We start from the raw sequence: 288,358 nt of genomic DNA, 5'->3' as shown, positions 1-288,358 counted from the left end.
TAGTATCAAATAACATAATAACATAATATAGCATGAATTTAGAAGAAGAAAATGAGGTCACAGTGTTCGGTATAGACATGTACAATGTTCTGAGTTACCATATAATACAATACACAATACTATGCAGTGTACTAATGTACAGTACTATCTAGTGCAAAGCAGAAATGGGATGAGGTACAATTTTAGGTACAATTTACAGTAAGGTGTACGAGTTGTAGTGCAATCCTTCATCCATAAATATAAAGTGTGGGGAGTGGGTGCTACAGTGTGTTTGTTTAAAGTGGGTGTGTGCTATAAAGTGTGTGTAGTGGGTGCTACAGTGTGTTTGTTTAAAGTGAGTGTGTGCGTGTGGATGTGTGTGCTATGTGTGTTTGGTGGTTGTTGTTGTGTAGTGTTCATTCATTGTTCGTTTAGCAGCCTGATGGCCTGGGGATAGAAGCTACTTCTGAGTCTTTCTGTGCTCGCCTTGAGACTCCTGTATCGCTTGCCTGACGGCAGCAGTTCAAAGAGGCAGTTGTTCGGGTGGCTCGAGTCCTTAATAATTCTCTTAGCCTTCCCCTTGCAACGCTTGTAGTAAATGTTCTGGAGGGTGGGGAGCCCCCCTCCAATTGTGCGTTCGGCTGAACGTGTCACTCTTTGTAGTCTGCTTTGGTCTTTTGCAGTGCTATTCCCAAACCAGGAGGTGATGTTGCCGGTCAAGATGCTCTCTATTGTACATGAGTAGAAGTTCTTAAGGATCTTCTGGCTGACTTGGAACTTCCTTAGGCGCCTGAGGAAGTAGAGGCGTTGTCGTGCCTTCTTCACCACACTGTTAATGTGTGTGGTCCATGTCAAGTCCTCGGATATGTAGGCTCCGAGGTACTTGAAGCTGTTGACTCTCTCAACCGGTGCCCCGTCGATGCTGAGGGGGCTGTAGTCCTTGACCCCCGACCTCCTGAAGTCCACAATCATCTCCTTTGTTTTGCTGACGTTCAGGGAGAGGCTGTTTTCCTGGCACCATCCCGCCAGGACCTTGACCTCTTCCAGGTAGGCCCTCTCGTCGTTGGCAGAGATCAGGCCCACCACCACTGTGTCGTCAGCAAATTTGACGATTGTATTGCTACTCCGCTGAGCCACACAGTCGTGTGTGTACAGGGAGTAGAGGAGGGGACTCAGAACACAGCCCTGGGGGGCCCCTATGTTGAGGGTGATGGATGAGGAGGTGCAGTTGCCTGCTCTCACCACCTGGGGTCTGCCAGTCAGGAAGTCCAAGACCCACTGGCAGAGGTCATAGCCCAAGCCCAGGTCCCTGAGCTTGGCTATGAGTATGGAGGGGACTATGGTATTGAATGCCGAGCTGTAGTCGATGAATAGCATTCTCACATAGTTCCCCTGCCTCTTGTCCAGGTGTGATGCTGCTGTGTGCAGCACATGGGATATGGCGTCCTCCGTGGACCTGTTGGGGCGGTATGCAAATTGCAGGGGGTCCATGTTGATGGGGAGGGAGGAGCAGATGTAGCCCTTTACTAGCTTCTCAAAGCACTTCATGGCTATGGAGGTGAGAGCTACAGGGCGGTAGTCGTTGAGGCAAGCAGGCTTGGATTTTTTGGGTACAGGGATAATAGTGGACTTCTTCAGGCAGGTGGGGATGACAGCCTGTTCTAAGGACAGGTTAAATATGTCAGTGAATACTGGGGCCAGTTGGTCGGCACAGACTTTTAGGACGCGGCCGGGGATGCCGTCCGGACCTGCTGCCTTCCTGATATTCACTTTTTTAAAGGTCCGCCTCACCTCATGCTCTGTTACCCTGAAATGGTGCATATGATGTACAGACTATTGAAACGTTTATGATGTTGTGGCTATAATAAGCTTTAAATATGAAGTAGATACATTTCTAACTGTAAAGGTGTTCTGGTGTTGTAACGGTAAAGGTGTTCTGGTGTTGTAACTGTAAAGGTGGACTGGTGTTCTAACTGTAAAGGTGTTCTGGTGTTGTAACTGTAAAGGTGGACTGGTGTTGTAACTGTAAAGGTGGACTGGTGTTGTAACTGTAAAGGTGGACTGGTGTTGTAACTGTAAAGGTGAACTGGTTTTGTAACTGTAAAGGTGGACTGGTGGTGTTGTAACTGTAAAGGTGGACTGGTGTTGTAACTGTAAAGGTGGACTGGTGTTGTAACTGTAAAGGTGGACTGGTGTTGTAACTGTAAAGGTGGACTGGTGTTGTAACTGTAAAGGTGGACTGGTGTTGTAACTGTAAAGGTGAACTGGTGCTGTAACTGTAAAGGTGGACTGGTGTTGTAACTGTAAAGGTGGACTGGTGTTGTAACTGTAAAGGTGGACTGGTGGTGTAACTGTAAAGGTGGACTGGTGTTGTAACTGTAAAGGTGGACTGGTGTTGTAACTGTAAAGGTGGACTGGTGTTGTAACTGTAAAGGTGTTCTGGTGTTGTAACTGTAAAGGTGGACTGGTGTTGTAACTGTAAAGGTGTTCTGGTGTTGTAACTGTAAAGGTGGACTGGTGTTGTAACGGTAAAGGTGGACTGGTGTTGTAACGGTAAAGGTGTTCTGGTGTTGTAACTGTAAAGGTGGACTGGTGTTGTAACTGTAAAGGTGGACTGGTGTTGTAACTGTAAAGGTGGACTGGTGTTGTAACTGTAAAGGTGGACTGGTGTTGTAACTGTAAAGGTGTTCTGGTGTTGTAACTGTAAAGGTGGACTGGTGTTGTAACTGTAAAGGTGGACTGGTGTTGTAACTGTAAAGGTGGACTGGTGTTGTAACTGTAAAGGTGGACTGGTGTTGTAACGGTAAAGGTGAACTGGTGTTGTAACTGTAAAGGTGGACTGGTGTTGTAACTGTAAAGGTGGACTGGTGTTGTAACGGTAAAGGTGGACTGGTGTTGTAACTGTAAAGGTGGACTGGTGTTGTAACTGTAAAGGTGGACTGGTGTTCTAACTGTAAAGGTGGACTGGTGTTCTAACTGTAAAGGTGGACTGGTGTTCTAACTGTAAAGGTGGACTGGTGTTCTAACTGTAAACGTGGACTGGTGTTCTAACTGTAAAGGTGGACTGGTGTTCTAACTGTAAAGGTGGACTGGTGTTGTAACTGTAAAGGTGGACTGGTGTTGTAACTGTAAAGGTGGACTGGTGTTGTAACTGTAAAGGTGTTCTGGTGTTGTAACTGTAAAGGTGGACTGGTGTTGTAACTGTAAAGGTGTTCTGGTGTTGTAACTGTAAAGGTGGACTGGTGTTGTAACTGTAAAGGTGGACTGGTGTTGTAACTGTAAAGGTGGACTGGTGTTGTAACTGTAAAGGTGGACTGGTGTTGTAACTGTAAAGGTAGACTGGTGTTGTAACTGTAAAGGTGTTCTGGTGGTAAAGGTGGACTGGTGTTGTAACTGTAAAGGTGGACTGGTGTTGTAACTGTAAAGGTGTTCTGGTGTTGTAACTGTAAAGGTGGACTGGTGTTGTAACGGTAAAGGTGTTCTGGTGTTCTAACTGTAAAGGTGGACTGGTGTTGTAACTGTAAAGGTGGACTGGTGTTGTAACTGTAAAGGTGTTCTGGTGTTGTAACTGTAATGGTGTTCTGGTGTTGTAACTGTAAAGGTGTTCTGGTGTTGTAACGGTAAAGGTGGACTGGTGTTGTAACTGTAAAGGTGGACTGGTGTTCTAACTGTAAAGGTGGACTGGTGTTGTAACTGTAAAGGTGGACTGGTGTTGTAACGGTAAAGGTGGACTGGTGTTGTAACTGTAAAGGTGTTCTGGTGTTGTAACGGTAAAGGTGGACTGGTGTTGTAACTGTAAAGGTGGACTGGTGTTGTAACTGTAAAGGTGGACTGGTGTTGTAACTGTAAAGGTGGACTGATGTTGTAACTGTAAAGGTGTCCTGGTGTTGTAACTGTAAAGGTGGACTGGTGTTGTAACGGTAAAGGTGGACTGGTGTTCTAACTGTAAAGGTGGACTGGTGTTGTAACAGTAAAGGTGGACTGGTGTTGTAACTGTAAAGGTGGACTGGTGTTGTAACTGTAAAGGTGGACTGGTGTTGTAACTGTAAAGGTGGACTGGTGTTGTAACTGTAAAGGTGGACTGGTGTTGTAACAGTAAAGGTGGACTGGTGTTGTAACAGTAAAGGTGTTCTGGTGTTCTAACTGTAAAGGTGGACTGGTGTTGTAACTGTAAAGGTGGACTGGTGTTGTAACGGTAAAGGTGGACTGGTGTTGTAACGGTAAAGGTGGACTGGTGTTGTAATGGTAAAGGTGGACTGGTGTTGTAACTGTAAAGGTGGACTGGTGTTGTAACGGTAAAGGTGGACTGGTGTTGTAATGGTAAAGGTGGACTGGTGTTGTAACTGTAAAGGTGGACTGGTGTTGTAACTGTAAAGGTGGACTGGTGTTGTAACTGTAAAGGTGGACTGGTGTTCTAACTGTAAAGGTGGACTGGTGTTGTAACTGTAAAGGTGGACTGGTGTTGTAACTGTAAAGGTGGACTGGTGTTGTAACTGTAAAGGTGGACTGGTGTTGTAACTGTAAAGGTGGACTGGTGTTGTAACGGTAAAGGTGGACTGGTGTTGTAACTGTAAAGGTGGACTGGTGTTGTAACTGTAAAGGTGGACTGGTGTTGTAGCGGTAAAGGTGGACTGGTGTTGTAACTGCAAAGGTGGACTGGTGTTGTAACTGTAAAGGTGGACTGGTGTTGTAACGGTAAAGGTGGACTGGTGTTCTAACTGTAAAGGTGGACTGGTGTTGTAACGGTAAAGGTGGAGTGGTGTTCTAACTGTAAAGGTGGACTGGTGTTGTAACTGTAAAGGTGTTCTGGTGTTGTAACTGTAAAGGTGGACTGGTGTTGTAACTGTAAAGGTGTTCTGGTGTTGTAACTGTAAAGGTGTTCTGGTGTTGTAACTGTAAAGGTGGACTGGTGTTCTAACTGTAAAGGTGTTCTGGTGTTGTAACTGTAAAGGTGGACTGGTGTTGTAACTGTAAAGGTGGACTGGTGTTGTAACTGTAAAGGTGGACTGGTGTTGTAACTGTAAAGGTGGACTGGTGTTGTAACGGTAAAGGTGAACTGGTGTTGTAACAGTAAAGGTGGACTGGTGTTGTAACTGTAAAGGTGGACTGGTGTTGTAACTGTAAAGGTGGACTGGTGTTGTAACTGTAAAGGTGTACTGGTGTTGTAACTGTAAAGGTGGACTGGTGTTGTAACTGTAAAGGTGTTCTGGTGTTGTAACTTTAAATGTGGACTGGTGTTGTAACTGTAAAGGTGGACTTGTGATGTAACTGTAAAGGTGTTCTGGTGTTGTAACTGTAAAGGTGTTCTGGTGTTGTAACTGTAAAGGTGGACTGGTGTTGTAACTGTAAAGGTGGACTGGTGTTGTAACTGTAAAGGTGGACTGGTGTTGTAACTGTAAAGGTGGACTAGTGTTGTAACTGTAAAGGTGGACTGGTGTTGTAACTGTAAAGGTGGACTGGTGTTGTAACTGTAAAGGTGGACTGATGTTGTAACTGTAAAGGTGGACTAGTGTTGTAACTGTAAAGGTGTTCTGGTGTTGTAACTGTAAAGGTGGACTGGTGTTGTAACTGTAAAGGTGAACTGGTGTTGTAACTGTAAAGGTGGACTGGTGTTGTAACTGTAAAGGTGAACTGGTGTTGTAACTGTAAAGGTGGACTGGTGTTGTAACTGTAAAGGTGGACTGGTGTTGTAACTGTAAAGGTGGACTGGTGTTGTAACTGTAAAGGTGGACTAGTGTTGTAACTGTAAAGGTGTTCTGGTGTTGTAACTGTAAAGGTGGACTGGTGTTGTAACTGTAAAGGTGAACTGGTGTTGTAACTGTAAAGGTGGACTGGTGTTCTAACTGTAAAGGTGGACTGGTGTTGTAACTGTAAAGGTGGACTGGTGTTGTAACTGTAAAGGTGGACTGGTGTTGTAACTGTAAAGGTGGACTGGTGTTCTAACTGTAAAGGTGTTCTGGTGTTGTAACTGTAAAGGTGGACTGGTGTTCTAACTGTAAAGGTGGACTGGTGTTGTAACGGTAAAGGTGTTCTGGTGTTGTAACAGTAAAGGTGGACTGGTGTTGTAACGGAAAAAGGTGGACTGGTGTTGTAACTGTAAAGGTGGACTGGTGTTCTAACTGTAAAGGTGGACTGGTGTTGTAACTGTAAAGGTGGACTGGTGTTGTAACTGTAAAGGTGGACTGGTGTTGTAACTGTAAAGGTGGACTGGTGTTGTAACTGTAAAGGTGGAATGGTGTTGTAACTGTAAAGGTGGACTAGTGTTGTAACTGTAAAGGTGGACTGGTGTTGTAACTGTAAAGGTGGACTGGTGTTGTAACTGTAAAGGTGGACTAGTGTTGTAACTGTAAAGGTGGACTGGTGTTGTAATGGTAAAGGTGGACTGGTGTTGTAACTGTAAAGGTGGACTGGTGTTCTAACTGTAAAGGTGGACTGGTGTTGTAACTGTAAAGGTGGACTAGTGTTGTAACTGTAAAGGTGGACTGGTGTTGTAACGGTAAAGGTGGACTGGTGTTGTAACGGTAAAGGTGGACTGGTGTTGTAACTGTAAAGGTGGACTGGTGTTCTAACTGTAAAGGTGTTCTGGTGTTGTAACTGTAAAGGTGTTCTGGTGTTGTAACAGTAAAGGTGGACTGGTGTTGTAACTGTAAAGGTGAACTGGTGTTGTAACTGTAAAGGTGGACTGGTGTTGTAACTGTAAAGGTGGACTGGTGTTGTAACGGTAAAGGTGGACTGGTGTTGTAACTGTAAAGGTGGACTGGTGTTCTAACTGTAAAGGTGTTCTGGTGTTGTAACTGTAAAGGTGTTCTGGTGTTGTAACAGTAAAGGTGGACTGGTGTTGTAACTGTAAAGGTGAACTGGTGTTGTAACTGTAAAGGTGGACTGGTGTTGTAATGGTAAGGTGGACTGGTGTTGTAACTGTAAAGGTGGACTGGTGTTGTAACTGTAAAGGTGGACTAGTGTTGTAACTGTAAAGGTGGACTGGTGTTCTAACTGTAAAGGTGGACTGGTGTTCTAACTGTAAAGGTGTTCTGGTGTTGTAACTGTAAAGGTGTTCTGGTGTTGTAACAGTAAAGGTGGACTGGTGTTGTAACTGTAAAGGTGAACTGGTGTAGTAACTGTAAAGGTGGACTGGTGTTGTAACTGTAAAGGTGGACTGGTCTTGTAACTGTAAAGGTGTTCTGGTGTTGTAACTGTAAAGGTGTTCTGGTGTTGTAACTGTAAAGGTGGACTGGTGTTGTAACTGTAAAGGTGGACTGGTGTTCTAACTGTAAAGGTGGACTGGTGTTGTAACTGTAAAGGTGGACTGGTGTTGTAACTGTAAAGGTGTTCTGGTGTTGTAACTGTAAAGGTGTTCTGGTGTTGTAACTGTAAAGGTGGACTGGTGTTGTAACTGTAAAGGTGGACTAGTGTTGTAACTGTAAAGGTGGACTGGTGTTGTAACGGTAAAGGTGTACTGGTGTTGTAACTGTAAAGGTGGACTGGTGTTGTAACTGTAAAGGTGGACTGGTGTTGTAACTGTAAAGGTGGACTGGTGTTGTAACGGTAAAGGTGGACTGGTGTTGTAACTGTAAAGGTGGACTGGTGTTGTAACGGTAAAGGTGGACTGGTGTAGTAACTGTAAAGGTGGACTGGTGTTGTAACTGTAAATGTGTTCTGGTGTTGTAACTGTAAAGGTGAACTGGTGTTGTAACGGTAAAGGTGGACTGGTGTTGTAACGGTAAAGGTGGACTGGTGTTGTAACGGTAAAGGTGGACTGGTGTTGTAACTGTAAAGGTGGACTGGTGTTGTAACTGTAAAGGTGGACTGGTGTTGTAACTGTAAAGGTGGACTGGTGTTGTAACTGTAAAGGTGGACTGGTGTTGTAACGGTAAAGGTGGACTGGTGTTGTAACTGTAAAGGTGTTCTGGTGTTGTAACGGTAAAGGTGGACTGGTGTTGTAACTGTAAAGTTGGACTGGTGTTGTAACTGTAAAGGTGGACTGGTGTTGCAACTGTAAAGGTGGACTGATGTTGTAACTGTAAAGGTGTCCTGGTGTTGTAACTGTAAAGGTGGACTGGTGTTGTAACGGTAAAGGTGGACTGGTGTTCTAACTGTAAAGGTGGACTGGTGTTGTAACAGTAAAGGTGGACTGGTGTTGTAACTGTAAAGGTGGACTGGTGTTGTAACTGTAAAGGTGGACTGGTGTTGTAACTGTAAAGGTGGACTGGTGTTGTAACTGTAAAGGTGGACTGGTGTTGTAACAGTAAAGGTGGACTGGTGTTGTAACAGTAAAGGTGTTCTGGTGTTCTAACTGTAAAGGTGGACTGGTGTTGTAACTGTAAAGGTGGACTGGTGTTGTAACGGTAAAGGTGGACTGGTGTTGTAACGGTAAAGGTGGACTGGTGTTGTAATGGTAAAGGTGGACTGGTGTTGTAACTGTAAAGGTGGACTGGTGTTGTAACGGTAAAGGTGGACTGGTGTTGTAAAGGTGGACTGGTGTTGTAACTGTAAAGGTGGACTGGTGTTGTAACTGTAAAGGTGGACTGGTGTTGTAACTGTAAAGGTGGACTGGTGTTCTAACTGTAAAGGTGGACTGGTGTTGTAACTGTAAAGGTGGACTGGTGTTGTAACTGTAAAGGTGGACTGGTGTTGTAACTGTAAAGGTGGACTGGTGTTGTAACTGTAAAGGTGGACTGGTGTTGTAACGGTAAAGGTGCACTGGTGTTGTAACTGTAAAGGTGGACTGGTGTTGTAACTGTAAAGGTGGACTGGTGTTGTAACGGTAAAGGTGGACTGGTGTTGTAACTGTAAAGGTGGACTGGTGTTGTAACTGTAAAGGTGGACTGGTGTTGTAACGGTAAAGGTGGACTGGTGTTCTAACTGTAAAGGTGGACTGGTGTTGTAACGGTAAAGGTGGACTGGTGTTCTAACTGTAAAGGTGGACTGGTGTTGTAACTGTAAAGGTGTTCTGGTGTTGTAACTGTAAAGGTGGACTGGTGTTGTAACTGTAAAGGTGTTCTGGTGTTGTAACTGTAAAGGTGTTCTGGTGTTGTAACTGTAAAGGTGGACTGGTGTTGTAACTGTAAAGGTGTTCTGGTGTTGTAACTGTAAAGGTGGACTGGTGTTGTAACTGTAAAGGTGGACTGGTGTTGTAACTGTAAAGGTGGACTGGTGTTGTAACTGTAAAGGTGGACTGGTGTTGTAACGGTAAAGGTGGACTGGTGTTGTAACAGTAAAGGTGGACTGGTGTTCTAACTGTAAAGGTGTTCTGGTGTTGTAACTGTAAAGGTGTTCTGGTGTTGTAACAGTAAAGGTGGACTGGTGTTGTAACTGTAAAGGTGAACTGGTGTAGTAACTGTAAAGGTGGACTGGTGTTGTAACTGTAAAGGTGGACTGGTGTTGTAACTGTAAAGGTGGACTGGTGTTGTAACTGTAAAGGTGGACTAGTGTTGTAACTGTAAAGGTGGACTGGTGTTCTAACTGTAAAGGTGGACTGGTGTTGTAACTGTAAAGGTGGACTGGTGTTGTAACTGTAAAGGTGTTCTGGTGTTGTAACTGTAAAGGTGTTCTGGTGTTGTAACTGTAAAGGTGGACTGGTGTTGTAACTGTAAAGGTGAACTAGTGTTGTAACTGTAAAGGTGGACTGGTGTTGTAACGGTAAAGGTGTACTGGTGTTGTAACTGTAAAGGTGGACTGGTGTTGTAACTGTAAAGGTGGACTGGTGTTGTAACTGTAAAGGTGGACTGGTGTTGTAATGGTAAAGGTGGACTGGTGTTGTAACTGTAAAGGTGGACTGGTGTTGTAACGGTAAAGGTGGACTGGTGTTGTAACTGTAAAGGTGGACTGGTGTTGTAACTGTAAATGTGTTCTGGTGTTGTAACTGTAAAGGTGAACTGGTGTTGTAACGGTAAAGGTGGACTGGTGTTGTAACTGTAAAGGTGGACTAGTGTTGTAACTGTAAAGGTGGACTGGTGTTGTAACGGTAAAGGTGGACTGGTGTTGTAACGGTAAAGGTGGACTGGTGTTGTAACTGTAAAGGTGGACTGGTGTTCTAACTGTAAAGGTGTTCTGGTGTTGTAACTGTAAAGGTGTTCTGGTGTTGTAACAGTAAAGGTGGACTGGTGTTGTAACTGTAAAGGTGAACTGGTGTTGTAACTGTAAAGGTGGACTGGTGTTGTAACTGTAAAGGTGGACTGGTGTTGTAACTGTAAAGGTGGACTGGTGTTGTAACTGTAAAGGTGGACTAGTGTTGTAACTGTAAAGGTGGACTTGTGTTCTAACTGTAAAGGTGGACTGGTGTTCTAACTGTAAAGGTGTTCTGGTGTTGTAACTGTAAAGGTGTTCTGGTGTTGTAACAGTAAAGGTGGACTGGTGTTGTAACTGTAAAGGTGAACTGGTGTAGTAACTGTAAAGGTGGACTGGTGTTGTAACTGTAAAGGTGGACTGGTGTTGTAACTGTAAAGGTGGACTGGTGTTGTAACTGTAAAGGTGGACTAGTGTTGTAACTGTAAAGGTGGACTGGTGTTCTAACTGTAAAGGTGGACTGGTGTTGTAACTGTAAAGGTGGACTGGTGTTGTAACTGTAAAGGTGTTCTGGTGTTGTAACTGTAAAGGTGTTCTGGTGTTGTAACTGTAAAGGTGGACTGGTGTTGTAACTGTAAAGGTGGACTAGTGTTGTAACTGTAAAGGTGGACTGGTGTTGTAACGGTAAAGGTGTACTGGTGTTGTAACTGTAAAGGTGGACTGGTGTTGTAACTGTAAAGGTGGACTGGTGTTGTAACGGTAAAGGTGGACTGGTGTTGTAACGGTAAAGGTGGACTGGTGTTGTAACTGTAAAGGTGGACTGGTGTTGTAACGGTAAAGGTGGACTGGTGTTGTAACTGTAAAGGTGGACTGGTGTTGTAACTGTAAATGTGTTCTGGTGTTGTAACTGTAAAGGTGAACTGGTGTTGTAACGGTAAAGGTGGACTGGTGTTGTAACTGTAAAGGTGGACTGGTGTTGTAATGGTAAAGGTGGACTGGTGTTGTAACTGTAAAGGTGGACTGGTGTTGTAACTGTAAAGGTGGACTGGTGTTGTAACTGTAAAGGTGGACTGGTGTTGTAACGGTAAAGGTGGACTGGTGTTGTAACTGTAAAGGTGGACTGGTGTTGTAACTGTAAAGGTGGACTGGTGTTCTAACTGTAAAGGTGGACTGGTGTTGTAACTGTAAAGGTGGTTCTAACTGTAAAGGTGGACTGGTGTTGTAACTGTAAAGGTGGACTGGTGTTGTAACTGTAAAGGTGGACTGGTGTTGTAACTGTAAAGGTGTTCTGGTGTTGTAACTGTAAAGGTGGACTGGTGTTGTAACTGTAAAGGTGTTCTGGTGTTCTAACTGTAAAGGTGGACTGGTGTTGTAACTGTAAAGGTGGACTGGTGTTGTAACTGTAAAGGTGGACTGGTGTTCTAACTGTAAAGGTGGACTGGTGTTGTAACTGTAAAGGTGGACTGGTGTTGTAACTGTAAAGGTGAACTGGTGTTGTAACTGTAAAGGTGGACTGGTGTTGTAACTGTAAAGGTGGACTAGTGTTGTAACTGTAAAGGTGGACTGGTGTTCTAACTGTAAAGGTGGACTGGTGTTCTAACTGTAAAGGTGTTCTGGTGTTGTAACTGTAAAGGTGTTCTGGTGTTGTAACAGTAAAGGTGGACTGGTGTTGTAACTGTAAAGGTGGACTGGTGTTGTAACTGTAAAGGTGTTCTGGTGTTGTAACTGTAAAGGTGGACTGGTGTTGTAACTGTAAAGGTGGACTGGTGTTCTAACTGTAAAGGTGGACTGGTGTTGTAACTGTAAAGGTGGACTGGTGTTGTAACTGTAAAGGTGGACTGGTGTTGTAACGGTAAAGGTGGACTGGTGTTCTAACTGTAAAGGTGGACTGGTGTTGCAACAGTAAAGGTGGACTGGTGTTGTAACGGTAAAGGTGGACTGGTGTTGTAACTGTAAAGGTGTTCTGGTGTTGTAACTGTAAAGGTGGACTGGTGTTGTAACGGTAAAGGTGGACTGGTGTTGTAACTGTAAAGGTGTTCTGGTGTTGTAACTGTAAAGGTGGACTGGTGTTGTAACTGTAAAGGTGGACTGGTGTTGTAACTGTAAAGGTGTTCTGGTGTTGTAACTGTAAAGGTGGACTGGTGTTGTAACTGTAAAGGTGGACTGGTGTTGTAACTGTAAAGGTGGACTGGTGTTGTAACTGTAAAGGTGTTCTGGTGTTGTAACTGTAATGGTGTTCTGGTGTTGTAACTGTAAAGGTGGACTGGTGTTGTAACTGTAAAGGTGGACTGGTGTTGTAACTGTAAAGGTGTTCTGGTGTTGTAACTGTAAAGGTGTTCTGGCGTTGTAACTGTAAAGGTGGACTGGTGTTGTAACTGTAAAGGTGGACTGGTGTTGTAACGGTAAAGGTGGACTGGTGTTGTAACTGTAAAGGTGGACTGGTGTTGTAACGGTAAAGGTGAACTGGTGTTGTAACGGTAAAGGTGAACTGGTGTTGTAACTGTAAAGGTGGACTGGTGTTCTAACTGTAAAGGTGGACTGGTGTTGTAACTGTAAAGGTGGATTGGTGTTGTAACTGTAAAGGTGTTCTGGTGTTGTAACCGTAAAGGTGGACTGGTGTTCTAACTGTAAAGGTGTTCTGGTGTTGTAACTGTAAAGGTGGACTGGTGTTGTAACTGTAAAGGTGTTCTGGTGTTGTAACTGTAAAGGTGGACTGGTGTTGTAACTGTAAATGTGTTCTGGTGTTCTAACTGTAAATGTGGACTGGTGTTGTAACTGTAAAGGTGGACTGGTGTTCTAACTGTAAAGGTGGACTGGTGTTGTAACTGTAAAGGTGGACTGGTGTTGTAACTGTAAAGGTGGACTGGTGTTGTAACTGTAAAGGTGGACTGGTGTTCTAACTGTAAAGGTGTTCTGGTGTTGTAACTGTAAAGGTGGACTGGTGTTCTAACTGTAAAGGTGGACTGGTGTTGTAACTGTAAAGGTGGACTGGTGTTGTAACTGTAAAGGTGTTCTGGTGTTGTAACTGTAAAGGTGGACTGGTGTTCTAACTGTAAAGGTGGACTGGTGTTGTAACTGTAAAGGTGGACTGGTGTTGTAACTGTAAAGGTGTTCTGGTGTTGTAACTGTAAAGGTGGACTGGTGTTCTAACTGTAAAGGTGTACTGGTGTTGTAACTGTAAAGGTGGACTGGTGTTGTAACTGTAAAGGTGTTCTGGTGTTGTAACTGTAAAGGTGGACTGGTGTTGTAACTGTAAAGGTGGACTGGTGTTGTAACTGTAAAGGTGTTCTGGTGTTGTAACTGTAAAGGTGGACTGGTGTTGTAACTGTAAAGGTGGACTGGTGTTGTAACTGTAAAGGTGGACTGGTGTTGTAACTGTAAAGGTGGACTGGTGTTGTAACGGTAAAGGTGGACTGGTGTTGTAACTGTAAAGGTGGACTGGTGTTGTAACTGTAAAGGTGGACTGGTGTTCTAACTGTAAAGGTGGACTGGTGTTGTAACTGTAAAGGTGGTTCTAACTGTAAAGGTGGACTGGTGTTGTAACTGTAAAGGTGGACTGGTGTTGTAACTGTAAAGGTGGACTGGTGTTGTAACTGTAAAGGTGTTCTGGTGTTGTAACTGTAAAGGTGGACTGGTGTTGTAACTGTAAAGGTGGACTGGTGTTGTAACTGTAAAGGTGGACTGGTGTTGTAACTGTAAAGGTGGACTGGTGTTGTAACGGTAAAGGTGGACTGGTGTTCTAACTGTAAAGGTGGACTGGTGTTGCAACAGTAAAGGTGGACTGGTGTTGTAACGGTAAAGGTGGACTGGTGTTGTAACTGTAAAGGTGTTCTGGTGTTGTAACTGTAAAGGTGGACTGGTGTTGTAACGGTAAAGGTGGACTGGTGTTGTAACTGTAAAGGTGTTCTGGTGTTGTAACTGTAAAGGTGGACTGGTGTTGTAACTGTAAAGGTGGACTGGTGTTGTAACTGTAAAGGTGTTCTGGTGTTGTAACTGTAAAGGTGGACTGGTGTTGTAACTGTAAAGGTGGACTGGTGTTGTAACTGTAAAGGTGGACTGGTGTTGTAACTGTAAAGGTGTTCTGGTGTTGTAACTGTAATGGTGTTCTGGTGTTGTAACTGTAAAGGTGGACTGGTGTTGTAACTGTAAAGGTGGACTGGTGTTGTAACTGTAAAGGTGTTCTGGTGTTGTAACTGTAAAGGTGTTCTGGCGTTGTAACTGTAAAGGTGGACTGGTGTTGTAACTGTAAAGGTGGACTGGTGTTGTAACGGTAAAGGTGGACTGGTGTTGTAACTGTAAAGGTGGACTGGTGTTGTAACGGTAAAGGTGAACTGGTGTTGTAACGGTAAAGGTGAACTGGTGTTGTAACTGTAAAGGTGGACTGGTGTTCTAACTGTAAAGGTGGACTGGTGTTGTAACTGTAAAGGTGGATTGGTGTTGTAACTGTAAAGGTGTTCTGGTGTTGTAACCGTAAAGGTGGACTGGTGTTCTAACTGTAAAGGTGTTCTGGTGTTGTAACTGTAAAGGTGGACTGGTGTTGTAACTGTAAAGGTGTTCTGGTGTTGTAACTGTAAAGGTGGACTGGTGTTGTAACTGTAAATGTGTTCTGGTGTTCTAACTGTAAATGTGGACTGGTGTTGTAACTGTAAAGGTGGACTGGTGTTCTAACTGTAAAGGTGGACTGGTGTTGTAACTGTAAAGGTGGACTGGTGTTGTAACTGTAAAGGTGGACTGGTGTTGTAACTGTAAAGGTGGACTGGTGTTCTAACTGTAAAGGTGTTCTGGTGTTGTAACTGTAAAGGTGGACTGGTGTTCTAACTGTAAAGGTGGACTGGTGTTGTAACTGTAAAGGTGGACTGGTGTTGTAACTGTAAAGGTGTTCTGGTGTTGTAACTGTAAAGGTGGACTGGTGTTCTAACTGTAAAGGTGGACTGGTGTTGTAACTGTAAAGGTGGACTGGTGTTGTAACTGTAAAGGTGTTCTGGTGTTGTAACTGTAAAGGTGGACTGGTGTTCTAACTGTAAAGGTGTACTGGTGTTGTAACTGTAAAGGTGGACTGGTGTTGTAACTGTAAAGGTGTTCTGGTGTTGTAACTGTAAAGGTGGACTGGTGTTGTAACTGTAAAGGTGGACTGGTGTTGTAACTGTAAAGGTGTTCTGGTGTTGTAACTGTAAAGGTGGACTGGTGTTCTAACTGTAAATGTGTTCTGGTGTTGTAACTGTAAAGGTGGACTGGTGTTGTAACTATAAAGGTGTTCTGGTGTTGTAACTGTAAAGGTGGACTGGTGTTGTAACTGTAAATGTGTTCTGGTGTTGTAACTGTAAAGGTGGACTGGTGTTGTAACTGTAAAGGTGGACTGGTGTTGTAACTGTAAAGGTGGACTGGTGTTGTAACTGTAAAGGTGGACTGGTGTTGTAACTGTAAAGGTGGACTGGTGTTGTAACTGTAAAGGTGGACTGGTGTTGTAACTGTAAAGGTGTTCTGGTGTTGTAACTGTAAAGGTGTTCTGGTGTTGTAACTGTAAAGGTGTTCTGGTGTTGTAACTGTAAAGGTGGACTGGTGTTGTAACTGTAAAGGTGTTCTGGTGTTGTAACTGTAAAGGTGGACTGGTGTAACTGTAAATGTGTTCTGGTGTTGTAACGGTAAAGGTGGACTGGTGTTGTAACGGTAAAGGTGGACTGGTGTTGTAACTGTAAAGGTGGACTGGTGTTGTAAAGGTGGACTGGTGTTGTAACGGTAAAGGTGGACTGGTGTTGTAACTGTAAAGGTGGACTGGTGTTGTAACTGTAAAGGTGGACTGGTGTTGTAACTGTAAAGGTGGACTGGTGTTCTAACTGTAAAGGTGAACTGGTGTTGTAACGGTAAAGGTGGACTGGTGTTGTAACTGTAAAGGTGGACTGGTGTTCTAACTGTAAAGGTGGACTGGTGTTCTAACTGTAAATGTGTTCTGGTGTTGTAACTGTAAAGGTGGACTGGTGTTGTAACTGTAAAGGTGTTCTGGTGTTGTAACTGTAAAGGTGGACTGGTGTTGTAACGGTAAAGGTGGACTGGTATTGTAACTGTAAAGGTGGACTGGTGTTGTAACTGTAAAGGTGGACTGGTGTTGTAACTGTAAAGGTGGACTGGTGTTGTAACGGTAAAGGTGGACTGGTGTTGTAACTGTAAAGGTGGACTGGTGTTCTAACTGTAAATGTGGACTGGTGTTGTAACTGTAAAGGTGGACTGGTGTTGTAACTGTAAAGGTTGACTGGATTCTTGATATTCTTTTGCCATAGCAACCAGCTAGTCTTCCTGGGGTCCACACAAAAAAACATACAAAAACAATTATTGTTGCAAAACAAAATTATTAAAAGTCAGTACTCAACACACAATGCACAATGAAGCTAACAAATAAGATAGCTAAAATGACATGCGAGCAAAGAAACAGAAAACAAAAAAACAAAACAAAAATACTTTACAGTGTTAAATACAATTTAAGATTATTTTTAAAAGTAAATTTACTGTAGATGCAGCAGAGGTTTTGAGGCAGGTTATTCCAAAGAGTCAATGATCTAAAAATAAAATATCTCTTTAAAGCGTTGGTTTTTGGACCTGGTAATTCAAGCTGCCCACTACTGGAACCTCTAGTGTAATGATCATGTACAGTATTACTATAAACAATCTGATTATGTATAAAAACAGGAGTTTTACTGCTCATGACCAACTTGTATTAAAAGACAACCTATTTTCACCGTTAAGCCAAGAGAGGCAGGCATGCATACGGCTGCTCCTACAACCAAGGAGATGGTCTTGTGTTGTTAAAACTATGAAGGACGATGGATCTTACCTTGAGCTTCTGACACTGTGGGGGAAAGAGGAGTGAAGAGATTACATTAAATAATAATAACTCATAGTATTATAACAATGATAATAATAACAACAATACTATTATTATTAATAAGAATTATAATAATAAATTGATAGTAATAATAATAATAATCTATTTCAATTAATCAATTAAATAATTATTCTTGAATGAGAAAACTAGCTAATGTCCAATATTGGTAATTTTCCCGCTTTTACTTCAAAAGTACATCGATGTCAATCTGAAAATGATGATGAATTCTTAATTGCTGAACAGTTTACCCTTTCAGAGGTTTTCACCTCATGTCATAACTGTGTGACTGATACCATGTGTAGACCTAGATGTTACTGTGTGACTGATACCATGTGTAGACCTAGATGTTACTGTGTGACTGATACCATGTGTAGACCTAGATGTTACTGTGTGACTGATACCATGTGTAGACCTAGATGTTACTGTGTGACTGATACCATGTGTAGACCTAGATGTTACTGTGTGACTGATACCATGTGTAGACCTTTATGTTACTGTGTGACTGATATCATGTCCTACCTAGAGATGTGTGATCGTTCACAAACTCGTTCATATTTTGGGCGAACGTGAACTGAACGTACTGTATTTCCGCTAGATGAATATAATTGTGAACACGTTCATTCTCGGCGCTCTATCACAGTATAACTTCATTCAAAAGTGTGCCAGATTTGGGACACACACACACACACACACACACACACACACACACACACACACACACACACACACACACACACACACACACACACACACACACACACCAAGCGTTAGTGGATAATGTACACACACACACACACACACACACACACACACACACACACACACACACACCAAGCGTTAGTGGATAATGTTAGTAGAGGTCGATATGGTATTTGGTCATGTTCAACCAAGTCGACGTTGATAATAGTTCGTTGATAGTTAGGTTGCAATTTAGCAACCGCCGGTACTTGATAGTGTAGCCAGACGTTTAGCCAGCAGTGGCCAGGTTACAGTCAGCCAGACGTTAGTTAGCAGTGTTCATTCAAACGTCAGTAGACGATACAGAGTCTATAGTGAGCATGTACATTCAGTCAGCGTTTAGTCAGCAGCGTACAATCAGACGTTAGTCAGATTATTTACCTATACAAAGGAAAGGAAATAAACTGCATTAATTAGTAACTAGATATATGAATCAAAGAGAAATGCGGATATTAACGGCGCATACAATGCAACGTACCGTTGGCCAGTCAAGAGTTCGCCCACAGGGCTTTTCACCTTACAGTCTAGACCAGACCTGGGCATTGTACGGCCCGCGGGCCGGATCCGGCCCGCGGGATGATTCTGACCGGCCCGCGAAAGATTACATGATAATAAAAAGAATAAAAAAAAAATAAAAAAAAATATTTTTTTTTACTTTTTTTTTTTTTCATGTCAACGTTCACACGCACAGTATACGCTTAGGAGACATGCTCAGAAGATGTTGGTTCTCTTTGGATCCACCTACATATGTGAACAGACATTCTCAGTCATGACGTTTACCAAGTCCAGGTACAGATCCTCTCTCACTGATGAACATCTGGCAGCTGTGCTTCGCATCTCCACCTCAGACATGCAACCTGACTTTGATGGACTTGTTAAAGCTCAAAAGAGACTGGATTTCTCACACTGAATGAAAAAAAAAACTGAAGAACACTAAAATGTGGAAATATAACAAGTGAAATGGGACACTTGATCTTTTTTTTTCTTTTTTTTGCACAGTTCTGAAAACATTAAATGTTTAATATAGGCATGTAAAGTAAAAAAGGCTACAAAACTGGGACACTTTTCTTTACACAGTTCAGTGACATGTCTTGTTTATTTTTGCTATAAGATGATGTGATGTCTTTAGAAAGCTAAGAAAATCCTTGTTTCAATAGTATATGAAACTCAAAATGCCCTTTGTTATTAATGTTTCACATTTTGTTTATCATTTTGGAAATAAATTCTATTTGAATAAATGATATTTTTGAAAGCTAACCTCACCTTTTAATTGCCAAATAATAACATACACTCTTACCAGGGGTCAAAACAATGCCATTTACTGCTTTTTATATAGAAATAAAATGTATATTATGCATAATTGAGTTTGGAATTTTGGCCCGGCCCCCCAACATATTTTCAGTTGCTCATTCGGCCCCCCGGGAAAAATAATTGCCCACCCCTGGTCTAGACTGAAAGTGTCACTTAAATAGCGCGACGCGCCGGCGCAGAGACAGCTTACCTGCTCAGAGTCGCAATACGTACTCCAAAGTGCGTCCACTAGGCGGCACCAGATAATAATTAACTCATGCAATAAATGTATACAATAAATGTTACTTATGATAATAATGAAGGATAATAATGATAAACAAATTGGGAAAAACGTCGGATAATTCTCCACACACACACACACACACACACACACACACACACACACACACACACACACACACACACACACACACACACACACACACACACACACACACACACACACACACACACACACACACACACACACTCCCCTTCGGGCTGCCCCTTCAAGGCAATGAGAAACACTAATAGATAATCACAGTGTGATGGAAATGCCAGGATTGCTGTCTGTGGTTCTATATTGGTTGTGGCAATAATTTTGACAAATAATAGGTCGCAGCAACGTATTGAAAAATAACTATAAACAAGTTCATTTTTGAAACCATGAACTTTAGTTAAACATTTTGAATTATGAACTATGAACTGAACTAGTTCATTTAAAAATTTGTGAACTGTGAACTGAACTAGTTCATGTAGAAAGTGCACTTTCCCAACACTGTTTACAGGTAATAAATTGCTCTCAAATAGGGAGGCTGTAATTCTAAACTGGCCCCCGTAAACCCACCCCTTCCTAATGTATAGTTTCCTCCCCCTCGTATGTATATATGTTCTGTTATGATCTCTGTTTAACAGTACTGTATATTTGTATATCTTGTATGACACAAATGTAACAGTACTGTATATCTGTATGTCATGTATATCATAAATGTCATGATATATATCTGTATATCTCTATGTTGTGTATGTCATAAATGTCATTATGATTTGAAAATTGGGGGGCCCTGATGTAAACAACACGAAAGTCGTTCTCTGGTCTGCATCCCCTTAACACTTGTGTGTATTGAGCCGTACTGTATTGTACCTATTCTGCAATCTGTTAATAAAGTTTTCAATCAATCAATCAATCAATCAATCCCCAGTATCACACAAATCACACAATACAAAGTAACTTCAAACCCCCTGACTTCACGCAAGAAAAGGACTTACATTTGCAATCCTTCACTGACATCGAGTAGCCCTACAGTACATGAATTTGACTGAATGAAGTTCACATATTTATAACAACGTAACCCCCCCCCAAAAAAACATACCTTGCCCAAACAGAAGAATGGCCTGCAGTGAGAATATGAAGGCTGTCAGTGGCGCCATGGTCTCCGCTGTACGTGCTGTTCACAGGATGAGTAGACAACTTTAGGAAGACTGTTTATGTTTCTGTTTTTTTATACCATTGTTGGACCGCCACGCTGCCACGCAGATCATGCCACACCTTCCACAACCCTGTCCTTCCACATACTTCTCACTGCCAGTATGGTATGAGCCATGGTCCAGTTATTACAACAGTGGCTCGGAAGGAAATAGGGCGGTCGTCCGGTAATCTGAAGTTTCAGATTCCAGCTCAACTTGGCTATGTGTCCAACAGGGGCGTTTTTAGGGTTAGAAAACATTGGGGGCTTCAGCCCCATATTTTTTTTTTATTTTTTTTTACATACAGAAATACGCAATTTTTGAGTAATTAGAGACGAATACTGAATAACTAGATTAGAGTTTTTTAAAGTGAGGTCCAGGTCCATGAGAGGGATCTGGGCAGTCCCCATAGAAAATTCAAAGTTAACAGGACCAAATCATCAGTTTCTTATTTATTTAACCTTTATTTAGCCAGATAAAACATTGATATGGTCCAAGAGGCCCCAACGAGAGTACAAATATACATATATACACATACATACACACACACACACACACACACACACACACACACACACACACACACACACACACACACACACACACACACACACACACACACACACACACACACACACACACACACACACACACACACACACACACACACACACACACACACACACACTAAGGCTGAGCCCGAACGTTCGAACATTCGAACGTTCGTTCGTTACGCTGACATTCGGACTTTAATTAATAGGTTCGAACGTTCGGTGAAAAAAAAAAAAATGATGCGCACGGGGTTGAGGTGATGTGAATGCGAGGCGCTCGGCTCAACCAGTATGGTCTGCCGGGCTGCAGCGGGATACTATTTCTCAACCAGAGCTCTATTTTGATTGACAGGCGATTCTGCCAATTACGTCACACCGCTTGCACCCGCCTCTGCTGTTACCACCAATCGGCAAGCCTCAACAGACTTACCGTAGCTACCGGGGAGCCGTAGTTAGCTCCCCGCCGAGGAAGTAATCGGTAACAATGGTTTCCGTAGGTGAACCTGCAGAAGGATCATTAATACCATCCTTTTTCGGCCACGGAGCGCGAGCTTCATGGCGGGAGGTGGTTGCGTTGGAAACAACAGCGTCTACCTCGGAACGGTGGTAGGGCGGACGGGCGGCAGGCGTGTTGGGAGCCCGGCCGTTCCGAGGTAGACGGTGGACGGGTCTGTTGAGCCGAGGCGTGCGCCTCTCCTCCCGGCTCCCCTCCCCGTCGACCAAGAGTGAATACATGTTATTGAACGTGTAACACTAACTATATAACGTTAATGCCACAAAACTAATGCATTTGTTTATCTAGCCCCTTACGTGACTGCAAGGGCTATTGTTTATCATACTTTGATTCAGTAGCTTGTTTATTTTCTTCTGAGTGCTTTGTTTAATTACATGTTTACATGAACAGCCACCACTGTAAACAACATGTTTTTCACCAATAGACTATGCAATGCCGCCCTCCGTAGGATCTATAATAATACAATAAAAAAAAAAAAATTATTAAAAAAATTTAAAAAAAAAAGTATTAAAAAAAAAATTATTAAAAAATTTAAAAAAACGAACGTTCGTTCGATAAACCCTGGCGAACGTTCGAACCCTAAAAACAGGGTTCGGGCTCAGCCTTAACACACACACACACACACACACATACACACACACACTGAAAGGTTTCAGTGTGTGTGCGTCTTGCACAGAGAGAGAGACTCCCCTTCAAGGCAATGGGAAACACTAATAGATAATCACAGTGTGATGGAAATGCCAGGATTGCTGTCTGTGGTTCTATATGGGTTGTGGCAATAATTTTGACAAAAAATAGGTCGCAGCAACGTATTGAAAAAATAACTATAAACTATAAACAAGTTCATTTTTGAAACCATGAACTTTAGTTAAACATTTTGAATTATGAACTATGAACTGAACTAGTTCATTTAAGAATTTGTGAACTGTGAACTGAACTAGTTCATGTAGAAAGTGCACTTTCCCAACACTGTTTACAGGTAACAAATTGCTCTCAAATAGGGAGGCTGTAATTCAAAACTGGCCCCCGTAAACCTCTGTGGTAACATTGACATTGAATTTCATAACTAATATGTGTGAATAATTAGAGAATCATAATGTAAAAGCAGGGCTTAGCCAAAAGTGATATTATTGGTGTTAGACAGACATTCCCAACCCCCACGCTAACAGATGTAATTTGGGGAGAACCAAGACTATGTAAATATAAGTCACACCCCACAGAGGGGACGGTCACTCACCCTACTAACAAGAGACCAGAGACAGCAGGGCCCCGTTCCCCGTACCTGGATAACTGAGTTAGCCGGATAATTTTCGGTCAAGCCTGACTTAAGCCGGACCTTTCTGTTCCCCGACGCGCGATTGTCCAAATCACCATGACAACAGATCAAAAAGTTTGAGCCTGGTCGGGAGCAGGGTTAAGTTCAGTTAGCCGGATGAACCATGGCCACGCCCCCGCAAAGAAATGCCAGCTCGCTTCCTGAAATATTTCTCACAGTCTAGATCCCATTATACCATTCTGAATTATGTTTCTGTGCTTCGTTTTCCTAGAGGGGGCTTCTGAAATGTATAATAATAGAACTAAATGCTGATAATAAATCATATTCAGCCTATAGATTTACTTTGTCCTAAATAAAATAATGCACGTCATATACGGCGCTCGGAGTCGCGCTACACGCTGCATGTGATTATTTTAATAACGGCGCATTGCAAATGTGAATCCCGCAGGGATATTTTTAATGAATGAAACCTATCGGCCGTTTGGCTCTGATTTATTTCATATATTAATCTCCGCTGTAGATTTGCTTAACGGAGCGCCGGATTGTGTTTCATTCAAGCATAAAATTGAAGTGTCTATGCGGGGATTGTGGTTTTTGTGTGATATTGTAACTGGGATTAAAATGTCTGATGAGATGCGCTGTTTGACGGATTTGAGAAATTGAATGAGCCGTTGACGTCACATTAATGCATTTGAGAATAAAGAGATAAAACTTAATTCAAAAGAAAAAATATTCTAAACACGGGTCTCTCGTTCATTAATGTATAAACAATGAATCTATCCCGTCTGGCACAGTGGCGCAGCGGTAGTGCTCAATCCTGGCAACCGGGCGACCCGAGTTCGAGACCCCGCGTTTCCAATATAATCTTTTGGAATATAATATTAATGATTATACGCAAAAGTAGCCTAGTTTTAAGTTAAAATATTATAAATCTACATGCATTGAGGATGTCATTCTTTATATAGCTCTCAACGTGCACCAAATTGAATTATTCCTACATTGCAAAAAGAAGGAAAAGACTAGGATTCGAACCCCGGTCGTCTGCGTGAAAGTCAAAAGAAGAACCCGTTACACCACAGTGCAGATAAGTAAAAGATCCACCATACATCAATCAATGGGTAAGAGAGCCGTATCGTTATTCTGTATAACAGTTTAACTAATTATTTTCGCTAGCAAGATCTCATTTGATTATTCAATCCATAAACCTACTGCCAGCAGGCAAGTTTAAAGAAATATAATCTGATTGATTGAGGTAATGAGGGACTTAAAATTAGCCTATAGATAACGCATTTAACTTGTCGGCGAGGCGATTGAGCCGTACTGCAATCTGATAATAAAGTTTTAAATCAATTAATCAATCAATGCCGTTAGAAAATCAGGATCTCTGCTATCGATAAGTGCTGGCTTTTCAACTGAAGCGGCCGCGCGCACTTATCCTGGGTCTCAAGTCTGGATCGAGTTAACGAGACTGAATCCACCTTCGAGGAACAGGAAAATCCCGGCTTCAAACATTGGGTTAACTGAATCTGGATAATGGGACTCTTGATCGACTTAGTTGAACCAGGTACGGGGAATAGGGCCCAGGTCTAGCTGAGACCAGCACAAACTGGCTAAATATAATTACATTATATTAGATTAGAATGAAAAACAATATTGGAATTAGAGCAAAGAAGATTTGTATACCATTTAAGAATGTCAAACTGGTTAAGTAATAAAGCTATTTCACTCTAGTTGTAAAGCTTGCTAGAAGCTAAAACTGTTTGGGACAAAACCAAGGAACTATTAATTCAGTATACTTTATACGTACGCACTACCATGAGAAAACACTGCATCTCAATATGTGGAGTGAAACTGTGGAACAGTCTAAATGTGGTGCTAAAGCAATGTCTAAACATGAGACAATTCAAACTGATGTATAAGGAAATTATGTTCACAAGGTACATGGATGAGGAAGGGACTTGATATTTACAGGTGTTTACATTTTTATTTTGTTTTCTATTTTATTTTATTTTATACATATATAAATGGCTGGTTTTTTATATAGCGCTTTTATCCAAAGCGCTTTACAATTTGTTACTTACATATTACCCACTCACACACCGACGGCGGAGGCGACCATGCAAGGTGCCAACCTGCTCATCGGGAGCAATTAGGGGTTAAGTGTCTTGCTCAAGGACACATCGACACGCTTCCCAGGAGGAGCGGGAATCGAACCGGGAACCTCCGGATTGCCAGACGACTGCTCTACCTCCTGAGCCATGTCGCCCGTTTTAAACATATAGTTTTTGTTTTTTTGTTTTGCATATATATATATATTTTTTTTTCTTTTCTTTTTTATGTTTAAAATAGTACACTCATTTGAGTAGTGGAAAAGGGGTAGGATTAAATAAGTGTATACTTCTTCCTACTCCTTTTCGAACATGCAGATTGAGTTGTTTTTCTTTTTTTTGTTATTGTTTGTTGTATTCATTGCATGTTCGAAATAAAGACTTCAAATCAAAAATCAAATATATAGGAAATCTGGTATTAAAATATGGACAACGCCACATTGGTTTAATGCTGAATATAGATGTAACTCATTACATTAAAACTACCAAATAGAAACGGTTCTAGTGTTCAACTGCCAATTCATTCTCTCTTGGGGGGAGAAGATGCCAAACTCATCAACATACCACGGCCCCCCCCCTGCTGCTGCAGGCAACCACATGACAAGGACATGTTGGGGCAGATAGACCCAACAACAAGAAGACCGCCTGTTTTTAGATACTTGTGATTGGTTGAACCAGTTTAGGTCATTTAAACCTATAAATATTGGAGCAGTACAGTTAGTTGAGAGGCCAGCCCACACCAGCCCTACCCCAGGGGGTCATGCTGAGCCTCCATCGCCCACCAGAGAAATGTGCCTGGCAATACATGTGAGTAAATCATGGGAACCCTCTGTTGGGTGTTGTTTAGTGTAAACTGTAAAGATTCCTATCTTAGACCAGGTTTAACCATGTGTATTGCTCAAGTACATTCTCTTTTCATTTGATAAACATGACTACTATTTATGTGCAAAACTGTCTTGATGTGAAGAAGCCACTGTGAATGGGCTATTTGATTATGTAAACCTCATCAATCCTTTTGTACAAACATGTCTTATGATGAATAATTCCTGTACGTACCTGATTGCTTATCCACCTTTGGCCGCTCGGCAAATAAATGAGTTTGGACCATAAGTTCCTCTTTTGTCTGGCTACACAAGTTATTTCTCATCTGACTAAGTCAGGGGAGGAGACCATTCTACCACTCTGTGATCTTTTCCTCCTTCCAGATAACAACCTCATTGTGCTGTAAATAACCTTAGGTATTGTATAGAATATACGACACCTCCCCTCCCACACACCCACCCACCACTTCCTAATGTATAGTTTCCTCCCCCTCGTATGTATATATGTTCTGTTATGATCTCTGTTTAACAGTACTGTATATTTGTATATATTGTATGTCACAAATGTAACAGTACTGTATATCTGTATGTCATGTATGTCATAAATGTCATGATATATATCTGTATATCTCTATGTTGTGTATGTCATAAATGTCATGATGAATTGAAAATGGGGGACCCTGATGTAAACAACACGAAAGTCGTTCTCTGGTCTGCATCCCCTTAACAATTGTGTGTATTGAGCCGTACTGTATTGTACCCATTCTGCAATCTGTTAATAAAGTTTTCAATCAATCAATCAATCAATCCCCAGTATCACACAAATCACACAATACAAAGTAACTTCAAACCCCCTGATTTCACGCAAGAAAAGGACTTACATTTGAAATCATTCACTGACATCGAGTAGCCCTACATGAATTTGACAGAATGAAGTTCACATATTTATAACAACGTAACCCCCCCAAAAACAGAACAGAAGAATGGCCTGCAGTGAGAATATGAAGGCTGTCAGAGGCGCCATGGTCTCCGCTGTACGTGCTGTTCACAGGATGAGTAGACAACTTTAGGAGGACTGTTTATGTTTCTGTGTTTTAATACCATTGTTGGACTGCCACGCTGCCACCAGTGATGCCACTAACGCGTTACTAGGTAACGCGTTACAGTAATCTGATTACTTTTCCCCGAAAATAGTAATCTAACGCGTTAATCTTTAAAATCTGATTGCAGTTACTTGTCCAAGTGGCTGTGCGTTACTATTTCGTTACTATCTCATCATAAATTCATAATGCAGGCGGAATGCAGTATTTTATTTCGTTTTAGACAGTCAAAAATACGTTTGGAGCTGTATTTCCTTGTATTGGGGGAGTGACGTCACAGCACGCAACCTCACGTGTTGTTCCATGCTGGTGGGCTTTCTTGCAAACAACAAACAAACAAACAAACAAACAAACAAACAAACAAACAAACACTATGCGGAGGAAACAAAATACTGTCTACCGCATCTGGAATATACAGCACAGCACGACCAAACGGATAGAAAAAAAAACCAAAGCCGAAGCATCGACTTCTACAGGACTCGGAGGTGCACCAGCCAAACAGCAAAAGCTGGATTTCTTTACTGGATTTAAACCATAGTGCAGGTATGTTCCACCTTTGAGTTAAACATCTTTTGCATTGCACTATTCATGAACATGGAACACCATACTGCAGTATGTAGGTTGTCAGTAGCAGTAACACAATAATAATAATAATAATAATAATAATAATAATAATAATAATAATAATAATAATAATAATAATAATAATAATAATAATAATAATAATAATAATAATAATAATAATAATAATAATAATAATAATAATAATAATAATAATAATAATAATAGCATAGGAGGAGCAGTACCGTTTAATAGACTGTTTTTTAAGAGCATGAGCTTCAGATACTGGATAGACCTTCAAACATAAAGAACATTTTCTTGAAGTATAACACTCCAACCCATCAAGTGCTCCTGTGGAACGGCTTTTTAGTCTGGGAGGGTTGGTGCTCACGCCTAGAAGGAACAGACTTTCTGACAAGAGGTTTGAGAAGATTCTGTTACTGAGATATAATCACTGGTTTACTCACCCCTCTCCCCTGTTTCACTAGGAACATTAGAACCATATCTGAATAGGGCAGGCCTCAAAGGTAGGCTACATATCAGCCTACATGTGGTGTTATTGACCATTTATCTTTTGTGAAATCTATAGATCTATAGATAGGCCTACCTGCCCTATTAGTACATTTTACTCAAACTGAGTACATTTAAAAAAAAAAAATTTGTCATTCTTATGTTGTGGCAGCAGCAGGGACGACGACTTCGTAACCTAGTTACTTTCAAAGTAACTAAGTTACTCTGATAATCAAGTAATCAGTAAAGTAACTAAGATAACTTTTTAAAGGAGTAATCGCAAGTAATCTGTGGCATCACTGGCTGCCACGCAGATCATGCCACACCTTCCACAACCCTGTCCTTCCACATACTTCTCACTGCTAGTATGTCATAATCACAGCAGGAGCATTCTTCACTCCTCCTCATCCCCCCTTCACATTCACCACACACCTTCCCAGGGGTGTAAAAAGTACCCAGAAATTATACTTAAGTGAAATCATCAGCTTGTAGTGGGACATAATTCACAGCATCCTAGCCTTATGTGGTGTGACTACATCTCCCGTGATCCTTAGCGGGGGATGACGTAGTTAAAGAGAGACGAATGAAAGATGAATGGCAGTGTTGTTGTGCGACAGTAGAGTGCGTATTAAAATAGTCTTTTTTCATCGGAACACGGCTCCGTTTCACTATCATTACCGCATTTAACCTACTTGCCTCGTATGAATGTGTATGCATGTGAATGAATGTTGGTGGTGGTCGGAGGGGCCGTAGGCGATGATTATTCGCCACGCTTCCGTGAGTCTGCCTCAGGGCAGCTCTGGCTGCAATTGTAGCTTACCACCACCGGTATGACTGTGTATGAACGAATAATGGACTCTGTGAAGCGCTCTGAGTCAGAGAAGAGCGCTATATAAATCCAATCCATTATTATTATTATTATTATTCCTACATTGGTGACCCTGATTTTCTCTTGGACGTATTTCGGAGATTGCATTGAACATGTCTACTGAACAACAAAAACGCGGATCGCAGATCTTTGAACGCTGTTTCACTCAAGCTGCCGGAGTTTTGGGAGCAGAGCGCCAACGCTTGGTTTGCACAGGCTGAAGCCCAATTCGCTCTCAGGAACATTACCGCGGACGTCACAAAGTACTACTATGTGGTAGCAGCCCTGACGAACTCAACTGCGGCGAGAGTGGTGATTTTGCTGGAAAACCCACCTACACATGACAAATATGTTGCTATAAAAACACACCTAAAGGAGGCTTTTGGTCTGTCTGAATCTGACCGTGCTCGACAGCTTCTCTCTCTACCTGGACTGGGTGACTCAAAACCCTCTGAACTGATGGATCACATGTTAGCTCTGCTGGGTGACCATGGGCCATGTTTTCTATTTTAAGAGCTTTTCCTGCAACAGCTACCAGACTATGTTCGTTTACCTATGGCTAATTCCATCAAAACTGACTTTCGCCAGCTAGCTAGAGAAGCAGATGTATTTTTCTCAGCTGGGAAGAGGTGTGTGACACCATTGAGGAGCAGGGGTTCCAGCCACTCTCTATCTCTGCCGCGGCTATGCCCCGCCGGGTGAGGCCGTCGGGGTTGTGTTTTTTCCACGCAAAGTCTGGGAACAAAGCTAAGAAGTGTTTGCCACCTTGTAACTACAGTGGGTCGGGAAACGCACTGGCTGCCACTCATTAGCAGCCGTGAGTGTTGGCCATCCTGCAGGCTTGCTGTACGTCACCGACTCACTCTCCGGCCGCCGTTTTTTATGTGACACGGGTGCCCAGGTGAGCGTGTTGCCGGCGTCCACTCAGGATTTCCACTCAGCGAGACGGGGCCCCGCCCTTGAAGCTGCCAATGGCAGTGCGATCCCTACATTTGGCAAACGCACCGTGGCATTGTGTTTTGCTGACCAACGTTTCACCTGGGATTTTGTGTTGGCCAAGGTGTCCACTCCCCTCTTAGGCGCTGACTTTCTCTGCGCCAACAGTCTTTTGGTAGACGTGGGGAATCGCCGGCTCGTCAATGCTGAGACTTTTGGCTCCTTAGCATGCGAGCGCAGTGACACGGCCACAATGACACTGTCCAGCGCCATCGCGCCCACTGATGATTTCTCCCGCCTCCTGTTGGAGTTCTCGGACATCACAACACCCACCTTCTCGTCCGCGGCCACTAAGCATGGAGTCGTGCATTACATCTCCACGGAAGGCCCGCCAGTACATGCTAGGGCTCGTCGTCTCGACCCACACAAGCTCACCATTGCTAAAAATGAGTTTGCCTCCATGGAGGCACTGGGCATCGTTTGTCGTTCCGACAGTCCTTGGGCCTCGCCTCTCCATCTCGTTCCAAAGGCCAACGGCGGCTGGCGTCCGTGTGGCGACTACCGGCGCCTTAATGACGCCACTACACCTGATCGTTACCCGGTTCCACACATACAAGATTTTTCAGCCCACCTGGCTGGAGCGTCTGTTTTTTCAAAGGTGGATCTGGTGAGAAGTTACCACCAGGTGCCGGTTAGCCCTCAGGACATCCCCAAGACGGCAGTTATAACCCCATTCGGGCTCTTTGAATTTTTGAGGATGCCTTTTGGCCTAAAAAATGCGGCTCAGACCTTTCAGAGGTTAATGGACGCCATGCTGCGCAACCTGTCTTTCGTGCTCGTCTACCTAGACGATATCCTGGTAGCCAGCACGTCCAGGGCGGAACACCTAACACACCTCCGACTCCTCTTCAGTCGCCTAAGAGAGCATGGATTAATCATCAACCCAGCAAAATGTCAGTTTGGTCTGCCTGCCATGGACTTCCTTGGCCACCACATCACTACTGCTGGGGCGGTCCCATTACCAGTAAAGGTGGAAGCGGTGCTGCGGCTCCCATGCCCTACCACGGTTAGGGCCTTGCAGGAGTTCCTGGGGATGGTGAATTTCTATCATCGGTTCATCCCTCAGGCTGCCCACCTAATGCGCCCCCTGTATGGGGCTCTCAAGGGCAAGACTCCCAAGCATGCCATCGCCTGGTCCGATGATATGTCAAAGGCGTTCTTGGATACCAAGGAGGCCCTTGCGAGCGCAACCATGCTGACGCACCCCGTGCCTGAGGCTCCCGTGGCATTGACAACTGATGCCTCGGATTATGCCATTGGAGCCGTATATGAGCAGTTGGTCGGGGGCATTTGGCAGCCCCTGGCGTTCTTCAGCCGACAACTCCGTTCCAGCGAACAGAAGTACAGCACCTTTGACCGTGAGCACCTCGCCCTGTACTTGGCGGTCAGACATTTCTGTTTCCTGCTGGAGGCTCGCCCTTTCACTGTTTTTGTAGACCACAAACCATTGATTTTTGCTATGGCGAAGGTGTCCGAACCGTGGTCTGCCAGGCAACAACGCCATCTGGCCTACATCTCTGAGTTCACCACTGACATCCAGCATGTGGCGGGGAAGGACAACCCCGTGGCTGACTGCCTCTCGTGGGCCGCCATTGGTGCTGTCCACCTGGGAATTGATTACGCCCGTATGGCTGCGGATCAGGTTTCAGACCCAGACATCCAGGACGGCGGTTACTGGCCTCCAGTTGGCGGACCTCCACTTCTTTGATGATGGCACAACGCTGCTATGTGATATATCTATGGCACAGCCAAGGCCAGTGGTTCCACGGGCATGGAGACGACAAGTTTTCGAGGCTATCCATGGCCTCTCGCACCCGGGCAGGAAACCATCACAGCGCCTGATGGCAGCAAAATTCGTCTGGCCCAGGATGATGGTTGACATTGGGGGTTGGGTCAAGACATGCATGGCATGCCAACGCGCGAAGGTCCATCAACATGTTAAGGCCCCGTTGGAGCGGTTTGAGGTGCCTGAGAGGCGTTTTGACCACATCAACGTGGATCTGGTGGGACCCCTTCCTCCCTCCAGGGGGTACACTCACCTTCTGACGATGGTGGACAGGACCACCCGTTGGCCGGAGGCTGTCCCACTCACTGCGACTACTACAGCTGACGTGGCTCGCGCATTAATCAGTACCTGGGTCGCCCGGTTCGATGTTCCCTCTGATCTTTCCTCTGACCGAGGTGCCCAATTCACTTCCGCGTTATGGACTTCCATTACCCAGCAGTTGGGTGTCTCCCTCCACCGCACTACAGCCTACCATCCACAGGCCAATGGCCTGTGTGAACGTTTTCACCGGTCGATGAAAGCTGCTCTCAAGGCCGATCTCCGAGGTCGACAGACTTCCTTGGGTGATGCTGGGGCTCCGTACTGCACCTAAGGAGGACCTTCTTTCATCTTCAGCTGAGTTGGTATACGGCCAACCCCTCCGTGTCCCAGGGGATTTTCTTCCCTGTGTTACGGCCTCCTGGTCAGCACTGGAACAGCGGGATGCTCTGCTGGACAAGGCCAAGGCTTTCTTGCCCATCCCCACCTTGTGCCACGGCGTTCCAAAGGTACGTGTCCCGCCTGATCTGCAAGCAGCGGGGTACGTGTTTATCCGCTGCAACGCTCATCGAGGCCCCCTACAGTCACCCTACGATGGTCCTTACCGGGTTGTGAAGGCAGGCGATAAGACCTTCGTCATTGACATGGGGGGGAGGGAAGAACGAATCTCGGTGGATCGCCTGAAGCCTGCTCACCTGGATTTGGACCGCCCCATTGAGTTGGCCCAACCGCGCCGCCGCGGTCGGCCCCCTGGTAGGGCAGTCCCGACACCTACTCTAGCTACGGCGGACCCCCGGACCTGCCGTCCGAGGCCTGTTCAGTGTCAGCCTACTGCTTTACCACTGCCTCGTTTCCTGTGCCTGCCCAGGGGTACCGGAGTCGTTTTGGGCGGGTCGTCAGAGCCCCTGGACGTTTTTTGGGGCCAGTTCTTGTGAATTCTGGGGGGACGTGTGTAGTGGCTACTGGGACATAATTCACGGCATCCTAGCCTTATGTGGTGTGACTACATCTCCCGTGATCCTTAGCAGGGGATGACGTAGTTAAAGAGAGACGAATGAAAGATGAATGGCAGTGTTGTTGTGCGACAGTAGAGTGCGTATTAAAATAGCATTTTTGCATCGGAACACGGCTCCGTTTCACTATCATTACCGCATTCCTACAAGCTGGTGTTTAGGCAAGGCTGGAATGAAACACACTCTGCCCACAATGGAATGTGTTCTGTGATAGACAATGCTGAAATTAAAGAACAGAGGACACTTTATTATTTAATTATTATATAATTATTATAAATATAATTATAATTATATAATTATTTAATGCACTTCTCCATTGAAGGTAAACTAACATGGACGGCATTCACATCACAGCATGAATAATATCACAATATTAAAGACAGAATACTGGATTACCCTGAATAATATCACAATATTAAAGACAGAATACTGGAGTACCCTGAATAATATCACAATATTAACCACAGCATAATGCGGATCTGACTGTGTATATTCTTCTGATAGCAGGTGTTTAATCAAAGATCTGCGCTTTCTAGTGTTGCACAAGGACCAATCAGCATGGGTATGGGCGGGTTCATTTTCCATTGATGGGGATTTGATTGGCTGTTTACCCGCGGTCGCAGGATTAATAACGTTAACGTTAGTTTGGCCAGATAAACAATTAAAATATACTAATTAAAATGGTTGGACCTGTGAGATTTGTACTTTGTACTTTGTAGGTCTGCATTTTAAATGTAAGGAGTAAAAAGTATGTTTTTTCTCTGAAATGTAATGGAGTAAAAGTACAAAGTATACAAACCTAATAATACTCGAGTAAAGTACAAATCCTGCAAAACAGTACTTAAGTATAATTTAATAATTTATAATAATTTAGGACGTGCTCAGAGGTCATCAATCGGCACACATGCGATGCATGCATGCAATTCGTATCTGCGATTAACCCATCCCGTCGTCCTTCCCCCCCAAGGGCAGCCGGGAGCAGAGAGGCATCAACGTGAGCCGCGCCAGGGGACCAATCCAAGTGCTCCTGTCCGTCTTCGTCAAGGACGCAACAGCGTTAGCGATCTATTGTTGTGCATGTTTTTCCATTGGGTTTATCTTATCGGGGGGGAAACCCTTGCGAGCACGGGGAGAACATGCAAACTCCACACAGAAAGGCCTGGGAGATACCCCACCTGGGTAACTGGCATCATGGAAACCTGGTCCCCAAGCGGGAATCGAACCCTGGACCTTCTTGCTGTGAGGCGACAGTGTTACATGTTACTACATGGCACTACGGGGTACTACATGGCTCTACATGGCTCTGCGTGGCACTACATGGCACTACGGGGTACTACATGGTACTACGGGGCACTACAGGGTACTACAGGGTACTACGGGGTACTACAGGGTACTACATGGCACTACGGGGTTCTACAGGGTACTACATGGCACTACAGGGTATTACATGGTACTACATGGCACTACAGGGTACTACATGTCTGCTCCTTTGCAGCACCACAAACATGGGAACTCTCTAACTCTTCCGCGGTTTCATTGCTGGGTTAAGTACTTCTATTCTATTCACATAATACACTTACTTCATATATCTACTCCATTCACATATATGCCTACCACTTGTATCTATTGCTATGTCCGCCCACTACAATCTCATGAGCTGTCTAACGCCTGTCCCGTCTCCCTGTCCCCCTATGACTTGCTGTCCTGGAGTGTTGACCGGAGTGTTGGACGTCCCGTGATGAAGGCCGGGAGGTTGCGACCCCCTCTGCGTGCCCCCCTGTCTCCGGAGGTCTCGTAGCGGTGACCGGAGTGCCGGATGTCCCGCGATGATGTCGGGGAGTTCGCGACCCTCTCTGCGCCGCCCCCTATCTCCCTGTCTCCGGCTGTCCCTGAGCAATGACCGGAGTGTTGAATGTCCCGTGACTAAGACGGGGAGGACGTGACCCTCTTTGCGCCGCCCCTGTGCCTCAAATAGATCCGCTATCAGCTCTATCTTTAATCTTTCAAAATGTACAGTTGCTATTGCATGCACTCATCTGTGTTTCACCACACACATGAGTGCATGCTTACCAACTGTCCGTCTGCAACACTACTATCACCGACATCTAAGAAGGGAGATCCCCCCTTGAATGGCCCTTCTAAGGTTTCTCTCCTCCACACTGCCTGTGGAGCTTTTTTCCCTATTGTTAGGTTTTAGTGAGTTTTTCCTTACCTTCGTGTGGGGTATGTCTGGGAGTGCTTGCATTCTTTCATTTATTTGCATTCATCTAAAAATGTTTGGACCTTATGGTGTTCTTGTTCTATTCTTGACTTATTGTTATGTTTTCTTCTTGACTTGTTTAAAGAAGACCTGTACGGCCCATGGGGAAATTAACGTGTGTTGTCGGGCCCTATAAATAAATTTGATTTGATTTGATTTGATTTAACCACTACACCACCGTGCCGCGTATTGTAACGAAGTACAATTACTCAAGTACTTTACACCCCTGCACCTTCCTCACTCCTCTTCATCCTCCCTTCCATCCACCATGGAAGCCTCACACCCATATATGGCCAGCACTCCTTCACCCCCTGTCACTCAACTCAGCTGCACCTCATCTCCTGATTCACACGCTGCCAGGCACCTCACTCTTCACAGCTGTATCCCATTCCCCCGATCACCAAGACCCTACTTCTACCGGAGGAAGTCGTCGTGGTGTTATTATCATTACCTATTATCATAACTCTGTCCGAAGACCTGCTATACACTCTCGTGTGATTATTCCCTGTTCTAACATTCCGTCTCTTGTGTCCAGGACCTCCGTTCCAGCGAGCCCCTGTCTGGACCCCTAGAGCTTTACTAAGGAGTTCCTGCTCACTCTCTCGACACAGACCTGTGTCTTCCGTCCGCAGTAGCACTGGAGTGCACCTGCTCTCATTGCCCCAAGAACATTCCCAATTCCTGTCTGTTGTACATTTCTGGATGTAACTCTTGTCTGCTTGGGGAATACTATTAAATATCCTGAAACGCTCCATTCTCTCACCTCCTGTGTTCAGCGATTGGGCTCTGCTTAAAACCCATTCTCACACAGTATGGTATGAGCCATGGTCCAGTTATTACAACAGTGGCTCGGAAGGAAATAGAGCGGTCGTCAGGTAATCTGAAGGTTCAGATTCCAGCTCCTCCTGGCTACGTGTCCAAGTGTCCTGACATGTATAACACATTTCACTTGATATTAATATTCTAAGTATTCTATGTTCTGTGGGAATTGACTGATTAATTGAAATTGATTGAACATTTTATTAACAGATTGCAGAATGGGTACAATACAGTACGGCTCAATACACACACTGGCAATGCAGACCATCATCTTGTTTACATCAGGGTCCCCCATTTTCAATTCATAATGACATTTATGACATACACGACATACAGATATACAGATATGTGGTGTCAGGAGAACTGCCTCTCCCTGAACATCAGTAAAACAAAAGAGATGATTGTGGACTTTAGGAGGTCGGGGGTCAGGGACTACAGCCCCCTCAGCATTGACGGGGCACCGGTTGAGAGACTGAACAGTTTTAAGTACCTCGGGGTCCACATATCCAAGGACTTGACATGGACCACACACGTAGACAGTGTTGTGAAGAAGGCACGACAACGCCTCTACTTCTTTAGGTGCCCAAGGAAGTTCAAAGTGAGTGAGAAGATCCTCAAGAAACTTCTACTCATGCACAATAGAGAGCATCCTGACTGGTAGCGTGTATAGGGACAAAATGCCAATGGATTAAGTATAATATGCATCGCAACCTATTACTAGCATTCTAGGAATTGTCCTAGACCACTCTAAAACTATACTTATATTCACCACGGTATAAAACGACAATGTATGAATGGAAAAAATATTACTTTCCCACATCTTGAACGATAGATACCCGATGTCGAATGGGCCATAGTATTGCAGATATAGCTATAATATTTAAATAGTTATAGCCCTGCAAACAAGGTGAATGACTCCCACCGTTTACAGCGCTGGCGGTAGCTACTATAGGATGCTGATATTGCGTGGCAGACATTGTGTTAAGATGACCAAACAGGTAAACATAGATTTAACATAGAAGAGAAAATAAAAACAGAAGATAGGTCTAAGGATTTGTCGTCCCTGAGACAAGACTGGAGTCAAGATTAAACAAGAAAATAACAAGATCTGTCCTGGCCCTTGAGGTTGTTTTAAGAACATCAGCCAGACTGTCGCCCTAGTCTCTTTGAGCTCTGCTAGTTGACCTATATTAAACTAGTCAAGGCTATCGAATATGTATGATAGCATATGTATTTCAACACAGATCTATAATGACATGATAATATTTCCATTACACTCAACCCTATTGATGATAATAATAAATCATAACCATTATCAAAATAACTACCAAATGTTATCAATCTCAGTTATCTAAACAGCCAAAACCTTACAAATAGCTGTTTAATATTACTATAAACAAGAACATCATTCAAATGTAGAATACTATTAACACTTTAATCGCAGATGACGTGTTTAGACGTCATTCCTAGCCATGCTCATTCTGCCGAAGACGCCGTAACTCGTCTTTGATGTCAATATTTCAAAAATCTGTGATCGAAATCATATTTCTCCTCCAGGGACCTGAGATATACTGCAAAGCTCCACTCAACTCTCTAGCGGTTCAAGAGCGCCATCTGGTGGCCGATCGGCAGATCGCCAACAGGAAGTGACTTGTCAGACAGGAAGTGCTCATCCATATGTCGTCCGGGCACTCGCGATCGTTAGCAGGAATCTATCTCGATACACTGGATAATCAATCGCTCGCCCTAACTCAATAAACAACGTTATTTGGACGTATATAGTATTATACAACCTGGAAATGGTTCATCAGGATCAACATCCCATAATCGAAAACTGTCTACTCCACGCTGATCGCCCAACGGCCCGAGGAGACTGGGGTGAGTTTTAGCGTGTATTATTACCGTGCTCGATATAAACTGCTATGATGATCATATGACCCACACTAGATGAATCATCTAACGCTGCCCACGGAATTATAAACGACCCCCCGCCCATCCGGTCAACATCAGCTGATATGTAGTAACTTCTAGAAGTACCTCCAGTTGAAATTTTTTACCTGGCACCGATCGCTACCAAACTGTATTTGATCATCAATATAATGCATTTGGGGCTATAAATCAAGTTCTGAAGAAAGCTGCAGAAAATGATAAAAACATACTTATACTTTAGACCATATTTTAGTATGAATATGTGAATGAAAAAGTATAACGTTGCTACACCCTGAACAATAGATATAGGACCTTGAATGGGCCCTAATAATGTCAATTTAGCAATACAATTTAAAAAGTTATAGCCCTGCAAAGAAGGGGAACTTCTCCATAGACAAATAGAGATGGCGAGGGATGGTAAATTATGAATTTAACCATGGCGATCAAAGTGTTAAAGAAAACACTGATGAATATGACCTAAAATGATAAAACAATAAAATCATCAAAGCAAATGAAAAAACAGAAAAGGAAAAAATAACTTTATTACATCAAACAGTAAAAGAAAAACGTTGTAGGCCTACTGTTAGCGCCGTTATCCTCCAGACAGCCGATCACCCCTTAGATGAGTAGGCCGTTGGCATGCCACTTGTCAAAGAGAGGCGCTAATCTCACCCTCATCTCATCTTGATGAGCAATGCGTCATTATGACGTTTGTGTCTCTTTGCAAATGTTCAATGTATCTTATGTGTGGTAAAAATACTTACCTGTGCTGGGATGTCTTTCAGCATTGGTGACTAGAGATGATGTCACTGCTGCAGCAACCTTCTTTGTGGTGGAGAAGGGGACCCCATTGCTGGGCCTGGATTTGATGATTGCACTGAACATTCACATTGTAGGAGGTGCTGTGGTTCCTCCTCCTTTTGCCTCTGCTCCAACTGCCCCTGTGCTGCACCTCTCTACCTCTCCCCCACTAGTTGGCTGTGCTAAAAAGTTTGTGCACCGGGTCAAAGTCTCTGCCTCTGTTCCCCCGGTTCGACAAAAACTGCGCCGTTTGCCCCTGTCTGTGAGAGATGCAGTTACAGAAGAGATAAACAGACAGCTGGCTGCTGGTGTGATAGAGAGGATTGATGCTTCCCCCTGGGTGTCTCCTATCGTTGTCACACGAAAGAAGACAAGAGACATTCGTATGTGTGTGGATCTCCGAGAGCCAAACAAGGCTGTCATTACAGACTGCTATCCAATTCCACACATAGATGAGCTGCTGTCCACTCTGCGTGGGGCCACAGTGTTTTCAACCATTGATCTGGCTAGTGCCTACCACCAGGTGCCCCTACATGAGGAAAGTAGGGACCTGACTGCTTTCATTACCCATGAAGGACTCTTCCGCTACTGCCGTGTGCCCTATGGCCTCTCCTCTGCACCATCTGCATTCCAAAAGATGATGGCTACCATCCTCAAAGGCCTGCCAGGGGTGCAGAATTATCTGGATGATATTATCATCTATGGAGCCAACAGCACAGTTCATGATGCTCGACTGAAGCAAGTTCTACACCGCCTGCAAGAGGCAGGTCTACTCCTGAATGAGGAAAAGTGCTGCTATAATCAGTCAAGTCTACGCTTCCTGGGCCACGTGGTGTCAGCTGAAGGTATTGCGCCTGACAAAGAGCACATCGAAGCTGTTTTGAATGCCCCAGCTCCGACAGATGGCGTTGCCCTTCGCTCTTTTCTAGGCCTAGTCTCATGGTATTCAAAGTTCATCCCGAACTATGCAACAGAATCTGAGCCAATGCGGGCATGCATCAGGAAAGACATTGACTTTCACTGGACGAGTGAGGCACAGAAGAGTTTTCAGAAAATTAAACTGCTACTGGTGAACAGTACTGCCCTTGCCCTTTTCGATCCTTCCCTGCATACAGTGGTGTCTACTGACGCCTCAGACTACGGCTTGGGAGCTGTGTTCACCCAGCTTCATCCTGACGGGGAGGAACATACAGTGGCTTTTGCCTCCCGGGCTCTCAACACAGTGGAACGCAAATACTCCACTGTAGAAAAGGAAGCGCTGGGATGTGTTTGGGCAGTGGAAAAGTGGCGCACATACTTGTGGGGGCGAAAATTCACCTTACGTACTGACCATCAAGCCCTCACTACACTGCTTACTACTAAAGGCATAGGTCGTGCTGGAATGCGCATTGCACGCTGGTCTGCCAGGCTCTTGACCTATGACTATGATGTGATCTACCGCCCAGGGTCAGACAACTACACGGCTGACTGCCTGTCCCGTCTTCCACTTCCTGGAGCTCCTGACCCTGCCCTGGATGCGGAGCCTGAAATGGTTGCCTACATCACTGATGCTCTTGCTGCTCTGCCCATTACTGACTTTGAGGCTGCTGCTGCCTCTTGCCCGGAGATTTCTGCACTCCGTAAACAGATTGCACGTGGCTGGCCACAAAAGGTGAAAATGCTGAGTCCAGAAGTTGCCCCATACTTCCCCATACGTCATGAACTGTCAGTGGAAAACTCACTGGTGCTTCGGGGAGCACGTCTGGTTGTGCCAATCGCACTGCGTGCTACTCTGGTGGCTCTTGCACACGAGACACACCAAGGAGTGGTGCGAACAAAGCAACGCCTGAGAGAGTACTACTGGTGGCCAAAGATGGATGACCTGGTCCACTCTACAATTCAGTCATGTCAGCCATGCCAGTCCAATGACAAGACTGCAAAGCCACGCCCTGCTCCACTACAACCAGTTACATTCCCGGACAGGCCATGGCAAAAGCTTGCAATGGACATTGTCGGTCCTTTTGAAACAGCTACATGGGACTGTCGATATGCCATCACTCTGATTGACTACTACAGCAAGTGGCCAGAGGTCGCTTTCACTGCAAATATCACTACAAAGGATGTTACATCCTTCCTCTCCTCCGTCTTCAGTAAACAAGGAAACCCGGAATCCATTGTGACAGACAATGGAAAACAGTTTACTTCAGCTGACTTTGCTGCTTTCCTAGCTGAACGGGATGTTGTACACCACAGAGTCTCTGTGTACTACCCTGCTGCGAATGGCGCCATAGAGCGTTTCAATCGTGTCCTGAAAGAGACTGTGCAGATGGCTATCATACAGTCTGTACCATGGAAACCTGCCATTACTGCCTTCCTGATGGCTTACCGTGCCACACCGCATGCAGCTACAGGTGTGTCTCCCTATCAACTACTGTATGGCCGGAAGATGCGCACAAAGTTGACTGTCCTGCCGCGCTCTCATACTGACCCTGTCTCGGATGAACAGGTACGAGAGAAAGTCACACGCCATCAACACAAGATGAAGACTTATACTGATGGAAAACGAGGCGCATGCACTCCACCTTTTCAAGAAGGGGATAGTGTACGGGTGAAAACACCTCTCCATGTGCCCAAAGCTCACCCAAAGTTTGGTGCTCCCCTGAGAGTCACTAAGAAGGTCGGCCAAAGCACATACTTGCTGGAAGATGGCCGAAGATGGAACGCCTCTCACCTAGCTCCTGATCGCTGTGCAGCCGTAAAGCCACAGAACATTCCTGCTTCACCTGACCTTGCCTCTCCATCCTCTCCAAAGAAACCACGAGTCAGAAAGAAGCCTAACTGGATGCAAGAATATGTGACTGATTAGATATTGGTCTTCTGAATGTAGCTTGTCAACAGATCTTTTGTTTTGTTGTATTTTCAAAAGTATGCAATGTAGTGTTAAAAAAAAAAGAAGAAAAATCCTACAGTTGTATCCTATTTCAGATCTGTGAAACAGAGTATTTTGTGTTCATGTTCATGTTCACCTTTCTTATATTTTCTGGTTTACTAACCTTTATTCATACAGTACTGAGTACAGTTAAGGAAAATGGTTATGCCTGAATGCAGGTTCTGAGATAATTTTATTTAGCCTCTGAGGAAATGTTTTTTCTACAAAGAGAGGAAATGTTGTGTCCTACTGTTACACAGTGTGAAGCATGCAGTTACTTATTTGCACCACTTGGTGTCAACAGAGGTGACCTGCCTAGACAGGCATGAAGAAGAAGCATGAATACAGGAAGTGAGGCATTGCATGCCATGATGTGTGAAATGCTATGCAGGAACTAAACAAAGAATAGTCAATTGAAATGGATCCACTCTCTCCAGTGTCTTATTCATTGCCATCCACCTCTACACACACAATCCTCAGAATCGGACAGGTCTGAAGCATCACCCTCAGATGAGGAAAGAACAGAGCACTGGCCCCTTACCATGGATTCTACCAGATGACAGGTAAACAGGTGGTCTCTGGCAAAACCCCTGTCTCTGGTCGGCGGGGATTCAGAATACAGTGTCCAGGTGGACAACTAGAAGATAGAATCACAACACAAACAAGCCAGTATCTTGCAGAAAGATAATGTCCTATACAAAAAAAAAACATGTGACTGCAGTGCACAGTGTTTGGAATACTCATCTCAGAGCAGAGAGCTAACAGAAATAAAACAAAACTTCAAAACACGTGACTACACAGCTCCTCTGCTATGAGACAGTGTTTGGAATCAGTTTGGAAAGGAGTGTTCCCAAAACAAAACGCCAGGAGTGAAAACCCGCTACTAGCCTACTTTAACTTTAAGAATTAAGAAGGTCGCTTAACAATTAGACTGTATATCAGGATTTACATCTCAATAGTAGGCCTACATGGATGTTCCTGGTTGAACTAAATTCAATTTGAATGGCTACTATTCATACATTTTCTCGTAGGAGATAGCTGCAGACTGCACTCATCTAAGAGCAGATCAGATAAAGCAGAAACAAAACAAAACAGAAAACACATGACTTTGAGAGCCAAAGCTCTGTCTGGAGAATATTCAAAATACTTTTACAAGAATGAAACACATGTACATTGGAGGGGGTTGGGTTAGCACATTTACAGGGGCCAGTTTCGAATTGCAGTCGCCCGTAGGTGCTCTTTGAGAGTGGTTTTGAAAGTGGGTAGTGATTCACATTCCGTTACAGCTGTGGGTAGGGCGTTCCACATTGATGTGGCATAATTGCTAAACGTGTTTAGTCCCTTGTTTGAGCCGAATCTGGGTTTAACATGATTTGGAGCTCCCTCTGGTGTTGTGGTTGTGGTATTCACTGTACTTAGGGAAGTATATTTTGACATGTACATGGGTACCTTAGTCATGTAGTGTATCTTGTAGACCAGGCCGCCTGTAACTGTTCCGCAACAGTAAGTGACTTCCGGGGTAGGCCTGATTGGCCCCGACAGGCACGTGACGCGGCAAACTCAGGCAACGAGGCTGCTGAGAGCTGTCGCGCGGAAATAGGCTGTCTATTGCCATTCTCTAACACAAACTCTAACCTTAACCAGCTCCTTAACAGCGCCTAAACTTAACCGTTCTAACCTTAACCAACTCCGAAACAATGCCTAACCTTAACCTTAACCTTAACCATGCCTAACCTTAACCATAGAAAGAATATTGCCATTCTCTAAGACAAACTCTAACCTTAACCAGCTCCTTAACAGCGCCTAAACTTAACCGTTCTAACCTTAACCAACTCCGAAACAATGCCTAACCTTAACCTTAACCATGCCTAACCTTAACCGGCGAAAGAATACACGTTAAAAAAAAAAATCACGTTAAAAAAAAAAGATTTGATGGGATTCGAACTCACCAACAACGGACCGCAGGATCGCAGGACCGCTGCTCTGCCAGGTGAGCTGAAGCACCGAATGAAAGTTATGGCGTATTTGGACGGTTACGTAATTCCGCAAGCTCTGCCGCTCGGCTCCGCGGAGCGTGCCACGCGGCAGAGAAAGTTGCGCGTCACGTGCCTGTCGGGGCCAATCAGGCCTACCCCGGAAGTAACTTACTGTTGCGGATAAGCTATAAGCCCCCCCCCCCCCCCCGACCACCCCGGGCCGAGAATTTTCACTTTATCTGAAATCGGACTGAAAATCGAACTTTTCGGTTCCCCCCGCAAAAAAATAAAAATAAAAAAAATATATATATAAGAAATAAAAAACATGTTAAAAAACGTTTTCAAAGTTTTAAAATTTTTCGGGACCTCCATGTTTGGGGGGTCATGGAGCTCTGACACTGACAGAGGCTCTCTCATATACTCGGGATGGAACCTGTCTGTCAGTAGCCCCCTGTGCACGACATAGCAGAGGAAGGCTGATTTTCGAGGGTGGTGGGGGAGAGTGCCCCACCAAAGCGACTATTTTTGGTTTGGCCATGTCCGCTTTTTCCTTCCGCGATTTTGCGCGCTGCGTGGGAGCAAAATCGAGGCACATAATCGATTGCAAAAAGGTGTCCCACGCTCTCACCTACGCCCGTGAATATTTTCACGCAAATCGGAATCACGGCGCGCTCGTGGCACACTTTACCGTTTCGGCGAGTTTTTTACACGCTTTCGGCTTTCCTTTTCTAAGCATTTTCGGTGATAGGAGTTATTGGGTAAAAGTTGCGGGACGCCAAGGTGTACCCACGGTAGAAAGCTCATGTGGATCCCATAATAGGTTCACTGTTCTAACCGGTTCTACTATGACATCACACTGAAGCTTAACTTGAATTACACTATGACACGGCTGCAGTTACAATTATATACACAATCCCTTTGGGTGGTGCTGAGCGGTCCTCACAACGCGTCCCTCACAGTGCGGTCCTCTCCCAGTCTGCAGCCATGGATGCTTCTCGCTTACTGGGCAAACATTCTCCAGCGGACAGAGAGCATGTTTGGTCTCTGCAACCAACTCTCAATACAATACCCTCTACATTCCTTGTGCAATATTTTGTGTAATATTCCTTTTAATACTCCATTTACCATAACCCAGTTTACTGTAAAAGAGGAGGATCTGCTGCGACAAATAATATAGTTCTTAGTCAGTCATAGATTTATTTGTAGTTTATTTATGCAAAACAAGTACAACATTTATAGAGCAGTTAAAAAAAAACATGAAAATCAAGAAAAGAGGTGTTTTTAGACAGGGTCAATTTTCAGAAAATCATAACCCTGAAGGCATTTCGTGTTTATTTTAGGTACACAACATTTCTAGGGGTATTAAGGGGTGCTGAATCCAAATCTGCTGTATACCAAGCTCAAAAATGTCAAACAAGGCCTCAAAATTGAGAAATCCAACATGGCCGCCAGCACCAGGCCCTCTCTCCACAAAAACAGGTGCTAAACCCACATTTCTTATTCTACTGACATGAAACTTTGCACAGAACATCTGCACCTATGGAGGAAGAAGGTAGGAATATAGCTGTGGTGCAACCATGAGAGTAACAGGGTGTTTTGACTGTCTAACTGTAATCTTTGTATAGGCGAGGATACAAAAATGACATTTCTTCAGTGTTTGCAGGAATACTGCAGCAATTTGGTAATAACTATACAGTGTGGGACACCAGCATTGGAATCCCCCAAGTCTTAGCTTTCTTCAGGTACCAAGTTTATGCAAGTAGCTCTTATAAATCTGGATATATAAGCATTTTAATGTAAGCATGCTGTTTTAGGCGAATTTTCAAAAAATAAATGGTGGGGCTTAATGAGTTAAGTGTGACTACACAAGGTACAAACCTGAATTAAATGTGCTTTTGTAAGTTTTCTTACATGGGGGATCCAATGCCATATTCAGATTTATATCTCTGCTGTATACCAGGCTCAACATTTTCAAATAAGGCCTCAAAATTGAGAAACCCAACATGGCCGCCAGCGCCAGTCTGAAATCTATTTAAGTGCATATCTTTTTGACTAAACAAGGTAGAAACATGAATGAAATGTGTTTTTATATGTTTGCATACATGAGGAATTTAAAATCATATCCTGATTTTAGATCAGTTGTGAAAATGTTGCTTGAAACTCATATTTATAGCAGAAACGGTGGTCGTTATTGATGCATAACTCATCAACCAAATAAGAAAGAAAAGCAGGATGATCCCAGGCCATGTATTTATTCATCAAACTCTTTTCTCTTGCATTATTTTAATCAACATGCCATTTATGCAAATTATATAGTCCTTAATATTCGTACAGTAGCTTATGTACAGTAATTTATTGTCAGTCATCAATCGTATTCAGGCAGGTGTCACAGGTGTCTTGCAGTTGCATGATTCATCCAATGCCACTTTTCCTGAATAGAATAGAATAAAATAAAAAGATTATTTTACCATATCAATATAAGTGAATGTACGTTTGAATACTTGTTACAGTAATCCTTTCAGTGACAGCTTATTCACACTCTTCCTCAGTGTTCCGGCAGGTGTTGACTTTCTTACAATTGCATGCTTCGATACATGCCATGTGACTCTTCCTGAATAGAATAGAGTAGAAGAGAATTGAAAGATTATAGCCATCTCTCGTACAAGTATATTCGAACACATGATACAATTGTCCTTACAGTGATTTATTCTGTTCCTTCATTCCTTTTTTTCTCTCTGTTATAGGCATATGTTCACAATTCTGTTAACAACAAACAGTCTAGAGTATACAGTCTTGCAGGTGGATATGCTCTACCACATCATAGTTTTACAATCTAATAACATTGATCACTATCAGCTAATCCTTCATACATACCTGCAGCTGCAGCGTTGGCTGAGGCACTCCTTGGTACACCCACATGAAGTGAACTCCCTGCAGGCTTTAGGCATGGGTGGCAGAGAGAGTAGCTGTGGCACTAGCTGTCCTTCCTTGTGTATCCACCCCATTTCATCAACAGGAGGAAGATCAGGGTGTGGCAGGTGAGCTTGGTTCCAGATGCTTGCTTGATGGTGTGAGCGCATGATGTGGAACTTCACTGCATCCGAGGTTGGTGGCAGAGTCTCTTGTGGACGGCCTTTGCAGAATAACTTGACTCTTGCTTTGTTGCACGTATCCACCTCAGGCACACCATAGATATTGCAGATGAATCTCTCTGTTGATGTCACAAGATCTTCTGTGAAAGGGCCCTTCCCAAGGCCAGCAAGATCAGTGTGATGGTGCTCGAACACCTGCCAGGCTGTTTTCTTTCCATGACCACTGAACTGGGACACACTGTCACATCCGGTGAGGGCATGGAAGGCAAGGATTGTGTCCAGTTGATCATCAGATAGTAGCTTTCTAATGTCATGTACTGGAAAATATTTTGGATCCTTTGATGTCCCAGCTTTCATGTAGAGATGCGTACATCGGATCCTGTCATAGTGAGCCAAGAGTAGAAGCAGCACATCTGTGTCACGCGCTGACACGACGATTGTTTCCATTGGAGCCTGGATGCAGTGTAAAATCAGTCGTGTATCAGCTTCCTCATGGTCAGCACTCAGAGAGGAGACTTCAAGATCTGGATCTGTTGACTTGACGGTTGTCGCTTCAGCAAACCCCCCTGATACTACAACTACAGGTTCATCATCCGGGCTGTGTTCTATCAGGTGGTTTGAGAGTAGTTGAGCGAGATCTGATTTGTTGTCTTCAAGGGCCATGAAGCTCGACCAATCGGCAGGAAGTGGAACAGACTTGTTTTTGATTTCACGACGTACTGGTCTGTGGCGCTGTTTGCGTTTCACCCTTGTGCCTGTTTTGATGGATTGGTCATGGTATCTGTCAAAGACGACATCTACCCTCTGGTATTTTGCTCCCATCTTCAACACGGTGTCAGTGAACTTGTTGGCATAGTCACCAAATGTTGTAGTGTCAGGTGGCTTTCCGAGTGCCATTACCAGAGCTTGGCCATCAATGACCAGGCAGCTGGGTCCCTGAAGGGTAAGATCTGCAGGGATTTTAACTTGTTTCGTCAGTATATTTGCTAACACAGACTTGTTGGTGGACTGTAGACTCCCGTTAGTTGTGGCCAGAGATGGCGGGATGGGCATGAGCTCATGCTGGAGAATATTGTCAAGGTCTACCTTACGACCTGCTCTGTAAGCTGTGATGAGCCTTTGTAGAATCTGCCTGTCCACTTTGATGGTGTTTTGCTTGTTCTTAGAAAGTTGCACAACTTCATACAAAGAGGCAAATGTCTTGGCTTTGTTCTTTCGAATGGGTGATTTCAGGTTCAGGTGCTGGTCACTATCTGGAGGTTCACACAAACGTTTGTCCACAAACATGTTCAGTTGTGCCTGTCCAAGGTGTTCTGCGCCAAGTAGGGATTCTTGAATCTCCGGTGTGACTACGTCCTTGTTGATTATGTTTCTCAGTGTGTCACCCCCATCTTGAAACACTCCGTGCTCTTTCAATGACACACAGAGTCTGCTTTCATCAGTGTCGTCTCTCTCCATTCTACTCTTTGTGCACTCGGTGTGTGTGTACACATCGTCTTCTTCGTCTGTTGTCAGTCTCAGCATTGTTGTTGTCTGAGAAGCTATGACTGTTCTCAGATTATATGACAGTGTCCATCTCCTGAGGGATGTTTCTATTCTGGTGATTCCTACCAAGCCTCCACTCTTTTTTCCTGTAGCATTGAGCCACTCTGTACTTTGATCCGCTGAAACCTGATTGAAGTGTCGATCACTGCGTTTTACAACGAAGTTGCCTCTCTGAAACTCGAGGAGGATTTCTGGTGGGAGAGCAGACATCTCAGCCAGGTACACAGTACCCCACCGGGCGTAGTTGATATGATTGTACCTGAAGAAGAAGGGCAGCATACGTTTGAAAGCATACAGGTGGAGATCCCACAATCCATCACGTTGTGCTCGTGTAAAGTAGAGTAGGATGCTGACCATAGTCATGTAGTCCCACCAGAATGCAGCGTTCAGGTCATCAACTACAAGCAATGCAGCAAACTCCTTCATGGGCTGCTGGAATCTGTCTGTAGAAAGTAAGTCGACCATCTGTGCGATGTCATCAGCAACTGTTGATTGGCAGAGATCTGTGAGCTCAGCTCTCAGGGTGACATCAACTCCATCCAGATATGCATAAAGCCGTGGGAGTAGTAGCTGCCAAAGAGCCTGCAGGGTAAGTTTGTGGGTCCTCATGGCACGTGCATACCCCTTTCCTGCCATGACATGCTGAGCAGCATTTGCTCCCAGAAGATCACACTTGACCCATAGCTCGCTCAGGCCAGAATCAGCCATGTGTTGTCCGATCACACCCAGGAAGTTCATGGAAATGTGAAGGCCTCCGAGGCAAGGGATAAGCACATCCTTGTATTCTTCTACTGACCACTTCAGTTCCAATAACTTCGGATAAAGTGCCTCGTCCACTGTGAGAATGACATGTTGTTGTTCCATTGATTTGGCGACATGGAGCACTCGCTTGACGACTGTGTTCAGTGTATCGAGTTCCGATGCAGGAGCCTGGATGATAGGTAGGTACCCTACTGTAGTTTTCTCTGGGTTGACTGTGCTTGCCTTTTCATTGAACAATGTCCAGGAAGGCATTGGTTTCTGAGATGTCCTGGACATGTGGAAAGCCATATCAGTAGCTTGTGCTTTCTGTGCTGCGGGACATTGCTCAGATGACTGTGTGAAACAGTCTGCTGCTATTACACCACTGAATGGGCGCTCTGTGATTCCTCTTTTTGGTGCAGGTATGATATCAGTCATTGCCTGGGGGATGTTGAGGGTTTCTGACTTGGAATGAAGATAAATCCCTTCCAGGAGATCACCTACAGGAGGACCACGTTGCCAGGCAGCCACTTGAGTGGCATGGAATGTCCCTTTTCCATCCAGAGTGTACTCGTTGATTATCTTCTTAGCCAATGCAGTATCAAGTTTGAGTACCTCACGGTAACTCATAACATGACCTGCTTGGTGAAACATGTTTACCAACTCCTTCGAACATGTGGCTTGATGAAGGGTACTGGCCAGTCCTATGTGCTTCGGAGTGAGGAACTTGTCTCCACTGGCTGTGTACATAAGATCCTGTGCAATGCTGCGGACTCTAAGCTGTCGTTTGGCTGTGTTCTTATCATCATCAATATTGTCATCCTCCAGAAGGTGCTGACCACCTAGTAACAAGTTGAGGAACATGTAAAGGCTGTTGGGTATGCTGTCTATTGCTCTGTTTTCACTGATGTCTATCCCTTCTTGTTTGGGATGAGAGAGCATGTCCCTTCGGATCTGCAATGCTACATGCACCATGTTTAGGAACATATCTTGATCCTCATGTTGGAATGTAGGAATGACTCTCTCAATGTCTGCAGAGTCGTTTCTCACCATTGCTGATACTGGAATATGCCGGTATTTGGATGGAACCAAGACAGTACGAGGTTCATTTCGGGGCTGATCATGCAGTACAACAAAGTCGTATATGCCCTCAAGACGATCAGCTATTTGTTCCTTGAATGTGTTCCTTCTGCTCAGAAATCTAGATGGTATATCCAGTTGAGCCTCATTAGCGAGTGTATAGTACCGGTCCCACACATGTACAAGATCCAGAATATCCTCTTGCTTTGCTGATTGTTCAAGTTCTTGGCAAAGCCACTCCAATGGCATGTCTGTGCTCGTTAGTGACATTTCTTCCAGGCGTTTGGTCCTACGTTCGAACTTGGTCTTGCAAGTCTGGTGATAGCTCCCTTCTGCAGCAGTAAGATCATTTACACAAGCTAGTCGCACTATTAAGAATGAGTCATACTTTGCTGCTTGTAGTATTCTGCTACTGACTCTCAAATCTTGTATGTCATGTAGTGCTTCTTTACGAACTTCTTGGCAAAAGATACATTGCTTCCAATCCATTGGAGGGATTTTGCTGCGTAGCCTAACATTTTGCATAGTTGCTGTGGATGCACATGGCATTTCTTTGGCAATTTTCTTCGATCCAGCCTTCAACCTTTCAATTTTACCTTTATCCATGTATGGCGCTCGGCAATCCCTATGCCATAAGAAATGGTGAGGCAAGTCTCCTTGAAATATCTCTGTAAGTCGACTAGTTGCATCTCGAAAATTGTCATTATGTAATTTTGACCGGAGTTCTCTGATAGTGTTTGCTGACTGGAGGCCATCCTTACTAACTTCCATGAGCTTTTGCTTTTTGTCTTTCTGACAGATGATGCACAACTGCAGCTCCATTGACACTACACTTTCTGTCGCTTCAGCCATGGTTTCAGTCACCAATTGACTAATTCAAACCTATAAGAAGATTTGAACAATCTTAGGATAAGAATGCAAACTGTAAGACATATGTATTGATTTAGCTTGCTCATTAAGACAGAAACGTTAGCCTGTCGTAGTCTGGCCTCTAAGGCTGAGCCCGAATGTTCGAACGTCCGAACATATTAAAAAAAAGACGAAAAAAAAGAAAATGTTTTTTTCCTTTATTTTATTTTTTATTATTATTAAAAACGAAGGTTCAAACATTTGTTTGAAAAACCCTGACGAAGTTCGAATCCCAAAAACAGGGTTCGGGGACAGCCTTACTGGCCTTGTGAGATCACAGTAACATTAGCTAGTGACTAGCTAATCCCAGCTAAAAACTTGCTGACTAATGTTAGCAGCTAACAGGTAAAGCCAGCCAGCCTCAGCCTCTTCTGTGAGAAGTGTAAGGCTAGGCTTCTTTCTGAGATCTAAATATGATAAAAAGCTACAATTATTTACACATCAGACACTACAATCACTTAACAACATAACATGTCAAATTATCACATCAAAACAATAGCCATGACTTTACCTAGGTAACAGCTGTTATCTGTCCCATAGCAGAGCAGCCATTCTTTGAGAGGTGAAGGTGAAGTGCATGTTGGGAGGGACATGTGGATGGAGAAGGGGGCAGGGGTTGATAGTGGGGATGCAAAGGTTCCATCACAGCACATCTGCCAAATTTATTTGGAAATAATAACAATAGCTGAGAAATTATTCATAGTTACAATTATTTTTTCACTATCTATATCATAATGAGATATAAATCTGAATATGGCATCGGATCCCCCATGTAAGAAAACTTACAAAAGCACATTTAATTCAGGTTTGTACCTTGTGTAGTCACACTTAACTCATTAAGCCCCACCATTTATTTTTTGAAAATTCGCCTAAAACAGCATGCTTACATTAAAATGCTTATATATCCAGATTTATAAGAGCTACTTGCATAAACTTGGTACCTGAAGAAAGCTAAGACTTGGGGGATTCCAATGCTGGTGTCCCACACTGTATAGTTATTACCAAATTGCTGCAGTATTCCTGCAAACACTGAAGAAATGTCATTTTTGTATCCTCGCCTATACAAAGATTACAGTTAGACAGTCAAAAACACCCTGTTACTCTCATGGTTGCACCACAGCTATAGTCCTACCTTCTTCCTCCATAGGTGCAGATGTTCTGTGCAAAGTTTCATGTCAGTAGAATAAGAAATGTGGGTTTAGCACCTGTTTTTGTGGAGAGAGGGCCTGGTGCTGGCGGCCATGTTGGATTTCTCAATTTTCAGGCCTTGTTTGAAATTTTTGAGCTTGGTATACAGCAGATTTGGATTCAGCACCCCTTAATACCCCTAGAAATGTTGTGTACCTAAAATAAACACGAAATGCCTTCAGCACTTTATACAAGCACATTTTCTGAAATTCTGCCTAGTCTATTTTCCAGTGGCTTTGCATTTGTCTTCCATGCAAAGGGGCTCTGGGCTCCGGTGCCTTCCGATCTCAATTCACTCTGTCATTTGAATTGTTTCACGTCGGAGGTGGGATTCGAACAGGCGACTCTCTGTCTGAGGTGAGATCCCCGCCTCCTCCCCCCCCTCCTTGCACCCCATCCCCCTCTACTCAAACAGAGAAGAATGGGCAGTGGGCTATGATGGGGGGGAAGGGAAGTGACTCAGTGACCCCGCCCTCCCCCTCCCCCTGCAAACAACGCAGCGGTGTAGAATTCAGGGGGGGGGCTGTAAGCTGAGTGGCGTTCTTTGTCATTCGCCACCAATCCTCGCAGGTGGATGCAGCCTCATCTACATAGTTCCCAGAGTTCAGTGCCAGGTGAGCTGACACTCACCGGGCCTGAACAGTGTTTCTGTGGCTGAGGGTATATATATCCCGGCGCCTCATGACGTCTTTGTCGGCTGAACACAGCTCCCCGAAAGGAAGTCAATTGAGATTTGTTTGGAGAGGAAAATTGAGTTTGGTCGTAGCAAGATGACTAAGAAGAAGAAGAAGTCTTTAGTGGAGACGGAGGCAGAGTCATTTAGAAGTTTGATTGATGGCTCGAAGGGGAGTGAGAAGTATTGGGAGGCGCACAGGTCAGTTTTTGAGACGTGTAGTTTCGATGGTTGGCCCCAGCCCTTGGAAGAGTATCCGGGGTTTTGGATGGATGAAGATGGGAACAAGTTTAGTGAGGATTTGGTACACAAATGGAGTTTCAAGGAGTGGGATTTGCTCGCGAATAGATTGTTCATGGATAAATATCGCGAGGAGGAGAGGAACAACGGTGATGGGGGTGAGAATAGCAAGGGCAAGGATTCGGGTGGTGACGGTATGGAGTGTAGTGGGGAGGATAGTGGGGGAGAAGGGTGGGCAAAGGTGGAGAAGAAGTAGGGGTGCACCGATATATCGGTCGGGTATCGGTATCGGCCGATAAGTGCCTTGTTGACTGCTATCGGCCTATCGGCCGATAAGCTCAAATGTGCCGATAGCAGTCGCCGATAACTAACCATCCATTTGTGTAGCGTCAAAAGGCAAAAAAAAAAAAAAATTCACTCGCGACCTACCTGCACAACGCCCGCCGTCCGCCCCACACACACACAAGCTACTGCATCAAAGTTACTATTTATGATTAACAAGGCATTCGTTTTGTGGCATTAACGTTATATAGTTAGTGTTACACGGACAATAACATCAGCATATTATTATTACCCATAGCAGCAAGGCATTACTCCGAGTCCGTTCATAGCCGGGAGGCAGACGACTAACGTTACTGGTGAAAATGTGATTTACGTTGGAATACTCCTTTGCCAACTTGCTGTACTTTGCTTGCAGGTCTGCAGCCATTATTACTGGATTAAGAATAGCCCCAACTTTAGCCAACGTAACGTTATGGCTAAACCTTTAACATTAGTTAACCCTAGCTTTCGATTAGCTGTTCAATGCTAATGTAATAACACAACCAAGCGAATCCATCAGAGCTCCCCATCAACACCGCTGTCGGGAGGATGGCATTTAAGAAAGTATCTGCTGTTAAAATGACACAAACATTCGTTTTGTGGCATTAACGTTATTATAGTTAGTTACACGTTCAATTACATCAGCATAGTATTTACCCGAAGATAGCAAGCAAGCCGTGCATAGCTCGGTTACATTCCGTTGCTCATTCCGTACCCAACTACACATTCTGCAATCTGTTAATAAAGTTTTCAACCAGACAAATGTATAGAAAGGCTTTGTTTTATTATAACATTTGTTGCAGTAAAATCATTGTGTCTCGTTTGGCCATCCTGTGGAGCGCGCTGGTCGGCGGGCACTGCCGGGCAGCTAACTTATTAGCTTGTTGTGGTTCTGAGTTTGACTCGCATTCTCACAAGCAGATCAATGGCGGCATGCCCCGAAGTAGAAAAATGAATAAACGCTTGGTGGTAAGCAGGAGGTGGGTGCTAGCGGTGTGGCGTAATTGGCCGAATCGACTGTCAATCAAAATGGTTCCATTGCATTGGTTGAAAGCTCTGGTTGAGAGAATAGTATCCCGCTGCAGGCCGCCAGAATGGTTCCATTGCATTGGTTGAAAGCTCTGGTTGAGAAAATAGTATCCCTCTGCAGGCCGCCAGACGATACTGGGAGAGGGATCAGTGATACCATAAACATATTTCTTGATGTTTCCTTTTTTAAGTAAGTAAAGAGGCCTACAAATACAAACACACATACAAATATACAGTAGTTTCATTAAAAAAATTAAAAAAATATTAAAAAAAAATATTAAAAAAAAATATTAAAAAAAATTAAAAATACTTATTTTTTGCCACAATTATCGGTATCGGTATCGGTATCGGCCGATTGTGTTAGTTGAACAATCGGTATCGGTATCGGTGGCCAATTTTCATATCGGTGCACCCCTAAGAAGAAGAGTGAGGGGAAGGGGAGTAAGAGGAAGAAAGAGAGGGGAGATAGCTTGAGTGGGTCAGAGGATGAGGGTAGAGGAAAGGGTTTTGGAGGGTTGAATGTAGTGGTGCGTTTTGGGGGAGGAAATGGAGTTGGGGATATAGAGCCGAATCATTTGTCGAAGCTCATTAAAGCACAGTTAGGTGAGGTAAGGTACGGGAAGGTGTTGGGGGATGGGAACTTGTTCATAGCGTGTGTAAGTGTAGTGCAGGTAGAGAGGGCAAGGGAAATGAAAAGCATTGGAAAAGTGAAGGTCAGTGAAGTAGGGATTGTAGGGGAGAAAAGGGATAGTGGGTGCAAGGGGGTGATTGGGGGAATTACAATTAAGGTTAGTATGGATCAGCTGTTAGGGGATTTGAGGAGTGACGAACGCAATGGGAAAGTTAAGAGTGTAGAGAGGATGAAGAGAGGGGCAGAGAAGGAGGAGACAGGGACCATAGTTATTCAGTTTGAGGGTGAGGTTAGTCCGAGAGTGGTATTTTTAGGGTATTTGGCATATAGGGTTAGGGAGTTTGTGCCAAATCCGTTGAGGTGTTATAGGTGCCAGGAGTTCGGACATGTAGCTAAGTGGTGTAGGAAGGGACAGAGATGTGGTAGGTGTAGTGGGGAGCATAAGTATGGGGAGTGTGAACAGGGAGTGGATCCGAAGTGTTGTAGTTGTGGTGGGAAGCATAGTGTAGCGTATTGGGGTTGTGAGGCGATGAAGCGAGAGGTAGAGGTCCAGCAGGTGCGAAGGGAAGGTAGAATTTCATATGCGGAGGCAGCTAGGAAGGTAGGACAGGGACAGCAAGACAAGGGACAGGGGTTTAGGGAAGGGCAGTTGGCAGTAAGGATAGTGCAGCAGGATCAGGGAAGGCAAGATAGGGGGCAGGGTTTTAGGATAACGCATCGGGTGGTAGAGGAAGTTCAGGCGAAGAAAGAGAGGGTGTTTAGGGAGAAGTTAGGTATGGTGGCCTTTGTGGCAGGAGTAGTGAACACGACAGCGACGATTAGTAGTAGGACAGAGAGGACTAGGTTGATAGTTTTAGCAGCAGTGGGGCACTTGGGTATGGAGGGGTTGACAGTTGAGGATGTTTTGACGGAGTTAAACAGGGTGGCTGGTCAAGTAGCGTTAGAAAAGGGGGGTGTTAGTGAGCGAGTAGGTCAGAGTCAGCCCATGTAACGGTTGTCATCTGGTCAGAGATTGAAGAGACGGAACTGCTTTCGACTGTTTATTGCCTATAAAAAGACATGAAATAGAAACAGCTGTAGTGTTTTCTTGGTCACTGTACATCTGGTAGACCTCAAGCAGACCGGTACAACACTGCTCTTTTATAATGTCTCAATGACACAGTATTTATAAAAGTACATGTATTTTACATTCTCATAACAATTAAAATAACAAACCCACTACCCAACACACAGTATAATACCATTAAGTCTATTAACCAAATTGGTAAACTTGCACGACCTGCTGGACATAGCAGGAAGTGCATCAGTATATCCCCAACATATAATGACGTCGAATATAACATGTTTGCATTACGTATGAAGCCACATACCTATAAAAAGACATGAAATAGAAACAGCTGTAGTGTTTTCTTGGTCACTGTACATCTGGTAGACCTGCATGTGTAACATAAAACGGTACATTAGACTTCCTTCTCAAGATTATTGTACAAAGAAAGTATTCGCGCCATAACACGTTCCTCCAGTTACAACATTTGCAAACGCAACACACATACAGAACCAATACCAGCGGTCAAACCAACACAGCTATCATTACGTTATGTAATACAGTGAGCATTATGCACTAGGTTACTGCAGTTTAATGTTTAGACAAATTCTAACCAGAGAAATTAGTGAATTAGCAGAGCTACACTTCAATGAGGAACCTACCTCAAGCAGACCGGTACAACACTGCTGGATAGATACGGTGTCCCCACAGGGACATGCAGCGCGATATACAATGACCTCAACACGTCACCAGGTGGCTCCCAAAACAATATGGTATGATGTTTCTCAATTTAGATAAAATTCACATGCAAACAAATATCATTTCTAACTCCGTTACACCCACCCCCACTGAATTTTGGCGACATTGAGCACCAACCACGTACTACCTACTAAAGGCACAGTACAACACAATCACACACACACTGGGTCTTCAAAATAACAAAACCAACTCAAAGTATCCCATAAGGATGAAGTGGTATGAGAACAACGCTCTCAATCCAGCTACTGGCGGTAGGGTGCCTTGTACACCCCACAAGACCCTCATACACTGTGTAGTATAAGCCCATGAAAATAAATCATCCGAACATAAAAAAAAATTTATGTAAGATAAATTACTCTGGACTGTCAAAACCTAGAACAAGGACCCTGTGTCGCGAACAACATCCTGCCTTGACATGGTCTGTATTAACCTGCTAACTGGTTTGATAAGGCGGCCAAATCTAGACCGAGCCTGATCAGTGTGCACGGGTGGACTCTGTATGTCACTGCACTGCACATTTCTCGCCCTATCAGTCCGTGTCACAGTGTCAAGTGAAGGATCCGCCTGCACTCTGTGTACAGAACTGTCAGCATCAACAGTGACGTTCACTGGTCCATAGTCACAGCTCACAGACCGAACCTCCATCTGGCCCTCAGGTCCCTCTGAGATGTCTCGAGACACAGAGGCTGCACTGCTTATGTCTGTAATGTCGGCCTGCGAAAGACTAGGAACGGACAATTGCGTAATCCAGTCTCGGGTCCTTCCTTCAGAGTCCACAGATGCTGGGCCAGTCAAGAGATCCCCACTCCCTTCCTCAGAGATGTTCTCTGTGTTCTCCCCCACACCGTCGACACTTGGAATGGACGATTGGGTCTCAGGCATGGATGAGGCAAGGTCGGACACTTCACTCATGTCATCCACAGGGATAAAATTGACAAGCATCAGCAGGTTCCTATGGACCACCTTCTCACGTCCAGCAACTGTGTCACAGATCCTGTACGTATGTGTCTCAGCATTCATGCCCACCACAGTGTAGATGGTTGATTCCCATCGATCAGCGACTTTCCTCTTCCCCCTTTCCCTCCTGTTCGCCAAGAGCACCCTGTCGCCGACCTCAATGTCAGACCCCTTCACTTTCCTGTTGTAGAGCCGAGCATGCCTGTTCTGCTCCTTCGTGGCATGTTCCTGGGCAATGGCCATGGCCTCCCTCAGATCTTTAGTGAGAGATTCTACATACTTGTCATAACTCGTCACACATGAGTCATTCAAGACGGTTCGGAAGAGGACATCTACAGGTAGACGGGGAATGCGGCCAAACATGAGATAAAAGGGGGCGTATCCCGTCGTCTCATGGACCGTACAGTTGTACATGAATGTCAACGTCTGCAAACGCCGTGGCCAGTCAGCCTTTGCTTCAGGTGTCAATGCACGGATCATCCCACCCAGGGTCCTGTTGAATCGTTCCACACTACCATTTCCCATTGGATGGTAGGGTGTTGTGTGCGACTTCCTGACACCTGAAACTCTGAGAAGCTCACTGATTAGCTGACTCTCAAAGTTGGCCCCTTGGTCGCTGTGGATCCGCTCTGGGAACCCGAAGACACAGAAATATCTGTCCCAGAGGACTCTCGCCACTTGCTTGGCTGACTGGTTTCTACAGGAAAACGCCTGAGCCATCCTCGTAAAGTGATCGGTCACCACCAAGACATCGACTGACTTGTTTCTGGAATCTTCAGCCGACCAAAAGTCGATGCAGACAAGCTGCAGCGGTCTGGTTGATGTTATACTCTCTAAGGGAGCTCTCCCCTCAGGTTCGACTGTCTTGCTGACGATGCATCGCTGACAGTGGCGCACATGGTCTCTCACATCCCTGTCAAGGTTTAGCCAGAAGAACCTTTGTCTGGTTAAACTGAGACTCCTGAACTGGCCCTGATGTCCTGCATCATCATGAACACCCTTCAGAACCTCAACCTTGAGTGAATCAGGCACGACATACTGAGACCGCCTTGCCTTGGTGATCTGGTCTCTTGAAACTCTGTACAGCACACCATTGCTCACAGCGAGCTTCTCCCAGTGCTTCAAGTATCTCATGACTGTGACAGACTCTTTCACTCTTTCTCTCCTGGAAGGTCTCCGACATCTCTCCACGTAATACAAGACACGGGAAACGGTTCTGTCTTCCAACTGCCTATCACGGAGGTCCCTCTCTGTGTGGGCAGGCAAAGAGTCTTGTCCAGGCGGAACCAACTGAGGCAAATACTGCAGCACTGCCACAGCACGAGCCCTTGAACCAGCCTCCCATTCCACATGTGATTGTACAACAGCAGACACATCTTCCATCTCAATGGATTGAGTATGCATGTGAATGGGACTGCATGAGGCCTGAGCATCGACACTCATCGGGGGGTGTTCCCTGTGACCACTGGAAACCCGAAAGGCATCTTGAACAGAGCCACTCGACATATCCCTGACTTGGGACAGGAGACTCAGGTAGGGCTCTTCCAGCAACCTATGACCAACACTGTCCTTAACAAACGGCACACGGCTCAGGGCATCAGCCACAACGTTCAGCCGGCCTGGCACATACTTGATGTCAAAGTCGTAGCTTGCCAATTTAGCTACCCAGCGCTGTTCACAACAGTCCAGCTTCGGCTTTGTCATTATGTGAGTCAGCGGGTTGTTGTCAGTCCAAATTGTAAACTTGTGGCCCTTCAGCCAGTGACTAAACTTGTCACAGACTGACCACTTCAAGGCCAGAAACTCCAAACGATGAGCTGGATAGTTCTTTTGAGACTGAGACAAGGACTTGCTGGCGAACGCAATAGGCCTGGCTCTGGTTTCGCCTTCCTGGACTTGTGACAGGACAGCACCAATACCATCCAGGGATGCATCCGTCGACAGCATGAAGGGGCGGCTGAAGTCAGGGTGAGCCAGGACCACCGTGTTAACAAGGGATGTCTTCAGCTTCTCAAAAGCCTGTTCCTGGTCTGAGGTCCAGTCAGAGGCTCTCAACTTCTTGTTCGACAGTCTGTACTTCCCCTCCTTCCCTTTTCTTCTCTCGCCCTTTAACAGAGAGAAGAGAGGCTTGGCGACGGCGGAGTATCTGGGAATGAAGTGCTGGTAATAGTTGATCATCCCCAAAAACGATCTTATCCGCTTCTGTGATGGGTTCACCCCATTGGGCTCCATGAGGTCAGCACTCGTCATTTTTGCAATGCTCTCAACCTTGCTGCGGTCTGTTGACACGCCCTTCTCGTCTATTATGTGACCGAGAAATTTCACAGACCTTCTAAGGAAGAAGCATTTCTTTGGGGCCAACTTCAGGTTATGACCACGCAGTCTGTCGAACACCATTTTAAGGCGCCCCAAGGCAGTCTCCTCATCTGGAGCAAACACCAACAAGTCATCCAAGTAGCACAGTAAACTCAAGTAGTTCTGGTCCCCGAAGATACTGGTCATCATGCGCATAAAGCTCCCGGGGCTATTGCAGAGGCCCTGCGGAAGGCGGTTGTACTCATACAAGCCCATGGGCGTGGTGAAGGCTGAGTACTTTCTGTCGTCCTCATGTAATGGCATGTTATAGAACCCGGAGGTCAAGTCCATTGTACTGAAGAAACAGTTGCCACCAAGCGCAGCCAGGCAATCCGCCTGGTGAGGGAGAGGATGAGCGTCCTTTAGGGTCCTCTTGTTCAGCCAACGGAAATCCGTACACACACGGAGATCGCCATTCTTTTTCCACACAAGTACCAGAGGAGACGCGTATTCACTGGTGGACTTTCGGATGATCTCCTTCTCCTCCATCTCACTCAGTACCCGGCGTAATATCTGATACTGGCCGGGGGGAACCCGCCTGAATGGGAGCCGGAATGGTCTGTGGTCAGAGAGGTGAATGCGGTGTACGAAGTCCTTCGCTTCTCCACAGTCAAGATGGTGGCGTGAGAAGATGTCCTCATACCGCACAATCAGGTCAGCCATCTCCTGTTTCCAGCTCTCTGATACATCACAAGACTGGACGTCGAGACTGCTCAACCCAACTGACTCAAGTTTGTCATCAGTGGAACGTACCTCGGCAGAGGCGGGCATCTCCACTTGAGTGCAACTGACCAGGGGGACCTTTGGAGGGTCAGCGACATCCATGTCCTCAAGCGCCATGCAGGAGAAGACGTCGGCCAGCTTTGCATTACGCCTCACCAACACGGGCCTGTCAGAAGTATTGATGAGCTTCAGTGGGACCCATCTGTCTCCCCACAATGGAGTAACAATCCTTGCTACCAAAACTCCCCTCGGGGCCGAACGAGCAGATGTGGGCTCTGTCATTACGGTGCTGCCCGGAGATACAACAGTGTCTTTAGGTAGTTTTCCCCATACGAGATATTCACGGCCAGGTTCAAGGCAAACAGCTGAATTGCACCTCACAGTGCCAACTTTGTCCGGCACGTCCTGACCTCTCCACGGACTCAGACCAGAGAGCATAGATAGGAACTGTTCAGATTCTTGATCTTTGGCAGTGCAGGGGTCGGATACAGCTTTCCAGTAGGAATCGCACAGCTTAGACTGACGAAGGACATGCTTAATAACATTAGTCCCCAGTATCAACTCATCATGCTGTCCCTGAACAACGAGCGTGGGGACCGACATCTTACAGCCATACACTTCCATCTCCACATCGAAGGCAGACTTTGGCGTGACACGACGTCCACCACATCCAACAAGGACCACGTTCACATTGATCTGGTTGTGCTCAGTTATCACTCCAGCCTCCCTCAGCTTCATCTCTGCTGCCTCGCTGATGCTACAAGCCATGGACCCGCTGTCCAGCATGCCACCCAGCGTTGTTGTACCACCCACACCCACAGGTGTATAAAAAAGACTGTCACTGCTGCTAATCCTGTGTATGTTCTGATACACAACAACTTCTGAGTCATCACTTGAATCCTTCACAGACGTATAAACCGTCTCAGCATCAGATATATAACTAGTTTGGGAGTTCACGACGGGACCTGTACTGCCTCCCTTCACATACAGGTCAGTTAGTTTCCCCCAAACTGAGGTTGGGAGGACTTATTGGCCTGACAGTCCCTCTTTGTATGCCCAGGGGCCAGACAGGCGAAACACAGCCTCTCATTCATGCAGTGTGAAATGGTGCTATGACTAGAGTCATCACAGACCCGACAAGCTTGCTCCCTGGGACGTCCCCCTCCAGGGGTACGCGGGAACCTCCCACCACGCATTGGCGTAGCGACATTGCGCTGCTGCATTTTCTCCATCATCCCCTGAAATATGTCCACCATACGGCTAAGAAGCCTCTCCTCCGACTGCTGGAGATTCTGACCGACAACTGCCGTAGAGGTGGGGCGTGGGACATGGCAGAACTCTCCTTGAACTGGGACAGAACCAGGAGAGGGGTAAGGAGTATGACACTCCTGGTGTTGGGCTTGAAGAGAGAGAGAGATAGGACTCTGGGTGTGGCACTGCTCAGGTACTGACAAACTGGCTGGTGATGAGCTAGACTGCTCATGGAGGACAGTGGTGGTGTGACTCTTTAACTGCACAGCCCCACTAACTCTGCTGCTAGCCCTCAACTCCCTTTGGTAATCATCAATCCTCATCTGCACATCTCGTGAGGTCCATTCATGGATTGGCTTACATTTCAGAGTGTAGGATAACTCTGGGTCAGGACAATGTTTCACAAACATGAGCGCCACCTCATCACTCATGTTCCCTGCTTGCTTGCCCTGTCTGTCCAGACCCTCAATAGCTAGGTCTGCTGCCTTGTTCAATCTAATCCAGTAATCGACTGGGTTTTCTCTGGGTTTGGGCAGGGTGGCATAGAAGTCTGAAAGAGGGAGACATGAGGATGCATCACTGAAGTACTGAAGGAGGATATTGTAAATCAGCCCAGGGTCTCTATTGGCATCAAGTGATGGATCACTACGTAGGCCGATCCTCACAACATCTCTAGCTTTACCCCTTAACCGACTCAGAATTTCCTCAGCCTGCTCAAGCATAGGTATCGCCTGTTTCCTGAGATGAGACTTAGTCATGTCAATCCACTCCTGAACTGAACACTTATCAGAACCGTCACCTCTGAATGTCTGGGGTTCTCTGTCTGGCCTAACCTGAACTGTCACATGTGGGGCTTCCTGCCTGGTAGCTTCCCTGTGCGTATCCTGACGTGAAGTATTCTGGAGATCGCCACTCATGTTTATTACACCAGATGACATCAACTTTGCGACTATAGACTCGCCAATCTGGGCACCTAACTGCCCTACCATGTCTGTGAGGTTGTTCATAGCATCAGCATCACTACTAGGTGTAGAAGTGTGAGGACCCTCCCCCATGACCTGCCCAACAGGGGCACAACCTGGGCTCTGACTCAACCCTGTACCCCTACCGCTGTCAGCCATGGACCGGGAATGCCCCACCCCCCCATCAAACTTCCTGGTGACATCGCTGCCTTCAGCATAGCCACTCAACGCCAAACCTCTTCCCATCGATAGGACTGGGCTGGCAAAAGTATCCACCCTATCGTCATCAACTCCCCCCTCAGACATTGCAAGTACTCGCGTTGTGTTAAACTACGGAATATCAAATGAAAAGAAAGAAAATAAAGAAAAAGAAATAAAGAAAAAGAAAATTATAATCAAAATAATAATTATATATATATTTTTTCTTTCTTTTTAACAAAACAAAACAAAACTAATCATCACTCTATGTATGGGAGTGAAAACACTTCGCTCTGACCAATATACTAGTTACAGATCTGACCACACACTGATCTTGTACACTGGACAGCCACACAGCATCCACGGCGATCGGCGTCGAGCTGATCTTGAAGATCCAGAAGGTCACGGCACCAGTGTAACGGTTGTCATCTGGTCAGAGATTGAAGAGACGGAACTGCTTTCGACTGTTTATTGCCTATAAAAAGACATGAAATAGAAACAGCTGTAGTGTTTTCTTGGTCACTGTACATCTGGTAGACCTCAAGCAGACCGGTACAACACTGCTCTTTTATAATGTCTCAATGACACAGTATTTATAAAAGTACATGTATTTTACATTCTCATAACAATTAAAATAACAAACCCACTACCCAACACACAGTATAATACCATTAAAGGGGCTATGCGTTATAAATGTCATTTTTCAGTCTCTAGCATTGTATTATAGTAATAGGAGTTCGTATCAATGTGTTTTTGGGCCTAAATACTATATTGACGAATTCCTCAGCTACAGCCCATCCCCTGTTTGCCTCTAGTAAATCAGGTCATGTTGATTTGACGACCTGGTGCACGTCACAGGGCGCTGTTTATAGCGCACGGTGATGTGATTGGCTCTGTGGTTTTAGTAATGCCCGCCTCCATTCTTCGACAGACAGACCGGCGTTAGCTCTCGGGACTCGGGAGCGATCGCTAGCTAGTTAGCACCAGCCGGGGCCGGCGTTAGCAACCGGGGGCGTCGCGGAGCATTCAGCCTGCTGGCTACCTAGATCCACTTCAACCAGCGTCGCGGAGCATTCAGCCTGCTGGCTACACAGCTTGTCGGTGTGCTAATAGCCTCTGCAAGCTAACGGTAGCTGGCTCCAGGCTATTAGCACATCGACAAGCTGCTGGAGCTCCCGACGCTCGGCTGGTTGAAGTGGATCTAGGAATGCTCCGCGACGCTCCCGGTTGCTATCATGTGCAGGTCCTCTTCTCAGACCTGTGTACTGCACACGCATCATGCAAGCTACACATCGCTGCATGTTGATCAATGGTGGCCCACTCGGTGCATCACAGTGGGCTACTATTGTGCTAACAACAACCGCGGTGTCCGGCTTGTCGGCCGGCATGAGTGCTCGATTTAAAATGGTTCTCTCCTCTTTGTATACCTTTGTCCTCACAAGTATTCTGCCAGGGAACTTATGGATACGACAATAGTAGTAGTTATAAGGTGTTTGATCATTGTGTCGTTGTACATATTGTGTATACACCGTTAGAAGCTAACGTAGCTTAGCTTGGTAGCTATTGTGCTAACAACATACCCCGACGTCTAGCTTGTTAGCCGGCATGAATGCCCGATTTAAAATGGTTCTCTCCTCTTCGTATACCTTTTTCCTCACAATTATTCTGCCAGGGAACTTATGGACACGACAATAGTAGTAGTTATAAGGTGTTTGAGCTTGTAACGTTAGTTAGCTCATAGCTATCGTTTGAGCTTGTAACGTTAGTTAGCTCATAGCTCTCGTGTACCACGATAGCTATGAGCTAACTAACGTTACAAGCTCAAACACCTTATAACTACTACTATTGTCGTGTCCATAAGTTCCCTGGCAGAATACTTGTGAGGACAAAGGTATACAAAGAGGAGAGAACCATTTTAAATCGGGTATTCATGCCGGCTAACAAGCTAGACGTCGCAGCATGTTGTTAGCACAATAGTAGCCCACTGTGATGCACCGAGTGGGCTACTATTGATCAACATGCAGCGACATGTAGCTTGCATGGTGCAGTGCTTTGCCCCACAGGTCTGAGAAGAGGACCTGTGGTACCCTTGACTGAGATTTCATAATCAAAACTGTTAGATCAACCCTGAAAACTGAAAATATCTGTGGTAATAGTTCATAACATGGACTCTCAGAGTGATGGAACCTATGTTAGCTTCTAACGATGTATACACAATATGTACAACGACACAATGATTTACATTATTACAAATATGGTAACGTGGTTGTGGCTTTTACAAATAGTGGTAACATATATATATATAGATAGACAGTACTGCTACATCTCTATATTTATGACATACCATATTTGTATGTAACCTGAAACCTAAGGGGGGACCCTGATGTAAACAAGACGAAAGTCTTTCTCTGGTCTGCATCCCCTTAACAATTGTGTGTATTGAGCTGTACTGTATTGTACCCATTCTACAATCTGTTAATAAAGTTTTCAATCAATCAATCAATCAATAAGACCTCCACCTGGATGGAATGACGGGGAGATGGGCGGAGCTATTTGGTGGGTGGCTGTCACTCAAAGTGTGGGTGGAGCCAAGCCAATAATAGCCTGCTTTCATGAGGCTGAAAAATGCTGGTTTTGAGTACAAGATTAGAAATATAAAACAATGATTATTTTTGGAATACAAATTACACATGTGTTACATAGACTCACAGGAAGTGTGTAAAGTTGCCCAAATAGTGCTAGGAATAGCACTGCATGACACCTTTAAGATATACCGAGAGAACAAACCATTAAAACAGAGTATTGAAGTGATTGATCTCACAGCTCCGCTAGTCTGTTATGGTGTTGCTAAGTATGAGCATTCTTAACTTCAGCAGTGATCCCCTCAAGATGCAATAAGTCAATAAAGACTCTATAGGCCTTACCTAATAGAAGATTTGCTTCAAATAAACTTAATAACTGCTTTCTCAGATGCCCTTGAGGCTGCCAGTGATATTCTTTGATAGGACACAATTATATTAGTGTTGAAACCAAACAATAGCACGGCTAAACAGAATGGTAGAGATTTACACATTATGTTTCCCCAACGATTCAGCGACAGTGGCTCAGGAAGTAGAGCGGTCGCTTGGTAATCGGAAGGTTTTCCGGTTTGATTCCAGGTCCTCCTGGCAGCATGTGAGAGTGTCCCACCCCTCCTACCCAACCCCCCCCCCAACCACCTCCAATGTACAGTCCCCCCCCACCCCCCCACCCACCCAACCCCACCCCACCTACCCAACCTCCTCCAATGTACAGTTTCTACGTCAAATGTATATACTCTCTTTTCTGGACTCTTTTTGTATCACAAACAGTACTGTATTTGCAAATCTGGTATGTCATAAATGTATAGATGTAGCAGTACTGTCTATCTGTATGTCATGTATGTCATATATGTTATGATGAATTGAAAATGGGGGACCCTGATGTAAACAAGACGAAAGTCTTTCTCTGGTCTGCATCCCCTTAACAATTGTATGTATTGAGCTGTACTGTACTGTACCCATTCTGCAATCTGTTAATAAAGTTTTCAATCAATCAATCAGTCCTCGAGCAAGACACTTAACCCCTTAACTGCTCCCGATGAGCAGGTTGGCACCTTGCATGGTCACCTTGCATGGCCATCTGTGTGTGAATGCGTGAGTGAATGGGTGAATGTGAGACATAAGTTGTAAAGCGCTTTGGATAAAAGCTGCTATATGAATGCAGTCCATTTACCATTTAATGTCCATAGAAGTTTATCAGTGTCACAGAACCAAAACATAACATATTTTCTACAACAGAGGCACAACATTCGCATATGTGAAAGGTACAGGTAAGTAAGTAAGTAAATAATAGAAGACATAAATATAGGCAATAAAACTATAGTAAAGATCAAAATAAGCAGGTAAACAATATAAGTCTGAATATAAGAATATGAGCAAGTAAACCGTGTAATCAAAGGTGCAGAAGCAAAGGTCTGTATGCCCTATCAGTTATATTATACAAATATGAGCAATAAACACTTGAGTGAGCAAGTAAAGTATAAAATATACAGTATACACAGGTGCAGTATACATACCCTAACTGGTATTATATACATCATCTGTTATACTGTACGTTGTACTAGTCCGTGCAGTTTAGGTGGTAAGAGTCAGACACACTTAGGGCGGGATCCACTAAGAATGGATTGCGCGGTGGGAATTGCACCCTTAACTGCGCAGGGTTTGCACGCAGATTCTGCTCTTTGCGAGCTATCCACTAAGGACATGGCACGGATGAGATACCAGTGCATCTGGTATGTGTGGCTCGCGGAGCAGTCTGCACTCCTGACAACGCTGTTGGCAGATATCAGGAAGTGAAAAAATAAGCCCGAAATGAGGCATAGACACAAAATACAAATTAAGCAAGCTCTATACATTACAAAGTAAATGAAATACAATATGAAATTAATGGAATACTAATGGTGAAAAATACGTTATTTCACCATTAGTATTCCATTAATTTCGTATTGTATTTAGTTTACTTCGTAATGTATAGAGCTTGCTTAATTTGTATTTTCATGACACATTGCGTCCTGTGTTTTTGTCACTATCTTTCCTCATTGCATATGTTTGTAATGTCCTATTCCAATTACATTTGTCACTTATCATTGTATTCTATTGTGCTTAACCTCTTAAGCCCGGAGCCTATTTTCTGAAAGTCCGCCTAAGAATACATACCTAAGTAAATGGAATATTGCTCCACTTCTAAGAGGTCCATTTGCATATTATTGGTATCTAGGGACATCTATGGACCTCAGTGAATGTATTCCCAGTGTCAGAAATATTGTGTCTATTACTAGGCTTGCTTAAATTGTGATGAAACAAAGGAGAATATGAATTATGATTTTTCTTTGCATCTTTGACAGTGAATAACACCATGCTAATAATGACCAAACATTGAAAACTGCCACTGATCTCATTCAGTACCTTCTTGAGATCATGTGTAGAAAAAATCTAAGAAAATGAATAAAGGGAAGATGATTAAACAGAAGATTCTGTAGATACAGTACTGAATTCTCCCATCCGGACCAATGCAATTTGAAATATTATTATAGAATATAGAATAGCAGGCTTATAAATTTACTTATTATAGCCAATTCGCACATTTATATATATACATATATTATCTTTCAAATGCCCAAGTTCAATTTGGATTTAGTATCACCAGGCGTGCATAAGAACAGATAATGAAATCTACTGTAATCTACTGTACTTTTTTATTTTCACCAGGGTGCAACCGTTTTGAAACTAATTTCAGATCTAATTGTTGCTACATGCTAACAATAGGGAAGAGAAACTAACTGCGTTTTAAAATGTGTCAAAAACGTTACCTTTTGTGGTAGAATTATCCCGAATAATAACAGTTATTGAAATAATTCATACAGAACTCTGAACCTTGAACCACATAGAACTTTAGGGGAAGTGTAGTTTTCAAAAATTCCAACGCAAAGCCATATGTATGGATCTCCGCTACAAAATGGCAGCAAAAAAACTACAATTCCCATGATTCAAGGTTTTACAAAATCGTTGCATCTCCCGAAATAACATTGACATTTCGAGAAGGAAAATCTATCACTTTAACCTATTCCTAAACTAACATATTGATGATAATACATTCTAAATGCTGTTGTGACATGTTCATGATGTTTATACTTGAATACGCTTGAAATTAAAATCGCTCGTTTTATAGAACAGTCTAGAAATATTGATTTATGACCATTATGTAATTTGCGGTCCGCCGACGGACCACACGGGCGGAAGAGGTTCTTAGTTCATATTTCATTATATATTACACCACATCTTTATTGTGATTATAACGTAACCCAGCACCCAAAGGAGTGAAGGAGCAGAGTTATTTTTCATTTAATAATAATAATAATAATAATAATAATAATAATAATAATAATAATAATAATAATAATAATAATAATAATAATAACTTATATAGCGCCTTTCATAAAACCCAAGGTCACTTATAGGGGGAAAACATTTAAATAACAAACAGACACAACTTTAAAAGTGGGACATTAGGGGTTAAAGGCCAAGTTGAAGAGGTGGGTTTCAACTTGGCCTTTAACCCCTAATTTGCGTAGCATTAACTGGTCGGTGCAATTGGCGCCGGCCTTTGTGGATACCGAGCAGATTTCGACGAGGCTCATTTACATAGAAAGGGGACATGTTCCGCCCATATTACCTCATTTAAATATGCACCAATTGCACCGGAGGCAATGCTGACACTGGAAAAAGCAGTGCAAACCCTTTGTGGCAGACATTCCTAGTGGTTTGCGAGTTCTGCTTCTGTTAGTTCTCCGGCTGCTGGCAGCGGTCCCTGCCCACTGTTGTCTATTCGGACTGTGTTTGGTGTTGAGTTGAAAAGCTGAGGACTACTGTAACTCTGAAAGTTAATCAATTGAAAGGGAAGCAACTGAGAGCTGAAGAATAAAAGCCTGATGGTCATACAGGTCATATGATAGGAAGACACTGCCGCTCTAGTCAACCACTGTTTTTCCTAATCTTGTGCTGGTTAGTCAAGTCAAGTCAACTTTATTCATAAAGCACCTTTAAAAACAACAGATTTGACCAAAGTGCTGTACACTGCATTATGGGCGGTACGGTGGCACAGTGGTTAGCACTGCTGCCTCACAGCAAGAAGGTCCTGGGTTCGAACCTCAGCAGGGGGCCTTTCTGTGTGGAGTTTGCATGTTCTCCCTGTATTCGTGTGGGTTTCCTCTGGGTACTCCCATCCCAGATGAACTAGAAACTTGCTAATTAGCTCAAATCTGGCACATTTACATTGATGTGGAAACTGAAGATGTTCATTAATGTGCACTGTCCGTCCCTGGGTATTTTTTTTTATTTTTTTTTTTATCCACTTTTTCTCCCATTTTTCTATATTTTCTCCCATCCCAATTTCGTATCATCCAATTCAACCCTCCCCTGTCACGGACGCTGTTTCTTGCCTCCCACAAGCCGGCTGCAATGTGGACTAAGTCATACATAGCACAAGTCCCTTCCGGTACTTGAGGTAACAGCAGTCGCATCTTTTCACCTGCGCAGCTCGATCTCTCAGTGGCGAGGAGTAACACGTGGGAGGCTCACGCTGCCCCCGACACTTCCTGATTCTACTGCGCAGGCGCACCAACCGACCTGTAGGAGTCGCTGTCCACAACGCCCGATCCCCACCCTTCAGTTTCCCTCCCCGTAATACGGCCAATGTGTATTACTGTGGACGACCAGCTAAACTGAAAGCAAATGTGGAGTGCTGGGCTCGAACTGACGAGCCCAGCGTCTCCAGCATTTCGTGGCGAGTGCCTTGCCCACTACGCCACGTAGCCGCCCTCCCCTGGGTAATTTTTTATAAAGCATAACACATTAAAATACAGTAAAGCAGGCATACAATGATCAGTACATAGAAGAGACATATACCGTAAATCCTCTAATAGTGGAGGGTACTCGAATAAAGGACGGGCCTCTTATATAAGCCGGGGGTTTGATACATGGAGACAAATACAGGCCGGCTTCCAATATAAGGTCGCAAAAAAAAGTTATTTTTAAAATTTTTCGTGTCGTGATATAGAATGAGATAAACTCTTGCCAATGCAAATTAAGTGCTGCCTCCCTCTACACTAAATCCATTAACGTTTCCCTCTCGCTGGCGTTAGCTTTAGCGTTAGCTAACGTCGTCACATCTAGATCTGTGGTGTCGGCTGGACGATGTCAATGTGGAGTTGTCAATGTGTGTGTGTGTGTGTGTGTGTGTGTGTGTGTGTGTGTGTGTGTGTGTGTGTGTGTGTGTGTGTGTGTGTGTGTGTGTGTGTGAGAGAGAGAGAGAATGATGGAAAATTGCTTGCTGTGTGAGAGAGAGAGAGAGAGAGAGAGAGAGAGAGAGAGAGAGAGAGAGAGAGAGAGAGAGAGAGAGAGAGAGAGAGAGAGAGAGAATTAAGTACATTTGCTGAAATACAGTTGTTCTGGATCAGGTGTGAAATATGTACTATGAACAAGTTTAAAATTTATCAGCAATGGCTTGGTGGGCAAGATGAGAATATATTATTTCATGTCAATCCCAATCAGACAAAAGTGACCTTGATGAGCGCCGCTCCTCTCCAAAAGTTTAACTATTTTCAACTTTATGCGTTGGGAGCGCTCCGCCCAAAAACGCTAGCCGCCGAGCACGCTAAAACAGCTGGCTGTGGACATGGCCCCTTAAGGAGCTTTTAAAGAAGCTTTTAAGGCGGTCAGGTGGCGTAGCGGAGATTGCGTTCATCACCAACGCCGGAGATGCTGGATTCGCCTGTTCGAATCCAGCTCCCGGCGTTGCTATCAGCTTGGCTGGCCGTTCACACTAATACAATTGGCAGTATTAGAGGGTGGGAAAGCTGAAGGGTGGGTCCTGGGCGTTGTGGACAGCGACCCCTACAGTTCGGTCGGGGCGCCTGCTCAGCGAGGGTAGGATCTAGGGAGAGATAGTGCGGCCTCCCACACGCTACACTCTCCCCGGTGAGAATCTGCGCGGCCAGGCAGGCTGCACATGCGTTGGAGGAAAGCATGTGACAGTCTCCGGTCTCCCGGACCAACAGTAGGGGAAAGTGCACAACAACCAGGAAGGGTGGGATGGGAGAAAAATCGGAAAAAGGAGAGAGAAAAAAAAAAAAAAAAAAAGCTTTTAAAGGGGCCGTGTCCACTCTCGGCGGCTAGCGTTTTTGGGCAGAGCACTCCCAGCGCATAAAGTTGAAAATAGTTCAACTTTTGGAGAGGAGCGCCGCTCATCAAGGTCATTTTTTTCGACCAACCAATCAAAATCGAGCAAGTGGCGGAGCCGCGGGAGTCGCGAGACTCAAGCAGACTGGAAAAAACACTATGGAAACACTCTGGGCATACATATTTTTGATTTTCAAAGCAGTCCGCCTTGAAAAAAAACGCTATCTGTGGACACGGCTCCTAACGCTGTAAGTAATGTAAAATACAGTAGAAACCAAGAGCCAGTGAGAGAGTCATTAAGACCTAGGAATGAATGAAGCCCTTGCTGGTGATAATTATGCATACACCGATTGGACCACGGGGGGAAACAAAAGTCATGGTCCCAGTAAATAAGAAGTTATTATTTTAAGAGGTCTTAATTGGAATGCCAGTCTGGGTTTTTAGGACATTGCAATGTAGCCATGCCGATTCTGAGAGGCTTGCTGTTCCATATAAGATTCCTGCAAGCTGAGTAAACGTCCTTGAAGAAATGGGAAGGAGGAGAAACTGGCATCATTGAAGATAAGAAATTCATTTCTCACAAGATATTAATTTGAATTAATTCATTAATCCTTCCAGAGAGACTAGCATAGAGTAAAGATCATTGTGTTAAGTAATTTTTCCGATTATAAGTAAGGATGGAGAGACAGGGTCAGATGTGAATGCTGAAAATAGATTAAACATTTGGGATCAAAGGAAAAAGAGGATACTAGCTTGGCAATGCAATTTACCTAACTCAAGCCCCCCCCCCCCCTCTTTTCTTTATCCTTCAATCACAACGGTCACTTCCCTTGGACAAACGTTGCTTGTCCAAGGGAAGCAACAGTTGTGATAGGAGGATCAAGAGGGCGGGCTTGAGATAGGTCAATTGAATGGCATAATAACAGACTTTGTTTCATTTATTCTATAACTAGAGAGGGAAACAGAATTCATTGATTATTTTTAAGAATTGAGGCAGTGAATTTGAAATATCTGAAATAACAACGTTTGATAGGTTGTGTCTTTGTTGGAGATGGGAGATATTGTACGATTTTGTACAATTGCTTGAGCAAAAGGTTTGGTGAACCCTACTCCATAGACCTGGACAATACAAACTCAGACAAATACCCAGATGACCTGTTTGAATGTGTGCAAGTTTCAAGTTCAAGTTTGTTTATTATTTGTGACAACAAAATACAGAATACTTTATGATGAAATGCTTGTTTCTGTATAAGCCCCTGAGAGTGTGCTACATACAGTAAAAATAAAGTAAGTACAAAAAGTAATTAGAAGTAAGTAAAAAGTAAGTAAAGTCAATATACATACAATACAGACTAAAATGAGTAACAGTGAGGTACAATGCAGAGGTACAAAACTTAGGGTAGGGTTAGGGTTAGGGTTAGCAAATGAGGTATGAATGTAGTGCAAACCTCTGTAACCTGTTCCACCCCAGGTGAAAATCTGCATAAAATGTATACTGTAGTGCCGAGAGATGGGAGTCGGAGACGGTAGCTCGGTAGAGCGAACAGCTTTTATTCAATACACAAAATACAACAAGCTACTGCTCCGTTGCGTGCAGAACGACTCGTGTGTGGTGGCAGGCAGTGCCACCTCATATAATGTTCGGGCGGAACTCTTGTTCCTAACAATAGTTCCGTGGGTGAATTATGTACCATTAACAATCACTACACAAGCCCCCCCAGAATTCAACCATGGTCAAAATCTCCACGGCGGGGAGAGACCACGACCCGGCCGCGGCGTGAGCGGACAACCCGGGGCGCGGTGCAAGCGATTGCGCCCTCCACGGCGCCCGGGGGCATGAACCGGCCGCGGTGAGTGCGGAAAGCCAGGGGCGGGGAGGTAGGGGCGGCGCAAGCGCCCGTGTCCTCCCCGACACCCGGGGGCACAGACGTCGACGAGGCCAACGGCGGCTCCGTCGTTGGCGGGTCCCGGGGTAGCGGCGCACGGCCTCGGCGGGGGGAGAGGGCCAGCTCTAAGGGCTGGGAAATGTCTACGTGGGCGGGTTCCATCTTGTGGTGGTTGTACCCCACCTCAAAGGCGAGCCTTCGCCAGTCCTCAGGGGCCTGTGGGCTAGGGTGTCCGGTGGATAGGTCATTCAGCAGCGTCGGACCCGAGTGACCAATCGCGACGTCCTCCCGGCGTAGACTGGAATCTGCAGTCCCGAGGGCCTGGATGTCGTGGTCGGAGGCCTGTTCCGAGCCCCTGTTGACGTAGTCGAGGTCCGGCTGTACAGCTCCGACGACGACGTTGGGCTTCTCGGCGACGTGTCTCGCGGCGCACTCGGAATCGTACGTGAGCTGTTGTCGTGCCGACCATGGCTCCGCTACCTTTGACTCAGACGTCGTGAGGGGTTCGTGGTCGGTGAAAGCTGTAAGAAGGCCGCCGTATGTCGCCTCATCGCGGACACATGCCAACGAAGCCCGTGTCTGTGCGTTTATTAGGCGGCCATGTCTAATGTCCACGAGGAGACCGTGTGCACCCAGGAAATCTGCCCCCAGTAGTGGGAACGAAATGTCGGCCGTGATGCAGTCCCACGTGAACCGCTGGCCCCCCAAAACACAGTTCCACGGTCCTTGTACCGTAGGTGCGGATAGGGGTATCGTTGGCGGTCGTCAGGCGTGGACCTCTATTATCGCCGGCGGTGTCCTCTTTCGTAGCTGGCAGGACGCTCCTCTGAGCTCCGGTGTCGCAGAGGAATTTGCAACCGGAGAGTGTGTCTCTAATGAAAAGCAGCCGGTCCGACATACCTGCGCTCACCGCTGCTACTGGGCGCAGGTGTCTGCGTTTCTGCGTTATGCCGAAAGTGCAAGGGGAACGGCATCTTGTCGCCCTGGCGCCGAAACGTGCGTGGTAAAAACACAGGCCTGCGGCAGCGCTTGCCCTGTTCTTCCTCGCCCCTCCCCCCTGCGGCGTGTAACCGCGAGTCGAGGCTATTAGCCCTGGGGTAAAGTGTCGAGTGGCCAGGTAGAACCGATCTGCCTCCTCTGCCAGAGCACGGGGATCCACAATGTTCGTATTGGCTAGTGCCGTCTGTACCCGTGGCGGCATGTGTCTGAGGAACAGCTCTTTAAATAAAAAGTTCGGCTGCTCGGCGCCCAGCAGGTTCAGCATCATCTCCATATGCGCCGACGGCTTGCTGTCTCCCAAGCCACGTATATCCAACAAGCGTCGGGCCCGCTCAGACGGCGACAACTCGAATATTCTGAGTAGGTGCGTCTTAAACGCCTCATATTTATTCCGTGCAGGCGGAGCTGTTATGAAGCCTACCGTCCTCGCCGCTGTAGTGCTCCCGAGGCTCGAGACGACGTGGTAATATCGCGCGGCGTCGTCGTCAACCCCTCGTAGGGCGAACTGCGCCTCCGCTTGCGCGAACCACGCCGCCGCAGAATGCTCCCAAAACTCCGGCAATCGAATAATAACGGCATCGTTTGCCATGTTCGGTTCGGTCCCTGATACTTCAGCGAGACCAACGTCGGGGTCACCAGTGTAGTGCCGAGAGATGGGAGTCGGAGACGGTAGCTCGGTAGAGCGAACAGCTTTTATTCAATACACAAAATACAACAAGCTACTGCTCCGTTGCGTGCAGAACGACTCGTGTGTGGTGGCAGGCAGTGCCACCTCATATAATGTTCGGGCGGAACTCTTGTTCCTAACAATAGTTCCGTGGGTGAATTATGTACCATTAACAATCACTACAATACCTAGGTAAATGGAATATTGCTCCACTTCTACAAGGGCTATTTGCATATTCTTGGTATCTAGGAACATCTATGGACCTCAATGAATGTATTCTCAGTGTCAGAAATATTGTGTCTATTACTAGGCTTGCTTAAATTGTGATGAAACAAAGGAAAATATTAATTATGATTTTTCTTTTCATCTTTGACAGTGAATAAAACCATGATAATAATGACCAAACTTAAAAAACTGCCACTGAGCTCATTCAGTACCCTCTTGAGATCATGTGTACAAAAGATCTAAGGAAATTAATAAAGGGAAGATGATCAAACTGAAGGTTCTGTATATACAGTACTGAATTCTCCCATCCGGACCAATGCAATTTGAAATATTATTATAGAATATAGAATATATGCTTATACATTACCTTATTATAGCCAATTCGCACATTTATATATATATACATATAGTATCTTTCAAATGGCCGAGTTCAATTTGGATATAGTATCACCAGGCGTGCATAATAACAGATACTGATATTTACTGTAATCGACTGTACTATTTTATTTCCCCCACAGTGTAACCATTTTGAAACTAATTTCAGATCTAATTCTTCCTACATGGTAACAATAGTGTGGGGAAACTGACTGCGTTTCAATATTTGTCAAAAACGTTACCTTTTGTAGCTTATTATCGCGAATCATAACAATTATTGACATAATTCATTCAGAACACTGAACTTTGAACCCCCATAGAACTTGCCAGGAAGTGTAGATCGGAGAAATTCCAACGCTGGCAGATAGCTAGCGATCTCCTCTACAAAATGGCTGCAAAAAAGCTTCAATTCCCATGGTTCAACATTTCCATTTCCGGCTCCGGGTCAAATTGGCGATCGCAAATAGAAAACTTAAAATGATATAAGTACACTTTTAACCTATTGCTAAACTATTGCCAACCTAACGTTTTACATTCTACATGTATTTGTGACATAGTAGTGATAATACTTGAAAACGGTTGATTTTAAAATCACAAATTATTTTGCATCTTCATAAAAATATGACTATAATTTAATAAGGTCAAAAGGGGTCGGTACCGACCCCGTCGAGTGGAACAGGATTTATAATAGATACGTAAATATAAAGTGTGTTAAAGTGATACGGTAAGTGAGTGTTTGTTTAAAGTGAGTGTGTACATGTGTGGATGTGTGTGCAGTGAGTGTAGATGATTGGTTGTTACATAGTGGCATTGTCATTGAGCATCCTGATGGCCTGGGGATAGAAGCTCCTTCTGAGTCTCTCTGTAGTCTCTACTCGCCATGAGACTCCGGTAGCGCTTGCCTGACCGCAGCAGTTGAAAGAGGCAGTTGTTTGGGTGACTAGAGTCTTTAATTATTATCTTAGCTTTGGCCCTGCAACGCTTGTTATAAATGTCCTGGAGAGTGGGAAGCCCACCTCCAATTGTGCGTTCGGCTAAACGGGCCACTCTCTGTAGTCTGCTGCAGTCTTGTGCGGTGCTATTTCCAAACCAGGAGGTGATGTTACCAGTCAGGATGCTCTCTATTGTGCACAAGTAGAAGTTCTTGAGGATCTTCTGACTCACTTTGAACTTCCTTAGGCGCCTAAGGAAGTAGAGGCGTTGCCGTGCCTTCTTGACTACACTGTCAATGTGTGTGGTCCATGTCAAGTCCTCGGATATGTGGACTCCGAGGTACTTAAAACTGTTCACTCTCTCGACCGATGCTCCGTCGATGCTGAGGGGGCTGTAGTCCCTGGCCCCCGACCTCCTAATGTCCACAATCATCTCTTTAGTTTTGCTGACGTTCAGGGAGAGGCTGTTCTCCTGACACCATCGTGCCAGGTCCTCTACCTCTTCCAGGTAGGCCCTCTCATCGTTTGCAGAGATCAGGCCCACCACAACTGTGTCGTCAGCAAACTTGATAATTGTGTTGTTGTTCCGCTGTGCCACACAGTCATGTGTGTACAGCGAGTAGAGGAGGGGGCTCAGAACACAGCCCTGGGGGGCCCCTGTGTTGAGAGTGATGGATGAGGAGGTGCAGTTGCCTGCTCTCACCTCCTGGGGTCTTCCTGTCAGGAAGTCCAAGACCCACTGGCAGAGGACATAGTTCAAGCCCAGGTCCCTGAGCTTGGCTACGAGTTTGGAGGGGACTATGGTATTGAATGCTGAGCTGTAGCTTTTGTCCAGGTGTGATGCTGCTGTGTGCAGCACATGGGCTATGGCGTCCTCCGTGGACCTGTTGGGGCGATGTGCAAATTGCAGGGGGTCCAAGGTGTTGAGGAGGGAGGAACAGATGTAGCCCTTCAGTAGCTTCTCAAAGCACTTCATGGCTATGGAGGTGAGAGCTACAGGGCGATAGTCGTTGAGGCAAGCGGGCGTGGATTTTTTGGGTACAGGGATAATCATGGACTTTTTCAGACAGGTGGGGATGACAGACTGCCACGCCGGACCGATAGAGGAGAGAGGGTGAAACGGGAGGAGAAGAGGGGAAGACATGCGGCATATGGCCGCCGGGTCGGGGAATCGAACCCGGGGCGACCGCTTAGCGCTATGTGGTGTGCTACTGGAGCGCCCCTGGGATGACAGACTGTTCTAAGGACAGGTTGAATATGTCAGTGAATACCGGGGCCAGTTGGTTGGCACAGACTTTTAGGACGTGGCTGGGGATACCGTCCGCCGTCCGGTCCTGCTGCCTTCCTGATATTCACTTTTTTAAAGGTCCTCCTCACCTCATGTTGTGTTATCCTGAACACTGAGGGCTAGATCCACAAGAACAAAAAATGTCCAAACCATTCTTTGTGGATCTAGCCCCGAGTCTCCACCGGCAGTGGCTCCCCTCTCTACATTTACATTTAGTCATTTAGCTGATGCTTTTATCCAAAGTTCTGTACGACAAGTCATCAGGAAGGGCACAAATCTATCAGCTGAGTAACAATGTTCATCAAAGTGTTGAGTGCTACAGTGGTCTGTAGGCTGATGTTGTTATTCACAGCCTCAAACCTTGCATAGAAGGTATTTAGCTCATTCGCCAGTGAGATATCATTGTTCAGCTTGGGGGAGGTGCCTTTGTAATCTGTCATCGTTTTGAGGCCCTGCCATATACCTCTGGAATCAGCCTGTTCAAATTGAAGTTCCACCTTATCCCTCTATCGCCTTTTTGCCTCTATTACTGTCCTCCTTACGTTATTTCGCTGCCTTGTGCTCGTTCATGTTGCCTGTCACAAGCCCAGTGTTGTAGGCTGAGGTGCACGCTTTCAGAGCCTCACGGACGGATTTATCTACCCAGGGCTTTTGGTTATGGAAAACTTTAATTGTGGTGGAGGGGATTGTTTCTTCTACCATAGTACCAACAAACCAGCACTGTGTCAGTGTAATCGTTTATATTATCTGTGTTCTCACGGAACACGCTCCAGTCTGTGCACGTGAGTGCCTCTTGCAGCGGGTTCTCCGATTCCACAGATCAGCGCTTCGCTTCTCGCGTTACTATGGGAACGCACTTGAGACTCTGTCTGTACTCTGGCATAAGAAAGATGGCGTCATGATCAGATTTACCGAATGGACTACGAGCCTGTGACTTGTACCCATCATTAAATTGCGAGTACTGTAGCAGTAGTCTAATATATTCTCGCCTCTGGTGGGACAAGTCACATGCTGATGGAAATTCGGCAAAAAAAAAGATTCTCCCTGTTGAAATCACCCACGACCACAATAGCAGTGTCAGCATTAGCTGTTTGGAGTTTATTTACCTCGTCGTGTAACTTTGAAAGCGCATCCACAGTGCTTGCTTGAGGGGGGATGTACACTCCAATCAAAATGACCAACATTAATTCTCTCTGGAGGAAGAATGGTCGACATTTGATTGTCATATATTCCAGGTTTGGGGAGCAGTGGTTTGATAATTCCTTCACGTTGCCTGGATCACACCATTCATTGTTCAACATGAAAGCTATCCCACCACCGCTCTTCTTCCCTGATTCTTCTTCCGTTTGGTCCTTGCGGTGGACGTAGAAGTTATCGGCCAGTTTTATGGTCGTGATCCGGGACGCGTGTTGCTTTTTAACAGCGGAGGAGTGCAAGAATGTGACAATGTGACCATGTGACCGCGGCAGCGCGAGAGAGCAGCAGTGCGGAAATAGGCTGTCTATTGCCATTCTCTAAGACAAACGCTAACCTTAACCAGCTCCTTAACAGCGCCTAAACTTAACCTTTCTAACCTTAACCAACTCCGAAACAATGCCTAACCTTAACCATGCCTAACCTTAACCTTAACCATAGAAAGAATATTGCCATTCTCTAAGACAAACTCTAACCTTAACCAGCTCCTTAACAGCGCCTAAACTTAACCTTTCTAACCTTAACCAACTCCGAAACAATGCCTAACCTTAACCTTAACCATGCCTAACCTTAACCGGCGAAAGAATACACGTTAAAAAAATTAAAATAAAAAAAAGTTGATGGGATTCAAACTTGAAACCAACGGACCGCAAGACCGCAGGACCGCCGCGCTGCCAGGTGAGCTAAGCTTTGAATGAGAATCATGGCGGTTTATGGCTAAATAATGCCGCAAGCTCTGCCGCTCCGCTCTGCGGTTGCCGCGCCTGCCGCGGGGCGTGTCGCAGCCAATCAGGGAAAACGCGGAAGCATTCGGCGCACTCCTTCGCTGTTAATAAGCAATAGGCATCCGGGACATCTGGTGTTAGCCAAGTCTCGGTGAAGCAGAGAACGTTGCATTCTCAAATGTCCCTTTGGAATTTAATTCTCACTCTGATGTCGTCCAGTTTATTCACAATGGATTGAACATTAGCCAGTAATATGCTGGGTAATGGAGTTTTGTGCCTCCTGGATCGCAGTCTGTTTCAGATTCCAGCCCTTATGCAGTGGGACGTCATAAAGTCTGTAAACCATTTTGATACATTTGACCCGAAAAGCAAATCTGCCTACAGAAAGCTATGATTTTGAATGATGTCAATAGAAGCCAGTTGGTCAGACTGCTTTAGCCTCAATGCCAAAAGCCTAGATGGCCTCACTGCATTGTTTTTGTTTTTTATCCACTTTTTCTATTTTTCTCCCATCCCAATTTCGTATTTCCAATTCTCCCCTCCCCTGTCTTGAACGTTGCTCGACTATGCCCCCCAATGGTCGGTTGTAGGGAGGATAGAAGCCTTGCATCACGTGTCCCCTCCGGTACACGAGGAGGCAGCCTGTCGCATCTTTTCACCAGACAGCGCAGACTCTCAATGGCGAGGTGTAACGCATGGGAGGCTCACACTACCCCCGCTACTTCCTGTCTCTGCTGTGCAGGCGTCCCCCAACCGACCTGTAGGAGTCGCTGTCCACAACGTCCAAATCCCCACCCATCGACTTCCACCCTCTAACTCTGCCAATGAGTTAGTATGACGGCCGGCCCAAGCCGGAGGCAATGCTGACACCCGGATTCGAGACCGGAGTCTCTTGCATTGGTGACAAGCGCAATCTCCGCTGCCCCACCCAGCCGCCGCCTCACTGCATTGTCATAATAAACATCTGATGAAATTCTTGATGGAGAAATTCAACTTTAACATGCACAAGCAATTTATTTTCAGATTTGAGTTTTGATCATTCACCCTGCCTAGTTTTACACAACTGAGCTTTCTGAAAGGATTTAAGGTGATCAATTAAATAGGAGAGTAGGAGGTGAAAATAATAATAAGCCGAGTATTATAGAGTCTGAGGATAAATCCCTGGTTCAGTGTTACATTCGAACAAGTCTTTAATAACTTTTGAAATCTGTTTGTGAAAGATATGGTCTTGTAATAGAGTGGCATTGAAATGCCATCTCGTGTTGCTGAGTTAAAAGCATGGGTAATATTTTGGATTGGGAAACACATTTGAGGATAGCTGGTGTGAGAATGTAATCAATGTGTGATTGGATTTGATGGTGAGCAGAATAAAAGGTAAAATCTTTAACAAGGGGGTTTAACTCACACCAAAAACAAATCAATAATATTCAAGTCTTCTAAAAAGATTTGATAGAACAATATATTATATTACATTCAAATGTATTATTATTGTACAGCAAGGTTCAGTACAACAAAAACAAGAGTGTAAGGTTCCCATCTAATCATAACACCACAGGATGGATATGGGATATAGGATGATTGGCATAGTGAGGAGTTACTAGTATCTTTCAAAATGATGTGATCTATTAAAAAAGGATAATTTTACCATGCTTTTGTAACCAGATTACTGTAATCCCATTGCATGCAATGTGTTACTTCCCAACCGTGTTCACAGATATACTCCCTTTATGAAATATGCTGCAGGCTATGATTGAATTATCATGCATCTAAGGGATAGAGATAACTTGGAACCTAATGAATGAATGCATGAATGAATCATAATGTTGAATCTTAACAGGGCTGATAATCAGATTATTTTGATTGAGGTGTTTGACCTCAATGATCAAATTCCACATGCAGGTAATGTCAGTATGGACAGCCAGGGTACATAATGGCTATATTCCACTGTTCATATGAATATATGTAACCGACTCCCAAAGCTTGTTAACGGCTTAATTCCCAGAATGGGACAGGGTATTTGCCTAAAACAAGATCAAATTCCCGCTCCTCCTGGCGCCCCCTGGCACAGATGGGCAAGCATCCAAACATGAACTGAATTGAACTGACACTGACTTACACTTGTTATATGTGACTGTCCTATATGTATTTATTGTGGGGATTGGGAGGTGGGCGTTTGATGTTTCATGCTGATGTCCCAGTGCCCAGTGCTGTACTGCAAACAATTACCACCAACCATAGCTGTGTGGCATTAAAGTATCTTGTATCTGGTTGTTGAAGTGTCCTTGAGCAAGACACTTACTTAACCCCTAATTGCTCCCAATGAGCAGGTTGGCACCTTGCACGGTTGCCTCCGTCGTCAGTGTGTGAATGGGTCAAATGTGAGGAACTAATTGTAAAGTGCTTTGGATAAAAGTGCTATAAAAATGCAGCCATTTACCATTTAAGAGTGATTGATTGATTGATTGAAAACTGTATTAACATATTGCAGAATGGGTACAATACAGTATGGCTCAATACAAAACAACTGCTAAGAGGATGCAAACCAGAGAAAGACTTTCGTCATGTTTACATCGGGGTCCCCCATTTTCAATTAATCAGGATCAGTCAGACATTTCCAACTGATCTCAAGTTTGGATGCCGTTAGTTGATGGCTACGGGCACAAAGGACTGGCCGAAGCGTTTAGTGGAGTGTCTGGGGGGGGGGGGGGGGGGTCTGTGGCCAAATAAGCTCCTCATCTTGGCTAGCTGCTCATAGCATCCAGCTTCTTTCTCACCCTCCTCTCTGCTACCACCTCTAGTTTGATACACCATATATAATACAATTATTTGGTACACGGATGTACGCACACGTGCAAACACACACCACTTTGATTATAGGCTTTCTTCTAGGAGACAATTAGCATATTCATAGCGGCAGCAGGTTCCAGCAACACTATTTATCTGGGCTGCTACATGAAGGGGATGTTCATTCGTTGGACTTATTCCCCTCTTTCCCCCTATCTTGTAATTACTAAACTCACTCTTGTGCAACATACTTCCTGTGTAGAAATGTTTGCGCTGTCATCCCCCTTTCTAGACTCAAGATTTCTATAATGGTAAATAATATATATATATTATTTTTTAATGCCTTGAAATTCTTGTTTTTCTGAGGCCATCATGGTGAACAGTAGACCAATATGTCAGGGTTCCATCAGTGAAAAAGGAAGACAATATTTGACTGATCAAGCTGCTAAAATGCATCATCACATGGTTAGACATAAGCCTATTAGTACACAGGCATAGGACAGAGGAACAGAGGCATGTGGTTGGAGGTTTGCAGATTCAATAATTACAATGAGCTTCATAGGCACATTTCCTCTTAAATAATTTTAAGGATTCACATACTGTATGCTATTCCTGTGGCTCAGGACAGTTTGGTCAACGTTTTTGAACAAGCTGAACCACTCTCTCCCACAGCTAGAAACCAGAGAGAGAGTACTCTAGTTTGTGATGTCACTAGTTTGTGATGTCACTAGTTTGTGATGTCACTTGCATGCGTCATCATCTGGAGCTGCTCCGTAGACAATGAATGTGTGCCCATAAAATGTTGTCTTTACACACAAATGAGTTTTAAATGGGTTAAAAATGTGTTCGCAATGACAGATCATAAAAGTGAATTGGGTGAGTGAGAACAACATTTTATGGCTCAACCAATCAGTGCCCCTTTATTGTCCAATATTGCTCCTAGGTGCAACAGCTGATTATCCAGATGACATCACAAATTAGAGAGTTCTCTGATTTCTAGCTTTAGGAGGTACATGTTCACAAATGCAGACTTGAGGCATAGAAAAGAAAACACCCTTGAATCCTCAAAATGGGTGGCAGTCCCCTTTAACTGCTCATTTTGGTGAGTGAACAACTTTGCAATACCATAGATTTTACTGTGCAAGGCTGATATGTAAATTCATAATTCATCTTGCAAATCATATTTTTCCCACGAGACACCGACCCATCAAAGTAATAAACATCTGGCTGAAACAGATGAGCAGAACCGACGTGGCAGTCAAAGGTTTCTGAACAGCACAGCCGGTAATCTGCCCATCACACTCTGTTTAACAGGGCTAGGAAGACATGTTATCTAGAAAACTCAGCCCAGGCACAGGAGGACACAACAGAGTATTGCGTTTCATCATTTGAGTGCTCTCCCCTAGCAGAGGCAATGGTGTTTTTGAGGTCTTCAGTCCTGCTAGTCTTCAATCCCTTAGCCATGTGACTGGTGTAGAAGCTATGTCCCAGTGGTTACCAATCTGGTACAGAATCACGCTTGATATCACGGAAAATGCCTTGTGTTGATTATGTGGAGATGCCACTACAGAATTGCATCTGTTCTCTGCCTTGATTATAGCTCTTAAATCGAGACAACTGTGCTGCTATTGACAAACTGGATGGACGCTTGTACATTCTCTATGTCGCCATTTTTGTTTTGTGGGGCTCACCGTAAACCGAATCTCTGCTTGGTCTTTCCCGCGCTCCTTCCTTGTGGAAGTAACACTCGAAAGGCACCTTGAAGTTGTACGATCCCATCGTAATTCCAAAGAATGCTAAATGCTAATACTAAAGAATACTTTAGCCTGCTTTACCGTCTCCATTGTCAGCTAACCGCTAGCACCTGCAACAATGTAATTCTCGTTCCCGCCAGTTTGCCTCTTCACAATAAAGGTTCTGGCCTCTGGTCTATCATAGCTTTGCCAGTGAGGACACTTCCCAGGACTTTAATTGTGAAGAGACGAACTGACGGTGGTGTCAGTGGTGGCATTGCGCCATATTGTATGAATTGATTTGACATTAAGCCTATGATTGATATTTCCTACTGTATTATTAACCGACCATCTGTATCTGCCCCAAAATAAAGCCATTGCCTGCTATGCCCATCTATTGTTGAATGAATGACGTAGCAAGTGCGAACGATTCCCGAGGATCGTTAATGCAATGTAATTCAATTCACTGAGCAAGCCAATGCCATTCTGACAAGTGTGAAATCAATTCAGAGTGCATTACAATCTCATTTTCAATCTAATTGGAACCATGCAACTGGCATAATGCAGACAGGAAAGGACGGAGAAAGTGTGAGATTTCCACCTACAGACGTCACTGTTTTCCGTGTCATTTGTGTGGTTGCAGGATGTCAGATATAATAGACAGAAATGGCGCAGCAGCTCACTCCCAAGGAAGACCTATCCTTTTCCTCTTCCTCTGCCCTGTGTGCATCACCCTCCTCTTCCTCTGCCCTGTGTGCATCACCCTCCTCTTCCTCGTGTGCATCACCCTCCTCTTCCTCTGCCCTGTGTGCATCACCCTCCTCTTCCTCGTGTGCATCACCCTCCTCTTCCTCTGCCCTGTGTGCATCACCCTCCTCTTCCTCTGCCCTGTGTGCATCACCCTCCTCTTCCTCGTGTGCATCACCCTCCTCTTCCTCTGCCCTGTGTGCATCACCCTCCTCTTCCTCGTGTGCATCACCCTCCTCTTCCTCTGCCCTGTGTGCATCACCCTCCTCTTCCTCTGCCCCGTGTGCATCACCCTCCTCTTCCTCTGCCCTGTGTGCATCACCCTCCTCTTCCTCTGCCCCGTGTGCATCACCCTCCTCTTCCTCTGCCCTGTGCGCATCACCCTCCTCTTCCTCTGCCCTGTGTGCATCACCCTCCTCTTCCTCTGCCCTGTGTGCATCACCCTCCTCTTCCTCTGCCCTGTGTGCACCACCCTCCTCTTCCTCATCTGCATCACCCTCCTCTTCCTCTGCCCTGTGTGCATCACTGAATTAAAGATCCAGTACAATGTTTTAATTAAAGTCATAAATTGCTTATTGTGGACCGTTAATGTCACGAGTATAATCGTTTCCGCTTCATATGCATCATTTGATTTGTTATAAGTGTCTTAGTGCACCCTCTCTGAGCACAGCCAACTCTCTGTGGGCTGAGGGGGCGTGGCTTAGTGCACCCTCTCTGAGCACAGCCAACTCTCTGTGGGTTGAGGGGGCGTGGCTTAGTGCACCCTCTCTGAGCACAGCCAACTCTGTGGGCTGAGGGGGCGTGGCTTAGTGCACCCTCTGAGCACAGCCAACTGTGGGCTGAGAGGGCGTGGCTTAGTGCACCCTCTCTGAGCACAGCCAACTGTGGGCTGAGGGGGCGTGGCTTAGTGCACCCTCTCTGAGCACAGCCAACTCTCTGTGGGCTGAGGGGACGTGGCTTAGTGCACCCTCTCTGAGCACAGCCAACTCTCTGTGGGCTGAGGGGGCGTGGCCTTCTGTTCACTAGACACTATAGACCTCTCCAGTCTTTGCTGCAGCTATAGAACTAATTGACTATTAATTCTTGTAATATTAGCAATTAGGCTTTTAGAAATAGGAACGTTAACAAAACATAACATCCTTTGGTGAAACTCAATTTTCCCATTAACCCTACATGTAGTATCAAGGACAAGATTACTGGTAAACAGGGAAAGGAAAAAAGAAAAAGGTTCATTTCTGCCATAGGCGTTAAACAATTTAATATATAAAATGGCACCAGGGCTTCAATTGTGACCTTGTGAGAGGTCAACCAGTTTGATTGGTAAGCACTGCATCCTCTCAGCTAGATGTGACTGATGGGCCAACCGGACATTGTGGGATTGACTGATGGGCCAATCAGAGTAACACCATTATGTAATATCTTCAAGGAAGAAGATAGGAATCCGAAATGGCTTGATTTGTTGATACAAAGTAGTGAGATAAAAAAAAAAAAAAACGCTAATCTTGCGTAATTCTTTTTTGGCGTTAGCGCGTTACGTTTGACAGCCTGAAAAAAAAACATACCTTTTCTTAAGCGTTTCAAGACAGCTTTAATCCATCTCCACACGCACACAAAGGCCCGAGAGATGCGGCGTCCAGCAGAAACGAGATGGTTATCAGGAGAGAAATGGGTAGTAGGCACAGGCCTCGGCGATGTTCTGCTTTAATGCAACACGGAAGTCAAGTCCTGCAGGGCTGGAGATCTGTGGCACATCTGAGCCAGACCTCTGGAGATAGGAGGGGAGGGGGAGCAGTGCGGGCTGGCGCTCTGGAGGAAACCTCTAAACGCGCTGAAACGGATATCTAGACGACTACGTGGCTTTAATAACCAGCGCACATTCCAAGGGCGAGGAAGCCGCATGTTTAATTTATCTTTGTTATTATCCCCGGCTTGTTTGTATTCTTATTCTCGCCCTCTGCAACCGCACTCTCTCTCTCCCGCACTCTTGCCGCATCGACACCTGAATTTCCCTACAGAGATTAATATAAGGTTTATCTTACTGTATATAGGCAGGGGTTAGGGCTTTAAAAAAAAATTATTCTAGGACAAAATAAAGCACTCATCATAAAATGTAGACGGAAACCGCATTTGATTACGAACATATTTATTTTCACTATTAAATTGGCACAAAAAGAAAAGGAAAAATAAACAGAGAAAAAAAAGGCCAATGCACCTTATATCTACATAAATACAGTACAGAGCCTTTCCCCTTAAGCCTGCCTCTGAGTGGGGGACTTGATGTGAGCGACTGGGGGAGCGAGGAAGAAGGGAGGTGAAGGCTCTTATCAGGGACGCCCAGGATCAGGATGAGTGAAAGCCCCCTGGCAGCCCGTATGACCTCCCATCCATACATGCTACTGTACCTGTAACAGCCGTTTAACTTCCAACACACAGTGATGATTTCTGGTTCAACCGATACACTCTTTGCCTTCTACCCCCAGCACTCAATAAGCCCTCAGTATGCATTGATTATAAAAAATTAAAAAGATTTGGAAACTGCTCCATTTGCACTTTTCTAAACGCAATGTTATCTGGCCAGTTGTAGGGAAGTAGAGGACAAAACAAACACACAGTAAGCAGAAATGAAAAACAAACTTCCAGGGACTCGGGGTTGGTTGTACACAAGAAAAAAAACAAAAAAGGAAACAAAAGCAGCCGTCATAGGAAACACGGAACGGAGCGCCTGGAGTTTTTCTACTACGCAGTCAGCTTCCTGATGTTCATGATCAGCCGCTTGCTGTACTCCTTGTGGTCCACGGGCCTCGCCTCCATGCAGGTGGCCTTGATCCTGGACTCGTCCTGTCGAGGGGGGAACGAGAAACAAACCCATCAGCCATCACATTGATGCTTCCTTCTCCACAGTGTCCTTCTGATATAAACCAGAGTCTACAGTGTTTGTTCTTCTGATATAAACCAGTCTACAGTGTTTGTCCTTCTGATATAAACCAGAGTCCACAGTGTTTGTTCTTCTGATATAAACCAGAGTCTAGTGTTTGTTCTTCTGATATAAACCACCAGAGTGTTTGTCCTTCTGATATAAACCAGGCTCTACAGTGTTTGTCCTTCTGATATAAACCAGAGTCTACAGTGTGTGTCCTTCTGATATAAACCAGTCTACAGTGTTTGTCCTTCTGATATAAACCAGTCTACAGTGTTTGTCCTTCTGATATAAACCAGAGTCTACAGTGTTTGTTCTTCTGATATAAACCAGAGTCTACAGTGTTTGTTCTTCTGATATAAACCACAGTGTTTGTTCTTCTGATATAAACCAGAGTCTACAGTGTTTGTTCTTCTGATATAAACCAGAGTCTACAGTGTTTGTTCTTCTGATATAAACCACAGTGTTTGTTCTTCTGATATAAACCAGAGTCTACAGTGTTTGTTCTTCTGATATAAACCACAGTGTTTGTCCTTCTGATATAAACCAGAGTCTACAGTGTTTGTTCTTCTGATATAAACCACAGTGTTTGTCCTTCTGATATAAACCAGAGTCCACAGTGTTTGTTCTTCTGATATAAACCACAGTGTTTGTTCTTCTGATATAAACCAGAGTCTATAGTGTTTGTTCTTCTGATATAAACCAGAGTCCACAGTGTTTGTTCTTCTGATATAAACCAGAGTCTACAGTGTTTGTTCTTCTGATATAAACCAGAGTCTACAGTGTTTGTTCTTCTGATATAAACCAGAGTCTACAGTGTTTGTCCTTCTGATATAAACCAGAGTCTACAGTGTTTGTTCTTCTGATATAAACCACAGTGTTTGTTCTTCTGATATAAACCACAGTGTTTGTTCTTCTGATATAAACCAGAGTCTACAGTGTTTGTTCTTCTGATATAAACCAGAGTCTACAGTGTTTGTTCTTCTGATATAAACCAGAGTCTACAGTGTTTGTCCTTCTGATATAAACCACAGTGTTTGTTCTTCTGATATAAACCAGTCTACAGTGTTTGTTCTTCTGATATAAACCAGAGTCTACAGTGTTTGTTCTTCTGATATAAACCAGAGTCTACAGTGTTTGTCCTTCTGATATAAACCAGAGTCTACAGTGTTTGTTCTTCTGATATAAACCAGAGTCTACAGTGTTTGTCCTTCTGATATAAACCACAGTGTTTGTTCTTCTGATATAAACCAGGCGGCACGGTGGTGTAGTGGTTAACACTGTCGCCTCACAGCAAGAAGGTCCAGGGTTCGAATCCCGCTTGGGGACCAGGTTTCCATGATGCCAGTTACCCAGGTGGGGTATCTCCCAGGCCTTTCTGTGTGGAGTTTGCATGTTCTCCCCGTGCTCGCAAGGGTTTCCCCCCCCGATAAGATAAACCCAATGGAAAAACATGCACAACAACAAGATCGCTAACGCTGTGGCGTCCTTGACGAAGACGGACAGGAGCACTTGGATTGGTCCCCTGGCGCGGCTCACGTGGCGCCTGTCTGCTCCCGGCTGCCCTTGGGGGGGAAGGACGACGGGATGGGTTAATCGCAGATACGCATTGTATGCATGGTTCGCATGTGTGCCAAATGGTGACCTCGGAGCAGGTCCTAAATTATTATTATTATTATTATATTATTATCTACAGTGTTTGTTCTTCTGATATAAACCAGAGTCCACAGTGTTTGTTCTTCTGATATAAACCACAGTGTTTGTCCTTCTGATATAAACCAGAGTCTACAGTGTTTGTTCTTCTGATATAAACCAGAGTCTACAGTGTTTGTTCTTCTGATATAAACCAGAGTCTACAGTGTTTGTTCTTCTGATATAAACCAGAGTCTACAGAGTCTACAGACGCTGAGCCGGCCTCCCTCGTGATAAAATGGAGGTGAATGGGGATTCATTTGGTACGAGGCGTCGGTCCGGAGATGCGCTGGCATTTCAGATGAACTTCTCCACCCGGAACAGAGGTAGCCGACGTTAATACCACCATCTCGCAGCGCAGCCGTCTAGACGGGAGAAGGTCACTCGCGCCGCCAAGGCCGTCGTTCTCTTCAGCGTTTTGAACAGAGGTTACGCTCACTTCGTCTCCATTAATCCGCTCTGCTACCAATGTAGGTGAAATGTAAATCATCTTACGTTGGGAGCGACTCGCACAAGGTCGTGTTACGAGAACCCTACTCTCTTCTCCCTCCGTCCCCCTCCCCCCCTCCCTCCCTCTCCGGCTAACGGGGAGTAATCCCGCCGGCAGCTCCTTATAAGGCATAAGGCAGGAGGGCGATTGAGTTCAGAACCAACAGCTCCGTCGTCAAGACTCCTGCAGGACCCCTCTGGCTGAATATGGTAATGAACAGAAGCCCATGGAAAAAAAAAACCTACGCGGAGGACAGAGAGGGAAGACACTGCCTGTGTGTGAGGAGGAGTCTAATTTGCTGCACTAAAGCCTCACGGCTCTCCCAGGCTGGACAGGGTGCAGGCTACTGATGTCTAAACTGAGGGCAGCTGCGAGTCAGGCCCGTATATATATATGGAGGACAGCCACTAATGAATCAGAGAGAAGGACACACACACACACACAGCTCGGTGCCAAGGCGGAGTCTGTTGGGGAACAGTGTTGCAGCTCGGTGATTAGCATGTGGCCGACACCGGGAGAGAGAGAGGGGGGAGCTGCTGCTGCTGCTGCTGCTGCTGCCGGCTCTGGGCTTTCGCCTCCCTCAGCATCCGGAGGAGGTGGAGCATGAACGAGCAGAAGGAGGTGAAAGGAGACGAGCGCTCGTGGCCATGCAGCTCCTCCCATGTGGCTCTCTCTCCCTCCGTCCCTCCGCGTGGCTCTCTCCCTCCCTCCCCCTCCCTCCCTCCCTCCTCCCGCGTGGCTGGGAAAAGTGATGAACATGAAGATCTGTGCGTTTTCGCCCCGTGGTTACTTCTCACTCCCTATCGGCTAGGAACCTGCTTATGCGGTCGGTGATGTCGGCGCGCACGCGACCGCCTCTCGAAAATGGCTTCATCAGATGCAACAACACGCTCCAGCGGGTTATTCATGATTGTGTGTGCTCAGTGCTTACTATGGATATCTGGGAGGCTACTGGGAAAGCACACTGAATGAAGCTTCACGGTGACAGGTACCCCTCTGCCAGTGTTGTAGTACTCAAGTCAAGAGTCCAGGAGTGATTTTGAGGACTCGTGAGTCGACTTGGACACCGATGACTCGGACTTGTTAATTGATATAGTTATTTATTTTATATTTGTTTTGTAATAGGCCCTAAATGATTTGGCAGAAGATATTGATGGCTAGTGCATTCGTTTGGCTATTGTGTCACAAAGTAAATAAACTCCATTTTAAATGGTGACCGCTGTGTCATTTATGTTTAATGTAGACCTTTTTTTATTTGTACGTCAGCTCTTTGACTGCCAGAGTGGAGTGGACTCAACCTTGATGACTTGGACTCAGACTAGGGTAAATGGGGACTCGACTCGGGCTCTTCTTTGGCGACTCGGACACTGGAGAGTCGAGACTCGAACTCGAGATTTACTGACTCGACTACAACACTGACCCCTGCAGAACACCGTGCCACACTTTAAAAAAACTGAACCTACCCGAACCGTCCCAAAAAGTGCAGACTTTTTTTTGCAGCGAAATGAGATTTCTTTATTTTTGACCGAATGCGTGACCCCCGCTACCCGCCGACGTTACAGCGTGTTGTTCCCGGGCTCACGCCACCTGCTCCGCCTCCCCGGAGTCGGCCGGTACGGTAGGCAGGTGAGCGTAAACACACTGCCACTTTCTTTTTCTCTCACAACCACACATCCATCAGAGACCTTTATCCAACGGTCTGAAACGTGAACAGCAAGACCAGCAGCGCGTGACCGGACACCAGGGAACCCGGTTAACACGAGTCACACGTGAAAAGGTCACTTTTTCTTTTCCCTTTTTTTTATCCTCAACACGGTACGTTTCTCCAGATAGAGGAGTGGAGATGAAGTCTGGATCTGGACACTCTTCATTATAGACTTTGATGAACGCTTTAAAATGGTGCATTTTATATAGCGCTTTACAATTTTCCCCCTCACATTCACCCACACACACCAATGGCGGAGGCGATCATGCAAGGTGCCAACCTGCACATGGGGAGCAATTAGGGGGGTTAAGTGTCTTGCTCAAGGACACTTCGACACACTGCCCTGAGCCACTGTCGCCCCCAAAATTAGGCTTTAGTCCCCCAATGCAGAGTTCAACTCCAGACTACATGATTATAGCCCTGGTTTTCCACTCGCAAGACAGTTGTTGGAGATGGCCGACAAAAAGCCCAGATCAAAGGCAAATGGGCTCACGAGGAGGGGGGGGGGGGGGGGGATCCACTGCTTCTGTCTGAAGACCTGACCACTGCTTGATGTTTGCATCGGCTAAATATCTGGACCCTGTCAGGGACGGGCGATGAGCTACAGTCAATGAGAGAGAGAGAGAGAGAGAGAGAGAGAGAGAGAGAGCGAGAGAGAGCGAGAACAAGGAGAGAGAGAGAGAGTGCGAGAAAAAGAGAGCATGAGAGAGAGAGAGAGAGAGAGAGCAAGGGAGACAGAGACCATTCTGCTGTGGTTGAAGTTACATAGACTTTGAACTAGTGAGGCACCGCGAAAGACGGAACCCCGTCGTGAAAAGCGGTCGATTCATAAGCCGTCTTGTCTGAATCGGAACAAGAGAAAATGAGGAAACTTGACCGGCCTGTTGAAATGTTTGATGACCCTGCCGTGTTATTAGAGTGCTTCTCATTAGTCATCATTCATTCATTCATGATTTCAGGGGATGGGCGGAGATCTGGGAGATGGGGCTACTGTACAGCCCACTGTCAGAGTGAGGTTGACAAGTTAGCCTTGTTCTCCGCTAGCTTGTTATTATAATGGTAATGATTTTACAAACTTCAAAAATAAGTATTCATCAGCTGAATTGGGGCGACACGAGTTTCCTATTCTGAAAATCCACAAGGAAGGAGAATAAGGAGTAGAGAGATGTCAAGCCCTGCCCTCTTTTCTTGATCCTCCAATCACGACTGTTCCATCCCCCTGGCAAACTTTGTTTGACATTTCAGAGCATCACGCGCAGACGGGGGTCACCGTCAAATCTGCTGAAAGTGACAGTGTGTCTCGATTACATTATGTGGAATAATAATTGCATTATACAGCTCGTAAGAGTGATGCAGGCGCTTGAGCGAATTAGACATGATTCCCCAAACGTTCAGGTAAACGTTGTTAGACGGATGCAGTCCAACTTCCAATCACAGTGTGGCACAACAGAATTGATAGGCACCATTAACTCCTAAGCTTCTCTGGGAGGGGGGGGGGGGGGGAGGGGGGGGGGGGGCTGAAGTAGGCTGAGCCACGAATGAGACCCGAGGATTTTGATCACACACCACACACACACACAATGCTGTCAGCGAATCAGCGATGTATTCTAGTCACCGCCACATTACCTCCAACCGCTGGCAAAATTGTTCCCCACTTGGTTAAAGCTACAGAATTGGCCTATTATGTAAACCACACCGAGTGAACATATCAATAACGCATCGTATTGCTTATATCCCCCAGAACCTGGGGGCGACAGTGGCTCGGGAGGTAGAGCAGTCGTCTGGTAATCCGGAGGTTCCCGGTTCGATTCCCGGCGCTCCTCAACACAATAGTGCCGTTTGCGGGTGGGAAGCCGCTGGCAACAGCGCCTCCTACTGGTCGGTAAACGCCTGTTCAGCGGGGAGGGGATCTGAGGGGGAGATGGCGTGAACCTCAGTGCGCGTTACGCTCTCCCAGTGAAACTCCTTGCCGTCCGTTGAAAGGCATGTGGTAGTCTATGTGGGGCGGGCAGGTGGGGCGACAGTGGCTAGGGAGATAGAGCGGTCGTCTGGTATCGGTTCGATTCCTGCTCCTCCCGGGCAGCGTGTCGAAGTGTCCATGAGCAAGACACTTAACCCCTAACTGCTCCTGATGAGCAGGTCCGCCGTTGGGTGTGTGAATGTGTAAAATGTGAGGAACCAATTGTAAAGCGCTTTGGATAAAGACGCTATATAAATGCAACTTCAAAACAGAAGTCGTGCTCTGAAATCCTGTGCGGCGCGTGTGTGCGTGTGTGTGTGTGCGTGTGCGTGCGTGTGAAATCAACAGTGGATGTGGGAGCATGAGAGAGTTGGAGGAGGATTCTATGAACCTATGCAGTAACGTTTGTTATATTGGAATAACAATAACCTTAGTGTTGTGTAAAAGATAAAAACAATCAAGGTGGGAATCCATCACGATACTAGAGCCACAATATCACGTTTGCGTTCATCAACTATTGATACGGACTGACATGGTGAAGTTGTGGCTAACCGAGTTGTGCTACATGGACCCAAACACTGCTGGTTCACACCGAAAACACCTTTTTATCAAGAAACCTGCCGTTCAATGAGTGGGGAGCGCTGCTGCAAACTGCAGTGCAGACAGAGTGGAGGTAAAGTAGCGGTAATTATTACTACTGATACATAGGGTTGGGCATCGTTTGGATTTGAACGATTCCGGTTCCGATTCTCGATTCCGATTCTTTGAGGTGCAGGTCATAACAGGTCACAGCTTATTTCGCAGCAGATTTTCTTTTTTTGAAAAATCTTAAATTTGTTCATACTATTCACATTGTCAGTTGACTTGATACATTTTAATTTGGTTGCTGTACTGTAACTAGGGTATTAATTAACAAAGTAAAAAAATAAATAAAAAATAAGAATCGAAATGCAAATATGTTACTTCCAGAACCGGAAGTTAGGAACCGGTTCCTATTAGAACCGGTTCTCGGTGCCCAACCATACTGATACGGAGAGAGGCGCTGAGATTTAACTAAACAGAGTTGTGCTACATGGACCCAACCAGTGCAGACAAGAGTGGAGGTAATGTAACGTTAATTATTACAAATGGTAACCGTTTTGATTAGTCAATAAGCATTAAGCATCTGGTATATAACGTTATTGCAATAACCTCAATAAACGGATGATATTTGCCCCTGGAATTTCTCCCATTTGAACAGAACATACGAAAACAAGCCTCTCTCTCCGCGTCGCCTCCGGGGAAACGGTGGCCGCGAGTAATCCGCGTCTGTGCACCTTTCACATGGCCATTGAAAACGCGCGGCACTCGAGAGCCAAAACGCACCGGCTTCTTTACAAACCCCATCACTACATGGATTTTTGTTAATGCACCTTATGTATAAATCATGTCATCCGTTGCTCGTCCTTTGTGGTCAGAACACTTCTCTCTCACCTATACAGCACCAGCCACACATACAGCACACAAGAGCCACGCATGCACTTCAACAGCACAGGGGGATTATCATCTGAAGTGGCCATGGCTTTATTCGACTAAAAACAGACGATGACAGTTAATTTTCTATAGGTCGTATAAATGGTAAATGGGTGCATATATAGAGCGCTTTTATCCAAAGCGCTATACAATTTATTCCTCACATTTTACCCATCCACGCACGCACCGACGGCAAGGTGCCAACCTGCTCATCGGGAGCAGTCAGGGGGTGAAGTGTCTTGCTCAAGGACACTTCGACACGCTGCACGGGAATCGAACCGGGAACCTCCGGATAACCAGACGACTGCTCTACCTCCTCCTGAGCCACTGTCGTATCGTGAGAGTTCTCCTTTAGTCTGCTGCGCAAGGTGAACGGCTTGCATGTTAGATTCGAGGCATCACAGCAAGCCTCTCTCTCTCTCTTTAGAACTTAATTAAACGAGTGTCCCAAGAGAAATCTGGAGATCTCCGCATGAAGCTAGAAATTACCTGCATTTCCCCCCAAGGGGATTAATAAAGGAACCGTTGACTTTGGCTGTGGTGTCCTGCCATCACACCGCATTTACGATGCAAATGAGCGTCCTCAGAGGTTAATGCTGGTCAATCTGGTTTCTAAAAAAGGTAATTTTATTGGATTTGGGTTGAGATAACAATCAATCAACTCTTCAGACTACTGGGTTACTGTATGTGGCAAATGACTAATCAATAGGCCCTACATAACAGCAAGACAATCACAGACACGGAGACAGATATAATGAAGTAATAAATAGTCATGGTTAGCTAGCTGCCTATGGCCTGGTTTAGATTTAGAGGTGCTTTTAAATCAGATATAGTGCCACAGCATGGATGACTACGTAGTATGCCACAGCATGGATAACTACATAGTATGCCACAGCATGGATGACTAGTGTACATAGCTGTCTCACTTTTAGGAATCTGCCTAATGTTCCTCCACAAATCACAAAGCTAACTAGACCTATATTAGCTATAAGCTATGTGTGATTAGTATGATATCCTACCTTTCGGTGACAGAGCCTTCAGCGTGGCATCCCCTACCCTCTCAAAACACACCTCTTCACCAAGGCTTTTCCGCATTAGTTAGTTTAGATTCGGTTCATTATCCCTTACCTGCCCTCATCCTCCCTGTTGTGAAGGATCAGATTAAACCGAATATATATATTTATTTATTTATATATATTTAAATAGTGTTTGTATATCGTTTGATATCCCCTGTATATTCCTTGTACAATATGCACTGAATATCCCTTTAGTCTACTAAACAGCCCATAATAGTTTCATTCTACCATTGGACGAGAACCTGGCGCCAGGTTGCCATACCCCTAGGTTCAAGTTCAATCGTGCCGCCCAACATGTCGTGGCAAGCCCCGGTTCCGCGCAGGAATACGTCTGGCGAAATACGAATGGTACTATTTGTTCATAGCGCATATATATATGGCGCAAGTAAAGTAGAACTTTCTTTTAGTCCAGTTCTTTACCCTCCAACAGAGTGACAGACGCGAAGCCTCACCCACGACGCACGTGTGGTGTAGTAAGGCCTACTTGGCCTCAGAATAAGCATTGAGATATCATGTGGATTAATAGTTGAATAGTCATAGTTTGGCACTATACCGTCGAGTTGGACGTATTCTATTAAGCTAATAATAGTCTATTTATGTATGGTGCATCGTTCGGTTAGAGTTATAAAGTTATCAGTACCCCCATCGTTCCTGACGTTATCTGGACGCTTAACCAGGCTGGGCAGACCCTTAGTGGTGCTTGCATCCGAGGAGCTCCGGGCCAGGGCGACTGGACCTGTATATTGGATTACTCTACCCGGACGACGGCGAGCCTTCCACGGCTTGGATTATGCTTTGGGTGCTTTGATTATTCCATGGATAACGGCCAACACTGCGGAGTGTTGGAACTTCCCCCCGGAGAGGACTCCAGGTGAGACGGCGCTCTACACCAGTGAGGTCGCCTCACGTCTCTCCGTTGTGGACCGGCAGCTACCGTCCACCAGAGGGTCCAGCTGTATTCGTCTGCGGACCGAGGTTCTGTGGGCACCGTGTTCAAGACTTTGAATTCTCCCAAGAAATCGTCGGCCAGATGGGATACCGCCAGCGGCTTCTCTAACCCCCCCCCTCCTACTGTCTTACAACCAGCGGGACCCCCCCCCCCCCCCCCTTAGTGTATCCAGCTATAATCATTTAGGTACCATCGCTATAGTTTCCTAAATATCCAGGTTGTATACTTACTCCCTGCGTAACCAGAGATTGGACATTCAATGTTGATTTACCTACGAATACTCATTTGCCATACAAGTGCATATTTCAAATCATAAGTGTAAACAAGTGAACGTTGTATATACCTTTTGCTATATTAAATATTCGATTTGTACATTTGTGTGGACTCGTTTCATCAGGTGGGAAAGTGTTCATCATACTTATATCATGTACTGGATGGCCAGAAGTTAAAGTACAAGAGGTAGTGGTATTAAATATCATATCTAACAATACAGTCAGGGAATTGTACCCCTCAGTTACACTCCCTGTTTTTCCCTTTTCCCCTACTGCCCCATTTCCCTAGCCCTCTTGATTGTAAAGCGACCTTGGGTTTCATGAAAGGCACTATAGAAATTGGATTTATTATTATTATTTAAAAAACAGTAAGACCACATTATCATCACAGCATTTCCAAGGACTCTCTGATATTACAAATGGCCAATTACATCTAGGCTAATGTTATATACGGTAATCTAAACAAAGCAAATCGGATACAATTATGTTCTGCATGTGTGTAGGCTAGCTAATGCAATGTTTTCCATTTGGCAGCTTAGCCTATGTAACATGACCTGTCCTTGCTCAACAGCCATAGTTGCTCTGGGAATTGGAGGCTGCATCTTTTTAACTTACATTCAGGCAGTATTAAATACTGTATATATAGCGACTTTGTATCTAAATCAATTGATAATGACCACATTAATGCCCGTTACAAGAATAAAGAGCAATCAGATTCTTTATGGCTAAAGCCATTAAATGCTACAAACATAATACTGTTGGATCATCAACGCTCCATGTTTAGAGAGAGACATCTGTCTGCACTCTGATACAGTTAGTTGCTGAATGTTCAAATATGCCATCGATTGAAGACTCCCAAGAGAAAAAAATCATTACATCGTCTGATTAGCTTCTATCCCATTGGCAGAGACGGGTATTCTCCAAAGGTTTCAGCCATGAAATGTTACAAATTTAATACTGTTGGAGCAACAGCGCTCCGTGTTTAGAGACAGACACGCGTGTCTGCGGATGAAACAACACCTGTACTTGTCATGGCTACATGAGTAGAGCTCTGGACTCATGATCGGAAGATCGCCGATCAAGGCCATTGTCGGAAAGTGGTGTTGTTGTCCAGCAGGGGGCACTCTGTCCTCTGGACTTGTCAGTAACAATGCCACTGTTATGGTGATAGAGACACCGTATAGCTGCGAGTGCCGTCCTTCAGATGAGACGCTAAGCCGAGGTCCTGACTGAATCTCGGTCGTTAAAGAACACAGGGCGCCTAACACAAAGAGTAGGGGGTTCCCCGACGTTCCTGGTCAAATTCCCAATCAGGTCTCTGACATCAAGGCCACCTAATCATCCCTTCCCCTTAATTGGCCGATATCAATCCCTGTTTCCTGAGCCTTTCAGCCATTGTGTGGTGTGATGTGTGCCTGGTGCCAGTGTATGGCAGCCATTGAGCCTGCATAGCCCAAGGTTGGGTGCTACACAGTGGTGGTGAAGGAGGCAATTTCCACCCTACATTGTGGAGTGTGCTTCGAGTGTCTAGAAAACCGCTATATAAATGTAATAAATTATTATTATTACTTACATTATATGTCTCCAGCTTCACCCGGTTGTTGAACACGAAGGTGTGGAAGTTGGCTTTTTGAAAGATCTCTTCAAACTGAGCTTCGTTCTGTACAAGATGAAAGATTGGATCAAGACAGGCTTGCCTGGACATTTCCATTCATCAAGCTTCACTTTGGAGCTTAAGAGTGCAACGTAAAGCAAAGCAGATGTCCAATAATTAAAAAAGTATTAACAATTTAGAAATCAGCACAGAATAAATGGCTCCCATGGCTATTATCGAAGTTCCAGGGTAGTACCACCTACAGGGAGGAGAGAGAAAGAGTGAGAGTGAGAGAGTGAGAGAGTGAGAGAGAGAACGAGAAAGAGAGCAAGAGACGGAGACAGACAGAGAGAGATAGAGCAAGAGAGCAAGATAAAGAGTGAGAGCAAGAGAGAGCGAGAAAGAGTGAGAGCAAGAGAAAGAGAGACAGAGTGTAAGCAAGAGAGAGACAGAGTGAGAGCAAGGAGAGAGCAAGATAAAGAGACAGAGTGAGAGAGAGCAAGAGAAAGAGACAGAGAGCAAGAGGCAGAGAGAGAAAGAGAGCAAGAAGAGAGAGAGCAAGAGAAAGAGAGAGCAAGAGACAGAGACAGAGAGCAAGAGAAAGAGTGAGAGCAAGAGAGAGACAGAGTGAGAGCAAGGAGAGCAAGATAAAGAGTGAGAGCAAGGAAAAAGAGACAGAGTGAGAGAGAGAGCAAGAGAGTGAGAGAGAGAGCAAGAGAAAGAGAGTGAGAGCAAGAGAGAGACAGAGAGTGAGAGCAGGAGAGAGAGTGAGAACAGGAGAGTGAGACCAGGAGAGACAGATAGAGTGAGAGCAAGAGAGAGAGACAGAGAGAGTGAGACAGAGGGAGTGAGACAGAGAGAGTGAGACAGAGAGTGAGAGCAGGAGAGAGAGACAGAGAGAGTGAGACAGAGGGAGTGAGACAGAGAGAGTGAGACAGAGAGAGTGAGAGCAGGAGAGAGTGAGACCAGGAGAGACAGATAGAGTGAGAGCAAGAGAGAGAGAGACAGAGAGACAGAGGGAGTGAGACAGAGAGAGTGAGAGCAGGAGAGACAGAGTGAGAGCAAGAGAGAGAGACGGAGAGAGTGAGAGAGAGGGAGTGAGACAGAGAGTGAGAGCAGGAGAGAGATGGAGAGAGTGAGATGGAGTGAGAGAGACACACACACACACACTCTCCGTCTGTCTGGAGGATGGGGGGGGGGGGGGGGGGGGCTTGGCAGCAGCGGCGCCTGAGGTCCAGCTCCTCCCCTCGCCGCTCCCTGAGACCAGACTTTAAACACGGGCAGGAACTCACCGAGTCCTTGAGCTGCCCCAGGTAGGCGGCGTTCTGGCCCAGGATGGACTCTGCACTCTCCTGGAAGCACGTCACCCACTGGTTGTCACCAGCATCTGCAATGTTGGCCTGCCAGCCGGCAGAGAGAACACACACGGAAAAAGTGAGAGGGGTTAGGGGAAAGCCAGGAGAAATTATCATCGTCTTGTACTTTATCTGTTCAAATCCTGGCTTGATACGGTTAGTTGCTGAATGTTAAAAATATGCCGTTGATGGAACGGAGACTCTTTCTCACGAGAGAGAGAGGAAGAAAATAGTCCGATTAGTTTCTATCCCGTTGGCAGAGACATCAGACACCAGGTGAACCTGTGCGGCAATACAGTGGATGCAGATTCACAGCTTATGTTACAGCCTGTGAAGAATAGCAATATGCTGACTAGAGCGAGGTGTGAGACAAGCCTCTATTTAAGATGTCTGGGGGGGGGGGGAGAGCGAACTAAAATTAGTCTTAGTAATTAATTATGGTATTTATGAAATCATTTTGGCTGCAGATAAGAGAAAACGTTTTTTAATTTTTTTTAAGATAAGTAAGAGCATAGTGGGGGAAATTGAGCAATTAATGCTCATTAATTCCATACATTTTAAAATGCACAATATAAAATGAATTCAAAGCTAGTATGTCCCCGAACGTCCGGATTTCGCAAATCTCTTTTAATCATGCTTTTAGTTTCATGAGAACAGCGCCACCACGAAGCAAGATGAACTTCACATGCCACCTTGCTATTGTAAGTCAAACATATTTGACATAAGTTTGGTGGAAATTGGAGAGTGGCTTGGCCTATCGATTATATAAATGACACGTTTGAAGAATGTTAAGTCCCCAGGATTCCACATGTTTGGTGGCGAACACGCTAGGGGGAGTAGGGAAAACAGTGTTTTTCCAATAATGCAAGATTGGCGAAAGTTCCAACATGGTGGACTTCATAGGTCCTTTATGGCACAGTTGCTGTGCATGAGAGTAGACTCATCAGTTTCATAACCGTATGAATAACGGATCAGGAGATACACGCTGGAACGGCCATGGGGTCACCGAAATCAATGTAGTTGATCATATAGGGGTACTGAATGTGCACAGCTAATTTTTTTATATTCCAATGAAAGCTATTCGAGTTATCGCGTTCACAAGTAGAATATAAGTGTTTGGCCTGATGGTGGTCCTAGAGGAGAGGTCATGGGGTCAACAGAATCAATAGGGTTAATCCTCTAGTCTAGGGGTCATGAATGTGCACCGCAAAGTTGAAAAGATTAGAATGAAAGCTATTCCGAGTTTTGTCTCGTCTACAGCGGTGGTGGACGGGGTAAAAACCGCAATATCCCCCTGTTGTTAGGGGATTATAATTAGGCTCAATTACTCAGTGATGGCACTACTGCAACAGAACGGGCTTGGAAATATGTGTCCTTAGATGACTGTTAAGAGCAGATGGAGGGAAAGAAGATCGTGCTTGAAGGGCCAGATGTGACATTGAAGAGGAAGAGTGGCTAGGAGAGGAGGAGAGAAGAGAGGAAAATAGAAGAGTGAGGAGGAGAGGAAAGGAGAGAACAGGAGGAGAGGAAAATAGAAGAGTGAGGAGGAGAGGAAAGGAGAGAACAGGAGAGGAGAGGAAAATAGAAGAGTGAGGAGGAGAGGAGAGAACAGGAGAGGAGAGAAAAATAGAAGAGTGAGGAGGAGAGGAGAGAACAGGAGAGGACGGGAGAGGAGAGAACAGGAGATGACGGGAGAGGAGAGAAGAGGAGAGGACGGGAGAGGAGAGAAGAGGAGAGGACGGGAGGAGAGAAGAGGACGGGAGGAGAGAGGAAAATAGAAGAGTGAGGAGGAGAGGAGAGGAGAGAACAGAAGAGGAGAGGAAAATAGAAGAGTGAGGAGGAGAGGAGAGAACAGAAGAGGAGGAGGAGTACGACAGGGTAATAAGAAACGCTTCATAAGTCATGGGGATGACGGCCTGAGCCTGGGTCTGCTGAGGATAGAGTATAGGCTCAGTAGGGCTGGGTGAGCATGCGTGTGTGCGTGCTCATGCGTGTGTCTGTGTGCGTCAGCGTTGGAAAACGGTAGAAACGCAGCCAGACGGGGGGGGGGGGGGGGGTTCAGGGCGCCGAGCCACTCACAGAGAGGATGAGCCGGTACTTGAAGTTGGGGAACTCTTTGTCACATTTCTCGCAGCGGAACATGCCGTTCTGCTGGTCCACCACCTTCTTGTTGCAGTCCTGGCTGGGGCACGCCTGGTACAGGCAGTTCTCCTTCCTCAGGTACACGATGGTGGCGATGCAGCTGAAGTAATCGGCCTAGAGAGGGATGAATAGAAACAAAACCAGAGAGAGCTCAAGTTGCTGAACGACGTTACGTTATTTGGAGCAGCGCATCCATTTATGCACTTCAAGATGCAGCCTCACTTTCCACACTAGTGAAAAGCCGGGTGCAGTGAGCTTTATGTTTTTAATAATGACAAGAGAGCACAAGGACAAGGACATTAAATGAGAAATGACATCATCACCAATTAACAGAGGAGGAGACATCAGAGACGGTACAGAGCAATTTAAAAAACAACACCATCCCCCCCCCCCACGGATGCAGCCTTCGCCGGACTGACCCGGTGGTCTTGCGGCGCTAATGCAAAGCAGCGAGGTTGGCCTTGTCGTATTGTTTGAGCGGGGGGGGGGCGTACGTTTATAACCCCCCCCCCCCCCCCCCCTATATACATAAACAGCCTTTTAGAAATCTCCTCCTAGCCGACATGAAGAGAAAAAAAAGAAAAACCCACCAAGGCACACGCTGCATGAATTTCACAGCGGCTGTGAAATCAGATGAATAACAGAGGGGTTGGTTCAACGGGGTTGGAGATGAGTCACCTCTCGCCCCCCCCGAGGGCAGGGTACATCATCCTCGGCACTGGAGCTGCAGCTCTAATCTCTCTCTCTCCCCCCCCCCTTGCGCTCGGGAAGCCTTTATTTAGCGTGAAAACAGGACTCCCCATTGCGTGTTTTGTGGTGGGGGGGCACGCCGAGCGGGCGTTCCGTTCGTTAACGGCGGATTTGGCAGCGGTTTTTGAAGCTGCCTTTTGGGAAATTAAGTTATCTTTTTCCGTTTTCCACGCTTCCGTCACTCCTCGTTACAGCGTTAGCTCACTGACGGGGAGTGAGGCGCCGTCCCAAAGTAACCAGGGGAAAGAGCCGATTCCTTTTCTAATGAATATTTCACGTTATATATTTTTGTAATAACGTCAATTCTAATGAATGATGACGGTACAGTAGCTATATAAATGGTAAATGGTGCATTTATATAGCAGCTTTTATCCAAAGCGATTCACAATTTTGTTCCTCACATTCACACACCGACAGCGGAGGTGACCATGCAAGGTGCCAACCTGCTCATCGGGAGCAGTTAGGGGGTTAAGTGCCTTGCTCAAGGACACTTCAATACGCTGCCCGGGAGAAGTGGGAATCGAACCGGAAACCTTCCCATTACCAGACGACTGCTCTACCTCCTGAGCCACTGTCGCCCCTATCCACCAAGCTATATCCACCCAGCGTTTGTTTTTGTTATCACGGCATTGGAAGCCCAAACTCGTGTCGTGACCACAGGTGTCTAGATGTGTTCTCTCTCTCTTAGCAGGGCAGAGGGGGTTCAGGGGTCAGCGAGCAGAGCAACAGGCCTGCTGCTGTGGAGACACAGCGGAGCAACAGAGGACATCTACCAATCATCAACGCAACCATGCAAATCCAATTATGTTAACACCAGAGGAATCTCAAGAGGACCAAAAGGCATCTGTAATTTTCCGGAGGATATGAAGTCAATGTTTGGTTTGCGGATTCCTAGTGTGTTCTTGTACATCGAGGGGCCTACAGTTGGGAGTAAAGTATATCGGACTAAATCGGCTCGTCCAGATTCATGTGTAGTTGAGTGTTCTTTTACTAAAAACCGGGGACAGCCTCTTGCCAGGTGGTTCATTGAGAATCCATTTAGCGAAAGATTTCCTCTCTCTCCTCATCCCAAGATCTAGACTGAAGCTTGAGGCAAAGTATCTTAAGCTCAAGTAGATAAATCAAAAAAACAAAAAAAAAGGAACATTTATCAGCGGTAGGGACAATCGATCTCTTTTTTGTCTTCCTCTATGCTAACTGCTGACCTAAAGGATTTCCCACCCTAATTAACTGCACAAGTGATGTGCCGTGTCCGTTTGGATACATTGAAAACCCTTCGGGGGGTTGGCGGCAAATGACAAGTGGCCGGATGAGAAAACCACCCAGCTCCGACGCGCGCGCGGGAGAGACGATCGCTCGGAACCCTTTTAATGACCGGCGTCTCAAGTCAAAGCCTCTCACTCCGCGGCTATCGAAAGAGGACTTCGGATTAATCAACGGAACACCTCCTCGTTTAGCGTGTAACTCTGTGGGGCGGGTGGGACCGCGCGGGGGGGGTGGACGGTGGACGGACAGAAAGACATATCTTCTCGGCGGCAGTGTGAGGCCCGCCAGAAGGAGGGCAGCCGCGCGCTGTCAAGAGGGGGCAAAGCCGGCGCCCGCGGAAATGTGAGATTGTGACACAAAGACTGCGACAGGGGACAATTAACTGCAGCAGACTCGCATGTGGGGGGGGGGGGGGGGGGGGGGGGGGGGGCTGCCGAGGCCTGACCCTGTGACCCTGTGTGTTGGATGTCTCTGCGCACCGAGGACAGACCGAGCTCGGCGTCAGACCAGTCACACTCTGTGCCGAGAGCCACACCCACACACAGGCCAAGTCGCTGATCCAATAACCCCTGCTGCAATTCCTCAACACCCTTCACACCAGATTCAGATTACTTTATTCACCATATTGTTTGTACAAATGGAACAAAAAACATGATACAAACACAAAATTGCGCAGTGGTATTATTCATGTACTTCCGCCTGTGCTTTCGTCTAACGAGATCCTCTTTCCAAATGGTGTCTCCAAATACCTTGTTTTTCAATCCAACTGCGTCCGTCCGTCCCCCCCCCCCCCGTCCCCCAGCTATGATGATGCAACATTACCCAAAATGTTAGAACCGCAGTTGTGAAAATGATGACTAAAGCCCTTTGATAACCATCCCTCTGGATATCAACAGAATAAAAACCATTTCAGATATCCAATCTGCTTCCCTGAAGAGTGTAATCTACTCCGGTTACCCTGATTGGCCCATCAGTCAGCGTGTCAGTAGTTGTAAAGGATATCAGCTAGCTAGCCCCACAAACGAGTAATGAATCTACTCAGGTTATCCCGATTGGCCCATCAGTCAGTCTGTCAGTAGTTGTAAAGGATGTCAGCTAGCGAGCCCTACATACAAGTAATGAAACTAGTTTGCTATCATTTCAGTCTGGGTGCTATTCTCCTTACTTACTGTCACTGCGTCATTAATAACATGTTCAGTCTGGGTGCTATTCTCCTTACTTACGGTCACTGCGTCATTAATAACATGTTCAGTCTGAGTGCTATTCTCCTTACTTACTGTCACTGCGTCATTAATAACATGTTCAGTCTGGGTGCTATTCTCCTTACTTACTGTCACTGCGTCATTAATAACATGTTCAGTCTGGGTGCTATTCTCCTTACTTACTGTCACTGCTTCATTAATAACATGTTCAGTCTGGGTGCTATTCTCCTTACTTACTGTCACTGCGTCATTAATAACATGTTCAGTCTGGGTGCTATTCTCCTTACTTACTGTCACCGCGTCATTAATAACATGTTCAGTCTGGGTGCTATTCTCCTTACTTACTGTCACTGCTTCATTAATAACACTCAGTCTGGGTGTTATTCTCCTCGAGATCACTGCTTCAGTGACAGTTTCATAGGTTTGTCAATTAAATCACCCAATTGATTAGTTAACAAAGTTCTATGACTATTACGGTAGTCGACTAAGAATTTATTTAGTTGAGGACACGCATTCAAATGTGAAGCTTGTGGCATCCAAATGTCTAGGTCTACATAGATATACATACTCGTGCACAATAGAGAGCATCCGGACTGGTAACATCACCTCCTGGTTTGGGAATAGCACCGGCACAAGACCGCAGCAGACTACAGAGAGTGGCCCGTTCAGCCGAACGCACAATTGGAGGTGGGCTTCCCACTCTCCAGGACATCTATACCAAGTGTTGCAGGGCCAAGGCTAAGAGAATAATCAAAGACTCTAGTCACCCAAACAACTGCCTCTTTGAACTGCTGCGGTCAGGCAAGTGATACTGGAGTCTCATGGCCAGTACAGAGAGACTCAGAAAGAGCTTCTATCCCCAGGCCATCAGGATGCTCAATGACAATGACAGTGACACTATGCAACAACCCATCATCTACACTCACAGCACACACATAATTATACACTCACCTTAACACCCACTTTACTCACTTTAGACACTAACACACTTTATATTTATTAGTAAATAGATTTGCACTACAATTCATACCTCATTGCACCTTACCCTACGTTTGTACCTCATCCCATTTCTGCATTGTACCTCACTGTTACTCTGTATATTGTATATACGGTATGTATATTGACTGAACACTTTATTTCACATACTTTTGACTTTCTATTTTATACTTTTTATCTATTTTCATCTAGCACACTCCCAGGGGCTGATACAGAAAAAAGCATTTCATGATAAAGTATTCTGTATTTTACTATGACAATTAATAAACAAACTTGAAACTTGAAAAACTAGGTCTCCCATGTAGAAGATGCACACAATTCTCTTGAGCGCTAATTATGTGTATATAAAAAAAATAAACTATAATAAAAAAAAAAAGGGGGAAAGACCTTATGGGCTGTGAAATTACAAGAGCACATATTACTTTACTTATCAGAGGGCAAGCATTTCATTAGGGATGCGCGGAGTCCACATTATCTGCCTAATCAATACGGAAGATAAATGTGACTTCGCCCTAAAATATACAACGAGGCGCGGCGAGGACACCCACTGCGCGGCGTGATTAACGAGGGGGGCCGCGCGGTGGAAAACAAGCCCCTGGATACGCGGCGGCGCAGTCGTTTAATATGAGGCGCGGTGATTATAGAGATTCATCATTGTGTCCATCAGCCGGGGGAGGATGCCCGGGACGCGCAGGTGAACGTGTAACAACGTTACAGGGGGGGGGGGGGGGGTTCACAGGGATCTGAAATGTAAGGATATACGTTTTGATTATCATATGCAGTTTTTGCCTATTAGCGCTTTCAAAAGCCGTCGCTTTGGGGATTCCGGCCGGTAATTTTTTTTGAGTGAGTCATCGAATAGCGATACATCTGCGGCCGTCGTACCTGGGAGACTTTATGCGTGTGCCGTCTATAGGAGCGACTAGGGCTGACCTTCGAAGCTTTTTTTGGCATTCGAAGCTTCGGGGCAGAGATTCGATTTTAATTAGAGTAGAATCTTTTTTTATATATATATATATATATTCAAATTTTATTTTCCCATTGGAATCCCATGCCCATGGAAGCTTCGAAGTATTTAAGACAGCCCTAGGAGTGACGCACAGACCGTCACAGGTCACCAGCAGGGATAAAACTGTCTGCAATAGTGTGGTGCTTGAAATAAAACTGTCTGCAATAGTGTGGTCCTTGAAATAAAATTGGCTGCAATAGTGTGGTGCTTGAAATAAAACGGGTTGCAATAGTGTGGTCCTTGAAATAAAATTGGCTGCAATAGTGTGGTGCTTGAAATAAAACGGGTTGCAATAGTGTGGTCCTTGAAATAAAACGGGTTGCAATAGTGTGGTCCTTGAAATAAAACAGGTTGGGCTCAGATGACTATATAGGCCACGCAGTCAGAACGGACCAGGACAGGACACCAAAGGTAGCATTAAAATTAGGGATGCACCGATCCGACTTTTTCAATCCCGATACCCTTTTTTACAAAAAAGTTTAAATTAATCCAAGTTTTTTTATATATATATATATATATATATATATATATATATATATATATATATATATATATATATATATATATATATTAGAATATATTTAGTTTTTAAGAATTGTAAAGGATCACAAGTGTGTTTTTGATTTGGGTTGGGCTCAGATGACTGTAGGCCACGCACTCAGAACGGACCAGGACAGGATACCAAAGGTAGCATTAAGATGGACACACACCTGGAAAGCGAAACACCTGTATTAATCTCCCACGGGGCAGCATGGCACAGATAAGCTTCCTAGTTATTATTTCCCAAACGGGAAGACGAGGACCAAAGATAAGTACTAGGTGAGTGTCTCCTCGCACGCGCACCTTCTCCCCGTGTCCCAGGTGGTCGTTCTTCACGTCGGCCAGGGTCTTCCAGTTGGTGGTCCGTCCACCTCCCCTCGCCTCTGTCAGAGACGTCCCGTCCATGGTGTGGCCCTCTTTGTCGAACCTGCAGCACACAGGGAGGAAGAAGACGTACACGAATGTCACGACGACGGATTCAACCTCGCCCCCCGTCGCTGTCAAACCAAAATGTATTTTGGGTTGGAGGAGCGTCGTTCATTTACAATACTAGAAATTAAACAAAGAAACGGAGAGAACACAGTGTGGTTGTTGGCAGACTAACGGAGAGCATCTCAAGGGCATCATTATTGAGTGTCTTCAGAGATACCGTCCTTCATAAAATACATTTTATTATTATTATTATTTCATTCATATATACAGTGAACATGAGTTATTTCATCCATAGATGGTGAACCAGAGTTATTTAATCCATAGATATAGAGAACCTGGGAGTTATTTCATCCATAGATGGTAAACCTGGGAGTTATTTAACCCATAGATGGTGAACCTGGGAGTTATTTCATCCATAGATGGTGAACCTGGGAGTTATTTCATCCATAGATGGTGAACCTGGGAGTTATTTCATCCATAGATAGATAGTGAACCAGAGTTATTTCATCCATATAGTGAATTTGGAAAAAAGATTATCGGCTATACGCGGCTAATCGTTAATGACGGGATAGTCGGCCCTCGAAAATAACCGTTGGACAGAAAATGACTCTGTAGTCATGACTCCTCTCTGTAGTAGTATATTGTATGTTCTAAATAACATGTCTCGTTTCATTTTTATAGATGTATTTATTCGTTTAGTTCTTGCTCAGGAGGCCGCTAGAGGGCGGGGGGGGCCCTGTCGTGGACCAGCCGACCAGCTGAAAGAGCTGCTGGTCACGGCTAAAAGAAAACAGGGGTTTAACATGAGACGGTATAGCCATGGTGTGTCGTTTGTCAGCAAGCCGGCACGTCTCAGCCGAGAGGAGCGAGAGGCAGGCCGAGCGCTCGTGAAATTAATCAACACGGGAAGGGACAGATGAGCGGAAGGGGGTCAGGGTTGAGACGGGAGAAATCCGAAACCCATTTTCACTCAATGCTCCTGGTGATTCAGAGTAGAGGGGGGAAAAAAAAGTGTAAAAAGAAGAAGGGGGAGGGGGGGAAAGAGGAATGGGAAGGAAAAGGAAAACACTCCCGTTTAGAACGGTTCAAGAGATCAATAAAGCATCCTAATCTATTGGCTACATGGCGGTGTGGCGCTCTGCGAGGTGGGGGGAGCGGACCGTGCCCCTAGCGCCGTGACTAATTGAAAATATCCCCATTAACGGGCGAGCCTGTGGCCAGGGCAAACATCAACGCTGCCAATTTACACTCCCTTCTGACAAATGTGAGCAATTCTACCCCGTGGCATTCGCCAGAAGATGGACCCCCCCCCCCCCTCCCCCGACCTCGTTATTATCATTGTGCCAGTGTGCAGGAGAATACCTGCACGGCAATTTTTTTGTTATAAAAACACAAACAAAAAAAATCAACTCGAGATCAAATGGCATTCTCATTATTTCCGTCTGATTAATACCATCTTTCATGAGACCAATGTTCTGCCCGGGAAGGAAATGTATGGTCTCTCAACGTAACCGGAGCAAAATCGATTAAAGATTCATCCCGCTTTCGGATACAGATTGCCGAATAGTACATTATAGACGTCGGACGGTCATGGCATTACTCATCCGGACGTTAATCTGACATATACTGTACCGATGACATCTACAATGCAAAATAAGACGGCACTCTTAAGCCCATTAGTTGCTGGTTGTGTCGACACCGTTCTTTTTGTCAATTAATCAGGTATTTTTTATTTATTATTATTACGAACAAGTTACTAGTCGTTGAGTCACTACGGGGACATTGACCTATCTCAAGCCACGCCCTCTTTTCTTGATCCTCCAATCACAACTGTTTATTGTCACAACAACAATGTGGGAACAGCTTTGACACGATGAGTTTCTTCCTAGCAGTGGACTTCCAAGTCTTGAACGCTGCAGCTGTTCGTCGAACACAGGAGGGCTGAGTATAGAAAAAAAAAAAAAAAAAAAAAGAGGCAGAGTTGACAGAGAGACAGAGTAGGCTTGACGACGGAGACAGAAGGAGGACAAACGGGAGCTGGCAGTGGAACGTGGTCCGACAGGAAGGCGAGCATATCTCAGAGCAGCGAGCGTGGCCGAAGTGAGACTATCCGACTGTGGGCAGCAGGGGGAAGGAAGGGGGGGGGGGGGGGGGGGGGGGGTGTGGAGAGAAATGCATGGGCGCGTCACAGACTGTCACATGTCATAAAGAGTGTCAACAATCAAGGACAGGACAGGACAGGAGTGTGTGACACGACAGAGGGAAACGGGGAGGTTGACTGAGCAGAGGAGGCTGACAAGAGACCTTCGGTAAGCAGCTCCCCCCCCCCCCCCCCCCCCGGCTAAGACTCGTATGCCGAGTACAAACGCTGACAAATGCACAACAAACACGATTACTCCCAGCCGTGTGTGATGTGGCATTAACCCCTTCATGCGTGGTGCCGCGTGGCATGTGGTCAAGTGGCAAACTCCTATGAGGCATTTCGAAAGAAAGTCAACAGGCCCCCAAGTCTGGAAGAGAGTCTTTCTCCCAATTTCTTTCTTCTGCTTTTGTGATACAGACTGGCCCTTCCTTGTATTCCACACCGGTTTCCAGAAATTGCAACGCAATCTGAGCCAATCGGGGACTGCGTTCCAACTGCCGCCCTGTCCCCGGGTTGGAACACGGCCTCCGATTGGTTCCCGTGGTCGATGGTGTGAAATACAGACCGCCGGCGGCAAAGGCAGCTTTGGTGTCTCCCGAAGCAACGAACGTCATAGTCAGGATAATAAATACAGAAATAACTCAATAACTGGATAATAAATATAGAAATAACTCAATAACTGAACAAGAACAACAGTATTCACTGACAGACTTTCTTGGCGGAACCTAGGGCTGGGCGATATGGAAAAAAATCATATCGCGATAACGATATGATAATTTTATTTTATTTTTCGATATCGATAATTATCGAATTGTTATAAGTATAATTTTTTTTTATTTTTTTTTTTTTTTTATTTTTTTAACAACAGATGTATGTTTATTTTGCAGCAATTCTTTGTCATTGCCGCCATCTTTAGTGTTACATCCCCTCACACTCCAGTTCTCAGGCTGCAGCTGGTTTAAAAGCTAAAGTAAACCGGCTTCTTTGCTGGCTGTGGCTCCAGAGGAGTTGAACAGTTCTGGCTCTGCTAGTTTATTTTCGATCTTTTGGCGCTTTTTTGGTGGACAAACCACCGCACATGTGCACTGTGACTCGTGACTGGAGTCTAGTTCTGCTAGCACACATAGCCTACTGTGTACAGACAGTTTCTAAATGTATTTTAAATTAGAAAGCAAACAAAATAAATGGACAAGAGAAAAAGAAATCTGAATTTGGTCAGTATTGTCATTTGGACAAGCAAAGCCATTACTTTAAGTTGCAGGCAAGAAAGACAAGTCTGTCCACTGTCTCTGGTTTTAAAACTGCCCTGTTGCAGGTAAAAAAAAAAAAAAGTATAAAAAAAAAAAAAAAAAAAAAAAAAAGGATTTTTCGATTTTTTTTTTATTTCGATATTCGATATAGATTATTAAAATATATCGCGATATTTATCGTTATCGTTATATCGCCCAGCCCTAGCGGAACCAGAGTTAGATGGTGAACCTAAGTTATTTAATCCATAGATGGTGAACCTGAGTTATTTAATCCATAGATGGTGAACCAGTTATTTAATCCATAGATGGTGAATCAGTTATTTAATCCATAGATGGTGAACCAGTTATTTAATCCATAGATAGTGAACCTAAATTATTTAATCCATAGATGGTGAACCAGTTATTTAATCCATAGATGGTGAACCAGTTATTTAATCCATAGATAGTGAACCTAAATTATTTATTCCATAGATGGTGAACCAGAGTTATTTAATCCATAGATGGTGAACCTGAGTTATTTAATCCATAGATGGTGAACCAGAGTTATTTAATCCATAGATGGTGAACCAGAGTTATTTTATCCATAGAAGACATTTCACCATTCCTCTGACTGGATTACTTTTCTGCCGTGCTTCCAACTGGATGACTTTTCGCAGTGCTTCCGACTGGATCACTTTTTCCACCCCGCCCACTGAAATGCGTCTGGGCGGCTAGAAGTCCAGGCTACAAACAGGCCCACATGAGGGGTAAAGCGCTTACGTTGTAAAACATGGATGGCCAACATTATTATATTCCAGTGTTCTGAGAGAAGTGTTTTTCTTCACACATGGCTTCATGTAAAAGCTGTGATGTAAGGAACAGAGCCCCAACAGCAGCAGCAGCAGCATGGATGAGAACGCTTCATCCCTACGGCCTGGGGGTGGGCAATATGACGGTACTTGAGATTGTCACTCGTTAAAATGCCACCATGATACCCATTCGAGATTGAGATGTATTCCTGCACAATCCACGCTTCATTTTTTATTCATACTTTCAGCATAGCCGCTCTGACACTCCTGAATACCGATGCTTTTACTCGCGTTTAATAAAGCTCAAAATGTTTTTAACCATTTTCTAGGCCTATGCCAGGCTGCAAATGTATTACTATATTCTTGCCAGTTTGATTGCGTCCCGTCAGTAACTTGGCCAAAGAACAGCGACGTGAAAAATATTGCGATTACGTACCATGAATCATTCAAATGTGTAGAAATATTCATGATGTTTTAGGCCGTGGCGCCCACCCCTACCGTATGGCAGTTCAGACAAGAGTTGACCTCTCGCACTCCCTGAGACTCTGACGTACAGCTCAATAGAGAATGAAAGATATGGCTCCAGCCTCCAACAATGATAACCTCCTGGTGATAACGAGACTAGAGCTCGACCGTTATGGACTTATCTCCCGATATATCGGTATCCGATCGGCCCGGTCGAAATGTCATAAAACTACACTACCCAGCTCACACCAGCCGCAGCCGTTTGACATGGACATTTATTTTTTTTTTTACGTGAGAATCGTGTATATATCTCACGGGTTGAATAAACCTCAACATTATTACCATAAAATACAACGTATGTTGTGTCTTTACCTTTCTGTGAACATCTAGGGAAAAAACATTTCAAAATCCGGTAAGAAATGGCAGAGCTATGGACATTATACAAAAGTAACTGTAGATTTCATTCACAGTATTTGCTGCCCTGTAGCGGGCACCTGCTGGTGCTAAATCCAGATTTAACTCTGCCATTGGAAAGATGAGATTCGGGCTGATCCATAGATGTATGACTTGGCCATAATAAGGTCATTTATAGGCCTAATATTCTATATTCATTCATTCATTTCAAATTGCATGTGTCTGGATGGCAAAATTCTGTAATGCAAGTGCATCTACAGTACAAAAATTATAAATCCGTCATTGATACAGTAAATTATCTGCCCTTTGTTAATTTGCTTAGATCTTTAGTACACTTGATCTCAAGAAGGTGCTTAATGAGCTCAGTGGCAATTGTCCACTTTTGGTCAATGTTAGCATGGTGTTATTCACCGTCAAAGATGGGGGGGAAAACTACTACTAATAATACTTTATCCACTTTTTCTCCTCCCGTTTTTTTTTTCGCTTTCTCCTCTTTTTTTGCAAATTTTTTCTCCCATCCCAATTTAGCCGTGCCAATTCTCCCCTCCCCTGTCTTGAACGTTGCACGCATGTGCCCCCGACTGGCCGGTTGTAGGGAGGATAGAAGCCCATCGCATGTCCCCTCCGATACATGTGTAGGCAGCCAGTCACATGTATCGGAGCGGACTCTCATTTGGCGAGGAGTAACGTGTAGGAGGCTCACACTGCCCCCGCCATTTTCCTGTCTCTGCTGTGCAGGCGCCCCAACCGACCTGTAGGAGTTGCTGTTTATAACGTCCAGATTACCACCCATCGACTTCCCACCCGCCAACTCTGCCAATTGAGTCAGTATGATGGCCGGCCCAAGCCGACAGCCGGATTCGATACCGGTGTCTCGTGCGTTGGTGACGAGCGCAATGTCCGCTGCGCCACCCAGCCGCCTTACTAATAATAATTTATATTCTCCTTTGGTTCATTACAATTTACTCAAGCATAGTAACAGACGCACAACATTTCTGACCCTGGGAATCCACAGATGACCCTAGTTACCAAGAACATGCAAATGGACCTTATAGAAGTGGAGAAATCTTCAATTTACTTGGGTATGTACTACTATGTAGTATGTACTAGTTTTGGGGAAATATGGCTAGGGTTTAAGAGATTAAGCTATCACGACGATACTCATGAAACTAGAGATCTTGAGGAATCAACGCTACCAGCCATGTCATGCTAGTTCACTGGCAAAGGGGGCACATTTTGCTCCAAAGTTAAGCTATTTTAAGCTAGCTGAAATGTGATGAGGGAAATGTCATGGTCACAGGTGTTTTCAAAGGGGTCCCTTGACTTCTTCTGACCTCAAGATAGCTGAATGAAAATGGGCTGAATGGCACCACACAAGCCTGGTCTTTACAGCCAGGCTAATTTATGCTAGTCATGCAGAATTAGGTCCAAAGCAGGCAGTCCTTTTTTTTTTTATACATGCGGTACAAAAAGGTTACTTTAGCCTTTCTTCTATCGGTCAGGCTCTAAATAGGACATCTTAAAAAAAAATACAAAAAATTGTAATGCAACTTTGAAATAAAACTTAGGAGCACTGGTGCGAGTGGTCACAGTTTTGAGATTATTGTGATATTCATCACAACAGGCCAACCCCAGCCGGCGCTGCCTACTTTAAGGCATTAGTGTCAACTGTGAAAAGAGTCGGGTCTGTGGTCCTGCTCACCAGGGAGGAAGCAGCAAGAGCTAAGAGAGAGAGAGAGAGAGTTAAGGCTGCCGGCTTGGCAGGGTGTGAGTCAGCGAGTAATGATTGGGGAGTGGAGTGGGGACCATGTCGGAGGAAGGAGAACATGTCCAAGAGTCTGACTGACAAGGGGAGTGACTCGTCTGGTAGTCAACTGAGATAGTCGAGGGAGAGACGGAAGCAGCATCTCCAAATGTATGGTTAATTTAAAAAGCAGCAAAAAAAAAAAACACGCATTAGAGAAATACAGAAATGAGTAATGAGGATAAACAAAGTTATGTTATATTGTGTTATGTAGTGCTGTACTGTATTCACTGCTGTCAAGTGAATCACGTTTTTTTTCTTTTCATACTATAAGTAAAAGTATATTCTATATTGTATTATACTAAATTATGTTATATCTAGTCAAATTAATGGAACAACAAATGTAAATGTAAGGGGTTAGGGATCAATAAGCTTAGCTTCCCTCTACTCCTTTTTTGGACATGTCTGCTAACTAAATGCATTGCTCTTGACTTTTTGTTTATAATGTTTTTTTTATGTTTTTTCATAAAAAAAGTGTTATGATTGTTGACGGAGCTAGATACCGTGATTTGTTTGGAGGAATATGGAGAATACATGTTCAAAAATAAACTTTTCATTCATTCATTCATTTTTCATTCATTCATTTTCATTCATGTACAGAGCACAACAGGCTGCTTAGATGACGCATTAGCGTTGGATCAACGAGGCTCTGGGGAAAGGCAGACTGGATGATGGGTGCGTTTGTTAGATCATAGATAATGTACCGTGTATGAATATGTAATATAATTAACATACAGGCATGAAGGAGCTAAGTAATTGATTATGGCTATGATTAAAAAGGTAAATATTCTACACTTTAATGCGACAAATTAGCACTGAAATTATGCGAGCAAACGTCATCACCATCAATTAGTACGGAGCCTCGTAAATAGCATTTGGCGCGTCTCGTGAAGACAAACCAAGGTTTTTTTCTCATCTCTAATCGTCCCCCACCCTGGTGGAGTCACTAAAGTTACCCCCTAAAGCTATTCCCTCTTCAGATCCTAACCTTAACCGTTAGTGTGTGTGGGGAGAAAATGTACCCTGGACCACACAGGGTTTACAGTCACTGTGTCAGTCAGCGAATCAGCTTCCAGGATTTAAACAACCTGTAAAGCCAATGCTAACAGTTTCATAAAAAAAGAAAAAAAGCACCATACTCCAGGACGTCTAGTTAAATAAACGCACAGATTTGGGTGATTTGGGTGTCTAACCTAGTTTGCTAGTTAGTCGATTAGTCAAGCTTTCTAACCAAGTAGGGTCCATTTGATAGGTATCTTAAAAAGGGAACTGTCAGGTGTGATAAGACCACGCCCCCCGCCCCCACACACAATCGTGAGAAATGGTCTGAGGAGCCAAATAAGCAGTTTTTTTAGCTGGGTTTTCTAATAGTAATACATTTGGCTAGGTGTGACTACATTTATCATTGCGTTACCTGGACTTAAAGTCACTGGCTGACACAAGGGGGAGGGGGATAACGACGACATTGGAGGGATAAACATCATGTTTACTTGTCATCAAAAAGAAAAAATTAGGATTTCACAAATATATTAGGGAGCCTAGTATCTGGGCCCATGATAATTGCTCCACTCTTGTTTGAGATAATAAAAAAATTTAAAAACAGCTTCAGTCTCCCAAAGATTAATGAGTCTGACATTAAAGAGATAGTACACCGCTTTCTGTACAAGTGCACACTGGGATCGGGCCGAGTGTAATCACTGTTTCTCTGTGTGAGACTCCAGTAATTATAGTTAATTTATATTATATTAATTTAAGCCGGTCCCGAGGGTCTGCGGCACAACATGATCAAATTAAAACAGCACCTCCGCGAGCGTCGACGGTGACTCTCTTCTCGAGTGGCCTTAAATCCACTGGAAACGCATCTCCGTTCATCTCCAGAAGAAAAGGATTCTTGGGAGTGAGAGGAAAGGCTTTTTACTCTGGTCCTAATCGATTTCCTTTCTTTCCACCATTTTTTTCATTTCAGATATTGATTGAAGAAGTGTGTTTTTGGTCGACGGCGGAAAACTGTGGCTGTGGTGGGCGGTTCGACTGTCCTGGTCAAATAGTTATGTCCCGGGGCATCTGGGTAGTGTAGTCTAAGCACTCGCCTACCACCGCAGAGACCCGGGGTCAATTCCCCATCAGTGGTACCTGCGGCTTGGTCATTCGCCAGGGTTCGCGGGTGGGAAGCCAGTGAGTCCTGGTCGTTACAATAGCGACTCCTACTGGTCGCCCAGGACGCCTGCTCAGCAGGGAGGGGGTCCGGGCGCTACGCTCTCCCACCCAGTGGAAACTCCTAGCTGTCAGGTACAAAGAAGCAGCTGGTGACTCCACGATCAGGAGGAGGCATATGGTCGTCTACACACCCTCCCCAGACCCGACAGTAGGGTAACACAATATAAACAATTTATGTCCCAGACGACACACGAAACGGCTTTCATTCTCACGCCATAAAATGACTCAAGTCTCCTACACGTTATCATTCTCCAGTCGGGCTGCACTCACTTTCTTTTACAGTTTAACATAATGTTTACATTCTTCTTCTCTCCCTGCCAAGCATGCAGTGCACACCGCCTTCTGTGTTCCTTATTTGGGATATAGCCTCGTATCCCACCGGGAGAGCCTCGTAGCAGTCGTATAGGGGCGACAGTGGCTCGGGGAGGTAGAGCAGTCGTCTGGTAATCTGGTAATGTGTCCTTGAGCAAGACACTTAACCCCCAATTGCTCCCAATGAACAGGTTGGCACCTTGCATGGTTCCCTCCGCCATCGGTGTGTGAATGTGTGGAACAAACTCAAAAAAAAAAAGCACTTTGGATAAAAGCTGCTATATAAATGCACCATTTACCGTAATATAGCACCCGCTCCCGAAACTTCGGAAACTAGCCAAAATTCTACCGGAGCCAAGTACGGCACATAATGGCCTGTGACCACCGTTAACCCACGAGGGCCCAGAGCCAGCCAGCCGGCCACTGTTCCACGCGGTGAAAGATGTTATCCGTGACGGGGGGAAATGCTGTGTGGGGGACGGGGCTAAAGACGCCCATAATTGCACAGTGTATTTGGGGGGGGGGGGGTGATTAAGAGAAGACCGCCGCCATCTCGAGACCCAAGCTGATGAGCATAGGACACTCAGAATACATCATGAACTCATCAACCCCTACTCGAGCAATCAAACCGTCCACTCTCACTCAGGGCTTTTCAAGCGATTGTATATTGCCTGCAACACGGCAGACAACTAACTTAAGTAGGTAATTTCCTCCATCCTTTCAGACAGCATGTGGCTGGCTAAATCAGTCGTGCTTGGGAGGGGCGGGGGCAGACGCGGTGGCGTGGTCATATCCCTCGCGGTCGGACCGAGGGAGACTAATGGCTGAAGTGTGGGCCTCCCCCCCATGATCTGCGACCTGTAGTGATGCACCGATGTGAAAATTGTGGCCGATACAGATAACCGATATTAATATTGCTGTTCTGGCCGATACCGATATTTACCGATGTCGATATCTCTGTATAGAAACAACTTTTTTATGATAATCAAATAAAGAGCTATTTTCCAAAAATGCTTTTTATTATATTATTTATTTTTTTACTTATTTTCAGAAATAACTGATATTTTGAAACTATTTAAGGCCAAAACATGTTTAAAAAAAAAAAAAAAAAAAAAAAAATTACAAATAATTATTTATTTTTAAAATTTCGGCCCTATCTTGATATCGGACCGATACCGATGTGTAACAAAAAAAACTGCCATATCGGCCGATATTATATCGGCGGCCGATATATCGTGCATCACTAGCGACCTGTGAACTATTAATTGGTCGGTGCCTGTGAACCTGCGGAAGCCAGGGAGGACCCGCATGGCCGAGCCGGCGCCCTGCACCAGATAAACAAGAGGGGCGATGCTACGAGGATCGTTATCTCTGGCCGCCCGAGTGGGGAGGAGTGACCGGAGGGGAGCGGCAGCTGCTAAACAGCAGAGAGAGGCTGGGGAGCGAGAAATGCCCGCGCCGGAGCGGAGAGGTGGAAACCTAGCGATTCAGCGCTCGTTATATATAACGGCATGGCGGGTAAACAAACACCTAGCCTTCACTGGGTCATCTGGGTGTGGAACTCTAAGTGCGGGCACTGCAACTCTCTAATGCAGTGAAAATGGTCCCTCTACGAAACAAAAGCATTCTTTAAAAAGACCCTTGATTCTGTCATCATGACTTATTTAGGGGATACAAAACGCACCGTATTTCAAAACAACCACCTGTGTGCAAATCTACAGATATCTTTCAATATTACTACCGGGCAGCCAATGCTAGAGCTCTTGTCTACTGGCAGGACTCGTACCCTGGTGAGACCACCACCCCTGCATGGCCACAGAGCAGAATGCTAGCAGTATCTCTCTCCCTGGTGAGACCACCACCACACCTGCATGGCCACTGAGCAGAATGCCAGCAGTATCTCTCTCCCTGGTGAGACCACCACTAACACGCCTGCATGGCCACTGAGCAGAATGCTAGCAGTATCTCTCTCCCTGGTGAGACCACTAACACCACCACCACTAACACGCCTGCATGGCCACAGAGCAGAATGCTAGCAGTATCTCTCTCCCTGGTGAGACCACCACCACCCCTAATGGCCACAGAGCAGAATGCTAGCAGTATCTCTCTCCCTGGTGAGACCACCACCACCACACCTGCATGGCCACAGAGCAGAATGCTAGCAGTATCTCTCTCCCGGGTGAGACCACCACCACTAACACGCCTGCATGGCCACAGAGCAGAATGCTAGCAGTATCTCTCTCCCTGGTGAGACCACCACCACTAACACGCCTGCATGGCCACAGAGCAGAATGCTAGCAGTATCTCTCTCCCTGGTGAGACCACCACCACCACTAACACGCCTGCATGGCCACAGAGCAGAATGCTAGCAGTATCTCTCTCCCTGGTGAGACCACCACCACACCTGCATGGCCACAGAGCAGAATGCTAGCAGTATCTCTCTCCCTGGTGAGACCACCACCACCACGCCTGCATGGCCACAGAGCAGAATGCCAGCAGTATCTCTCTCCCTGGTGAGACCACCACCACTAACACGCCTGCATGGCCACAGAGCAGAATGCTAGCAGTATCTCTCTCCCTGGTGAGACCACTAACACCACCACCACTAACACCGTTGGCCACAGAGCAGAATGCTAGCCGTATCCCTCTCCCTGGTGAGACCACCACTAACACGCCTGCATGGCCACAGAGCAGAATGCCAGCAGTATCCCTCTCCCTGGTGAGACCACCACCACTAACACGCCTGCATGGCCACAGAGCAGAATGCCAGCCGTATCTCTCTCCCTGGTGAGACCACCACCACTAACACGCCTGCATGGCCACAAAGCAGAATGCTAGCAGTATCTCTCTCCCTGGTGAGACCACCACCACTAACACACCTGCATGGCCACAGAGCAGAATGCTAGCAGTATCTCTCTCCCTGGTGAGACCACCACCACTAACACGCCTGCATGGCCACAAAGCAGAATGCTAGCAGTATCTCTCTCCCTGGTGAGACCACCACCACTAACACACCTGCATGGCCACAGAGCAGAATGCTAGCAGTATCTCTCTCCCTGGTGAGACCACCACTAACACGCCTGCATGGCCACAGAGCAGAATGCTAGCAGTATCTCTCTCCCTGGTGAGACCACCACCACTAACACACCTGCATGGCCACAGAGCAGAATGCCAGCAGTATCCCTCTCCCTGGTGAGACCACCACCACTAACACGCCTGCATGGCCACAGAGCAGAATGCTAGCAGTATCTCTCTCCCTGGTGAGACCACCACCACTAACACGCCTGCATGGCCACAGAGCAGAATGCCAGCAGTATCTCTCTCTCTCCCGGCACTTCTCTGTGCAGCAGGAAGGTCCCTTGGGGCCGTTTACAAGAGACAACTTCATGGTACAGAACTCCAGATTAGAAAAGTCTTGGTACCAGACTCATCTGTCATGCCTGAGCCGCCCCCCCCACCCCCCCTAATCAGAATCAATCTTTTTAACGTGAAAGAAAAGGGGATTGTCTTTTTTTATGTCGTTTTTACTGTGCCTGCCTCAGGAATGATCCCAACGGGATTTTTTTTTTTTTATGAATTAAATGAATAGCAAGGTTGAGGTTGTATATATATATATACACACACACACACACACTAAACTATAGAAAATGTCCTTTGAAAAAGTCAAACATTTTCTCCTACAATGCAAATATATCAGCAGCAGCCCATTACCTGAAATGCTGATTAGGGTGCGATTGCTGTGAATTTTTTTTTATTTAATGACAATCTGGGCAAGAACACAAGGGGACGGCAGCAAGAGCCAGTGAGCTGATAATTCGACAAGCAGCAAAGAGCGAAAGATAAAACGGTGATCAAGAGGAAAACCATCCAAGTGGTCCAGTGAAGTGGCAGATATGAGCCTCCCTCCCTCCCTCCCCCCACCACCACCACCACCCGCGAAGACACACCTCACTGCCCTCGTTATGCAGATCCAGTCTTGTGATCCACTCAAAATAATTACACACGACTTCTCTCTAAGGCAGGAGGACCAAAGTGGAACTCTCAGACACTCGACGGAACACAGGATAAATAAATTGGAAGCGTTATTAGTAGGGTTGGGTACCGCTCACAATTGAACCGATACCAGTTCCTGGAATGCGGTAACAGTACCTTTTTTTCTGTACATAACTCAAAGAATTTCAATTATTTATTTAGAACATTGTTGTTATTCATTGTTGTAACACGCCACACAAAAATAAATTGCATGAGCATGGATTATGTTTTTAAATGTTTTACATATCAACATTATCTGGCCATCCTCAGTAAACTACTATCAAACTCATCTGACCTCATCTGGTCTTTCTAAAGACCCAGGAGACCGGGACAGTAATATCTATATTTGTGGAAATGGCTCCCTATTGTCTAGTGTATTACACTCTTATACTAAACATGTAAAGGTACCGAAATTTGATACCGATTGATCTAGTGTGAATCTAGGTACTCCGTAGTACCGATGTAATGCAGTGTGGGGGCCGCCACACGCCGCAGCGAGAGCACTCAAAGCACTAGGGAGCGAGCAGCAGTGAGCAAATTACAGCTAACTAACGTTCGACAATGGCGATCGCCTAGAGCGAACTATATATATATATAAACGGATGATATGGATGAGGATTATGGATGATAAGACTACATTGGACACTTCTGGTAAATCATAAAACTACTATAGTCAAACCGGCCGATGAGGAAACCTATTGGGCTCTGTGGTATAGTCTGGCCCGAGCACTCGGATGCACAATAGTAGCCTTCAATGCAATGGCGAGCGAACTATTGGAGAAGATGAAGAAGATCCTGTTCTGATCCAAGACACTTGGAGCGAGAGTGGAGTACCTGCTGACAAAAGGTAACGCCTATTTTACCGATCCCAATCATAAAACATGCTTTTGTAATGATCGCAGCGTCGTAAAACGACCCCCCCCACCCTTGATTACTTTGTGAAGAAACATCTATATGGTCGTGTTTACCGTCGACTTGGAAATAATATAGGTTTCAGTCGAGCAGCCGTGAGATTTGTGCATTATGCGCACAAAACACGTCATAACCCGCGTTCCAGAGAAACAAGACTAAGATTATTGTGAAACGGGGCGATTTTTAGCGTGGGATAGCGCACAAAGGAAGGTATGTAGAAATAAACTGTTTTGTCCCTGTTGGAGTATAAATAGTCCCTGTCAAATGAGCCATACTATCGTCTCCATAGCTATAATATAGAATATACGATGGGTCCGCAAACATCGTGAAAATGGTCAACAACGCTGGTAAAGATGGAAAAACAGCGTGGCAGTCAATGAGTTAAAAAGTACTGCGTTTGGTACCCAACCCTAAGAAGGACCAAAGTGGAACTCTCAAGACACACGACGGAACGTGCCGAATAAATAAATCAGAATCTTTATTGGCGCTGGTGCTGGTGCTCGTTGGTACCGGGGAGGTGAATAAATGGAACACCCCGTGTGCGGAAATCAATTCCATCTCCGGGTCTGAAAACGGAGGCATTTTGCCTTCATGTCACAGAGGGAGCCCAGCCCCCCCGACGGGTTGAAGCGGGACAGTAGATCCGCCAGACAGACGGATCAATCAGCGCGCTGGAGAGAGCTGAAGTGAAGGTTAAGTGGGAGCAATAGCCGCCCACCTCAGTCCATGTGAACATCACTCCCTCCGGTGCCAGCCTGTGCCACCTCAAAATGTCCACGCTTTAAAATCAGACAACACGTCTCGCTTTAACGCGGAAAACTATTTGGAAACAAATTAGTATTTTTCCCGGAAATCATTATTATGGAAAACAATGCATGCTTGTTATTTTTGGACGTGGTTCGCACTAGGGGGCAGCGTGATGTAGGTGATGATGAACAAGGAATTGGCAAGAGAACCCAGAGAAAAAAGATGAAAGTATGAGTCATAACTGTTTACTTATTCCGTTGCAGAAGGAGCCAATGCAAAGTGGTTGAGGGGATAGGAGCAGATGCCTGTTCCAACTGTGCGGGTGTCTGCCATCTCAGAAGGCCTCCGTTTGGCTGTGATACCTGCAGCGCACCACGCATTCTAACATGCACATAAAACAACTACTGTATATATGAACAAAAATATATCAAATACCAACACAGATAATCAGTAAATCAAGGAAGCCGACAGTAGTACACAGAGTGCATTCTCACGCAAGCCATCGTCTCAAATCATGTGCTTTTAGAAAAAAAACGCTAAACTTGGAAGAACATCTTTCTCCCGTTCACCAGATCTTTGAGAAGTTATTTATAAATGTTTTACCCAGGGACAGTGCACATTAATCAACATCTTCAGTTTCAACATCAATGTAAATGTGCCAGAATTCACTAATGAGCTAGTTTTCATCTGAAGTCCCTTCCTACCATGCATGTACCTGGAGGAAACCCACACGAACACAGGGAGAACATGCAAACTCCACACAGAAAGGCCCCCTGCTGGGGTTCGAAACCAGGACTTTCTTGCTGCGAGGCAGCAGTGCTAACCACTGTGCCACCCAGATTAATCTGTTTTTGTTTCTAGTTTAAATAAACATGGGAGTTAGTATAAATTCGGCATGCCCAATTATTGCTAACCTTTGGATATAAAACATGTAAAATGTATAAAATATGTTCCAGTCAAAATATTTGGTTCATTTTAGAGCACAGTTTAGTCCCTTTTTTCTGGTAAAGCCAGCTTGAAATAGTTAAGAGTCCTTGTCATCTCCAGGTTCTATACAATTATTTTCACTCTAGCATTAAAACTGAGACTGATGGTGTCCTGATGGTGTCCACCAACAATGGTATCGATTGCAATATTAACATTTTGACAGTGGCTGATAGATATTTTAAAGAAACGGCTAATATTGGACCGATATATCGGTTAGACCCCACTGCATAATGCCTTATTCCTAGATTGTGCGTGACAAAATGCAACTTGTGTGTGCTAGTATGAGAAAGAATGTCAAAGAAACAAGTGTGTCAGAGATGTAAGAAGGGGAGCTGCGGTGCGTGTAGAGATGCAGCGTGAGACATAAATTTGTCTGAATACCTGCATATAACCCCCCTCTATATACTTACTTATACAGTGACCTGCATATAAACCATAGCTCTGTATGATAGCATGTACAAACGCTGTATATGCCATATATATATATTTATTCTCACCACATATATCCATCCACACCCGTCTGTATTTACCTTACTTTCCTTATTCAAAACAACTTGTAGCTCTCACAGAAGGTCAGTTAAATCTAATGTTTTTCTACCCTTCATACCTCCGTCTTCACATGTTTAACTCGGTTTATTATATACTATGTAATATACAATATAATATTCGAATATTTAGCGAATATAGAATAATCATTTTGACAGCCCTACTGCATATCACAAGGTGAGCTTCCAGTCTCTTCAAATCCAATTTCTTGCTCATAAAATCCATTCCCTTCTCCCCCGTTATGTAAGAAGCATGTTATACACCTGGCGTAGCGGCAGACTGTCAAAACGCGAACAGTGTCGGAACACGCCGGCCTTATTCTGGCACAGAGATTATCGGCGAAGCCCCGGGCCGGGCTCACTTACCATCCCCTGAGCTTGTAAGCCTCCGGGATGTCTGGGTTGATCATCAAAGTGCTGCTGAACGACACGTTGAGGGACCTGCCTCCGAAGTCTGACAGCTTGGCTGCCTTGATGGCCACGATGGGCTGCGAGGAACCATCAAAGTTCTCCGCCTGCAAGGGGACAGAAATAGAAGAGACGTGTTTATTATATAAAAAAAATATATATAATTATTTTTTTCTCATTTTCATTGGTCTTTGTTAGCTACGTTCCAGCGGAACAAGCCGGTTAGTCAAAACATCTTTAACCACATAACATCCAGCAGCCCTCATACGGGCCGCCATGCCCACCCGTGCGCGGTATTACCGGTACACACATTTCCTTTCTACAAAACTCATTTTCCATGGGATTTTTTGAAACTTTGGACTGTACGACTTACACCGGTTCCTGACAGGCGAGCGAACTGGAGACGAAATCGCGCGCGACACTGTCCTGATATGACGCGGCGCTTGTCCGAGTGTGTCTGTGTGTGTGTTACCTGGAAGCACAGGGGAAAAGCAGCCTGCGATTCTCGACCAATAAAAAGTGTTTAGGGGCGGGACTCTGCCGCGTAATCGCTCAACTAGAGACACAGCAAGCGAATATTTGAGGGGTGAACGACATCGCCGCTCAGTTCGCTGTCGCTCGCGGCAGGTCAGGATAGTCTGATTGAAACGAATACATTTGAATCATTTTCGCAATCACGCTCGCTCGCGTCGCTGCCTGTCAGGAAGGGGTGTAAGACTTCAGGCTATGGAACCGTTGTGTTTTCCAACTCCTACCTCTCATCTGGAACCCAAAAACAGGAATGAAAATGTCCACGCCCAGGCCACCAGGGCGGCGACACTGAGCGAGAGGAGCTCCGCTACATCGGTTGAAGCCGATATTTAATCTCAAGATCTTTGTTGCGCGGCTAGGTGGCGCAGTGGGCAAGGCGCTCGCCACTAAGGCAGGATATGCTGGGTTCGAGCGACTCCTACAGGTCGGTTGGTGCACCTGCGCAGTAGAATCAGGAAGAGACGAGGGCGGCGTGTCCCTCCCACGCAGACCCTCGCCGCTGAGAGATCGCGCTGTACAGGTGAAAAGATGAGACGGCTGCCTCCTCGAGTACCGGAGGGGACACGTGATGCAAGGCTTCGTCCTCATTGCAGCCGGCTTGTGGGAGGCATGGTCTAACAACGTTCGAGACAGGGGAGGGTAGAATTGGACGATACGAAATTAGGGAAGGGAGAAAAATAGAAATGGGGAGAAAAAGTAGATAAAAAAAAAAAAATCTCTTTGTTGCTTTTATGCGTTTTAAAGAATATGTTTCAAAAATTATTACACATACTGTATATATAATTTTTTGGTTAGTAGCATGTTTTGTATGCCTAGTTTGTCACAACTTCAGCCTAAATTTTTGCCAACTATAAAACACTGACAAACGTGAGCGAGGGGGGTGGGGGGGCGAAAACAACGCCAGGGTCTTCCCAGCGCCAGCTTCCCAGGAAAAACAGCTCCCTGACTCCTTCGTGCTTGGGAAAGCAAGTGCTCTTTTTAGATGACACGTCGCGAGAGAGGGTCGCCCCGGGATAAGGGTTATCTGCCGAGCAAACAGAGGCAGGAACACTGTGCTTGTTGTAAGTGGGGAAAACTAAAACACATTCCGCTCGGAGGAGCCACAGGTAAAATCAACTAGCGGAGAGAGTGCAGTTCCCTCATCACTGGGAGACAGGGCTATTTACTCAGTGACTTCAACCACATCAGCTTCCATTAAACACAGCGGCACACACTGTTAAATCTCTTCCCCACTTCAAACTGCTGAACAGCCATTTCCAAACACAGGCAGGCAGGCAGGCAGGCAGGCACGCACAACAACACCTTTTCAATTATGAGGGGAAATGGAGGAGATGTACAGCCCCTGCCTGCCCGCCCGCTCGCCTCCCGTCAGGACGACGTTCCAACTCGGCTCTCTGCAAATAACACACGCCGCGTGGCGGAACGAACGCGCTGCCCTGTCTTTCCCGGTCGATGGCTGCCGGCGATAACGACGGCCGGTGTGTATTATTAACGGGGAGGACGACGTGGCGATGGCCGATGCCGATATCTGTCACCGGGCCACTCGATAATATATACGAGGCTGAAATACTAAAAGAGCCGACGGTGAGAGACGTGCGGGAAGGAACACGAGACAAAGTCAAAGGCACCCGATGCTCTTCTGCATTTCTGATCAAGATGATAATAATGGATTATATATCTCATGTCATCTTTGTCCACTGACCCCCCCGTACTGAGTACCGGTACATACCGTTTAGTAAGGCTAATGGATGGGATCTCGTGCTGTTTAGTAAATGTAATGGATGGGATCTCATACTGTTCAGTAAATGTAATGGATGGGATCTCATACAGTTTAGTAAATGTAATGGATGGGATCTCATACAGTTTAGTAAATGTAATGGATGGGATCTCATACTGTTGAGTAAATGTAATGGATGGGATCTCATATTGTTCAGTAAATGTAATGGATGGGATCTCATGCTGTTCAGTAAATGTAATGGATGGGATCTTGCCATTGGTCGATACCTACAGTCACATACTCAGAATGGCTATGGGCAGTGAAAAGGTGGTATTATTGACGTGTCCTCAGTATTCAGCATTCTAAAAATGAGTTCTCCAAAGATTTTGAAATTCTCAGAGCTTCCTGTACTTGGGAGAAAAGGGGATAATTGCCAAAGATAGAACAAAATCCCAAAACACATTTCAGATTGAGCAAGACCGACGGTTCAGACACCACCTCCCTGCCTCCGTCTCCGTCCCCACATGTCCCCGGTTCAGACACCACCTCCCTGCCTCCGTCTCCGTCCCCCACATGTCCCCGGTTCAGACACCACCTCCCTGCCTCCGTCTCCGTCCCCCACATGTCCCCGGTTCAGACACCACCTCCCTGCCTCTGTCTCCGTCCCCACATGTCCCCGGTTCAGACACCACCTCCCTGCCTCCGTCTCCGTCCCCACATGTCCCCGGTTCAGAGACACCACCTCCCTGCCTCCGTCCCCACATGTCCCCCCGGGTCCTCACCTCCTCTGCCCACAGCGTCACAGACACCAGCTTCCCAGACATGTCCATCAGGTTGAACGTCCTCTTGGACACCTCCTTCTTGGCCTTGGTGATGAGGCGGGTCACCTCCTCCACACTCTTGCACACTCCGATCACATCTGCACAGGAAGACAGGAATCATCAGTGATGTCGGCCACCACCCCCCCCCCCCCCCGGCTTTCACCCGAGAACGGCGCGACTCTCCGACGACGACCACGCATCACCCGTATATACATATCATAAATATTGATCGTGTAGCCGGCGCCCCCAAAGGTCACTCCGGGTCCCGTGGTCGTCGTCCCCGTCCCCCGACACAAATTGGCTCGGGGGAAATCAGCGACTCATTTTTCATCTCAACTTAGGCGCCGGGGTCACCGGGCGCGGTGCATCCGTAATGTCGTCGGCGGATGTCGGTTTCCACACGTCACACTTTATCCCAATCGAACGCCGCCTTGTTAACCCCCGCCGCCGTCGGGTTCAAAACGAGGCAGAGCCTTTTAGTCTTCGGGGGAGGGGGGGACGGGACTAATGAGTCAAATCAAGTGACGTTACCGTTACGTCTACACTCCGAGCCATCTTAACCCCCCCGCCTCCCCGCCTCTCATCCAGGCTCCGTTGTAATAACTCACGTAAGTATGATTAAGAAGACTTCCACCGCCGCGGCTGTCACCTGCTGGTCCCGAAGAGCAACGACGCCGCTACAAAAGCCACACAGTCGCTATTAGCATAATTACGAGCCGGCCTCATTATTACCTCTTCATTTCACCTGGTGCCTCCTCGCCTCCGCCATAGGGCCCAGAGTCAATCCGCGCCGCGGGCCATTACTGTCATCAGTGTTATTAATACCACTTTTATCTCCCCCGCTCGTATAATTAGCTCGACCTCCCAAGCGCATCTGTCTCGCACTTCCTTATACATGCTCCACCCCGCGTCCGTGATAGCTTATTATTATTATTATCCCCGAGTCCCGTTATTAATTTGGGTTTATCAGTCCGACGTGCCGCCCCGCCTCCCCCTTTTACTCACCCACCAAGGCGCCCTTGTCCCGGGCCTCCAGGTCGCTGATGGAGTTATACACATGCTCCACCCCGCGTCCACGATAGCTTATTATTATCCCCGAGTCCCGTTATTCATTTTGGTTTATTAGTCCTCCCCCTTTTACTCACCCACGACGGCATTCTTGCCCCCCCCCCCCTCCCCCTTTCACTCACCCACGACGGCATTCTTGCCCCCCCCCTCCCCCTTTTACTCACCCACGACGGCGTTCTTGCCCCCCCCCCCTTTTTACTCACCCACGACGGCGCTCTTGCCCCCCCCCCTCCCCCTTTTACTCACCCACGACGGCATTCTTGCCCCCCCTCCCCCTTTTACTCACCCACAACGGCGTTCTTGCCCCCCTCCCCCTTTTACTCACCCACGACGGCGTTCTTGCCCCCCTCCCCTCCCCCTTTTACTCACCCACGACGGCGTTCTTGCCCCCCCCCCTCCCCCTTTTACTCACCCACGACGGCATTCTTGTCCCGCCCCCCTCCTCCCCCTTTTACTCACCCATGACGGAGTCCTTGCGCGCCCCCCCCCCCCCCAACTACTCCCCCTTTTACTCACACACATGACTGTGTCCTTCGACCCCCCCCCTGCTTGTACTCACCCACGTTGGCGTCTTTCTCCCGGGTCTCCAGGTCGCTGATGGACACGAAGTCGCACTGCAACATGGGGACTTCGTTGCCGTCCTCACAGGGGATGATGCTGGAATCCCCGCTGAGCGTCATCTCGTAGTCGTTCTTCACGGACGTGTACTGCTTGTTGGCGATCTTCAGGTTGCCCTTGGAGATGTAGAACACCTTGGGAGAGATGAGCGACGTGTTGAAACACTGATCCGTGGGGGAACATTTCACCTGACTGAACAGCGCTAATAAGATGCCACTCGACGCGGCCCGGGAGATCAACAACAACGCCGGGCCGGATGATCGTAAGCTTCTTATTGTGTCGCTGCAGCAGAGCGGCGCATTCCGTCCGCGGGGGCAATAAAGACGTATTGTTAAAAGTGTTTGCTGTAACAGTTGTTTAATAGAACAGTCAGTGGTCACGATATGTGGAAGACGGCACGCGGAAAGTGACTTAGCAGGGGGGAAAGAAGGCTGTAGGTCATTATCAGGTGGTAGGTCATTATCAGGTGTCATTATCAGGTGGTAGGTCATTATCAGGTGGTAGGTCATTATCAGGCTGTAGGTCATTATCAGGTGGTAGGTCATTATCAGGTGTCATTATCAGGTGGTAGGTCATTATCAGGTGGTAGGTCATTATCAGGTGGTAGGTCATTATCAGGTGGTAGGTCATTATCAGGTGGTAGGTCATTATCAGGTGGTAGGTCATCATCAGGTGGTAGGTCATCATCAGGTGGTAGGTCATCATCAGATGGTAGGTCATTATCAGGTGGTAGGTCATCATCAGGTGGTAGGTCATCATCAGGTGGTAGGTCATCATCAGGTGGTAGGTCATCATCAGGTGGTAGGTCATCATCAGGTGGTAGATCATTATCAGGTGGTAGGTCATTATCAGGTGGTAGGTCATTATCAGGTGGTAGGTCATTATCAGGTGGTAGGTCATCATCAGGTGGTAGGTCATCATCAGGTGGTAGGTCATCATCAGGTGGTAGGTCATCATCAGGTGGTAGGTCATTATCAGGTGGTAGGTCATTATCAGGTGGTAGGTCATTATCAGGTGGTAGGTCATCATCAGGTGGTAGGTCATCATCAGGTGGTAGGTCATCATCAGGTGGTAGGTCATCATCAGGTGTCATTATCAGGTGGTAGGTCATTATCAGGTGTCATTATCAGGTGGTAGGTCATTATCAGGTGTCATTATCAGGTGGTAGGTCATTATCAGGTGTCATTATCAGGTGGTAGGTCATCATCAGGTGGTAGGTCTTACCTTGCCAGGCTCGACAAGGCTGTAGAACTTGTCCACCTCCTGATTGAAACCCGTCACTCTTATCTCTCCCTGCATTAAAAAAAAACAATACGTCAGCCACAGCACAGACAAGAATATCATTAACATAGCCAATGTAATATACTGTATATAACCCCCCGCACACACAAATTATTAAAAAAAACAATGATAAAACCAGGATCAGACTTGTGGTCTTGTGGTCTTTCAGATTGTTATTACTGTGTTGATCATTTCAAGCTCGCTCGTGTGTTTTATTGTTAATAAAAAAGTTTTAAATAAAAGGTCCCTTTACCGCCGAGACAAGAACATTAAACAACAAAAAGATTAAAATCCTTGTTTTTGTTTAGCGGCCCATAAAACGGGTGAGACGGGGAGAGGAATCCATCGAGCCGGATACGGTAGGTTTCAGAGGTCGCCGCGGGGCCGGCTCCATTGTACAGTCGGAACAAACACAGAGAGGCATATTACAAGACCTTGGAACAGGAGCGCTTCTTGAAACTACTAGTTGTAACAAAAAGAAGGTGCAATAACTCTTGAAGGGATGACAAGAGAGCCGAGGCTCTCGACTAAGTGGAAAAGAAAAAAAGATAAAAATACCTTTAACCATGTTCTGTATTTAAAAACTTGCCAATGAAATAAAAAGGCATCTTGTGTTTTTTTTTTTTTTTTTTATTTAGTCGAGTGCCTTGGTTCTTTCCTTATTCCTTCAAGAAAATATAAAAAGGTATCGTTGGAAAGAAGACATGTTTTATTAAATTTTGTTTATATCCCATTTTATTTTACAGTTGTTCAGCCCTGGCCTATTTTTATTTCATAATGATTCCATATTCTATTCTATTGTGCTTCTATTTTAATTTATATTCCATTTTATTCCACCTTTTTATTTTATTATCTGTCCCGTTATTGTCTGTCCATTAATGTTGCACCGAAAACTACCAAATCAAATTCCTTGTATATGAAAACCACTTGGTAATTTCAGAGGTACCAACCATTTTATGCTATCTTATCGGCAAAAGGACAGCATTTTGCGCCGTTGGTCGAGTGTACATGGTCGTCATTCGAGTGTACATGGTCGAAGTGTACATGGTCGCCATTCCAAAACGACTAAAACATTACACATGGCACCTTTGAATAAATATGACCGCACTAGGGCTGTCCCCGACTAAGGATTTGGATAGTCGACTATGATTGGCCAAAATTTGCCGTTAGTCGACTATTAGTCAACAAAAGAAATATATACCGTATATATATATAATATATATATATTTTTTTTTTAATCATTCCATTTGGGCTGTGGGGGGTGCTCAATGTCTGAAGGAGTCGACTGAAGGCTTCTTGTCCTCTGCAAAAGCATGCAATTGGTCCACTGATGGATACATCTTGATATTTGTCTAGTCTAGTAGTGTGTTCATCATTAGATGGGTGAAATCCTCTTTCAGTGCCTCTGTGCCTGTTTTCGTAGGCAGTTAGCCTCTGGTATGCGTGCCATTAGCGTTAGCCACGCTTCTAGGCCTCTTTTCTTTTGGAAAGAATGAAAAAATAATAATAATATATATATATATTTTTTTTTGTATTCGACTAAGGCTCCTTTCGACCGATTAGTCGACTAATAGGGGTCAGCCCTAGACCGCACTCACGCTCTCATCCACGAGCTCCATGGAGAACAGCTTGCCGTCCCCGCGCGTGTTGCTCCAGGTACGGATGGCGCTCTTGTTGGTGACACGAGCCCGGATGGTCCACCTGGCAGAACGAGAAATATTCATAATGATTCACAATGTCAACGTGACTCATACCTTAAATGACATCCTTGAGTAAGGCTGGTCAATCTACCGTTAAGAGATGGATACTGGGATTACTCCCGTGCCTTGGTATACATTTTAAAGGAAAACTCCCAACATTTTGGGAAATTAGCTTATTTGCCATCTACCCTGGAGTTAGACAAGAAGATACATACCTTTTTTTTCCTCTGTGCATGCAGTAGGAATAGGAAGACGTTGGGAACTAGGCTAATGGAGGAACCTACTTACAGTGACTGACGCTAAGCTAGGCTAACGGTGCGTGTCTTCCTACTCCTACTGCATGCACAGAGAAGAAAAAGGTATGCATCTTAACACTCCAACATTTTGGGAACCCTGGAGTTAGACAAGAAGATACATACCTTTTTCTTCTCTGTGCATGCAGTAGTAGTAGGAAGACGTTTGGAACTAGGCTAATGGAGGAACCTACTTCCAGTGACTGACGCTAAGCTAGGCTAACGGTGCGCATGCACAGAGAAGGAAAAAGGTATGCATCTTCTTGTCTAACTCCAGGGTAGATGGCAAATAAGCTAATTTCAAAAAAAATTGGCGTTTTCCTTTAACTCTTTCAGTGCCAGCAGGGGGCGCACGATTTAGTGCTTGAATGCCCACCATCCACTTCAATGTTAGCGTTAATATCGCCTAATCTATGTTTTAAATTATGGCTATGTGTCTACTCTGCCCGTCGCTTATCAATGACTCATTTTCCAGTCAACATTGTCGAAGCGGATTGTTTTTTTATCGGTTAATTTCCGTTTATATAGCATTTTGAAGCCCTCGTTTCCAAGGAAAATAAAAAGATTCCATAATAAACGCCCTGTACTGGAATATTCTAGAACGTTGTCATTTTTCGGCCTATTTATGAATCGTTTTCAAATAAACGCTAGATTATCGATAGTATACCGGTATGTGTACGTATGCACGCTATATAGGCGATCTGAAAAATCGATTCTCCGATTTCCTCAAAGCCATCGCCCACACACACACATAGGGCGAACACTGAGATCTCAGCAAATACAACTCTGATTATCCCAAGACTTGTAAAATGATTCCTTACCTCAGATCAGATGTTCTCCAAAAAGGACATTCCAATTCCTGATCGCCATTCCAAAAATCTATCGTTTTTATTGATCCAACGCTGGGTAGTGGAAACGCTGTTCTGAGGGTGGGCAATGACTGGGATCATCTCCGGTTACATGCCTGACAAGTAAAATGTGGATTCCGGATTTTTCTTTTCTCATCCATTTTCATTGAGTCCATTCCAAAAGGGTGCATTACCATCTGGGAGACGATAGGGGGCGGTTTTTTCACATCTGAGCTCCTGATGGGGCTGGTTTACCAACGGGTGACTCGTTGATGAAATATGAATTCAGATAAAATAATAACACGCTAATTGTCGTGGTGGGCATTCAGGGGGCGGGCTGATAACACGTGTTATGTCGTTTTGGGCATTCAAAGTGTTAAGTTAGACACACAACTAGAAAATGTTAAACTAAGCTTTTTTTTTAATCTTTTTTTTTTACTCAAAAGAATACCATAGGCCAGTGGTTCCCAAATGTTTTCAATCAGGCCCCACTTGGGTAGTTGGAAATATTTTCAAGCCCCAGCTAACCTGGTCCCCACCTAGATGCAACATGTCATGTCCTCTACTACTAACAAGACAAGATTAACATAACGACAAAGACACAATTATAGTTTTATATTTTATTTGGCTAATTGTCATGTGCCACTGTGAAATTATTTGGCCTAATTAAAAATGTAGTTGTAGGCCTACAGTAGGATAGGAGATTTATTTTCTTTAATAATTTTTGTTGATGCGCCCCACACTTTGGGAACCACTGCCATAGGCCATCACTGAGCGTATGCTGTAAAATACTGACGTTTGAATTTATTGTACAGCATAATCACAACAGCTTGAAGCGGAAGCACAGTGGGCAATGTTTCTGAATTAATTAGTTAGTGAGAAACACCATGAGGACGACCAACGTTTAGTCCGGTTCCTTTTCCAGACAGAATGCATTTTTAACACTACACCATATTTTATCCATTTATTACAAAAAGATTTGCACAACATCCATACCACATTTTTGCATTAAAAAAAAGGTTTGCATTTTGTACTTTAGTTTGTATATTTATATAGATACTGGACTGTATAGGACTGTGAAGCTATGCACCCCCCCCCCCTGTACCCCCTGTACCCCCCCCCCCCTTTATTTCCCCAAGGGGATTAATAAAGGATCATCTTATATTGTATAGTGTTTGGACTTTATTCTTTTCACAGTATGAAGCACATTATCAGGGGGCTCATACAGAACCAAGCATTTCAATGTAATGTACTTTATACGTGACAAATAAAACAGAAAACTTTAACTTGAAACGTATTTAGCATGTTACTTTGAACAATGTTAAAACTATTACTGGGATAACTGCCTCATGAACTCGCGTAGTGCAAGAAGACTCGCCTCAACTCTGATCGCAAGCTACACCCCCGCTCTCTGCTTGACCCATGTAAAGGAAAGAGTCGGTCGCGATTGGAGGGTCAAGAAAAGAGGGCGGAGCTTGGGGGTCGGTCAATTCTGCGAGTAGGCTATTCCTTTATTGTGTTTTTCCTTTCAACTACCCGAGTTAATTCTGTGAGTAGGCTTTATTGTGTTCTTGTAGGTAACTACCAGAGTTAATTCTGTGGGGAGGCTGTATTGTGTTCTTGTAGGTAACTACCAGAGTTAATTCTGTGAGTAGGCTGTATTGTGTTCTTGTAGGTAACTACCAGAGTTAATTCTGTGAGTAGGCTGTATTGTGTTCTTGTAGGTAACTACCAGAGTTAATTCTGTGAGTAGGCTTTATTGTGTTCTTGTAGGTAACTACCAGAGTTAATTCTGTGGGTAGGCTGTATTGTGTTCTTGTAGGTAACTACCAGAGTTAATTCTGTGGGTAGGCTGTATTGTGTTCTTGTAGGTAACTACCAGAGTTAGTTCTGCGAGTAGGCTGTATTGTGTTCTTGTAGGTAACTACCAGAGTTAAATCTGTGAGTAGACTGTATTGTGTTCTTGTAGGTAACTACCAGAGTTAATTCTGTGAGTAGGCTGTATTGTGTTCTTGTAACTAACTACCAGAGTTAATTATGTGAGTAGGCTGTATTGTGTTCTTGTAACTAACTACCAGAGTTAATTATGTGGGGAGGCTTTATTGTGTTCTTGTAGGTAACTAACTACCAGAGTTAATTCTGTGGGGAGGCTTTATTGTGTTCTTGTAGGTAACTAACTACCAGAGTTAATTCTGTGAGTAGGCTTTATTGTGTTCTTGTAGGTAACTAACTACCAGAGTTAATTCTGTGGAGAGGCTTTATTGTGTTCTTGTAGGTAACTAACTACCAGAGTTAATTCTGTGGGGAGGCTTTATTGTGTTCTTGTAGGTAACTAACTACCAGAGTTAATTCTGTGAGTAGGCTGTATTGTGTTCTTGTAGGTAACTAACTACCAGAGTTAATTCTGTGAGTAGGCTGTATTGTGTTCTTGTAGGTAACTAACTACCAGAGTTAATTCTGTGAGTAGGCTGTATTGTGTTCTTGTAGGTAACTAACTACCAGAGTTAATTCTGTGAGGAGGCTTTATTGTGTTCTTGTAGGTAACTAACTACCAGAGTTAATTCTGTGAGTAGGCTGTATTGTGTTCTTGTAGGTAACTAACTACCAGAGTTAAATCTGTGAGTAGGCTGTATTGTGTTATTGTAGGTAACTAACTACCAGAGTTAATTCTGTGAGTAGGCTGTATTGTGTTCTTGTAGGCAACTACCAGAGTTAATTCTGTGAGGAAGCTTTATTGTGTTCTTATAGGTAACTAGCAGAGTTAAAACTATGTTTCTCTACCTTCTGACCAACAAACCGCAACAAAATTCACTGTTTAGCACACTTTCATTAATAACGAGCTCTTATATGCATATGTTAAAGTGACTGAAGGCAGTAAAAAGTAAAGGTGTTATTGGAGTACAAGTGTATCGTCGGATTATGATACAAAAATGATAACTCTATACAAATGCAGAAACTATGACAATAGGTTCATGAATTATTACTCGGCAACCTAGAAAAGGCTTTGTAGGAGCGGGTTTCAGCTGTAAGATAACACGAGATTGTTCAGAGGATTTGGATCAGAGCCCCACTTTGAAGAGCAGCAGACACTCACTTGGACTGGTACGGGTTGAGGCTGGTGATGGGCACAACCTTGGAGGATCCACCAGGAGTACTAGGCAGAGCAGGGGTCGACGTCTTCTTCCCAAAATCTCTGTTGAAACTCCGGCCTGCTGGTGGAGGAACGGAGGAGGAGAAATCAAAATGGAGGAGCGGATACATTCATCAGGCACGAAGTAGAGGAATCGGTTTCTCTGAATTGCAATGCCTTGATCGTTGTAATTATCCCACTGCATGTGGAGAGTTTCAAATCACAAAAAAACTAAAATGTATACATTTATACCGTACCTTCTCTATAATCATTTTCATATTAACCACCATGACTCGTATACGCATTTAATAAAATGTTTGAATACACCCCTGTATGTAACTCACATTAGAGAGCACCCTCCCCTCCACAGAGGAATGTTCTCCCATGTTAAAGAGACCCGAGGCCTTAATGTGAACCTGCCAAGGCCTTAATATTAACTTGTTGTATAAGCGTATCTCTGTGTGCCACCATTATATTATCATGTAGGCCCTATTGTCAGTATGGCCTTGGGTACTGTAGGTACTGTACATCTGGCTTACCTTGAACGTGGCATATCACTAGAATTACAGTACCCGATATGACATACTGACAAATGTACCGACCAATGCCCAAGTTCCTTTGTCTGTATTAAGTATAAGTGACCTCCATAATATACTAGGGCTGTCCCCGACTAAGGATTTGGATGGTCGACTAGGATTGGCCAAAATTTGCCGTTAGTCGACTATTGGTCGACAAAAAAAATATATATATAATATTTTAAAACGTTTTTTTTTTTTTTTTTTTTATCATTCCATTTGGGCTGTGGGGGGTGCTTAATGTCTGAAGGAGTCGACTGAAGGCTTCTTGTCCTCTGCAAAAGCATGCAATTGGTCCACTGATGGATACATCTTGATATTTGTCTAGTCTAGTGTGTTCATTAGACGGGTGAAATCCTCTTTCAGTGCCTCTGTGCCTGTTTTCGTAGGCAGTTAGTCTCTGGCATGCGTGCCATTAGCGTTAGCCACGCTTCTAGGCCTCTTTTCTTTTGGAAAGAATGATTAAAAAAAAATATATATATATATATATATTAATTTTTTATTATATTCGACTAAGAGGTTGGCCAGTCGACTACGGCTCCTTTCGACCGATTAGTCGACTAATCGATTAATAGGGGTCAGCCCTATAATATACACAGCATTATATTTATTTATTAATTTTATTTAGGATGCCCATTAGTTGTTACCTCAGTAACAACTACTCTTCCTATGAAGAAGACGACACTTCAAGACTTGAATTCACAACTCTACTTCACCCTTCCTCTCACATGTCTTACTTAGAGTAAAGTAGAGGTGACGACAAAATCCTAACGAACAAGTTGCGAAGATGCATGTGTGCGATATGACATGTCAGTCATGTGGGGGGAGGGGGGGGTGGTGGTGGTGGACGATTCACATTTCACGGAATCCAGTCTGAGGCACAAAGTGTGTACAAACCAAAAGCTGCTCTCGCCGGCTGCCTGACACGGCTTTCCGTTTTTTGGACAGAAGCCGCGCTGCACATTTGATTTGTGTGCATCATCTCACACGCCGGATTAGGGTTCAAAGTGTCCACTTAAGTCTCCCCACTTTGCCCACCGCTGCATTTCCGGAAACTAAGCCTCCCGGATTGAGCGACGGCACAGAGAGAGAGTCACGAACAATAACTGTGCTGATGAGGAGGAGGAGGAGGACCGCCCGCCACGACTTCAATCCCCGACCGGAAGGATTAGAAGGATGAATACCTGCCGTGACACGCACCGGGAGGACAGCGGCACGTGCCGGGAGGAGGGCGGCGGATTTGCGCTTCATCTCTCCCCAGGATCATGCAATTTGGTACGACGGGTCACCTGCTCGTCGGTTAATAATACTGCTTGGATGCTCGATATTGGCTTTTTTACCGATACCGATATTGTCCAACTCTTAATTTTCGATACCGATATGAACCGATACCGATATATGCAGGGTTTCCCCCCCCCCAAAAATGGAATAATTTCAGGTAATTAGCATTAAATACCTATCTCTTGTTGTGGAATTAACACAACATTATGCATACTTTTGACAATAAATACAATCAGAATTTGTTCTTACTTGCTTGCCTGGGTAAATAAAGGTTATAGAAATGTAAAAATTTGAAAACAGATACCAATATTTTCCGATATCACATTTTAATGCCGATATCGGCCGATAATATCGGACAGCCCTTACGTTTGGCATTAACATCAACTATTTATTTGTTAAGGGGGTGAGGGGGGGGGGGGGGTAAATTAAAGCAAAATTATGATCAAAGTCAACATCTTCATCACACAAGTCCTCTTGGGTAGACCGTGTTCCTGCATATAAGAGCAAACTGAAAGACTCGAGCTAACGCCCCGTTTGTAATGTTTTTCTATTAAGCGAGCTTTTAGCAGACTCTTAAGGAGATGAGGGTCGGCACAGAGATCGACAAGCACACCTTGATTACATGGCATTGGAAACAACAGCCTAGGCATGCAGGTGGGTGGCTAAAAGCAACATACCAGGCAGTCATTTCAATACAAGCTCATTATGTCAATTATTCACGCGAAACGGGGAGGCTCGACGCCGGTATTGTGAAGGTCAATCAAAGCAGAGGCTGAGAAGGAGATGTAAAACATTCACAGTCAGGGAGTCCAGCAGTATTTCTGAACCGTGTACAAAATGACTTATGTGCTTGTGAATACTGAACAAAGTCAGCATAGAAACACTGCCATCTAGTGGCAACCGCAGCAGCACCATCCAAATGAACCTAACGTTGCATAAGCCTTCACTTAACATGTCAACGAGCAACAAGACGACCGATATCCACGCTGGCCGGGGTTTCAAACCTTTGACTCTTCCATCCCCAGTGTGTGTGTGGCGCCGCACTACTGTAGGACTAGAAACCACCTCTCCTTCTGCACAACAGCAGTGATGAGCCCCTCACTCCACTGTGGCACCAACTGGTCTATTAGCGACAACACGATGGTGAGTTCTTAACACGAGAGGTTGTAATGATGGCGAGTACCTAAAACGAAGAACCATATATATATATATATATATATATATATATATTCTGTTTTAAAGCTGCACCGGGTAGTCTTTTTTTAACCATGTTCTGTAAGAACTTGCCAATGAAATTAAGCCTTCTTTTTTATATATATATATATATATATATAAGTTGAGTGCCGTGGTTTCTTCCTCATTCCTTCAAGAAATATTCATACTCTTCCAAAGAGCACCTTCTTAGTTTCAAGAAGCGCTCCATGGCATTTTATTCTGCACCGGGTAGTCTTGAGAAGAAAGAATTACCCCTATAATAACTAGTTATGAATGCTTGAATATTGTTTATAATAGACACACACCCCCCCCCACCCCCACCACCGAAACGGAAAAACACTGTTCGAAAACAAAGAGAACCAACATTTCACTCAGAGGATGGTTCTTTGTCTGGAGCCACAGCCAAACAGATAACTCCTAGTTTCAAACAAGTGCTCCGGGGATCCATTTTTTCTCCTTCCACTTTATGTGTCCAGTACTAGAGAGATATCACACTTCATTTTGACTTTAGAGGTTCAAACCCTAAAACTAACCGGCGCAGCTTTAAGGTGTCAGAGGAGCAGTGTTTTCTATCTTTATTATCTAAAAGCTGGTAAGCTGGAGTGTTTTGTACATTCATAGTTAAAGGTGCTATAGATACAAATGTCATGTAGAGTAATCTTAGTCATTATTATTCTTTTAAATAATACATCCACAGAGCCTTTAGAAAGGTGTGGAATAAAAGTAATTTTCATAAAAAAAATATTTAGTGGGTTCAAAATGTATGTTGTTTACATGTTACATGCATGTATCCCCTCCCTACTCCCCCATTTCCCCACGTGGGATGCACGGACAATAGAGGTCACATTCACACTCCAAGTGACTACAAATACATGGGCTGTAAAAAATTGTATAATAATAAATATATAATTTCAAATCAGAGTTATATGGTTCTTCCATCTCAAGGGTTCAGTTAATTGACCATATTCACACAGCGGCCATTTTGTTCTTACGTTGTGCTCAGGCTCGGATTCCTCTCCACCTTTCAAATTTGACTTTTAATTATAGAATATATAGAGGAACCAAAATTGCCGTACCTTCCCTTAACTCGTAAAGATGAGATAAGATATTCCTTTATCGATCCCCTTGGGGGGGGGACAACCATGTGAAAAGAGCAGCGCTCACCGTCGTTCCCGTTCTGTGGCTGCAGGGGTCGGCCTGTGGCGGCGGGGGCAGACGGACCTTTACTCTGACCTGCTGGGAACATTTGAACATGTCGACGCGTTAAACCACTGTGATACAGAAAGGTCAGATCAGTCTCGCCTTAGAAAACAATCGACTGGTGAGCAGCGCTATAAATTATTCATCCATTAAATAATTGAGTCTGTGTGTGTGTGTGTGTGTGTGTGTGCGTGATTTCTTTGGGGTTACACGTGGAGATGTGTTTGCAGTGGAGCCTCACCTTCAGTGTAAGGAACAGGGTCTCCAATTTTCCCATCAACCTCTTCAGCAGATTTGACGATGTCGATGTCCAGAATGACCACCACGCGCCTGCAGCAGAACACACGCAGAACCACAGAGACGCAAGTGACGTACATTCAATGTACTGTATTTATAAATCAAATCAAATGTATTTGTAAAAGCCCGAAATCACAAGGTAATGCCTCGACTACTTCTTTAGACAAGTCAAGAAGAAACATCACAATAAATCAAGAGCACAAAACCACCATAAAATCCGAATACCGTAATTTTCGGACTATAAGCCGCGGCTTTTTCCCCCATTTTTCGACCCTGCGGCTTATATAACGGTGCGGCTAATCTATGGATTTTTACAGCTAACTGGGCGCACTCCCTCAGCTCTGTGACCGTCAGATCAGACAGCAGTGCACACCTTGCCCCTCCTCCTCACAGACGCACGTCAACAAACCATTACGGCAAGAGGAGTGCATGAGCAGCTCAGAGCTCCTCTTTCAACATAACTGAAGCATTATACAAAATGACCCAGTCAACGAACTATTCACTTTAGTTTATTAATGCATGAGGCGTTGTCTAATGTTATCTAGCTACTGATAGCTCCTGATATCAACGTCTGATATCATCAGTTTGGCATTCGATTTCGCAGGTGCTGGCTAGCTGGCTAACTGGCTATCGTTATGTGAGCTAACGTTGGTACCTATACTGTACCCGGTGCTGGCTAACTGGCTATCGTTATGAGAGCTAATGTTGGTACCTACTATACCCGGCGCTGGCTAACTGGCTATCGTTATGAGAGCTAACGTTGGTACCTACTATACCCGGCGCTGGCTAACTGGCTATCGTTATGAGAGCTAACGTTGGTACCTACTATACCCGGCGCTGGCTAACTGGCTATCGTTATGTGAGCTAACGTTGGTACCTACTATACCCGGCGCTGGCTAACTGGCTATCGTTATGTGAGCTAACGTTGGTACCTACTATACCCGGCGCTGGCTAACTGGCTATCGTTATGAGAGCTAACGTTGGTACCACTACCTACTGTACCTGGCGCTGGCTAACTGGCTATCGTTATGAGAGCTAACGTTGGTACCTACTGTACCCGGCGCTGGCTAACTGGCTATCGTTCCCGTTTAAACAAATTTTAATAAATGGGAGCTTCCTCAAACAGCCATCTCTTTCCCGACAATCCCCTCTGTGCACGAACCCTTACATATGGTAATTAAACATTAAAACACCTGCGGCTTATAGTCCAGTGCGGCTTATATATGTACACATCATTCAATTTAGCTGCTGCGGCTTATATTCAGGTGCGGCGTATAGTGCGAAAATTACGGTATACAACACTCCTAGACTTTCCCCAACCTCACTAAAAACCTAGCAATAGGAAAAAAAGCCCCACAGAAGGAGGAGAGAAACCTCAGATGGGCTTTTCAAAGGGGGATGCCCCAACTTGGATGTCAGTGATAATATAGTGTTGCTAATATGGATGATCAATGGATACATTAGTATTATTACTGTAAATCTGTGCAGACGCTACAATCTGCAGCATTAAAAAGGAAAAGCCACCTCAAACCGAGTCTAAAACGTTCAAATAAATTGTATGAATGCATGGTTTCTAGCTTCGGGAGAGAGTTCATAAAAAAGGTGACTGAACAACTGTCCGAGATGATAAGAATAACGCAGAGATTCCGTTTCAGGGTGGGTTTTCACGCCTCACCTTTTATAGCATAAAAGCAGGAACCAAAAAGGCTTACCGTCCGTCCTTCAGCACATTGGTCACGTGCTTCTTCAGCTGACAGATACAGTTTTGGACCAGTTTGTTTTCTTCTGCGATGGGGTTGAGCTGAGTGGAGAGCATGAAAGCTGCGGGGGGGGGGGGGGGGGGGGGGGGGGGTGTAGAGAGAAGTTCAGCCGTCAGAGGGCATTTAGGAAGCATCCTGCAGTCCAGCTCAGACATGTGTACAATATAAACCTAAGGTATACAGGTAAATGGTGCATTTATAGAGCGGCTTTTATCCAAAGCAACTTTACAATTTGTTCCTCACATTCGCCCATTCACACACCGACGGCAGCAAGGTGCCAACCTGCTCATCGGGAGCAGTTAGGGTTAAGGGTCTTAAGATAAGATAAGATATTCCTTTATTGATCCCCTTGGGGAAATGCATCATAGCAGCATGGGGGAAGGGGGGAGGGGAGGTACAGGTAGAAGACATGATACAGGTCATAGAATTATAGTACAGTGGAGAAGTAAAAATTTAAAAAGAATACAAATAGGCAGTGTAAACAATATAACAATATAATTAACTCTGGACATGTGCATGTGGGCAAGTAGGCAGTGTAAAAAGGTTAAGGTGCAAGATGAGGGGGTATGTATGCCCTCTGTTATATTTGCCCTACAATAAAATATAGTTACAATATATAATAAATACCATCTAATCTAATATATATAATCTAAAAATGCTAAATATATGCTCTGATGAACTAAGTATACAGTCTTGCTGCAAGGACACTTTGATGCGCTGCCCGGGGAGGAGCGGGAATCGAACCGGGAACCTCCGGATTATTACCAGACGACTGCTCTACCTCCACGATACTGGTGACTGACATCAGCCAAGGGTTACCATATCCGTCTACCTCACCCTTACCCCTTGGGTTTGTTTAGATTCTGGCCACACTCCTTTTCCCCAGTGACGAACGTTGGCTTGCAGTGTCCGTCGCACTTCACTTCCAATGCTCAAAATGTCCAACACGTCGTCTTTGCAAACCGGCAAACAGACTACTGACTGATACTCTGAATTATCACACAAGCAGACACACAAAAGCACCTTAAGTGACTTACACACCACACAAGCACACTCACTACACACACACACACAGCTGCTAACATATACCTTATATTGTAGTTTGTATAGACATAATATACGTTGTGTATTATGTTTAGTTTATAGTTCTAGTTTAGTTTATTTATAGCTTATTTAGTTTATAGTTATAGTTTAAAGTTATAGTTTGTATAGATAGAATATATGTTGTGTATTATGCGTTTACAAATCTACTACGGTTGAGGAGCCAGGCAAAACAAGCATCTCACGTATTTCTGAATGTATGTACATTTTAAAAAGCTGCGACAATAAAATAATCTGAATCTGAAGACCTACCAGTACTCAACCAATCATCCCACACCCATTACTACTACTACAGTATGGATTTTTGTGTTAAAGACTACAAGAAAACGGCTATTTGTCGTGTAACTTCAGGAGTTTGGGGTTGGGGAAGGGGTTTACAAAACAACATGCCTAATTCCGCCAAATTAAAAAAGGAAAAATTGATTCCTTGTTAATTACCGGTACTCTGCTTTGATGATTTGCAGTTAACTTAATGAATCCCGTTTACCTCCTGCTGGTTGTGCCCCAGAACACTCGGGATATAAAGCAACACGTGCTCGACTCACGTTTACCTCCTGCTGGTTGTGCCCCAGAACACTCGGGATATAAAGCAACACGTGCTCGACTCCCGTTTACCTCCTGCTGGTTGTGCCCCAGAACACTCGGGATATAAAGCAACACGTGCTCGACCCCCGTTTACCTCCTGCTGGTTGTGCCCCAGAACACTCGGGATATAAAGCAACACGTGCTCGACTCCCGTCTGCTTCAAGCAGTGTTGTAGTCGAGTCACTAAATCTCTAATCCGAGTCGAGTCTCGAGTCCCCAGTGTTAGAAATGACAAACGTTCTTACTCCATAGTGGCATCTCTGATGTTCCCCACCAGAAACCATTTAACCCTTTCCCTACCACACTATCAAAGGGTTAACCCTTTCACCACCACACTACAGACACAATACAGACGGTTAACCGTCTGTAGTGTGGTAGTGAAAGGGTTAACATTCTGTAGTGTGGTAGTGAAAAGGTTCAAAAGGATTTTGGACGGCCCACAATAGCAGGGTGCAGGTTCACAACATTACAAGATTGAAAGAAATTAGTAAAACATTCAGGCTACAATATGCATTGCCTTTTCTTGGCATGGGACGTTTTTATCATGAGTATTGCTAACAAGAGGTTTAACGGCTACTTAGGGTGTAAACCACAAGACGATTATTTAGGCAACGATTACATAATTTGGCGACATCGCAGATCTTCCTATGAAAATGATTCGACCCAAACAACAACAGAAATTAGGTTGAAAATTGTATTTTACCATTAAGCTCTGCTTAACACTTGCATGACAATGGGAAAACCTGAGGCACCCTTCTTTGAATCTGGGCAAAATAACAACATTTTGGTTTTCGATATATTATTGATGTGAATAGATAAGCACATTACATGTATCGAAAAGGATTGTGGCTCTTTGAATTAATGTATGGATCCAAACCAATGCATTGTTACACCTCTAATTAACAGTAGTCGGGGCGTACCACAGGGTTTCCGCTAGCCGGTTAGGATTCTTAAAATGTGTTAAATTAAAAATCTTGCCAGGACCGGTAGAAAATCCATCCGAACGCATATCAAATTGAAAAATAAATGTACAGAAAATTATTATTAATATGTTGTGAAAATAAATAAACTTGTTAATATGTTTGAGGAGCCAGTAGCCTGTGTTTCACTCAGGACTACAAACCAGCACAGCAACTCCGTTATTAAGGACACGGACAAAGCACGGGAAGACGCTAGTTATCGTGAATCGGCTGGATGGAAAGGTGACGGGAACGAGTGACTTACAGTTGGTTGGAACCGTCGCCGACGAGACCGAGCCCATGATTCCAATTCATGGCCTTATTAATGATTACTTTTCTTTGGAGAGGCAGGGCAAAATATTCATAAAATAAGTTCAGATGAGAAATATAGTCCCATTTCTTAAAAAGACTTTTGCCCATTCCTAGTACCACTGTGTTTAGGCTACACTGGGCTAAATACATTTGTTGCAGTGTTTGACAGTGTTTGCCTGGGGTGGATTTGTGTCCTGAATATATTAAAGCTTTAGGGGCGGTTGTAGATATTCTCTCCCCAGACTAATGAGGGCAGGTTAGGGATTTCCGCTATATCCGTAACTCCAAATCTGTCTGGATTCACAGCGAGCAACCGAAGCAAACTCTCTAAAGGGCGTGCGGAACAATCGCTCACTGGCTCCAACGGACTGGATGCAAATAAGGTAGTCAGTCACTGTCAATAATCTGATAGGACAAGACACACGCGCTTTTTGTGTCCCGTCTTCCCCCAGGGCTTCTGATGTGAGAAATACATTTTAAAAATATGTTTATGACAAGGGCTCTCCACCGAACTCGTAACAGTGCAATATATTGCCTTTGAGAATTTGCAGCAATGTCATGTGGAATTCATAAATCTGAGCTTTTAACAATTGATCACCTTGACAGTAGTATACTTTGATGTAACCAATGATGCCCCGACACGTCTAGGTAAGAAAACCCAAGGAAGAACCCCCCCCCCCCCCTCCCCCCCGACGCATAATACACATTTAATATCATTCTTGCTTCAGATTTTGACTACCGGTACTTTGAATGCTTTGCAGATTACAAAAAATCTGTAATTATACACCCCAACTGAGCAAATGGTACACAATTATCGATAAGGAAGGACATTTACAAGAATTTTCTTTATCGACATGCCCCTATAATAAGCAAATAATATAATAATAATAAACTAATAATAAGCACAGATATGGCGACTTCTGGCCAACATTAGACCTATTCAGACAGGATTAGTGGGGTTTCCCCTCAGGCGCACAGAACGGCCTCACACTGAATGAGCAGCTAGGAACTAGGAAAACAGCCAAAAGCAGCCAATTTGAGACAGGAACAAAGCCAGGCCAATTGGCAAAGTGTGATATGGATAGGAGGGTTTACCCGTTGTGGCAGTGGATTTTATGACTGTAGACAGAGATTCAAAATCTTTATGACCGGCATACCCATTGCTATGGGCAAAGTTATGAATGCAAATTATGTCTGGTTTGTGCCAAAAGTACAATAACAATATATCCATGGCCTGCGATGATGTAGGATTGTCATATTGCCCACCACTAGCTAATACAAAAGTTTGTTTACGCTTTTAAAACATCAGTTTCAGTTTCAGATCATGATGTGTTTCAATTTTGAGAGTTAAATTGTGGAATAGTCTTAGTGACGGGTTGAAGTTGTGTACCTCTCAGGGGAGATTTAAAAAGGCCCTAAAGGATCAAATAATTCAGGAGTACAGTTGAGTAAAACAGACACTTATTTTTTTTTAATAAATTTTTTTATATCTTGCAGCATATTTTAAGTTTCTTTCTTATATTAAAGTATATTTCGTTTTTAAGAATTGTCAAGGATAGGCAATTTCCTGGGTACTGTAGTTTTTCGAAACTACAAATCATCATCATTCGGCGATTCAAAATGGCCGACCTCCGCGAAAGCTTATCACATTTCAAAAACTAAAATCTCACTAATAACACTTTAACCTATTGGTAAACAAACGTATTGCTGAAAATATACACTATGACTGCTGTTGTGTCGTGACATGTTAGGATGTTTACCCTTGGATACATTTGGAGAACAAAAACGCAACATTATGTCATACAGTCTAGAGACAGATTGATTTATGACGTGATGTCATTTTGGGACCGGTACCGGACCCGTCGGGTGGAAGAGGTTAACACTTAAAATCATTGGTAAACAAACGTAGTGCTGAAAATATACACTTTGAGTGTTGTTTTGACAGGGTTAGGGTCTTTACTCTTGGCTACATTTGAAAAAGAAACACAACATTAATTAATACATTCTGTATTCATCCATTTATGGCATGATATCAATCTCGTATCGACTGCTCGGGCATAAGGGGTTAACCACGTCCATTACATGTTTAAACTTTTGGCACAGCTGGTACTACTGGCCCAAAGGCATTAGGCTAAATCTTCTTTCACTGCTGTCTTAAAACCATCTGTTTTATAGCTTATTTGTATCCTGACTACGAGGCAATATGTTGCAGTTTTTTTTGTACATTCATATACTCACAGGACATAGTGTGCACTCCATCGCTCATCATCAGCCGAAAGCGTGCTGGACCGTTTCCCCCATCGATCTTGCGAATGTTCTGAGAAAGACAATGCACACGTTAGATCATTCCAAGATCATTCCAAGATTAGTAAATAAATGTTTTACTACATTGTTTGTTCAATCAAGCCATTCAGCATTACAGCCCAATTACAACCCTAGGCTTGGTTCTGTATATACCGTAATTCCTCTAATAGTAACCGGTTCTCAAATACAAGCCGGGTCTCTATTAATGGCCGGGTGCGCTCTTGAGCTAAGCAATTATAAGCCGACCTCCTAATACAAGCCGGGTTACTAATATACTGAGCTGCATACTGAGCTAGTTACTTGATTTCACTTTGAAAACGTTGAAATGACCAGTGACCACCTGTAATTGCACTGTTTACTATTTCATACAGTACTTGGTTTCAATAAATTAACCCAGTACATTTTACTGGGTTACTTCAAACTGACACAAAATGTTGATTTATTCATTATGATCCGTTTGAAAATTTGAAATATAGGCCTCCCTCTTATACAGGCCTCCTCCTAATACAAGCCTGGTACCCGCTACAGTTGAAACAAATACAAGCCGGGGTTACTATTAGAGGAATTACGGTATACATATTTGAATATATCTGCATATAACCCCCATATATACGTACTTATATATCTATCTATCACCCATAGCTATGTATGATAGCATGTACAATAATGCTGTATATAAATACCGAATAATATACTGTATGCTCACCGCGTATATATCTTTCCACACTAGGGCTGCATGATTCTTGCTAAAATGTGAATCATGATTTTTCTCTCTAAGAATTGAGATCACGATTCTCTCACACGATTCTTATTTTGTCATAATTTAAAAAAAGTTAAGTAAGAATTTTTTTTTATTATTTTTATTATTTAAAGTAAAAAACAAAAATATAGAAATGAGATCGCATAGGTCTATGAATAGATATTCCCCCCCCCCCCCCCCGATTAATCGTGCAGCCCTAATCCACACCAGTCTGTACTTACCTGCACATAGACCTTTTAGATATCTGTAGATACTATATCTATATCTGTACATATCCTACTAGTTACGCTGCTGGCCAGTATGACTACTACCATACTGTCTTTATACCTGTATCACTCTACATATTAATACTACATCTGTACATACATCTGATTAGCACTACACTCCGTAGTACTAATTTGTATATTTTGTACCCAGTCTAATCACCTGTACATTGTATATTACTGTTGCACTTTACTGTTACATTTGCACTCTGGTTGGATGCCAAACCTATTTTCATTGTAGAAGGCTAGGCTACGCTCTTTGGCTAGTTTTGACATCAAAATGAGAAAATAGTTCCATTTAAAATATAGAAATTGGTATTCCAGATATTTAAGCAGACGATTGCTATTCTACAGAAGATTGTAGGCGGCGCGCATGACATCTCCTTCATTTCCCCCCGGGATTGCCTTGTTCTTTCCTTAACTCTTATATTTTCTTTTCACCAAACCAATTCTATCAAACCAAGCAAGCAGATCCACCTTGATTCACATTCATAGGCTCTATGCCTGCATCAAAGTGAGATAGGAATGCCCTCTGTGAAGCCCATTTGGAAGAAAAATCAATGCATGAATAAACTTCTACTTAAAAGAGCAATTAGTATTTTTAAACCTGGTGCATTTGCATTCTTTTTTGCTAATGAGAGCCAACTTCTTTCCAAAGTTTTCTCCTCCAAGTTAGGTTACGTGAATATAATTCCGGGGACACATGAACAATACGTGCACAATAACATTGTCCTATCGCCCAAGCCTATAATTAAAAGATAGGAAATAAGTAGGGATGCTCGATATTGGCTTTTTTACCGATACTGATATACCGATATTGTCCAACTCTTAATTTCCGATACCGATATCAACCGATACCGATATATGCAGGGTCCCCCCCCCCCCCCCCCCAATTTCAGGTAATTACGGTAACATTAATATCTCTTGTTGTGGAATTAACACAACATTATGCATACTTTTGACAATAAATAAAATCAGAATTTGTTCTTACTTGCTTGCCTGGGTAAATAAAGGTTATAGAAATGTAAAAAAAAAAAAAAAAATCTAAACCGATCCGATATTTTCCATTTTAATGCCAATATCGGTAGGCCGATAATATCGGACATCCCTAGAAAAATAAGCCTGGAAAAATGGCCTTCAGGGGAACATAACCTCTGACCTCCCCCAGTCGCATAGCATTCAACCTCCCTAACGTAACGTAAACAAACCTGCTGCCCACCATGTGCTCACTATGCCAACGAGACCACAAGTCCAAGGTACAACTTAGCCAAGGTGACCACAGCTGCAAGGTACAACTTAGTCAAGGTGACCACACCTCCAAGGTACAACTAAGCCAAGGTGACCACAGCTGCAAGGTACAACTTAACTATGGTGACCCAAGACAGGACCATGCAAAGCTTCAGGATCTCAGTGATGGTGGGGGAGGACAACACATTCATAAGGCTGGGCGGTATATCGTTTTTTTTTTTTTTTTTTTTTTTTTCTCCGTATATCGATATATTTTCAAACAAGATATAGGATGGGCGGCTGAGTGGCGCAGTGGGCAAGGCGATCGCCACTAACACAGGATATGCTGGTATCGAGCCCAGCTCTCTGCGTTGCTTCCGGCTTAGCCGGCCGTCATACTAACACAATAGACCTATCTCAAACCCTGCCCTCTTTTCTTGATCCTCCAATCACAACTGTGATTGGAGGATCAAGAAAAGAGGGCAGGGTTTGAGATAGGTCCATTGGCAGTGTTAGAGGGTGGGAAAGCCGGTGGGTGGGGATTGGACGTTGTGGACGGCGACTCCTACAGGTCGGTTGGGTGACGCCTGTACAGCAGAAACAGGAAGTATCGGGGGCAGCGTGAGCCTCCCACGCGTTACTCCTCGCCACTGAGAGTTCGAGCTGTCTGGTGAAAAGATGACAGGCTGCCTCCTCGTGTACCGGAGGGGACACGTGATGCAAGGCTTGGCTTCTATCCTCACTACAGCCGACCAGTGGGAGGCATAGTCTAGCAACGTTCAAGACAGGGGAGGGAAGAATTGGAATCACGAAATTGGGATGAGAGAAAAATAGAAAAAAATAGGAAAAAAAAGTAGATCACAAATAAAATAAAACAAGATATAGGATGAGACAGACAATACCGTTATAATATTGATATAGTTTGATTGTGTTAAAATACATAACACCGGTGTTTGCATCTGCAACATGAGACAGTCATGGTCCAGCAATTATTTGAAGATTGAACCGATTTAAAAGATCAGACGAGCAGCAGAACCATGGACACTCAGGTTCGTCATGTGGGACCATTCGGAGACGATAAGAGACACAAAGTGGGGTGGCTGGGTTGGGTGGAGGTCTATGCACCCGCCTACCACCGCAGAGACCCAGGTTAAATTCCCGCCAGCGGTACCGCCGGCTCGGTCAGTATGTGGTTGACTGGTCGTCTACACCCTCCCCAGACCAACAGCAGGGCAGCATGTGGTCGTCTCTACACCCTCCCCAGACCAACAGCAGGGCAGAATGTGGTCGTCTCTACACCCTCCCCAGACCAACAGCAGGGCAGCATGTGGTCGTCTCTACACCCTCCCCAGACCAACAGCAGGGCAGCATGTGGTCGTCTACACCCTCCCCAGACCAACAGCAGGGCAGCATGTGGTCGTCTCTACACCCTCCCCAGACCAACAGCAGGGCAGCATGTGGTCGTCTCTACACCCTCCCCAGACCAACAGCAGGGCAGCATGTGGTCGTCTCTACACCCTCCCCAGACCAACAGCAGGGCAGCATGTGGTCGTCTACACCCTCCCCAGACCAACAGCAGGGCAGCATGTAGTCGTCTACACCCACCCCCAGACTGTCAGTAGGGGGCAGCATGTGGTCGTCTACACCCTCCCCAGACCAACAGAGGAGACATGTGGTCGTCTACACCCTCCCCAGACCAACAGCAGGGGCAGCGCAACGACCAGGAAGGGAATTGGCATAACCACAAAATTGGGGATATGAGAGCACAAGTACAAAAGGCAAAAAAATAAAAAGTAAAGTCTTGTATTGTGGACGAGCCTGTAATATTTCAACTAGGTGATATTTACTAACTGTTCACCGATGATCGTACATGATGCCAGTTCAAAGTTTGCCAGCGGCAGATCAAAATTAACGAGCCGACAGGCTGTCAAAGCTGAGGCGGGCTGTAATTGGCTACAACGGTTAATGATTCATATGGGCTTCTAACAATCTAACGTTAGTAACAATGTTGCCGTGTCGACTCCACGTAGTAGAAGTAGTGGATTTGTGGGTCTGAATTGGTCAGTAAGCATGAAGTCCTTAGCAGAGTCTTTGAGAGTGAATCAGTGCAGGTGGGTTTGCGCTCCCGATTGGAGAGAAAGGGAGAACGAAAAAATAGAGGGAGAGAGAAATGCAAGAGAGAAAGATAGAGATGGTCTTAATGTACACGCAACTTTATTATTTTATCCCCATTTAGCTAGTGAACAAACACTGTATTGGAAATGTGGTCAACAAGCACAGAGTCCAACTTAGGACTGGCCCCAAACTCTTTGGATATTTCAACATTTCAGAAGGCATCAGTAATACTATTTTTTTTTCTACATTAGGCCTAATTCATTACCAAATGCATTGGTCTTTAGTCAGCTTTTTCTCCATTTCAATTTATTTCAATATTTCTTATCTTTATTGAGTATCCAAATGTGATCATAGATGTTTTATTAAAAAAGAATATATATATATATATATATATATATACACACACATATGTATAGAAGACTTAACTACATACTTAGTCAGCGCAAGCAGGCGTCAAAGTCTCTCTCAAGAGAACATTTAGCCCACATCGTAGAAGATATTGATAATATATATTGGATATGATTTTTTGGTACATATGGCCCTACTCATTCCTCAATCAAAATTTGAACTCCACTTCTCACTCATAATGGCTGCATTGATCTATGTCCATTCTAAACACACTGCCTCCAAGAGTGTTTGTTGTTCAAGTACAAGTTGTTTTATTTGTCATATATAAGGTACAGGACATGTACATTATAGTGAAATATTTGTTTAAGTAGAGTATGCATCCATGTTTTTTGGATGAGCAGCAAGGTGGCACACTGCATTTTCACATCTTTAGTCAGAAAATACGTTCTGGAATACTTTCAGATTACACTCTTTAACATTACGAGTCTATATACGTTTAGAATGGACATAGATGCAGCCGTGGGTTGGGGCATTGGCCTAACTGCCTGCTAAATAACTTTTGACGTTTTAACTGATTGACGTTACCAATGAGGGAACACTCAGCTCAGAACTCGGCAGAATCTGCACCTGGCTCGCTGATAACAATAACAAACTATCATTACACCTGGGTAAAACTGAGTCCATTCTCTTCGGTTCAAATAACAAGCAAGACCGACGGCTTTTCAGTTACAGTGGGTGACAATATTGTCACAAGGAAAGATGAAATTACATACCTAGGTTCCATCCTAGAGGCAAATCTTTCCTGTGACAAAATGGCATCCAATGCAGGGGTGTAAAAAAGTACCCAGAATTTATACTTAAGTGAAAGTATGGGTACCGTCTAAAAATGTTACTCAAGTAAAAGTCAGAGTATCTGGCTAAAAACACTTGAGTAAAAGTCAAAAAGTTTCTACTTGTAAATGTACTTACAAGTACTAAAAAAGTAAAAGTAAAAACTTTTATTCTGACTGTCTATTCTTCTGATGGCAGGTGTTTAATCAAAGATCCCTGTGTTCTAGTCTTGCACAAGGACCAATCAGCAATGCATGGGTTTTTAAATAATTGGCCCAGCACGCCTGAGATACACACAGACACACACACACACACACACACCAAGCTTGGTCAAGGGGGAGGGGCTAGGCCCAATGTGGATTGACGCTAGAGCTAACTTCCGTACTCTCCGCCAATCAGCGCGCGCCTGCCACAGCGTCTAGTGAGGGGCTCACTCCGCGGTTGCAGCTGGAGGCTACTCGATCTTTCACATGACCCACCAGGATGTTCCACCGGTGTCCCTTTGGGACTTCATGAGGTAAAATCAAGGATAAAGCTTTATATGGAAATTTCCAGAACATGTAAAGTACATGTGACACCTGTGTCACCGTGGGTCCTTATGGGTTAAAAATTAGCATGGTACAGCCTCCGACAGCTGTGTCAGCAAATTAGACAGACGGGCAAAGAATAAACGTCCAGATACGAGTGGATGAGATCACAGGCAGTACCACAGTCTATATAAGCTAGTAGAGGAGTCTGTATAGTCTGGATCAGAAATTAAAACAAAATGTATCATTGTGAATCAACATGGGTGTTTCATCATATCCAGACAGTAAAGAGGGCAATTGTCCTCCCAACGTGATTTACAAGTAATGGAACGTACGTAGATTCGACAGCCAATGTGGGCGGGTTCATTTTCCATTGATGGGGATTTGATTGGCTGTTTTTAAATAAAGAGCGGCCGCAGGATTAATAACGTTAACGTTAGTTCGGCCAGAGAAACAAATAACTAATTAAAATTGTTGCACCTGCGAGATTTGTACTTTGTAGGTCTGCATTTTAAATGAGAGTAAAAAGCATGTTTTTTTTTCTCTGATTGATTGATTGATTGAAAAGTTTATTAACAGATTGCAGAATGGGTACAGTACAGTACAGCTCAATACATACAATTGTTAAGGGGATGCAGACCAGAGAAAGACTTTCGTCTTGTTTACATCAGGGTCCCCCATTTTCAATTCATCATAACATATATGACATACATGACATACAGATAGACAGTACTGCTACATCTATACATTTATGACATATCAGATTTGCAAATACAGTACCGTTTGTGATACAAAAAGTGTCCAGAAAAAGAGTGTATATACATTTGACGTAGAAACTGTACATTGGAGGAGGTTGGGTGGGTGGGGTGGGGTTGGTGGGTGGGGGCTGTACATTGGAGGGGGGGGGGGGACACTGTACTCTGTACATTGGAATACTGACAAAGCCATACTTGGTAATTTACTGTACAACTGGGTTAAGACATTTGTAGGGGCCAGTTTCGAATTGCAGTCTCCCGTAGGTGTTCTTTGAGAGTGTTTTTGAAAGTGGGTAGTGATTCACATTCCTTTACAGCTTTGGGTAGGGCGTTCCACATTGATGTGGCATAATTGCGAAACGTGTTTAGTCCCTTGTTTGAGCCGAATCTGGGTTTAACATGATTTGTGGAGCTCCCTCTGGTGTTGTGATCGTGGTATTCACTGACCTTTGGGAAGTATTTTGACATGTACATGGGTACCTTGGTCGCGTAGTGTATCTTGTAGACCAGGCCCATTAAGTAAATGTAATTGAGTAAAAGTACAAGTATACAAACCTAGTAATACTTGAGTAAAGTACAAATTCCCCAAAACAGTACTTAAGTATTGTAACAAAGTACAATTACTCAAGTACTTTACACCCCTGATCCAATGTAATCAAAAAAGTCAACCAACGAACTAGATTCTTGTACCAGATCTCCTCTCTGGTAAACAAGAATACCCTGAAGACTCTGGCAGAAGCACTCATTCAAGGGTACTACGACTATGCTTGCACCTCATGGTACCAAAGCACCTCAAAGGCGCTAAAAACAAAATTACAAACATCACAAAACAAACTGGTCAGACTACTACTTGACCTTACTCCTAGAACCCACCTCACCCCTGCCCACTTTCACTACCTAGGATGGCTTAGAGTAGACGGCAGAGTACAGCAACTTGCAATGGGCCTGGTCTACAAGATACACTACACGACCAAGGTACCCATGTACATGTCAAAATACTTCCCAAAGGTCAATGAATACCACGACCACAACACCAGAGGGAGCTCCACAAATCATGTTAAACCCAGATTCGGCTCAAACAATGGACTAAACACGTTTCGCAATTATGCCACATCAATGTGGAACGCCCTACCCAAAGCTGTAAAGGAATGTGAATCACTACCCACTTTCAAAACCACTCTCAAAGAGCACCTACGGGAGACTGCAATTCTAAACTGGCCCCTGTAAATGTCCTAACCCAACCCCCTCCAACATACAGTAAATGTCCTAACCCAATAACACACGAGACCCTCTTCTTGGAACCAAGTATGGTTTCATTCGTTCCAATGTACAGTTTTGCTACAGTTGTACAGTTTCCCCCAACCCACCTCCAATGTACAGTTTCTTCGTCAAATGTATATACTCTTTTTTAGACTCTTTTTGTATCACAAACAGTACAGTATTTGTAAATCTGGTATGTCATAAATGTATAGATGTAGCAGTACAGTCTATCTGTATGTCATGTATGTCATATATGTTATGATGAATTGAAAATGGGGGACCCTGATGTAAACAAGACGAAAGTCTTTCTCTGGTCTGCATCCCATTAACAATTGTGTGTATTGACATGTACTGTATATTGTACCCATTCTGCAATCTGTTAATAAAGTTTTCAATCACTCACTCAATCACATCATTATACTCACCACCAGCTGCAGCAGTGGGTTTTCAGTTATATCAGTACCCGTTGTGAAAGCCTGTAGATACAAAACAATGATCATGTATTAAGCTGTACAGAGTAGAGTAACATGATCAGTTATACTAAATTTATTTATTATTATTATATCCAACTTTAACAACGAGTTACTAATGTAACCCTTCTCCCTAAGGGTTCTGTGTCAGGGCTAACTAGCTTCCAGCATGGCTTCTTCCATTCCCACTTGCACCATCATCCTTCTAATGTTAGTTTCCACTGTTGATCAATACAAGCTAGTAGTGTTATGTTAGCACGTTTGTTGGTCTGGACGAATCATGTTAAAGCTGCTAAACAGAACACCTAAACTGCCTCCAAGCTCTGCAGTGCCCACGATCTGTCAACGTTAGCAGTCATTAGCTTTATCTGGCGGTATTTACTCTAGTTATATGTTGTAGCTAGCTATAATAACGGTGCTATGTTGTCAAACCTTACCTCTATCACTCCCTCTGACAATTTAATCATCATGTCTGCGCCGCTTATTGAAGGCTAAATGTTGTTATTTAGTTATTTTCATACGCAAATATCTATGACATAAACACGTCTGCCTGTAGCTAGTAGTTACAGTTGTTGTTTCTGGTCCGTGGCGCCAACTGGGAACACAAACCCGCGAACGTTCTTTATTTTCTGCCCCGGCTTCCGTTTCCGCCCACTGATCTCAGATCAGCTAGGCCAGTGCGTCACAGTCAAAATCCCTTCGTCGGTGTACCGTAAAACCGACCCAGGTGCAGTATCAATTTAGCAACGGCTGCGTGTGGAAGAGCGTACATTTAGCAACGTAAATGACTACGTGTGCAACGTAAGGACTAAGGACTGATTGATTGATTGAATGAATGAATGAAAACTTTATTTAACAGATTGCAGCATGGGTACAAGTACAATACAGTACGGCTCAATACATACAATTGTTAAGGGGATGCAGACCTGAGAAGACGTTTGTCTTGTTTCCATCAGGGTCCCCCATTTTCAATTCATATAGACATTTATGACATACACAACATACATGACATTTATGGCATAGGGACATATAGGTATTTAGTACTGATACATTTGGGACATAAACGGTATTCAAATATACAGTACTGTTACCCCTAGATCCTGACAGATTATATACATATGATGGGGAGGGGACTGTACATTAGGAGGGGGGGGTGGGTGGGTGGGAGATAAATATATATACGGCGGGGAGGGAATATATACATGCGGTGGGGAGGAGTCTGTCTATTAGGAGGTGGTGGGGGTTTTGGGCATTTACGGTGGCCAGTTTCGAATTGCAGCCTCCCGTAGGTACTCTTTAAGAGCGGTTTTGAATGTGGGCAGGGATTCACATTCCTTTACAGCTTTGGGTAGGGCGTTCCACATTGTTGTGGCATAATTGCTAAACGTGTTTAGTCCCTTGTTTGAGCCGAATCTGGGTTTAACATGATTTGTTGAGCTTCCTCTGGTGTAGTGGTTGTGGTATTCACTGACCTTTGGGAAGTATTTTGACATGTACATGGGCACCCCGGTCGTATAGTGTATCTTGTAGACCAGGCCCATTGCAAGTTGCTGTACTCTGTCGTCTACTCTAAGCCATCCTAGGTTATTGATTGATTGATTGATTGAAAACTTTCATTAACAGATTGCAGAATGGGTATAGTACAGCAGTACGGCTCAATAGACACAATTGTTAAGGAGATGCAGACCAGAGAAAGACTTTCGTCTTGTTTACATCAGGGTCCTCCATTTTCAATTCATAATGACATTTATAACATACACAATATACAGATATGCAGATATACAAATCTAATCTAATCATGACATTTATGACATAGTCAGATATGCAGTAGGCCTACTGTTACATTTGTGACATACAAGATATGCAAATATACAGTACTGTTAAACAGAGATCCTAACAGTATATACCTGATCACATTCTGCAATCTGTTAATAAAGTTTTCAATCAATCAAACATAATCCCCAGCAGGCGGATCATAAGTTCCGGGTTTAGGGAATGTACGCTTGGTCTCAAGGAATCCTGTTAATAATCTACAGTAGCAAGTTACTCCTTCATCAAAAGGCGTAAAGCCTTTGTCTGTATGTCTTGTACATTACATGTCTTGTAATGCCCACATTGCATTACCCTATATGGAACATGTCAGTGTGGGGAAAAGTGGGTTATATCTGAAACAATACAACAACAACAAAACAATAAAACAGATTTTCTCCCACTTTCTCAAGGCACTATATCTACTGGAATGCACTGAAATCAACTGCAACCATGCAGAGGAGACGTTATGGACAGGTGAGCAGGATGTTATGAACTTATGAAGGCCCTACATATTGACAAAAGCTTTGGGCCTAGAATAAGCTACAACCATGCATTCATTTAAAAGATAACGTTACAGTTTTGGGGGTTTATTTCTGCATTTTAAAATTAGATACTGGATAAATATGTAAGTGCGTAACGTAGAGCGTATGCTACTTCTTTGTTCAAACTAAAAAACTATATAACCAAACAATTTGCATTTCGAAATTACACTTTAATAGACTAATGTTTATCCCTGAATGAATACCATATACATACAATGTATTGGTAATCATTTATTGGTTAAAAAAAATCCAAAGGAATAAATAAATGAGGACGAGAGTCTGAGATGAAGCATTGTGTACTACTAGGTGTTCTACTGTACCTACAGTACCCCACAGTCCAGCCCATAGAGAAGAGTAATTAATACATTATTCTATTTCTATGGTTCAGCCATGTACTGTCCTCTCTCATCAAAAGCTTTAGTTTAGATGGTTTAGGTCGTCAATGCATGTAAACAAAGTATGCATTAACGCAATATAGAAGGTCATTTTTATCTAGCCGTTCCTTTATTTGGTTTGGTCAAGTCACTTCACTGCGGGAAAACCTCCAATTTCACAAAGCAAACGATCCAAAGATGAACAATGATTCATAAATTTAATGTTGTAAAAATACATTACAATATTTTACAATGACCAGAGAGCACATTTCGTATATATCTATGCAATTGCTTAATCTTTTCCAAATAATTTCTTGAGCTTGGTAAGTCTTATTCAGCAGCAACAACAATATATCAGAAGATGAATTTTACAGAGGATACTCATCTCCAAAGCGAGTTTATTATTGCTAATGAAACAGAGAGGGGTGGGGTCGCATCTCTTTTGATAATGTGTTATTTTGATCCAAATAATTGTACTGTAGGTCAAATTTGTATAATAAGAGTCATCTGGGTGTCCTTTGGATAGATGTGTAGGTAATATAGTTGTCTGGATATCCGTTGGATAGCTGTGTAGGTAATATAGTTGTCTGGATATCCGTTGGATAGCTGTGTAGGTAATATAGTTGTCTGGATATCCGTTGGATAGCTGTGTAGGTAATATAGTTGTCTGGATATCCGTTGGATAGCTGTGTAGGTAATATAGTTGTCTGGATATCCGTTGGATAGCTGTGTCGGTAATAGTCGACTCTGGTCTCACTCTCAAAACGACAAATGAGGCTTCTTACTTAGGCGGGCGGCCAAAAGAGAGACTATAATCTTTTTCAAGGGTGTATCCCGATTTATCCTGGCTGCCAAAGTCTCCTCTCTGCAAAATAGGAGCTCCGGGATTAGGGTTGGTAACGACCCCCACGAAGATGGGTACTTTGGTCACATCGTCCACGAGGGTCAGAAAGAAGGGCTGGTTGAGATGGAAGAAGGGGTTGGACGCCCGGGAGGTGACCACGGCGGTGGCTGCTGTGGCCTCCGCTCCTTCCTCGTTGATCTCCATGCCGGACTTGTGCATCACACTGGACACCAGCAGGGGGCCGTCAGCTATCCGAGCCAGGTTAGGATGGAGAAAAATCTCCCCTAGACCTATAGAAGCATGGGATAGATGGAGAGAGAAAGTTAGCGGTTGTGGCCGGAGAGGAGGAGCCTTGCTGAGCTCCATGCCATCAGGGACAACCCCTTCTACCCACTATACACACAGACTTGGCTGACAGAAGGAGCACGTTCAGTGCTGGACTTAAGACTCCCATGATGTAGCACTGAACGGCACGGGAAGTCCTTCATTCCAACAGCCATCAGACTTTATGATGCACCACTGAGTAACAGTAACTATCTTCCTGGACTTTTACTTTTAGGCAGACATAGCACAATTTTACACTTACTGTATATTCTGAATATTTTTACTGTATATTTTATTCTTAGGCTTCTTTTTTATTCTTATCCGTGACTTTTTGTTTTTGTCTACCTAAATGTTTACTGTTTACTGTGAGCGATTTGTAGTGCAAAATTTCCCTCTGCATGAATAAAGTATTTCTATTCTATTCTATTCTAAAAGTCCCAAACGAGACCGGGGCTAGAGAATGTTTCGACATGTTTCACTGGCAAGTGTGTACAATTCAGTCACGTAATTGGATTCATCAGAGGTATACTGAAAACATCACTCTCCACATCTCCGTTGTGTTGAAGCGGTCACAATGACCATACACAGCCACATTAGATTACATCTTTTAATCAAATTAAGCATGGAGCGTCTTGTCGACAGAATCCAGTGCAAGAACTTAAACATTCATTGTAGAAAAAATAAGGTAAATTATCGGTAGATTAATTTGACACCCAGTCAGTGGAAAAGGCATCAGAGAACAGAGTTAAAAACCCAAGAAGGCAGAGACACACCAGTCAAAGATTAGGCAGAGACACACCAGTCAAAGATTAGGTAGAGACACACCAGTCACAGATTAGGCAGAGACATACCAGTCACAGATTAGGCAGAGACACACCAGTCACAGATTAGGCAGAGACACACCAGTCACAGATTAGGCAGAGACATACCAGTCACAGATTAGGCAGAGACACACCAGTCACAGATTAGGCAGAGACACACCAGTCACAGATTAAGGCAGATAATCATACAGCAGGTGGAGTTCAGTCAAGGCATACTTAACAGTATAGGTAATCATTGATATGATAGACAAAGAATACAGTGTGGGGTTGGCTCATATACAGTATAGGCAATTTATTTTTGTTTACATCATCACAAGTGACAGCTAATGTTCTGCTCTGGGACAGAACGTTTCTAGTTCTTATGACTAGAATTGTTAAGGCCATGTTATGGCTAAGGCTATTGACGTCTGCAGTTCCTTCGGATAGGATAGTGTGTGCGTGTGTGTGTGCGCGCGCGTGTGTGCGTGCGTGCGTGTGAGAGATACAGGCTGACTCACAACAGAACAATGTTATTTCTCCTCTATGAACTGAAGCCATTATTAAGAATGCAAAATACCTTTAAGTCAAGTCAAGTCATTTATTTATAAAGCACGTTTAAAAACTCAAGAGCCACCCAAAGTGCTGTACAGTCAAAGCATACAATTCATAATACAAAAAGGCACAGCAGGACAAGACAGTACAGTCAGAGAATAGGACAACAGTAGGCCAACACACGGATAGAGTAGCACAAAGTACAATATACATGTAGCACACAGGGGATAGAAGAACACAAGAACGGATACAAGGGGGAAGGGGCAAGATCAAACTGCATGGGAGTGTGTGAGTTAGGGTGTGGGAAAATCAGGGTTTATTCCACAGCTTGGGGGCCACGGCCTTAAAAGAGCGATCGCCTCTCTTTTTGAGTCTGGTGCGGGGGGGGGGGGGGGGGGGGGGGGGGCAGCCGAGCCTGGTTGGAGGATCTTAGTGACCTGGGTGCTGAGTAGGGGGTTATTATGAGCTCTGTGATGTACAGGGGTGCTGCACTCGATAGTGCCTTAAAAGATCAGGAGGAGGATTTTAAATTCTATTCTAAATGAGACTGGGAGCCAGTGTAGGGAGGCTAGAACTGGTGTAATGCGTTCTCTCTTTCTGGTGCCGGTAAGGAACCTGGCTGCAGAGTGCTGTACCATTTGAAGGCGGGACATGGCTGCTTGACTAATGCCGGTGTAGAGGGCATTGCAGTAGTCAAGGCGTGATGTGATGAATGCATTTACTACTTTTTCCAGGTCAACGGGTGAAAAGATTGTTTTTATTTTTGTGATGTTACGGTGTTGGAAAAAACGGGATTTTACAACAGCATTTACCTGCCGGTCAAATTAGAGCTCTGGGTCGAAGATTAATAATAATAATAATACATTTAATTTGTAACGCACCCTACATTCCTGAGAATCTCAGAGTGCTACAGAGTTAAAAGAATAAAAATAGATATATATAAAAAAAAAAGAACACATAGCAGAACAACATATGATAAGACAACTAATAAAAGGCCTTTCTAAAAAGATAGGTCTTGAGTCCACGTTTAAAAGTGTCAACAGTTTGTGGTGCTCTCAGGTGGATGGGGAGAGCATACCACAGTCTGGGCGCGGCCGAGCAGAAGGCTCGATCACCCATGGTGTGCAGCTTAGTCCTGGGGGCTTTGAGGAGGTAGGCTGTGCCAGAGCAGAGGAAGCGTGAGGAGGACTGGGAGGTGAGGAGATCCTTGAGGTAGGCAGGGGCACCACCGTGTACACACTGGTGAGTGAGGAGGAAGACCTTGTACTCGATCCTGTGTTCCACGGGGAGCCAGTGTAGTGATCTGAGGATGGGGGTGATGTGGTCATGTTTGCGCACCCTCATCAGGATCCAACAGCGCTATTCTGGATGGATTGCAGTTTATGAATGCTTTTTCTAGGGATCCCGATGAGGAGTGCATTACAATAGTCCAGCCTGGAGGAGACAAAGGAGTTTGCGAGTTTCTCTGAATCTGAATGAGTGAGTGAGGAGCGGAGTTTTGTGATGTTCCGGCGGGGAAAGAAAGAGGTCTTGCAGAGGTGTTTGATGTGGGTCTTGTATGTGAGGTGGGGGTCAAGTGACAAGTTAGTGACAAGGGTGGATAGAGGAATGTCCTGGCCGGAGAAGGAGATGGTGGTGATGGTGGAAGACCGGACCTGGTGTGGGGTACCGACCAGCATGGCTTCAGTTTTGGAGCTGTTGACCTGTAGAAACCTGTGGTTCATCCACGCCTTAGTCTCCTCCAGGCAAGCGGTCAGTGTGGGGAGTGATGAAGGTGAAGATGGTGAAATCCGGATGTACAGCTGGGTGTCGTCAGCGTAACAGTGGAATGACACACCGTGCCGGCTGATGATGCGGCCGAGGGGGAGCATGTACAGGGTGAACAGCAGGGGGCCAAGAACGGATCCCTGGGGGACACCGCAGGTGACGGGGTGGGTAGAGGATGTTGCGCCTCCCAGGGAGACACTCAGTCCGACCAGCCAAGAGGGACTGAAACAGTCCAGGAGGATGGCATGATCCACCGTGTCAAAGGCTGCCGATAGGTCGCGAAGGACCAGAATGGATGGGGTTCCAGCATCCGCTGCCATCAGAAGGTTGTTGGTGACCCTGACAAGATTACGCCCAGGCTCTTGACGTGGGGCTTGAGGTGGGTGGAGAGTTGTCCTAGGCTATTGGAGAGTGTTATGGTTGAGGGGGGGGGGGGGGCAAACAAAATGATCTCCGTTTTGTTTTCGTTGAGCTGAAAGAAGTTGTGGGCCATCCAGCTTTTTATGTCCCAGATAAAGTATTTAAGGGAGTCTAGGTTAGCTGTGTCAGAGGGGTTGAGGGGAAGGTAGATTTGGGAGTCATCGGCATAGAAATGCTATGAAATATTGTGTTTCTGGATGATTTCGACCAGGGGGAGCATGTACTGTAGATAGAGAAGAGTATGGGGGCCAGAATGGAACCTTGGGGGACCCCATACGGTAGACTAGCTGTGAGGGAGGACTGTCCACCCAAACTGACCGAAAAGGAGCAGTCGCTCAAGTAGGATGAGAACCAGTTTAGGGCAGACCCCCCAATACCTGTTTGAGATGATCGACCAGGGTGGAATGGTCGACCGTGTCGAACGCAGCGGAGATGTCCAGGAGGAGGAGCATGGCACAACATCCCGCTAACTCCCTTATTAAACTCAATTTTCATTAAACTGTCAAATTAGGTGTGGGAATGGGTATTTCCACAGGTCGGTTGCGGAGAATGACGATTTCATATTTTAAAATTGGAATGAAATTCAATGAAAAGAACAGATCACAACAAAAAGGTACAATAACAGCATCCAGATCAAAAAAGTCTTACCCATCTTGGTCAAAATGTCCTTCAGCTCATGGGTGTACTCCAACATGAACTTGGGGATTTTGACTTCCACGTTCCTCTCCTTGGGCAAACGGTCATACAGCTCGGAGATATTCAGCTTCTCGGCAATGGCCGACACATTCACGGGACCAGAGAAGGGAAGGACCACAAGCAGGCTCATCTTCTTCTGGAACGGGAACCGAGCCACCTGGACGGGCAGAGGAAAGGGTATAACAGAGGATGAGGTTTCAAGATTCAAGAGTTTTATTTGTCACATACATACACGAGACATGCAGTGAAATGTAGGTGGCCATGCCTGCCTCGATTGTAAAATAAAATTAAAAATAATAAAATAGATGATAAAAAAGTAAGAATAAATGCTAAGCTTAAGTAATATTATATACAATAATATACAGATCTGTTTTTAGAGTGACCTTTTTGTAGTGTATTTGTGTGGGGTATGTGAGAGAGTGTAAGTGAGGATGTGTGGTGTGTGTGTTCATGTGTGTGGAGAGAGGTGTGCGTGGAGAGAGGTTAGGGCCTAGACTATGGAATAGCCTTCCCTCTTCCATCAGACTCGCCCCATCCGTCGATTCTTTCAAGTCTCAGCTTAAAACATACTTCTATTCACTAGCGTTTGAATCTTCTTAATGGGTTTTGTGCTGCTTGTATATAGTGTATATGTCTCTTCTATGTACTGATCATTGTATGCATGCTTTACCGTATTTGAATGTGTTATTATTCGTTTTAAGGCCTTGTACAGCACTTTGGTCAACTCTGTTGTTTTTTAAACATGCTTTATAAATGAAATTGACTTGACTAGGAGCAGGGATTTACATGAGTCGGGAAAGTAAACAACTTATATTAATATACAAAGGGTAAGATTGTAGGTTTGAGGTTAGATTGAAGGTACCTCATTTTGGATTTGCATTTTAGTTTTGTATATTTTGTATAGTGTTTGGTCTTTACACCTTTTTTTTTTTTTACTGTATGAAGCAAATTCTCAGGAGGGTCACACAGAACCAAGCATTTCACTATAATGTACATGTACCTTATATGTGACAAATAAAACAAAACTTTGAGTATAGATTTCCGGGGCAGTGGTGAGGTTACAAGGGAAAGTGTTTTACCCAAGCTTCCAGGTCATTATCAATGAGGAGACTCAAGGGGTGTTTGGCATCTTCCATCATCTCAACATCAACCATGTGCTTCTCATCGATGTAGAAGGCACCTCTGGAGGTGAAGCGTGGATCGAAGCGAGATGTCCATTGTCCTGTTAGAGACGAGAACGAGAGACGTCTTGTCACAGGGGGTCAATGTGATTCAGCCTCACATTACAGACATAGAGTGCTACAAACAAACAAAGTACTACAAAAGTAGTACTTATACTACCGTCCACGTGATAAGATGGACATTACTAGTACTGTCCCCTTGATAATACGGATAATACTAGTACTGTCCCCTTGATAATATGGATAATACTAGTACTGTCCACTTGATAAGACGGATAATACTAGTACTGTCCACTTGATAAGACGGATAATACTAGTACTGTCCCCTTGATAAGACGGATACTACTAGTACTGTTCACTTGATAAGATGTGCAGACGTCCAGACTACATCTCATTTACCTTTGAAGTGAACAGCATTGATGAGTATGAGGAGCACATTGGGCGGTAGAGAAGACAGGAAGTCTCTCAGCTTTCCGTTCGTGGCATTCTCTACCCAGTCGTTTACCTGTTGCAGTCCTTCTAACGTCACCGGCTCTGAGCCATAGAGTCGTTTGGATTCATGAGCGAACTCTGGCTTCGGCTTGAACCCTACAACACAGACGGAGACACTCGTTCAAACACTGCATTTATTTTCTTAAAAGTACACTTTAGAACAGCAGTCACTTCTTCTTCGACAACGTTATATATAGACAGCAGTAGAAACCGAAATAGAGTGTGCCAAGAAGAAAGCGTGTTTCCGTGAACATGGTTCTTACGGCGAGCTCCACTGCAGAGGGTTTGAGACCGCAACAACATTTCTTAGGTTCTGGCTTCATTTTCATTTTTTATTATTATAAAAAAAAAAATACTTGGAATGCGAAAATAGCACGATGAGGTAGAAATACAGACTGTAGGATTTAAGTGGAGGGTATTTTCAGTCATGTTACTACAGGACATTTTGTTCACCCCCACTTCAGGGTGCCCCACAGCTATTTCAATAAGATTATATTTGCAAGGTACCGGTAGTTCTTTTTCGGTAAACAGTCTAAAAGCCTTACTCTGAAATTATGTCTCGTAGTCAGCAATCCCTAAACATCACTAGACTATTGATATATTGTTTGTCACAGGTTATCATCCCAGCTGTTTGCATTTTAATGTATCAGACTATGAAGCTTCAAGAACTACTAGGAATGTCTGATCAATGGGCCTCATTCATGAAGCGATATAAGAACAGATTTCGTTCTTAACTAGCATTTCCTCTTATTTTGTTCTTACCTGGGATTCAGCAATGTTTTCTTATTGTTGCTTTTCTCTCAGGCAAGACCAAATTCTAAGAGTGGTCGAGAGCACTCTTACCCAGATAAGAAACTCTTACCCAGATGAGAAACATTAAAAAAAAGCCTACCATTCCTTTTTTTTTTGATCAAATTTTTTAATTATTAATTACATGAAACAGGACAACACAATAACCACAGTAACAAAAAACATAACTTCACAGGAGAATAACAACAATAATACAGAATAATAAATTATAAGACAAAAAGAAAAAGAAACAGCGTCCAACCTATCAAATATAGGTGGCTACTTCAATAACAAAAAGGGGTCTTCAAGACATGGCAACCTTTCCCCACCTTTACAAAGTGGAGTGACTTAAAAGATTGTTTATGAGAGTGTTGTCGCAGATTTACTGTAGATAGCCTAGGTCCCTTACACATGTTCAAGACTGCCAGACTCGCAGACGGTAAAGTGTAAGAAGAAAGAAATTCCTCTTCCAAGTTGGTTGACAGGTCAATCAGTCTGCCAATATTAGTCCCTTGGGGAAATGGCATGTGAATTGACATATAGCGCAGAATAGCTAAATACCAACCCCCCCTAAAATCCCCCCAGCCAAAGTTAAGAAGGACAAGACAAAAACCAAGACAGACAAGACATTTCCTCCTCCCCCTCCCCAGAGACCGCCGGACCCCCCCGATCAAGCGCCCCAACCCCGCTCAGCCGCACACGGCGGTCTTTACCTTCTCAGCTGCTGCGAACCACAGGTCAATGCCAGCCTGCCCTACCCCAATCACCCGAGCCGTGGATATCTCAAGATAAATCACATCCAATAGAGTTAGGGACCAGTTGATCATTGTCAGCTTCTCAGGCTCCTTCCATCTCATTGCTATAAGCTTCTTCGCTGCTGTGACGCCCGCTAGGACAACCCTTTTCAGTTGTACGGACGCGGGTAGTGTCGTTATATCGTTCAGGAGTAGCGTAACAGCTGTGAATGGGATAGTTAAGCCACATAGATCTGAAAGTTTGTCCGTTATTGACCTCCAGAAACGGGCCACTGGTGGGCAATCCCAATACATATGCATATAAGTGCCAGTGGCCTTTTGAGAGCACAAAGTGCACCGAGAGTCGGTTATCAGTCCCATAGCAAATAGCTTCCTAGGCGTAAGATAGGTCCTATGAATATAATTAAAATTAATTTGCTGGTGATTGGGGTTGCGGGAAGATAATGCCACATTTGCCCAAACATCATCCCAGTCAAACTCGGGGTCCAACTCCGGGATATCCACACGCCAGATTGTATCCAATGATAAATTTTTATACGTGGATTGAATTAAGAGCGTATAAAAGTCTGAGACAAACCCTCTGGATGTCGTTCTGTCCACTATGAGCCTGAGGAAGGGGTGTGGTTGCAAAGCTTGAGCCCACGGTACGCCATGCGCCCTCAGTGCTGACCTTAGTTGAAGGTAAAGAAAGAAGGACTCGCCGGGAAGATCATAAAATTCTCTTAAGTCCTGAAACGCACGGAGGCCGTTCTTATCATAAATATCCTCCAGAGTATGCACTCCCCTCCTTTGCCATTGAGGAATATTAACCGGCTTGTGTCCAACAAGTAATTGCTGGTTATTAAAAATTGGAGAGTCCAGGTGCCAAGGGCATTTAACCCCACACGACCTCTGTACATTACGCCACGTTTGGATCACGTGAGTAATGATCGGTCCATACCTCAGCCGGCATTTCGCAATAGAGACAGTGGAGTACACTACATCCTGCAATCTTAGCGGAGACACCGCCGCCGCTTCTAAGGAGCGCCACGATACAGCCTCTACAGGGTCTAGCCAGCACATCAGAGGTCTCAGTGAAAAGGACCAGAAATAAAGTTTAAAATCAGGGATTGCGAGGCCCCCATCTTGTTTCCTACGTTGAGTAGTAGCCCTTTTGATTCTCGGGCGTTTGTTATTCCAGACAAACTTAGATACCATCGATTGTACCTTGCGCCAGCGGTCTATTGGAGGGGGCAGGGGGAGCATTGAGCTAATAAAATTTATCCTAGGCAGGATGTTCATTTTGATTATGGAAGCCCGGGCTTGTAAGGAGTTAGGAAGGGACGACCACCTGTCTAGATCCTGGCGTATTTTATCATAAGTACCCGTGAAGTTGTACTTAGTAGTTTGGTTCAGCGTGGGGAATATCTCTATGCCCAGGTATTTAAAATGTTCTACTATGGGGATATCAGCTGGTAGTCGTACCGCCTTGGCCAGTTCATTAAGAGGTAGGCAGGCTGATTTGTTCCAGTTAATCTTAAAACCTGACAATTTACCAAAGTCGTCGATTATCCTCAATAATTTTGTGGCCGACCGGGAGGGGTCGTCCATGAAAATCAGCAGGTCATCCGCATAGAGAGCAATTTTGTGTGGAGTATTGTTGACCATTATGGGGACGATGTCCTCCGATTGCCTAATAAATTGGGCCAAAGGTTCGAGGGAAAGCGCGAACAGTCCCGGGCTCAGAGGGCAACCCTGTCTAGAAGATCTGGAGACTGGAAAGAGTGTGGAACAGTTTTTGCCTGTCAGTATCATCGCAGACGGCGAGGCATACAGGACTTTAATCATATGAATAAAACTCTTTCCAAGACCCATGACCTCAAGTACCTTCCACAGGTATGACCACTCAAGTCTGTCAAACGCCTTCATGGCATCCAAAGACAGAACTGTGGATGGAGTTGTATTGTCTTTACTGTTATCGATTACATGCAACAGCCTCCTAAGATTATCTGCAGCCAGACGCCCCGGGATAAAACCAGTTTGATCGCAGTGTACCAATACAGACATAAATCTCTGCAGGCGACGGGCCAGCACCTTGGCAAACACCTTTAAATCGGCCCCGAGAAGACTCAAGGGTCTATAGCTACCACAATCATTGGGATCTTTGTCCTTTTTGAGAAGTAAAGAAATCAACGCCATATTGACATCTCTTGAGAACTCCCCTTGTTCGATAGCGTAATTGATCATATCGAGCATCAATGGACCCAGTTGGTCCCAGAAAGCTAAATACACTTCGGGTGGAATACCATCCCAGCCTGGCGCCTTACCCCTCTGCATTTCAACAATAGTCTCCCTCAATTCTACGAGAGTAATCGGTCTCCCCAGTTCCTTGGCCTCTTCCTCAGAAATGTGGGGTATCTCAAGCCCGCCAATGAACGATTCAAATCTAGAGTCATCCAGATTACCCTCTGAGCTATATAACTGTGAGTAAAACTCTTTAAAAGTGTCATTGATCTTTTTCGAATCAGTAGTGACTGCACCCTGGCTCGTCCTAATCGAGGGGATATCTGAGAAATGATCATTTGAGCGTATTTTCATTGCCAATAGATGGCTAGGTCTGGAGCCGTGAAAATAGTAATTTTGTCTTGTCCTATGTATTAAGAACTCAGACTGTTGTTTAAGTATAGAGTTTATTTCTTTTTTGACTATCTTACGTTGTGTGTTTAGTCGTTCATTATAGTCAGTTTGCAAGGATGCGTATAGGTCCGCATATAATGATTCCAGTCCTTCTAGCTTTTTTGACCGGGATTTTCGCAAATTGGAGGCAAATAGTGTGACATGACCCCTGATGAATCCTTTCAATGCGTTCCACAGGACCCTAGGGTCTTCTACCGTGCCAACGTTGATCTGCAAAAATTCAGCTAGTTTACTCCTGAACTCAGAACAGAAGTCATCGTTCTTTAGCAAGGTCGAATTAAAACGCCATCTGGGGGCTCTTGCGGAGAGCCTGCCAAAGGTTGCCGTAAGGAAAATCCCCTTGTGGTCTGAGAGAGCCAAGGGAACCAATGAGACATCGAAACTATCAAACATATTAGGGGACGCGAATGCATAGTCAATTCGAGAGAAGCTTTTGTGTCTGGCTGACAGGTGAGAGTAATCTCTGAGGGTGGGGTTGCATAAGCGCCAGAGGTCTGTGAGCCCCGTGTCTTTGGCCCACATCCTGAGGGCCTCAGAGGCCCGTTTCTGGTCGCTCGTTTCAGAGGTCCCGGACCTATCCATCTCCGCATCCCAGCACGCATTAAAATCGCCACCCACAATGAGAGCGTATCCATTAAGTTCCAACATATTCTTCGTGATTGTATTATAGAACGCTGAATCAAATGTGTTAGGAGCATACAATGCTATTATAGCCATCTTCCTATGCAAGAATTCAACTTTTGCTATAGTAATCCTTCCCTCCGTGTCCGACCATACATCCAAGATTTTGATATCAAGGTTACGTCTTGTAACTATGACTACTCCTTTCGTCTTATCATCGGCTGAGGATGAGGAGATAACGTGATATTGCCGATTTGCCAGTCTTGACACGTCACCTACCATTAAATGCGTCTCACTAAGGAGAGCAAGGTCAATATTTCTCCTCTTCAATAGCCAAAGGACACTGGCACGCTTGTGTGGGGCGTTAAGCCCTCCTGCGTTCCAAATTAAAATATTCAATTTAGCCATGGTCGAGCTTGTATAAGTGCGTAGAGAACATACCCGTGCAGCCAGGCTGAGTACAGAGGTGCCGATCCCGGCGGGCCCGGACGGTCAATCCCAGGAGTTCAGAGGAGGAACACTTACACATATATAAGACAACAGTACATAGAACACATAAAAATACCACCCCAGCTACAGCCCCCCCTCCTTCTACTCTAAACCCTAACCCACCCGTCCTACTATAAGTTCCTCTATACCCACTCTCCAATCCCCACCCTATGCCCCATCCACTGAGGATGGTCATCTTCCTATCACTTCCCACTAGAGACATGGATCAATAAGACGCTTCCCACTCCCACCCCCCTCTAGATAAACCCCTAAGTAAACCCCCACTAGTCCAATAAACACAAATATTATAAAATAAAATTCAATAAAGATATCGGTCGAAAACCACCTGAGCCCTGGCCCCAACATGAGACAACCATAATGGTAAAAATAGCCATTATTAAATAATAACTCTGCATCAACCTGCAGCCCTCTATTTCCGAATCTGCGCTTCAACATCACATTGTTATAGCCCAAAAAGGTATAGGAAAATTCAATACAAAATTAAATTAAAGCATCCCAGCCGATAGTCTAAGGCAGGTTCGGGTCACAGGTTAATTGTGCAAAATTGTGTGAACAGTGTCAATTAAACAATGACCAAAAAAAAAGGAGGAAGGGAAAAAAAAAGGTTATGGTCAAAGTGCACCCCTTTAGCCGTCCCTCTGATCAGGCACAACGGCTGAATGACCTAACCTATGTAAGAATAGAATTAAACACAATCATTCATTAATCAATCCGGGGATGGTAATAGGCAACACCTGACACCACCTGTCATCATACATTGTTTCAATAAAGATATCGGTCGGAGCAGTTAGTCCAAGGTAGGATCGAATCACAGTTAAATTGCTCATTCAAATGCCCTTAAAACAGCGACACTAATTATTATATAATTACTCAGCATCAACCCTGTAACCAACTACCTTGGAGTCTGCATATTAATGTCGCAACGTTATAGCATAAGTGGATCACGGAAAATTCAAAACACATTTAAGGATTAGCAGTTAGTCCAAGGTAGGATCGGATCACAGTTAAATTGCTCATTCAAATGCCATTAAAACAGCGACGATAATTATTATATAATTACTCAGCATCAACCTGTAACCATCTACCTTGGAGTCTGCATATTAATGTATCAACTTTATAGCATAAGTGCCTCACGGAAAATTCAAAACAAAATTAAGGCGAGTCAGCAGTTAGTCCAAGTTAGAACCGGATCACATTTAAATCGCGCATATAGATGACATCGACAATAGGAAAGAAAAAAGAAAGGAAGAGAGGGTAATGGCTAGAGTGCAAGCCATATAACCATATAGCCATGAAGTGCAAGCCATACCCGACCCAACCTGTTATCAAATATTGTATATGCATATTCAACCGACCTTGGCATCTACTTTGGATCACCAAAGCTCAAAACAACCTGGATATAAAAATAAAAAGCATACCAGAAGTTAGTTAGGGACTCGGTCACTCTTGAACTGTGCAAACCAATGTCCCTTTGAGCAGCAACAGCAACCAAAATACGTAACCATTAACGAATGTCTCAGCGCAGACCATAGTCGAAGCCCGCTGGCTAGCCCGAGGCTAGCGCGTAAGCTAGTGACGAATCCGGATAGCACGTTAGCCTACTATGTACATTGTTCAGCTAGCTCGTTAGCTTCCAAAGAGGCGATACACAAGTACGACCATGAGGTCAGCTTTAGCAAGTAACAGAAGTCATTGGGAAGCCCCGCTAGTTGGATGGGCAGAGGACAGTTAGCATGTCTGGGCATGACAGCAAGTGTTTGTGAATAGTCGACCTAATCAATGTATATAGGCCCAAACCGCCAAGTCACTCACCCTCCATAGATATCAAGCAACAGACTCGGGTGTCTCCGCGAGATATTCCTTCGCTTTAGCCAACGACCAAAACAAACGCTGACCACCGACCTTCTCCAACACAGATAGTTTCGCGGGAGCGAATAACGTGGGCCTCAGGCCTAGTTTCCATAGCTTAGTCAGGACCACCTTGTACTCGGCTCTCTGAGCTTGAACCTCCGGTGTAAAGTCCTCGAAAATGGCCACTTTGTGATCGCCAATCCTCAGAGTACCCCTTCTGGTACGAGCCGACCGCATGATGATTTCTCTCTGTTGGAGTCTGTTCAGCTTGACTATGATGGGCCTCGGTTCTTTGTTCACGCCGGGAGAAAACCTGCCCGCTCTGTAGGCCGACTCACAGATAGGAGGCGAGGGGAGGACGTCCGTCCCTAGTATCTTCTGCAGCAGTTCGGGCATGGTCTCAGAGAGACGGCCTTCACCGCTGGTCTCCGGTACTCCAACAATCCTGACGTTGTGGCGTCTATCCCGGGACTGCATCTCCTCCATCGCCGACTGTAGTTTGTTGACTTCAGCCTGCCTAGCCAGCAGGGCGGATTCAAGACCCGCCATCTTCTCACACTGTGATGATACCTCCGTCGTTAGCATGGCTAGTTCGTTAGCATTAGCCGATGAGGCAGCGTGAATCGTCTCCATCTTGTCTGTCAGCGGGACTACCGCCAGCCGTATTTCTTCTGATATCTCACGACGGAGGCTGATACAGAAATCCGCCAACACTTTCTTCTGTGCTTCAGCGATGCGTGCCTCAGATTCTGCGTGTACTTTCTTCTGTGCTTCAGCGATGCGTGTCTCAGAGTCTGCGTGTAGCTTGGTCATGACCAAGAGTACAGCTTCGCTTAACTCCCCGACAGCGGGAGACGGTGCGGCCATGCTCGGCGGTGTCGGTGTCGTGCCTAATTCTTTCATGGCTCTGGTTTCCACCCCCGCCATCGTAGAAAGTCGAAAAAAGTTGGTGAATGTATACTAAACACGACGACCTAGCAAACAGATAAAAAACAAATAAAAATAAAATAAAGACTAATGGGGAGAAACGTATATTCAGCACGGTAGAAGGGAGCTCCTGTGAAACACGTCTACTCCATGATCGCTCAGCTCCGCCCCCCAAAGCCTACCATTCCTAATAATACATCAGATTTATATAGCGCTTTTCCTAATGCTCAAAGACACTTTATAAAACAAACAATACAATACAGTTTTAGTAGATACAATAAAAAAATATATATAAAAAGGTGAGAGAGGAAGGACTTCATGGGGTTGAAAGCAAACCATTGGTCAATTGCCCCAAAATACGACTTTATAAACCCAGAACTTTTCAATAATTATTATTATTATTATTATAACTTATTGCGTGCGTTCTTCTTCTGAAATGGATTATATATTGCTGTTAGAACAGTTAGATGCTGGCTGCCAAGGCCATACGCATAGAACGCATATTTACAACATCTCCTCTCCTCTCCTCTCTTCTCTTCTCTGCTCGTACAAGTTCTGAGCGCATTCGGTGTTTTAGCCACAGGGACCTTTCAGAGAGAGATGACAGGTGACAGATCCAGTATTTCCCAACCTACTGTGCGATTGGTTCTTGACAAGCGTCGTCAAGTCGTTCAGTATTGACAAAGCCTACTTTGCTGGAACGATTTATTTCGCACTATACAGTACGCGGTATACGTATAAGTACAAGTATAAGTCTTTATTTGTCATCAGATTAACACACACACACATGCGATGAGCGACCCACAGGAACACACACACACACATGTGTCGCGAGTCGTGAGATGTGTGACTGTGTGTGCGTGTGTCATCTTGAGATCAGTCGCAAATCGCTTCCTGTTGAATAATAGACAGCGATCAGATGCCGAAACTCGGCTGTTTTACACATGCCTCATTCGCCTTATAAGGAGATGGTGGGCGTGTCTGTATGCAAATGCTTTTAGCGCGAACACGCATTTGAATTTAAGAATGAGTGGGATTCATCATGCAACCGACCTGGGTAAGAACTGATTTCGACGTTAAGAACGGCTTGATGAATGTGGCGGTGGCTTTTATTATTGTTCTCTTAACAGACAGGTAAGAGTATAAGAAAAATAATAAGAGAGTATTGTTGAATGAGGCCCATTGAGTGTCTGACATCCACCTAAACTGCATGGACTACAACAACGCACAACGCCAGTTAGGGTACCTTATGTATACTGCACCTGTGTATACTGTATACTTTACTAATATATTTAGATTCTACTGTTTATTGTAACCATATTTATTGTAATGTATAATATAACTGACCCTCATCTGCACCCTTGATCACACTGCCTACTTGCTCGGATGCGTTTATTCAAAGTTAATTATATTGTTTACACTGCTTATTTTTACTTTTCTACTGTACTCAAATTGTATTACTTGTATTTATGTATTCTACTATTACCATGCCCATACCTGTATCCCCTCCTCCCCCATGCTGCTATGATGCCTGCATTTGCCCAAGGGGATCAATAAAGGAATATCTCATCTCGTCTTATCGTATGGCTCAAAATACACTCAGATTAAAGCCAACGATACAGTTACATCTCAGTCACCATGGAGGCAAAATGTCAATGTGTTGACGTCAAGGAGTAAAAGTAGCCTTTTTAGTATAGCTTTCAGACACAAGCGCTCATTGCCCCAGACCGAGCCCCTTGTTCATCCTATAGCATTGACGACTTTGAACTGTTAAACCGTAATCCAGAACAATTTTATTGCACTGTAAAAAAATATATTTTATATGTCTGCACTTTATGTGCTCATTTCATGTATATTCTACTACTTATTGCACTATTTCACTCAGTCTATTCTATCTTACTCTTTTTATTACTGTCTATTTTTTTTTTAACTGAATCAAACCATAAACAAGGTGGCCTGTTGGGATGTTAGATCCTAATGTGAACAACTGTGAACAACAAGTTCAAGTTTGTTTATTAGTTGTTATAGTAAAATACAGAATACTTTTCCATTAAATGCTTTTTTCTGTGTGCTCATTTTATGCCTGTCTTTTTTCTGTTGTGAAGCACTTTGAGCTGCGATTTCTGTATGAAAGGTACTATACAAATAAAGTTACTATTATTATTATCATTGACCTTGGCGCAGGAAGATGCGGGTGGCGATCTGCAGGTCACTCTTTCGGAGCTGCTTCAGGATGCTGCGCATGGAACTGTGATAGCAAGGCAGAGCGTTGGTGTGGAGGTGATGCATCAGAAGCTCCTCAGTCTCATTCACCGCCCCTGATGTGAAGAGAAACGAAGCAAACGGCTCAAAACATGCACAGAGCGGCATTTAGAACTTAAAAGAACACGCCAACATTTTGGGGAAATTAGCTTACCGTCTTCTCCAGAGAGAGACAAGAAGATACCAGTTTCCTCTCCGTGCATTCAGTAGAAAGCTATCTGGCTGCACGTTAGCCTAGCTTAGCACAATGAATGGAAGCGGACAGTGCCGGTTAGCCTAGGCATTGTCCAACTAACACCTCTCCCGAAGGCTAACTGGCACTGTCCGCTTCCATTCATTGTGCTAAGCTAGGCTAACATGCAGCCAGATAGCTTTCTACTGAATGCACAGAGAGGAAACTGGTATCTTCTTGTCTCTCTCTCTGGAGAAGACGGTAAGCAAATTTCCCCAAATGTTGGCGTGTTCCTTTAACTGAAAATGCATCTATTTGGAACTTGACAACTGTAAAAAAATATATATATATATATATATATATATATATATGTGTGTGTCTGAGACGGCATTATAAGATGTAGCACCTATATATATGTGGACATAACCACCAGTCAAATGACAATTTGTCGTAATGTAACGGATACAATGGGCAGTCCTTACCCAGAGCCAGCTGGGAGAGAGCCAGTGAGATGCTGAGTGGAGATATGATCACGTTGGGCTCCTCCGGTGTGGTGTTCAGGTTCTGCAGGAGCTGCATGCCCATCGTCATGATGGCGTTGGCTATGACCTCCCTGGACTCCAGACTCCGGCCCAGAGACGGACAGTCACCCTCTTCGTCGTCTTCTTCCGAGGCGTCCGGCTCTGGCCCGTCGGGTACAGTGGTATTTAACGTGGGAACTGTATTCGTCGGTTGCTGTGTGCACAGTACACGTGGCACGAGAGAGAGAATAGGAAATGCATTAGTTCTGTGTTATTATCCATGAAACCGGGGTGACCCCAACCCTACCGTCAAAAGAAAAGCAGCAACCGCCAAGAAATTAGGTCGTACTTTAGTTTGTATATTGTATAGTGTTTGGATTTTTTTATTTTTTTTTACTTTTATACTGTATGAAGCACATTCTCAGGGGCCTCATACAGAACCAAGCATTTCACATTTCATTTGTCACATTACAAGTGACAAATAAAAACAAAACTTGAAACTTGAGAACTTGAAATGCACAGAAACCCGAGCTTTCCAACCTCTCTGGGGTGGCTGGGCATCAAAGGAATGAGAGGCATCAGAGGAATGAGTGGGGTCGCCTCGCCCTCCTCCGCCACCTCAGCATTCTGTTGAAAAGGTTAAAGGTTAAATGGTGTATACAGCGTTACATTTCTATGACATAATGGCAAATCATACTCATGCAGCAGAATTACAGTGATGGTTAATGATTAATGGGAGCGCTTTACGGTCAGTTGTCCTCTGCAGAGGCAGATCAACAGGAGTGCAAGCAGACGCAGGTCCATGTCCCAACAGTGTGTCTGGAACAGAGGGAAAGTCCAATACAGCAAATCACGCCAGGCAACTCATTAGTTTCTCCAATGATAAGAGATATTTTGTTCAGAATTTTCTTAATACAACCCAGTAGCTAACAATAGTAAAGCTCTAAACACATTTGTTCGAGTCAATTAGTTTCGCAACCGGGTAAAAAGGTTGTCTCCTCTGTAGTTTATTATCTAGATGTTCTGTTTCGTCTACAGTTTTTAGTATTCATATGTTCTCTCTCTGCTTAGTCTCTCTCTCACTCTGTCAGAAAGGCACCTAAATCATTTGGAGCGCAACTCAAATGTGGGAGCCAAACAATAACTTCAGAATTACTCCCAACAGCGAGAAATGTCTACTCTCTTAAAAGGGGTCCTTGATGATTAGCAATTGATACCAGGTGTGTTTCAAAACCACAGAAGTAGAAAAACAAGACACACTAGCGCACCGATAAAATAGAAAATAAATCCATTAATCAGATTATTCCGGATATATTATTATACAATTGCAAAGATCAACAGACTGACAAGGTCTGGCCTTAGGAGAGGTTTAATTTGGAATATAAAGCAATATGTTTTATCAGTCTGTGTCATAACGGGTCAATTCATGTCCAAAGAAGAGAAAATGTAATGTAGCCTACATTAGGCTGTTTATGCTGTAGCATGTTAAAACAAATCAATCAATATGGTCTCTATATATTGTACATACGCCTACATAGATAAGGCATACATGAACAAGGATTGACATGAACAAGAATATCAGAATGTATAAGGACCTTTCTCTTCAATAAATAACCTCAAGGTTAGAGTTCAGACTATTCGAATAACAAGGGTAACTTACCTTATTTCGAACTAGAAAAGAAAACCACCTGCAATTTAGTCTTTTAATCAAAAAAGAGCCTCGTGAACGTGAGTGGGAGAAATCCGGAGTAAAAAGATTGGCATTTGCTCAGTGAAGTTAAATATCAACTTACATTGATTGGGGTCCTCATACAAGTCTGTATTTGTTTGTAAATGAAGCTACGGAGACTCACCCAGGGTCACACACTGAAGCACAACAGCTGGCGTTTAGCACAATGAACAGATGATAATATACTGTATCATGACACATGATATACTGTATCACAAAACACTATGAAGTTGATGACAGTTGTGTGGTCATTCAATTTTGTGTGGGCAACCAAAATTCAATGGCTGAAGAACAAAACATCCTATCTGAAAATTTCACATTTTTGAGAAAGTGTTGTTTTTGTGTTTTCTTGCAGAATGCTATTTTTTAAGGATACCCAATACAATACACCGTTTTTGGACTATTTCTTTTAGTGCAGATACAGTAGGATGTTTTGTTCTTCTGCCGTGTTGTGTTGACATCACAAGCTTATGTGGATGAATCACAAAGAAAACATTTCTCACACTCTCTCGTCTTAAGACTGACTGTTGACCAAATGACTAACTTGAACAAAATGTCAAGGGACCACTTCCTTGGCCAACAATGGCTCGGGAGGTAGAGCAGTCGTCTGGTAATACGGAGGTTCCCGGTTCGATTCACGCTCCTCCCGGGCAGCGTGTCGAAGTGTCCTTAAGACACTTAACTCCCAAATGCTCCCGATGAGCAGGTTGGCACCTTGCATGGTCGCCTCTGCAGTCGGTGTGTGAATGTGTGAGTGAATGGTTGAATGTGGGGAACAAATTGTAAATCACTTTAGATAAATGCACCATTTAAATGCACCATTTACCATTCTAGATCACATGACAGCAGCTGGCAGACTCTTCTGAAATAAGAGGGCTATAATTAAGAGCTATAATGACTAGTCCTTACGTCAATATCTGAAGACAAGGTTCTGAGTCTGTGTGGATCTGGGTAATGCACATGCAAGAGTTGAAACATATGCAAATCATGTGTAGGTAATATTTTTATTAAACCAGTTAATAAATAAGTATTTATTCATGATTTTTTTTTTCTCTCTTTTCTTCATTAAAATGCTCCAACATGTATTGGATCAATCATAACTGAGTGATTATCAATATGCAGTAACTAGTTCTCTTTTGAAAACATACCGACTTACTAGAGTTCTGAGTTTACAAAAGCCACAGAAAACATAAAAAAAATTAGCAGTACAGTTGTTAGCGTATTTCACACTTTGGGCACATGGGCCAAAGTTGACGTTACTCAAAAGCAAGCGACCTGTGTTGAAGACATGATCATGAGAATCACAGAGGGGCAAAGCAAGATCTGTTGGATGTCATGGGGTATTGAAAACTTGGCAACAAGTGTAATGTGGCAAACATAGTTGATCACTAATGGAAAAACTGAGCTGAATTCAAGCAACACATCTTTCGGTATGCATCTGCATTACATAAAAAGTTAGATCACAGTTTCAAAGATTTCAATATAATTCACGACTTATTACCATTCTTTGCAACATACCGTTGTCGACCTATATAGAAAGAATATTACAATAGAAAACTTGTTTGTGTCTTGGCATCAACTGTTGCTATGCTCGATTGAGGTCAATTGGAGATGGTTATTCTGTCTTACGTGTCCGATTGAAAGCAACATCTCCGTATGGATTTCTAATAATTTAATACTATTCAAAACTGATTTCAAGTAATAAACGAGTTGTAAAAACACTGCCTTAAAATCTGAGTCAGAAAAGACAAGTCAAAATGTTATAATTCAGGCCGTATAATTGTGCCGTACGACAAAGTTGTGCATATTTAACGGTACTTAGCGCAAACTAGTTGACTAACGATATTCTCGATATTGAAACATGCCCGGTCTGAGGAGACACACTAATACTGTGAAATGAAACAGACTACTTGCTGTTGTTCATGATTTCCAAACAGCTTCTGGATAAATAACACTAATTCGCCAAAGTGCTAAGACAGACAATTAAAATCCTTTAATCTACAAATACTGCATAGTTTATTCAGTGCATTGGATGCTTGTGTGTGTAGTTCTAATATCATGGGGGGGGGGGGGGGGGGGGGGATGAGCGGTGGTACAAATGTATTTTTGGTGTTGGTATTATGCATCTATTTGGAAAGTGTAAACACTACATTAAGAGCCACCTTCCTGAGCACTTCGGAGTCCTTCTTTGAAAAGAACGATTGACCTAGTCAAGAAAAGACTAATTGACCTAGTCCATATAGGTATTTACTATTTACCATACTATAGTATCTATCCATAGGCAAGATGCTTTTTATTATTATTTTTGTATCACTCATTTGCTGTACAATGATAAATCTCTGGAGTGGTACAACAGTCCTGTCTGCTGGTGAACAGCCAGAAGAGTGGGATTCTCTGGGCATGAAGTTCACGCAACAATTTTTTACTACCGCTGCCTTCTTCATCATAAAAAAATAAGCAGTTTAGAGGAATTGGCCTTTTGCCTCATTAGCGGAATTACCCTCAATCCCACACGGGCTCGAGAGGACGCTCAGTCACACCAGACGCTCAGCCGTCACGAATAAGACACTTTAAGGTCAGTAGAGTGTTTCGTTGAACCGAGAGCCAACGCTTTTTGGCCTTACGCCAACAACCTGATGGCCCCGTTCTCGGAGCCCAGGAGCAGCAGTCGCTTGGTGGGCAGGACCGCTAGGCTGGTGAGGGTCCCCCGGAAGTTCTCCGAGCTCAGCTTGGTGCTGCTGGCGGGGTGCGCCGAGATGTCCATCATGGAGTACACCCCTATCTTGTTAGCCACCGTGCCGGCCACTATCTCCTGACCGTAGAGATCGAAGGCGTGGATGGGGTCGGAGGGCGACTTGTATTGGTGGAGGGGCTTGTGTTCCTGGTCCTTCCACACCGTCAGCGTATGGTCAGTGGAGGAGCTAATGACCAGGTTGCCCTCTGCGGCCTGAAAGAAAAACAAGACCACTGGGGTCACGAGTCTTCATCGTGACCAGCATACACCCACACACTTGGTTTAAAGGGATAGTTCAGATTTTTTTCGAGTTACATTTAAGGCTTTTAAGAGCTTTTTAGGACCACTTTGAATAGAATTGAATACCTATTTCATGGCAAAATAGTGTGAAGGAAAATTACTAGGAAAGAAATAAATCCATATGAATTGTTAAAAGGGCTATTACCATACTGCTTACTTTGCAGCCCAGACATTTCCCCCAAACACATTATCACAACCTAGAAGTAACTTCCTAATCCAATAAACCTAAAGACTTAACAAAATCATATTCAAGACCTTTTGAATATGATTTCTTTTTTAAGATTTGTTTAAGGCCTACATTTCTCATTAAATCTAAGACTTTCTAAGACCCAGCGGAAAACCTGTGTAGTTTAAAGCAAAGCCATTAGCTTACGTACAGAGTCCTATGGTTGGAGTTCTGGCCGGGTTCCGAGCAAACCGGGACATTTTAAGACGGGCAGCAAAAGGCAGAAATGGGGTCTTGAAACTAAAAAGGTTTTAATCCACACCACAACATGCAGACAAGAGGGTTACCTATTTCTAACACAAAATCATCGTCCTCCAGAATTGGAACAGCTGATAGGCTGCATTACCGGTGAAACGGCTCTAGCTTGTAGTAATACACTGGTTTTTTTCAAGCAAAAAAATAGTGCCAAGTGATGGCAGAAAACAAAGTGCTGGAGGACGATGATTGTGTCTTCGATATAGGTGACCCTTTTGCCTGCATGTTGTGGTGTGGATTAAAAACGTATTGGTTTCAAGACGGCGTTTGAATATTAAACGCATATTAAATTATAAAGAAAGATTATCGCCGGTATCACTTTGTACGTGTTTAAAAAAAATAAGTGTATGTTATGTATGTTATGTATAAACTGTTTTTTTATTTGCCGTTTTTAAATTGCTGTTACACTGTTTATGCTGTAAAGGACATCTTAATCTCCCCTCAGGGATAAATAAAGGTTTTCAATTCAATATATCTGTGCCGATGGGATCCACTGTGGTCTTTCTAATGAGTAACTCATGTCTATATTTGCCTAAACCTGTGCCTTCAAAAAGACACGACCCTTGACCCCACGATTTGGGGTTAAATAAAGTTTGATGGGCTCTTGTGCCTTTGTTGACTAATATTTGCTGGGTACAACTTTCACCATCCTCCCACTCCGACCAAATTCACATCGACCCCACGTTTAGGGATGTCAGAATAAAACAGCTTGGCCACAAATCTTCAGCAGTTGGTTTATCTCACGACTGCGGAAAATGCCAGAACCACCTTCCCCCTCGGTGGAGAGTGAGGCGCTGTCTGGACAATTACCAGCGGACCAGAACCATGCTAATGAGAGAGGGCTCTTATGGACCAGACACATGCTAATGAGAGAGGGCTCTTATGGACCAGACACATGCTAATGAGAGAGGGCTCTTATGGACCAGACGCATGCTAATGAGAGAGGGCTCTTATGGACCAGACGCATGCTAGTGAGAGAGGGCTCTTATGGACCAGACACATGCTAGTGAGAGAGGGCTCTTATGGACCAGACACATGCTAGTGAGAGAGGGCTCTTATGGACCAGACACATGCTAATGAGAGAGGGCTCTTATGGACCAGACACATGCTAATGAGAGAGGGCTCTTATGGACCAGACACATGCTAGTGAGAGAGGGATGGACCAGACACATGCTAGTGAGAGAGGGCTCTTATGCAACGACCCTGTTTGCACAAGTCCAGATTAGACCGTGTGCTTGAAGAAAAAAGCTTTTACAAAAGAGTTTGTTTGCAAAAACCTATGACCGCTTTTAGTCATTTTCACAAACCACGTTTTTTTGTTTGTTATTATTGTGTATTCCAGGTAATGATTCAAACTGCAGTTGGGTTGTTTTTGATAAAGTAAAAATAACAAATTACAGGTAACTTACTAAATCGAAATTCAATTGAAATATTGTTTTATTTCAAATAAAAAAAGGTCAAATTAAAGGGGTAACTCGATATAGACCGCAAATGAACCAGATCACATGCTACGTTTTTGTTAACAGAATACATTTCAGCTTTCCTCCTCTTGACTATGCCCTAAATTCCTAAAGGACATAAACTCATGTCACGTTTATAGGTTTTTGCAAATGAACCCTTCATATACAGTATAGGCTCAACTCTAAACTTGTGAATGTTGAGTTTATACATTTTATTTTATGTATGTTTTTCATTCATATTTGAAGGCAAAACAATGGAAAGAACCAGCACCACTTCTGAATAGGTTACTATAACAGGGCTCCAGAGTTCCACCAGCATGTGCGACTAAAGTTTATAACTAGGCACACTAAGCAAAGAGTCTCTCTCTCTACTTTAGTACCAATAAAACATATTGATTCCTTTGAACCGATTCAAAAGAAAAGATCATTCAGACCCTTCTGTGCCACATACTGTAGTCCAGAAAGGAGAACAGTTATGACAGCTATGGTATGACATAGCAGGAGGACGGTTATGACAGCTATGGTATGACATAGCAGGAGGATGGTTATGACAGCTATGGTATGACATAGCAGGAGGACGGTTATGACAGCTACGGTATGACATCGCAGGAGGACGGTTATGACAGCTATGGTATGACATCGCTGGAGGACGGTTATGACAGCTATGGTATGACATCGCAGGAGGACGGTTATGACAGCTATGGTATGACATTGCAGGAGGACGGTTATGACAGCTATGGTATGACATCGCTGGAGGACGCTTATGACAGCTATGACAAGGAGGACAGTTTAGATGAGTCAGCAGCAGGTGATTCTGTGAATGAGGCTCTTTCCCACATGAAAGACTTGTGGGGAAGATTAAGCGAGCAGATTTGACCCACAAAGTTGAAACACAAAGCAGGATAACACTATGAAGCATGACATATGCAGGGACAGATTTCCCCTGTGATGACAGCAGTAAAAACGCACTTCTGGATGCTCCATTGCAAAACTGCACACAAAACTAATACATTTTAATTGACTGCATTCGAAAACCATTGTCAGTCTATTTGAGTAGAATACATTGCATTATTCAATTAAATAATAATTAAATGGAAAAAATACAAATGTGTCCAAATCTTGGTGGTACCTCAGTTTAAATACTATCTGTGTAATCTGACCAAGGTGGTACCTCAGTTTAAATACCATCTCTGTGTAATCTGACCAAGGTGGTACCTCAGTTTAAATACTATCTCTGTGTAATCTGATGAAGGTGGTATCTCAGTTTAAATATTATCCGTGTAATCTGACCAAGGTGGTACCTCAGTTTAAATGCAATCTGTGTAATCTGATGAAGGTGGTACCTCAGTTTAAATACTATCTGTGTAATCTGACCAAGGTGGTACCTCAGTTTAAATACTATCTGTGTAATCTGACCAAGGTGGTACCTCAGTTTAAATAATATCTGTGTAATCTGATGAAGGTGGTACCTCAGTTTAAATACTATCTGTGTAATCTGATGAAGGTGGTACCTCAGTTTAAATACTATCTGTGTAATCTGACCAAAGAGTTCTATTATGGCTGCAGCAGCATTGGCCATTTTGATTTTGACTTTGCTGTCCTCTGCAGACTAGTCAGATGAAGCTACAGCACTGGACTAACATCATGTATGTTATTAATATTACAGTCAGTAACACTGGTTGTGTAATTAACATATAGCGCTATAGTTTTTACCAACATCTGGCATATTTTTACCAAGGCGAGCCGGAGATATTATACTACAACTCTGTACATACATCTTGATTAGTACTACACACAGTAGTACTAATTTGTATATTCTGTACCCAGTGTGATCACCTCTACATTGTATATTGCACTTTACTGCTACATTTGCACTCTCTGGTTGGATGCCAAACTTCTTTTCGTTGTACTGTACTGTATGATGACACTACATCTTAATCTAATCTAAAACCCTGAGTAAGTAACTAAGTGTTAGTCTGGAGCCCTGCTATTATCACATACGGTGACCAAGATGTTCCTCAGCGAGGCCGACCCACTCTTGATATCCTGAGACATGGAGAACACACACAGACAGACGCAGAGCAGGGACACACCTTCATCTGCAGAATGTCTCCTTCGTGGGCGTGCCAGCCCCTCAGTAACACACACACAGACAGACGCAGAGCAGGGACACACCTTCATCTGCAGAATGTCTCCTTCGTGGGCGTGCCAGTCCCTCAGTAACACACACACAGACAGACGCAGAGCAGGGACACACCTTCATCTGCAGAATATCTCCTTCGTGGGCGTGCCAGCCCCTCAGTAACACACACACACACAGAGCAGGGACACACCTTCATCTGCAGAATGTCTCCTTCGTGGGCGTGCCAGTCCCTCAGTAACACACACACAGACAGACGCAGAGCAGGGACACACCTTCATCTGCAGAATATCTCCTTCGTGGGCGTGCCAGCCCCTCAGTATCAGGCCCGTGCGTGCGTCGAGCAGCACGATGAAACCTGAGGAGAAGCCTGCGGCCACCGTACGCCCTCCGGGGTTCACCGCCAGGTAGCGGATCAAGCCGGCGCTCACATTGTTGTACGCCAGGCGGAACTCGTGCTGCGAGACACACACACAGGGAAAGGGTAAATGGTAAAATGGTGCATTTTATATTAGCAGCTTTTATCCAAAGAGCGTTTACAATTTGTTCCTCACGTTTTACCCATTCACTCACACATTCTCACACACCGACGGCGGAGGCGATGCCAACCTGCTCATCGGGAGCAGTTAGGGTTTTAAGTGTCTTGCTCGAGGACACTTCGACACGCTGCCCCGGGAGGAGCGGGAATCGAACCGGGAACCTCCGGGTTAACCAGACGACTGCCCTACCTCCGCGAGCCACTGTCACTTTTGTGTGTCACCTTTATTTTTTATCCACTTTTTCTCCTATTTTTCTATTTTTTCTCCCATCCCAATTTCGTGATTCCAATTCTTCCCTCCCCCGTCTTGAACGTTGCTAGACTATGCCTCCCACTGGTCGGCTGTAGTGAGGATAGAAGCCTTGCATCACGTGTCCCCTCCGGTACACAAGGAGGCAGCCTGTCGCATCTTTTCACCAGACAGCTCAAACTCTCAGTGGCGAGGAGTAACGCGTGGGAGGCTCACTCTGCCCCCGATACTTCCTGTTTCTGCTGTACAGGCGTCACCCAACCAACCTGTAGGAGTCGCTGTCCACAACGTCCAATCCCCACCCACCGGCTTTCCCACCCTCAAACACTGCCAATTGTGGTAGTATGACGGCCGGCCAAGCTGGTAGCAACGCCGAGAGCTGGGCTCGAACCCAGCGTCTCCTGCGTTAGTGGCGAGCGCCTTGCCCACTGCGCCACTCAGCCGCCTCGTGTGTCACTTTTTGAAGTGCAAACAGAGCGCATAAGCAAACGACAATCCCAGTCATGAATTCTAAAGCACAGTGAAGACAAAAAAAATGTATGTATCTTGACGTGAAGACTCAAAATAGCGTGAGCTTCCCCCTCTTCTCCCGGAGGGACTGAGCTATACCTGCAAACCCGGCTTGCGAGGGTCGATGAAGCGGAGGACGGAGTCGGCGCTGCCGAAGACAACGCTGCAGTGCGGGGCCGGCATGGTGGTGACCGCGGTGATGGGGTTCTTCCCATCCAGGGCCTCGTAGGACCGGATCTGCTTGCCTGGGCACGGGAGAAACACAACGTGTCACTACACACCGAGGCATGTTGTTTCTTACTCAATCAGAATCTAATAATACAAGACAGGGAAAGAATCACTGGAGCACACAGGCACTTAAAAATACATTCGTAGTCCACTGAAAGTTGTAGATGTTGTCAACTAATTCACAGGTTGATTTAAAAAAGGGAACAACATACCTTTTTCTTTTTTTTAAGTATATTGTTTGGGGTAATTCAACATGTTTTAGGGGGTAATAATAATACTGTTGTTTTAGGGGGCGATACAACATGTTTTATGGGGTAATACTACATGTTTTAGGGGGTAATACTACATGTTTAGGGGGTAATAATACTACATGTTGTTTTAGGGGGTAATAAAACATGTTTTAGGCGATAATACAACATGAAAAAAGAAAAGAAAAAGGCTGTTGATCCCCTTAAAATCAACAAATCTGTAAAATTTCCACATGCGCAGAAACCTCTTGAAATGTCATTGCTTATATGGCTGCAACTATCGATTAGTCGATTAATGTAAACGATTAATATACCAGAAAAAACAACAATTGATTAAATTTGCAATTGAACAATTCATAATTATTGACATGTTTCTCAAGTGCTGTACTGTACATGAGTAGGGTGAGTAACTACATGCCATTACTGCTTTTTATCTATGGACTCATTATAGCTACTCATTATTATCTTGAAATAATATAACACCCACCAGTTACTATGACATTGTTTATCATTACATACAATGTATCTGTAACCTGTTTATATCTCTTCACTGTTAGATTGGAATATTGGAACCTATTCAACTCGATCAAATGACTGGATGGTTCTTAGGGTCCCTCAAGTTTGTTCTGATCTAGGAAAGAGTTTTGATAGAGCCTTTGATGCCTCTAACTCTTGGAATGTTCTCCCTTCCTTTGGTATGTTTAAACGTATGATGTCAGCCCTGTAACTGTTTTAGCTGATTTCTTAAATTATTTTAAAAAGTAATTTTCGGCCGATAATTTTCGGTGGCCGAATATTCAGTGCATCCCTATAAATAACGATCGCAAAAACGAGTTAACTCATTTCTGGCGCTGAACGCGTGGCGGGCAATAACAAGTATACTCGTTTTTGGCGCAGAACCAGTTAAGAACTGGAAACAAAATGTACTACTACAAAAAAAACGACTGGATTTGCTTTTTAGTATATCTCCATGTGTTATTATATGTAGTGTGTGTTATCTCTCCACTTCACACTATGGTAGTGCTTGTGCCAGCACAGGAGATACGATTATTTAAAATAAAAAGATGATATATACCGCACACATATGTAAATCAATATCTTCCTTTTGAATAAAATAGGCTCACTGTTGCAGCTAGAGTGGACGTCAAAAACAAAACGTTGCGAGTGAAACGCGCACTGTCGAGTCCTGGCTTTAGGCAGAATCACAAACCGTGGTTTAAGAGAAGTTATTTATATTTTGAACGTGCTTCATTCATTCATTGCGCACTAGTTGGATGACATGTTGCGCATTTTGAACGTCTGCCATTTCCACGGCACATAAGTAACAATACGAAGCGTCGTTGCAGCCCTAATTGCTTATCAGAGATGTTTATAATTTGTACTTATTCTGCATGGGGAAATAAAGTGTAAAAACAGACTAACCCACTACTAAGACCAAACCAACCAATTTACAAAGTGTGTCTGAGGAAAGCACAGCACTGATTGGAGGATCGAGAAAAAAGGGGCGGAGTTTGAGATCGATCCATTACTACACAAAACATTACCCATTCATCAAACCCAGTAGGTTCTGGATGCACAGCTCTAACCGCATGGTTTCATGACTCTCGCTCACCCGTGTACTGGTCCCAGAGGTGCACCGTGCCGTCACAGCTGACCACCTCCTGCAAAGCCTCTAGCTGCCCGACGTAGAACACCGACTTCCGATGCTCCGTGTAGGTCAGCCTGGGCTCCACCTCCCGCGTGCCGTCCCCGTGGTTGTAGAGGGGCCAGAGCTTCACCGTCTTGTCTTTGCTCCCGGACAGGAAGTAGTCCTCCCCCGCCAGCGGCGCCAGACACTTGGTGGTGCCCGAGTGGCCCAGGAAGCTCTGCAGCCGGATCTGGTGGAAGTGGAAGTGCGGGTCCTGCTGGTTGAGGCCGATCTCGTACTGCCAGTAGGCCAGCCAGTTGCCCTGCAGGGAGCGCCCGCTGCGGGGCAGCTCCTGCTTCAGGGCGCTGTCTTCCGGAGTGGGGCCCATGACCCAGGAGGAGGAGGCAAAAGAAGGGGCGACGGCGGGAGCCGTGAAGGTGGGGGTGTTGGTGACGACGGGGGATGCGTGGCTGGGGTGGGAGGGGCGACCCCAGGAGTCCGCGGTGCCCAGGTTGGGGCTGCCGCCCGGCTCCGCTTCCCGGGACACCTGGATGCGGTTCCCCACCAGGTGGCTGCCGAAGGTGCCCGACTCGGGGAGCGAGTCGGATCCCATGGGGGTGGAGGTGGTGGAGGGGGCGGGGAAGGGGCTGCGGCCCACCCGCCAGCCCAGGTTATGGGGCAGGCCTGTGGTGGTGGAGGAGGCGGCGGGTAGCTCCGCCCTGGACGCCACCGAGGAGTTGCTCTCTGGGCTGCAGGGGCTCACGCGCTGATGGTAGGACTGGGCCAACCTCCAGACTAGCTCATGGTTGGGGACCAGCTTACGGATTGCCGTGTCACCTACAGAAGAAGCAGGAGGCGGCGATTACCTTATTGTCAAAATAAAATGTGTCTTTCCACATATCCCTCTTAGATGCACAATGTCCACTACATATGTGCATTCTACATTTTACTGTACATTTTTACAGTATATACATATTTTAGAATGTATATCTTTGACTGTGTATTCTTATTTTTTACTACCTAAATGTTTATTTGAACGATCTGTGGTGCTGAATTTCCCTCTGGATTAATAAAGTACTTCTATTCTATTCTATTAATTAAGGTCAGACCCATGATAAAACACTGATGTCAAGCACTGGAATGTCAAATGATCGTTCTAAAATATGATACAAGTCTGCCTAGGACAGATGAATGTACGTGTGTCACCTATAAGACAGTAGAAAGGGATGTAGGAAGCGTAGGCCATCTCAGGGCTGAACACAGACTGCAGCTCCTCCAGCACGGCGAGCTCATACGTCACGGTCTTCTCAGCCGTCCACAGGTCCACCACCGTCACTTCTCCCACCACCCTACGGGGGGCGCTCTCCAGCTGCAAGAGAGAGGACAAAAGCCGGTCAGTGGGCCTGGATTTTTTTTTAGTCACATGGATAATATAGGCATCGGTCAATTTATTGCCACCACAGAAAAAAGCCCAGCTCCGATTGCAATCTCAAAGGAAATTATGTTAATGAGACCATACAGAGATCTCGAAAATGCTTGAGATAATGCAGTAAACCTGATACTTGAAACCGTGTGTGTGAGTAAGTGTGTGTGTGACGTGTGTGTGTGCATAACAGCTCGAAACGTCACACATGGTGGTAACTTTCCATTAAACATTCATGGAAACATAATCTCGTTTGCGGACTCGTATTCTTTTAAAGTGTTTTTCTGTCAATACCCCTAGCATGGACAGCATGGATTACCATTACTACATCACTTCATTGCTGGACTGGAACTCTGAACCTCATCACACTCGCTCTGGTGATTGGCTTGCACTTAAGGTCCCCAGAGCTTGCACTGAATTAGGGACACCATACAGCTGCGAGTGCCGTCCTTCGGATGAGACGCTAAACCGAGGTCCCAGAAAACCAAAGAACCCCAGGGCACCTATCACAAAGAGTAGGGGGTTCCTCGACGTTCCTGGCCAAATTCCCAATCACGTCTCTGACATCAAGGCCCCCCCCCCGGCCCCTTAATTGGCTGATATCAATCCATGTCTTCCGAGCCGTTCAGCCATTGTGTAGTGTGACATGTGCCAGTGTATGGCAGCCATTGAGCGTGCGTAGCCCAAGGTTGGGTGCTACACAATGGTGGTGAAGGAGGCAATTTCCACCCTACATTGTGCGCTTTGAGTGTCTAGAGAAGCGCTATATAAATGAAATGATCATTCCTTCCTTCCTACCTGAGGCTGGAGGCTGTGCAGCAGGGAGAAGACGGTGAAGAAGCGGTGCAGGGTGTCTGCCATGTGCTGCTGGACCATCTCCCGGCCGATGCGGAGGCAGATGAGAGCCATGAGGCTGAGGGTCTTGAGGGACACGGCGGAGCGCGTCTGCACCCCACTGGGGAACCTGAGGACAGCAGCAGACAGAGGGAACACAGGGAGAGTTTAAGTTTCTTTAATAGTTGTCATACAGAAGTACAGAATACTTTTGTACAAAATGCTTCTTACTGTTGCGCTCCAGAGACTGTGCATGACAAGATAAGTATGAAATAAAAACATAGTAAAAATTAGAAGAAAAAAAAAGAGGTCACAGTGTTCAGTTTAGACATATGTACAATGTTCGTAGACGTAGTTACCATACAATATACAATACTGTGCAGTGTACTAATATACAATACTATATAGTGCAAGGCATAAATGGACGAGGTGCAGTTTAGGTACAATTCACAGTAGGTGTACGAGTTGTAGTGCAAATCCTTTATCAATAAATATAAAGTGTAAGTGTGTTTGTGTGATCTAAAGTGTGGAGAGTGGGTGCTGCAGTGTGTTGTTTGTTTGAGTGAGTGTGTGTGTGCGTGTGGGTGTGTGTGCTGTGTGCATTTGATGGTTGTTGCATAGTGATTATTGTTCGTTTAGCGATTATTGTTCGTTTAGCAGCCTGATGGCCTGGGGATAGAAGCTCCTTCTGAGTCTTTCTGTGCTCGCCATAAGACTCCGGTATCGCTTGCCTGACGGCAGCAGTTCAAAGAGGCAGTTGAGAGGGGCGGGAATGAGGATTCTACATATTGCTCCTTTTCCTAGAAGAACAACCTCCGCTTCAAACCTAACTAATGAAAATGAGATGAGATTTTGATTGAACACGAGTAATGTATATATATTATGTGGAGTATGAATAAATGTGTGGAAAGCCTAATGATTCTTTTCTTTCTTCGTTGGAATATTTTTTAATTAGTTTGATGTTTTTACATCTAGTTTGGTCTCACGGCAAGTACCCGCGTGGAGTATCTCCCGGGCCTTTCTGCCCCCCCCCCCCCCCCCCCCCCCCCCTGGTCAGTTGTATAATGAACAATTTTTCTTTATAAAAAACTAATAATAATAATTTTTTACAATTTTTTTTAAATATAAAGTTTGCCAATAGGAATGTATCAATAGTATTGGCAGTGGTAGTAGTCGTAATAGTAATCCACTATATCTTTTTATTTTCTAAAAAATAAACCAGTTCAACACAGGTAACCACTTTTGCTTCATTTCGGTGATGGCTCAAATGTATGCTCTAGTGCCAGTGGTTCCCAAACCTCTCCTCGAGACACCCCAGCCGTTCCATGTATTTGTTAAATTCCACCACCATCACACCTTGATTCAACTAATAAAGGGCTAGTTTAAGTTGAATAAGGTGTGCTGGTGGTGGAATTTAACAAATACATTGAACGGCTGGGGTGCTTCGAGGAGAGGATTGGGAAGCACTAGTCTAGTCGATTTTGTGTTTTGAGCACAAAGTTCATAATTTTTTTTTGCAGATTGATGCATTTAACTTTAAAATGTACAACAAAAAAAGTTACGGGGGGCATGCCCCCAGACCCCCCTAGAGGGTCGGAGGTTCACCCCCCATAGTCTCTGAAAATCCTGTGGGAAACACTGCAGGAGCACTTGGATTGGTCCCCGGGTGTGGCCGCACACTGCAACCCATGTCTGCTCCCGGCGGCCCTTGGGGGGGGGGGGGGGGGGACACGTCAGGATGGGTCATGTGTGTGTGTGTATGTGCGTTTACCCCATCAGGGGAGAGGTGAGCAGGTCCAGCAGGGGAAGCAGCACGTCCTGGTTGATCTTCATCAGCATGTCCATGAGAGTGGTGTCGGAGAGGAACACGATGATCTTCTGGGTGAGCGCCACGGCGCCCAGCAGCCCCGCCTCCTTGCGGGTGTTCAGGCGCTGAGACGAGGGGGGGGCCACCTGGAAGGAACGTTAGGGAACGATAAGGGACACAGGAACACCGCTCCACTCTTTAAACTTTAAAACATGTGCCAATAGTAGGGGTGTGTAACGATGCATCGATTCTAATGTGACGATTCAACTGCATCGATTTGAAAATGTTAGAATCGATTATAATCTAAATGTATCGAAATTAAATAAAAAAGTATTTAATTTTTTTATTATGTTTATTTTTTTGTGTATATATATTATTTTTTTAATATGTTTTTGTAGATTTTTATTGCGTTTTTACTACTGGGCAGTCCGGTAGAGAGAGAGGGAGAGGAGGAAATGGGAGACAGAGCAGGGGAAGACATTCGGCAAAGAATGCCGGGTGCGGGAATCGAACCCGGGTCGGCCGTGCCGCGACGCAGCGCGTTACATGGTTCGCCACTTGGGCGCCCTTGTGTATTGTTTTTATTGACCTATAGTCCATTCATGCTGAGTGAATCAGTTCCCCCAGCCACATTTGTGTATTCAACATCTTTGGGGGAATTAACTGATAGAAAATGTATCTAATCGAATCGTGGTCAAATGAAGAGATTTCATGATGCATTGAATCGTTGCCTAAAGAATCGTAATTGAATGTAATCGTTGCGAGGTCGCATCGTTACACCCCTAGCCAATAGTTATCGATCAGATCCATTACCGTCACCGAACAGTATAGACTGCTCTTTGCTGTCTTCGCTGCTTATTGCTACCTCTCTATCTTTTCATGCTCGCTTATGCCTGTATTTTTTACTGTTGTGAAGCACTTTGAACAGCAACTTCTGTATGAAAAGTGCTATACAAATAAAGTTATTATTAATATTATTGACGTTAAATTGGGGATTATAGTGAACAAATCTCCTTTGCCCGGGGGAAAACTAAAACAATTACATATTGTGGCAAGCCCAAGCCACCATTGGGCTTGGTGATTGAAGGGCGCTATGTGACGGCACAATGGCTAGGCTCTGCCCATATTTGAGCTTCCGCTTCCAGGTGCAACTACAGCTAGTAGGCCATCAAGACCAGCTAGCCAATCACGATGGGATGCACATAGTGAGGAATTAGGGGCCAAGGGCACACGCACACTCTCTCACGTCAGGGGGAGGAGACAGACGCACACTCTCTCACGTCAGGGGGAGGAGACAGACGCACACTCTCTCACGTCAGGTGCGAGGAGACAGACGCACACTCTCTCACATCAGGGGGGAGGAGACAGACGCACACTCTCTCACGTCAGGTGCGAGGAGACAGACGCACACTCTCTCACATCAGGGGGAGGAGACAGACGCACACTCTCTCACATCAGGGTGAGGAGACAGACGCACACTCTCTCACATCAGGGGGAGGAGACAGACGCTCACTCTCTCACATCAGGGGGGAGGAGACAGACGCACACTCTCTCACATCAGGGGGGAGGAGACAGATCCACACTCTCTCACATCAGGGGGGAGGAGACAGACGCACACTCTCTCACATCAGGGGCGAGGAGACAGACGCACACTGTCTCACATCAGGGTGAGGAGACAGACGCACACTCTCTCACATCAGGGGCGAGGAGACAGACGCACACTCTCTCACATCAGGGGGGAGGAGACAGACGCACACTCTCTCACATCAGGGGGGAGGAGACAGACGCAGACTCTCTCACATCAGACAGACTGGTAAGAGGAGAAGTCGCCCGGCAGACAGTTAGTCTAAGTCTAAGTTCAAGTTAAGTCAGTTAGAGGAAGGAGAACAGTAGACTGTTTTTGTTTGATTTAAAAATAAAGACCACTATTATTTTGGGAACCACCACTCGACTGTCTGTTTTATTCTGCAACCGCTACACCTGGAATTGCCACAATATACTGTAGTTTTTTTGTCTGTTGCTTTACCAAGTAGCCAATGTAGGGTAGATACTGGTAAGTGAGTACAGGCTCTCCGTAAAGGTGTGCTATGTAGATGAGACAGTCCAACACGGGGCCTGCAGTCTGGTCTCCAACCACAGGCTTCTTTTCGTACACACTGCCCATCGCCACGCTCTCCAGACAGCTCTCGTCGTAGGAAGGAGCCACAAACTGGTGCTTCTCTGGCCCTAGTAGTAATAGTAGGGAAGGAGAGGAAGAGAGAGAGAGAGAGAGAGAAAACACCCTAAATTTACATTTATATTTTTATATTTAATGCATATATATATACATGTGTATGTATCCATATTTGTCTGAATATACCTGCATATAACCCCTCTATATACTTGCTTGTACACCTGCATATAACCCCCATAGCTCTGTATGATAGCATGTACAATAATGCTGTATATACCATATATTATATATATTTATTTATTCTCAGCGCATGCATACCTACCCACACCTGTCTGTACTTACCTGCACATAGTCCTTTACTATATCTATATCTGCAGATATCCTACAGTTATTCTGCTGGCCAGTATGGCTACTACCATACTGTCTTTACACCTGTATCACTGTACATATTATACTACAACTCTGTACATCTGATCAGCACTACACTCAGTAGTACTAATTTGTATATTTTGTACCGAGTTTAAATCACCTGTACATTATATTGTTGCACTTTACTGCTACATTTGCACTCTGGTTGGATGCCACACTTATTTTCATTGTACTGTACTTGTGCTGTATAATGACAATACATTTGAATCTAATCTAAAGCAAAAACCTATTTCCAGATATAATTCTGTTAGTCTAGAATCAGTGATACCGTCAAACAGCGGCCTCTAGGCAAGAAAAAGCCCTGCTTGGTATTGCGCTTTGCTTAATTTTTATATTTGTATTTTGTCTGACGTGTGGACCTCTCATGGTAGGGCCTGAGGTGTGGCCGGCAGTAGCAACCCTTCCCCTATACCCGCTGAAATCCAATCCACACATCAGACAAAAAATGTAAACTAAGCGCAATACTAAGAGGGGCTCTTTTGCCTAGAGGTCACTGCTTGGCGACATTACAGATTCTACCTTTAATGTTGCTATGCTTCTACATATACCGCTATATAAATGTGTAACATGGTTAGTAAATGTCAGTCAATCATCAACGTACTCACCAATATAGCAAGTTGTGACCAACCGGAGCAGGTTTCTGGCCACGTGACGAGAAGTCACTGTTGGTCCGAGCTTCGCAGACAGCCATCTAACCGTCTTGCATACTGTGTCTGTGTGTGGAAATATCACAATGAAGTTGCAACATTACACAGCAGCAGACAACATAAAATGGCTCTCTTGACATAAACAGCCTCTCTCCCTCACTTACCGAGAAGAATCTTTTGCTCCTTCTCTTCAGAGTCTTCTGAGGGGTCGTGATCATCTTCAGAGTCTTCTCCCACCATGCCTTTCTCCGCCTCTCCCAACGTCATCCCGTTCACAAACTCCCCCTCCAGATTGGCCATGGCGGCCGCCATATCCTCCGTGCAGCCGGGGACCGTGAGCTCCGGGCTGTGCAGACTGGGTTCGGCCGCACCCTCTTTACCCTCGTTGGCCTCGGTCATTTCCTCTTCCTCCAGCTCTCCTCCGTCCTCCCCTTCGCTGGCCTGCTTCAGGTCCTGGCTGCTGTCTCCCGACTTGAGACTAGCTCTGTCCCGCGTGGAGTCCCCATCTCCTATGGAGAGTTCACTGGCGCTGCTCTTGTCACTAAGCTTCCCCAAGCTCAGCGACTCCTGGTCTTGCTCCTTGGCAGCGGCGCTCTGGTTGTGCTGTTTCCCGGCGGCCGGACTCGCTCCGTTGTTGCCGTAGAAACCGTTTTGGAACTCCTCGCCTTCGGCTAGAAATACCTGGTCATTGAGGCTGATGCCTGAGGAGTAGTCTACCAGCCCTGGGTCTCCCACCACGCCGACCCCTCCACTGCCACCACTACCGCCTCCCACCTTGCCGCCGGCAGAACCAGACGATGGCCCTACGTCGCCACACTGAAAGTCCTCTTCTTCCTCTTCTCCCAGGTCACCCGTCCCACTCCTCAGACCTTTACCGACCTCCCCTCCCGAGCCAGAGTTGCAGCTCTCGAACCCAGTGATGACCTGCAGCACGTGTGGGAGGAGGCTGGTGAGGAAGGCCTGCAGGCCCAGCCTCACTATCAGCTGGAGGACGAAGCAGTCGGTGTAGAGGTAGAAACGGCCTCGCAGGCAGCGAGGGTTCTCGTAGACGCTGACCAGGGGCTTGAGCAAGTACTTCCCGGTGTTCCTGGGACCCAGCACTCTAGAAATGGGCTCAAACAGTAACCAAGCGGCATAGACGGCGGTGGACTCGTCCAGCATGAGGGTGAGGACAAAGGGTAAGAGGATCTCCAGACCCTCGGCCGTGATGTTGCCCTGTAAGAGGGTCTCGAGCTGCTGCCACAGGTGAAAGACCACGTCCCTGCCCTGAAGGTGACACGTGGTCTCGATCTTGGAGTGGTAGGAGAAGATAAAATTGTGAAGTGCTGGGAAATAGGGGGGAAAGGGGAAGGGAGAGATGATGGGGCTCAGCAACTGGCAGGGGTTTGGAGGAGGGAGACCCTCGTTAATGGGGTCGTATTTGAAAAGGAGTGGACGCGGGCAAGGTGCAACTTCCTCGTGTGCGGATGCGGCGGAGTGCTTGCGTATCAGCAGCAGTGTCTCGAGAGCTTGGTGCAGAGGCAGCGGCACGTCGCGGAGGCTGGCGGAGCACAGCTTCATGACGGCCCGGAATCGCTCTCTCAGGGGCGTACCGGGCTTCACACCGCGCAGCTTGGAGGAGTAGAATATCTCGGCGATGAGAACGCCAAGTGCCTGCATGTCCCTCTGGTAGAGCTCCGTGAGAGACGGAAGTGACTCGACCGTCATCCTCCCCTCCTCACCAGACGCGGGGGGGTGCCGCGGCCGAGCGTGCAGACTCTTCAGCAGGAAGTTGTTCAGCTTCTCCAGCTCCTCCAGTGGCTGTAAGGGTCTGAATCCGTCAGGCAGGATGATCTTGACGTCCTCCGAATTGGTGGCGGTCACGCTGCCCTCTCCGTGCTTCTTGTTCGCCACGGACCCTCTCTGTAGCATGGCACTGCGTAAGCTGGGGCCCAGGCTACTCGTGGCACTGCCTGCTCCGTCACCGGCAAAAGGACTTTGGGACTGGGATACAACCGACGCCGGGTGCTCCCCAACCGCCTTCCCTCCGGCTGTGCTGGCGAGTAGCGGCGAAGAGTGCACAGAGGCGGATGAGGCGGTGGAGGCCAACGAGTCCAGCGCCTCCATACCTTGTTCAAGTTCCTCCTCTCTATCTACCATGGTCCAGCCGCCGGATTCGCAACCGGTGGTTTCCGGGACCATCCCGTCCACGGTCTCGGCCATGGCGTTGAGCAGAGGGATGTGTAGCGAAGGCACGTTGAGACAGGCGAGGCCCACAAGAGGCGGTTCAGACGGGGCATACTGGAAGGGCGCCAGGCGGGGTGGGTGGGGCTGGTCGAACAGCTGGACCACACCGTAGCTAGTGAGATGGGTGTGGTTGTCCACCAGGTGCAGGCACACGTTCTTGGCCTTGACCGCTTCTTTGCCCGACAGCTTGAAACCGAACGTGAGGTCTATCCAGTGGTGCAAGTGCTGAGACACCTCTCTGCTCTCAAAGAGGCGCCTGTGCACCTCCACAAAGTCCTCACAGGAGTTGCACCATGGCGGCACGTCCAGGTCCGGCATGTCGGGGTGGATGGAGCGGAATATGGAGGGATCCGTGTAAAACTCCGGGATGCACTCGTCCGGGGTCCAGCTCTGCATGCGCTCCATGCTGGCCGGGTATTCGTTGGGCTCCCACTGGGACCTCACGTGGCTGCACAGCACCGACTTAGGCGTCTGCCGGGCTTTGTAGACGTAGTAGGTGATGTCCGAGAGAACGTCCGAGATGTGATGGGGCACGTGGAGGTGCTCGGGCTGACCCGCCCCGCCGGCACCTACAGACCCGGCCAGGTCTCCGATCACACCACCTCCCCCCGGTCCGTTACCCCCTGCGGCTGCCAGAGCCTCTTTGGTCATCTCATAAGTGAAGTCCAATTGTTTGTCTCCTTTGTTCAGCCGGAACTTGGACCTCTTGAGGTCACGGAACCTCCCGAATGGCACAGTGAAGTCCACCACCCAGGGCAGGACCGGATGGTAGTTAGGGTCTCCCTCTCGCCTCCCCGCTAACCTGTTCAGTTCCATCAGGTAGCGGAAGTTACTGACGCGACCGTGGACCCAATCCAGGACCAGGGCCTTGAGCTCACCAAAGCAGTCTCTGCAAAGGCTCTTGTGGTCACAGACCGAACCACCACGCGCCTGTACGCTTTTTGGCACTTGTACCCCAGTGACACAGTTGTCCGCCTCCATTTCTGCCCCCAGTTCTTCATAATGGGCCAGGTTGAGTTTGAGGCGGCTACAGAGCTGCTCGTCCACTGCTATGTCCAGCAGGGAGAGCTCTCCCGCCGACAGCCCCACTGCCTGGCACGACCGCAAGGCGATCAGTACCTGGTAGAGGATGAACAGCACTTTGGCGTGGCTGTTGGCAAGCTTGGCCGGGCTGTAGGAGACGATGTCGTGGAGTGAATACTGGGTATAGGGCAAAACCACATAGAGCATCTCGGCCGACTCCAGGAGACCCTCTGCGGGGAGAACATTGGGACACAAACTGTCCAAGTGGGGTCTTGAAAAGGAGGAGGAGCTGGAGTGTACAGGGTTCTCTTTCTCCTTCTCTCTGGCCGGGGACAGGGACGGCGACACTCTGTCGGTGGAGATGAAGGGTGAATTGAAAAGGTTCTGCAGTGCCTGACGCACTGCATCTACCGCTGCCATGTGCATCTGCTCGGTGGCCCCGGCGTACGGCTGCACGCGGCTGCAATGAGCCTCTCGCCACAGGTTCCTGAAAGATAAGAATAGATTCTGTAGGTCACCTAAAGGAGAATCCACATGTATAATTTCTATGCTATGACAAAAAAGATTTGATGGCTCTAGAATGGAATAGAACTAATTTCAACACAAAACCTTGAATTTGTATGACTCTTCAAAGTAAGGTACCGTTTACTGATGGCATCTATGGCTGGCATGTATGCCGTATGTTAAGGTATATGGCCAACAATAAGTTGTCAACAATATACTGTATGTATTTTGTATTCAATCCAACATATAGAAGATTGCTGCTCATTACAGATGTATTTGTGATGGAAATTGGATGAAAATATACTGATTGGATGACATGGCACCATGACAATATTGTAATACAAAAAAGACATTACATTACACTGTGGATTATACAAAGAAAATCCTGTCAAATATAGTTATATTGTACCATCGCAAATATGAATAATATGGTGATATATGTGCTATTGTGCAGCCCTAATGGTATTATATGGTGATATTGCCTAGGCCTAGTGGCATTAAAGATTACAGCTTTGTTTCTCTGGTTTCTAGGTTGGGGTGAAAGTCGAGCATGTTCACAAATAATGACTGAACTCTCCAATATCATAGAAATAACTTTTTTTTTCTTTTAAAGGGATTTTCACTGTAAGGAGCTTTTAGTTCGGCTGAACAATCATAAGAATTTGGGGGGCAAGATGATTTCTTCAATCACCATGATTGTTGCCAAGATACAGCTTACAGCAAGTAGCCTCCATTACCCAGCAATTGATTCAAGAAGAAATGAACTGTTGGTGTGAAAATGATGACTAAAGCCCTATGATCTCTAGCCCCCTAGATATCAGCAAAATCGAGCCATTTCAGATATCCACTCTGCTTCCTTAGAAGACATTACATAATATACTTGAGTTACTATGATTGATTGGCCCATCAGTCAATCCCACCATGTCTGATTGGCCCATCCATCACATCTAGCTGAGAGGACACAGACAATCAAGCATCTATAGTCTAGTGAACCGAAGTTCATTGAGAGCCGGCTGTGCTCAGAGAGGGTGCACTAAAAAAAGAAATAGAATTATACATCTGAAGCTGAAATAATTATACTCATCATGACATTAATTAACAGTCCACTCCACAATAGGCAATTTATGACTGAATTAAAACATTGTTGCACAGGATCTTTAAAGCTGCAGTAGGCAACTTCAGAGAAATCAAGAGTGTACCTGCCTGCCCAGCAGAAATAGAGCAAAGCTCTGCATTTCAAGTAGTGATGCACGATATATCGGCCGATATGGCAGTTTTTTTACACATCGGTATCGGTCCGATATCAAGATAGGGCCGATATGGGCCGATATAAAAAATAAACACGTTTTTTTAACATGTTTTGGCCTTAAATAGTTTCAAAATATCAGTAATTTCTGAAAATAAGTTACAAAAGTAAAAAATAAAAGCGTTTTGGAAAATAGCTCTTTATTTGATTATCATAAAAAAAAATTCTATACAGAGATATCGACATCGGTAAATATCGGTATCGGCCAGAACAGCAATATTAATATCGGTTATCGGTATCGGCCACAATTTTCACATCGGTGCATCACTAATTTCAAGTCCATAATATACACGCGCAACACATGTTTTCTACCGAGGCACCAGCAGATTTAACCCTTTCACTGCCGCGCTACCAAAACGGTTAACCCTTTTCACTGCGACAATACACAGAAGGTTAACCCTTTACTATCACGGCGACCGTCGGTTGTGTGATAGTAAAGGGTAAACCTTCTGTCGTGTGGCAGTGAAAGGGTTAAGCTGAATTTAAAAAAATGGTGTGTACTTTTTGACGAGGAACACGATGGTTGTGTTATTTAAAAGTACACACAATGTGCAAAACCACCTGCCAATCAGAGGCTGGGAATTATTTTCCTTTCTTTTTGAAGAATTCAGCACACCAACATTTTGGGAAATTAGCTTACCGTCTTCTCCAGAGACAGACAAGAAGATAGATACCAGTTTCCTCTCTGTGCGTTCAGTAGAAAGCTATCTGGCTGCATGTTAGCCTAGCTTAGCACAATGAATGGAAGTGGACATGACCGTTTAGCCTTCGGGAGAGGTGTTAGTTGGACAATGTCTATCTAGGCTAACCGGTCATGTCCTCTTCCACTTCCATGCATTCCCCAAAAAGTTGACGTGTTCCTTTAAAGGGGATATTTCACATTAGTAGAACTAGTCAAGTTTCAGCAGTCTTACCTCTATGTAAGTGCTTCTACAAGTAAGCTAGTGGCCACTGCTGCCTCTGCCATCAACACCACCATTCCTTCCAAGTGTCAGGCTCCTCATTCACTTGCATTAATTATAGAGACTGAGTCTAAATATTTACTTACTTCTGAAGTATAAACAAACTACTGTTCAATAAAACCGATAATTCTGAGTCAAAGGTACAACACTTTTGTTTTGGCATTTGATGCGTCTTTACAGTTATTATTACCTTTGACAAATAAAAGTAGATCTGGTAAGTTTGTTGTAAGTTTGAGTGTGCTGCATCTTTGCCTTGCATGGGATGTTTGGGGAGTGGTTACCCTGTGGTTACCTGCTGCCTTGCTGGAGGAAAAATCCTCGACAGTTGTCAAACTACACCTCAAGTGAGAAATAGCTCCTTTACCAATAATAAAATGGCAACAAATTAGCACAAAAAAAACCAAGTACCTCTAAAATGAATTACACAGAATAATATTGCTTTGTTAATACTTCATTAGTATGATCTTTATGACTGGAAGTGAATGAGGAGCCTGACACCAGGGAGGAATGGTGGTGTTGACACCGATGACAGGGACAGCAGTGGTCGATAGCTTAAACGCGTAGATGACTTTAGATGGAGGCAAGACTGCAGATTTCTGACAACTTCTACTAAAGTGAAATATCCCTTTAAAGCTGCTGATGCCTCTGGGAGTCTGTGGAGAACCGTTGTCGTGCGTGCATGGGCTTGAAAAGTGATGCAGAGCTTGCTCTATTTCTGCTGGGCAGGTAAACTCACTCTTGCCAATTCCCCCGAAGTTGCCTACTGCAGCTTGAAAGTAACGGACAGTACCTGACATTATGCCGAGACACACACTGCATGGTTTTCATAAAGGAATCCTGTGAAGCAGCGTCTCCTTGGTAGCACGAGTCTCTGGACAACCTGTAGCTCAGCTTGCTCTTCCTCACACCCTGAATGCACACTCGTGTCCAGCCGGGGGGCAACTTGGCCTGGGAGCGCTGGAGGTACGTGCGAATCTCTGCCTCGCTGATGTTGTCAAAGCGAGCACAGCGGATGACCCTCCTCTCCCTCAGACCGCTCACCCAGCGGGTAGGGACAAGGACCACCACCTCCTGGGGACGGGTACCCGGACCTAGCTGCCGTCGGTCCACGCCCAAGTCCTTCTCTATCGCCGGCATTAGCCACTCCATGGTGACTGATGATAAGTCACACACTGCTCAGCGCTGCTCTCCGGTGACTTTCACACTCCCATGGAATGAGGAAGCGAAGACACCAGGCTCCGTTCTTCCAAAACAATGGGTTGGGTTCTGAGAAAAAGGAAGTGGGGGGGGCAGATAGAGATCTTTGATATGATCATACAATTCGAAACCCCCACCCCCTCCTAATAGACAGTCTCCTCCCCACCGCATGTATATATTCTCTCCCCCCGTATATGTATATTTCTCTCCCACCCACCCACCCCCTCCTAATGTACAGTCCCCTCCCCATCATATGTATATACTCTGTCAGGATCTATGAGTAACAGTACTGTATATTTGAATACCGTATATGTCACAAATGTATCAGTACTAAATACCTATATGTCCCTATGCCATAAATGTCATGTATGTTGAGTATGTCAAAAAAAGTCAATATGAAATGAAAATGGGGGATCCTAACATAAACAAGACAAACGTCTTTCTCTGGTCTGCATCCCCTTAACAAGTGTGTGTATTGAGCCGTACTGTATTGTACCCATTCTGCAATCTGTTAACTTTTCATTCATTCATTCACAACAAAACTAGACTAGAGATACATGGAGTGAAAACTGGATGTAATAACGGGTTAATAAGTTGTTGTAGACGTGTAGTAATGAATGAACGTGCTGTGATGCTATTGGATTCACATGACTAGTATTTGACCCTCTTGGTGTGTTGGAGGCTGAGCTGCTCAGTATCACGTGATGACTGGACTGTGCCTCTGACTGTCCAGTTATAGTCTACTTTCTAAAGCCAAGCAATAATGCTTTTAGAACTTTAATAAACAGTGAACTTGTCATTCAATCGCAACCCATAACAAGACAGCCTAACATACCTTGCAAGCAAAAGCCAGGTAGACATAATATCATGCAATCAACATAACGTTAGTTAGATTGTCCCCTCCAACGAGTATGACAGCATTATATTACTAGCAGACTGGGAAGTGGCTACTGTTCGCTAGCTAGCAAGCTATCTAGCTAACGTCGTTAACGGCACCATTATTAGCTAGCAAAGTTTATAAAAAGACAGGAACAATTAGCATTGTAACGTTACAGACCATGCACGGTTAATACTAGCTGACTGTGTAAAGATTGCTAACGTCAGTTACTGTAGGTTAATTTGTCAAGCGAATATAATAGCTTACCTCTCACCAGTTGACAGCTAACCTAACGCGAGGCACAGCCGGTTAATTCGTGCATGACGAGTTCACTTTGCACTTTGCAAAATAAGCTATGGGGGCATTTGTTCGTTTTAGTTGACTGCTTGGCAGCAACGACCACAGTCAGTCAGTCGATGGTGTTTTGTTTTTTGATGCTAGCTGCTAGTTGGAGCCATGTTGTTGAAACCAAGAGCTCACGTGACACACGTCATCAAGCCCGTTTCACGTGACGTTATGCAGATTCACGTCATGTCACGTCACCTGGGTCCAGTTAGTATCATCATCATCAGCCAAATGCATCATTATTTTTTAACTGATAGAAACGTATGAATGAATGAATGAATGAATGAATGAATGAATGAATGAATGAATGAAAACTTTATTTAACAGATTGCAGAATGGGTACAATACAGTACGGCTCAATACACACAATTGTTAAGGGGATGCAGACCAGAGAAAGACTTTTGTCTTGTTTACATCAGGGTCCCCCATTTTCAATTCATAGTGACATTTATGACATAGGGACATACATGACATACAGGTATATAGTACTGTTACATTTGTGACATACTGTATACGATATGCAAATATATACAGTACCGTTACCCATAGATCCTAATTCCTAACAGAGATTATATGGGGAGGAGACTGTACATTAGGAGGGGAGGGTGGGTGGGAGAAAATATATACATACGGTGGGGAGGAGACTGTTTATTTGGGGATGGGGGGGGGGGGGGGGGTCGTAGTATAGCTATTGCCTGTATGTTATTTTCTTAGATGATACTAGTGTACTTTCTCAGAAATATAATATTAGTTGGCTAGCCTATTCAAAACCATAGAAAATGGGGAGTATAGGAAGAAAATAGGACAAGCCTAGTACCACCAGTGTCTCATGGGTCAGGGCCAGTACAGAAAGACTCAAAATGAGCTTCTATCCCCCAGGCCATCAGGATGCTCAATGACTCCAATCCATTCTACATGCATTGCACACACATCCACATGCACACACACTCACTTTAAATACTCACTTTAACTTTAACATTCACTTTAGACACTTTAAAAACACTTTTTAACGCTACACCATATTTTGTATCTATTTATTACAAAAAAGATTTGCACTACATCCATACCTCTATTTTGCATTTTGTACCTCATTGTTTGCATTTTGTACTTTAGGTTGTATATTTTGTATAGTGTTTGGACTTTATTAATACTGTATGACAAAAAAATTCTCTGAGTTTTGTAAAAGTCAGCCAAAGCTTACCAAAAGCACGAGCAGTGAACTCCAAGCCCATGTGACTGAACTCAAACTAGAAAGAAACAGACTAAGAAATGACGTAAACTCCATGATCAAAACTGCTAAAAAAAATATTCATCAATGACAAAACTGAGGAAAACAAAAACAAACCACGTGAACTTTGGAAATTACTCAATAATCAACTAGGCTGCAGTAAAAAAAAAAAAAAAAAACAGATTCTCAAACATAAACATAAAGACGGACAACACGCTCATCACAGACAAGCTGGATGTGGCCAATTACTTAAACACTTTCTTCACAAACATAGCCACAACACTGGTAAACAAACTACCCTCCCACTCAGGGCATTATGGGGTAGAACACATAGTAGCATACTACAAGAACCTAGGGGTCCACAAAGACGACTTCAAACTGGAAATGGTAACAACAGATGAGGTACTCAAAAAACTGAGCGCCCTCCAACCGAACAAGGCCACTGGCCATGACAACATCCCCTCCAAATTCCTTAGAGACTCAGCAGCCACCATCACCCCAGTCATCACACACATAATAAACCTCTCCATAAAACAGGGACATGTCCCCAAGGACTTCAAAATTGCGAGAGTAACACCCCTGCACAAAAAGCAAATTAGACCCAGGCAACTACCGCCCTGTTTCTATCCTAAAAGAAAGCTAAAAGCAATTCGTTTTGATAGTCTATCAGTGAGCTGGATACAATCCTACCTGGAGGGGAGAGAACAGATGGTGGAGGTAAACGGTACCCTACCCCCCCCCCCCTCCCAGTGAGCTGTGGTGTTCCACAAGGAAGCATAATAGGACCGCTACTGTTCCTAATTTATGCAAATGACATGTCGTCAGCTTGTGACTGCAACTTGTTCTTGTTTGCGGACGACTCAGCCCTGCTGGTCTCTGACAAGAACAAGTTCCAGGTTGAAAAAACCCTCAGCTCTGAACTATAGGCAAAATCTGCATATGGCTCGCCGATAACAAACTATCATTACACATGGGCAAAACAGAGTCCATTCTCTTCGGTTCAAATAACAAACTCAGCAAGACTGACGGCTTCTCAGTTACAGTGGGTGACAATATTGTCACAAGGAAAGGTGAAATTACCTACCTGGGTTCCATCCTAGAGGCTAATCTTTCCTGTGACAAAATGGCATCCAATGTAATAAAAAAAAGTCAACCAACGAACTAGATTCTTGTACCGGATCTCCTCTCTGGTAAACAAGAATACCCTGAAGACTCTGGCAGGAGCACTCATTCAAGGGTACTACGACTATGCTTGCACCTCATGGTACCAAAGCACCTCAAAGGCACTAAAAACAAAATTACAAACATCTCAAAACAAACTGGTCAGACTACTGCTTGACCTGACTCCTAGAACCCACCTCACCCCTGCCCACTTTGACAACCTAGGATGGCTTAGAGTAGACGACAGAGTACAGCAACTTGCAATGGGCCTGGTCTACAAGATACACTACACGACCAAGGTACCCATGTACATGTCAAAATAATTCCCAAAGGTCAGTGAATACCACGATCACAACACCAGAGGGAGTTCCACAAATCATGTTAAACCCAGATTCGGCTCAAACAAGGGACTAAACACGTTTAGCAATTATGCCACATCAATGTGGAACGCCCTACCCAAAGCTGTAAAGGAATGTGAATCACTACCCACTTTCAAAAGCACTCTCAAAGAATACCTACGGGAGACTGCAATTCGAAACTGGCCCCTGCAAATGTCCTAACCCAACCCCCTCCAATGTACAGTAAATTACCAAGTATGGCTTTGTCAATATTCCAATGTACAATGTACAGTGTCTTTCTCTGGTCTGCATCCCCTTAACAATTGTATATATTGAGCTGTACTGTACTGTACCCATTCTCCAATCTGTTAATAAAGTTTTCAATCAATCAATCAACCAACCAATCAATCAATTCAATCAATCAATCAATCAATCAATTCAATCAATCAATCAATCAATTAAGCACATTCTCATGGGGCTCATACAGAACCAAGCATTTCACTGTAATGTACATGTACTTTATATATGTGACAAATAAAACAACACTTGAGTACCATCCTGGGTGACATGGATGAGGTACAGTGGAAAGTCCACAGGGTGGCGGACTTGCTCTGTCATTTAGCTGAACTTTCACCGTTGGGCAACCAAAGAGCAACATCTGTAAAGTTGAACCTAACATAACCATAACCTCTGTTCGTGGAAGGAATGACACAGAGCCGTCGTGACCTCTTGCGCAACGAGCCGGGACTACTGTGAGAATATAATATATTGTGTAGGCACTAGGCAGTAGGCACAGGCAGTAAGTTATATTGTTTTGCGCACTGCTGTTTCCATTCTACGCCGTTTCTCTTTAAGTTTCAAGTTTTGTTTTATTTGTCATGTATGGTGTCACATGTACATTACAGTGAAATGCTTGGTTCTGTATGAGCCCCCTGAGAATGTGCTTCATACAGTAAAAAGGTCAAAAGAATAAAGTCCAAACACTATACAAAATATACAATATACAAATTAAAGTAAGAAATTAAGTACAAAATGCAAACATTTTAAAATGCAAAAATAAGGTATGGGTGTAGTGTAAATCATTTTGCAATACATAGATAAGAATGTGGTGTAGTGTTTAAAGTGAATGTTAAAGTATGCTGAAATCATATAGATCCCCACCAATCTGCGTGTCCTTACTCCTCATCCAAAAAGGCATGTTGCAAGCGGTGGTTCCATTTCTAGGCATGCTACAGACAATGCAACTATAAAAGAAGGAAGGGTCATTGCGTCACTGTATAGCGCGTGAACGCACGCATTGGTGCCAAGTGTGGAAATGTTCAGTTCGACCGCCACGAATGGGATCAGCCATCTCCTCATTTATGACCTGTCATTTAACCAGGTTATTACTAGTCTAGCAGCAAGTCCTCAAAAAAGGCTTTCGTTTTCGAGATACCCCTGCCCGAGGTATAACAAAACACAACAATGTTTTTTTAATGACTTTTTTTTGTGTATCTTCAGGGTCTCCCAAGCCTTAAGGTCCCCCTATAGGGGACCTTTTTTCCCTTTATCAATAGAGACCGTATTATAGATCCCCAATTATCATATCTCGGGGTATCATTGGAAAGCCACACTCAACCCTGTGCAAAGATTTTCGAGATCGCCAAATGATTGACAGAGCTAGAGCCCCGGGAGTCGGGGGTGGTAATGTGTACTTTTGCGTACTTTGGGGCACGCCTCACATATCGGCATGTAACTCGAGAACCGCTGAACGGATTTTGTCACGTGAATATTGTATATATTGTATTAAAAGAAATGCACACCCGAGCCACTAGAGGTCGGCAAAGAATCGTCCACATGTGGGCCCTTGGATGTTAAGAGGTTAATGTTTTACAAAAAAAAAAATGAGCCAAGAGTAAATACCATAACCCTATCAAAAACAGTAGTCAAAGTGTATATTTTCATTTTTACAGATGTTTTATATGTTTTATCGGAAATACATATTTATCAGAAAATGCTAATTATCGTAAAAACCGCAAGAAATGACTAAATCCAGATTCAACCCTGCCATTGGAAAGAGGAGCATTTTCCCTATCCATAGATGTATGATTTGGCCATAATAAGGTCAAGGTCAAGTTCAAGGTCAAATATGAATTTATAATTAAAGTCGATTATCATTAATTACTGTATCTACAAATCCTTCTATTTAATCATCTTCCCGCGGGTCATTTGCTTCGATTTTTTGTACACATGATCTCAATAAGGTGGTGAATGCTCAGTGAGCATTTTTCAGATTTTTTTAAAAATGTTTGATCATCATCATCATCAAAATCATAAATCATAATGAATCATAATTAATTTATTCATTACAATTTACTCAGCCTAGTAACAGACACAATATTTCTGACACTGGAAATACATACCCCCAGGTCCCTAGATGTTCCTAGATACCAAGAACATGCAAATTGACCTTGCATAAGTGGAGCAATCTCCCATTTACATTTAGGCGAAAACGGTCTACAGATTAACAGGTTAATTAAGAACTACCCCAACCAGACTGGTTTAATTTGGTCCCTTTTCAGGGATTGGGGTAGTTCTAAAGAATAGCCAAAACATTTGACAACAATCCATTTCAGTAATGGGAGACCCTGAAGATACAAAAAAAAAACATTGTTATGTTTTGTTCTACCTCGGGTATAGGGGTACCTCAAAATCTGAGGGCCCTTCTTGCTTATACCCCGGGTGTCAGAATCATCAACAATCTGTTGCATTTTTAACTAGCTGACGTTTGATATATTGGTTCATGTATATTTCCTCAGAATGGGCCTAGCTTGTGTATTTTGAATTGTAAATAAAGGCTTCAATAGAACTGGCACCAAAGTCTGGTATTCTGACATATAGTTATAGTGTCCTTGACTACAGAGAGAATGGCACCGCTGCAGTTTAGATCCACATTAATAGAACAATGTAACGGATATTCCTGCAAACCGGTACATCAATATTTATGAGAAATCTCCAAGCATAGTTTGATTTATGTTGTAAAATTAAAATGGTAAAAAAAAAAACGTGATAAGGCACGAATGTGGGAAATCCCACAATGGGTTATGGACTCCACAATTACAGGGACACACATTGGAAAGTGGTTCTCAGCACAGAACAGCATAATTACTGCCAGCACATGACACAGAGGCCTGCAGTTTGACAGCGGCATACTGTAACATTCCCTGGCTCAGCATCTGTTCTATTCTAATGTAGGATCAACTTGAATTAAAAGTCTACACAGGGCTCAGATTTAGGTTAATTTGGTCTTGTGTTCATTTGTTAATTGTTGATCCAATGTCCATTCGGTCCACCAAATGTATGATTACTGAAATATCCTCAGTTCGATTCCACGCGAATGGTCAGATTCTGCCTTGGGCAAGAAAGTGCTTGTCCCTGAAAAATAAATAAATAGTAAAAAACAGCTCTGGAATACAAATCTTTGTGGCCTTTTGATAAAGGATATCTGACAATGGGGCCCCTGTACTTTAAATAGTAGGCTGATGTAACAGAGGTCCGTGAGTATATCCACAGTCACGGTGGACTTCAAGTGTTGTGAAGTGACTGCAGGCACGTACTGCAAGTTAAACTCATCCATCCTTAAAAGGCATGCAGACACGTTACCAAGAAGTGAATTCACCTCTTTGTATAGTGGTCTGTGATGTCGCCCGCGGTATGGCCAACCCAGGTTCGAAACTCACTCGGGGCATCGAAGTTTAACACACAACGCAGAGATTGCAATACGAGCGCGGCTACAGTGGTGCCATGACCCGGATGCCCTGGGTGGAGTGAGTTTACAACACTGATACTCCTTTTAATTCAAATCATACATGGGTAGCTAGTTACAGTACATATTCCCATTGAAATGTGTCAGATAATGCCAATATAGGCTTCACACAAATCCTGAGGCTCTATGGTGGTTTGCAGGATACGTGGTTGGTAATCCAGTCTGGCATCCAGTTGCTAGTTCCTCAACAATTTTCAATTAGTAGGACCAACTCGAGGACAGTTGGAGAAATAGTTGAGGAAATAGTGTCTGCAGTGTATGTTCAAATATCACATCCTCCTCAACAAAATTATGGGATTCAGGTAAAAAATCTGCAAAACTGTTACCCAAATTTATGTTTCAGGTGCTTTACGTTTCTTTGTTGACTACCAAAATAACAATTTAAATAAAACATTACCCTCCCTACCCACTTCATTATACATCCAGAATACATAGTGACTATCGAAAAATATATAAATCATCATCATCTTTTCTGCGAGTTTGCTCTCGTCGGCCCTGTCTCGTTTCTGTCATCAAAGCGTATGACACAAGATATAATATGGAATGTCTTTAGAGACATGGTGGCTGGAAATATTGCCCTTCCAGTGTCAGAATTCCAAAGGCTCGCTGTTGCTTCTCCTTTTAATTTGTACACTCCTGCTAAAATGATAAACCCAATGTAGGCTTGCAAGTGGGTCCCATCCGACTCACTGTCCCCATACACACACCTCCCCTCTAAATTCGTCATCTCAAGTATATCCTTCTCAATTGATGGTTGATGGATTGATGGACATGGCTGACAGAGTATCTGGTGGGGCCTGGAACCATTTTCATGATATTAGCAGCACTAAGCCTATACCCTGTTGTTCAAGTGGGCAGCGGGACCATGATAACTTTCCATTTTTGGAAAGTAACGTGTCTGCTTGTGGTTGAGAGACGACAGGAGTGATCTGCACTAAGGGTCTCATTCTCATCAGAGGAGGATGCCTCATAATCAGGGTCCTCCTCTACATTATCCTCTGTCTCAGACACATTCTCTTCTACGTCACATTCACCGTCAAAGAGCTGTGACAAAACTTCACTGGCAGAAAACCGTTTCTTCAAGGTAATTTTCAATTGAGAGAACATGAAGAGAAACCACACGGAGTACCAAGATAAATGGTTTAGAAGGCTGCTATGCAAGAGTTTTATATGTTTGCTCCTCCCCTATGTTGCGTAAACTACTGTCCTTACGGGAACCAAGAGGACTTTTGGAGTTTTGGTTTTGGTATGTTGCAAGAAATAACAGAGTTCTCGCGAAGTGGGTTATATGCACACCCCCCTCCCCATTTAACGGGAATTCTCTGAGTTCTTGTGGGAAGTCTCCCCTCCCCATGTGAACTATGAGTGGTCCTCGCACTGCAGGTATAGAGATTAGATTAGGGCCCTAAAGCAGAGGGACGTTTTTTTTTTACAGGATTATACATTTGCATGTAATAGTCACATCAATATCAACCTAAACAATCAAAACAAATACGTGTAAAATGTTGACATTTGTATATTTATACAGTTAAAACAGCCTGGGGTCAAATTGACCCCAAAGAACACCGATGTGTACAAGGTGTGTACAGGACATTGCAAACATATCATCATGTTCATTTTATGCTTACCCACTTGTCCTGATTAAATTAGGAAAGATCATGAAATAATAAGCAAAAAAAGCTCAAATTACTTTAAAAAAAAATATATATATATATATAGTCAACCATTTATTTAGATATGTAAAACATTTTATGTGATCAAATCGGGATATCCCCAAGGATAACAGGAGGGTTAAGGAGAGAGATGATTATGTGTCCAGATATATGAATGAGAACCCCTCCTTTAGATGCCCTCAATTCTGTCGGAAAAGAGTTGTTGAGTCAATATTTGTATCTGTTCTTGATTATGGAGATGTCATTTATCTTCATGCTTCAGCTTCCACCCTGAAACCCTTGGACTCTGTGTACCACTCTGCAGTCTGCACTTAGATTTATTACTGGAGATAGGTATGATACACACCACAGTAAGGCTGGTTGGCCATCCCTGGCAGCTCGACGAGACTATCATTGGCTCTTGTACATTTTCAAGGCATTGACCGGCAAACAGCCACCGTATATATAGCTGCCCTGTTGGACATGAACGCTCCAGCCCATCAAACACGATCTAGTAACTGGATCACATTTAAAGTACCACGGACTAGTACAGGACTCGGCAGGACAGCATTCTCTTATGCAGCCCCAAAGTCCTGGAATGACATTCAATCAAAGTTAAAGTTGGAAGTTCTTCCTTCCCTTAGGGAATTTAAATGTCTGATTTCATTTCTAAATGATTCATGTTGTAACTGTTTTTAACTGATTCCACTGCACATTGTTTTGTTGTTTTATCTTGTTGTACACTCAGCAGTTCTGTAAATGAGGTGGCCTCACCTCAGAGTTCACCTGAGTATAAATAAAGGTTTCAATCAATCAATGTTCTTTAATTACCTTAGTTTAGTGAATCGGGACCTCCATTCCATAAAAGAAAAATATAACAACAGAGCAGTGTATCGCTCTTAATACTTTGAGTTTCTTTACAAAGTTCTAACATACAACAGAGCATCGCTCTAACATACAACTTATGGGTGTGTCTATCTACAAAGACTGTGTTCAGGACGTTTCTGGATGTCAACCTTTGGGCAGAACATGTTATGTGTGCACGTTGCATGCGTGTATCCACTCCCTATTTCCCATTTCACCCACGTGGAATGCACCTGATTGGATAAACAAGCTGTTAGGGAGCAGTCCCTGGTTCTCTGCTCCCGTTATCAAAAAGAAAATGGCTTGTTCGCTTGTCAAATTTCTCTTTTTCTACCTAAAGTTGAACTTAAAATATATGTTTCTGACAACTTTTATGCAAGAAATAGGCCAATGCGATTGTTGGCTCTTTCTTGAGTCATATTTGATCTGCAATGTATAGTTTGACAGTTTGGTCTGAACTTGATTGTGCCAACCCAGTGCACTGTAAGCGTCACATTGTTTGAAGTCTGCAGTGTCCCAGGAGATTTATTTTTCTCTTTTAAACAGCCTCTAAATGCTCATCTCCCATGGGTTTTGGCAGTTTTCTCAGTTTTCAATGAGAATTTTTCAAATGGGTTTTGACATTGAAATCTTTGCAGTGAGTTGCCACTACTAAATATTTTGATATGCATAGATTTGTAACTGTCATAGCTGTAGTTTACAGTACCATTGCTAATATCCTTCCTTGACTTGACTTGACTTGACTTCCTTACATACAGTAAAAATGGCAAACTCCAAACACTCAGCTTCCCATTCAAAGGTTACTTCTCACTCTACTGGATAGCGGCCATCTTGGATTTCTGTGTAAAAATGATGTCATAACTTGAAACTGAAATCAGAATTATCAGGGTCAACTTACAAATTTGAAAGGCAAATTTGATGCATTTGATTTGAGTATTTTGCATTAAAAGGTTAATATCTGAAAATTCACAAGGGATACCACTGGGGTGTGGGGGCTAATTTATTTTATAAAAGGCCTATAGGCCTAGATGTCATATCAATCATCAAAACATGTTAGTCAGAGAATGGTCATGGAATTGAGGATCTGTACCCAATGATTATGCTAACACAAAATGAAGAGAGATGATAGCAAAAATATCACTAAATTTAAAGTGAAAACTAAATACACAGGCTATTTTTCACTTACACAATAACAGAAAAAGTGAAAAAAAAATTACTTCTAAAACTGCATTTTTAGATGTTATGATAATAATAATAAAGAACAATAAACAAGTAAAAGGAACAAAGGTGAGAAAGAAAAAAACACAGTAGATATTCCTTTATTGATCATCATCGAATCACAGTCCTGTGTCACATAACTTGGTGTTACTCTGGATCAGTCGCTATCAGATCCTTTAAAGCCCAACCTCCAGGTTAAACCCTACTGATCAATTATGGGTAGTTTACATCATTGGTATATCATTTCATTATTTATTTTTTTCCATTTGACACCGGAAATGCCACTCTGAAAGAGTTAAAAAGGTCATGCCGGCCAGCGAGCCGGATGTCGGGATATTTTGTTAGCACAATAGCTACCAAGCTAAGCTATGTTAGCTACTAACGTTATAAACACAATATGTGTACAACGACACAATGATTTACATTATTACAAATATGGTAACGTGGTTGTGGCTTTAGAGATGGGTGGTGGCTTTAGAGATGGGTGGCTATAATCACGGAGCAATAGTGTTAGGTGAAACAGATACATTTTCATTCGGCTAGTAGTAGCAAGCATATATCAGTGCCTGCCACTAGCTGTGTGTGACTCTCAGCGCCCCCTGGTGAGCCCCCTGGTGCCCTGCACCTGTTGTGACGATCATTTCGATTACACACGCACGTTATGAACCATTGATTAAAATATGCACGTGCGTGGTGATTGTGTTGGGCAGACAACATTTTTGATAAAAACGCTAAAACTGGGTCAATTTCAATACCTTATTTTCCCATTCTTCATGAAAGTCACTGTTGGCCTAGTCCACATTGTTTATTGAACAAAAATACAACGTGAAGGTTGACCTTTAACTCTGGATCAGTCACTATCAGGATCCTTTACTCTGGATCAGTCACTATCGGGATCCTTTAACTCTGGATCAGTCACAATCAGGATCCTTTACTCTGGATCAGTCACTATCACTGGTCAAAACACGCAGAGGCACTGTACAAGAAGGGCCAGAGCTGACTCTACTTCCTCAGAAGGCTGAGATCCTTCAATGTATGTACAAGGATGTTGAGGATGTTCTATGAGTCGGTGGTGGCTGGCGCCGTCTTGTACGCTGTGACCTGCTGGGGCAGCGGACTGAGAGCAGGGGACACAAACAGGCTGGATAAGCTGGTCAGGAAGGCCAGTAGTGGGGTGGGGGTGGAGCTGGACTCTCTAGCGAGAGTGGTGGAGAGGAGGAGCCTTGCTATGCTCCAGGCCATCAGGGAAAACCCCTCCCACCCACTATACACAGACTTGGCTGACAGGAGGAGCATGTTCAGTGCTAGGCTCACACTACCTAAATGCAGCACTGAACGGGACAGGAAGTCCTTCATTCCGACAGCCATCAGACTATACAATGCATCAATGTGCCTCACTGCATCACTGAGCACAGAGTGACAGTTGCCATCTTCCTGGACTCTTACTTTTGAAACAGCACTGTGCAATATTACACCTACTGTAGACTTCAGTATATTTTTACTGTATTTATTTACTGTATATTTTATTCTATTCTTAGGCAATTTGTTTTGTTATTCTTATTTGTGACTTGTTCTGTCTAAATGTTTAATGTGAGCGATTTGCAGTGTAAAATTTCCCTCGGGATAATAAAAGTATTTGTGAGGGTTCGGTGTGGGAATAGGAGAGGAGACCTCAAATGCAGGAACACGAGCAGAGAGAGTAGAGGCAGAGACGACAAGATGAAGTGAACAGGCTTTTACTTGACAGTTTGCAAGCAACAATGATTACAAATCAAAACGGTTACTGACAAAAGCGAACTGTACAACCCGAAAACAATACACAGCAGAGCTGGCAAAAATGGACTAAGAAGGGAACGGACTCACGGGGAATACAGGAGTGAACAAAGGTGAGTAAGTGACCGAACACAACTTGGGTAACAAGACAAAACAATGCAAATCAATGGCGCGACAATGAATGTGAGGAACGGGCAGGAATATATACTGCCCGTGATTACTAATAAGTGCCAGCTGGTATAAGGCCAGGCATGGCCAAGACTGGTGAACACAAAGCATTAGTAAAAGAAAACTCACATCATAAATAAAAGCATGTGTAAAGGGAATATCTTAAAGGAAAACATATGTAAAGGAACAACCCTTAATGGAAACATATGAAAAGATGTTAACACTTATTGAAAACATATGTAAAGGGATGAGCCCTTAAAGGAAACACATGTAAAGATATCAACACTTACGAAAACATATGTAAAGGGATGAACCCTTAAAGGAAACACATGTAAAGATATCAACACTTACGAAAACATATGTAAAGGGATGAACCTTTAAAGGAAAACATATGTAAAGATAACCTTTTAAACACAAGCTAAAAAGGAGAAACACAACATGAATAGAGGAAACACAGCATAACATTAAACATAGTAGTAATAGTATCCAGCAAACTTAGGAGGTTAAGTATCTGGAGTTGCTGCTGCGTTTGGCCACCAGAGGGGGCAGAAAACCACTGTTCATATTGTTCAGGGAGGGTCCCTGGCTGGGACCATGACAGTATTTCTATTCTATTCTATTCTATTCTATTCTATTCTATTCTATTCTATTCTATTCTATTCTATTCTATTCTATTCTATTCTATTCTGTTCTATTCTATTCTATTCTATTCTAATCTATTATATTATATTCTATTATATTGTATTCTATTCTATATATCAGGTGACTAGCTGTACAGTATTGGCTTCTTGTTTGTAAAAAAGGTAGTGTCTTCAACACGCACATCCAAAAAAATCCTAAATGAGATCCAGGGTATAATTAATTCATTATGGATTTATTTAAAGAATCTTGACATATGGAACTGGGCAAAAACATCAAAATAAAGATTCCAATACTAAAGAAATAACACGTACACTGATGTGGTTTTAAAGAAAAATGTCTAACCTGGCACCTTCACCAAACACCTTCTCTGGCCTGGCCAACCTGAGACCTAAAAGTCCCGCTCCCCACCCTCAATGTTCACTACCAAACATTGGATGCTAGGTGGGGTAAATGGCTACAGAGGTACAAAAAACAAATGTAAATTAACAATAAATAAACTAAGAACAGAATGGCTCCAACACCTTCCTAAAAGTAACTGTAAACGTAAGGTCCTGTATCGCAGGACGAGGCAGTTTTACTTTAAAATACAATTAAAAATATATATGAATTAATTCATTAATAATAATTTAAACTCTTAAACAACACTGATAGAGTGCCATTTTGATGCAAAATAAGATTATTTGTTATTTACTAAATGTAACTCCCAGAACCTGTGGGAAGTAACGGATTCAAGAAGGTACAGTATACCCTATAAATACCTCTTTCGGACTAACCTCATCTTCAAACTGAATTACTGAATTACTTCTCTGCTCCTCTCTTCATCCTTTCCGCACTCTTAACTTTCCCATTACATCTATCACTCTTCAAATCTCCTACCAGCTGCTCTATACTAACCTTGATTGGAATTCCAGTAATTACCCCATTGCAACCACCATCCCTTTTCTCCCCTACTCTCACTACTCTATAGATAACAACTTTGCAAATGCTCCTCATTTCCCTTACCTCCTCTACCTGCTCTAAACTTACACACCCTATAACCAAGTTCCCATCCCCTAACACTTTTGCGTACCTTACCTCTCCTAACTGCACTCTTATGAAGTTTGTCAGCTGTCTCGGCTCTACTTCCCTAACTCCATCTTCTCCCTCAAATCGCACCACTATATTCAACCCTTCTGTAAAATCCTTTTCTCTACCCTCACCCTCTGACCCACTTGTGCTACCTCCCCTCTCTTTCTTCCTCTTATGCCCCTTCCCCACTTTCCCTGCTCTTTTTCTCCACCCTTTTCCACCCTTCTCCCCCATGGAACTCAAATATGTTCCGTTGTGATGTCACAGTATGATGTCACAGTATGATGTTCCATTGTGATGTCACAGTATGATGTCATAATAAAACATTCTAGAACATTTGTCTATAAGTCAACAATTCTCTCAGAAGATCTCAGATCTCAGAAGACAAGTGAAGATCTCACTTTGTTGTTTCCGGCTACTTGTCTGTAAGCTTGAATATATTCTGTAGATACAATTTAAAAATCACCACATGGAAAAGGAAACAATGTCCTGTACAATCCTTAATGAACTGCGTCTGGAGGGAAGGTTCTGTGATGTGGTTATTAAAGTCAACAGCACTGAGTTTAATGCCCACAAGGCAATCCTGTGTGGCTGCAGCACCTATTTCAGGTAAGTTTAGCTTGGTTCAGGTTAGCTTGGTTCAGGTTAACTTGGTTAGAAAAAAGATACCATACTGTACTTCTACTGTAAACAGATAATATACTGTACTTCTACTGTAAACAGATACTATACTGTACTTCTACTGTAAAAAGATACTATACTTCTACTGTGCTAAGATCCTATACTTCTACAGTGAATATATATTAGTACACAGGACAGAATGTTGCTTACTGTTTACTCATCAGATATCTCTTTTTTTGTATTTTATTTTTTTATTATTTTTTAAACAAACACAAACAAACATGACAACACAAGATTAGATATACAAGCATTAATTAACAGTGCACATCCAATGAAATCACCATTTAGTTAAATGTCTTATACAAGATATACCCCTAATACCTGCTATCTAATACCCTACACACATATGCTCTAACTCGCACCCCCCCCCCCCCCCGGACCCCCCATTGGATAATCAATCCATTGTCACTCGCTCCTAACCAGACACTGCCATTATATGCTAGCTTTTATTCTCTCCACCACTTCTAACCACATTGTCATTTTGGATTCATTGAGACCCAAAATTCTTGCTGTAGATATTTCTAGATAAATCACATCGAGATATGTAAGAATCCAGACCTTCCGGCAAATTTTTTCCGGTTGAAACCATCGTGATGCTATCAGCTTTTTAGCCACTGTGATACCAGATAAAACCAATCTCTTTAGCTGTATAGTTACTGCACACTCAGAAACATCATTCAGCAGTAATACAGAGGGGTGTACAGGTATATTCAGAGTTAAGAGATTTGATAATTGCTGGGTCACTTCTTTCCAGAATATCTTAACTGGTGGGCAGTCCCAGTACATGTGCATAAATGTCCCCTCGTCCCCATTTGTACATAAAGAGCATTTGGAGTCTTGTTTAAGACCCATTCTGTTCAGTCTTATAGGAGTCAAGTATGTCCTGTGAATATAGTTAAGATTGATTTGTTGATGGTCCGGGTTCCTTGATGCAAGTCGAACATTTGCCCAGGCTTCTTGCCAATCAAAATCTTTTTCCAAAAAAAATATATCAGATCAGATATCTCTATACTCTGCATCCCACAGAACCCTCTTCACTTGCTGGAGCGACTCAGAGAAAGCAGTCTACAGCAGTGGTTCTCAACTGGTCTAGCCTCGGGACCCAACATTTTCCTTAGTCATTAAGTCGCGAACCACTATGATTTATAAAATTTTTTAAATAATTGCAGTAATACGCAATCTTTCATGCACTGTTAAAAACATGAAATAAACACAAAAAAGTGCAACAAAAGTGCAACTAGGGCTAAAAACCCAATGAAATAAAATAATAATAAATAATATATGCTTCTTAGCAGATTTCTTAGCTTAACATAACAGACCTAAGTTTGGGGGAACTAATGGGATAACTGGGGTTGCAACAAAAGTGCAACTAGGGCTAAAAACCCAATGAAATAAAATAATAATAATAAATAATTATGCTTCTTAGCAGACTTCTTAGCTTAACATAACAGACCTACAGTAAGTTTGGGGGAACTAATGGGATAACTGGGGTTGCAACAAAAGTGCAACTAGGGCTAAAAACATAATGAAATAAAATAATAATAATAATAATAATAATAATAATAATAATAATAATAATAATAATAATAATAATAATAATAATAATAATAATAATAATAATAATAATAATAATAATAATAATAATAATAATAATAATAATAATAATAATAATAATAATAATAATAATAATAATAATAATAATAATAATAATAATAATAATAATAATAATAATAATAATAATAATAATAATAATAATAATAATAATAATAATAATAATAATAATAATAATAATAATAATAATAATAATAATAATAATAATAATAATAATAATAATAATAATAATAATAATAAATAATATATCCTTCTTAGCAGACTTCTTAGCTTAACATCCCAGGGAACTAATGGGATAACTGGGGATGTTGTTTGCTCCTGACAAGAGTCTCAAAGTCTGGGGTGATGGTAGACAAAGCAACTCTGAGGTCATGCTCAATGTCCAATCTGTTCCTCTGCTTTGTCTTCAGCTGGCCCTATTCCCCGTACCTGGTTCAACTAAGTCGATCAAGAGTCCCATTATCCAGATTCAATTAACCCGATGTTTGAAGCCGGGATTTTCCTGTTCCTCGAAGGTGGATTCAGTCTCGTTAACTCGAACCAGACTTGATACTCAGGATCAGTGCGCGCGCCCGCCTCAGCTGAGAAGACAGCAAGTGTCGAGAGCAGAAATCCTGATTTTCTAACGCCATTGATTGATTGATTGATTGATTGATTGATTTAAAACTTTATTAACAGATTGCAGTACGGCTCAATAGCCTCGCCGACAAGTTAAATGCATAATCTATAGGCAAATTTTAAGTCCCTCATTACCCCAATCAATCAGATTATATTTCTTTAAACGTGCCCTGCTGGCAGTAGGTTCATGGAATGGATAATCAAATGAGATCTTGCTAGCGAAAATAATTAGTTCAACAGTTTCAGAATAAGGATACGGCTCTCTTATCCATTGATGGATGTATGATTGATGTTTCATTTGTCTGCCACCGTGGTCTGATGGTCGAGCATTTTGCCTTTCACACGGACGACCCGCGTTCGAATCCCACTTCTTCTAGTTTTCTTTTTGAAATGTAAATACTTCAATTTGGTGCACGTTGAGAGCTATATAAAGAATGACATCCTCAATGCATGTAGATTTATAATATTTTTTTTTTTTGATCCACTTTTTCTCCCATTTTCTATATTTTCTCCCATCCCAATTTCGTATCATCCAATTCAACCCTCCCCTGTCACGAACGCTGTTTCTTGCCTCCCACAAGCCGGCTGCAGTGAGGACTAAGTCATACATAGCACAAGTCCCCTCCGGTACTTGAGGTAACAGCAGTCGCATCTTTTCACCTGCGCAGCTCGACCTCTCAGTGTCGAGGAGTAACGCGTGGGAGGCTCACGCTGCCCCCGACACTTCCTGATTCTACTGCGCAGGCGCACCAACCGACTTGTAGGAGTCGCTTGTTCACAACGTTCGATCCCCACCCTTCAGTTTTTCCCTCCCCGTAATACGGCCAATGTGTATTACTGCGGACGACCAGCCAAACTGAAAAACAATGTGGAGAGCTGGATTCGAACACGTGAATCCTAGCGTCTCCACACTGGTGGCGAGTGCCTTAGACCACTACACCACCTAGCCGCCCAGATTTATAATATTTTAACTTAAAACTAGGCTACTTTTGCGTATAATCATTAATATTATATTCCAAAAAAATTATATTGGAAACGCGGGGTCTCAAACTCGGGTCGCTCGCTTGCCAGGAGTGAACACTGGCCGTTGGACCACTGTGCCAGACGGGATAAATTCATTGTGTATCCATCAATGGACAAGAGACCCGTGTTTAGAATATTTTTCTTTTGAATGAAGTTTTATCTCTTTATTCTCAAATGCATTTATCCCAGTTACAATATCACAATAACGTGTGAGTGATGATACAATTCAACAATCCTCAGATTCCTCGTAATTCATAATCCACAAAAACCACAATCCACGCATAGACACTTCAATTTTATGCTTGAATGAAACACAATCCAGGCGCTCCGTTGAACATCCACAGCGGAGAATATGAAAGGAATCAGAGCCAAACGAGCGATAGGTTTCAATCATTAAAAATATCCCTGCGGGATTCACATTTGCAATGCTGCGCGTTGTTAAAATAACCACATAATGTGTACTGTACATCGCACCTAGCGAGCGCCACGGTATATATAACGTGCATTATTTAGGACAACGTGAATTTAGTATCAGCATTTTGGGTCTATTTCACATTTCAAAAGCCCCCTCTAGAAGAATGAAGCACAAGAACATAATTCAGAATGGTATAATGCAGATCTAGACTGTGAGAAGCGAGCTGGCATTTCAGGAAGCGAGCTGGCATTTCTTTGCGGGGGCGTGGCCATGGTTCATCCAGCTAACTGAACTTAACCCTGCTCTCGACCAGGCTCAAACTTTTTGATCTGTTACCATGGTGATTTAGACAATCGAGCGTCGGGGAATGGAAAGGTCTGGCTTAAGTCAGGCTATACTGGAAATTATCCGGCTAACTCAGTTAGCCAGGTACGGGGAATGGGGCCCAGAGCTGAGAAGCCACTTTCACAAAGATAGGTAGTAAAAAAAAAAAAAAAGTAAAAAAAAAGAAGAAAAAAAAAACTTAAATTTTTATATATATTTTTTTTTACACACACATCCGCGAGCCACTGAAAATGGCCCCGCGACCCACTTTTGGGTCGCGACCCACCAGTTGAGAAACACTGGTCTACAGTATCCCTGGGGTGTCCCCGGGTATGATGCAGCTCATCATAGAGTATGCCTACACACGCTTTGTGCCGGTGACAGCAGAGAACGTGATAGAGCTTCTGGTGGCTGCAGACCAGCTTCTCGTCACTGGCATAGTAGGAGCGTGCTCTGACTTCCTAGAGGGCCAGCTGTCTCTGGAAAACTGTGTCGGTATCTGGAGGTTTGCGGACATCTACTACTGCCCTGACCTGCGGCGCAAGGCCCATCTCTTCATCGTGTGCCACTTTGAGGAGATGCTGCCCGTCTCACAGGAGTTTGTGGAGCTGTCCCTGCAGCAACTGGTGGACATCATTGAGAGGGATGATCTGAACATGAAGAATGAGGAGACGGTGTTCGAGGCCGTCCTCCGTTGGATCGACCACTCCCATGAGGAGCGTAAAACAGACATTCCTTTGCTGCTGCCCAAGGTAACTAATTGTATTACTGTGCATTGCATTAAAACACCACTAGGTTCCCTAGTACAGTGGTTCTCAAACATTTGGGTCCAAACTGTTCCCTAGCAACAGAATTCCAGTGAAACCGTCTACAACCACTGTCTAAGTTGTACCAGCTGTGTGCTTGTCTCTTCCCAGGTTCGCATGGGCTTGATGAGGCTTGACTACTTCGGGAACAACGTCCTGAAGAACCCTGTGGTGAGGGACAGCCACGACTGCAGGGCCCTCATCCTTTAGTGTCCTGAAACCCCCTGGCTCTGACAGGCTCCCAAACCCCCTGACCCGCCCACGCCTGCCCCAGGAGTTCCTATTGGCCATCGGAGGCTATAATGGCGTGACCAATGGCATAGAGGCTTACGATATCCGAGCCGGTGGATGGATGGACGTGAGCGTTGAGGTCTACTGCGTCGGCGGCAAAAACGGCAGAGAGTATTTGAACAGTGTGAGCAGGTTCAACCCCGTCACTCGCAGCTGGCTGCAGGCGGCTCACATGCAGTCACGCCGCGGTTACGTCAGCGTGGTCGCGTTGGATGGCTGTATCTACGCCATGGGAGGGTTCGACGGACACGTGCTACTGAACACCGCCGAGCGCTACGAGCCTGAAACCAACCAGTGGACAGTGATTTCACCCATGCTGGAGCACAGGAGGTCTGCCGGGGCAGCAGCCCTCCACGACAAGGTGGGTGGAACTGAGGAACACAGGGTGGTAGATGAACCCAAGGAACGTTCACATTAAAAACTAAGCGATTGGTATCATTCAGAATTTATTGCCAAGTAAGCTTGCACCTTTGGTCCTTTGGTGCATCAACATTAACAGACAATTAAACTAGAATGAAATAAAATGGAATATATAAACTAAATTAGAATATTCTTTCTTATTACAGGTTTACATCTGTGGTGGCTACAACGGGGCGGAGTCTCTGCTCACAGCTGAGTGCTACAGCCCAGACACTGACCAGTGGACTCTGATCGCCCCCATGAGCAGCAGGCGTAGAGGAGTGGGAGTCGCTGCGTACGGAGGACAAATCTATGTGGTAGGTGCACATGGAGACAAATGCTTTATACTAGGTATTTTTTATATAGATATGTATCATTTGACTTGCAATGCTGCTGTGATGCCCTCATTTTCCTAAGTGGATTAATACAGTGTCTGCCTGCCTGTCTACCTGAGACACATACTAAAACATTCCTCTCATGTGTCCTGTCCTCAGGTGGGAGGGTTTACCAGTAGTAACTACCTGCGTAGCGCGGAGGCCTACAGCCCCTTGACTGACTCCTGGCACGCCCTGCCCGACATGCTCACCCGCCGCAGATACTTTGGCATCGGGGTGCTGGACGACCTGCTCTTCGTGGTCGGAGGCTACAAGGGCGTCACCACCATCTCCAACGTGGAGCGCTACGACCAGAGCAGCGACAGGTGGACTGTAGCCGAGGACATGAAGATCCGGCGCAGTGGCCTAAGCTGCTGCATAATGCATGGCCTGCCTAACATGAGCCAGTACGCTGCTCCCCGTGGCTCCCTGCAGTGACCCCTGGAGGAGGAGGAGGAGGAGGAGGAGGAGGAGGAGGAGGAGGAGGAGGAGGAGGAAGAGGAAGAGGAGGAGGAGGAGGAGGAAGAGGAGGAGGAGGCAGCGGGGGGATCCATCTAAGAACCGTAAACATTTATTAGACCAGTCCAAAAGAAATCCTAATAAATGAATAAATTACTATCAGCCAAAGGTGGTGACGTTTCTTTCTTCTAGTAATTCCGACAATATCTGTTTTTGGTTTGTGTAATGCACATAATATGGGCACTTTTATCCATATGGTTGAGCCTGTTAGGAATTGCACCTCCAACTTAAACAGATTGCAGATCACTCTCTCTATATGGAGGCCACCATCTCTCCTCACCAGGGGCGTATCTAGACCCAGCACTTCAGTAGGGCACAGAAGGGCACCAAAAACTATGAAGCAGGAGCGCGTAGCGTGACCCCGAAAAAAAATTGGCCGGTTTTGGCCGGTTTGTGGGCGAAAATGGGTGGATTTTGTAACTATTTTTTTTTACTTTATTTCGGTTTTAGGGTTAGGTTAGGGTTATGTTATTTAATTATTTTGGGGAGCCAGCCCCCCAAACTCCTGAAATGCATAGAAATCTATGAAATAAATAAAACAATCTGACATTTATATTAAAAAGAGCTAGCCACCCAAACCCCTAAAATACATAGAAATCTATGCATTTTGAAACAGTTGACTATATATATAGTCAAGAAAGCATTTAGTCATACTTAAAGTTTAAAGTGCTTTACTTGCATTGAACATTGCATTGAACATTGAACATTGAGGAGACATCATTAGAAAGCACAATGTATGTTTCCATAGTTACGCAGATGACACACAATTGTACATCTCCGCTGAACCAAATGATCACACAGCTATAAACTCCATTTCCGCCTGTCTCTTAGCAATAAACAAATGGATGACGAACAACTTCCTAAAATTAAATGAGGGCAAAACTGAAATCCTACTAGTCGGTCCTATAACAAAAATAGAAATGTTACAGAGCAATATGGGGCAACTTACTCCTTGGATCAAACCCGAAGTTACAAGTAAGTAACCTACACTGGCTTCTGGTAACATTTAGAATTGATTTCAAGGTCCTCCTCCTTATATACAAAGTATAAACATTGCGATCATCTACTACTGGTCTATTGAAGGTTCCAAGCCACAGTCTAAAGAAAATCAGGGATGCAGCCTTTGCTAACTATGCACCAAAGTTATGGAACACACTACATATGGACATTAGGGAAGCTAGATCTCTTAATATTTTCAGAAATAAGCTAAAAACGTACCTCTTCACCATAGCCTTCTAATACACCCCGCTGTTGATTGTACTGTAGCACTATTTTACTCTGGCCATTCTATTGCATAATTTTACTATCTATTCTACTATTCTATTATTGCACTGTATTATTGGTGTGCAAACCAGTCAACTTACAAAAAAGAGCCTGTTGGAGGATTTCAACAAGATAAATGCAGTGCAAAATATTTCACTATAATCTTTCAAAGCGAAGTAAAAAATATTATAATAATTATTTGATCATGTTAAATGATCATTTGATCATGTTAAAAAAGGGAAAATAAAAAACATTTGTAAAAAAAAAAAAAAAAAAGGTGCCCTACTGATAGTGGTCTAAATACGCCGATGCTCCTCACTGATACTAGACACCTGACAAACACACACACACACACACGCACGCACGCACACACACACACACACACACGCACACACACGTCGGCCCTCATAGTATTGTACCCATTCTGCAATCTGTTAATAAAGTTTTCAATCAATCAATCAAAACCACCGTAGCTGGCGTTGGCAACAGTTAGAAAAGTTAGCTAGCTAACTTGCTGGTCGGGGAGCCCAGCATCTAACGTTAGTTTGCAAGCAAGCTACAGGTTGACTAGCCATAGATATATATCACTAGATGGCTTACCCGCACTGCTGGCCAACGGAGACCAATGTTGCCACATGGTGGCCATCTTGCAAGGGTGGAGCACACCCACTCATAACATGCATGTGCATGTACTCTCGCAAGATGGCCGCCGCTGAAGTACGCGGGAGACTCCGCCTTGAGCCATCTAGTGTTTTATATCTATGTGACTAGCTACCTAACGTTGGCTCTGGCGATTGTCTTTACTCGCCAGTGTGGCGAGTGGTCTTCATAAATCACTCGCCAAACATAAAAAATACTCGCATTTGGCGAGTAAAATGGCCTAATTTCCTCCCCTGTCATCACAATGTTTTACACAATGACAAGCCATTTAAGGAGTTTGTTTGAAGTGAGGTAGCTAGCTAGCACTAGCTAAGGTAGATAACCAAAAAACAAACCTTTCAAATATATCCTGGGAGAGCGGTTGTGTTGACAGAGTCACCTGGGGAGCAAAAAAACTGGTCATGACAACGAGGTCCTCTTTAGCCTTAACTGGCGTGGTTTATTTCATATGTACATTTCCACCACAAGACCTGCTCTCCTTGAGAGCTAGAGTGAGAGAGACAGAGGGGGAGGGAACATTCCCTCTTATACCTGCTACCTGACGTCAGCTGCTATAGCTGCGTCTCCTTACGCCTATAGCGCCCTCTTGTGGAACAGTTAAAGTGCAGTTATATTCAATCATATTATTACTTACATTTAACAGGTTGGATAGCCAAATTGTACACCCCCTTTCGGGACTAACATTAGCCAAGTTAGCATTGACAAGTTAGACACAGAGACTTTTGAAATTGTTAGGTTACATACTGTACGAAAACTATAACGTTAGAGGAAATGTCGCCCAATTGAACACCAACGTAAATCTATTTGATGAACTTACTTTCAATTCGGGATGAGTTGTTGCTTTCTTCTCTCACTCTCAACGAGTCCGCCACTTTTCTGCCGCTCGAATGCTATTTCCGGTTGGTGACTCAACTCAACTCAACTCAATTCAACCAACGCGAGAGAAACCAGTAAATTCAACATTCTCCATAAACAACGGAAGTTTACTTGAAACATGATCACAAAAGGATTATAAATGAATTTGTTGCATATACTAACTATTGATGTAAATTCAAAGACCTGCTCTTTCCCGTTTTTTCAGTGTAGTAGCAGTATATATATATCGTGACGCAGACTAAACAGGTGCTGTAATATGACACTCTTAAATGCTGTGAAATCATTGCAATGTGTTGTGGTATTACAAAATCTGATGTGATATTACAGAGGATTTTGATTGCAGTATTTTATTGTGAAATAATAGTTAAATGCTGTGAAATATTTTCAATGTTGTTGTGATATTACAAAATCTGATGTGATATTACAGAGGATTTTGATTGCAGTATTTTATTGTGAAATAATAGTTAAATGCTGTGAAATCCAAGGATACAGTCCTTTTTACAGGTATTTGTTGGGATATTACAGGGGGCCTTGATTACAATATATCACTGTAAGATAATACTGTTAAATGTTGTGAAATGCTGGTAATTGTTTACACAGTGTAGGTCTGTTACCAGTCCAGCTCAGAGAACAGGAACAGCTGAAACTGAACCACATATAACATCATGAATGGTGTTTCCCCTGTTTACCTGAGTTCTCTATAGACATGGTCCATACCCAGCATGGACGCAACACCTCTGGGGTAAGATAGAGGGGTGGATAGACAGGCAGGTGTTACAGAATTGCAGTATAGGACATATTGACTGTGCTTTTTATATTTTGAATTACTTGATATAATTATTGTTGTTCATGTGTTACTGTTGGTCCTGTTTTTATGTTGGAAATAAGTGTTCTTTGCTTTTACATGTCATCCCTTGGATTTTATGTCTGCTATAACCATGAATAAAATCAATCAATCAATCAAGGGTAATAGAAAGACAATATATATAGGCAATAAAGTTTAATCTGTATACGATTTGAGAGAATTAACAGTATACATGTAACGGATGGTATCGTGAAGCGCAGTCGAGAAGGGCTGGGGTGAGTAGCGGTGCTATGGGTTAAACTCACTCTCACATCCTCAAAGACAGATAGACACGTTGCGAAGTAGTGAATTCACCTCTTGGTATAGCGGTCTGTGTTGTTGCCTGCGGCGTGGGAGACCGGGGTTCGAATCTCCCTCGGGCATCGAAGTTTGAGGTGACGTTGTCACAACCGTTACAATGGTGCCGATTGACCCGGATGCCTTGGGTGGAGTGGAGTGAGTTTGAGAGGGTGAGTGTAACGGATGGTATCGTCAAGCGCAGTCAAGAAGGGCTGGGGTGAGTAGCGGTGCTACAGTATGGGTTAAACTCACTCTCATATCCTCAAAAAGACGCATAAACCCATTACTTAAAAGTGGATTCACCTCTTGGTCTTGGTCTGTGTTGCTGCCTGCGGTGTGGGAGACCAGGGTTCGACTCCCACTCGCGGCATCGAAGTGCCTTGGGTGGAGTGGAGTGAGTTTGAGAGGGTGAGTGTAACGGATGGTATCGTGAAGCGCAGTCAAGAAGGGCTGGGGTGAGTAGCGGTGCTATGGGTTAAACTCACTCTCACATCCTCAAAGACAGATAGACACGTTGCGAAGTAGTGAATTCACCTCTTGGTATAGCGGTCTGTGTTGTTGCCTGCGGCGTGGGAGACCGGGGTTCGAATCTCCCTCGGGGCATCGAAGTTTGAGGTGACGTTGTCACAAGTTCAAGTTCAAGTTCTTTAATAGTTGTCATACAGAAGTACAGAATACTTTCATACAAAATGCTTCTTACTGTTACGCTCCAGAGACTGTGCTAGACAAGATAGTATCAAATAACATAATATAGCATGTAATTTAGAAGAAGAAAAATGAGGTCACAGTGTTCGGTATAGACATATGTACAATGTTCTGAGTTACCATATAATATACAATACTATGCAGTGTACTAATGTACAGTACTATCTAGTGCAAAGCAGAAATGGGATGAGGTACAATTTTAGGTACAATTTACAGTAAGGTGTACGAGTTGTAGTGCAATCCTTCATCAATAAATATAAAGTGTGGGGAGTGGGTGCTACAGTGTGTTTGTTTAAAGTGGGTGTGTGCTATAAAGTGTGTGGAGTGGGTGCTACAGTGTGTTTGTTTAAAGTGAGTGTGTGCGTGTGGATGTGTGTGCTATGTGCGTTTGGTGGTTGTTGTTGTGTAGTGTTCGTTCATTGTTCGTTTAGCAGCCTGATGGCCTGGGGATAGAAGCTTCTTCTGAGTCTTTCTGTGCTCGCCTTGAGACTCCGGTATCGCTTGCAGTTCAAAGAGGCAGTTGTTCGGGTGACTGGAGTCTTTAATGATTCTCTTAGCCTTGCCCGTGCAACGCTTGTTGTAAATGTTCTGGAGGGTGGGGAGCCCCCCTCCAATTGTGCGTTCGGCTGAACGTGTCACTCTTTGTAGTCTGCTTCGGTCTTGTGCAGTGCTATTCCCAAACCAGGAGGTGATGTTGCCGGTCAAGATGCTCTCAATTGTACATGAGTAGAAGTTCTTAAGGATCTTCTGACTGACTTGGAACTTCCTTAGGCGCCTGAGGAAGTAGAGGCGTTGTCGTGCCTTCTTCACAACACTGTCAATGTGTGTGGTCCATGTCAAGTCCTCGGATATGTAGGCTCCGAGGTACTTAAAGCTGTTGACTCTCTCAACCGGTGCCCCGTCGATGCTGAGGGGGCTGTAGTCCTTGACCCCCGACCTCCTGAAGTCCACAATCATCTCCTTGTTACATACACACAAAGGTGCAGATGAGGGTCTGAATACCCTATTGCTCATACTATATGTTACAATAAATAACTATAGGCAATACAAAATTCAATCTGAATATAAACTATTAATAAAAGTAAACAGTATACACAAAGGTGAAGATGAGGGTCTGTATACCAGTCATAATATAGGTTATAGTCCGTGCAGGTTTTAGTGGTCAGGCATTTCTAGTATAGTGTTGCCAGTATACAGGGACAGACTTCTGATTTTTGACAAGTTCTACTAAAGTGAAATATCCCTTTAACTCCACCTCAAAATGGTAAAGGGAAGGGGATAAAGTTATTAACTGAAATCACTAGGCCAACTTGAATTTAGTTGAACTACTAGCAAGCTACTGCAAAATGTAGTTAACTACTAGTTTAATTACAGGTAGTGACACTAGTCCCCATCACTGCATTGAAAGTGGAGTGTGTCTTTGAATACTTTGAGCATACACACAAAAGCACAAATACACACCACACAAGCACACTTATTACACGCACACACTGCTACTACGTACACTGTAGAATATTTTGTAAATGTATCCGCAGTTTTTTTTACCTTGTAAAACACATATCTCTTGTATTGCATATAGATTGTATAGATCGTTGTGTATTGTGTTTACAAATCTACTACGGTTGAGGAGCCGGGAAAAACAAGCATCTCACGTTTTTCTGAATGTATTAGTATTATGTACATTTAAAAAAGCTGTGACAATAAAATAATCTGAATCTGAATACTTGATTGATTGATTGAAAACTTTAATGAACAGATTGCATAATGGGTACAGTACAGCTCAATACACACAATTATTAAGGGGATGCAGACCAGAGAAAGACTTTCGTCTTGTTTACATCAGGGTCCCCCATTTTCAATTCATAATGATACCACCACATTTCCCTCAGTTATCATCCAGGAATCTGTGTAGTGTATAGGCATTATCCTATAGAGTTGGACAACGTTCCACTGTCAAACAAGCCAATTCAAAATTATAGCCACTTTCGCATTTGGTCTGGAATCTCTGGATGTCCGGAATTGGTACAGATTTAGTCTCTCTATAGGGCAGAGAGCTTCAGCAGGCTGACGTACAGTACAGGCGTAGAGACAGCTCTGCACAGGAGTGTGGTGTCTGGTCTTGTTGCATTTGCTCAGAGCTATTTGTTCCCATTCTGCCATGAAAATGTTGACAAAGCAGGGGACATCAATTATGCCCATGCATAGGCTGCTCCTCTGAGCTGGAGGAAAGCTTTGTTTGTCAAATTCAAAAGATTTTTTTGGTTCTTTATAACCATTTTGAAGAACATTTATTTATAATAAAAAAAATATTTAAAACTTTTTAAAACAAAATGCTATTTTTATAAGAAACACTGGCAGGTGTCTGAAAGTTATGACACCATAAACTAGTCGCATTCAAATATTGTTTTTAGGTGGCATTATCTTGTAATTTTAATAGTCACCCCAGAAAAAACACAATTATTGTCTAATAGAGCAGCTGATTTTGGTCGACGTTTTGACCTTTCGATCTGTTTTTCTGACCTGAACTGAAGGGTGTATAAGGGTCATCCGACTGACGGGAAGTGAACAAGTTATCATGAAGGAAGAGTAATTACTGTATGCGTGAGTATGTGATGCTTAAAGATGGTAGAACCACTTTTGTTTGGGTTCTGATGTAGCCTATCGCATGATTTGTCCCGTGATTGAATCAAAGTATCTCTCTCTCTCTCTCTCTCTCTCTCTCTCTCTCTCTCTCTCTCTCTCTCTCTCTCTCTCTCTCTCTCTCTCTCTCTCTCTCTCTCTCTCTCTCTCTCTCTCTCTCTCCCCCACCCCCCTCTCTCCCCCCTCTCTCATTGTGATTCGTGAGGCTCCTCTCTATTATTTGCTGGAGGACTCCCCCCCCCCCCCCCCCGCCTCTCTCGGTGTATGTAAAGCGACCCATGGGCTCGCAAACTTTCCGTTTCCACCGTCCGTCTCCCCGCTGGTCAAGAAGCATGGGATTCCTAAAAACCCTTCGGCATCTCAAGAATGAGATTATTCTATTCTCCACTCCGATTCTTCTCCTTCCACTGCCTTTGGTGATCGGGTCCACGGTATGTATAGACATTAATATGAAAGTGATACACTAATTATTTGATTACTTTCTTATTCGCTTTCCCCCCATTCCCTTAATACAATACAGCCTAATGTTACTTAGGACTATAGGCGTATATTAAGTCGATTTTGTGGTTACAATTTACACAAGTTGCATTCGCAAAATGTGCGTGCCTGAACATTTTGTTGTTATTGTTGTCAAAACGCATCTGGCTCGCCACTTGCACCTGTTGCTGCGACCATCTAATACAGTGCAGTTGTAGTAAAAAAAAAAAAAAAAAAAAAAAACGCATGGGAACGTGATGGGGACTTGCTGTTGTTTTAACCCTTTATTGTTACTTACCACGAAGGGGTCAAGTCCAGCGTGGGAACAGGGAATCCTCCGGTCTCGTTCTGACTCGGAGGCGCTCTCTCCCCTGTGCCCACTGTATTATCATTATGTGAAATAGATGCATGTTATGTTAGGCATATCCAGAAGAATGGCCCTCATACACGCACAGCAGAGCCCCGCGTCTACACACCTTCAGCTGTGGGAACATACCTGTTTAATTGTACTCAATTACAGTGGTGCGTTTGATATATATAGCAATAGTTTGATATACATCTTTTAACTGTTTGATTTCCTCTGCCTAAAACCTGAGATGAGGAAGATGCTTTGTGGTGATGATTATTATTATTATTTTTTATTATTTGTATGTTTTGAAAACAAATATATAGCCTATATATATTTCTGTATCTTACTTTGAACCACATGCACCTATCTGGTCATGATCTGCAGGCAGACATTCATCTTCAAAAGCAATAGTTATGGGTCTGTCAGGTGACTACTAAAGGAATAGACCAACACACTGATCTTCAACCCCAATAACCTTGGTATCTCTCCATCATGCTATCACCTCTCTATACTTAAAACAAATAAGAAAAAAAGTGATCCAATATTTGACATTTTATGACACCTCTCCACATAATTGCACCGTGTGTATACAGTATAGCAGGGTGTTTTGGTGCAGGGTCCGGGCTTGTGTGCATTCTAGGCCTGTCTCAGACTAAGGATTTATATAGTCGACTCTGATTGACAAATTCTTTTTTTATCATTCCATTTGGGCTGTGGGGGGTGCTGCTTACTAGTGTCTGATTTAATGTCTGATTGAACTTAAATCAGACATTGAACTTAAATCAGCCCGACAGCCCAAATAGAATGATAAAAAAAAAAAATCAATCAAAGTCGACTATATACAAATCCTTAGTCGGGGACAGGAACATGTTGCATTCGACTGAGAGATTGACTACGGCTCCTTTTGATGGATTAGTCGACTATTGGACTATAGTCGAGGTCGGCCCTTTGGTGCATCCACTCACACTGGTGATTGTGTGTGTCGTGCAGGAGGCAGGATGTGCCTACGTGATCATCCTGATGGCCGTGTACTGGTGCACAGAGGCCCTACCGCTGGCCGTCACTGCCCTGCTGCCCGCCGTCCTCTTCCCCCTGTTCGGCATCATGCAGTCCAAAGACGTGAGTGAACCGGCTCTATAGCCTCGTGCATGGGTTAAATGCATTTTTCAGCGTTCAGTTATTCAGCGTGACACAAAGGTTATGAACTGAAATCACTATGCCAACTTGAATTTAGTTGAACTACTAGCAAGCTACTGCAAAATCAATCAATCAATCAGATTTATTTATAGAGCACATTTAAACATGATGACACATGTCAACCAAAGTGCTGTACAGAGGGTGGATACACATAGATACATCTAGACAACATATAGACAACAATCACAAATGTAACAGACTAGTACTATATACCTGTATGTCATAAATGTCATCATGATGTCAATTATGTTGTGTATGTCTTAAAGGGGAACTATTTTACTATTTCTTTCACTATTTGGGCACTTTTACACAATTCCTGTGAGTCTATGGAACACCTCTGTAATATATATATTTTTTTTATTCATTGTTTTGTATTTCTAATCAAGTCCTCAAAAACAGCATTTTTCTACCTCAAGATTTCGAGCTGTTTTGCAGCCGCAGCTGCAGGTGCCACCTAAACCACTGTGTGGCCTGCGCCGCCTGCTGAACATTAACATGCAGCAGTGACTATATGACATCACATATAGGCACATTTTCAAACGACTCAGTTCAGTGAGGGTGAATATTGTGAGAGGAGAATTGGAAGAATGCGCCAATATGAGAATTTTGAGACATAGATCATATTAATATAAGTTCACATAGCTAGGAAACAATGCTAAACACTCAAAAGGGCCATTTATAAGATAGTTCCCCTTTAAATGTCATTATGAATTGAAAATGGGGGACCCTGATGTAAACAAGACAAACGTCTTTCTCTGGTCTGCATTCCCTTAACAATTGTGTGTATTGAGCCGTACTGTATTGTACCCATTCTGCAATCTGTTCAAATCTGTTCATTCATTCATTCATTCATCACATCTCAGTTATACAGGAGGACACACAAGCAAACAGGGCATGAGTCTCAGTGTGCATCGGGGAAATGCTAATGAGTAGAAGTGGGTTTTGAGTCTAGACTTGAAGGCATCTGTCGAGGGGGCAAGCCTAATGGAGGTGGGGGTGCTGTTCCACAGTTCAGGGGCTGCGGCAGCAAAGGCAAATGTAGTTAACTACTAGTTTAATTACAGGTAGTGACTATATAGTCCCCATCACTGCATTGAAAGTGGAGTTCGTTTTCTGTCTTTATTTTTTTTACTTAATTTTTTTTGCCTGTTTCAGGTGTGTATGCAATACCTGAAGGACACCAACATGCTGTTTGTGGGCGGACTGCTGGTGGCCGTGGCCGTGGAGCACTGGAACCTGCACAAGCGCATTGCCCTGAGGGTGCTGCTCTGCGTCGGCGTGCGTCCGGCACTGTGAGTTGTTGCTCGGTGGCATGACGGTCTGCGATTCAGACCTTCCTTTATTGTTTGTTGCCACGTTTGACACCGTTGTATTTGTGAGTGATATCTAATCGGGGGATGAATCTGAGATAGCAGCTTTTTATAGTCCAGACAAATAAGTTCATCTTTACAACCGTTGTTTTTCAGTGCCATCATAAATGTGGAAATCTTACTTAGCTCTCTCTCTGTCTTTGCATTTCTTTCTTTCTTTCTTTCTTTCTTTCTTTCTTTCTTTCTTTCTTTCTTTCTTTCTTTCTTTCTTTCTTTCTTTCTTTCTTTCTTTCTTTCTTTCTTTCTTTCTTTCTTTCTTTCTTTCTTTCTTTCTTTCTTTCTTTCTTTCTTTCTTTCTTTCTTTCTTTCTTTCTTTCTCTCTCTCTCTCTCTCTCTCTCTCTCTCTCTCTCTCTCTCTCTCTCTATCTCCTGTCTCTCTCTCTCAGTGTGTCTCTCTCAGTGAATGTGTACAAATTCCATTGGTCTCTGAGGTCTGTCCTCCACCTCTTGTATAATTCTTTTTTTATTGCAGTGACATGGATGTCTTCATTTTAACACACAATGCAATTGTACATTTCCTCAATCCAATATAAAAAAGACATCAATATGGAAGCAGTACATCCATATAAAGAGAGGGAAAAAAAGAGAAAGCGAAAATACAATACAATTGATCACTTTAGACAATAATGAACCATATAACTACAGAGTTATATATGGTTCTTCAGTGCGAAGGGTTCCTGGGTGTCCTCGGGTGTCGTCTTCTGATTCAAAGCCACTAACAGACTCCTCTCCTCCTTTTGACAGTCTGATGTTGGGTTTCATGGGCGTGACCGCCTTCTTGTCCATGTGGATCAGCAACACGGCGACCACGGCCATGATGGTGCCTATAGTCCAGGCGGTGCTGGAGCAGCTGAACACCTACAGCGACGCGGACATTCCTGAGATCCACAGCTCAGAGGAGCAGATCCTGTCGGCGGATGGCGACGGCAAACAGGCAGGACCGCCGGAGAAGCAGGCCGAGGGACAAGGTGAGCAGCAAACAGGCAGGACCGCCGGAGAAGCAGGCCGAGGGACAAGGTGAGCAGCAAACAGGCAGGACCGCCGGAGAAGCAGGCCGAGGGACAAGGTGAGCAGCAAACAGGCAGGACCGCCGGAGAAGCAGGCCGAGGGACAAGGTGAGCAGCAAACAGGCAGGCGAGCCGGAGAAGCAGGCCGAGGGACAAGGTGAGGAGCAGCAAACAGACAGGCCAGGCGGAGAAGCAGGCAGAGGGACAAGGTGAGGAGCAGCAAACAGACACGCCAGCCGGAGAAGCAGGCCGAGGGACAAGGTGAGCAGCAAACAGGCAGGCGAGCCGGAGAAGCAGGCCGAGGGACAAGGTGAGCAGCAAACAGACAGGACAGCCGGAGAAGCAGGCCGAGGGACAAGGTGAGCAGCAAACAGGCAGGCCAGCCGGAGAAGCAGGCCGAGGGACAAGGTGAGCAGCAAACAGGCAGGCCAGCCGGAGAAGCAGGCCGAGGGACAAGGTGAGCAGCAAACAGGCAGGACCGCCGGAGAAGCAGGCCGAGGGACAAGGTGAGCAGCAAACAGGCAGGCCAGCCGGAGAAGCAGGCCGAGGGACAAGGTGAGCAGCAAACAGACAGGACAGCCGGAGAAGCAGGCAGAGGGACAAGGTGAGCAGGCGACAGGGCCCGACATGACAAGGCTCATCTGGGAATTCTGTGAAAATTCTGCTTTTATACCGGGCGGCCGGGTAGCGCAGCGGACTAAGCGTCTGTCTACCACCGCAGAGACAGTGGGATTGAATCCAACTGCCAGCGGTACCTCCGGCTTGGTCGGTCGTCCATACTGACACAATTGGCAGTGTTAGAGGGTGGGAAGCCGGTGGGGTGAGTATCCTGGTCGTTGTAAACAGCGACTCCTACAGGTCGGTCAGGGCGCCTGCACAGCGAGGGAGGGAACTGGGGAGGGTAGTGTGATCCTCCCATGCGTTACACCTCCCCAGTGAGAGTCCTCGCTGTCAGGTGAAAAGAAGCGGATGGCTGTCTCCACATGTGTCGGAGGAAGCATGTGATAGACTTCAGGGCTCCCTAGACCGGCAAGTGGGGGGCAAATGTGCGCAATGACCAGGAAAGGGAGGGGGAATTGGCATAACGACTAAATTGGGATGGGAGAAAAATACAGAAAAAGGGAGGAGAAAAAGTAGATCACAAAAAAATATATATTCTGCTTTTATCATTATTCCTCAGGAATTCCCTCAGCTAGTTAGTAAAGTAACTAACTAAATAGCTAGTAAAGTAGCTCAGGAGGTAGGGCGGTCATCTGCAGATCCGGAGGTTCCCGGTTCGATTCACACTCCTCCCGGGCAGCGTGTCAAAGTGTCCTTGAGCAAGACACTTAACCCCTAATTGCTCCCAAGGAGCAGGTCGGCACCTTGCATGGTCACCTCCGCTGTCGGTGTGTGAATGTGTGAGTGAATGGGTGAGGAACAAAATTGTAAATATAAATGCACCATTTACCATTTATCCAGTGTTTCCCACAAGTCCTTTCGATTATTTTGAGACATAATGAATGTGTTATTATTTATATTGTATAAATTATGTGTGGGATTCACTGCTGTATATGATTTCTGTCTGTCTTTTTGATGAGGGGGGGGGGGGTGAGTGATATGATGTGATATATGATATTTGATATGGGCAGTGGCTCAGGAGGTAGAGCAGTCGTCTGGTAATCCAGAGGTTCCCGGTTTGATTCCTGCTCCTCCCGGGCAGCCTGTCCAAGTGTCCTTGAGCAAGACACTGAACCCCTAATTGCTCCCGATGAGCAGGTCGGCACCTTGCATGGTCGCCTCCGCCGTCGGTGTGTGAATGTGTGAGTGAATGGGTAAAATGTGAGGAGCAAATTGTAAAGCTCTTTGGATAAAAACGCTATATAAATGCAGCCATTTACCATTTGATGAAGAGAGAGGCTTTAGGAGCTACGGTATGGTACTAGAGACATTCTCTGCGCTTTAATTGTACCCTTGTTAACCCTCCTGTTCTCATCTTCTCCTTTGGCTTGTTTGTCCAGTGGTGGTGACTTTCTTAGATGTGACCACCGAGGTCGCCAGACGTAAGGAGGCCGCGGAGAGGATGAGGATGTGCAAAGGCATGACTCTGTGTGTCTGCTACGCCGCCAGCATCGGAGGCACCGCTACGCTCACAGGGACGGGCCCCAACCTGGTGCTCAAGGGCCAGATGAACCAGTGAGTATCCCCCACGCGCTTCCCCCGGGATCAGACCGCACACAAAGTCAACCAGGATTTGACACAATGATGTGGTGGCCGACGACACATTTCCAGTGTCATTTGATTGATTGATTGATTGATTGAGGCAGCTCAGTTAAGAACTAATTCTTATTTTAAATGGCGGCCTGGCGAGAGGACAAAAGGTCCCCTCGAAGGGTAACAGGGAAAGGAGAAAAAATTTAATAGAAAAGAGACAGATGGTACAGTACTGTATATACATACATCACAGAGGTAAGGGAAATAATTAAAACACACATCAAACATCAAACATCAAATCAAATTACAAAGGAGCGTACATGAAGCAGAACAGTCAAATTACAGTTAAAAGGCTGGGTGACAGTCTGTACTATAATTGTATTGCCTGTATATTATGTCTTCTACTATTACCATGCTCATACCTGTAACTCCCCTCCCCCTCCCCCATGCTGCTATGATGCCTGAATTTCCCCAAGGGGATCAATAAAGGAATATCTTATCTTATCTTATCTTATCTTTGTGAACATGAAGAACTCTCTCCCAAAGCTGGACAACAGAGCTAAGACTCGAACCTATTAAGTTATTTATAGGTAATGAGTACATTTTGTGGATTTCTTTTCAGTAAGGCTTTATTCTCAAGAAGTATCTTTAGTTCAGAAAACCAGAAAACCCCCCTCATATGCACTCATAGTCACCTACTTCTATGGAGCACCTCCAGATTGGATATCTTCATGACATAATATCACAGTCTTAGTTAGCTGGTATCGGGTTTTTGGAGGTAGATATTCATCTTCATCAACTGTTTTAATGTTGTATTTTAATATTACTGTCACCATAAAACATAGAAAAACACAAATTAATCATTAAGTATTTTCTTTCCAATGCATGTGTTCCTACCAATTGAATAACCCCTTTGGATATTTTTCATCTCGTGGACAAAGTATCCTAATCCCCGTTATCCGTTTCCCCCTCATCAGACTCTTTCCTCAAAACGGAGACGTCATTAACTTCGCCTCGTGGTTCGGCTTCGCTTTCCCCAACATGATCCTCATGCTCACCCTGGCCTGGCTCTGGTTACAGTTCGTCTTCATGGGATTCAAGTGAGTTTTATGATGAAAGCACCTAATTACACCGTCGGAGGGCCTGCACCCACTCACCTCTCTCCGGAGGTAGGGGGGGGGGGGGGGGGGGGGGGGGGGCAGGCGGTGGTGATTGAATGTAGTGAAGTGACACAGAGCCCCTTTCTCTCTCTTTTTCCCCCGACCGCTCTTAGCTTCAAGAAGACGTGGGGATGCGGGTCGGTGAAGACGGAGAAGGAGATCGCTGCCTACAATGTGATCCGCGAGCAGCACCGTCAGCTGGGCTCCATGTCCTTCGGGGAGATCAACGTCCTGTTCCTGTTCGTCCTGCTGGTGGTGCTGTGGTTCACCAGGGAGCCGGGCTTCGTGGCCGGCTGGGCCACTGATATCTTCAACTCCAAAGCAGAGTTTGTAGACTATATTTCATATTTAATTTTTCCACTTTTTCTCCTCCATTTTTCAATTTGATCTCCCATCCCAATTTAGCCGTGCCAATTCTCCCCTCCCCTGTCTTGATCGTTGCTCGCATGTGTCCCCCACTGGCCGGTCGTAGGGAGGATAGGATTGTCTTGTTTACATCAGGGTCCCCCATTTTCAATTCATAGTGACGAGCGCAATGTCCGCTGCACCCGTTTGTAGACTATTTCATATCATATTTCATGTTAATGCCAGTGTGTGTGAAATCCTTTTCCATCGTTTGGAACGAGGACAGTGTACTGTAGACTCAACTGCGTCGAGTCAATGCAATTACGTGGAAGTAAAAGCACGTCATCCGGTGGTCGGGTCGACGCGGTTCTCATTCCGCTCCGTCAGGCCCGGGGGAGACGAGGACCTCGTGGACTAAATCGCAGTGTTTATTCTGCGTAATTGTACATTTTACACAATGCGTCGTTCACTCGTTGAACACACACACACAAACACACACACACTGCACCTTAACATACACTATACGCATGACACTTTCTGTAAATAATTGACTATTTTATCTTACCTCATTTTATATATTTATCCTACTACTACGTCTTATTGTTGCCATCTTGTATTCATTGTTGCTGTGCACTGTTGAGTCTGCGCTCGAAACACAAACATGTCATTACCTGCAATTGCCCTGTATTGTTGTGTATTTGACAATAAAGAACTGGAACTTGAACACTTAGTTAGTTACAGACGGATAAACGGAACCATGATTATTTTCTTTGCCACGAAGAAGCGATGTCTGAATGAATGTTTTGTTGTTCCATTCCCTCCACCAGATATGTAACCGATGCCACGGTGGCCGTGTTCATCGCTGTCCTCCTCTTCGTCCTGCCCTCCAAGGCCCCGCGCTTCTGCTCCTGGAGGACGCGCAGCTTTGACACGGGTGAGACGACCGAGAACCCCCGTAAAATACAGACGAACCCGCGCAGAGTCTGCTCTCGGGTCGCATACGCAGACGTATCTTTTTTTTTTTTTTTTAAACTTTGACCAGTCAGCTGGTTCTTTTAGCGTTTATCGCTTTTTCATCGCATTCATACTTGGTCAAGTTCGACCGACAGAAGCAGGCTGAAAGGGTTCAGATGGGGGGGAAGACACTCTGGGAAAGGCACGGCTGCCGTCCGGGATTCGAACGCGCTCAGCCCCAGATCCGTGACGAGCACGGTTGTCCACGGCGCTGAAATAGCACTCGCGGTACGTGGTGAGCTACTGGAGCTCCCCTCGCAGACGTATCTTTATCTCGGAGATGTTTAGACTGCACAATGACGCGAGCTTTGTGATGTTTTTCTTTTTCTTCAGCGCCCGAGCAAAACACCGGCCCCACGCCGCCTCTGCTCACCTGGAAGGTGGCTCAGAAGAAGTTACCCTGGAGCATTGTGCTTCTCCTCGGGGGTGGCTTTGCCTTGGCCAAGGGCAGCGAGGTAAGCCACAGAGGCGGGCACCGATGCGGGGAAACCAATGCGGGGCCACAAATGCTCTTGATGGGACATCTGGGTCAATTTGTGCTTAACTATCGCTTCTAATTCAGGCATAGTTGTATACCGCAGTTGTACACTGTGTACCGATGCAAAAAGAGGAAGCTCAATACGTATGTCATTATGGTTACAGGAATCCGGGCTCTCGAAATGGATGGGAGATCAGATGACGCCACTGCAAACCATCCCACACTGGGCAATTGCTGTCATTTTGTGCCTGCTGATTGCTACCTTTACAGAGTGCACCAGTAATGTGGCTACAGCCACCCTCTTCCTACCTGTCCTGGCCTCGATGGTGAGTGTCAATGCGGAGACATGTTAATGTTACACAACAGAATGCGATCACGTGACAAGGAGCAGAACCGTGACACTTCAGGAGACAGACATTTGTAGCTGGCAGCGTCAAATTAAGTGATTCCCAGGAGTTCCTTTGAAACAGTGTTCCCCAATTGCAGTCCAGCATTGAAACTACTCCCAGTGGAAGCCGGCCTACATTCCCTTGTCTGGTGGCCCCTCTCTAGTCAGCCATTTTGGCTGAATGAGTTTCAGTCCCCCCCCCACCCCCCACCCTCCCTGGGCCCCTCCTCCTCCCATTAGCCCCCTTGCCAACACGCCAATTCAGCTCAGTGTCTTGTACCGGTGCCCACCCCCGTTGCTCCCGAAGAATGGTATCACTGTGTGGCCCGGCGGTCTAGCACCCAGACATCCCTAGAGCTGGGCCGAGCTGGAATGTGCCAAGCAGGGGTATTCAGGGGGATATTTATTGAAGGCAAAGCCCCGAGAGGGGTGCATATTGGGTGTCCATCTGTCATGTACGGGATAGAAAGAGAAAGGAGAAGTAAAAAAGGGGTGCTTGACAAAATGACATACAGCTGAAAGTAGGAGGGAGACATGTTGTGGTTGTAATGGCTTTTGTATGTTTCACTTTCATGTGTCTGGTCTGCAAAGGCAGGCAACAATGAACCCGCCACAGTAAACCACTACCGATATATATATATATATATATATATATATATATATATATATATATATATAAGGAATAATCAGGAGACTAATTATAAAGTGTTTTCACTTCACATCCATTTTGAAAGCCAGAATCGCCCCCCCCCCCACCCGTTCAGCTGCCAGCTACTTTTTTATGCACTGTCATGTACTGTATTTTGCATTTTGTGGTGCTATGCCATTATCGTTTCACGTGCGTCGCTGATCCATTTAAGTTGGCATGAGTCAGTCCGTGAACATTGCATCCCAATTACACCCATCTAATGAAGGTTTTCACTCAAGAGTAAAATTGCACACAATCATGAGTCAGTGATTACAGTGCAGAGTAACAGGGGAGAGTGGTGTCGTCACAGGCCGTCTCGTCCCAGCCTCGTAGCCTACCATTTCAGTTGCATTTGGTTCCGTTCCAATCTATTTTGGATAAAACATGGACAGGTTATGTTGATTCATAACCTCAGCATTTCCAATGTAGAAATGGTTCTATCCTTTAACATGTAAAACATATTATAAGATTATAAAAAGGTAATATTGTCAAAATGATCTTTTGATTAATTCTAGGACACAAAACACAATTTACAACAATTTTATACGACTTCCTTTGTGGAGTCGTTTGTTAAAGGCCCCATGAAATGTTCTTTTTTATCACATAATATGTCTTGCACTGATTGTCACTTAGCCTATACACCAGTATCTGTACCCAATAATGACACAAAAGTTGTTTTGTAGGTATTCTTAATGGTATTTTAGAGTTTGTAATGATTTCTCCCAAATGAAGCCTGATCACGGGCGCACACCAGTCTGTCCGTTCGTAAATCCTGTTTGTAGCTACGAACAAATCTACGAAAAGAAACTGTTCGATCATGCCAAAATTGGTCAGAGAAGTTTGTAAGTCGAGTTACGAAGAAATTTGTTTGTAACTTTCTCGTAAGTCCATTCGATCATGAGGTCCATTGTGTGCTAAAACTCAAATGTATGATGCCATCAGTTATTAAGTCTGAAACTGCTCCATAGACAATTGATTGGGAAAGATATACAGTATGACACTGACAGCACCCAGAGGGATGATCTGAGTATACTTTTATTTTTGTTTGAGAACTGAGAACACCACTGTTGAATGAAGCTCATTTTGGTATACAAACTGAACAAAACAAAAAAACGAAACAAAAAGATTTGTCTCCAGACCTTATACCTGATGACATCACAGGTTTGAGTCTTAATTCTCTAGTTTCTGGCTTTGGAAGAGAGTAGCTGATGGAATTCTTAATTTGAGTGGTGTTCCCCCTGTAAACACCAGCAGTCATTCTGCAATAGTAGGTGTCACGTACTTCTCACGTGGTAGACATCTTGTTTTGGACTGAAAGTCTGTGTTCTGTTCCAGGCCCAGTCCATTGGAATGAACCCGCTGTATGTCATGGTTCCTTGTACTCTGAGCGCCTCCTTCGCCTTCATGCTGCCTGTCGCTACGCCTCCCAACGCCATCGTCTTCTCCTACGGCTACCTCAAGGTTTCTGATATGGTGAGTGCGGCACTGTTTTCACGTGTTGGTCGTGTACAATCTAAGATGAGATAAGATAAGATATTCCTTTATTGATCCCCTTGGGGAAATCCGGGGTCTAATCTGTGTCTATATGTTGTTGTCACTAGGATACTGTTATCACAGAAGTGTATATGAGAGGTAGGGTTGGGCACCGTTCACATTTCAATCGATACCGGTTCAGTACTTAACTCTCTCTGTAATAACAAATAATTTCATTTCAGATTTAAATATTTTTTTTATAAATAAAAGTTCAAGCAACTAAATTTCAACCTTCTTATTTATTTAGAACATTTTGTTATTCTTTGTTGTAACACACCACACAAAATAAATCGCATGATCATGTATTATGTTTTTAAATGTTTTAAATATCAACATTATTTGGCCATCCTAAATATTATCAAACTCCTCTGACCTTGTCTGGTCTTTCTAAAGACCCAAGAGACGGGACAGTAATATATATATATTTGTGGAAAAGGTTCCCTCTTGTCTAGTATATTACACTCTTGTACTTCATACTAAACATACCGTACCGGAATTTGGTACAGATTGATCTTGCGTGAATCGGTACTCTGTAGTACCGATGTAATTCGGACGGTACCCAACCCTAATGATAGGTCTATAAAAATCGAATAAAAATGCAATGATGAATAAAGGCTCGGACATACTTTCCACATCCCTCGTCTGTGGACGGCCACAGGCTTGTACTGGTCCAGTGGAACACTGTGTGCGGTTCCATTCATACAATTGAGGGTCTGGCCCAGTCTGGCGTTCCATCTCCTGTTGCATTGCCACTCCTGCCGTTCAGCTAACTCTTGGTCTCTTCCCCAGCTATCCTTTTTAAATACCACAACAGCAATAAACGTTCTCTTTTTCCACATAAAGGGTTCACTAAATAACAATCTTGTTATAACTAAGAGATTTGCTGAAAAGAAACATTCACTAGATTGTAATATGTTATAATATGAGTTGAAATGTGTGCATTTCAGTGTGGCCAGTTGGTCAATAGCAGACATTAAATACTTAACCTGCAAACATAAGACTGTTCTGACAGCACAACATTAATATAACTAAGAGATTCGCTGTGTTTTTAATGCATAGGTATCAACTAGAATATGAGGTTTACTCATGTTGTAAACTGGGAGGGCTGATCACCAGAGAATCTTAGAGCAGAGAATGATCTGGAACATGCGCAGTCGGTGGGCTTAGTCCGCATGGTCAGAATCCTGGGGCTGTGTGTGGATGTCACCGTAGGGGCTGTGTGGACCCTCGCAGACAGGGGCGGATACACGCGGACACGGAAGCTATGAATCAAGCTTAACTGGTCAGGGTCATTCGGGAACAAAGCAAATGAGCTGTGTTTAGAATCGTCTACAATGATGTGAATTATGATAGATTATAATTATATTTAAATTAAAATAAAGATCCATTTGACATAATTGAACTAATTTTATTTCAAAGCTAGTGTGCTAAGTATGGAACAAACACAGAATACTGGGTTGTACTGAATGACCAGTCAGTCATCATTGACCCGCCTTTTGTGCATACAGTACATTTGCTCTCAGGTCCTGAAATTGATGATATTATTGTTCACCTTTCTTCTTCTACTGATGATATTATTGTTCACCTTTCTTCTTCTACTGATGATATTACTGTTCACCTTTCTTCTTCTACTGATGATATTACTGTTCACCTTTCTTCTTCTACTGATGATATTACTGTTCACCTTTCTTCTTCTACTGATCATAGCATTGTTCACCTTTCCTCTTCTACTGATGATATTACTGTTCACCTTTCTTCTTCTACTGATGATATTACTGTTCACCTTTCCTCTTCTACTGATGATATTATTGTTCACTTTTCTTCTTCTACTGATGATAGTATTGTTCACCTTTATTCTTCTACTGATGGTATTATTGTTCACCTTTCTTCTTCTACTGATGATATTATTGTTCATCTTTCTTCTTCTACTGATGATATTATTGTTCACCTTTCTTCTACTGATGATATTATTGTTCACCTTTCTTCTTCTTCTTCCTCCTCTTCTTCTTCTTCTTTTTCCTCTTCCTCCTCTTCCTCTTCTTCAGGCCAGAACGGGAATAGTCATGAACGTCATTGGTATCCTTTGCATCACGTTGGCCGTCAACACCTGGGGTAAGGCCATGTTCCAGCTCGACACCTTCCCCTCGTGGGCCAACGTTACCGGGGTGTGAGCCTGCCCGGGGCTACAGGGCCATGGGACACGTTCCAAGCACACCCTGTCCTGCCTCTCTCCCCACGGGGCACCAGACAGGCCTCTGGCCAGAGAAACAGCACAGGACGACTTGGTGGGCTGACCGTGTTGGGATGTTATGTCGGGATAGAAGCCAATCTCAGACTCGCTGCCTTTTCGAACTCGAGTCTCGCTCGTGAGAGAAAGTCGTGGTGAACGCGAGGGGCAACGGGAGAGGTTGAAACGTGGGACCGCCTGTCGGAATTTACATCGCAGCACAACGGAATTACAGATTAACGAAGACTCCTTACAGTATATCAATAAAAAAGAGTATTCACCTATTGCACATGGACATATTCTCACTCTCAGAAACTACATAGGTAAGATGCATTCCTCATCAGGTCCTTGTTGTCCCGCGATGTAATCAAGGTTAAAAACAGAACAGAATGCAGAGAGCAGTTCCTAAAATATAACATATCAACATGCACAGCAGTTGATAAGGTTGATAGGAAATGTGAAAGCTTCCCCAAGAGTCACATGACACTATGTAGCCATATAATAATAATAATAATAATAATAATAATAATAATAATAATAATAATAATAATAATAATAATAATAATAATAATAATAATAATAATAATAATAATAATAATAATAATAATAATAATAATAATAATATATGACATTATACAGAAAAACTCCAAAGTTACTAAAGTTATTCTGGTTAAATACGTTGGCGATTTATGGTTGACTCGATGACATAGTAAGGAAATAACATTGATGAACATGTGCCTTTGCTCTCACACTGTATTTTAATGGTCTTGCCTTCATTTACATGTTAGAAGATATGATCATTTACATGTTAGTTCCACATCACCTGAACTTCAACAGTGTATCATAATAGTGTGACACCACTATGTACATAGTATAAAAAAAATAGTGATTTATTGTATTTGTGAATGAATGAATGAATGAAAGAAAACTTTATTTAACAGATTGCAGAATGGGTACAATACAGTACGGCTCAATACATACAATTGTTAAGGGGATGCAGACCTGAGAAAGACGTTTGTCTTGTTTCCATCAGGGTCCCCCATTTTCAATTCATATAGACATATATGACATACATGACATATACATGAACATATTCTAAATATCTACAGTAGGTCAGTATGTGCTGTTATATTGGAATTTCTAACGTAACTGTAATGTAAAGTTATAGATTAACTTGAGTACATGTTGTATTTAGGACTGATGACTGGTGCATATTGTTAACTGGAACTGATGAATAAAATCCTGTGGCTGCTGCTTACATGACTGATGGGCTGGGGCAATAATGATATCAGCATCGTAATATCAATTCACTGGTTTGAAAAGCTGTGACAAATTAATCATGTGAAACAAAGTCAAAATGTCAAAATGCTAATAAAATATATTTGTTTTAATAGAAACTGAGTTTGGGATTTTCTTTCTGTTTTTCTTTTACTATAAGGCCTCATACTGTCCCTACAAAGATATAACATTCACCAAAACGTCATTGTTAAAATGCATTGCAGCGTTTGTGTACAGTGCATTTCATAATCAAATGGGGATTTTCTACTCGTCCTGGCCGAAAGCATTTGTACAACATCACCCAGAGAAGAAACCCACACCAAAAACGTTTCCCAGGATGAATATGCAGCATGTTTTTTCATTCAGAGCCAGGGTAACTGGTGGTTACGTGTAGCCAGGAACACGGCCGTGCTCTTTTATGGGAACACCCAGCACTCGTACAAATACAGAGCAGCGCTTTCCCTTTCTCTGTGTGACTCACAGTCTGTTCTATACTGACCATAAGTGTGGGGCTAGACGCGCCGTAAGTGACCTTTTAGAATCCCTGTGTTGGCTCAAGTCGTGCAAGTAAATTAATGGACCTTTTTCAACTGCCAACCTGGCACACAGATACATATTTTGGGAATGACCTTGTTTCCAGCTAATCTCAAATCATTGGATTCAACTAAACCATGAACAAAATTATTAAAACATTATTGTGGGTGGACATCGGCTAAAAAAACACTAATTTATTTCACAACTTGATGTGACTGCGCAATAAGTGCGTTATTGTTTTTGTTTTTGCTTCTTGCTCAGTGACCTCTCATGTATCTATAGGCTGATATGATCCTTTAAACACAGTGTGCAAAGCCAGTGTAATCCCTGTCTGAATGTCCACACCTTGAAGTGAGCTCTGTGTCGCCATCTCCCTACGGAGTGTGAATCAGGGGCCTAGCGGATAGACTCCCGTTATCCTGTGTTATCTCACGCCGTGAACAACACTATCTGTAACACAGAGGAGGATGTTTCACAACTCTACATTTATAGACTTCCAAAACACTTCAATGATAAGATAAGGATGGATCTTTATTCATCTTTTCGAGTGTCATAGCAGCAACCAGGAGAGAGAGGAGAGAGGTACAGTTAGGATAATAAGAATAAAATATAATTTGGTGCACATGGGGTGGTCCTTGAACTCTCACGCTGCTTTGCTTACAGCCCTTGGAGATATTAAGGTGTGGGACTTTGTAGGCCTCCTGCTATGAGGGATGGACTTTGTTAGGCCGGTGAACGGTGTTCTGGGTGCAGCCATCTTGTTCTATGGTTATTTTTGGCCCAAATAAATGTTTTAGTGGAGATTATGTCCATGATTGGCTAGGGGGCATGAGTTTGGCAGGGTTGGTGATGCGGTTCTCCTGGGAGACCCGTGGCTTGTGCTCATGGCCCGCAACGCGGGGGGGCTCTTGTTTGTTGGTTGATATGTCCTGTGTTGTTATGTGTTGTTTTCTAGGGTCAAGTTTAATCGATTGATAGCCCTAGTTGTTACCTGTTGTGTATATGATTGAATGAAATAATATAAAAAATTAAAGATTTGATTAAAAAAAAGAATTAAATATAATAATAGAAATATAGTAAGGAAAAAATAAAAATAAAGGTCTGATCTGCACTAGATCTCTGGACAGATGGGACATATGTATACTCTATCAATAATATTACTACAGCCCACCCAAGTCAAGTCAAGTGTTCCTTTATTAATCCCCTTGGGGAAATCCAGGTGTCATAGCATGGGGGAGGGGAGGTACAGGCAGAAAAGATAATAATAGAATAGACATAGTAATAGTAATAGAGCAGAACATAGGAATGGCAGAATTCAACCAATAATAATAATGATAATAGTAGGCTACATATTGTAGTAGCACACTGCACCAGAGTCCATGCAGTGTTTTGTATTAACACTAGCACAGCCGACAAGGGGTCAAATGACCCCTAGGCATTTTCAATAAATGTATCCTCGTCACTCGGTCGAGCTCCAGCTCTGTCACTCAATGACTTTTCCTAAAAGTACCCGTTTTATCTGGCACGGTTTCTGAAATTTCAAAATGGCTTAAGGAAAATGTAATTAGAACCTTATTCCACCTATGGGCTGTTGTTGGAACAGACAAAAGTCACAGCACTTTGCGAGAATCCAGCACAGGGGTGGCCAACCCGTGGCTCGCAAGCCGCATGTGGCTCTTTGCCCGTCAATGTATGGCTCTTCCATCCAAAAAAAAAAAAAAAAAAAATAATAATAATAATAATAATAATAATAATAATAATAATAATAATAATAATAATAATAATAATAATAATAATAATAATAATAATATTTTAAATTAAAAATATTTTTTTACATTTTTTTATGTCACTCAAACCTACATTTAATTGTGGTAAACCTCAAATTTTTATATTCAGAGGTAATTATATAGTTTACACTGTTTATTTTTCTCATATTTCTCATATAAGCTGTCGGGTCATCTGACCCATTCCCGGCGAGAATCAGTGGCATTTTCTCCATGGCTGTGCTAGTGTTAAAGAGTCAGACAGTCCTAACAGTTCTCAAGTTCTCCAGCCGTTAGTTCTCCAACTATTGGCAGCAGTCCATGCCCACGGCTGTGGAACCTGACGCTGACGGCTATACTGGCATGAAGAACTGGCCGGTTTGTAGTGTGTGTGTGTGGGGGGGGGGGTTAAGTCTATGGCTAAACGTGCTCCTCGTCTTGACTAGCTCCTCATAGAGGGGGTGGGACCAGCTTTTTCCTCATCCTCCTCTCTACCACCACCGCTTGACCGGTTGATGTAACTGACGATGGAGGAGTCGTCAGAAAACTTCTGTAGGTGGCACCAGCATATCTGACTGGCTGCCCTGCAGTCTGACGTACTGTGGTCTGTTGGTGAGGTAGTCCGTGGTCCAGTCGCATCACCGTGAGCTTCTTCGCTAGCCACTGAGGCTGGATGGTATTAAAGCCGCTGGAGAAGTCGAAGAACATGATTCTCACTGTGCTGCGCGGCCTCTCCAGGTGAATGTAGGCTCTGTGGAGCATGTAGATGATGGTCTCTCCAGGTGCACGTAGGCTGTGGAGCATGTAGATGATGGCCTCTCCAGGTGCGTGTAGGCTCTGTGGAGCATGTAGATGATGACCTCTCCAGGTGCATGTGGGCTCTGTGGAGCATGTAGATGATGGTCTCTCCAGGGGCATGTAGGCTCTGTGGATCATGTAGATGATGGCCTCTCCAGGTGCATGTAGACTCTGTGGAGCATGTAGATGATGGCCTCTCCAGGTGCATGTAGGCTCTGTGGAGCATGTAGATGATGGCCTCTCCAGGTGCATGTAGGCTCTGTGGAGCATGTAGATGATGGCCTCTCCAGGTGCATGTAGGCTCTGTGGAGCATGTAGATGATGGCCTCTCCAGGTGCATGTGGGCTCTGTGGAGCATGTAGATGATGGTCACTCCAGGGGCATGTAGGCTCTGTGGAGCATGTAGATGATGGTCACTCCAGGGGCATGTAGGCTCTGTGGAACATGTAGATGATGGCCTCTCCAGGTGCATGTAGACTCTGTGGAGCATGTAGATGATGGCCTCTCCAGGTGCATGTAGGCTCTGTGGAGCATGTAGATGATGGCCTCTCCAGGTGCATGTAGGCTCTGTGGAGCATGTAGATGATGGCCTCTCCAGGTGCATGTAGACTCTGTGGAGCATGTAGATGATGGCCTCTCCAGGTGCATGTAGGCTCTGTGGAGCATGTAGATGATGGCCTCTCCAGGTGCATGTGGGCTCTGTGGAGCATGTAGATGATGGCCTCTCCAGGGGCATGTAGGCTCTGTGGAGCATGTAGATGATGGCCTCTCCAGGTGCATGTAGGCTCTGTGGAGCATGTAGATGATGGCCTCTCCAGGTGCATGTGGGCTCTGTGGAGCATGTAGATGATGGCGTACTCCACCCTGATGTTTGCCTGGTATGCAAACTGCAGGGGGTCTAGGGAGTCACTCATCCGGGGCTTGTGGTGTTGCAGGACCAGCCCCTTGAAGGTCTTCATGGTGTGTGACGTCAGAGCGACTGGCCTGTAGTCATTTAGGGCACTTGGGCATCCCTTCTTTGGCACTGGAACAATGTGTGTATATATATAGCTACCTACGTCTACCCTGTACAAATATACATTACACCATACTAAGTCTTAGTCTACCCTGGTATAAATAAACAGATTATCAATAAATATACTGTAAATCACTGACAGTCACTGAGATCAGAGGTGTGTTTCACAGACAAGACAACACAAGATTCACAGGCAATTAATCTTAAGATGTCATATGGCTATAATATGGACAGCTCTAGAACAATCAACATACAGGTTCCCGTTAAGAACATGTGTTACAATCTGCTGAGAGAAGAGAGAGAGAGAGAGATGAATGTAAACTTCATAGCTAAGTGCTGACCCAGCCCTTAAAGCAGACCTGGGCATTGTACGGCCGGGATGATTCTGACCGGCCCGCGAAAGATTACATGATAATAAAATCTTTTTTTTTTCTTCTTTTTTTAACGTTTTTCTTTTCATGTCAACGTTCACACGCACAATATACGCTTACCTAGGATTTGACTTGATTCAACAACAAAGCAGTCGGGCAAGCCGAAAACGGTCGAAAGTGTGGTTATTTGAAGTTTGGATTTTTTTTTTCACAACTGAGGTAGGTAGATTACATTTTTAGAGACTAAAGTACAGAAAAAAGGTACTGTTGGGTACCGGTATCGATTCACAGGTACCGGTACCGTATCGGTTCAAATGTAAACAGTACCCATCCCTACTGAACACACAACTGCAGGGCAAGGGCATTTTTGCTCATGAAATGCATAGCCATGTGAAAGCCTTCATGACAAAGTTGCAATTAATTTCAAGGCAACTAGGCAGCAACAATCTCAAACACATGAAAACCCTGAAAGAAGTCAAACCATCAACTGATCATTGGCACAGGTACTCATCCATGTTGGGAGCACTGCATGATGAATTTTCAAGGCGTTTTCAAGATTTCAAAAAGGTTGAGGATGAAATGCAGCTGGTTTCCTCTCCCTTTACCTGCAGTGTTGATAGTTGTTCAGCTTGAACTCATTGACCTGCAGTCTGATTCACTACTGAAGGAGCACTTTAAGTCAGCATATAGAGTTCTACTCTGCTCTCAAAGAGGAGAACTTTCCAAACATGAGGAGTAGGGTGACCAGACATCACGCATTGCGCGTGATTGCACAGCATTTCTGTCTCTTTTCACGCGTCATGCAAATTGAGACCATGTCCCGCATGATTCGTTGTCATCCGCGCTAACGCCCCCCCCCCCCCCCCAGCCAATGTGAAGAAACTCTATGCGTCGCGGTAACGTTACTAGTATCTGACCGCGAGTGACACCGCATCCTGGACATCCAGGCGACATGACAACTTCGCTGTTGCGCGCGGAGGATCCGTTCGAGCCTGGCGCAAGGAACCCAGGCAAGGGATACACGCGCGCTACGGATCAGATCAGTTACACACGCTGCTGTTACAGTATCTCCGCTGCTCAGCACGAGAGAATAGCGCTTGGTCCAAGTTTGAAAAGGGGAAAGCAATCCCAAAGGGTTTAGATTGAAAACTAATGATATCAATAAATAAGATGCGAGTAGCCGTTCATGTAACCGGTAACCCCCCCCCCCCGCACAAATCAGTGCAGGTGGAAGATAATTGTATTCTGTACTTTATTATTGTGCCATTACTGTTCCTGCTCTCATCACTGCAGTGCCAGTGTGAATCCCTGGACGTGTGAGTTGTTTTGGTGAGTTACTTTTGTTAGTCAAAAGTTAAAGTCAGCTTTATTGTCACCTCTCGTAATGTGCAAGACATACAGATAAATTAAATTGCATTTCCCCCTTCCCACGGTGTATATAAAGAACAAGATCTAATATAAACATAAAGTAACATATAGTACACTATAAACATAAAGTAACATAGTACACTATAAAGTAACATATGGACAGTATACAGGACTATATACAATGTAGACAGTAGCTAAAAAAAAGTGAATGTATGAGTGAATGTAAATAGAGGTAAACGAGAACTTAGTGCAACACTTTTAGCAGCAGTGGTACATAGTAAGTATGAATAATAAATAATGGCAGTAAAATACAATAATACAATAATGGCAGTAAAGTGGCAGTGAGATGATGGATATGGCAGTAAACTAATACGATGTACACTAAATAAATAAACGAATTAATGGCAGTAAAGTAAAGTGGCAGTGTGTGTCTGTGTGTGTGACACACACACAGACACTTTACTTTGTGTGTCAGAGGGGGTTAGTCCAGAATCTGTGGGGGGCAGAGTAAGAGAGAGGGGGGAGAGCTGTGTGTGTGTGTGTGTGTGTGTGTGTGTGTGTGTGTGTGTGTGTGTGTGTGTGTGTGTGTGCGCGCGCGCGTGTGTGATAAGACTGCGGGTCCAGACCTATAATCATAAGTGATAGTAAGTCTAGGTGGTAATTTTATTTATTTTGAGTACTTAACACCCATTAGAGACAAAAGGGGAAAAAAAGAAAATATGAATAAGGGCAAAACATATTAGGCTTGTGGTCATTTTAATGAGGACAGTGGTGGATGAGCCTTGAAGGAGGCGACAGGGACAGTCCACCAAAAAAAGGGGAGGGGGCTGCACTGGGGGGGGGGTCCCACATTGTCCCTCACAAACATACCATTTGTCCCACATTTGGTTTATTGGGATCTGGTCACCCTAATGAGGAGACATGCACAGAAGATGTTGGTTCTCTTTGGATCCACCTACATATGTGAACAGACATTCTCAGTCATGACGTTTACCAAGTCCAGGTACAGATCCTCTCTCACTGATGAACATCTGGCAGCTGTGCTTCGCATCTCCACCTCAGACATGCAACCTGACTTTGATGGACTTGTTAAAGCTCAACAGAGACTGGATTTCTCACACTGAATGAAAAAAAAAGAACTGAAGAACACTAAAATGTGGAAATATAACAAGTGAAATGGGACACTTGATTTTTTTTCTTTTTTTTGCACAGTTCTGAAAACATTAAATGTTTAATATAGGTAAAGTAAAAAAGGCTACAAAACTGGGACACTTTTCTTTACACAGTTCAGTGACATGTCTTGTTTATTTTTGCTATAAGATGATGTGATGTCTTTAGAAAGCTAAGAAAATCCTTGTTTCAATAGTATATGAAACTCAAAATGCCCTTTGTTATTAATGTTTCACATTTTGTTTATCATTTTGGAAATAAATTCTATTTGAATAAATTATATTTTTGAAAGCTAACCTCACCTTTTAATTGCCAAATAATAACATACACTCTTACCAGGGGTCAAAACAATGCCATTTACTGCTTTTTATATAGAAATAAAATGTATATTATGCATAATTGAGTTTGGAATTTTGGCCCGGCCCTCCAACATATTTTCAGTTGCTCATTCGGCCCCCTGGGAAAAATAATTGCCCTGCACCCCTGCCTTAAAGAAACACGACAACATTATGGGAAATGTGCTTACCATCTTCCCCAGAGTCAAAAAAGAAGATAGATACTGTGTACCAATGTCCTCTCTGTGCATTCAATAGAAAGCTATCCGGTTGCAAGCTAGCCTAGCTTAGCACAAATGAATGGAAGCGGATACGGACCAGCTAGCCTAGCTCTTGGCACCTCCCTCTGAGTTTTAAGCTAGGCTAGTCGTCCATAACCGCTTCCATTCATTTGTGCTAAGCTAGGCTCGTTTGCAGCTTTCTACTGAACACACAGAGAGGAAATCTTCTTATCTGACGCATTTCCCATAATGTTGGCGTGTTCCTTTAAGAGTTCTATTGGATTGGGTGTTTAGTGAGGCCCATATGATTCTATAGGACCCAGTAACGGGAGAAAGCTTATGTAAGTAATTACAGTGCCTTTCTGTAGCTATACTGCCTTTCAAGCCACCCGCTCATTATCCAATTGAAACACGTCTTTGTGAATCACAGCCTCCATTATTGGCTATATATACTTTTAAGGGTTTAGTAAGAACCTGTGAGCCATTCAGTGTTTCTGCTGAGGTGGCATGAAGCGGACTCCACTGGCCCACTGTAGTGAATGTCGTTAACCCTTTCACGACCACACCACAGAAGGTTAACCTTTCACGACCACACTACAGAAGGTTAACCGTCTGTAGTGTGGTAGTGAAAGGGTTAACCTCTGTAGTGTGGATGTGAAAGGGTTAACCCTTTGTCGTGTGGCAGTGAAAGGGTTAACCTTCTGTATTGTCGCAGTGAAAGGGTTAACCCGTTGGTAGTTTGGCAGTGAAAGGGTTAACCTGTTGTAAACTAGGCCTCAAGTTCAACACAATTTTAACGCACCCTAACTGACCTCCAGACAAACGTCAAATCATTCGGGGTCTAACGGCATGAGTTGACTTGATTTCTGACTTGAAGAAAAAGTTGTGTAAATTGTACTTTTCAAAGTGTGATTTTGAGTCAACTAAGATTAAGATTAGTTCACTTCAGACAATAAATAATGACTTTTTTTGTATTTTATTACGTTTTATACGTTTATTTCATTTCACAGTGTTTGAAATTTCTTCTTATATATATTGATATCGTTTGTACTTTTTACATTACGTCTATGCACTGTTTTATACTGACCATTCTTACTTTTAGCAATGAGGTGACGTGTGTATTGTGAGGAACTATGGGTACTGTGTGAGTGATATGTTTAGTATGGAGTGAATGATGTGTTTAGTATGGAGTGAATGATGTGTTTAGTATGTAGGGAATGATATATGTATATGGAGGGAATGGTGTGTGTAGTATGGAGTGAATGATGTGTTTAGTATGTAGGGAATGATATGTTTAGTATGGAGGGAATGATGTGTTTAGTATGGAGGGAATGATATGTGTAGTATGGAGGGAATGATGTTTAGTATGGAGGAAATGCTATATGTGTAGTATGGAGGGAATGATGTGTTTAGTATGGAGGAAATGCTATGTGTAGTATGGAGGAAATGATGTGTTTAGTATGGAGGAAATGATATGTGTAGTATGGAGGGAATGATATGTGTTTAGTATGGAGGGAATGATCTGTGTAGTATGGAGGGAATGATATGTTTAGTATGGAGGGAATGATCTGTGTAGTATGGAGGGAATGATATGTGTTTAGTATGAAGGGAATGATCTGTGTAGTATGGAGTGAATGATGTGTTTAATATGGGGTGAATGCTGTGTTTGGTATGGACGCAATGATCTATGAAATTATTAAAAGTCGAGCACGACCTCATCATGTTAAATGCGCTTGGACAAAGTGCAGCGTGCAGCATAAATGGTAAACAGAACTTAGCTAACCTTAGTAAACTCAACTGATGTCTTTGAGTTGACAGAGATTTTACACCACTTGGAAACATTTAGGCAACACATTTCATGTACGGTCAATTACATTTCCAAGTAGACTAGGTTTACAGTGTGGGTTTAAATGAAAAGCACCTTTTGTGTCCAGTCCAGCTATTGTATTAATTCCGTATGGTTTAGAATTCACTGCCACTGTCTACCTGCTCTGGATCAGTTACTAAGGAAGACAATATCCAGCCTGTCTTATGCAATCAACCCGTCCTTACACATTGGGGTTTAGAAAACTGTTTCACTCAGCCGTGTCAGTCTCTAATTAAGAAAACTAGACATTCTTAATTTACTGACCTGCCTCTGGCGAAAGCTGAAAGCAACCAAGCCAAACAGAGAAGGACAAAGGGCCTTTCTTCTTGTCAATTTAGGTCAAACGAGGGTGATGTTGACCACAGAGAATCCTCCCTGACACCAAAAAGCCAGCAATAGGCTGCGTTTTATTCTCTCAATTTAATTAATTTCATCATATACATGTCCTTTTATTATATTTGCACAACAATATATAATGTTGAATGCCTACTGTGAATGGTTGCTGTATATTTCTATCTTCTACTATTCAGTTCATTCTAGTTTGAAGTAAAACAAAAAAAAAGAAGAGGAAAGAATTTAAATCCCTTAAAGGACTATGATTAACATACCATGTTTCCAATTGCACCGTCTTAGCAGTAATAATACTATGGGTGCCGACTGTGTGGTTAATATCATCAGGTTTACCACACTCTATTATTATAGGCTTTAGGTTATTCTGGTAAAAAAAAAACACAACGTGGCCATTTAACAGCATTTATAGGGAAATGGCTCCATCTTCTGGTACAATGAAGAACAGAGGAAACAATGTCAATATTATTGCTTGGTAGAAACAGACGTTGTATGTACAGTATGAAGTCTCACTGTGTGCGAAAAAAACGAATACTGAATAATATTGGCAAACGATTTGTAACAGAGAACTCAAATTAAATACACAGATGTAGCCTTTCTGCTCATAGAATATTAGACAATAACGGCCCTCATTGTGGTGAAATTATTATTATTCTTTTTACTGTACATAACCACTGCTTGTGTCCTATTTCAGGAGTTCAAGGACCCCCAAAAATACCCTGTTTTGATTCCCACGGACCCCCGTCTGAAAATAATTCTGTTGTTAAATGTGATTTAGTCAGAATTCCATAACTACACAGGTGGGGACATAATGATAGCAGTGGGTAGATTGAAATCAATGATCAATATAGTCAGTCTTATAAATTATCTCATTGTACTAACCCAGCCCAGGAAATGAACTATGGTGTACTAACTACTACAGTAGTGTAGTCTAGGGGTAGGAGTGGTTTGTGAACAATAAACCATGCCTAGGGGTGGTCGTTAGACCCCCCTAGGCATGGTTTATTGTTCACAAATCACGACTGCAAGTGGTGTAATGCTTTTATACAACTGCCACATTCATCCAACCTTATTGCTATACAATAAACACACATTAATCGAAGATTTATTGAAAAAACCATCCGCCAGAAAAAGTAGTTCCCACAACAACAAAAAAGAGAAATGGCCTCATGTGGAAGCAGCTCAGAAGTGCATCCAACTAACTAACCAACTGTGTGTTATTGGAATCCAACTGCCTTTCAACTAAGACATCCAACCAACTAACACATCCAACTGTCTTTCAACTAAGACATCCAACCAACTTGATTGATTGATTGAAAAGTTTATTAACAGATTGCAGAATGGGTACAGTACAGTACAGCTCAATACATACAATTGTTAAGAGGATGCAGACCTGAAAAAGACTTTCGTCTTGTTTCCATCAGGGTCCCCCATTTTCAATTCATCATATGACACACATGACATACAGATAGACAGTACTGCTACATCTATACATTTATGACATACCAGATTTTCAAATACAGTACTGTTTGTGATACTAAAAAAATCCAGAAGAAGAGTATATACATTTGACATAGAAACTGTGCATTGGGGGAGGTTGGGTAGGTGGGGTGGGGCTGTACATTGGGGGGGGGGGGGGGGGGGGGACACACACTGTACATTGGAATACTGACATACATTTGACATAGAAACTGTACATTGGAGGAGGTTGGGTAGGTGGGGTTGGGTGGGGCTGTACATTGGAATACTGACAAAGCCATGCTTGGTCTTTATTGTACAACTGGGTTAGGACATTTGTAGGGGCCAGTTTTGAATTGCAGTCTCCCGTAGGTGTTCTTTGAGAGTGTTTTTGAAGGTGGGTAGTGATTTACATTCCTTTACAGCTTTGGGTAGGGCGTTCCACATTGTTGTGGCATAATTGCGAAACGTGTTTAGTCCCTTGTTTGAGCCGAATCTGGGTTTTACATGATTTGTGGAGCTCCCTCTGGGAGCTAACACATCCAACTGTCTTTCAACTAAGACATCCAACCAACTAACACATCCAACTGCCTTTCAACTAAGACATCCAACCAACTAACACATCCAACTTTTCTTTAGTTTTTAATTATGAAGTTAGTGGTTGTTATTGGAATGATTGATTGATTGATTGAAGATTTTATTACCAGATGCAGAATGGGTACAATACAGTACGGCTCAATACACACAATTGTTAAGGGGATGCAGACCTACTTTCTATAGAACTTCATTCTTAGATGCTTCTATAGAAAGTAGGTAAAACAAATTAAAAAGTTTTCTTTGCCCTATAGGAAAAAAAAGTTTTCTTCGCCCTATTTTTTTATTTATTTTTTTAAACCTACTGTAGAGGGCCTAAACTTAACCAGTTGGAAACCAAGCGTACAGTAATAAAATTAGCAATCAATCAATCAATCAACTCAATGGGCCATGCTCACTTAGAACAGCGCAGCACCCAGCTCTCTCTCAGTCTGACTCTCCCCCGCGTTGCAGACAGAAGTGTGTGTGTGTGTGTGTGTGTGTGTGTGTGTGTGTGTGTGTGTGTGTGTGTGTGTGTGTGTGTGTGTGTGTGTGGGGGGGGGGGGGGGTGTGGGAGTGGGTGGAGAGCCAGCGTCGGACAGTGTGAGAGTGAGGGCTGCAGTCAGGGAGAAGGAAAAAGAAATTGAAAAAAAAAATGCAAATTAATCAATCAATCAATCCGCGATTTTTCTTTTGCTACACAATGATTCCCCAGATAGCAAAAAATTTGTGAATCAACGTTGAAATAGGGTTCAGCAGAAATATTGAATCTATGTTGAAGCCTGACATCTAAATTATATAGATCGTTGTCTATGACCCTAACGTTGAATCAACGTTAGGTGTCAACCATAGCTGATACTATATCAATGTTGATTCAACCATCATCTAAATGGTAATCTACATGCACATTTTAGTTGATTTTATATTGAATCAATGTTAGACATCAATGTTTATTCAACCATAATCTAAATGGTAATCTACATGCACATTTTAGTTGATTTTATATTGAATCAATGTTAGACATCAATGTTTATTCAACCATAATCTAAATGGTACTCTACTTGTACATTTGTAACTTGTACATCTACTTGTAACTTGTAAAGTTAAGGAATCAATACTGATTAATGTACATTTTACATTAAAATATTGCTGCTGATATGTATACATCATAACATTACATGTTTTTTTCCTGCTGTTAAACACACTATTGTTAAATAAATAATAATACAATTCTTATATGACCATATTTCCAAAAATGTGTGAACAAAAATGACAACATGGCTTTTAAAATTAACATTTATTTTTTTCTAGGGTATCAGAACTTCCAGTGACTAAAACTTTACAAAAAACAAATAACAGACCTTATAACGATAGGTTATGACTATAACCAAGTTCTGTCAGTTAGTGGTGACGCTTGGCATCACACTGCACTATCTCGCGTACGTGCACGCGCACTGAATAAACCACAAATGTACCTTTAATACCAGTATTAGTCTGACCACACCCCTCATCAGCTTACCTTCATAAGCAGGTGTGTGGTCACCTGCTCTCCTCCTTCCCAAGCTTTCACCACAAGGTGAGGTCAAGGGCTGCAGCGGCCGTCTGATGCCAAGCGTCACCACTAACTGACAGAACTTGGTTATAGTCATAACCTATCGTTCTGTTCCGTTAGTGGCTCTGCTTGGCATCACACTGCACAATGGGAGGCCAAGCGGAGCCGCTGGCTGACAAATACACCCCGCTGACAGCCCCCCAAAACCATCAGAACAGGGAGGGCCGAGCCCCCCCGACCCCCCCTAATGGAGGGCATCCCCCCTATTAGGGGCTTCACGGGAAGGCGACGGACCCGACCGTGCGAAGAGGCACTCAAGCAACTTAACGCACAGGGTGAGCAGACCGTGGCTTGACCCCACGACTACACACACGCACAACCCGCATGCCACCCGGGAACGAACGGAGGAACAACCTCGTTACTGCCCCCAGAATCACGGGGTCAAGGGCAAACCCAACCCCGTGGCAAGGCCGTAGCAGCGGAGCGCGAAGGAAGACCCAGACCCACCAAAAGGACTGGACTCCCTGGAATGGGGGCCCGGAGAAGTCCATGATGCCAGCATCAAGACCCCACCAGGTGGGCACGTAGTGCCCCGCCCCCCACATCGCCAGCGTATTCGGACAAAGGCCCCCCAGTTACTGCACCTGGTAATCCCAGGCGGTATCCCAACCAAGTACTAACCAGGCCAGAACCTGCTTAGCTTCCGAGATCGGACGAGATCGGGCGTGTTCAGGTCGGTATGGCCGTAAGCCGAGCGGGCCCCGTCCCCCCAACAGTACACCGCCTGGCACACTGACCCTGCAGAACAGACAGTCAGCATGGCCGTAAGCACACAAAAAAGGTTAACCAACGGAAGCAGGCAGCGCACCGGGGAAAAACCAGGCAACAGGCTGTTAACCCTAGCCTGGAGACTGCGGACGAGACAGGCGCCAGAGGGGACAGCTGAACACAGCTGCCCCGGCGGAAGGGGCGTATGCTGGCGTTGTTGTATGACCAAGCCTCCATTTAAAAACCCCCACCCAGAGGGGTCGAGGCAGAGAAGGCTGACACGATTGGCAGACGTCATGAACGTGCAGGGGCACCCTCAAACGGTGAACCCGGGAGTTGACACTGCACCAACACACCAGGGAACCAACCACCTCGGTGTTACCCAATGCGGTGGTTGTTCCTATAACCCCTCAAGAAAAAACTCCAAAACACACCTGCGGGTATACACCGGCTATACCGCAGTACAAGTGTTTCAGTTTCCAAAAAGGGTTAACCCAGGCCTACGGGTCGCAAACATCACTTCGGACCGGGCCTGGCGGTACGGGAAGCACAGGGTCACCAGAGGAGGTCAAAAAACCACCCCCACAGGCCCCTCTTCGCCATGCGTGAGAGAGGAGCGAAAAATAATGGAGAACCAGCCCCTAAGCACACCGTACTTGGTATTCCCAGGCGGTCTCCCAACCAAGTACTAACCAGGACCAACCTGTGTAGCGGCCGAGATCCGACGAGATTGAGCGCGTACAGAATGGCATGGCTGTAAGCCATGACGACAGTGCTGAGTAAAAACATACCCAACCAGGGTCTCCATAGCGCTTAACCCTGTGACACCCAGACCGACCTGGCATTTTTCCCCCTGAAAAAAGTCCAAGTCCCTCAGGGTACCAGAACAGCAGATCTGCATCCCCGGCGGACAACGGGTTCAACTGATCTGGACCAGCGTGACCAGAACCAGTCCCGTGCCCTAACCACGCCGACATGCCTACTCCAGGAGAAGGGCAGATATGCGTGTTGATCGTAACATGAAAAGAAGGCGCCACCCAGACGTTCGGACGAACCGCGCCTGGTGGCCCACCCCAAGGGCGTGAGACCCCACCACATATGTTCAGATCCATCCCGTCATCATCCCCCAGACATGAACGAGAATCCGTCGACAACCCACCCAGGTCATAGGATGTGGTCGTCGGAAGAGGAAAAACCCCCATCTCAGTTGCTTTATAAAAACGCTGTTTCAACCACAAGCAACCAAGGCGTGCCAGTCAATCGCCTGTTTACAGCGAGCTAGCACTATACGTGCGTCGGGACACACCCCCATCAATGAACAGGCTATTTAGACCTGTCATTGAATCCCCAAGGCGCCCAGGGGAACGACAAGAGGGGTGTGACACTCCCTAACTCCAACACTTCTGGAATAGAAAGAAGGAAGCATCAACAGTATGTATCCCAGTCTACACAGCCGGGGTAAAAAAAATTCACATTTTTACATCCCACCACCCTCCCATAGGAAAGAGACGGGGATCCCCAGAGAGACTTCCCACGCGAGCTGTACAGATTGAAAAGAATATATTGCACCTTGAGCCATGTAAAAAACTGGTTTTAGGGCCTCCGGGGAAGAGGCACTGAACCCATACACACTCAATAAACGAATTGAATCGAATATACATACAATAGAAAAGGACCCTTCTAGAGGGTCCACTCACTTTGACAATCTGAGGAGGAAGGCTCTGTACTCTGATGGAGGCTTCCTCACATGGAAGAAGGAGTCCGAACTCACAGAAGGCCTGAATAGGCGCTTGGTGAGGAGGAGCCCTGACCACCCCCCCTGAAAACAGATCCATCACATGGACCTGAACAGCACACGGAAGTCCTACCAACAGAGACGCGCACGGTGACGTACTCTATGGCGGGGGAATTCCTGCGGTGCACACGCCCAATATACCAGGCCGTGGGACCAGGAACTCCCTCCCCCCCCCCCCCCCCCCCCCCGTAACGTGCCGAACCGCCACGTGACGGGAACCTTGAAGGACAGGGGGTGTACCCCTGACCGACAGAACAATGGGGAGAGGAAAGGTTACCAGTTCACCCCTTTACGACCCCACACCCATGATACGATGTAACGACAAAAAGAGAATACGACACAGTCATAGTCAGCTCTATGAAGCGTTTCACAGCTCCACACAGCGCATGAGCTAACCTGCTATCTGATTTTTACTAAGGAAAAACACAGAATAGAGAGGGCTCTCTAAGAGCCCCGGTCCAACATACACATGTGCTTCTGTGGCCAGTCCAACCCAGTTGTAGGTCACATGACACACACAACCCATCATCACCTACAAAAAATGGCAAAAACACTCAACAGAGGAACGCCGTTTTTTTCACAATGAGAGAATACATCATTCTTGATTAGTATCGACCACAGGCCTTGCTAAGCACACATGACAGCAACCAAACCAATTTTCCTTTAGGAAATAAGTTTCTCCAGCAGATTTAGCACAACCTCAGCAATCAAGCTAAGAGTTACATCGTATCCCTACCACACAAAAGACACAATTAATGCACAACATGTTTGATAGGAGGATGAAAAAGTCCCCAGGGAACCGGGGGGGAAACACAATCCTCCTATTTTACCCTCAATACGGCCAGTTAAAACAGGAAAACCTGTTAATGTGTGAACACACTGTTCATTGTCATTACAGTCTGAGAAAGAACATTCTTCTACTCACTTGTCACCAAGCATAGCTTCATAGGTTAGTTACCTTAGTTGTGAGTACACGGTACATATAAACACCATGATGTTTCTCACACAACAACCAGATCATTACATCCCGATTTGCACGGAGAAGCTAACTGCCAGTGACAAAAAAAAAACAGCTCACACATAACCCGCAACGTATCCTAAATGCATTGCAACAACACACGTTTTGGGAAAAAACACCGTTATTCACAATACATTTAGCAAAGTAAAACCAGAAGACGTGTTATGAGGTCTGGTCAACCCCGTTCCTACCCGGAACGCAGATCAGCGAAGTGCAGTCACAGACACCGTAGGAACACAGCCGCTCCTGTGTTGTCCGAACTGGGTAGCGTCACCGCCCCAACCCGTACTACAGTCCCCCGTTGATGCAACCTTGCCGTCCAGGCTCAGGGCAGGGTCGACGAAACATCCCCTGTCAAGGATGACGTCGCGGTCAAGAGTGTAAAACATGTTAAAATCAAAGCACGTTCAACAGAATAGCATCAAGCTAACGGCCGCTCCAACCGTTCGGGTGCTACTGCTTCTGCTTGCGAGACGCCGAGCTAACGACGCACGCGATCAGAAGCGAGTTCACGGCGGCGCGCAAGAAGCTAAGCTACCCCGCGCCAGCCATGGCCTATAGCAGCAAGCGACCACGACATGCTAGCCCCGCAGCTAACAGCTGACTGGCTAATAGTAGGCCCTAAGCAGGCCATGCAGCGATCCAGCAGGCTAACGCAGCAGTTAACAGCTGACTGGCTAACCGTAAGCTATGAACATGTAAACAATGACATAACACTCACCCAGACAGGCCGCCGTTCTGAACCTCTCCTCACTTTTTAAGAGAAGAGAGAAAACAAGATGTCAACACCGCTTCACAACGGTGACTTTACCACACCCGACGGAATCAGCACAGTACCAACTGGCCTGTGTAGCTGACTTTGAACATGAATCTGCCGCTATCGCACATTACATGCACATATCCCCTCGTGAAGGAATACTCTCATTTGGATATGAAAGATGGGGCCTTAACACGGTGACAGAGAGAATCCACTCGTCCAGAACACACAGGGATCACCAGTGCCAATGGTCGCGGCCCACTAGTTAAAACTATAATGGTCTTCAGACCAAGGCCTTCTGTCGCCTAGGTGGCTGAACAAAGGACCCTAGCCTGGGGCCGGTTTCCATAAACTTTGTCAAGTAGCCCCCATAGCACTAACAGACAAGTGGAGCCCGCCAGCAAACACTACTCACCCAACCTGGAACGCACCGCTTCTCACAACAGCGGCATGTCCGACAGTTCAGCTGTGGCCTGACAGGTTTCACCCCAACAAACACAGCAAGGAACTGCAGTTGAGAAGCATGCAGCGGCGTGCTCCCAATACGAAAACCGGTGGAGGGTTTTTAGAATGATCATCATCTTCTAGACACTCCAGTACGAAGACAATATCGCCGTATTTTCTCGAAAAATAGTGAGAGAGAAAATAAAGATATGATGTCAACGTATCACTCCTTGTAAACTAACTACCTTTCCCCTAACAACAACACGTCAAGTGGGGTACTACCGAGGCACTTCCTTGTGGTGAAAGCGAGAAGGAGGAGAGCAGGTGACCACACACCTGCTTATGAAGGTAAGCTGATGAGGGGTGTGGTCAGACTAATACTGGTATTAAAGGTACATTTGTGGTTTATTCAGTGCGCGTGCACGTACGCGAGATAGTGCAGTGTGATGCCAAGCAGAGCCACTAACGGAACAGAACAGGCTTTCATTAACAATATAGCCACTGCCAGAATAGTGACACACATATTGTGTGTGGTGAGCACACGCATTCATGCACAACGAAGACAAGATTGCAATCATTTTAACTATAAATTTATGAGCTCAAAGTATGAGCTCACTACTGACTGAAATGTCCAACAAAAAGCATCAATTGTCAAATAATATTGATCACATTAACTAGACTAGATGTTTGAGGAAATTAGAAAGGGAACAACAACTTAACCCTTGTGTCTGATCAGATTCGTATTTGTTTGATAACTTTGCAGTGATGAGCCAACATAATATGTGGCATAATCTTTTAATTATCTTGTATTTTTTTTTTTACTCTTCATAAATTGTTTATTCCACTTCAGCCCGATCATAACCACCACATAATTCTTTTTTTTGTCATATTTAACAACTCTTTTCAGAAAAGTGGGAGTATTTCATTACAAAAATAATATAAAAAATGGTTATGATCAGGGCTGAAGTTGAATAAAATATTTATGGAAAAGAAAGTGGGAAATTATTTCAACATAATCTTTTTATGGAGTTTTTCAATTTAGTCCCCTAATAAGAGTATACTACTTTAGTTTTCAGACACAAGGGTTAAATATAAACAATGGCATAGGATTTGAATTTAAACACAGTGGAGCTTAGATGATCTACAGTTGTCCACGACTTATCCTCCAAGGCATCTGCTATATAATAATCTTCAGATTTACTTAAGTGTTATTAGTAGGTTACAGCAGTAAGCATTAGTTTGCTCAGTCAATTATGGCCGATTCGTTTTATATTGTTTAATACAGTTAAATAAATAGATAAATGAAAAGCAATTTTTTTTGGATTACCCCCCCCCCCCCCCCCCACTGTACCGAAAATAATACCGAACCGTGTCTTCAAAACCGAGGTACGTACCGAACCGTGGATTTTGTGTACCGTTACACCCCTAATGTTTCTATAACTTTCTCCCATATAACTCTCTCCCATACCCTTAACACCAACCGCTGAAGTGCCCTTGAGCAAGGCACTAAACCCCCAACTGCTCCAGTGGAGTTGCTCAGTGGCCAACAGTGTCAGACTGTGGTTGTACTGGGGCCTAACAAAATTAATAGTTGGTTTCAGGTTGGTTGTCAGTTTGGCCATGGGTAGGTAGGGAATTTATTTTATTTTTTATTTTATTCTTTCCCACGGCGACTATGGATAGGGAATTTCTTTATTTAATTAAAATGTTCACAACAACATGGATGCATGTACTCTGCCAGCATGTTTAATATCCATAATACTAAATGTTTGACTAAGATTTCTCATCAACACCTGCAGCATTATCTACAAACTATAACTTCACTCACACACCTCGACCTTCCAGACGGGGTGGAGGCACTGCCCTCATGACATCTCCTTCATGGGCTACAAACGTAACACCACTCCCAGAACTGTCACTCTCCTCTCTCGAATATCATGCAGTATCTGTCTCTAATCCTTTCAATCTCACCATTGTTACACTCTACCGCCCTCCAGGTCCGCTCGATCACTTCACAGATGAGCTGGACATGCTTCTTAGCTCCTTACCGGAAGATGGTACCCCTCTCCTTCTACTGGGCGACTTCAACCTGCCTGACTCATCTCAGTCAGTCATAGTAGTCTCCCTCCTACAATCGTTTGACCTGACTCCCACTGCCATGCCTCCCACCCACAAAGCAGGCAACTCCTTGGATCTCATATTTTCCCGTAACTCCAGCATCATTAACACCACGGTAACTCCCCTACATGTATCTGACCATTCCTTCATATCCTTCTCACTAACTCTCATGCTTAACCGAAAGGTCTTCACCCCAACTCAAACAGTCTCACTCAGACGCAACCTGCCCTCCCTATCCCCCTCCACCCTCTCCTCTGACATACTATCCGCTCTACCTTTGAGTGACACCTTCTCTGCTCTCTCCACAGAGATGGCAACCTCCACCCTCCTTTCAGCCCTGGCAACCTCCTTCGACAAGCTCTGTCCCCTCGTTGAGAAACCTGCCCGCCGTTCCCCACCCAGTCCATGGCTGACAGATCCAGTGAGAGAACAAAGACAGGTCCTGAGAGCAGCTGAAAGGAAGTATAGAAAGTCACGCCTCACTGCTGACATCGACACATATCACAACCTCTTGTTAACATTCTCCAAAACCATCACTAATGCCAAAGCTTCTTTCTTCCACCATAGGATCGAGGCCTCTGCCAAGAATCTTCGCAAACTGCATGCTACCATGTCCTCCCTCCTCACTCCCCCCCCACCCCCCCCTCCCTCATCTTTCTCTGCCGAAGACTTTGCGATCTTCTTTGAGGAAAAAGTGGAGAACATCCGCAGCTCCTTCTCCCAACCCCCACCCATTCCAAATGCTGAATCGAGAACCTCATCCTTCACTCTGTCATCTTTCTCTCCCATTACAGAAGCAGAGACCCTGACACTGGTAACGTCAAACCGTCCGACTACTTGCCAGCTGGACCAGCTACCCTCCCCACTCCTCCAGACCATAGCACCAGACATCCTCCCATTCCTAACTGCAACCATCAACTCCTCACTCAACTCGGGGGTGGTCCCCACCTCCCTAAAACAAGCCAGAGTCACGCCGCTCATAAAAAAACCAACCCTGAACCCTACTGTCATAGGCAACTACCGTCCTGTCTCTCTTCTCTCCTTCCTTTCTAAAACACTTGAACGTGCTGTATCCAACCAACTTACTACTTATCTCTTACAGAATGACCTCCTAGACCCTAATCAGTCAGGCTTCAGGACTGGTCACTCCACAGAGACAGCCCTCATTGCGGTCACAGAGGCACTTCACTTAGCAAAAGCGAAAGGCCTCTCCTCTGTCCTGATTCTCCTAGATCTATCTGCAGCCTTCGACACAGTCAACCACCAGATCCTCCTTGCGGCCCTCGCAGGAATGGGAGTGGCTGGCTCTGCGCTGACATGGCTGTCATCATACCTCAATGACCGCTCCTACCAAGTGTCATGGAGAGGGACCCTGTCGGCCACCCGCCCCCTGCGGACGGGTGTCCCCCAGGGCTCGGTTTTAGGACCCCTTCTCTTCTCCCTCTACACTAAATAACTGGGTAACATTATCACGTCTCATGGCTTCTCCTACCATTGTTATGCCGACGATACTCAACTCTTCCTCTCCTTCCCTCCCTCAGATATCCACGTCTCTGTGCGGATCTCGGCCTGTCTGTCCGACATCTCAGCCTGGATGACGTCCAACCACCTCAAACTGAACCTAAGCAAAACAGAATTGCTCCACCTGCCGGCCAAATCCTCCCCCCTAACCGACCTTTCAATCACAGTCGAGAATGCAGCTGTGACTGCGTCCCCGACCGCCAAGAACCTTGGTGTTGTCCTCGACGACCAGTTGAACTTCTCTGCTCACATCGCAGCGACGACCAGAACCTGCCGATTCCTCCTGAGCAACGTCAGAAGGATACGCCCCTTCCTGACAAAAGAAGCCACCCAACTCCTCGTCCAATCAACAGTCATCTCCCGCCTCGACTACTGCAATGCACTGCTCGCTGGCCTCCTGGCCACTGCCACTAAGCCTCTTCAACTCATTCAGAACGCAGCGGCCCGCCTGATCTCAAACCTACCGAAGTCGGCCCATGTCACCCCACTTCTTAGGGACCTGCACTGGCTCCCCATTGCTGCACGAATCCGCTTCAAGGCCCTCGACCTAGCATACCGTGCGGCAAAGGGAACCGCTCCCGCCTACCTCCGGTCAATGGTCTCTAACTACACACCCTCAAGACCCCTACGCTCTGCATCTTCTGGCCGCCTCAGACCTACTCCTATCCAAGCTCCGGGAGGGTCATCAAAGAGAAGTCGCCTATTCTCAGTCCTTGCCCCACAATGGTGGAATGAACTACCCACCCCAGTTAGGACAGCCGAATCACGTCCAATCTTTCGCCGTCGACTAAAGACGCACTTCTTCAACCATTATCTGAATTAAAAAAAAAAAAAAAAAAAAAAAAAAAAAAAAAATCTAACCCTAACTAACCGTACTGTCATGCACTTGTCCTAATAAACTAACCTACACTGTAGCACTCAACACTTTGATGAACATTGTTGCTCAGCTGATAGAGTTGTGCCCTTCCTGATGGCTTGTCGTACAGAACTTGTAAGTCGCTTTGGATAAAAGCGTCAGCTAAATGACTAAATGTAAATGTAAATGTATGAAACTTTATAAAAAAAAAAAAAAAAAAAACGTTTTGTTTTTATAATTTTTTCTAAAAACTCATAAAATATATTGGGTCGCACCTAAATCGGCAGGGTCGGTCGGCAACCTGAAACCAACTATTAATTTTGTTAGGCCTGGGCAGCTCCCAGGTGTGAATGGAACTCTGTGAATGTGAAGCAGGGCATAGCTGAAAAAGAGCATCTGTGCTCAGCGAACCTACCCTGGGTAAATAAAGGTTAAAATTAAAAATAAAAAAAATAAACACTGCAAGAACAGGCTGAAGCATAAGTCATTCAAGTAGATGCCGTCCATGGAAGAACAGTGTCCAGGGTAATTCCTTGTACTGTATGAACCAGGGAAACAGTGTGCTGGGGTACCCCAAGTTTGACTCTGGTTCGCTTGACAATTAAGTTTGGGTCACTTCGGTTCCAAGAACAGGCTGAAGCAGCATATTCAAGTAGATGCCGTCCATGGAAGAACAGTGTCCATCAGGGTAATTCCTTGTACTGTATGAACCAGGGAAACAGTGTGTGCTGTGCTGTGCTGGGGTAGCTGTGCTGTGCTGGGGTACCCTAAGTTTGACTCTGGTTCGCTTGACAATTAAGTTTGGGTCACTTCGGTTCCAAGAACAGGCTGAAGCAGCATAAGTCATTCAAGTAGATGCCAGGGTAATTCCTTGTACTGTATGAACCAGGGAAACAGTGTGTGGTGTGCTGTGCTGTGCTGGGGTACCCTAAGTTTGACTCTGGTTCGCTTGACTTAAGTTTGGGTCACTTCGGTTCCTTGAGATGCCTCCCTCCCGGTCTGGCGCATAACGAAGCCACTTCTTGACAGTTTCGCTGTAGTCCTGGTCGGTCAGCTTGGGGTCAAACTGTCGAGCAGCAGCTGATGGACACAAAAATAAAAAAGGGAGGAAGAGAGGTGGGTGAGATGATGTACGATGATAAGAGCACCCGGCCCTCACTTCACACGAGTGCGATTTTTTTTAATCACTCAATTACTCACTCTGTAGGTCTACAGTAACAAGCTACAGTCAGCATCCAGTTAGACTGGACAGGAAAGAGAATTAAGCAATCGCCTAGCCTGACACCATCTAGGCAATACAATGTGTATCCATGCACTTCTAGATCTATCACAGTGTTTAGAGGGTCTATCACACCCTCTAAACACTGCTAGACCCTCTAAACACTGTGACAGACCCTCTAAACACTGATAGACCCTCTAAAGACTGTGATAGACCCGACAAACACTGTGATAGACCCTCTAAACACTGCTAGACCCTCTAAACACTGTGATAGACCCTCTAAACACTGCTAGACCCTCTAAACACTGTGACAGACCCTCTAAACACTGATAGACCCTCTAAACACTGTAATAGACCCTACAAACACTGTGATAGACCCTACAAACACTGTGATAGACCCTCTAAACACTGATAGACCCTCTAAACACTGTGATAGACCCTCTAAACACTGATAATTTACAGTGTTTGTCGGGTCTATCACAGTGTTTAGAGGGTCTGTCAGTGTTTAGAGGGTCTATCAGTGTTTAGAGGGTCTATCACAGTCTTTAGAGGGTCTATCAGTGTTTAGAGGGTCTATCACAGTGTTTAGAGGGTCTGATACAGTGTTTAGAGGGTCTGTCACAGTGTTTAGAGGGTCTATCAGTGTTTAGAGGGTGTGATAGACCCTCTAAACACTGTGATAGACCCTCTAAACACTGTGATAGACCCTCTAAACACTGTGACAGACCCTCTAAACACTGTGACAGACCCTCTAAACACTGTGACAGACCCTCTAAACACTGATAGACCCTCTAAAGACTGTGATAGACCCTCTAAACACTGTGATAGACCCTCTAAACACTGTGATAGACCCTCTAAACACTGATAGACCCTCAAAACACTGTGATAGACCCGACAAACACTGTGATAGATCTATCACAGTGTTTAGAGGGTCTATCACAGTGTTTGTCGGGTCTATCACAGTGTTTGTCGGGTCTATCACAGTGTTTAGAGAGTCTGTCAGTGTTTAGAGGGTCTATCACAGTGTTTGTCGGGTCTATCACAGTGTTTAGAGGGTCTATCACAGTGTTTGTCGGGTCTATCACAGTGTTTAGAGTGTCTGTCACAGTGTTTAGAGGGTCTATCAGTGTTTAGAGGGTGTGATAGACCCTCTAAACACTGTGATAGACCCTCCAAACACTGTGATAGACCCGACAAACACTGTGATAGACCCGACAAACACTGTGATAGACCCTCTAAACACTGTGATAGATCTATCACAGTGTTTAGAGGGTCTATCACAGTGTTTGTCGGGTCTATCACAGTGTTTAGAGGGTCTGTCAGTGTTTAGAGCAGGGGTGCCCAACCATTTTTGAACCAAGATCTACTTTTTAATTTACCACCTAGCCGAGAGCTACCAGCCAAAATTGTATATTGTAAGCCGTCATTTAAGGCTTTATAAAAGCAGCATAATGAATACAAATCTGTCAGTGCCGAGTCCGACCTCATCTTAAATAACAAACAGCATTGCTTGTTGTAGTTAACAAGGAGAGGCAGAGTTGATTTTGCAAAAAAAAAGAAATAAAAAAAAAGAAATTATAATCTAATTTTATTAATCAAGATCTACTTGAAATCAGCCCGCGATCTACCCGTCGATCGCGATCGACTGGTTGGGCACCACTGGTTTAGAGGGTCTATCACAGTGTTTGTAGGGTTTGTAATCACTCGTTTAGCATTTCAAATATTTTAATATTTAAATAAATAAAACTTACATCAGCAGTTTCTCCGTAGGCTCCTTGAAGTACACCATAAGGAGTCTTCTCCGAAGCCTCTGGATCATATCTGGCCAGAACTTCCCTGATCTCCGGGTTGTCCAGTTTCTGGCAGAACTGCAGGATGGTCCGTCCTCTCTGACCCAGGGCATCTTGGATCTTTTGAAGGGCATCGGTGTCTGTCAGGAGGCCAAAGTGGGAGAAAAGCCCCGTCTGAGCGAAGAGAAAAGGCCATTCCTCTTTGAGCTCCACCATCGTTGGTGCAGGCATTTTGTTCAAGTACCGCTGCAGGATGACGTAGGTCCTCTCCATCAGAAGTTCTGCTCTCTGCCCCACCCATCCCTTCCTCTGTGTACAGACATACAAATACATGTAATGAGTACCCAAGTAACAACAATTAAATTTGATGTCGCCACCTCTGGGAAATTGAGTGGCAAACCTTTAATTTCATGCTATCTCATCATTACTCATTCTGAATATTAAGGTGGCCTTTTTGCTTAATGTGGGATGTTTATTCATGTGTCAATTGACCAAAAGTAAAGTAGATTGCATGCCTGAGTAGATGTTCCGCAGATCCCTTTTCAAAGCCCCCAAGGCTTCCTGTCTCCCCGTCCGGTATGTCTGCTGGGCCCCACCTCACACACCTAGGTTTAGGAAGGAATCATAGGTTAACTCAATACTATTGGGGGAAATTATTATTAAATTATATTTTACAAATCGGATACATAATTTAAACATTCAATCCAAATAACCTAAGTTAGTCTAGCATGGCAGTGCCCCTGTAACCCCTAATTGCTCCCAATGGAGTGTGAATGGAGAGGACACTGGCGCTGTTTTGCCACCCGTACACATACCCGTATTGGTTGACAGGACTTCTCATCAGCCTGGACTCTCCTGCCACTCCAGTGTGTCGTCTTCCCTCTCTGCGGCGTCTAGCCTTCTTTAAATACAAGGAGACTAACACTAAACAGCAAAAAAAATGTATGATGCTGTTAAATGATAAGTTCACAATTTGACTGTAGACCCCTCTACCATGAACCTGAAACACAGAACCAATAATTTCACTCATCACTGCAGTGTTGAGCTTACTTCTGTTCATCACATATGGGACATAAGATCTCTCCCTGTGCAAGCTGTGTAAGGATGATGAACCTTCAACCTATTAAAGAAAAGAAAAGAAAAGAAAATTAGAATCAGTGAAGCAAATGTGACCACTGTGTTTCTGTCCTGTGTGAATAACGGACACGGGAGTCGAGATGGATGGAGCACTTCTCTTTTACTGAGCTGTGAATGGGACACACAACCAGCAGGTTAACCCGTTTCACCCGAGTGTTGCATAAAATGTGCGTTTTTAATATCAAACGTATTCAAGTATTAACATCACTAACATGTCACAAAAGCATGTAGAATGTATATTATCATCAATACGTTAGTTTAGCAATAGGTTAAAAGTGCCATTAGATAGATTTTACTTTTCGATTGGCTGAAGTATATTCCGAGAGGGCGACCATTTTGGAACTTTTGAACCGTGGGAATTTTTCTGAACTACACTTCCTGGAAGATTATAATGGGATTCAAGGTTCAGAGTTCTGTATGAATTATTTCAATAACTGTTATTATTCGGGATAATAAGCCACAAAAGGTAACGTTTGACAAATTTTAAAACGCAGTATAGTTTCTCTTCCCTATACTATTGTTAACATGTAGGAACAATTAGATCTGAAATTAGTTTCAAAACGGTTGCACTGTGGGGAAAATTTAAAAGTACAGTAGATTACAGTAGATTATTATCTGTTATTATGCATGCCTGGTGATACTAAATCCAAATTGAACTCAAGCATTTGAAAGATTTTGAAAGATTTGAAATATGAAATATGAAATATTATTATAGAATATGATGCTTATAAATTAGCTATAATAAGGTAATTTATAAGCATCATATTCTATAATAATATTTCAAATTGCATTGGTACGGATGGGAGAATTCAGTACTGTATCTACAGAACCTTCGGTTTAATCATCTTCCCTTTATTAATTTCCTTCGATTTTTTTTACACATGATCTCAAGAGGGGACTGAACGAGATCAGTGGCAGTTTTTAATGTTTGGTCATTATTAGCATGGTGTTATTCACTGTCAAAGATGCAAAGAAAAATCATAATTCATATTCTCCTTTGTTTCATCACAATTTAAGCAAGCCTGACACAATATTTCTGACACTGTGAATACATTCCCTGAGGTCCATAGATGTCCCTAGATACCAAGAATATGCAAATTAACCTTTTGATTTTGATTACAGTATTTTATTGTGAAATAATAATTAAATTATGTGAAATCAAAGGATACTGTATGAATGTCACTGTATAACCGAATTAGTTATCAATAACCTACCTGTATAAAGGTTGTTGCAAATATTTTTTCCCCTCATAAATATACCACTATATACATTCATTTCTTATATTAGTTTTAAAATGACCATTTAACAGTGCTCTGAAAATGCTCTGACAAGATCATTCACTGTTTTAAGCACGAACACATAAGGAAGGGAGGGAGAGAGACAGGCCCTGCATTAGGGCTGGGCGATATGACCAAAAATGATCGATAATTATCGTCGATATAATGTATGTCAAGTTTAATTAACTTATTATGCTGCTGCGAATGTCTCGAGTCGAGTTGATGTCGTCATCAGTCCGCGCACGTTAGAAGTTAGCCGACAAGCGGAATATCTCATGGCAATGTAATAAATATGACACTAAAATACTCTCTTCCGCCACAATATATTGAAACGACGTCCACTGTATACCACACACTACTATGAACGTGGCCTCAGAATTCACCCTGCACACATACTACTCTGCACGTAAATATATAAAACGTCGCCGTGCAAGCTAGTTAGCCTAGCCAGCCTGTTGTCTTATTATGCTGCTGCGAATGTCTCGAGTCGAGTTGATGTCGTCATCAGTCCGCGCACGTTAGAAGTTAGCCGACAAGCGGAATATCTCATGGCAATGTAATAAATATGACACTAAAATACTCTCTTCCGCCACAATATATTGAAACGACGTCCACTGTATACCACACACTACTATGAACGTGGCCTCAGAATTCACCCCACACACATACTCTGCACGTAAATATATAAAACATTGCCGTGCAAGCTAGTTAGCCTAGCCAGCCTGTTGTTCCTAAGCGGTGTATTCCATGACAATGTGCTCAATATGATACTAAAATACTCTCTTCCGCCACAATATATTGAAACGACGTCCACTGTATACCACACACTACTATGAACGTGGCCTCAGAATTCACGCCGGACACATACTCGGCACGTAAATATATAAAACATCAGTAGGGAGCAGCTAGCTTAGCACAAGGACTGGAAGCAGTAGGAAGCAGCTAGCCTAGCTTAGCACAAGGGCTGGAAGCAGTAGGGACCAGCTAGCCTACTAGCCTAGCTATTAGCTTCAGCTAGGAGGCACGCATAGCGGTTAATATAACATTCTCTACCATGAAAAAACAAACACACCACTACTCCGCTGGCGTTTGCAATCGAAAGCATACATACAACATACAACATAATCGACATTATTGCCATGCAGTATACTCACCAGTCTTAACGATGCAGAGAGAGACATGAGGTACGTAGCTGCCAGGAAGCTGCCGCACAGGTGCATTCTGGGAGGCGGGGCACAAGCGCAGTGCAGTCTGGGTGATGAGACAATGACGACAAACAGCATACGTTGAACAGCATTTCGTTGATTCAACATTTATTAGATATTGGCATTTCAATCATTAAAATGCAACCACAAAACAATATTGATTCAATGATATGTTTTCAACATTAGTCAATTGCTTTAGCGGTTAATGAGTGATTCAACATCAATCGTCGACCTTAACCAAAAATCAAGCATTGTGACCATAAATCAACATTGAATTAACACCTTTTGCATGACCCATAGATTACACAATCCAACATTTTGTAAGAGACTATAAGACATTCGCCGTGACAGAATCGCTTGATATTTAGTCGTTATGACGCTATCAACATATCCATTTGTTAAAGATTATTGTCCGCCATCTTGTGATCCGGCGGAGTGATGTAATTCGGTTGTGGGCGGGTCCTGGGACCAGCAGCGTGGAGAGTTCCCTATACATACGTGTAAATGGACTGTTTCAGCCAATCAGAATCGAGAAATTTGCATGCCGTTGTATAATGGCTGATAATACTAAGCTACGATCTGGCAGCATGATGACATCTGCAGATGTCAGATGTCTATCAGCTGCTCCCAGAGCTTCCCCACAATTGACTCTGTGAATGAATGAATGAATGAATGAATGAATGAATGAATGAATGAATGAAAACTTTATTTAACAGATTGCAGAATGGGTATAATACAGTACGGCTCAATACATACAATTGTTAAGGGGATGCAGACCTGAGAAAGACGTTTGTCTTGTTTCCATCAGGGTCCCCCATTTTCAATTCATATAGACATTTATGACATACATAACATACATGACATTTATGGCATAGGGACATATAGGTATTTAGTACTGATACATTTGTGACATAGGCGGTATTCAAATATACAGTACTGTTACCCCTAGATCCTGACAGAGTATATACATATGATGGGGAGGGGACTGTACATTAGGAGGGGGTGGGTGGGTGGGAGGGGAATATACATACGGCGGGGAGGGAATATATACATGCGGTGGGGAGGAGACTGTCTATTAGGAGGTGGTGGGGGTTTTGGGCATTTACGGTGGCCAGTTTCGAATTGCAGCCTCCCGTAGGTGCTCTTTGAGGGCGGTTTTGAATGTGGGCAGGGATTCACATTCCTTTACAGCTTTGGGTAGGGCGTTCCACATTGTTGTGGCATAATTGCGAAACGTGTTTAGTCCCTTGTTTGAGCCGAATCTGGGTTTAACATGATTTGTTGAGCTTCCTCTGGTGTAGTGGTTGTGGTATTCACTGACCTTTGGGAAGTATTTTGACATGTACATGGGCACCCCGGTCGTATAGTGTATCTTGTAGACCAGGCCCATTGCAAGTTGCTGTACTCTGTCGTCTACTCTAAGCCATCCTAGGTTGGCAAAGTGGGCAGGGGTGAGGTGGGTTCTGGGGTTCAGGTCAAGTAGTAGTCTGACCAGTTTGTTTTGTGATGTTTGTAATTTTGTTTTAAGCGCCTTTGAGGTGCTTTGGTACCATGAGGTGCACGCATAGTCATAGTACCCTTGAATGAGTGCTCCTGCCAGAGTCCTCAGGGTATTCTTGTTTACCAGAGAGGAGATCCGGTACAAGAATCTAGTTCGTTGGTTGACTTTTTTTATTACATTGGATGCCATTTTGTCACAGGAAAGATTTGCCTCTAGGATGGAACCCAGGTAGGTAATTTCGTCTTTCCTTGTGACAATATTGTCACCCACTGTAACTGAGAAGCCGTCGGTCTTGCTGAGTTTGTTATTTGAACCGAAGAGAATGGACTCTGTTTTGCCCATGTGTAATGATAGTTTGTTATCAGCGAGCCATATGCAGATTTTGCCTAGTTCCGTGCTGAGGGTTTTTTCAACCTGCAATTTGTTCTTGTCAGAGACCAGCAGGGCTGAGTCGTCCGCAAACAGGAACAAGTTGCAGTCACAGGCTGACGACATGTCATTTGCATAAATTAGGAAGAGTAGCGGTCCTAGTATGCTTCCTTGTGGAACACCACAGCTCACTGTGAGGGGGGGGGATAGAGTACCGTTTACCTCTACCATCTGTTCTCTCCCCTCCAGGTAGGATTGCATCCAGCTCACTGATAGGCTATCAAAACCAATTGCTTTTAGCTTGTCCATTAGAATGGAGTGATTGACAGTGTCGAAGGCCTTTTGTAGGTCCAGCATGACCATGCCGCAGTATTTGCCAGCGTCCACCTCTTGTTTGATGTGGTCGTTCAAATAGAGGAGGCATGTGTCAGTGGAGTGGGACGTTCTGAAGCCAGATTGGAATTCGTAGATTAGGTTTTTTTCCGCCAGGTACTTTTCGACCTGTTCGTAGACTATTTTCTCCATGACTTTCGAGATGGAGGTAAGAATAGAAACAGGGCGGTAGTTGCCTGGGTCTAATTTGCTGCCCTTTTTGTGTAGAGGGGTCACTCTCGCAATTTTGAAGTCCTTGGGGACGTGCCCCTGTTTTATAGAGAGGTTTATTATGTGTGTGATGACTGGGGTGATGGCGGCTGCTGCGTCTCTGAGGAATTTGGAGGGGATGTTGTCATGGCCAGTGGCCTTGTTAGGTTGGAGGGCGCTCAATTTTTTGAGTACCTCATCGGTTGTTACCATTTCAAGTTTGAAGTCGTCTTTGTGGACCCCTAGGTTTTTGTAGTATGCTACTATGTGTTCTACCCCATAATGCCCTGAGTGGGAGGGTAGTTTGTTTACCAGTGTTGTGGCTATGTTTGTGAAGAAGATGTTTAAGTAATTGGCTACATCCAGCTTGTCTGTGATGAGCGTGTTGTCCGTCTTTATGTTTATGTTTGAGAATCTGGTTTTAAGTTTTTTACTGCAGCCTAGTTGATTATTGAGTAATTTCCAAAGTTCGCGGGGTTTGTTTTTGTTTTCCTCAGTTTTGTCGTTGATGAAATTTCTTTTTGCGGTTCTGATCATGGTGTTTACGTCATTTCTTAGTCTGTTTCTTTGGATTTTTAGTTCAACCACGTGGGCTTGGAGTTCACTGTTTGAGCTTTTGGAAAGCTTTGTCTGACTTTTATGAAGTTCAGAGCATTTTTTGTCTCTGGTTTTCATAGCGGCCAGTATTTCAGTGTGCATCCATGCCTCAGCGCGATTTTTAACCCTGGTGGTTCTTATCGGTGCCATGTTGTTGAGTATTGCTGTGAATTTGGTTTTGAATCCAAGCCATGTTTCTTCAACCTGTGTACCACTGAGCTCATCTGACCAGTCCAAGCTCCCCAGTTCTAGGTTAAAGGCCTCTCTAGAGTAAGTTTTGAGGTCTCTAGATGTGACTGTTTTGTGACAGCCGGCCTTCTGTTTTAGCTTTTTGCGGGTACAGAAAATCATATAATGATCACTTAACCCGCATGCTATCACCCCTTTACTGGAGATCATGGACTTGTCAGAGGTCAAAATGAGGTCAATGGTGGTTTGTGTCGAATTGTGGGTTGTGTGATTAGCTGGCTGAAACCGTGCAGGTCAGAAAATCTACTGAAGGCCTTGAAGACGGGTGCTGATTTACGCAGCATATCCGTGTTCCAGTCCCCAATAAGAATTTTTTCTACCCCCTCCACCCCAGCTAAACACCCATCAAGTGTGTCATAAAACCCACTCTGTTCTGGTGGTCTATAGATTGTGCCTACTAGTACCGGTTTCGCCCTGTCTAATAAGATTTCAATCCAAACAGTTTCAATTTCATCATGGTTAAGGTCAGTACGGTTGATGTATTTGGTATCCTTGTGTATATACACACAGACGCCACCTCCATACTGGTTCCTATCCCTCCTGACTATTGAGTAGTTTTCAATTTCAATCTCTGGATCCTGTACAGATGAGTCTAATTTTGTTTCTGTGAAACACAATATGTTAGCCTTACCGTTTACAAACAACTGTTTGATTTCAGCCAGTTTCGGTCTCAGGCTATTTGTATTCAGATGAAATATGTGAAGTCCATTTTTGCTTGTAATAAGTTTAATTAGAGTCTGTAATTAGAGAGAATAATAGAGAGAGAGTATACATGCAGGCATAGGGTGTGACATTACTAACAGGACACAACAAGTCAAGGTGAACGACACACTCTCTGAGGTAAAATACTGCAGCACCGGGGGGTGCCTCAAGGAGCGGTGAGCTCTCCTCTCCTATTTACACTGTATGCCAATGAGTGTAGCAGCAGTTAACAGCCTAACAATCATGTCCTGAAATGTTCAGATGACACACTTATTCTAAGCCTACTGAAGGCTGGCGAGTGCCCCTCTACTTACCTTAAAGAGATAAGACTCCTTTCAGGTCTCGTGTGAGAGACATCATCTCATTCTGAATACCACCAAAACTAAAGAGATGATATATGACCCAAGAGAAGTGAGAGTACAGTACATGACCCTGTGGTAATTGGCGACTGTGAGATAGAGCAGGTTGCATCGTACAAATACCTAGGAATCCACATGGATAATCTACTGAAATGGGAAGTACAGTAGGCTACACGATTGATGTTCTGTGTTCCAAACTAGCCCAACAACTGTACTTCCTCCGTAGACTCCGTAGACTGTTTGGTGTGAGCACAGCGATCATGACCACATTTTATAAAGCTGTCTTAGAAAGCCTTATGAGATATGGGATGGCAGTGTGGTTTGGTACACTCACAGTACAGTGCAAGTCGAAGCTTGAAAGGCAAGTGAAAGCAGCGATGAAGGTGACCGAAAATACTAAAGTATCCGTCACTCCAATCAATCTTTGAGAATGTAGTGGTCAGCCAGGCACAGAGAATCTTACAGGACTCTTCTCATATCGTCACCCTCTTAAAATAATGGCCTAAGTCATTTTTTGGAGAAAATGTTTTTTTTGCCTAACTCATATCTTCATGATGCTGGCCACCCTCTGGTACAATCGCCTACATCCTTAATTGAAAGGATCATGCTGTTTCTACCCTGGAAGAATATTGCCTATGTCAAGAGTGTGACTTAGGCAGTTTTATCTTTTGCCTAAGTCACAACACATGCGACTTAGGCAATTTTACAACTTTTCAAGATGGCAGATGCTTCGAGAAGCAAGAAAAGCTACAGTCTGGATGAAGTAATTTCCATGATTCAGGGCTCGTCCCCTATTGGTAAGTGATAAGGTTTACTATAATATAGGCCAGGCTATACATGTTGTGTAGTTATTTAGTCTTTTACTGTCACAAATTATAGTTTAATTACAAACACAAAATAGTGAATGAATCCAAGCAGAAACGTCTCAAAGGAATGCCATACAAGGGCAAAGGTGGCAACAAAATACCTGCGAAGGCTAAGGGTCCTCCCTGCAATTCAAAGTTCTGTCAACGAGTCAAGACTCGAGACTGCCAATCCATTACAGAAGAACAGAGGCAGTGGATATTTCAGAATGTTTGGTCGATGAACACCTGGGAAGAACGTCGGTTATACATCAAAACTTTGGTCACAAAGGTCGCCATAAAGCAAAGGAACGTTGCTGAAGAATCCAGGCGCAATGTGTCATTGTCCTACCAACTTAAACTTCAGGATGGAACGAGTCATAAAGTGTGCCAGGCACTTTTTTCTTTGTCTCCATGAAAAAACCATTAGACACTGGCTGAATGAAGACACCATCGACCATGACAGACAAGCAGCAGCCCCGCCAACTAAATCTGGACCTAAGAGTGGCAAGCATGCAAAGCTGGAAACTGACGTCACAGATTTCCTTAAGGACTGGTTGAAGGACCTGCCCACTGTTGATTCGCATTACTGCAGAAGCACAGCGACCTACAAAGACAAGAAGTTCCTTCACCCAGGCACAACCATCTCCCAACTACATCGGGAATATTAACAAGCGACATTTTACAGATGTGTTCCATGAAGGAAAGTATTCCGTATTCATTCCTCGAAAAGATCAGTGTGATGTTTGTGTTTCATTCAAGCATGGTAATATCAGTAAGGCCAAATATGATGCACATGTGATGGCAAAAGATGAAGCAAGACAAGAGAAATCACACAACAAGGATTCTGCAAACAATGAGAAGTCCGTTCGGACAATGGACTTGCAAGCTGTGCTGCTGTGTCCAAAAACCCAAGCCAGCTGCCTGTATTACAAAACAAAACTGCAGGTCTGTTACGTCCTGGACACCGACTGAGGTCGGTGACCACCCACATTCCTGGCATATATCACTGGGCTTGTCACCTGTCCTTTCCCTGTCAATTAGTGCTGTCACTTAGGGGTGGTTCCTGATTGGCTGTCACGGGTGTGTGTGTGGAATGTTGGTATTTGGTGTCTATGTAACCTACCTGTCTTCTGCTTGTTCATTGTCAGGTCTTCACTAATTGTGTTCGGGGAAAACGCGGACGGTTCAACTCTGGACCTCCAATAAGCTCCTATTTACCTTATTTCCTGCCTGTGCTATTTAGCATTTATCTCTCTTAGAAATTACTCTTGTGTTCTTACTATTAAAGTCGAACCTGTTCAAGAGTAAACACTCTCCGTCTCTGTGATTGCCTTCACCCATTGGAACTCACCTACCTCCATTCCTGACAGAAGACCTGACCATCAGAGTTCCATGGAGGCAATCATGGAGATGCTCCAGGCGCAGAGGGCGGCCCAGGAGCGGATGGAAGAACATCAACAGCTGGTCAGCGCCGAGTTAGTCCGACTCAACGGGATCGTCGGCTCATCCCAAGCGGTGGCGCAGTCGGCGTTGGCCACAGCCCGACAAGCCCAAGAAGGAGTGGCTGGAGTTCAGTCGGCGACGGGAGAAGCAGCGGTCCACGCAGAGGAAAGTCGGGGGGTGTTCGGGGTCCAGGAACGGTCCCACGAGCCACGACTGCAGGTGCCCGCTCGCTATGATGGATCACCGGATGGATGTCGGGAATTCATCACCCAGTGTCTACTCGTTTTCCGGCTGCAAAACCATGATCATTTCCATCGGAGATAGCACAGGTAGCGTATATTATCACGCTACTCACCGGTCAAGCTCTCTCCTGGGCTACGGCGGAATTAGAGGCGGGAGCGATAATCTGCGACAGTCTGGACGCCTTTACCCGGGAGTTGAGAAGAGTATTCGATACTTCCCGGGTACTCTCGATCTTCGAGGCTGGCGGTCGTCTTCTCGACTGCCGGCAGGGCCTCCGCACGGTCGCAGCTTACGCTATCAATTTTCGGATCTTGGCTCGGGAGACAGCTTGGTCGGAGAACGTCTGCGTGGTTCTGTTCGTCAGGGGACTCTCAGCGCGGATGCGAGATGCGATCTCCGCGCGTGAGATCCCCGAGCAGCTGGAAGTGCTGATCAACACCGCCATCAAGATGGACAATCGGCACCAGGAGAGGGAGAAGGAGCGTGTCAACAACACCCAGGTATGTTTTCCTTCTTCTCCTGGTGTTGATACATCCATGCATTATACGAGTGGGCCACTGGGTGATGAATCCATGCAGCTTGGAGCGCTGTCGCTCTCGGACGACGAGAGGCAGCGCTTCATCAAAGAGCGAAGAAATTACTCTTTTGTTCTTACTATTAAAGTCGAACCTGTTCAAGAGTAAACACTCTCCGTCTCTGTGATTGCCTTCACCCATTGGAACTCACCTACCTCCATTCCTGACACAGGTCCATAACTTTACCCTCTATGAATTGAAATCAAAGGAAGGGTACTGCTACATGTGGGACGAGACTCAGGGCGATCTCAGTAGCGAAGTATTCGCACACCTTCAATATCGCCATTTTGAAGGTTTGATCAA

At 44.3% G+C, this 288,358-nt stretch overlaps 5 protein-coding genes across 8 annotated transcripts in view; 1 reads left to right on the top strand and 4 right to left on the bottom strand.

The window, feature by feature from the left end:
• LOC311225559 (chymotrypsin-like elastase family member 2A) overlaps positions 1-20,454 on the bottom strand; it is a gene marked incomplete at its 3' end in the record, with an annotated part of 98,432 nt that extends 77,978 nt beyond the window's left edge. Inside the window, exons 1-2 of the mRNA XM_084310905.1 lie at positions 20,263-20,454; positions 16,811-16,825 (exon numbers count right to left, since the gene is read on the bottom strand). Of these exons, the coding sequence (XP_084167031.1) occupies positions 16,811-16,825; positions 20,263-20,320 (73 nt within the window). The 5' untranslated portion in view covers positions 20,321-20,454. The remainder of the gene's footprint in view (positions 1-16,810; positions 16,826-20,262) is intronic.
• Positions 20,455-87,553: 67,099 nt separating this feature from the next.
• On the bottom strand, positions 87,554-159,039 carry rpa1 (replication protein A1). 4 transcript variants are annotated; one of them, XM_084312310.1, is made up of 17 exons: positions 158,894-159,039; positions 158,412-158,462; positions 149,835-149,913; positions 144,592-144,700; positions 142,824-142,912; positions 142,547-142,618; positions 138,276-138,393; positions 133,939-134,041; positions 132,284-132,352; positions 131,001-131,193; positions 129,335-129,471; positions 126,263-126,411; positions 109,152-109,275; positions 103,023-103,199; positions 100,881-100,988; positions 99,568-99,654; positions 87,554-88,259 (listed from the first exon to the last, which is right to left on the bottom strand). In XM_084312310.1, exons 1-17 carry the CDS (start codon positions 158,924-158,926, stop codon positions 88,158-88,160), a joined length of 1,800 nt encoding a protein of 599 aa, XP_084168436.1. In that variant the 5' UTR covers positions 158,927-159,039; the 3' UTR covers positions 87,554-88,157. The 4 variants fall into 4 exon arrangements, with proteins under 4 accessions (XP_084168436.1, XP_084168438.1, XP_084168437.1 ...); XM_084312312.1 differs by having other exon boundaries at positions 138,276-138,390; XM_084312311.1 differs by having other exon boundaries at positions 142,547-142,615.
• Positions 159,040-161,965: 2,926 nt separating this feature from the next.
• Positions 161,966-180,148, bottom strand: serpinf2b (serpin peptidase inhibitor, clade F (alpha-2 antiplasmin, pigment epithelium derived factor), member 2b; the record flags this gene model as incomplete). Its single annotated transcript, XM_084310889.1, has 7 exons — positions 161,966-162,318; positions 166,540-166,744; positions 167,667-167,809; positions 168,168-168,356; positions 178,564-178,707; positions 179,306-179,558; positions 180,092-180,148. 7 exons carry the CDS (start codon positions 180,146-180,148, stop codon positions 161,966-161,968), a joined length of 1,344 nt encoding a protein of 447 aa, XP_084167015.1.
• A 1,922-nt stretch (positions 180,149-182,070) lies between these two features.
• On the bottom strand, positions 182,071-206,178 carry wdr81 (WD repeat domain 81). Its single transcript, XM_084316394.1, has 11 exons — positions 205,714-206,178; positions 199,067-202,638; positions 198,861-198,968; positions 197,680-197,879; positions 195,618-195,799; positions 193,811-193,976; positions 192,796-192,958; positions 191,575-192,426; positions 189,586-189,731; positions 188,464-188,646; positions 182,071-184,020 (listed from the first exon to the last, which is right to left on the bottom strand). The coding sequence occupies exons 1-11, from the start codon at positions 206,070-206,072 to the stop codon at positions 183,694-183,696; spliced, it is 6,258 nt and encodes a 2,085-aa protein (XP_084172520.1). The 5' UTR covers positions 206,073-206,178; the 3' UTR covers positions 182,071-183,693.
• Positions 206,179-235,917: 29,739 nt separating this feature from the next.
• slc13a5b (solute carrier family 13 member 5b) lies at positions 235,918-251,376 on the top strand. The gene is made up of 12 exons (XM_084312207.1): positions 235,918-236,039; positions 237,425-237,553; positions 238,787-238,923; positions 239,746-239,969; positions 242,009-242,183; positions 243,179-243,301; positions 243,475-243,687; positions 244,534-244,640; positions 245,054-245,175; positions 245,363-245,524; positions 247,610-247,747; positions 249,853-251,376. Exons 1-12 carry the CDS (start codon positions 235,941-235,943, stop codon positions 249,976-249,978), a joined length of 1,755 nt encoding a protein of 584 aa, XP_084168333.1. The 5' UTR covers positions 235,918-235,940; the 3' UTR covers positions 249,979-251,376.
• The last annotated feature ends 36,982 nt before the right edge of the window (positions 251,377-288,358 follow it).

Source organism: Notolepis coatsorum, assembly GCF_963971535.1.
Source record: "Notolepis coatsorum genome assembly, chromosome: 1".
Classification (NCBI taxonomy): Eukaryota; Metazoa; Chordata; class Actinopteri; order Aulopiformes; family Paralepididae; genus Notolepis; species Notolepis coatsorum.
This window is presented reverse-complemented; position numbering and strand designations above follow the sequence as displayed.

What these genes read in the sequence shown, in the direction of transcription:
- wdr81 (XM_084316394.1), bottom strand. Translation starts at nt 206,072, where the DNA reads ATGGAGTGGCTAATGCCGGCGATAGAGAAGGACTTGGGCGTGGACCGA. An exon ending in GTGTCTCGGCATAATGTCAG is followed by an intron (nt 202,639 to 205,713) that starts GTACTGTCCGTT and finishes CTTATCTTTCAG; the next exon opens with GAACCTGTGGCGAGAGGCTC. An exon ending in GGAGCAAAAGATTCTTCTCG is followed by an intron (nt 198,969 to 199,066) that starts GTAAGTGAGGGA and finishes TTCCACACACAG; the next exon opens with ACACAGTATGCAAGACGGTT.
- rpa1 (XM_084312310.1), bottom strand. Translation starts at nt 158,926, where the DNA reads ATGATGATTAAATTGTCAGAGGGAGTGATAGAG. An exon ending in GCCACAGAACGGGAACGACG is followed by an intron (nt 138,394 to 142,546) that starts GTGAGCGCTGCT and finishes TTCCTCCACCAG; the next exon opens with CAGGCCGGAGTTTCAACAGA. An exon ending in GCCTTGTCGAGCCTGGCAAG is followed by an intron (nt 131,194 to 132,283) that starts GTAAGACCTACC and finishes ATCTCTCCCAAG; the next exon opens with GTGTTCTACATCTCCAAGGG.
- slc13a5b (XM_084312207.1), top strand. Translation starts at nt 235,941, where the DNA reads ATGGGATTCCTAAAAACCCTTCGGCATCTCAAGAATGAGATTATTCTA. An exon ending in CCTTGGCCAAGGGCAGCGAG is followed by an intron (nt 245,176 to 245,362) that starts GTAAGCCACAGA and finishes TTATGGTTACAG; the next exon opens with GAATCCGGGCTCTCGAAATG. An exon ending in ACCTCAAGGTTTCTGATATG is followed by an intron (nt 247,748 to 249,852) that starts GTGAGTGCGGCA and finishes CCTCTTCTTCAG; the next exon opens with GCCAGAACGGGAATAGTCAT.